This window comes from Xenopus laevis, chromosome 9_10L (assembly GCF_017654675.1).
Source record: "Xenopus laevis strain J_2021 chromosome 9_10L, Xenopus_laevis_v10.1, whole genome shotgun sequence".
NCBI classification, from domain to species: domain Eukaryota; kingdom Metazoa; phylum Chordata; class Amphibia; order Anura; family Pipidae; genus Xenopus; species Xenopus laevis.
In genome coordinates, this window is record NC_054387.1 from 99,494,634 (window position 1) to 99,764,643 (window position 270,010).

Below are 270,010 nucleotides of genomic sequence, written 5' to 3' on the forward strand. Positions count from 1 at the left end.
GTGAAAACTTAAAACCTTTCATGTTGTTGTGTAGAGAAGACACTCCTGCCTTATAATTTATCAGATAAATTAACATCTGATTAATACTATGAATGGCCTTGCCAAAGGCACAATCTATTTTGCTTTCATTTCCTATTCCCGTCAGTGATTGAACAACCAGATGTCTGATTGTGCACTCATTGTGTCTGTATTGCAGTCATTTTTTATTCTTACAGTCCGCATCCATTTTAGTTTTCACTTTCTCTATACTGTTCCTAATAGCATCACTCCAGGTTTTTTTATATTGGGTGAATATCCCACTGTGTTCACTCCACAGGTCATACACTATTGGATTTCTAGACAGCACTCCGAATGGACATTTTCAAATAGTTAAAACACCTTTATTCATTATTTTTCATAGACCAGTAAAGCGTTGTGCTGTCCATAAATCCAGTAGTTTTGCTTTCTCTTCAAAACACTTTTAAACTCCTCACTATTATCAGTGATATGGAAGAAAAAAGAGTCAGTCTGGGGCCCATTGGGCTTGCTGCCTCAGGTGTACCCAGCCACAACCCACCTCCGCCAGCCCTCACCCAGCACGTATCTTGATTTTTTTTTTTGCTGACACGATTGGGGCCAGTGGGGGATATCAGGGAGAAGCACCCAGGCTCTTAGCAGGGAGTGGGTCTGGGTCGTCGGGCCCAACAGGTTTTTTCCCAGTGTCCTGCCAACCCAGTCCCACCCTGGAAGCAAATTAGAACCTGCTTTGGTGAATTATGCACTAATTGAAAAGAATTAAATGTATTCAAGTTCAAATTAAGGTGAAGCAATGGGGAAGATGATGGAGGTTCTTTCAGAAAGAGGGCAGCTGAGCCAGAAGTGAAGCAATTCAACAGCACATTAGCATTACAGTGTAGATACAATTCCAAGAAGTAAGACTAAGGTGAGCATGTCTTCCTGTAAAGTGGAGTTTTCCAGTAAACTAAACAATTAACTACAAGTATTCAAAAGAACTTGTAAGCTGCTTCTTGGCAATGCTGGTAGGATTTCATTAGCATATGAATATCCCTCACTGGCTTCTGTTTAGCAGTTCAGTTTTATCAGTCTGTAACCACTGACTGAATGGTATGGGCTATGACACCTGGGGCAAACTGATCTAAAGACAAAGCACAAAAATGGCATTTCCAAATTCAAAACCCTTCCTAACCTTAGATCAAATTCACCCTGCACATAATGCCAATATATCTCCGTGCAGCCTGTCATTCACAAGACCATAATCAGGGGCGTAACTATAGAGGAAGCAGACCCTGCGCCTGCAGGGGGGCCCAGGAGGTATAGGGGCCCCACGAGGCCCTAATTCATATACAGTTTCAATAAATATTGGTAAAACAAGTCAACTGCTAAAAATTTTGGGGGCCTGAAAAATAATTTGCTGTGGGGCCCAGTAATATCTAGTTACGCCACTGACCATAATATATATATATATATATATATATATTACGAAATATATCAATCCAAAATTGTATTCTGTAAATCTGGCAACCTAAGGTTTGGTATGATAAATACACAATAGACTGTGGTTACCCGATCACCCCAAAATCCAGTAAATGCACTAGCAGGGCTTCACTGATTGTAAAGTGATTCTATTTGAATTTCCTTGAAGTGTCCCCAGTGTTTCACTTGATCTCATAATCTTATACTTGGCACACACAGAGCAGCTCTACAATAGCAATGGTTGTGTCTTTGCCAAAAGACATTTCTTCTGACTCACAGAATGGGCAGAACTTTGCACAATGGCTTGAATCCTTGCAGGAATCAAGAGACAATCTATTGACTGAGACAGGATTCAGGGTCAACATATTCCCACAGTATATAACATTTTAACATTGTTTTTATTATTTGTACGTTAAGAGAAATGATTTTTTTTACAATACCACATATCCTCTTCCTACAAATTGCAGCTACTGATAATTAAAGTTTAAACCTACAGTTTAAACAACTTTATATACTAAGGGGGAATGTAATTAAGAGTTGCAGCTGTTATTTAAAATTGTGTGATTACTGCGATTATTTCTTTATTTGATTTTTTTATTTAAGAGAATAGTGATATGTATAAAATCTGCATGCTGAAAGGCTACTTGGTACAAAATAATGATGCATTATGCATGGTGAACACCTTCCCACACTATCAATTTCGTGTTTATATAAGCGGTTAAAAAAAAATATACAACTTGTCAATATGTTTGAATTTTTTACATTCCTTTAGTAAACCATTATTAATGGTTAAATTATTAAATATTCAGTACAGCTCAGGTGAATTTTTACAATAACAGTTACCTCCTAAAATCCCAGGCTTAGGAAAGTCCAATCTGGTGAGTTTTTATATTCCATTACAAGTTGCAGAGTCGTGCTGGTATCAGCTTGACAGACCATGGAAATCCATTTATGAATCACAGTATGATTTTAAAAAAAAACCATTCAACATAGTTCAGAAAATTTTTTCGTGTAATAACAGTTTTTTTTTTTAAATTCTAGGCCTGGGAAAGTACTTACTGACTAGTCTTTACATTCTGAAATTATTTGGTGCTGTTTAAAAGTAAAACCTTTATAATCTTGCCCACTTTACTGTGATTGGCTGTAAATAGCCTTTTATTTTGTTTAGCCCATGCATGTTCTGTATCTTATTCTCTAGTTCTAGATTCTACAATTAGGGGCAGATTTATTAAGGGTCGAATTGAAAATTTGAATTCGAATATTGACTTGGGAATTATCCAAACTTAAATTAAAAAATTCTGATTAGATTTTCGAGATGTATCCTACTCTGGCTCATTAAGAATGTGAATTTGACTTTATATGTCAATGAGAGAGGTGCAGTGACTAATTTGGAGATGTTTGGAGCCTTCCTGACATTCGAGTTGTTTTCGGAGAAAAAACTTGAATTGAGTTTTGTCGAATTCAAATCGAATTCGATTCAAGTTTTCAAGTCGGAAAAATTCGACAGAGTTTGAAATATTCGATTTTTTAAATAAATTTCCCCCAATCGAATTTCAAGTAAAATCGATTCATGATTCGAGTTAAAAGAAACTCACATGAATTCGAAATTCAAATCTTGATAAATATGCCTCTATATGTCATGAATGGGCATAATGAATTATTCAGCATATATATATCAAATATATATATATATATATATATATATATATATATATATATATATATATATATATAGATTTGCAAAATAGCGGCACTCACAGGGTTTCTTAGTGCAAATAAAAGATTTTTATTGAACTCGACGTTTCGAGCCCACACAGGGCTCTTCGTCAGGAGAAAACAAATGACGAAGAGCCCTGTGTGGGCTCGAAACGTCGAGTTCAATAAAAATCTTTTATTTGCACTAAGAAACCCTGTGAGTGCCGCTATTTTGCAAATCTCTAGTTACCTTTACTGCTGAGCACCCAGGTATTGCCTTGGTCTACGGAGTGCACCTTTGGAACTGTATATATATATATATATATATTTCCCTGGTCACTATGGCAGCCTTCACACTAAGGGTTTTACCCCGCCTCCTTAGCCAATAGGACAGGTTCTCTTCAAATCCCTCCAATAAAAAACAGTTCTTTAACCCTATATACCCCTCCTACTCCCTCTTAACTCTGTCTTTTTTCCTGTCCTCGCTGGGATAGGACATGGTTTTTTTTTTTGGGAAAGTTTTTTAAGCTTTAATCATTTTTTATTTTATGGCTCACTAGGACCCATTATGGGACCATGATCCTGGGGAGTTCTATTGCCTCTCTCCCTGCCTCTCAGAGGAGCAAGCTGACCATAACCCCGTTTTTAGGCAGCAAGGGGTTAAGAGAACACATTTTGCCTATTGCAGAGGTCGATGCAAATCGTACAGCTGAGGCGTTTCTAATGTGAGAGGGATTACCTGTGTGTTACACCAGGTTAGGGCGGCACCAGGGTCTTCTTTCCTTTCCTGCAAGTGAGTATAGCTGGTGTGTGAAGCACATTGACGCGCACCCGTGCGCATAGTGATGACGTCACTTCAGTGCGCAGAGGATTAATACATGCAAGGAAAGCCAGCGTTTGCACCGTGTTGCAGGGAAGCTGATTATAGCGTTTCTTGGACACCAACTTGTAAGTCTGTGAGGCTTTGTCTGAATTTATGGTGCTTTATTTTAAAAGGCATTCATGGGGTTTCTTTTCTGTAATCAATTTAGATCGCTCACTATGGAGTCACAGGTGCCTAGTAGCCCAGAAATTGCTGCCCAAGGTGTTAGGAGGTGAGCCATGGTAAGGTAGGTTTGTTTTGCAAGGGTTAAAAGAGTGCATTTTTAATGGAAGTATTTTCTTTGGCAGTGTGTCTTCACCCAGAAAGAGGAGCAGCAAAGAGAAGAACAAAGTTTGCGTGGCATGTAGTAATACAGCACAGAAGCATTCAAAATTTTGTGATCGCTGTTCCAGAAGGTTAGCTGGAGATGCAGCGGCAGATACTGCGGATATACTAAAGTGGATTAAAGAGGCAGTAGCGGAAGGAGTTCAGGCAGCCACAAAAAGGCCTAGAAGGGAGTTTGAAACAGAAACTGACATACAGGTACAGCGAAATAGCAGTCAATTTTCTGTGGATGAATTGACCGATGAATCTGCAGAGGAAGATTCTGATGAGGAAGAAATTAGGTCTTCATTTAATCTGTCACTTGTGGAACCATTAATAAAGGCGGTGCGAATGCAGTTAGAATTGCCAGAGACGCAGGAGGCTCATTCCTCTTCATTTAATCCTTTTAAGTCCTTGAGGAGGGAAAGAGCTACGTTTCCCGTTCATGAGGTTATTAAGGAAATTGTATCTAAAGAATGGGAAAAGACAAAGAGGGGAAATATCCAATCCCAGCAAAGGTTTTTAAGAAATATCCTTTCCCGGCACAAGAGGAACAAGTGTTAAGCAAGCCTCCCAAAGTAGACGCAGCAGTGGCTCGTTTATCTAGAAGGACAGCATTACCAGTGGAGGATGTAGTAGCATTTCAAAATCCAATGGATAAGAAAATGGAAACATCTCTAAGAAAATCATATGTGGCAATTGGAGCTGCTACAAAGCCATCATTAGCACTAACATCGGTGTCTAGGGCACTTCAATGTTGGGTCCAAAACATAGAAAAGGCTCTTAAGGAAGGAGTAAATAGAGCAAACATATTAAAATCGCTTGCAGAAGTAAAGCTTGCTACAGACTTTATAGCAGAGGCATCTGTGGATTTGGTTAAGGCATCATCAAGAGCCATGGCTTTATCGGTAGCAGCCAGGAGGGCGTTGTTGTTAAGATCATGGACAGCAGACAGAGCGTCTAAAGTAAGTCTTTGTAATTTGCCATTCGAAGGGACAATGTTATTTGGAGAGAAATTGGAGGAAATCATTAAGAAGGTCACTGGGGGGAAGAGCGTTTTTCTCCCACAAGAAAGAGTAACGATGAAAAAGGAAGATAGCCAGAGTAGGCAATTTTTTCAGAACAGAAGATTTTCAAGAGAACAAAGATTTAATAGATCGACAAGACAAAATTTCACCTCGGAGCAGTGGAAAGGAGGTCAAAATTCTCTGTTTTCGCAACCAAGAGGAAGAGGATCTAGAGGTGGAAGTCAAAGCAAGAAATCGTTTTGAAGACGAGGCAGTCCAGCCCTCCTTTATACCCAGAAGATTACAAGATTTCGTAGAGGTCTGGACAAAGTCAATAAAAGATCAATGGGTATTACAGACGATACGAAAAGGGTATTTGCTGGAGTTCGAAAAAATACCAGAGAACAATGTTTTTGTAAGGTCCAAAGTACCACTTCAAAGAGAAAAGAGAGAAGTCATGCACAACTATGTAAAACAGTTGCTCAGAGATGGAGCCATTGTCCCAGTCCCAGAGGAGTTCAAAAGAAAAGGATTTTATTCAGCAATGTTCCTTTTAGAGAAGAAGACAGGAGATTTGAGGCCAGTGTTGGACTTGAGGCCAATAAATGCTTATTTAAGAATAAGAAAATTCAGAATGGAATCGATTCAAACCATTATTGCAGAGATTCAACCAGGGGATTGGATGCTGTCCCTGGATTTGAAAGACGCATATTTCCACATTCCAGTGGCAGTGTCACATCAAAGATTTCTTCGATTTACTGTGCAAGAAGACAAGCATTTCCAATTTACATGCCTACCATTTGGATTAGCAACATCTCCCCGCGTGTTCACAAAAGTGCTGCAAGCCTTAATAGCAGAGATCAGGAAAAGAGGAATTTTGATCTATCATTATTTAGACGACATCCTTTTGAGGGCAAAAGATCCAGACACATTGGAGACACACAGAGGTGTTGTAGTGAGAATGTTGCAAGAACATGGATGGGAGATCAATATGAAGAAGAGTCACCTCGTACCAGCACAAGATTTGATATATCTGGGGGCGAGGTTTCTGACGCAACAGAATCTGGTAACATTGCCGGAAGAGAAGAAGGCCAAGATAAAGAAGGTGATATCACATTTACTTCAGACAGAAATAATGACAGCAAGGGAAATAGCCAGTATTCTGGGACTGTTAAATTCATCAGTCCCAATGGTCAAGTGGGCCAGGTGGCATGTCAGGCCGTTACAGCAAAGTTTCATTCAGCAGTGGAGGAAATCGAATCGGTCATGGAATCAGAGTTTAATGATTACAGCTCAAGTTCAGGAAGAGATGAGGTGGTGGCTAGCAGAAGAAAATCTGGCCAAAGGGAGATCTCTGAGCGAAAGACAGTGGACAATACTGACAACAGACTCCAGCCCGTGGGGTTGGGGAGCGCATGTGGATCATACATACCTCCAGGGGAGATGGAAGAGAGAGGAGCAGGATCTGTCGTCCAACATTTTGGAATTAAGAGCTGTTGGAAGAGCAATTCAACAGTTGTCACACCAAATAGAGGGAACTTCCTTGATGGTGAGAATAGACAATTTGGCGGCGGTCATGTATATAAAGAAACAAGGAGGAACTCGCAGCCAAAATTTGTTGAAAGAACTAAGTCCAATTATGAGTTGGGCGGAAACACATCTACAGGACTTGTCAGCACTATACATTCCAGGGAAGCAGAATCAAGTGGCGGACTTTTTTTGAGTCGCACAAGTTTCAACAAGCACGAATGGGAATTGAACCAAGAAGTATTTTTTCAGATAGTGCAAAAGTGGGGTCAGCCAGTAGTGGATCTAATGGCGACGGTGAAGAATCGGAAACTGTGTCAGTTTTATTCGAGGACGGAGTGTGGCCAAGCAGTAGCGATGGATGCTCTGTTACAGGACTGGAGTCAGGGTCTGCTGTACATTTTTCCTCCGTACCCCTTAATTTCGAGAGTGCTCAAGAAGATAAAGAGGGAAGGGGCCAATGTTATAGCAATAATTCCAGATTGGCCGAGGAGGGTCTGGTATCCGTTATTGATATCGATGACGAAGGACAAGCCATGGTCTCTTCCGTGGAGGAAGGACCTTCTAATGCAGGGGCCAATAAGGCACCCCTGCCCCCAGGAATTATCTCTGAAGGCTTGGAGATTGAAAGGGGAAGGCTAAGAAAAGAAGGACTTTCAGAAGCAGTGATTATGACAATGTTAGCGGCTAGAAAGCCGTCTACAAATAAGACTTATCAAAGAGTGTGGAAGATATTTTTACCGTGGCTACTTGAAAGAGGAGTTACTCCTGATAAAGTAGCAGTATCTGATGTGTTGGATTTCCTACAAGCAGGGTTTGACAAGAACCTCAGTGCAAGAACTTTGAAGTTACAAACCTCAGCCATTTCAGTACTAACAGAAAAACAATGGGCAAAGGATTCAAAAATAATGAAGTTCTTGACAGGGGTGCTACATTTAAGACCGCCAGTCAAGAAGTTTTCGGCTTCATGGAATTTACCTCTGGTGTTAAAGAGATTAGCTATAGAGCCGTTTGAACCGATGGAAAAGATTTCAGAGATGTTATTAACAATAAAAACAACCTTCTTAATAGCGGTCACTTCAGCAAGAAGGGTGAGTGACTTGCAAGCTTTTTCGTCAGAAGAGCCATACACAGTGGTTCAAGCAGATAAGGTATTGATGAGAACAGTACCAGAATTTCTGCCAAAAGTGGTAAACGATCAGCATTTAAATAAGGAAATCGTTTTACCAGCGTTCTTTCCAGAGCCAACCTCAGAGCAAGAAAGAGAGTGGCATAACTTAGACGTAGTGAGATGTCTATCGATTTATTTGGAAAGAACAAAGACTTGGAGAAAGTCTAAAAGATTGTTAATAATCCCGTCTGGAAACAGAAAGGGTCAAGGAGCTTCCACTACAACAATAAGTAGGTGGATAGTGAACTGTATTAACAAGGCATACCAAGAAGCCGGAATTCGGGCTCCAAAAGGGGTAAAGGCACACTCTACCAGGGCAATCAGTGCTTCATGGGCTTTTCAGGCAGAAGTACCGATCAAAGAAGTATGCAAAGCAGCATCTTGGAGTTCTGCAAATACTTTTTTAAAGCACTATCATTTAGATGTGCGGTCTACCCAAAAAGCGAATGTTGCTTTAAAAATTCTAGAATCAGTATGTGAATAAAACATTTATTTCAGCAGTATATAAGTTTGTGTTGTTGTGTTGTTTTTATCCCTCCCTTACGAATAGCTCAGGTATATCACCCTTAGTGTGAAGGCTGCCATAGTGACCAGGGAAAAGAGAAAATTTAAATTCATACTTACCGGAATTTTCTTTTCCTGGTTACTATGGGCAGCCTTTACACTAACCCTCCCAAAAACAAAAGGCTCGGACAAAAGACAGAGTTAAGAGGGAGTAGGAGGGGTATATAGGGTTAAAGGACTGTTTTTTATTGGAGGGATTTGAAGAGAACCTGTCCTATTGGCTAAGGAGGCGGGGTAAAACCCTTAGTGTAAAGGCTGCCCATAGTAACCAGGAAAAGAAAATTCCGGTAAGTATGAATTTAAATTTTCTCTTATATATACATACACTTTACAAGAATTTTATAGCAAATAAGGACCTTATAATAAATTAAACAAAGGTCACAGAATAACATAACAAGACTGGAGACCCCAACTAACAAGATCTTATGAACTAAAGGGATGCGTTAATAGATATTCTCTTTGGGTAAATTGTTTATAATGCTGGCTTAAAGAGAATTTACTGGCTTATCTGATATAACTATGCACTGATGACATAATACAGAAGAAACAACTGTAAAAGAAAGCTGGTATGTGTATTTGTTTCCAAGAAATGTGACAACACAGGTCAAAGTACTTGAAATGCTTTTGAAAGAGGAGGATTTCAATAGGACTTTGTTGCTTCAACTAAATATTTCCATTACTACAATGACTGACATTCTGAACATTTCGAAGCTTTGAAATGAGGCAATTACAACATTGGCTTAATACTACAGGGCCATTTGAGTTCATTTAAGCATTTGTTGGCTGCTTAAAGATTGTGCCAAGCTAATATAGTTCATATGTGCAAAGTTAGATAAGGCAGCATATTGTGATAAAAATTAGTAATCCAGCTTGTGAAAGGGGATTCCTGCATGTTTCTGTAGTGCTGTAATGAAAACAAATTCAGTGATGGGCATTTAATTCAGACAGAAGAGTGAGAACACTTTTGGCAACAGCACAGTCGAGTGTGGATTTCATTTATGGGATTGGCATGTTACAAATGTGATCTGTGTTAGGGCATGTTCTGTATTAAAATGTTCTGTTTTAAAATGTTCTGTATTAAAAAGGTGTGAAACCTTAGTGCCCATTATATCACTTAAAAATGTCTCCAAATTATGTTGTTCTACATAGCAACTTAACATCAGAAGGTGTCCTTTAGCTGGCCATAGACGCAAAGATCTGATCGTACGAATCGAGGATTCGTGCGATTTTCGAACCGTGTGTGGAGAGTCCCGTCATTTTTCGTCCGGCGGAGATCGATCGTTTGGTCGATCGGACAGGTTAGAAAATTTCTGTCGGCTGCCGATAATATCTCTGCATGTATTGCCGATCGTACGATTTTCAGTGGGAGACTGTCACTAGATTTAGTTGGACATAGATATCGTACGATTGCTGTCAGGGGCAGAACATTGCTGATCTGTTCTTTAACTAATCTGACTGGTAAGACTTTGATCTGAATGGTTAGTGGCGGGTCGGGAGATGGGAAAGTCCGATCGTATGTTGATTCGTATGATTGTATCTTTGCATCTATGGCCAGATTTACAGCATAAGGCACGTTTACCTTTTAAGGATTATGGCACAGGAAAAGATTTTCAGCTGCCTGACAAGCAAATAAATTGCTGTACGTAACTTCCCACTATTTTAGATGGGAAATACATGACACCCCAGTGCTTTGCAGCCTGGAGATACCCATTAAATGGTTACAAAATTGCAGATGTGAACGTAGAGGGATTTAGGAGAGTATGTGTGCTAGAAAATAATAACTGTCTTGCCCCCCATTTTCAGCATTATCAACATAATGGTGATCAGTGTCAGACTGGCTCATCAGGAAAACTCCCAGTGGGCCCAGGTGTCAGTGGCCCCTCATGTTGCTAAAAATTTGGCCTATTTCATGGCCATTCGCTGAAGCTAAATAGATGGAATAATAGGTTATAGTGTGTTTAGCTAAAAGAAACTAGGAGAATAGAGGTTGAGTGAGGAGAGGAAGAATAGTAGTACTGAGAGTGGGCCCCTGGTCTAAATTTTTTTTTTGGGCCTCTGGTGTCCTCTGGTCCTCTGGTGTCCCAGCCCAACACTGATGGTGATATGTCACTCAACTTTGCTACAGCAACCAGCAGTATGGTATGGTATGGTATGCACTATGAAAGTGGTTCTGATGATCTCTGTGCTTTATTTCTTTTTAAATTTTTTGCAATATCGTCGATAATGCAAAAATCGTTTGCAATTGGTTCTCAATGCGAATAAATGTTTGGAAAGTGTGAACACTTTGCCCCTCATGCAACAGGAATACAAATCGCCGGGGGGGGGATGGGATCAGAATCAATTCAGATTTCTGAGGTTGCCGAAGTTAGGCGACTTTGGAAATCTAAAGCGATTCGTATTCTTGCTTGCAGGATGGCATTTCGGGTAGATTAGTTATCCGCAGTAGAGAAGATTTGTCGCTGGGCGACTATTCTCCCTGTCTGCCAACACCCTAAGAGCTGTTCTCAGTGTGACCCTTTTTCTCACTTGCTAAAAAGTCATTCATCCTATTCTTGAATCTAATGTATCTGCCAGTACATCCACTTCAGGGAGAGAATTGCTCAAATTTACAGCTCTCATCTTCTGAGAGCTCACATAGTGAGTTTGATGTATGGTCCCCTTATATAAATATACACTTTACTGGACAATTTGGTCATTTTTGGACAGTAATTCAACAATTTCCCTAACATTTGGCAACCCTAGTGATTTTAACCTTCCTTCTCCTTTATTAAAGGGGTTGTTCAACTTTGAGTTAACTTTCAGTATTATGTAGAGAGTAATATTTTGATATAATCTGCAATTGGTTTTTATTATTTTTGGTTTTTGAGTTATTTAGCTTTTTATTCAGGAGCTTCAGGAGTTTGCAATTTCAGCAATCTGGTTGCTAGGGTCCAAATTACTATAGCAACCATGCACTGATTTGAATAACAGACTGGAAAATGAATAGGAGAGGCCTGAATTGAAAGACGAGTATTAAAAAGTTGCAATAACAATACATTTGTAGTCTTAGAGAGCGTTTGCTTTTAGATAGGGTCAGTGACCCCTTTTTGAAAGCTGGAAAGAGTCAGAAGAAGAAGACAAACAATTATAAAAAAATAAATAAAGAAGACCAAATGAAATGTTGCTTATAATTGGCCATTCTATCCTATATAATAAAGTTGAAGTGTCTCTGCGTCCAGTCCCTGTGTCCGTGGGATTGCGCTACTGTGCATGTGCCCCACGGACCGTCTCAACTGATGGCGCGACCGTTACTCACCAGAGGGCGTTTCACTGGGCGGGCCAATGGGAGCGCCCAGTCATTCCTCGGCAGTGGGCGTGGCTAACGACAACCAATAGCCGGGCGGTGGTGGGAGGACGCTCTGCGGGCGTGGCCTGTTGCGGCCAATGGGAGCCGGAAATTCCTTTTCAAAAATGGTGTGCGCTGCGCATCCTCGTGTCCGTGACGTTATTTTGGCGCGAAGGTCCCGCAGTAAATGCAAAGGAGGGGCGGGGTTATTTTTCTCATTCGTGTCATTCGCCCGCAGCGCCTGTGACGTGTGAGGAGGGGGCGGGGCTTGGATGCTGTACCTCATGACGGACACGTCTCCCATGTGTAGCGGAGGCGGCGGCCATGTTGTCCCTATTGTTTCAGCTGTTTGTGGGTATATTATGACTGTGACAGGGAGGCGGGGGTTGTAGTTACACAACAGCGAGAAGCCGAGTCATTTGTGTCCAACTGATTCGTGTCATTGTTCATCCTTTAAGTGGGGAGGCGGCAATGTTTTAAGGGCAACAGAAATATGAGTTTTATTTATAACTCCCCCTCCCATTGGCTCCAGTGAGTGACCGGCAGTAACTGCTCCGAGATAAATATCACATTTGCCTGTTGGAGTTTTTATGACTTGCCCTTTACACTGAGTGAGAAACATTAGGGGCTAATGTAATAATAACCTGCTGGGCTGTCTCATGCCCAGAGGCCCCTCAGCTGGACGCCCTGTATTTACTCTCATGGGGCTCAGGGTATGGGGGGTAATTAGGGACCCCATAGAGGCACCACAATGTAAGTCATTTATTCTGGTCATTAAGACTCAGCCCAGAGGGTCACAATATAATCACTTAGGTGATCGTGGCCTAAGGGAAACACTTCCAATAACTGGATGAATTATAACAGACTCTTTGAAGGGAGTGGAATTTATGTAATTGTTCCAGACAATGTGAGCGGCCTGTGAGTACAGATTGTAATTACCTCACCAGACATTAAAGGGAAAGTTCTGCCTCTGTATGAGACATTCCTGCACTGTCACCCTCTGTTCTGCCAAAGTATGTAACATTCCTGCACTGTCACCCTCTGTTCTGCCTGAGTATGTAACATTCTTGAACTGTCACCCTCAGTTCTGCCCAAGTATGTAACATTCCTGCACTGCCACCCTCTGTTCTGTCCAAGTATGTAACATTCCTGCACTGTCACCCTCTGTTCTGCCCAAATATGTAACATTCCTGCACTGTCACCCTCTGTTCTGCCCAAGTATACAACATTCCTGCACTGCCACCCTCTGTTCTGTCCAAGTATGTAACATTCCTGCACTGCCACCCTCTGTTCTGCCCAAGTATGTAACATTCCTGCACTGTCACCCTCTGTTCTGCCCAAATATGTAACATTCCTGCACTGTCACCCTCTGTTCTGCCCAAGTATACAACATTCCTGCACTGCCACCCTCTGTTCTGTCCAAGTATGTAACATTCCTGCACTGCCACCCTCTGTTCTGCCCAAGTATGTAACATTCCTGCACTGTCCCCCTCTGTTCTGCCCAAATATGTAACATTCCTGCACTGTCACCCTCAGTTCTGCCAAAATATGTAACATTCCTGCACTGTCACCCTCTGTTCTGCCCAAGTTTACAACACTCCTGCACTGCCACCCTCTGTTCTGTCCAAGTATGTAACATTCCTGCACTGTCACCCTCTTTTCTGCCCAAATATGTAACATTCCTGCACTGTCATCCTCTGTTCTGCCCAAGTATACAACATTCCTGCACTGCCACCCTCTGTTCTGCCCAAGTATGTAACATTCCTGCACTGTCACCCTCTGTTCTGCCTGAGTATGTAACATTTTTTTTTTAAATTTCTTTATTTTCAGTTTTCCAACCGGGGTACAGAACACAAAAAAAGGGGAAATAAAAGGGAAAAGTAAAAGGTGATGTGGTTACACTTACATATGTCTACGCATAAACTTTATATATTACATATATCTAAACATATAATTCATGTAATGCATAATCAACACTTTGCTCCTTTAAATTGCCTTTTATTCTCTCCTTAAAAAATCCTTCAAGTGACCATGGTGACCATGTTTTCCAATATTTCTTGCTATTATTATAAAATATGTGGGTTAACTCCTCTAATAAACTTATTTCTCTCACAGCTCTCACCCAGTCCTCATAAGTCGGAGGTTGTTCAGACTTCCAATTTCTCGGAATTAGCGATTTTGCCTTCTGGATTAAGTGAAAGGTAAGGGGGTCTTCTAACATAATTTGTTTTTCTTTATTTATATTGAACAATATCAGTGTACTATCCCCCCTCTGGATTCTTATCCCCGTAATATTGTATACACTTTCCAATATCTGTTTCCAAAAAACGTCCAGTAATGGACACGTTACCCATATATGTAAATGATTCCCAACCCATTCTTTGCATCTCCAGCATCTATCCGGTGTTTGTGGGAACATTTTATTAATTTTACTAGGGGTATAGTGCCACTTAGTTATCAATTTGTATATAGCTTCTTGTGTTTTCGAAACCTTTGTCATCTTATTATTATACTTGAGTATTTTAACCCACTCTTGTTATGTAACTGTAACTCCCAATTCCTTCTCCCATTCTCGGCTAAGCAGGGAAAAATTATGTTCTTCTCGAGTTGTTAAAATGTCGTAGATTTTTGATAGAGGTTTCTCCATCTCCCTTTCCATCTCCAAAAGCTGTTCCCATTGGGTAAGGGGTCTATCCCAATTAGACTTATCTAACCTGCTGATGTAATGTACTAATTGGTTATATCTCCAATGATCTCCCAAATGGGACCCCCACCGATCTTGTATTTCAAGAAGTGGGACCGTTTTTCCAGACCTGATAAAATCTCTCATTCTGGTCAGGTTTGTATCTTTTCTCTCCCACCTCTCAAAAGCTCCCTTTTCCATACTAGGAGGGAAATTCCGATTGCCTATTAATGGTTGTAATATGTATGGTGTCTCTGTCAACTTCAAGGCCTGTTTGTTTTTGTGCCATATTTTAAGGGTCGGTGTAATCAATGTATGCGGGTCCTGTTCCAACTTCATCTTTGCTCCCCAATCCTCCCATAATGCACATTCTAATGGGTAATTTCCCCATCCCTGTTCTAGCACACACCAATCTTTTTTTCTACTCTTCCTTGTCCACCCTAATATCCTCACCAAATGTATCGCCACATAGTACATATATGGGTCCGGTACTCTCAATCCCCCCTTTTCTTTAGGAGCAGTTAATAAATTATATTTTAATCTCGGCTTCTTGCCGTTCCATATAAATCTGGAAAACATAGATTTAATTGATATAAAGAAGGAGTTTGGGATTTCCACCGGTAGTACCTGGAGTAGGTACAGGGCTTTTGGCATTAATACCATTTTTATAGCTTGGATTCTACCAAACTAAGATATTTTAATATTTTTCCGATTATCTATTGTTTGTTGCAAGGAGGCTAGTAAGGGTATAAAATTGTCTGCATAGGCTCTGTTTAATTCTCCACTCAGCTTCACTCCCAGGTATTTTATTGATGATCTAGCCCATTTAAATGGAAAATTTTGTTTAATCTGTTGTATTGTTTTACCGTCTAGATTGACATTTAGTATCTCTGATTTAGTATAGTTTATCTTGAAATTTGATAGATCTCTGAAGGTTTTCAACAGTTTCATTAAGTTTGGAAGTGTTATTAGAGGATTTGTTATATACATTAACAAATCATCCGCGAAAGCAGCACTTTTTTATTCGTTGCCCTTTATCTTAATCCCACTTATGTCCGGATTATTCCTTATATGTGATAGTAATATTTCCATAACTAGCAAAAATAGTGTTGGAGATAACGGGCATCCTTGTCTCGTCCCATTAAATATCTGAACACTTTGTGATAATGTGCCATTAATTTTGATTTTCGCTGTTGGTGTATCATACAAAGCCAGAATCCTCTCCATCATTTTATTTTTTATCCCAAAATTTGATAGTGTCTTATCTAAGAAGGGCCATGAAATTCTATCAAATGCTTTTTCAGCATCCGTGGTTAACAGACAGATGGGAAATTGTAGTTTACGTGCATAGTGGATTATTGAAATTGTTTTAGCGATGTTATCTTTTGCTTCTCTTTTAGGTACAAAACCAGTTTGATCTTCGTGGATAATATACGGTAAGTATTTTTTAATTCTTTTCCCTAGTATGTTTGCATATATTTTCATATCTATATTTATTAACGATATCGGTCTATAACTTGAGCATAAAGTAGGATCTTTATCCATTTTTGGTATTATTGTAATCTGGGCTTCTTGTGCCTGTTTATAAAATCCCTCTTTCTCTGATATATTATTAAAATAAAGATATAATATCGGGGCTAACTCAGCTTTGAATGTTTTATAAAATGTAGCTATGTATCCATCTGGACCTGGACTTTTTCCTAGTTTCAGCTCATCTATCCCCTCCTCTATTTCTTTTAATGTGATTGCTAACTCCATCTCTTGAGCTTGTTCTTCAGTTAATAAGTACACTTTGGCCTCTTTTATAAACTGCTCCATTAATGCTTCCTTTTGTTCGGATGGTTTATCTTTTTGTATTTTATATAGCGTTTGATAGTAATCTTTAAAAGTTTCTGCTATCCCTTTAGTGTCGTAATGTGTAACGTTTTGGCCATTTTTAATTGCCATAATATTATTCTGACCTTGTATCTTTTTTAGTATTCTCGCAAAATATTTATTTCCCTTGTCCCCAAGTTCGTATGCATTCTGTTTAGTTCTAAGATAAGCTTTATGTATTTTATGATCTAATACTTTCTTAAGATGGTCTCTCTTAATCTCCAGTATCTGGAAAGTTTTTATAGCTAATGTTTCTTTATGTGCCTGTTCTAATTGAGTAATATCAACCATTAGATTGTTAATTTCCTTTTCTCTCTTTTTTTTTAGGCTTGTCCCCAGGGCAATTAATCTTCCTCTCAATACGCACTTGAGTGTCTCCCATAATGTTCTTGGGGCTATATCTGTCGTATCATTCTCCTTTATTATTTGTATTATCCATTCCCGTATCTTGTCCTTATTTTCCCTATTATGTAGTACGTATTCATTTAATCTTCAGTTAAATTGTGCTTTACTCACCTCCGGAATTAAATATTTTACTAATACTGGTGCGTGATCCGAAACTGTTATTGTGCCTATAATTGCCTGCTGAAACAAGTGTGCCCACTGTTGTGATACCATTATATAATCTATTCTTGAATAAATTTGATATTGTTTAGAATAATATGTGAAGTCTTTTTTCTCCGGATTCAAAGCCCTCCATATATCAACCATGTGTATTTCTGCGAATTTTCTTTTTATATCTTTCAAATTCTTATACGACAAGTATGTTTTACCCGTGGATGAATCAGTTAGTGGATTTAAAGTTACATTAAAGTCACCTCCAATTATTATTAAGCCTTCGCTATACAGTTCTAGTACGTGTAAGAAATGTTGTAAAAATTTATTTTGATTTGTGTTCGGAACATATACATTCGCTATTGTACAGTTCTGATTAGCTAGTTTACCCTTCACTATTATATATCGACCCTCTTTATCTATTTTAAAGTCCACCGTGTCAAATTGCAAATCTTTATGAATTAAAGTCATAACCCCCGTTGCTTTGGATTATTACTCAAAAATATTTGGGGGTATTCTTTGACCTTTAAACTAGGAACATGATCTTGTTTAAAGTGGGTCTCTTGTAGCAAAACTATATGCGCTTTACTTTTCCTACATTCATAGAACACTTTTGCTCTTTTTACTGGCTCATTAATCCCATTTACGTTAAACGATAATATATAACACTCCATTGCTTAGTTTTATTACATTTTCCCTTAATATCTTTCCGTTGACCTTGAATTTCAAACTGATATAGTGTATATATGCGTGTGTCCCTTGTCTTACCCAATCTTTATGGTCACCCTTCACATAGACATATATGTTAATACAACAACACCAAAAAAAAACACAAACAATACAACATATCACAAAGTACGAATTGCTCCGTAACCACATCAAAAACAGGAAAAAAAGAGGAAAAACTGAGTATGTAACATTCTTGAACTGTCACCCTCAGTTCTTCCCAAGTATACAACATTCCTGCACTGCTGCCCTCTGTTCTGCCGAAGTATGTAACATTCTTGAACTGTCACCCTCTGTTCTGCCCAAGTATATAATATTCCTGCACTGTCACCCTCTGTTCTGCTCAAATATGTAACATTCTTGAACTGTCACCCACTGTTCTGCCTAAGTATACAACATTCCTGCACTGCCACCCTCTGTTCTGCCCAAGTATGTAACATTCTTGAACTGTCACTCTCTGTTCTGCCCGAGTATGTAACATTCTCTCTGTTCCATGACCATGTGAGTGATTATTACACAGTAATTCTCTGCCAGTGATAATAATAGATATATATAATCCTATATAATAAAGTTGAAGTGTCTCTGCGTCCAGTCCCTGTGTCCGTGGGATTGCGCTACTGCGCATGTGCCCCACGGACCGTCTCTGGCGAATTTTTTTTAGACTAGAACAATTCTGTTTTTATAAATGTTTGACTACATATGTTCTAGCGCCCGTTAGTTTAACGGGCTTAATGTCTAGTAACATAATAAAAGTACACTTAAAGATGAACCACCCCTTTAAACAAAGGTCCCACTAACACAAATCAAAAGTAATGGAGGGCACTCTGGGCTCAAAAAGTTTTTTTACAAATTTATATTTAAGGTGCTAAAATTGAATAATCCCCCTGTAAAATACAGGATTCAAAATACACAGATAAACATAGAATGATCTTGCACACTAATGAAGCACAAAAAGGCATGTGGTACTGCAACTAAAAATTAATTATCAAAGATGAATGCGGAACAAACATTACAGTATATATAACTCAGAACATAATAACAATGTTCATCATGTCCACAAAGATACATACCACCCTGCAATAAACAGCAGACAAGTATGAAAGCGGATACTCTGAATGAGAGAATTACCCCAATGTTTTGACAATGCCTTCGTCAAGGGAGTTAAAATATTATATATCAACCATGACACTTATAGGATGAAAAAGATTCCACAGTTTTGAAGAACTATCCTGCAGTGCATTTTGGGCAAACAATACACCACAGTTTTATGGGCACAAAATAACAGAGCAAAGAATTAAATAGCATTTAATAGCACAATTTAGCCTAATGTTATTAAAGCTCTTCCTACAGCCAAATGTACATGGCATGTTCAAGGGGGTTATTTATCAAAGGTCACATCGACAGGTTTTAGGTGGTGTATTTTTTGGATTCAACCTATTTCCAGGGTCGGAGTATAATAAATCTCAAGAAATTCGAGTTTAAAAAAAAAAAATCTATTTTTTTTTTAACCCGAACTCGAATTGTCGTAAAAAACATAACTCATATCTTAATAATTCTGCCCCCAAGTGTTGGAAATTGAAATAATTTCTAGATCTTGATTCAAAAATGAAAAAATAGTTATATGGTGGATTATTGTGCTACATATTGCCTTTATTTCTTTGTGGGTTCATGGTCCAGCATATTTCAAACACACACAAAAAAAACCCCAAATCCTTATAGAGCATTCATTGTTAAAGTCTCCTTAATCCTAAACTATATGTAGTTGTCTGCTCAGTTATAAGCTGTTATAGATATATAAAGCGAACTGCATGAGCATGAATATATTATGAGAAAACAATAATAAATAAAACTGAAGTGACCCTCTGCATGTGGGCTGCATTTATGTCAGAACAAGGCTGCAGCGTTGGTTAGAATTTGCCTCACAGTCATTTTATAACCATAACACTTCTCCATGTAATTATTTGCTTTCATAGTATCTCCTGTAAATGTTCTTGTTTCCCTGAAGTCACGTGGTCTAGCATCTGGAACTATTTATGTGATATTGCTAGGCTTGTAAAGCAGGCAAGTGATCTATTGGCACAGTCTACATGCAAGGGATTTCAGGCTTTTGTTTCGCTGTATAAGGAAAAATGTAAGTTTTTTTAAGCATAAAATATAGTGATGAATGAAAAACAGGGGAGCATGGTTAATTTTTTTTTTTTAATCATTATTTTTACTTACAGTGAACGTTATCTTTATTAACAAACCATATATAAGCACTTTAAACACTTCCTAGATATGCCATCACAAATATATTTCATAAAATATTCAGTGATATGCAAATCTGATGTTGAGGAAATGCCAAAATATTTTGAATTTTTTTTTTTGCAAACGCAACACATTTGTTTCCATATTCCAACGTTACAACTGTTACAATTTGCTACCTTAATTGATAACATTCCTCTGCTTCAGCCCATGCTGAGCATGCTACCTGACTGTCCTGTAATAGTGTTGCTTGGCCTGGACTGAAACCCAAGGGAATTGCAGGTTGGGTGGGCTTGGGCCAGTGCAAAACTTTTTTTAAGCAGACTGTAGGCTGAATTGTTTTCACAGCCCCATCTTGCCTACAATGTTAGCAAAATTAGATTTCTCCCCTCCCTTCTGCAGGATTCTTTATGATATACTTGCTCCTGCGCCTCCATGCCCTTATCTTAGACATTAGGGGGTATATAAGTTTCATGTTCGAAGAGGACAGGTTAGGGTCAGATTTGGGCTGACTTATCATGCATCACTATTCTGTAAATAACTATAGAAAATCCATCAGCTCAAGTATTAACTTATTTTGGCTTGCTGAGCTGCCACCTGGGAAATAGGGCAGGGAAAACTAAACAAATTCAGTTTTACAATATACTGTACATCAGTGATCCCCAACCAGTAGCTCGCGAGCAACATGTTGCTCTCATTGGCCTCAAAGCAGGTGCTTATTTTTTAATTCCTGGCTTGGAAGCAAGTTTTGGTTGCATGAAAACCAGATGTACAGCCAACCAGAACCTCCTGTAGGCTGCCAGTCCACATAGGGGCTACCAATAGCCAATCGCAGCCCTTATTTGGCACCACCCAGGAACATTTTTCATGCTTATGTTGCTCCCCAACACTTTTTACATCTGAATGTTGCTCATGGATGAAAAAGGTTGGGGACCCCTGCTGTACATCTTAGAGAAATAGTAAATAAAATATCAAAACTGAGAAAAAGATCATCTGCACTATACTATTTTTGTACTATTTGTGAAGGTAAACTTTCCCTTTAAGGATTATGAAATGGTAACGGCTGTTAATTCTTATAATGCATTATTAGTCATCCTTTATATTTATGGTACGAGGAAAAATCTGTGTATTTTATTTTTATTTAATTTGGCACTAGATTCACTGTCCACACCTTAACAGCAACTCCCACTTATTCACCACAAAAACCACAATGTAAGGATATTGCTTGGTTTGATATTAGGCATATTTTCCCTGTGTGGCGACTAGGGATAATTCTGGCATAAGAGTGTTGTGCTTAGTAATATACATAAAAGGAGAACAATTCAATGCTAATATGAAATGACTATTGCATTTCTTGGAAATGTAATAATAATGTCCGTCTATAGATTTCACACACAAGTGATTCAACTTTTTATGTGCCTTAGCAAATCTCAAGCAAACTGTAATTATAGTATAAGTATAGTATAAAAATGTACAGATTTTGAAAATTTAGTAGTATAAACTAGTTTAGTTAATTTAAAACTATACACTGTCACAATATTTTCATGATTGTACCATGTGATTTTTCTTACTTGCTACTCAATAACTGAAAATTATTGTCACAGATACTTGATGATATAAGTTGTTCAATGAAAATAAAGTGTTTCAAAAAAAACTATACACTGTTGTCACATGTACAGACATTTATAGGAATTACATACAAAAAACACCAATAAAATCCATGTTTCAAAGATTAATAATAATAATCAGTTCAGATGCTGCAAAGCTTATGATTCAACTATGGTGGATTTGCCTAAACTGTACTTCATGTCCGTTATATAGTGAATAAAGTACCCCCTCTTGTAAAATATAAGGATTTTATAAGTTACCAAGGAGTTTCATGATCATATAAAAACACGAGGCCGAAGGCCGATTGTTTTTATATAGGTCATGGAACTCAGAGGTAACTTCTAATATCCTCATATTTTGCAACTGGGGGTACTTTATTTATTATAATACACAAGTTTCAGTGAGTCATGTGACAGAAATGACATCAGAACTCACCGTTTATAACTGATGACATCAGAACTCACCGTTTATAAGGATATAATTTACAGGATATTCATGGCTTTTGTGTATTATAAGTAGATAATAACATATCAGTGAACATACCAGTCATTCCTATTAGTGGTGCACAGGTTGACTGAGACTCGCCGGGCAGATCGATTGCCCCCCAGAGATGGGTATTGGGTGGATTTACCCTAACCCTACCCCCTACCAGACCTCTTTGTGGTGTACCAGTCCCTCTAGTAATGGGGCTGCCGATAACATGTACTGTATACTCACGTTTGCTCCACCTCTCTCATGAAGTTAAGGATAGGGCAGGCTCAGGTTAGGGCAGGTAAGGGGCAGCATGATTTGAATTATTGTCACCCTGTGCATTACAAATTCCTACCCAGTACAGCCTTTCATCTGTTGCACACAAAAACTACCACCCACTCAGTTTCAGAGCCACTGGCAATTACATGCCACAAAAAACAGAATATACAGTGGTGGTTGCCAAGATCCGAAATGTTTGGTGCTTTAGCCTCTGTTTCTGGATACATTCTTGCCTATTTGACTGCTATAGTCCTAGCTGGTTAAATAAAAAATATCAATGGAATGGTGAAACACCAAGAACTGACACATTACTTAAAGGCATATTTATTGTGTCCCCTTTGGATCAGAATTTGACTAGTACAGTTCCCCATCTCGCCTGATGGCAGCCCTGAGCATGTATATTTTTTGAAATGTGTCTCATTTGTCTTGTGGTAGCCAGCGGCACTTACACAAATGTAAATAATTGTAACCTATGGCCCCTATGTGAAATAGAAACTTACCAAATTGGCATATACATATCAGTCAATATTACTTTGAGCCACAATTTTGTGATGTTCTGTGTGTTACTTGATTACCTGACAGGAAATAATACAGCTTCTGAAGCTGACCATAGATGTGCAGATTTTATCCTCATATCTGACAAACAAATGTGGGCTGAAATTTTCTGACCTGCAACTCACCATTCAGATTAAATAAGGAAGTATAAAGAAAAAATCAGATTATGTTCTGACCATGAATTGATAGACAGTAGTGGTGTCTGGTTTGGGCAATTCTCGACCCACACCCAACCCTAACCCATCCCCTCCCAACCCTCACCCGGCCCGTCGTTCCACCTCTATTAATAAACCCCCGCCCGATACGTCCTCCAGTCTATAAATGTGCCAGAAGCTGGAAGCTGGCAGTGTTAGGTCAGTATTAGGTTAGGCGACCCGAAGATATTGTGCAGGAGCTGGCCCGAACCTACGTGTCCCGTGGGTTTCGGGCCGGCCCGCACATCACATCACTAAATCACTCACTTTTTCTCATTTTTTCTCATTTTAGGCTATTAAGGATCTACATAGAACACCCTGAGTGCTGACAACATATCTTGCATATCATAAGGTGTCTCAGAAAAAGTGCTGAGTGCGATATGCAGAGTGAGTCATAATGGCGTCTCAGGTATGTTAGATCACAGTATGTTGAATTAACATGTTATACTCCAATGATATTACAGAAATAACAAAATAACAAATTGTGTGGCAGTTCCCATTATGAGTGGGTTTTGTTTACCTTGGATACTTTTCTTGGTCAATTATGTTACAATTTTTCGCTACAATGGACATGATTTGAGACACAACGGATTTTTTGCTACAATGGTTTTTATTCTTGGATTCTTTTTTGAGACTTTTATTTATTCGATTCACTTTTGGTTTAAAGACACTTCTTGAACTAATCACTGCTTCACAACCGGATTTTATACTGGATGAGACTTAATGTTTGTATATATAATAATGCTGATGTCACGGAAAGGGGGCTGGGCATGTGGTCACACCCCCTTCCTCACTTTAAAAGAGCATTGTATGGTGTAACACAGGGCTTGAGAAAGGGCCTAGTAGGCTCGAAACGTTGCCTTTTTGCATATGGGCTTAATAAAATAATTCTTTTTTGAACACAACTGCAACCTGACTCAGTGTGCTACTGGTTTTCTTTTGGATATCGATTTGACCCAGTGACAGGAGTGGGTCTCACAGTACAGCACCTGGCACTACAAAAGTGTGTATTAGGGAGGTGAGCGCTCCACTTGATTGGATTTACGCACATCACTAATAGACAGCAAAGATACGAAAGTTTTGTCTGACAAATAGTAGAGACAATCTCCCATTGATATTGTCAGATAGGCAATACATGCAGAGATACAGTCATATGAAAAAGTTCGGGAAAACCTCTTAATTCTTTGGAGTCATGTTTAACATTGGCTGAGCTTTCAAAGTAGCAACTTCCTTTTAATATACAACATGCCTTATGGAAACCATAGTATTTCAGCAGTGACATAAGGTTTATTGGTTTAACAGAAAATATACAATATGTAGCAAAACAAAATTAGACAGGTGGATACATTTTGGTCACTAAATGACGGATTAAAATGGTACGAAAAATATTAAGAAGGTCCACACACGGTCCGAAAATCATTTGAACCTTTGTTTCGTACGAGGGGGTGGGGTTTGATTAGTTGCACCTGAACAGACTGTATAAATAGAACCCCTGGGACTCCAGTGAGTCTGTTTGAATCAGGCTGCTGACCGGTTTAAAGCAACTAAAAGCAAACAAATCATCTGAAAAGGATAAGTATTTCTTAACTGCTTTTTTATATTAAGGTTTATATTTAACTACTGTGGTTTAATTTTTTTTAAAAGGTTTTTTTTTTTTTTTTTTTCTGTCTTGGGTGCTAAACAGCAAAGTTTGGTGTGCTAGTGTGCTTACAGCAAGTTTGTCACAACCTGCTTTACTTTGCAGTTTTCCCTCCGTTTGAGGGGGTGGGGTTTGATTAGTTGCACCTGAACAGACTGTATAAATAGAACCCCTGGGACTCCAGTGGAGCTTGCTCTAGTGTTAGCTTCTCTTAAGTGTTTGCTCGTTAAGTGGGGGATCTGTAAGTGGAGTTACAAACACCGGAGTTAAGTGGGGGATCTGTAAGTGGAGTTACAAACACCGGAGTTAAGTGGGGGATCTGTAAGTGGAGTTACAAACACCGGAGTTAAGTGGGGGATCTGTAAGTGGAGTTACAAACACCGGAGTTAAGTGGGGGATCTGTAAGTGGAGTTACAAACACCGGAGTTGAAAACTAAAGGAGGTTCAAACTACTGTAGGTCAAAAGTTTGTTCTAAACCCTCATTTTTTTTCTATATATTTATTTATATTTTTTCCTGTTTTGATCTGTAACTGGGATAATGAGTGCTAGCAAGATTGAAGGTCTGACTCAGTGCACAGTCTGTCATATGTATGCAGATTTGGAACAAGAGATCCAAAATGCTTACCTCTGTGGTGGATGTGAGCAAATTGCCACTTTGGAGGCTCAAGTTAGAGCACTAGAGCAACAAATTGCAACACTGCGGTCGATTGACAATCTTGAAAGGAGTCTTTTGCTCACTGAGCAGGACCTAGCGGGGTCAGATAGTTTGGGGGGAACAGAACAGCAGCAGGATGTTGAGGCAGCTAGCTGGGTGACAGTTAGAAAATCTAAGGTGGGCAAAAGGAAAATGGAGGCTGATCCGGAGATTATACATCGCAACAAATTTGCCAGATTGTGTGAAGATGATGGGAGTATGAACTCTGGATTGGCAATTCTAGATGGGGCTGATCTCTCTAACAGCCGGGAGACCAGTTTCTCTAGTAGTGGTGGGGGGGAGAGTAGAGTCAGGCCTAAGCAGATTGTGGTTGTAGGGGACTCAATTATTAGGAAAGTGGATAGGGTAATTTGTCGTCCGGATCGCTACAACCGAACAGTTTGCTGTCTACCTGGTGCCAGGGTTCGGCATGTGGTTGATCGGATAGACAAATTATTGGGTGGGGCTGGGCACGACCCAGCTGTCTTAGTGCATATCGGTACTAATGACAAAATAAATGGTAGATGGAAGACCTTAAAGAATGATTTCAGGGATCTAGGCTCTAAGATCAAGGAAAGGTCTTCCAATGTAATCTTTTCTGAAATTTTGCCTGTGCCACGTGCAAGTTTAGGAAAACAGCGGGAGATTAGGGAGCTTAATGCGTGGCTCAAGTCTTGGTGCAGGAAGGAAGGGTTTGGGTTCCTAGAGCACTGGGCTGACTTTTCGTTGGGGTACAACCTATATAGCCGTGACGGTTTGCACCTCAATGGAAGGGGGTCCGCGGTGCTAGGGGAAAGAATGGCTAAGAGGTTGGAGGAGTGTTTAAACTAGGCAAGAGGGGGGTGGGTGAGATAAAGGATTATGGGGAAGCTAGTGTAGACGGGGTAGTGGGGTTAGTAAGGGGTCATGGGGGGAGGAGTGAGGGGGGCATACAGTTTACCAGCTAAGGAGGTCCCTCTGTTACAAGGAAAACAGAATAATACTAACTTAACGTATAATTCTTCACTAAGTAATGCACATTTCAAAAGTAAAAGTAGTAACCTCCGCTGTATGCTGGCAAATGCACGGAGTTTGTCAGGTAAAATGGGAGACCTAGAATTAATTGCATGCTCTAAAAATTATGATATAATTGGTATCACTGAGACCTGGTGGGATGAAACATGTGACTGGATTGTGAATTTAAATGGTTACACCCTTTTTAGGAGGGACAGAGGGATTAAAAAGGGTGGAGGAGTGGGTTTGTATGTAAAGCCTGAATTAAAGCCATGCGCTAAAGAAATAAAATAGCTGGCACTGGTGAGGGTGTAGAATCACTCTGGGTAGAGATTTCGACTGGGCAAAAGGTATCAAAAAGAATTATCATTGGTGTATGCTATAAACCACCTCGTATAAGTGTCGAGTATGAAGCCCAGCTACTCTTGCAGATACAAGCGGCTTCACAGCTGGGTCAAGTTGTTGCTATGGGTGACTTCAATTATCCAGACATTGACTGGGGTAATGGGGTTGCTAAGACAGAAAAAGCTAGTAGGTTTGTAAATATGCTGAATGACAACTTTTTATTCCAGCTCGTTCAAGAACCTACTAGGAATAACTCTCTTTTGGACCTTGTAATAACTAACAATACTGAACTCATCTCTAACATTTGTGTGGGTGAGCATTTAGGGAATAGTGATCATAACATGGTCTCCTTTGAGATTCTGTTGCAGAAGCAATTCTATAAGGGAGTAACTAAAACACTAAATTTCAGACGTGCAAACTTTGACAGTATAAGGGCATCTCTGCAACATATTAAGTGGGAAATGCTCTTCACAGGGTTAAACACAGAACAAAAATGGGAAGTCTTTAAAATGCTGCTTAATAAATATACTTGTCAGTATATTCCACTTGTAAGCAAGGAACGTCGTTGCAAAGCAAAACCTTTTTGGTTCAATAGAAGCGTTGGTGTTGAGGTGGGTAAGAAAAGACGTGCTTTTAAGGCTTTCAAGTTAGCTGGTACAGCCGAAACATTTATAAGGTACAAGGAGGCCAATAAATCATGCAAAGAAGCTATAAGGCAAGCTAAAATTGCTATAGAAAAGGATATTGCAGCAAGCAGTAAAAAAAATCCCAAATTATTTTTTAAATATGTCAATAGTAAAAAAATGAAGCAGGAAGGGGTGGGACCCTTACTATCAGAGGGGGATCAGCTGGTTGATGAAAACAAAATAAAAGCGCAGATTCTGAACTCGTATTTTTCATCTGTTTACACAAATGAAGAACCAGTAAGTGAAGGTTTCCTTCTTAACACTCCCAATTCTAGTAATACAACTAATGATGCATGGTTCACACAAGAAGAAATTCAAAAGAGACTTGAACAGGTTAAGATTAACAAAGGTCCAGGGCCAGATGGTATTCATCCCAGGGTAATTAGCGAGCTTAGCTCTGTGATTGCCAAACCTCTTTACTTAATTTTTCAGGATTCATTGAGATCTGGTATTGTGCCAAGAGACTGGCGAATTGCTAATGTGGTGCCTCTATTCAAAAAAGGATCCCGTTCTCAGCCTCAAAACTATAGGCCAGTTAGTCTGACGTCAGTATTAGGAAAGCTTTTCGAAGGGTTAATAAAGGATAAGATACTGGACTTCATAGCAAATCATAATACTATGAGTTTGTGCCAGCATGGTTTTATGCGTAATAGATCTTGCCAGACTAACTTAATTTCTTTTACGAGAATGTAAGTAGAGACCTCGATTCTGGGATGGCAGTGGATGTGATTTACTTAGACTTTGCTAAAGCATTTGATACAGTGCCACACAAAAGGTTACTGGTTAAATTAAGGAATGTTGGCCTGGAACATAGTATTTGTACCTGGATAGCGAACTGGCTAAAAGATAGACTACAAAGAGTGGTGGTAAATGGAACATTTTCTAATTGGACCAGTGTTGTTAGTGGAGTACCACAGGGCTCTGTACTAGGTCCCTTGCTTTTCAACTTGTTTATTAATGACCTGGAGGTGGGCATTGAAAGTACTGTTTCTATTTTTGCAGATGATACTAAATTGTGCAGAACTATAGGTTCCATGCAGGATGCTGCCACTTTGCAAAGTGATCTGTCTAAACTGGAAAACTGGGCAGCAAACTGGAAAATGAGGTTCAATGTTGATAAATGCAAGGTTATGCACTTTGGCAAAATAATATAAATGCAAGTTATACACTAAATGGCAATGTGTTGGGAGTTTCCTTAAATGAAAAGGATCTAGGGGTCTTTGTAGATAACACGTTGTCTAATTCTGGGCAGTGTCATTCTGTGGCTACTAAAGCAAATAAAGTTCTGTCTTGCATAAAAAGGGCATTAACTCAAGGGATGAAAACATAATTATGCCTCTTTATAGGTCCCTGGTAAGGCCTCATCTGGAGTATGCAGTTCAGTTTTGGACTCCAGTCCTTAAGAGGGATATAAATGAGCTGGAGAGAGTGCAGAGACGTGCAACTAAATTGGTTAGAGGGACGGAAGACTTAAATTATGAGGGTAGACTGTCAAGGTTGGGGTTGTTTTCTCTGGAAAAAAGGCGCTTGCGAGGGGACATGATTACACTTTACAAGTACATTAGAGGACATTATAGACAAATGGCAGGGGACCTTTTTACCCATAAAGTGGATCACCGTACCAGAGGCCACCCCTTTAGACTAGAAGAAAAGAACTTTCATTTGAAGCAACGTAGAGGGTTCTTCACAGTCAGGACAGTGAGGTTGTGGAATACACTGCCGGGTGATGTTGTGATGGCTGATTCAGTTAATGCCTTTAAGAATGGCTTGGATGATTTTTTGGACAGACATAATATTAAAGGCTATTGTGATACTAAACTCTATAGTTAATATAGGTATGGGTATATAGAATTTTAATTAAAAGTAGGGAGGGGTGTGTGTATGGATGCTGGGTTTTCATTTGGAGGGGTTGAACTTGATGGACTTTGTCTTTTTTCAACCCAATTTAACTATGTAACTATGTAACTATGTAACAGGAACAGCTCTGTCCTTTCATTAGCTGATGTAACCTAACATGAATGTGGTTTGCATGTGAGCACAATGCCTAATATGAGTCAGGGGTGGACTTTAGTACTTAACATGGATGTTTCTGTAAGGGATTAATGGAACGTACTATTATAAAAGCATATTTTTAATTAAAAAGGCTTTATTTATATAAAATGTGTTCTACAAATGAGCTGTTTATGTGATATATAGTATAGAGACACAGCTGTTTGTTTATGTAAACTGTAGTAGTGTTTCTCATGCAAGCACACCAGTTTTACCAGTGCAGGGTAACAGTACATTATGTTTTAATAACTTTAAACACCTTCATTTTTTTATGTTACTCTTCTTAACTCCATTTGAGAATGGCCTCATATAAATGTCTCCAGCAGTACTCTTATTAAAAGGGTTGTTCACCTTTGAGTTAACTTTTAGGGGGAAATTTACTAAAGGGCGAAGTGTGAAAATTCGCCAGCGTGACATCATTTCGGCACTTCGCTGATTTACTAACGGTCGTAAAAAGTGCGTAAATTTTTTTTAGGGTACCCGGCTTCCCCCCTACATTTCCTAACATATGGCACATAAACTATACACTAAGCTCATGTGTAGGGCAATATAACAACTCTATTTTATTTTATTAAGGTTCCCTGACATTGTGTAGTGTAATGTATTTACTGCAACATATACGTCCATTGTACTTTAACTGCATGCCGTATGCAAATTAGCCAACACTAGCGCAACTTTGAACTGCTGATCGTATTATCGCTATCGCAACTTCGCCAGCGTTCGGTACCCTGGACGCAACTTTGGATCTTTGTGAATTAGCGTTGTCCAGGCGAATTTTTGGAGGTAAGTAAATTTACCCCTTAGTATGATGTAGAGTGATATTATGAGATAATTTGCAACTGGGACAATTTTAATTATTTGTGGTTTTTGAGTTATTTAGCTTTTCATTCAGCAGCTCTCCAGTTTGCAGTTTCAGCAGCCCCGTTGCTAGGATTGATTACTCTAGCAACCATGCTTTGATTTGAGTAAGAGACTGGAATACGAATAGGAGAGGCCTGAGTATAAAGAGAAGTAGTAAAAAGTAGCAATAACAATAAATCTGTTGCTTTATAGAGTTTGCTTTTCATATGGGGTCAGTGACCCCCGTTTGAAAGCTGTAAAAAGGCACATAATTCAAAAACTAATAAATTATAACTGGCCATTCTGTAACATACTAAAAGTTAACTGAAAACTGAAAGGTGAACCTCCGCTTTAAGTACTAAAGCAAATTACTGAAAATATCAAAAAGGAATTGTAGAGCTCCCACTTATAAGTACAGATATATCCTAAATAAACTCCAGCAACAAGTGAGGTATAAGTCAGTGAGCCATTTGTTTATGCCACAGCACAGAAAACGAAAAATAATGGTAGAAAAGAACAGCAAAGACAATCTGCAGCACCATCCATTGAGCAGGACTCACTACAACTTCTGCGCAGCCGCAATACAAACACCCGCCTTTCAATCCCGCTCCTCCTACTCATGTAGAGTCTGCTAGGCCTGAACTGTGCTTATTGGTTCCTAACGCCGTCACTCAGCCTATAGCGCGCCACTTAAACTTGTCTAAACAAGCAAAGAGAAATGGCTACTCGTGGCGAGACGAGTGCATCTGGCGGGTTTCAGTTTAGTTCTCCGCCGGTGAAGATGTTAGCAGGGAAGCTGAGGGAGTGTACTAAGCGCTCGGGCGCTACGCCATCCTTCTGGTTGGAATGGGGGCCTAGTGGGGGCGGCGGCCCGTTGGATGTCAGTCTGGTTTGGTTGCAGGGAAATATAATCCAGGTGCGGCCTGACCGGGGCACCACCCTCCGTTTGGACGATACCACTCACACATTCACAGTGTGCGGAGCTGACAAGGTGCCCAAGGGAAAGCCCTGCCTAGAGATAGGTATGGATCTTATAGGGGACAGGATTGCGTGGCGCTTCCTATTCCTACAAACTGTATCATTAGGGACAGACGTGAAGACTGATTCGTGTCGCTTTATTAATACAATTATTCAGTTTAGGCGGGGTACTGGCGGGTGTTGCTGCTGTATTTTATAGCTTCGTGAGCCGGAGACAAAATGATTAAAAATGACTTTAAGAGAAGAGTAGAAATCACTGCCTCTGTTTCATTATTATTGTGCAACAATGGCTGCTGATGGGTTTTTGCAGGATAATGTGATTTAGGGTCAGGGCACACAGGCAGATTCATGGAGGTTAGTCACCCGCCGACAAATCTCATCTTGTGACCACTAATCTCCCCAAACTGACTTCCCGCCGGCTAAATCCGTTTTCCGAAGTTTCCTCGTGAGGCGACTTTGGAAAATGAAATGCGCCGAGTGCCATCCCGCCTGCGATTTACATTTTAGTCAGTGGGGAGGCAGTTGAGGGAGATAAGTCGCCCCAAAGAAGCGGAGATTCGTCGCCGGGCAAATAATCTCCCTGAATCTGCCTGTCTGCCCTGACTAGGGTTTGCCACCTTCTCTAGAAAAAAATATATTTATCTTTTTTCCATATTAATAACATTTGGATCAGCCATCATTTTTACAGAGCGGGTTGGTAAAATACCGGCCAGATGGCAACCCTAGCCCTGACCCTAAAATGACAATTGAGTGGTGCACAATGGCAGGCTATTTTGGGCAATGGGGTAACAAAATCATGGCATTAAGCAGAGCTGACAACTTCACACCTCCTGAACTAAAGCTGGTCATACATTGAAAGATGCGCTCGTTTACCGACATCACCAAATGAATGGCGGTTGATTAAATCACAGTAATGGAAACACAAGCTATTGGAGTGAGGAGAGCATCAACAAGACAATGCATTCCTTGATCCAACAAGAAAATCAAACCTGCCCCACCGACAGATATTGGTCCAAGGGCCCATACACAGGCACATAAGCTGCCCAATCAGTCTGAAGGGCTCATATTGTCATCTTATATCTTCCAGTGCATGGCTGCTTTAAAGGAGAAGGAAAGGTTAAAACCAAGTAATCTTTATTAGAAAGGTCTATATAAAAACAGCATTAAACCTTGATAGTAATGCTGCTCTGAGTCCTCTGTCAAAAAACAAACAAACATTTATTTCCTTCTATTGTGTACACATGGGCATCTGTATCAGACTTCCTTCTTTCATCTTAAATCTCCAGGCACAGGCTTGAGCATGCTCAGTTTGCTCCTCTCTCTTCCCATCCAGCTTTAATCTGAGCCCAGAGCTATGAGCGAGGAGGGAGAGACTCAGGCAGGAAGTGATGTCAAACCAAGCTAAAATGGCAGCTGCTATCCTAAACTAACAGAGAGGGCTGCTAGAGCTGTTTATTTAGGTATGGTAAAGCATTCTGCAGAATAAATATAGCATTCTAGCTTGCACTATTGTGGCCAATCTATTGTCAATAAATGGCCTCTGTAGCTTTCCTTCTTTAAGCGGGCAGTTTATAGACCTGCACTTGAGGCTTCCCCAATGACCTGTCCAATTGATGGCTGACAAAACTCTGCCAGATACCTAAAAGGCAGATTGGAAAATTCCACTGCATCGGCTCATTGATGTGGTTGTCCAACAACAGGTCTACATAGTCCTGCGTTATGATCCACTCGCTGACACTGGAGCAGAATACTACAGCAGCCTAATTGGGACCACTATCACTCTTATCCTGAGTGCTTATCACTCTGATCCCTGCCCTAAGGGCTAGTCCACACGGGGAGATAGCGACGCGTTTGCGGTCGCGGCGACAAAGCGCCGCGACAGTCGCCGCGACCGGCGTAGGCGACAGTTTTGTATGGGCGCCTATGTAAAAACGCCTGTGCTAACCACACGAGGCGATGCGCTTTTCAACAGTCGCCTGAAAAAGCCTGGCGAGGCATTTTCAGGCGACTGTTGAAAAGCGCATCGCCTCGTGTGGTTGGCACAGGCGTTTTTACATAGGCGCCCATACAAAACTGTCGCCTGCGCCGGTCGCGGCGACCGCAAACGCGTCGCTATCTCCCAGTGTGGAATAGCCCTAAAGCAAGTTAGAAATTATTATGTTTTTTCAGAAAGGAACCAGCAATGTAACAAAGTTTTCTTTTTATAAATTATGTTTCTAAGCATTTTTTTTTTTCTTTCTATTTTAGGAAAGTATGTGATGGTGATGGGTGTTGTATTATCCTCCAGTCCTGAGCCCATTTTGCGGGCTGTGAAAATTACAGACTTATCAGACAATCCAGTGCATAGCCTTATGTGGAAAACTGAAGTGGACCACCTACACAGGAATATTTTACGTCCGTAAAAAGGAGACCGATGCCAGGGTTGCAGATTACTCTTCGCCAGCTCATGGTTGTATCATTTTGTTTTGAATCTTTTGTCAAGCCATGTTAGTGACACTTTTAAGGAGTCACTTGGCTTTTTGTTTTTTTATAAATTGTGTTCTAACAAAAAATAAACTTTTGTAAAATAATTTTACCACACGTATTTTTATATGATGACTAATTTTGTAAATAAAACAATACCAAGTTAATGTCTACTGGTAAATTCTATAGGTGCTAAAAATATGAACAAAGGTGGGACAACATAACCCCCTTTCAGTATATTCTTTAAATCTAGGCTGATTCTAAAACACAAAAATAGTCTGGCACTTTGTTTTATATGGAAAATCTGAGACATAGAAGAGCATCACTTATAAAGCAGTCCATGGGGCAAAGGCGACGGCTTCACTCACAGCGCAACACTTCGCCAGGCTTAGATTCTCCAGGACAACGCAAGCCTTTTTTGGGATTTAGAAACATTTTCAACTTTTTTTTTAGGAAGTCCTATCTACTTTATTGCACTTCCCCTGGTCTGAGGTGGTGAAGGCAAGTCTGGCGCAAGAGGTAACGTTCAGTAAAATCCACATCTTAGTGAATTTGTAGTTACGTCCATTCGCCAGAACACAAATTTGCCTGGCGTTAGGATGTGAAGTACCGCTAGAGTCTATCTCATTCGCTAGCGAAGTTACACCAGTGACCGTAAATCAGCAAAGTTCCGAAATGACGTCACACTGGTGAATTTTCGCTAGCGCTAGTAAATTCGCCCTTTAGTAAATTTGCCCCCATGTTCTCAGGTGACAATAGCAAATGGTAAAGATGTGGCTACCGCTAAACATTTTAAATATACAGGTATGGGACCTGTTCTCCAGAATGCTTGCGACCTGGAGTTTTCCACGTAACGGATCTTTTTACTAGAAAATCAAATAGATCAAGTACAAGGTACTGTTTTATTATTACAAAGTAAAAATAAATTGTTTTAAAAATTTGGATTACTTGGATAAAATAGAGTCTATGGGAGACAGCCATCCCGTAATTCTGAGTTTTTTGGATAATTTGTTTCCAGATAATGGGGTATATGATGGGGTGAAATGAGGGTTTGGTCGCATAATTCACATAGACTACAGAGATCCACTGCACTCTCCCATATTAATATCCCTTGCTATAAACTAAATGTTATCAAAATTGCTGTATGTTGGGCATATAAATACCTTAATTAACCAGTTTGCTTGTATTCTTCTGAATCTTCAGCATGCGTCTCACACTACACGCACATGCTGATATTTAAAGGAGAACTAAACACTAAAACCTAAATTTTTTATATACTAAACTTTTTGCACCAGCCTAAAGTTTCAGCTTGTCAATAGCAGCAATGATCCAGGACTTCAAACTTGTCACAGGGGGTCACCATCTTGGAAAGTGTCTGTGACACTCACATGCTCAGTGGGCTCTGAGCAGCTGTTGAGAAGCTAAGCTTAGGGGTAGTCACTAATTATCCAGCAGAAAATGAGGTTGGTCTGTAATATAAACTGATGCTACAGGGCTGATTATTGCACTGGTTTCTGTGCTGCCAAGTAGTAATTATCTGTATTAATTACTAATCAGCCTTATATTGTGACATTTCTTTTCTATGTGTACTGTATATTGTGAGTGGGTCCCTAAGCTCAGTAAGTGACAGCAGCACAGAGCATGTGCAGTGAATCAGCAGAAAAGAAGATGGGGAGCTACTGGGGCATCTTTGGAGACCGATCTTTACAGCTAAATTGTTATGGTTGCCTTGGGCTGGTACAGAAGCACAAAACATAAGATACAACATTTCTAACTACTTCTTTAGTTACGCTTTACTTCTCCTTTAATAACACGGCAAAACATAGTGCAGCCTTCAGGCTCGTGCCATTACACAGTTACAGGAGCGGAGCCACTACCTGTCATGTGTGAAAGCACAAACTGTTCAGTAGACCCCTGACATTCATATGTCCAGGTTTGGAGTAAAAATAAATATTTACTTATTTTGGATTTGGGAGAGTGCACTTTCTACAAATATATGGCTTTCTGAACTGTTTTGTCTTTATTCTACATAAAATTTAGCAAATATATTGATTTTCTATATCTATTTTCATTTTGGTGGGCCCTACCTGCCACATAGTTGGATACACAATGCTTATCAAGATGTTCAGTAGACATTCAAATATACTGTATTATGTTGGTACCTAGTCACTTGTGGGAGATCCTGTAACTTGCAAGTTAAAGTGATTTTTTTTTTTCTACATATTTAGTATTCAGGAGACATGGGTATCTCCAAATCAGCTGCACTGTTTCACATAATAAAAAATGTTTCTCATATTTCTCTGTTATAAAAATATGACTTTTTTTTAAATTTATTTTTTAGGTGTTAAGAAGCATATCTTGTTACAGCAGGGGAAATGCACAAAAATTCCAGCAGATTTGGAAAGCGTTGGTTGTCATAAAAAAAATGTACAGTTCCGTTTTCCACCTAGGAAATACCCCTAAATTGAGAGAACCTAAAATTGTACACGCAAATGAAGTGCAAAGTTCTGCTGACAGTGATGCAGTTTTATAACCTTTCAGACCTGACAAACCAAGTTGCTTGTTCCCCTGTATTTCTGTCTTCCTATGATTATTATCAAGCAGTATTTATAAAACAACAGCATATTAGTTATTGCTGTACAACAGCAGGGTGTACACAACAAACATTCATATCGTATACAAATACTGACCGTTCCAGGAGGGAGAGAGGGATATACAGTACGTATTAAAGCTTACTGGAATCCATTCGAGCAGTTCAAATCTGCCAGCGACTCTCAGCATGAGTGTGATTTTTTTATATCTGCTGTATATTCCAATATCTGTACAGCTTTTCAGAACTATACAAGTCAGAAGAACATTCCAAAAATCTATTTTCTGTAAGAGTTTTGATTATTGTATTTCTAAAAACAAGCAACATATTTACACTTTACTTTCTGCGAGGCATTTCTTTCTAATATCCTTTGATATTTAGTTGACATTATTCCTTCTATTATAACTTAAAAATAGATCTTTTTTTAATTTGTCATCAACACAACTGTCACCATAGTTAAGTAATTCACTATAGCATATACTACCCCATATTTTTTTGAATTTGGTCAAAGAACAATGTGCTGTGTTGGTTAACACAACATCATTTTTATAAAGCTTTATGTACTGTGCCATTCAGTGATGCAGTAAAGTTTAATATGTAATTTTGCAGTTACACACCCATACATCAGGGTCAGTTTGTCAGAATAGAATTAACTTAACAAAAATTACTGTGGAAGGAAACTGGAGCACCAGAAAAACAAGAGGCGTGGAGGAAATTAGCTTCACTTAAACAGTATCCTGGTCGGAATTGAACCCCTGACCCACAACTCCGAAAGGGACTGGGGTTTGCTACTGTGCCTTCCATAATGTTTAAAGGAGAAATAAAGCCTAACTAAAGAAGTAGCTAGAAATATTGTGCATATACATGTTTTGGGTTCTGTACCAGCCCAAGGCAACCACAGCCCTTTAACAGTTAAGATCTGTGTCTCCAAAGATGCCCCAGTAGCTCTTCTTTTCTGCTGATTCACTGCACATGCTCTGTACTGCTGTCACTTACTGAGCTTAGGGACCCACTCACAATATACAGTACACATAGAATAGAAATGTCACAATATAAGGCTGATTAGTAATTAATACAGATAATTACTACATGGCAGCACAGAAACCAGTGCACCTAGCATCAGAATTTAATAATCAGCCCTGTAGCATCAGCTTATATTACAGACCAACCTCATTTTCTGCTTGATAAGTTGCGACGACCCCTAAGCTTAGCTTCTCAACAGCTGCTCAGAGCCCACTGAGCATGTGAGTGTCACAGACACTTTCCAAGATGGTGACCCCCTGTGACAAGTTTGAAGTCCTTGATCATTGCTGCTATTGACAAGCTGAAACTTTAGGCTGATGCAATAAGTTCAGTAAATAAAATATGGCATTTTTAGCCATATTCATTTTTAGAGTTTAGTTCTCATTTAATAGGTTACCAGGTTATAATTCTATTCAAAGGCTGAATCTTTTGTACTTTTATAGTACCTCCATTATGGACAAGCAGTTCATATTAGTTGTTCATTGGCAGTGATCTGCTGTTTTGCAGAATTGTCAAGTTTTGATTGTTCATTGTCAGTGTCGGACTGGCCCACCAGGATACCAGGAAAACTCTCAGTGGGCCCAGGTGTCAGTGGACCCTCATGCTGCTAAACATTTGGTCTATTTCATAGCCATTCCCTATTTCTAAGAGAACAAAGAAGCTAAATAGATGGAATAATAGATTATAGTATGTAAAGAAAAGAGACTAGGGGGGTTATTTAGTAAACTTCGAATGCAAAAATCACGAAAAAGATTTGTGTTTTTTTATATATAAAATGGGACTTTTAAAAAATCCCGAATTTTTCTGAATTTATTAAACCCCGAGGATGGAAAAGTCAGAATCCGAAAATCCGACATCTCAGACCTGTCGAGGTTGCATATAAGTCAATGGGAGAAGTCCCAATGATTTTTTGATGTGTGCTAGGTTTTGTGCAATACCCGAAGTGTTTGGACATAAAACAAAAAAACATAAGAAATCTGAGTTTTCGGGTGAAAAATCCGAAAAAAAACCGTGAAAATCGATTGAAAAATACGAAAAAAACCTTGAAATTCGGATTTTTCACGACTTTTTCAGATTTTGTCCCGCAAACAAAATTTTCATAAAATTAATAAATTAGCCGAAAAAACCTGTCCAAGTTTTTTTGCGAAAATATTGAGATAAATTCGGACTTTGATATATAACCCCCTAGGAGATTAGAGGTTAAGTGAAGAGAGGACGAATAATAGTACTGATGGACCCCTGGTCTAAGGTTTTTTTAGTGGGCCCCTGGATTAAAGTTCTTTAGTGGACCCCTGGTGTCTCAGTCCGACACTGTTCGTGGTCCCCCAGATTTTTCCTTAACCTCAGTACCTCAATTAAATCTCAATTTCAGAACAATGTTTTTACCACCTGAAATTACAAATGCTGATATTTATATTGTTCCCCTTTATCTTTTGTTCCACATTTCTGACAGCCCCTACCAGGTATGGTAACACTAAGCCAACACCAGAAACAAGGTCACAGTGTTTACTTTTGTCTGCAATTATGCCTTTTATCATCAGGAGGTACTGCCAGGGCTTATTGTTACATACCTCCTAACTGTCACTTTCTACTTCATAAACTAGTGACAAGCTGGTATGTGCCAGACCTGTTTAGGTCCATGACCAACTTGAAGAGGGGGGGCAACAAAGTGGGTGCGGCTTCCTGTGTGCATATTTTTCACTTCTAATTTTCCAGCTGTTGGGGTTTGTTGCTATACAACATATTCCAGATATTTAACATGTCTTACACAGAACACAATCATACATCAAATTGGAAGGAAGGGAGCAGAAAGGTTCAATGTCATTGTTGAGAGTTCTGGCCTCCAACCAATCAAGCAGTAACAAACCAGTTTTACTAATTGGTCAGCAGTCAAATGGATGAGCACACTTAGGACCTTATAAGCAGTACCTTGATGCTAAAGTATCCTGGCTGGCCGTTGACTAAGATCTAATAAACTTTTTTGTCATATTTCATAGTTGGTGTTAGTCTAAACTTGCTGACATTTTCTAGTTAAACACATGTTCCATCCAACATACTAATCTCATCTTTTTTAAGAGGGGCAGGGGTAATGTCCATATAAGGTGCTAGGCTAGAGATGACCTCCTGTAACCCACTGGAGCCACATTACCTACAGCCTTATGCACAAAAAGTACAAAATGTTACATTTGTTACGTGTGGTTCAGGGGTTACAACTCGCAGGTAATGCATTGAAAATAAGACAGAGAAATTTGGCAAAATAATTATCAGCATGCACAGTCCCAGATCTGCTTTACATTTTACAAGAAATGAACTATCCATTTTTGAAAGATATACAGAATGTTGTGATTCCTGCAATTAAAATTTTGGAGCATATTTATTAAAGTATATTTTAGAAATGGGGCTTAGCGCACTTTACTTGATGGAAATTTCACATCTATCTGCATGTATCATCCATATTAATATAACATACAGTCCTCATACAGTGAAACCTCAATTTTACATCCCCTGATTTGAACATTGTTGTTTTGTGATCCCAGCTATATATTGTGCATAATACATTTCCCAGATTTTACATTTTCCTGGGGTTTTCCAGATAACAGATCTTTCTGTAATTTGGATCTACATAAATTAAGTCTGTTAGAAATTCATTACATAAACCTAATAGGCTGGTTTTGCTCTCAATAAGGTGCTTCCATCTCAGTTTGGATCAAGTACAAGGTACTGTTTTATTATTATAGAGAAAAGGGAAATTATTTTTAAATATTTGTATAAAATGGAGTCTATTGGAAACAGCCTCCCCATAATTCTGAGCTTTCTGTTTAAAGGGTTTCCGGATAATGGATCCCGTGCCTGTATCCTAGATACAGTTCCTTGCTAAAATATTTGACTAATTCTCCTATTTTATTAAATGACTTGAATGAATTAGAATCAAACCTTGGGGCAAATAAAGTGATACATTATTGCGACAAACCAAGGGTTAAAATAAATAAATAATAGCTGCTAGAATTGTGTGGAAGAGATGTAGAGATGCTTTGACTGAAAAACAGGCAGAGCTGATACATACAGTAAACACATGAGGGTACATTTGATTTAAAAGCACTCTCATGGTAAAAGTTCCAGGTGCTGGTAGATAAAGGGGCAAATTTACCAGGGGTAGATTCGCAAATATCGGAAGTTGTGCACAAGTTACTGATAATTTGAGATGTTGCAATAGAGACATTACGTTCAGCTGTTCGAAGTTACGCTAGCGATGGCAAATTTGCATACGAAGTGCAGTTAAAGTACAATGGCCGTATATACAGCAGCAAACACATTACACTACACAAGGCCAGGGAACCTTAATAAATGGGTTATAATGCCCTACACATGTGCCCACAGTATAGATTAGGTGCCATATGTTATCAAATGTAGGGGGCAAGGAGGGTACCCTAAAAAATAAAAAAAATCGATCTTTTTCAGCCTATCATCCTATAAAAAGTAAAAGACGCCAGCATTTTTTGGGACTTAAAAAAAAATTTCAACTTTTTTTGGACCAATCCCTATCTACTCTATCGCCTGGTCTGAGGTGGCGAAGTAAAGTCTGGCGCAAGAGGTAACGTTCGAGAAAATCCGCAACTTAATGAATTAGCGAAGTTAGGTCCCTCAGCCAGAGCGCAACTTCGCCTGGCGTAAGGGTGCGAAGTAACGCTAGAGTGGGTAAACTTCGCTAGCGAATTTACGCCAGTACCGTTAGTAAATCGGCGAAGTGGAAAATTACATTTCACATACACTTCGCCCTTTAGTAAATTTGCCCCAAAGTTTTATGGCCAAAAAAAAGAGGAAAGTTGGTGTATTCAGTTAAATTAATGGCATGCAATCCATTACAAAAATCTACAGTAAGTGGCGTACTTATAACTTTGTGCATTTAATTTTATGTCAGACTTAAAATTGACACAAGGTGTTTTCTATGCCTGCGGACATGGACCCGCTGCCTTTTGTTCTCATTTTATTATGCACTGATAAGCATGGCATCTGCCCCGTGTGTGCAGTACAGGAGGCAACAGGACTGGGCTCACATTTTTAACCCTAAAATCTATTTATAAACACAATCCATGCAGTTTCAGGATCTCTGAAGATGACACATTGTCACAATCTATGATTTCAAAATGGCAGTGATAGGCACATGCCTAGAGTTCTGCACTCTATTACATGCAGGCCCGGACTGGCTATCTGAGGGGCTGCTGTAAGTTGCCATAGACAGTCACTATTTACTGGGCTGGTGGGGGCTTGTTTGGGCCTCTGTGTACATGAAACGCCAGGGCCTATTTTGATTCCCAGTCCAGATCTGATTACATGTGCCTGTTGCTTGCCCAGGACTCATCTATTTCCACTAAATTCTGTACCTGGGGAATCCCCTTTACAGTTTTGCTGGTAAATTACTAAATCTTATGTAAAGGTTAATAACTTACACAGAAAGCATCTGATGGAGTCCTGTACACCACCAAATATCAGGACTTCTATTGCTACAGTACATGCCGCTGTCTCTCACCTCGAGCTTGTGTAAAGGGCAGTAAAGTAGAACACATTATACTAATGAAACTCTTTCAGATATGGACAGAGTGATGCTCCAATCATGTGATCCAATTAGAAAGTGCAGAGTGAAACAGGGGGCTGTTGTATCTGGGTATACTAGGTAAAATCACCTGACATTTCAATTCATATTTGGTGCCATGTGCCAGAAAAATGTATTTTGGTTCATACATAACTAACCTCCTTCGGTGAACTTTTAGTACAAATCCATTCTCCTGGGATATTTAGTTAACATTCAATAGAAATAAAAATGAGAAAAGGCACAGGATACACAGCAGATAAGCTCTGTAATAGTATAATGGGATTCTTCAGAATGTATCTCTTATCTACTGTGTTTCCTGTGCTTGAATGGCTACACAGCAGCTTGTTTATATAAACTATAGTTGTGTTTCTAAAGCAAACACACCAGTTTTACCAGTGCAGAACAACACTACATTATATTGTCATTCTTATTAAACACTTCCATTTTCTGGTGTTACTGTTTAACAAAGTTTGTTAAATTTGCTCATTCCAAGCATCCAGGCTATAAATTGTTAATTGTACAGTATTTGGGTGTTTCAAATCCTTAAAAGCATCTTATTTAATGAAATGCTTATCACTTGATTGAGTGAATCTATTAGTGCAGTAAATGTTAATATTTAAACTGAACTGTTAATAATTAAGCTGGCAAACCAAACCTTGGTAGGTCTTTCAGATTGCCAAGAAGTTCTAGGAAAGAGTATTGCAGGATTCATACTCTGCTCTACATGTTAAACAAATAATCTTTTCAACTGCATTGCAATGAAATTAAGGGTAGTACTCCAAGAGCGTTTTTCGTTGGATCAACGCCTGCCGACAAAACACACAAGATAAATCAGATGGATTCTAATTGGACTGAATGAAAAATTTGCAGATAAAAACTACATTAGGTCCGACGCGGCTGTTGGATGTGGACGCAGAAAGCAGCGTCTTCATCCGACAGTCTGACCATGTACTTGTTACTCTGACTTTTCGCTTGTGTTTTGTCAGTGGCCGTCGATCCAACGGAAAACGCATGTGGACTTCTACCCTAATATAGGTGCTAAATTGCACAAGTGCAGCTGCTACTACCAAACAATTAGCAATTCGCTAGGGACAATGTCGGATCCCTCTCCGATCTACAAAAAAAAGTTTTTTGTAGGCGCAGCGTCATCTGCGTATGTGCGTGGCACCATTTACTCAGGAGAGCAGAGTGGCGCCTTCATGCATGCACGCTCAGTGCGTCACAGTAGGGAGGCGCGTCACGGAAAGGGGGGGCAGAGGGGAGCCCTGGACAGTAGTCCCGATGGGCCCCGGGCCCCCCAGTCCGACCCTGGCTAGGGACAATGCACTACAAGCCAGTGCGGCACACTACAACTTCCTGAACTCTGTGACTATACCATTAAAGGGGTTGTTTACCTTTGGGATGAACTCAACTGCCGTTTTTTGTCGGCCACGAAGTCGGATGCAATCGCAGGCATCAAAATATAATTGGACACATGGAAAAGTCGCAGGTAAAAACTACATTACATCCAACATGACATGATTGTCGAATGTGAACGAAGAAAGCCGCGTCTTCATCTGACAGTTTAACCTTGTAGTTTTTACCTGCGACTTTTCATTGTGTCCAGTTATATTTTGACGCCTGCAATTGCATCATCGCTGCACGCCGATCCGTCGAAAGACGCACGTGTTGACCCTAGCAACCATGCATTCATTTGAATATGAGAATGGAATATGAATAGTAGAGGCCTGAATAGAAAAAATAATAATAAATAGTAGCAATAATAATACATTTGTAGAGTTACATTTGTGTTTTTAGAAATTTTTTAGCATTTGAAAGCTGGAAAGAGGCAAATATTTATAAAAATATAAATACTAAAGAACAATTGCAAAGTTTCTAGGAATTGGACATTCGATAACATACAAAATCTTACCTCAAATGTGAACCATCCCTTTAAGGGATATTTATACCTTAATACCTTAAAAAGTACCCACAACTCTGTCATTTGCGTCTATGACTATAAGACTTAAAACTTTTGCAAATAAGCAGAACAACATCTTGTCTGACCATAAACAAAGGGACATTTTCAAACCACAACTGTGAAAAGTCAATCCAAGTACTTCATTACAGAAACCCCAAACGTAGGTCAAATACTGTAGATAATGGTTGTAGATAAAAGACAAATTACATAGAAGCATTCATCTTAAAATCATGAATGACTTGCTGTTCCCTAAAAAAAAATATCATCCACCCCCCTCAAAACATAAGCAACATGTAAGATGCGCCGGGAGAGTTCAGCGATCTCTTACCTTCTGGCGTGTCTTGTCCTGGATTCCTGTGCACAGACGCGCACCTCCACAGGGTTTGACGCCGAGCGTCATGACGTCTTGGATTCGGCACCAGATTTGAAGTTGGCGCCAAAAGCCTTAAAAGCTCCAATCCTCCATTTTCTAAGTGCCCAAACTAGGTTCCAGTTCTACTGTTCCTGCCTAACTGTTTATTGTATTTGAATTCCTGGTTTTTGACTTCCGCCTGACTTTTGACTCCGATTATTGCTGCTCGCCTTGAACCTTTGCCTGATTCTCGATTACGTCTCCTATTCATTCTTGCCGGTACCTTGTTTACGGACTTATTGTTGTCACAAACTCTTCCTTGTTTTTTTGCAGCAGAAAGCCGGGGCCCCAAAGGGGCGTCAGTGAACACCGGAATTCACAGGGTTACCTTGTGCATTGTGAGTGTACCACCACCAAGCAAGGTTCCCGATAATGAGAACGTTACACAACAACTAAGTCACATATAAACATTTCAGTCAGTTTTAATAAACTGTAAATTATGAATGACATCTGCTGTGCCATTTATGTTAAACGAATCAGCACCCAACTTGCTTGAATGTGTAAATAGACTTCCAATAGAAAAACTGCAAAAAAATTGTGAATCGCAAATATCTACTAATTTGTGTTTGCAATTTGCACCACCTTATGACCTTGATTGTTTATAATTTGCTCCTTGTCTGTTATAGCAAAATGCCTATCAATCAGAGCTAGGTGCAAGTTACACACAGCAAATGGGATCCATTATCTTGAAACTCGTTATCCAGAAAGATCCGAATTATGGAAAGGCTGTGTCCCATAGACTCCATTATATCCAAACAATTCCGATTTTTGCAAATCGTTTCCTTTTTTCTCTGTGATAATAAAACAATACTTTATTAAGGTTCCCTGGACATGTGTAATATAAACTGGTAACAAACCATTTGCAGCAACATTTATAATAAAGACCTCCATACAACTTTAAATTTGCCACCCTATACAAATTTACTAGGCGCAAGATCACTAGCGAAATTTTGCTAGGCAGAAATGAATGCTATCACTTCTTCACTATGAAGTGCTCGCACAGCTGAAGTAACGCTAGCGAAAAGTCAACAGATTTCGACCCCGGGGACGAAACTTTGCATTTTAGTGAATTATCGCATTCATAGCGTATTTGCACCTGGCAAAGTGGTGCGATGGGTGCGAAGCTGACGCTGGCGAAAATTCGCCTGTTAGTGAATCTGCTCCTATAGGTTAAAGGAGAACAACCCCTTTATTGGCATGGACTGTTGTGGCTGTTAGCACTTTAGCTTTGTTGTCTATTATCTTTTACAATGACTTGTAAAGGTTTTTAAAAACCTTTCAATCTTGCCTTTTGTGTTTTAACATTTATAACCAGGAGGCTCGTATGTTATAGAGTGTGTAAAGCTTTTATATTACTTTCCAGATCACTCGCCAAAATAAAGAGACCCACAGGAAGCTCTGTAACAAAAATAGCTGCTTGAATCTAGAGCAGAGTTCCAGCTGCTCCATGATTGGAAACTAAGATCTGTAATACAAAGCATTCATTTTATTTTAACTCAGGTTATGGGCATTAGAATGCTGTGACACTTCCCATGGTCCTGTATTGTGGACTTGGTGCAGAGAGCTCTTCCATCTGATCAAAACGAAGGGCAGATATTTGGAAAGCTTCATTTCTTATTCCTTATCTACCGCAGGAATCAGACTTTGGCTTGACTCTGTTGCATCTTAGGAAATAAACTGGCGGCCTACTGAATCTAGTGAAATGTTATGCCACGACTTATAACTGGCTTAATTACCTTTTAGCAATAAGTTCCAATCAAAACATTTCCAATAAATGTCAAACTTTTCACTTGAATCAGCTCTACAACCAACAACAAACAATAATAATGTTTTTTAAGCATATGGCATACATCCTCTATTTATATGTATACATTAAACATGCAGGAAACACACAAAATAAAAATAATTGGCATCTTGGAAGAAGAAAGGTAAAAGCCCTGAATAAAATACTATGTAACATGCCTGTGTTACTGACTAAAGCAAACATAAATTTAAGGTAAGATGGGGGCATATATTGTAGGCCATCTCAGCAAAGTTAAACTACTGATCCAGTTACCAAAAAGAAGTTAGGGTGCCCTCAACTGGTCAGTCTGGTGTAACGATTCCTGGAGTCAACTGGAGCTTCTGCAGTAGAGTAGGACAGTGGTTTCCAGACACCTGGGTTTAAACCCCATCTTTGAGATCCAGCATTTAAGGATAGCAGCAGGGCCTGCAGGTGTGCCAAGGATAACGATATATATATATATATATATATATATATATATATATATATATATATATATATATATATATATATATATATATAGAATGGTGATTCTTCCTCTTTATCTTTGTGCTATTTGATAGAGCCTTGCCCATTTTCTTATTTCTTTGTGCCATTCCTTTTCTACTCTTTTTCCTTTACATAATACATTTTCTTCTTTCATTGTGCCATTCCGTCTTCTTTTCCCTGGCCATCCCTGGTCAGCAGTAACGATCGGGTAGCCCCACCCCCAGCTCTGTGTAGACATGTCCCCTAGCACTCATTTAAATACCCCTCCTCTCCTACCCACTGTGTCTTTTTTTTTTAGCTACGTGAGATATGTCCTCTGTTTGTAAGAGAAGGTTTTTCTTTATGACTCACTCAGTCCGTTTGGGCTGGATACCGGGCACAGTTCAGCGCTCTCTCTGCCCGAGGCTCAGCTGTTGTGGTGGCCATAGCGCCTCCTCAAGCTGGGGTCCCTCGTGGCGGCCGGGGACAGAGTTACAGCTTTGCTGACGGAGAGGTTGCGGGTCGCGTTCCGATGACGTCACCCTAGGCGCCCGCGGCGCGAACCTTTAAAAGTTTAGCCGGCAGTCAGTTCCTATGCCTAAGCTGCAACTTTTGCTGTGCTGCTGTATGAGTTGAGCTGGCTGCCGAGAATTGAGCCGCCTCTCAGGTGTAAGGTGAGTCATGCTGGTAAGTGTTCCGCGAAAAGAGCGAGGTGTTCATTCACTGACTGGGATTATTATATTTTGGCAGATGGAAGATTCATCCGGCAAGAGAAAGTCGGTTACTGAGGTGGAAGCTGAAGTTATCAGCCTGTGTAACGCTTGTAGTAAGCCTGCTGCCAAAGGAAAAAGATTATGCAAGTTATGCATATTGGAACTGCTTGATGGGGATCTTGAGCAGTCTTCCCCTTACAGGAAGAGAGTAAGGTCTCAGTCTCAGGAATCTCAATCCTTTTCTGCTAAAGCTGACGCAGTCCCAGGGGATCCATCTTCTGGAGAGATTCTGTCCTGGATTTCACAGGCAGTGGCACAAGGCATTAAGGAGGCTACTGGACGTGATAGGACTGAGTCGCCAAGGCACAGGGAGACAGATCCAGAGGTGCAGGACTCAGACATGGATTCTTCTGAGGAGGAATCAGAAAGATCATTTGATATGAAGCTGATCCCAGCCCTTATTAGGGCAGTTAAACAAACGCTGGTAATTCAGGAGGATGAACAGCCATCTACCTCCTTGTTTATTCCAAGAAAGAGGAAACAGGTATTTCCTGTGCATAAGGAAGTTCAGGATCTCCTATCAGCTGAGTGGCAGAAGGGTCCTAGAAAGGTTCCAGTGGAACCAAAGTTTGAAAAGATGTATCCTTTTCCAGTAGAATGTACAGAAATCTGGGATACACCACCTACAGTGGACGCCCCTGTGGCGCGTTTGTCTAAGAAGACAGCACTTCCTATAGATGATTTGTCTGCATTAAAACAACCCATGGAAAAGAGAATGGAGACGGAACTGAGAAAATCATATATGGTGGCAGGAGCCATGTGTAGGCCTGCGGTGGCCTTGATATCAGTTGTTAAAGCTATGTCTTTATGGTCTGAGGAGGCGATTCAAGTTCTGGAGGGTGCAACAGTGAGTGAGCAGGCTCTCCAGTGGCTCAATGATATCAAGATGGCATGCAATTTTTGTTTGGAGGCGTCTGTAGACTTGGCAAAATTAGCTGCAAGAAACATGACTTTTTCAATAGCGGCCCGGCGTGCCTTATGGTTAAAGGCTTGGTTTGCAGATACTGCATCTAAGAATGTTCTGTGCAAGCTTCCTTTTGAGGGTAAGATGCTTTTTGGAAAGTCACTGGATGAAATCATATCCAAGTCTTCCGGAGGGAAGAGTACTTTTTTACCCCAAACACCGAGGCGTTTCAGGAATGTTCAGAGACGCCAGGACAGATTTTCTTCTAGGCGCAGAGAGGAGGTGAAGACCTACAGACCTGGTAAACAGTTTTTTCGAGCCGCCTCTTGGAAGGCAGGACAATCGAATTTTTTTAGAGGAAACAAGTCCACGGAGACAAGGTCTCCAAAAATTCAGCCTAAACAGCAATGAGGAGACGCCTGTCCAGATTCCAGTAGGGGCCAGATTGTTGCAGTTTGCAGGGGTCTGGGCAGAAGAAACAGAAGATGCATGGGTTACGTCGGTAGTAGCAAGAGGTTACAAAATAGAATTTTCAAGGATACCCATGCGAAGATGTTTTGTAGATACTCCAGCACCATTGGAAGAGCAAAAGAGAAGTATTTTGCTCGATTACATAAAAAAATTGTTTTTGAAGCAGGCAGTGATACAGGTGCCAGAAGCAGAAGTGGGAAGGGGATTCTATTCTCCACTCTTCTTAGTTCGAAAGGCATCAGGCGAAATGAGACCTATTTTGGATCTCAGAAGATTGAATCAATATATAGAGCCTCGACGATTCAAAATGGAGACTTTGCAGACCATAAAGGCGGTAATAAACCCGGGAGATTGGCTAATCTCTATAGATTTAAGAGACGCCTATTTGCACGTTCCTGTAGCGCAAGATCATCAGCGTTTCCTACGATTCTGCTACCAGAACCATCATTTTCAGTTCAGATGCTTGCCGTTCGGCCTTTCCACCTCGCCAAGAACTTTTTCAAAGATCTTAGTAGTAGTTATTGCAAGACTGAGAAGGATGAGGATAGAGATCTATCATTACCTCGACGATTTGCTGGTAGTAGCAAGAGAGTCGGAGACATTAAGTGGTCATCGGGATCTGGTTATGCAGGAACTCCGAAGATTCGGGTGGATTCTCAACTTGGAGAAGAGTCAACTCAATCCAACTCAAACGATAGTTTATTTGGGTGCTCTGATAGACACTCGTCTAGGTTTGATATCGTTGCCGAGGGAAAAGATTTTCAAGATTACCAGGATGGTAGCATTGATAAGACAACGGCAGTGGATTCCAGCCAGGCAGTTTATGAGGTTCCTGAGCACTTTGACATCCACCATTCCGATGGTCAAATGGGCGAGATGGAATATGAGAAGCATACAATATCTATTCTTGGATCAATGGGACAGGAGGATAGAGGACTGGGAACAGCCTATTTACCTGTCCAGAAAAGTAAGGGAACAAATGTCGTGGTGGATGACACCAGCAAACCTCAGAAGAGGAATGCCTTTACGAGAGGAGCAACAAATAAATATATTTACCGATGCTTCAGGGCTGGGCTGGGGAGCCCATGTCCTAGGGAACTTCGTCCAAGGTGTCTGGAGTCAAGATCTGTCACATGTACAGTCAAATCTGCTAGAACTCAGGGCCATAGCCCAAGCTTTGCAGGTTCTCAAGCCTTTCATTTTGGGAGAGCAAGTCTGTGTAAGGTCAGACAACATGGTGGCGGTCTCCTATATAAAGAATCAGGGAGGTACAAGGAGCCCAACAATGATGAGAGAAGTGGAGCCAATAATGTGTTTTGCCCAGAGCTTTTTGATGGGTATAACAGCGGTGCATATTCCGGGTGTGTTGAATCAACAAGCAGACTTCCTCAGCCGTCAGAGCTTAGATCAGGGGGAGTGGAGCCTCAATGCGCAGGTGTTCAATTCAATAACGAGAAAGTGGGGAACACCATTAATAGATCTCATGGCCACTCCACTGAATTGCAAAGTGAGGAACTTTTATTCCAGATTTCCGCTCGCACAGGCACGAGCAGTGGATGCTTTAGCTCAGAATTGGAACAATCTTTGGGCATATGTCTTCCCTCCACTTCCAATGATATTCAGGGTCCTGAAGAAAATTCTCTGTTCCAGGATGGAAGTAATAGCGATCTTGCCGGAATGGCCGCGGAGGCCTTGGTATCCGCTTCTAGTGAGATTAGCAGTGGAGAATCCGTTCAGATTACCAGTAAGAGAGGATCTCTTGCAGCAGGGCCCGTTCCTTCATCCAGATCCGGGACAGTTAAGACTGGCGGCCTGGAGACTCAGTTCTGCAGGCTGAGAGAGCAGGGTTATTCAGAGGCAGTTATTCAGACCTTGTCAAGATCCAGGAAAGGCAGCACCTCTAAGAGATACGAGAGCATTTGGGACTGTTTTTCATCTTGGGCAGTACTCAAGGGGATTGATCCTCATAAATCGGAAATAAAACAAATTTTGGAATTCTTGCAGTCAGGCTTGGATAAGGGTCTCAGTGCTAGCACTTTAAGGGTACAGATATCGGCGCTGTCTGCAATATTACAGAGAAGTTTGTCGGCAGAACCATTGATCATTCAATTCCTGAGAGCAGTAGTAAGAATTAAGCCTCCAAGAAGGAGATATGCTCCTCCTTGGGATTTGCCACTTCTTTTGGATGTTCTATCTAATCCTCCTTTTTGGCCGAAAGAAGAGGTTTCTTTGTGGAATTTGACCTTAAAGACTACCTTCTTGGTGGACATTGCTTCAGGTCGAAGAATTTCAGAAATTCAAGCATTGTCAGCTCGTTCTCCACATACGATTTTTAATGCTCAAGGGGTGACACTGAGACCAGTCCTGGAATTCTTACCGAAGGTTATTTCAAGTTTTCACATGAATGAGCCAATATACTAACCAGCGGAGGTTGCAGATGTAAGTGAGGCATTAAATGTGAAGAGTTGTCTGGAAGCTTACCTGGAGACTACGGAGTCGATTCGTAAGTCAGACAGGCTATTGGTGATTCCTTTGGGAGCAAGGAAGGGTGAGATGGCTTCAACAGTAACTCTCAGGAGATGGATTGTGACGGTTATTAAGAAAGCTTATTCTTTAAGAGAAAAAGATACACCTGAGAGAGTGCGGCCACATTCAACAAGAGGTATGGCGGCGTCTTGGGCGGCAGAAGCAGGAGTCTCGGTAGATGACATCTGTAGAGCAGCTACTTGGGCCAGTTCTAATACCTTTATAAAGCATTATCATGTTGATACAAGAGCTAAAAGTAGGGCTACTTTTGGCCAGAAAATTATTCAAAATGCTACAAACAGAAATTAAATTCATTAAGCATATTGTTCCCTCCCTTATTGCTTTGGTATTTCCCGATCGTTACTGCTGACCAGGGATGGCCAGGGAAAGGATAAATCTATATCATACTTACAGTGATTTTCCTTTCCTGGCCATCCCCCTGGTCAGCATGCCCGCCCTTACTCACTTGCTTTGTACATAGACACAGTGGGTAGGAGAGGAGGGGTATTTAAATGAGTGCTAGGGGACATGTCTACACAGAGCTGGGGGTGGGGCTACCCGATCGTTACTGCTGACCAGGGGGATGGCCAGGAAAGGAAAATCACTGTAAGTATGATATAGATTTATCCTTTCTTTTCCACTAACCTTCTTCCGAAATGCCACTCCCTTTCTCTTCACCTAATTTTATACTTACCCTTTGCGAACCTCCTTTCTTTGCATTTGAGTTTTGTATCATTCTGTTCCCCAATCCCCACCTTGCATTCTTTTTTCCCCTCACCTTATGTGTATTTTTCTACTTTTTCAGATTTGTCTCCTTCATATGCCATATTTCATCCTTATACATTTTTATCTGCAAGTCCAGGAAATCACTCTCCCATACAGGTACTAAGATATAGTTAATCCTTATTGGAAGCAAAATCAGCCTATTGGGTTTATTCAATGTTTACATGATTTTCTAGTAGACTTAAGGTATGACGATTCAAATTAGGGAAATATCTGTTATCCGGAAAAACCCAAACATTCTGGATAATACCTGTATCAATATAACATTGTGTTAATATTATTTTACAGGTATGGGACCTGTTATCCAGAATGCTCGGGACCTGGGGCTTTCTGGATAATGGATCTTTCTGTAATTTGAATCTTCATACCTTAAGTCTACTAGCAAATTATTTAATAAACCCAATTTTTCCTCCAATAAGGATTCATTATATCTTAGTTTGGATACAGTTTTATTATTACAGAGAAAAGGGAAATAATCTTTAAAAATGTAGATTATTTAGATAAAATAGAGTCTATGGGAGACGGCCTATCTGTAATTCAGAGCTTTCTGGATAACGGGTTTCCAGATAACGGATCCTATACCTGTATTTATCATTTATTTTTAACTGCTTTTTCTTCTTTTATTAAAAAATCTGAGCATGAATCAATGCTGATGGATAACAGTCCTATTGGGGTTTTTTATGTTTACATGTTTTAGTAGACTTAATGCAGGGTGTTTCATATTATGGAAAGACCCTTTATCTAGAATCTATCCCCAAGCATTCCTGATAATGAGTGCTATAGCTGGGGACCAGCACTAGTTAGTCATATCGCTTAGAAAACTGTCTCACTGTGGGATTGGTTAGAGAAAAGAACTGGGCTATCAAGTTACTGCTCTCCAAATGAGCATTAAAGGAAAGTTACAGTCTGTATGGTTACTGACCACTGAAATTAAATATATGCGCACATTCAGCCAGTTTCCTAAAATAATAATTTCAGTGCCACTACTGTTATTACTGTTTCTTTGAAAATAGTCACTCTGTGCAGAACAAAATAATATTTTTTGGCGTCTGAATTTTTTTGGGATTAAATTTTCAAAGTGAAAATACACAGCAAGTGATCCATGTCCAGTTTTTTTCATCCTAACCCAGGTTCTTAATTCTGAAATTCTGTTAAAATAACAACAACTTCTAGGACAGAGGTACAGTCAGGTCATCTGGGAAATTAATTTCTAGTGAAAGCACAGTTGTTCTTGAATGTTCTTGAATGTTGTGCATTTTTCCATTACATCTTAAATTGCTTTGCTTATATTATTAGCTTCCCAAAAGGTCAGGTCATTGCCTGACATGTCCAATCAGAATCTGAACAATTCTGCACGGATTCCATTCAAATGAGGTTCTTTAGAGCATTACACAAACATCAGCTTGGTTGAACATTGTCAAAATGTGCCATGATTATGTGCCTATTGGTTACATAATCTGTTTGTTTTTTTTATACCTCTGCACCCTAACCCTAAATCTGCTATTTGGGACTAATTTAACAATAATGTTCAGTAAATATGTCATGTACACATCAATGGTGAAAGTAAATGTCTTCATGATAATCAAACATGCAACTACTAGTCGTAGTAAAGTGATTTATACAATAATCAACTGTGTATGAAATAATATGCATGTATGTGTATATGAACTCATTTAATACCTTTTTCAGTCAAGTGATTGGACCTGCATAAAGAATTAGGAGATATGACAGTGCTATGAAAGGACTACTCTGTCTTTTGGGTATATATCTTGATTATGATATTCAACTGCGATTAACATGCAAAGAATAGAACAACACCTTAAAGATGCTAAGCATTTATATGTAAATCTCTTTCTGTGGGTTGGTAAAGTGACTTCTACCTAGACTTGAAAGTACTTTGTTATGTTGGCATCTCTGGTGGGCCACTGTGTTGGGGGAGTCCCAGCAATAAACAGCATACAAGTATGAAAGCAGATCCTCTGAATGAGCGAATTTCCCCAACGTTTTGGCAAGAACATCTTTGTCAAGGGAACTCTTTATGGCCTTGGTGAACATTGTTATTATGTACTACGTTATATAGTGAATAAGGTACCCCCTCTTGTAAATTATAAGGATATTATAAGTTACCGAGGAGTTTCATGACATGACTTTTTGTGGAAGATCACTCAATGTTTATCAAGGAGAAGACTATGCCTGGATCCCTCTTCAAACTGCAGTCTCTCTACCACAACAGAGCCTAGGGGAGAGCTACTTCATGCTGTCAATCCTTGTTGGAGCACAGGCTGCTCGTTCTATCTAGATCTGACTATTTCTCTTTCCTAGAAAGTGCTATTACAATAATTAATCTATCACTGACTAAAGCCTTGTTCACAGGGCCCTCCTCCCCGACTTTCACTAAAAGGGTTGTCCCTTCAGGGCAGCACAGCTTTACTGGGGTCTTGTTGATCCCAGGCTCATTGGTACATCCACCTGGTTCCACAGATGCAGGCCAAAGGGAAAGAATTGTCCCTAACCAAACACTATATTAAAGTGTGGTAGGAATTGGTCCAATAATAGAAGTATGTAAAGGAAGAAATATATACATGATCTTTTGCCCGGTAACAAGAAGAGTAAATAGGTTTAGGGATTTAAAGCCATAGGGACTTGGGTCCATACAGACCCCTTCTCAATATAATGATTTTATTTTGGGATGGACCAGTTTGAGGGTCACCAGCTATACATATGTATGCATATGTTTGTGCATGCTTTTACCATGTACTGAGGGTAGCATTATCATCATCATGCCACCATGAACCTGTCACAGTGAACTAAAAGCTGCATGTTGCCCAATGCTAAGTTTTTACTAATTTTGCATTAAAAGTTTCAGGTTCTTAAAGGGGATCTGTCACCCTAAGAAATAATCCTAAATCATATTTTATGATGTTAGTCTGGCAAAATAAACTTTACTTAAACTATATAAATTATTTACATCTTGTTTCCTTCAGTCTTGGAATTCACAATCACAGCAAGCAGACGGGCGACATTTTGCGGACACTGTTCTAAGACTAGCTTTGCATGATGCCAAAATCTTGTATGTGCCAGAATGAGGGACCTGATGCTTATGTCCATGCACTGTATACACCATTAAGTGGTGAAGAGGGAATGAGAAAAGTGCTGTGACATCTAGGTGCTGAATGGAAAGTGAAAGTAATTGCGAGCCCCGCCTCTATGCCTAAGGCATGGAGGTGGGGCCCACAATATATGATTGACAGCTGAGATTTTTAAATACAGGGATGGATAGTTTAATAAAAAAAGAATTTGGGTGTTTTGTTTAATATAAAAAGGACTTTTATTATACAGCTTTTTATGTTTATTTTATTAAAAGGAACCTGTCAAACAAACATTTGAGGCAATATTTACACAGGTATGTTGATGTTTAAATGCATTTTACAAATAAAACAATTTAGACTCCATAAAAACTCACAAAATCCAATTCGTTCACAGGAAAAAACATTTATTCTGGTTTAAAATATGTTACAGCAGGACACACATAAAGAGGTAAAATGTTAAATATTTTTTTTTCTGTTGGATTCCTAACCTGTAAGGTCTGTTAGTCTCAAATAAAGACACAATTTGCTTTAGGTAAATACATTAAGATCTTACAAAGGTATCGTTCAGGATATTTGTTCTTTACAAACAACGATTATTCTGTGTATGCCTCCAGAGTGGATAATCAAAGTCTTCATGCTGCAAAGAGAAATGTATGAATTAATTGTCTGCCATTTGTCACATTTACACAAATTTTACACAAATACATGTTATATTAGCATTAGACATATACTGTAGTGACACTGTCTTTACATTAAACTGATCAAAACTTTGAGCTTGATTATGAATATAATGCATAAATGTTTCAGTATGCTTTTTAGATTTTATGACAGTTAGAACAGTGCATGTTTTAAGATAGAATTATCAGGCTCTTATGCTTTCTCATAGGGCTAAGGGCTAGTCCACACGGGGAGATAGCGACGCGTTTGCGGTCGCGGCGACAAAGTGCCGCGGCCGGCGCAGGCGACAGTTTTGTATGGGCGCCTATGTAAAAACGCCTGTGCTAACCACACGAGGCGATGCGCTTTTCAACAGTCGCCTGAAAATGCCTCGCCAGGCTTTTTCAGGCGACTGTTGAAAAGCGCATCGCCTCGTGTGGTTAGCACAGGCGTTTTTACATAGGCGCCCATACAAAACTGTCGCCTGCGCCGGTCGCGGCGACTGTCGCGGCGCTTTGTCGCCGCGACCGCAAACGCGTCGCTATCTCCCCGTGTGGACTAGCCCTAAAGGAGGGAGATTTCAGGTCTTTTGCGCAAGTGTTTTTAGGCTATGATGGAGGCAGCAGGCCAAATACCCCCAAACTTATCTATCACCAATGCCCTTATTATATAACCCTTGTTCCAGCCTCAGAAAATGTAAAGGTTAAATTGTTTGCCTCATAAACCTTCAGTTCTGTAATGAATTCTGTCTGAGCTTATTACATCTTTATATCAGAGCATTCTGACCACAGGGGTGTTACTGTAGCAACTACCCATTGTTCTCAAAAGTGTAGGAGTTTCATTCCATGATAAATTAGCCTGTGATTTGCAAATCACCATTTTACAAATATATAATTTTATGAAAACTAGATATATTTAGAGGCAGATTTATTAAAAATGTGAGACTATGGCTCACCACTGGAAAAAAATATTTTTACTTCATTCCTATGCAGTGGCGTAACTGCTGGAGGTGCGATCACACCCAGGTCTGCACTCCCTTGGGGCCACCAGAGCCAAGATACCGTATATACTCGAGTATAAGCAGAGTTTTTCAGCACCCAAAATGTGCTGAAAAAGTCTACGTCGGCTTATACTCGAGTCAGTATACGAGTGGCTATGCTACTGACCGGAGTCCCGTGCCCCTGCACCCCTGACGGGGCCCGCAATCCAGCCGAGGATTAAAACGGATCGGCGGGTTCTCCATGGCACATTGCGAGTGATGCGCATAACGTGACGTCACCGGCCAGCGACAGCATCAAAATAAAACGCTGCGTTTTCTCTGATCCGCACGCTCAGAAAGGGAGAAGTGGGGAAGTATATACAATACTATAGTTATGTACTCTGCTTACCACATTGTGAAGGGATTTCTATAGGAACAAAGTTTCTGTTGCACAAATGGACGTATGCTGCTGCCAGGTTACAGATTGGCTTGATCTCATTGGACTCACAGATATCTTCCACACACGCATTATAGAAAGGCTGAGGATAGATCTAAGAAATGAAGTGGTGAGGTCTCTGTTAGTGTCAATGCATCTGTAGCACAAAGCATCATTCAAGAATTGTTTTCGCCTGGCACCATGGCATTTACATATACTGCATAAGCTGGTCATTTTTTTTTGCAGTTTTATAATGGAAATGCGTCAGGGTTTATGGTTTTAGATGCTTGAAAATCTTCTTGCAGATCCTGTCTTGACTATAGAGAATATGTTATTCCTTTCAAAGCTCTTCTGTCAACTTAAACACAAGCCAGTCTTAAATAGAACAGACCAGCACATTTGCTCATTGCCTCAACATGAATTCTGTGAAGCAAGTCTAAATATGATATATTCTGCTTTCAACTAACAGTGAACAAGATGTGTGTTCTATTGACACCCTAGGTATCTTCATCTTCAGTCTTTATCTTCCAATGTGACTGATAGGCTGACTTCAGTTTAGGGTCAGGACACACGCTCAGATTCGGGGACATTAGTCAAGATTAATCTCCTCTTCTTCGGGGCGACTAATCTCCCCGAACTGCCTCCTGCCAGCTAGAATATAAATTTCCGGCAGGATGGCACTCGGATCGTTTCATATTCCGAAGTCGCCTCATGAGGAAACTTCGTGTGACTTCGGAAAACGAATCGCTCCAAGTGCCATCCTGCCGGCGATTTACATTCTAGCCGGCGGGATGGCAGTTTGGGGAGATTAGTTGCCCCGAAGAAGAGAGATTTTTTAATCTCCCCGAACTGCCTCCCCGAATCTGAGCTTGTGCCCTGACCCTTAGGGGCCGATTCATCAAGAGTCGAATATCGAGGGTTAATTAACCCTCGATATTCGACTGGGAACTAAAATCGTTCGACTTCGAATATCGAAGTCGAACGATTTTGCGCAAATCCTGCGATCGATCGATCGAAGGATTTTTCGTTCGATCGAACGATTAAATTGAAGGATTTTAATCCAACGATCGAAGGAAAATCCTTCGATCAAAAAATCACAGGCAAGCCTATGGGGACCTTCCCCATAGGCTAACATTGACTTCGGTAGGTTTTATCTACCGAAGTAGGTGGTCGAAGTATTTTTTAAAGAGACAGTACTTCGATTATCGAATGGTCGAATAGTCGAACGATTTTTACTTCGAATCGTTCGACTTCGATCGAATTTAACCAATTCGATGGTCGAAGTACCCAAAAAATACTTCGAAATTCGAAGTTTTTTACATTCGAATTCTTCACTCGAATTTTGTAAATCTGCCCCTTAGTCTTTTTTTGATTGCTTAAGGCCATAGGGAGGGGCAGTGTTTTTGTTTGACTATGGATATAGTGTGAGAGTTGACCATAATTACAAAGGCAGTAAAACAAACATTGAACTTATTGTGCTAGTTTAGTTATGAGAATAAGAATTTCATCAGCATTTATCTTACCACTCTGAAGCAGTTGCGGAGCACTGAGTTAGCTCCTTGGAATAGAGCTTTGCATAACTTTTGATGCGGTGAAGTGGGACAGGATTTTATTTTCTTACGTCCAGAATTACACTGGGTGTCAACCTGGAAAAAATAACGTTTTGTCTGCTAATGTAATCATTGTTCAACCCATGAATTAAAATTACCCACAACACATGACAGCCAAAGAGAAGCTTTGGTCTTTGTGTTCTTAGTGTTTGCTGGTTTATAATTACCTGAGCATGGCACATGGTTATAATCATAGCTATGGATCTCCCATCCTTCTTTGAACTCTGACATTGGTGCTAATGTGTACCAAGACCCCAGGGGGGAATGTAATATTGGTTGCTAACGCAAAAATCGTTCACAATGCGAATAAGTGTGCGCAAAGTGAACAATTTTGCCATTGCAAACACTTTGCCCCTCACACAACAGTAGGATAGGGATTGCAAATTTTATAGTTTGAGCCAGTGTGCAGTTTATGTAATAAAATACATTAATGAAAAAGTTGTTATATTTGCTCCAAAAGTTTAAAACAGGTGTTAAAGGTTCGCAATGCACAATTAAGATTGGCAATGCAACAGAATCCTAATGAAAAATATTACATTGCAACATGCAAATTTTTATTTGCAAATGTGTTCTCTTTTTGGGAATTGTATTACTTTACCCTATAAGTCTTTCCTTCCCTATCCTTTCTCGATTCTCTAATCATTACAACCAGTCTAGGCTTCATATTATCCCGAGGATCTATCCATGATAGAGCTTCTGATTCCTGAATGGTTACAGAGTCAGCCTGCTCTGTCCTTTCCAACATTATCAGTTTCCATCTCAATCCAATAACTATGGATTTGGTGCATGCCCACTTGCTTCTCATTGAGTATGCATTTTAGGGACTATTTCCTATAACCGAAGACACACATGCTAAAATAGTAAGGGGGTGCATAAATTCGCAGTCATTGTCCGCACTTTGTAAATGGCCCCTTTTGTCTTTTAGTGTGTGCCATGAATCAGTTTAAAAAGTAAAACCCATAACCCAAGTATAAGTGTCACCCAGTACCTGCCACTTCAGAGAGAAATCTTGGGTGCTGTTTGTGTAGGTGTGGTCTGGTAACAAGTAGTCGTTGCCTGATTCATTGTCATTTGTGCCAAAAAGACCGGCTGAAATACCTACAATAAACAGAGTTAATTCCCAAGGGAGCTAAAAATCCAAAGAAAAACACATCCCTATTTTATCTGTAGGGTCAAATCCCTCTAAGCACTATGGTAGATTGGGGAATTGAATGGAACTTATATATATTCGGGGGCAGATTTAACAAAACGTGCGTTAAGAGCTTAATAAGTACAAACTCACTAACGTTCTCTTCATTCCTATGGGATTTTTAGAATGGGTGAAAGTTAGAACTCATCATTTGATAAATACAGGTCTAAAAACCCCATAGGAATAACATGGGTTATTTCTTAAGCTCTAACCTCACATTTTGATAAATCTGCCCCTTAGTATTCACTAAATCCAGGAGAACTGTACTCTTTATCAAGCTTCACCGAAGTGCATCACACCAATTAAAAGGTATGGCAAATTTTAATGAACCTGGAGACAGAAAACCTCAGTGGAATTACCCTGTCATCATTCTGAAGTAATAGTTCTAGGGTATTCCAGGGGGTATTTCCTTTGTAGGTTTTGATACTTAATTCCTATGAATTTAATTTGGACTATTAAAAATAAATATAAATTCTTCTGAAGTAGTTATTTATACAGAATAAACATTATGAAGACAGCTTCAAGCAGCTTCTTATTGAGAACTGAAGAACCCGCTTGGATGAGTTGTGACACGTTTTCAAGATAACTCAAAAAGCCCAGGTGCCATTTGACTTAATTCTACTAGAGACTGTATCCCAGTGCAGTAAATGAAAACTTACCATGGTACCATCCTTCTAGGGTAAAGCTGCAAATGTCATGGTAAATGTCACACTGTACAGTAATTCCTTCATGATTTGTTACTTCTATGCGATTGGCATCCTTTTTTATTGAGATTCCATTCTTGAAAACAGGAAGGTCAAGCCTCTGGCAGTTCTCTTCTATCTGAAATTTATCAGCAGACAGACGGATGTTTATGAGCACAACCTCTAAAGCCAGGGCACAATTTTGGGTAGATCTTTACTACATCTAAATGTGTCACTATCACATATGGAGATTTCAAATCCTATACTTAGACGACATAAGAGGTAGACATAAGAGGGGTGGTTCACCTTTCAGATAACTTTTAGTATGTTATAGATTGGTCAGTTCGTAGCAACTTTTCAACTGGTCTCCATTTTTTTATAGTTGTTGAATTATTTGTCTTCTTTTCTGACTTTTTTTTTTTCAGTTTGTAAATGGAGGTCACTAAACAATTATACTAACTAAAAGGTACTTTTAGAAACTTTCGGTGGCAGTGCAGGAGCATTATTCTTACTTTCAGTCCAGGATAGATATCGACAGAGACGTGATTCATATCTACATGCAGTGATCTCATGGTCCCACCCCCTTGGTTTAGTATGAGAGTAAACTTGTTGTGTACAAAGTCCTTAGCCAGTAGTAGGTTGCATTTTGAAGCTACATTAAGAAGGATTCCATCAAAAGTCACAATGCGCTTGTTCCCAATCAAGACTGCATGATCTACAGAGTAAATAAAAAAATATGTAAACAAACAAAAATTCTTCTCAACTGATTAAAGTTAAGCATTATTTGGTTATAGGTATAAGTGCGATGCTAAATCTTTATATACAGGTATGGGACCTGTTATCCAGAATGTCTGGGACCTGGGATTTTCTGGAAAAGGGATCTTTCCGTAATTCTTAAAATTCGTAAATCTCCGTACCTTATGTCTGCTAAATAAACATTTAAACATTAATTAAACCCAATAGGATTAGTTTTACCTTAACAGATTTTTCCATAATTTGGATCTTCATCCTTAAGTCTACTAGAAAATCATGTAAACATTAAATAAACCCAATATGCTGGTATTTCTTTCAATCAGGATTAATTATGTTATATTATAGTTTGGATTAAGTACAAGGTACTGTTTTATTATTACAGAGAAAAAGAAAATAATTTTTTAATATTTGCGTTATTTGGATAAAATTGAGTCTATGGGAGATGGCCTCTCTCATACCTGTGTGTGTGTGTGTATATATATATATATATATATATATATATATATATATATATATATATATATATATATATATATATATATATATATATATATATATATATATATATATATATATATATGGTATTATTTACATATGCCTGCTTATGTAACATATCACTACAAGGGAGTAGTGATGGGCGAATTTTTCCCGTTTCACCTCGCCGGAAAATTCGCGAATTTCCTGAGAAATTCACAAAACTTCAATTTTGACGCTGTCGTTAAAGTCAATGGGCGCCCGAATAATGTTGACGCACAATGGTTTTGACACGAGTGACTTTTATGACGCGCATCCAAAAATTTTTGACGCTGCCGAACTTTCGCGGCAGCTTCGCAAATTTATTTGCCCATGGCAATGGAAATTCGCAGCGAATCCGTGCCTGGCGAATTCATTCGGCCATCACTACAAGGGAGCAATACAAAAAATAGAAGATAATCAATAAAATATATTTTGATAAGAAAGTGGAGAACATAAACTATTTAAAGTTGAAAAATTACAACTCTTAGAAAATATTTGATACGAATATATGAAGTAGTGCTAAAAAAACCTCATGTACATACAATGGGGCAAATGCAAAGTGAAAATAAGATGTAGCAATTTGATTATACAGTAGCATTGGTAAATGAGCTTTAAATTTAGTTATCCTGACAGCACAATAAAATAATTATCAATATATGTTTCCCAATTTGCTGCATATAAATACAGTTTAGATTGCACCGAAGCATAATTTATCTTCACTGAAAAGCACAACAAAATTTTTAATCTACTGATAGACTGTCAGGCATTGCAAAAAGGCCCACTAGATACACTGCATGAAACTCAAACAATGTTAGGCCTTTCTCCATCATTTAAAATAGAGTAAAACCAGGTGTGGTCATCTGATGAGTCTGCAGCAAAGTAGTCCAAAATGTAATGTTGCTTGCAATACCCCAAACTTTATCTGTGCAAAAATATTAGGGCATATTTCACATATTTATGTGGATTTACAATATTCACATATTTACAATGATCAGATATTTAAGGTACATACATTCAAACGGGCTTTCCATCATGCTTCGTTTAAACCTGTAGTACTCGGCCATCAGATTCATGCTATACATATCCTTTATTGGCTTCATAAGTTTCTCCTCAATTATGTAATGTGTAATATTTGCCAGACCTGTTAAATGATATTCTTTGGGCAACAGTGGGAAGTTCAGCATCACCGTGCAGTTGCTGCCAGACAGACAAAATAAGATACTGTAATAAAAACATGCATAGGGTGGTGTACGTGTAACATTATTCTTATTTTTGTATAAAAGACAGGCAGCCCAATTTAAAAGTAAATATAAAGAGAACTGGAATTCTACCAATTATATCAAGTGCAATAAAAAAAGAACAGATTAGCAAGGCCATTGCATTATAAGTAAATATATAATGTAAAGTACTCCATTCACTGAAATTAAATAGGTTGAAATAAAATTTTTGACATTATAAACAATTAGCAGTTGCAAATTTATCTTAGATAAAAGTAATTTTGGAATCATGTCTATATACCTTTTATGATGTGATTTATAAAGTGCTTTTCTCTGTCACATTTTTGGCTGTATGAAGGGGAAAAACCTAATGGATTAGGGCAGAAAACAAGGAATGGGGGGAGGTCATACCATGTAATTATTTGTGCCGCCTAACTGAACCTATTTTATTACTTTGCTGATTTCTCTGTAATAAGCTGTGTGTACTCAGCTAGCAAAAATCCATACTGATGGCAAAACAATTGTATCTTTTTGGTCTTTTTGAATTAGAATGTCAAAGTTTTTCAAATTTGAAATTCGACCCTTGATAAATCTACCCCTTAGCCTATGGGGGACCTCCTACAATAAATTTGGAGTCGTTTGGTGGACTTTTGAAAAAAATATATTTTTTAAAAAATCGAATTTGATTTGAATTCAATTAGAATTTGCAGCTTGATCCTATTCACCCGTTTTTTAAAAATTCAGTTTTATTAATAATTTTCCATCAGTCATTTTTTTTTCAAATTTTTAGCCACGTCGTCTCGTCTCACTGTGTATTCGTATACTGCTGAGATGACAATCAAGTTTACTTTGACTTATGGGAGTTGATGGGAGTTTTTAAATCTCCCATAAACTCGAAATTCGACCCTTGATAAATCTGCCCCTAGTTTTATCAAAGGTCGATTAGGAAATTTGAAGTCAAATTTTAGAATTGTTTTTTGGTCAAAATTCACAAAATTAAAATTGGGAATTATCCAAACTCGATTTAAATTAGAACTCAAAATTCGAAATTTATCAAACCTTTAACCTTGGAATTTTTTCTTAAATAACCTCCCAATCGAGTAAAAAAAATTCACATGAATTCGAAATTCAACCTTTGATAAAGGGGTCTCTTGATGTTTTATAGTAGTCTTAGGGCATGTCACTTCACATTAGAGAAAGACCTCCTTTATTTACAAGTGCTGTACTTGAGCATAGAAAATGAACCTTCTGCATAATGGATGCAGTACAAATAAAATATGAAATGGGGCAAAACAGAAACCAAATTACAATGTTTTTGAATTTACAAAATCAACGCTTCCAAAACTCAAACAAAACTGATTGGTCTCAATGACCAACACAATGCAGACATGTGTGTGCCATTACCCTTAGGGTGCCAACACCCCATCAAACCGACTATCCATGAAAATTAATGAATGCAAGTGAATGGGGAATTACCAAGTCATAAAAGCTCTTTAAAGGGATACTGTCATGGGAAAATTTTATATCCCAAAATGAATCAGTTAATAGTGCTGCTCCAGCAGAATCCTGCACTGAAATCAATTTCTCAAAAGAACAAACAGATTTTTTATATTCAATTTTGAAATCTGACATGGGGCTAGACATATTGTCAATTTCCCAGCTGCCCCAAGTCATGTGACTTGTGCTCTGATAAACTTCAATCACTCTTTACTGCTGTACTGGAAGTTGGAGTGATATCACCCCTCCCTTTCCCCCCCTAGATTGATTAATTATGTGTGGAAGGACAATGCCTGCTGCTTGGATGAAATCACATATTGGTAACTGCCAAAATGCTGGAGAAATTGATAATGGGATATAGATAAGCAGGGTCGGACTGAGGCCAGCAGGACACTGGGAAAAAACCCAGTGGGCCCTGCCACCCCAGACCCGCTCCCTGTATACTGCTGCTTCTGACCTCCCTACCTGGCCCCCGACGTGGCTGCAATGATAATAAGGTATGCGTGGGGGTGGTTGTGGCTTAAACATCAGAAAAATTAGCTTTTCTGGCACCAGACTATCAGTATTTTAGCTTTTTTTGCAGACCCCAACAGCAGCTATAACATATAATCTGTAGACAGCTTGTTCAAATCATATTACATACATTTAGTAAAATACAAGAACTAGGACTCTGCAGTTTAAAGTAACAGTGCAGTGTAAAAATAAAAACTGGTTAAATAGGTTGTGCAATATTTTTCTAATATAGTTAGTTAGCCGAAAATGTAATGTATGAAGTCTGGAGTGACTGGATGTGTAACATAATAGCCAGAACACTACTTCCTGCTTTTCAGCTCTCTAACTCTGAGTTAGTCAGTGACTTTAAGGGGGGCCACGTGGGACATAACTGTTCAGTGAGTTTGCAATTGATCCTCAGCGTCAAACCCTAGAGGCAGATTTACTAAGGTTCGAATTGTAAATTTGAATTCAATATTTTCAAACTTTTTTTTGGGCAATTTCAAATTTACAAGCACCAACGAATTTGAGTGTGAGATTTATCACACCTCGACCCCAGAAACAGTTGTAATTTGAATATTCGCCACCTAAAACCTGCCAAATTCATGTAGAAGTCCATGGCAGAGGTCTCTTGATCTATTTGAAGATGTTAGTAGTAGTGATGAGCCAAATTTTTGGCAAGTTTCGCTGCGAAAATGATGCCCCATAGACTCCAATGGGAGAAAAAAAATTTGAAGTGTGTCAAAAAAATTTGATGCGCAAAAGTTCATTTTCGGGTCGGGACTATTCCATCTAATTTTAAATGTTTTCATTTTTTTCATAAATAAAATACCATTTGAATTGTGAATAAAATCAATCAATCAATTTATGAGAGTTTAAAAAAGATTTACATTTCTCTAAAATTCTACCTTTGATAAATAACCCCCCTAATGTCTTCGAGAAGAAAGGTTTGTTTCTCAATAGCCTTAAAGATGAATTATATACCCTTGTCCAACAACAATAAAATGATAAATTTACCTGGAATAACTAAATAGTCTTGTCAGTGGTTTACGTATCTTGCTGACTGCTCTGGAAAGCTTAGCATCAGTCCACTTCAGAAGCTGGTGAGTTCCCTTAAATTAAAAATATGTTGTTTATCAGAGTGTCAGAATGTATTCATCTGAAATGAATGCATTGATCAAATGAATGGAGAAAATTCAAACTTGTGTGAAGATCTATATTAACATCTAGGAGGCAGTTATCACCAGATAATGGGCCTAGCAGAAGGCAACATTGTGTAGTCATTGGCTCAACTTTATTGGATGTCATGCTAACAGCCACTGAATTACATTTTAATAAATTCACAAAAGATTTTGTAAATACCCACCACATCCAAACCAGCCTTTAAAACATCCACAAGCCGTCTAACTGGATCCATTAGCCATTCATCCTTTACTATACTGGGAAGGAAAGCGTTGATTTTTCGGAGCCAAGCTTCAGTCTTTTCTTGCCAGACATCCTCCAATGGTTTTAGCGTTGCATCGTAATAAGCATCCTTTAATGTTACAAGAGGTCCTAAAACAATGAAATTCCATTTTAATACATATAAATAAAAGCTCCTAGTGTGACAAAGCATATTCCATATTGTTTATTGAAACTCTGTGGAAAACTATATTGTTTTAATGAGTAACAGACGGTATTTTGTAACACATGCTTAGCACATTAAAGGGTTGTTGTGGGGCTCCTTATTTTTAGTTAGAGGCTTTTATGGACAGGATACATTTTCTGATTTGTTTACAGTATATTCAACATGTCCACCTCACAAACTACACTCAAAAATTGGCCTGGTGTCCTGATTTAAAATGTTTTGGCACAAAGTGAAAAATGGAAGGGAATCATATGTTTTCTCTAAAAATTCAAGTTTCTTTTTAATTTCCCTAAAACTCTAAAAAGTCTAGATTTATAAAGTGTAAAAACCACATAAAACTCTAATAATTTCTTCAAGTAAAAGCAGTCGAGGTCCCATAGAAGTCAGTGGGAACTGCTCTGATTAAACTTCTTTTAGCAATTCAGACTTTGAGAGGTTTCAGATTTTTTTTTTAGATGTTTTTGAGATGTTTGTATTTTTTTCTGCATTTTTTACATTCGTACTTTTTATATTCAGATCTCTTAATAACTTTCATAGCATTCATGATTTTAGAGAAATAGGGGGAAATGTAATAAAAGTTGGTAATGAAAAAACTATTTGCAATGTGAAAAGTTATGCCTTTGCACAAACAAATTTTCCTTTGAGTGAATATAATATAGCTTTTGTGCACACTGTTTAGCGACCTCTTCCGACAGTGGAAGAAAGTTTGCGAACATTAACCAGTGCCAGTGAATGTAATAAAACTTACGTTTGCTCAAAAAGATTATACCACATTTAAGCACATCTTAAAAGTGCGCAATGCGCAATTAAAATTCGCTGTGCATTAATAACTGAAGGAAGAATATGACCTTGCGAAATGAGAATTTTTGTTCTTACTGGTGCAATTTTTTTTTCTCTTTGTGACTTTTATTACATTCCCCAATAGAGTTTAATCATGGTATTCTGTAAGCATATACTGCACTAAGGGGGTTACTTATGAAAGGTCGGATTTTAGAGTTATGTGAGCTTTTTTAGACCTCAAATTAACGCGAAAGGTTCCTGATTTAAGACAAAACTCGAATGGAAAAAGCTTGATTCAGTGAGTTCTGGGTACATAACCCCGAAAACTCTAATTGATTGCGTTTTCGGTGAAAAAAACTCAAATCGCTCCAATAATTTGAGTTTTCGAGTGAAAACCTCAGAAAAAAACTCAGACATCACGCAGGCTATTAACATCTTTAAATGGTCCAAGGAACCTTTGGCATTGACTTCTACATGACCTTGACAGATTTTAGATGGAGTATTTTCAGACGAGTTATTTCCAGGGTCTGGGTATAAAAAATTTGGACCTGAAAACTTGATTTTTGACTGTCGAAAACTCAAATTTTTTGTGGAAAACACAACTTGAATCTTAATTAATGTGCCCCTAATAGTATCATAAATATTTTACAGGTTCATAGTTCTGCACAGGTCATGTCAGGTAAAATAGTGCGACAAAAAGAATTGTACACAAATGCACACGAGCACATGAAAAGTAACAAAGTATGGACTTCATATATATTTATATATATATATATATATATATATATATATATATATATATATATATATATATATATATAACAAGAAGACATTGAAAAAGTGCCAGAAAAATGTATATAAATACAGCTGGTTTCATCCCAGCATGTCTTGTTTAAAAGAGATTAACATTAGCCAAGCCTGCAGAAACATTAATCAGATTCTTACTTTGAAGTTCTGTCTGCATTTGTTTGACAAGGTTATTAAGTCTTTCAAAGTAAATTGGGAGGTCATGTCGAAGTGCCTGTCTCAGTCCACTCTGTTTCCACATCTGGTTGAAAGACTTTGGTACATTCTGCAACGCTCCTGCTATGTCCTGGGAGATTTTTGTAGGCCATCCAGCTGCCTCTTGGAGGAATTCATACTGCTGCACCTGTAAAGCCCAAAATATTGTTATATCATGTGTCTACAGTGTAAAATGGCACATTTGTTGCCTACCCATGCTTTTTACATGTTGTTAAACTATACATGTTGAGTGAGGCTTTGTTCTTACGTATATGCCCTAATTATATAATGGCGTCATTATTACATACTGGTCATTAAAATTTACTCAGCCTGCAGTTACTATGTGCAGTACCTGGAGTTTACCTGTCTAACCTAAAGTTTACATCTTACCTAAATTATAACTATCATTGCCAAACACCCAGAATTCTCTTTCGTCCAAGTCTTTTAAAGCTGTGCCCATTTTAAATCACTTACTAGCTACAGTATCCTTAAATACAACAAAATTAATTCATTAAATGTTGGTGCAATGAGCGGCCAAGTCAATTATGATTATGTGAAATTCAAATCACAATTTGATTCTATTTCTCAGTCTAAAACCCTGCATTAAGTTGTTTCGTCCTTGGAATATCATCCACTGGCCAACTTCAGATAGCTTAGCAGAGTAATTTTAAAACTCTATATAGAATTTGTGTGTCCTCATCCTTAGAACTGATAAGAATCTCTCTTGCCAAACTGAAAGCATGGCCCCGGTGGAGGTTATGTTTAACACTTCTCTAACTTAAATGTCCTCACAACACCAACAGCTCAGACTGCACTGAATGTCCTGCAAAAGTTTCCTTTCCAAGTACTTGCTGATAGCGTTAGTGGAATTTACCTTTGCTGAGCAACAATTCTGAGAAATGTGCAAAGTAGCACTAATGACTCAACTCTATGCCTCTTAAATTCCAAGAATCCACAGAAATATGCTATTTGGTATTAGCCTTTTGTAACGTGGAGTATTTGCAATAGACATAGTATGTTCTTACTGATAAGACTGTTTATTCCAAAATGTTTCCATGTTTTCCTTATTTATACTATGTAAATTACATCCCTAAAAATAACCATAGGCAGATGTGCATGTTCTTGTTCAGTAAGTTTCTAAATAAAGCAAGTCACTTCCTTTGTCTCTGTCTTCCAGTTTCAATCTCTCTGCTCTATTCTTTGGTGTATCTGTCTTACAGTGTTGAGAGGATGCAATATCAACAACATAATAAATAAAAAACACCTTTGCTATAAGGAGGTCTCCCTTGATACTTTATAGGGCTCATCCAATTATGCCAGGGAAGGGTGAAAAGTGCACAGGCCACAATAGGGCTCATATATATCTGTAAGTGCAGTTGCGGCTCCTGCACTTTCCTGGCAGTCAGTTATGCGTAATACCACTTTCATTAATAGGTACTTAAGTCAATATAAACTCCTTGCACTTCCATGCGGTTGCGTTTGACAACACTCATGCTGGGATGAAACCAGCTGTATTTATAAACATTCTTTATGTTTACACAAAATGTAACTGGTGGTGTTCAAAGAGAATCATTGGACCAGATTTAAGTCAGTGAGAAAAAAGCTATCTCATGGTTTATCACGTAAAAAATCATGGATGTGATTCAATTCGAGGAGGAAATACTTATACGTTATTCAGTTCATTTTTTCCCCATAGACTTCAATAGAGTTTTCACATGATAGCGAGATAAGTTTTTCTGAACTGAATTGCATCTTAAATTGAATCTCATCCATGACTTTTCTCATAATAAACCATTTTCTCACTGAATTCAATCTGGCACAATGACTAATTTCTCTATTAAGTTTTAGCCATTTTTGGATTGGAAATAATTTTTACCCTGTGAATCTGAACTGGCAGCTCGCCTGCTGAGATTTCTCATGTTGCCTTCCTCTGGTTCACTTTGTAGTTTGTTTTGGAAACGTCTTGATAGACTTCTGTTGTTTTCATTAAATTATCATACTGTATTATTGTGTTATACCAGCCCACCATATGGCAAAGTGCATATACAACAGCTGCTTAAGGTACTCACAAGCTATTTTTTAAAATTAAACCCAAGCTGGCAGCTTATAAGTCATTATTGTGTTTTATAATATAAACCCAAAAGCCTCCTTTCAGTGTACAAGTTTGTAGTTGCAGTAAAACTTCCAAGCAGTGAAATATTGAGGGTTTAGTTGTCAAACTGCCTCCACTTGACTCCCCACAGTCACTGAAACAGTTTTCATTTGCTCTTCACATCTATTAAGCAAAAAGCATATCTACCAAATGATTCATGCCAGTCCTTTTTTTCCTATACATCATAATGAAAAGTTTTCGGGATGAGTCACTTACGATTCTCTGGAAACCCTTGACATAGGTATCTAATTTCTTATTTATTTCCACAATCTGGGTTTTCAAATGCAAACCAATGTTGCCAAGAAGGTTCTGTCAAAGTAAAAGCAAAAAGTTCAACAATGCCAAATAGCATTAAAATAAATATTCTGATGCAATGAAAGTAGAAGAGCTGTACAACTGTACATCAGATATAGTCAGATGTATTTAAATGTTTATCCTCTTGCAAGAGTAGAGGGTTGTAGTGGGACAGCATAACCGTTTGGTTTGACCCTGGCCTATGACCTCGACTACGCTATTTGGTATTGATCTGGCCTGTCCCTAGTCCATGCTCCTTGTATACCGTCCGTCCTGTAGATGTTATGGTTCCCTTGCCTGCCAGGAACTCCCCCCATGGTCCTCTCAAGTTGGCGCCATCTGAGTAGCAGAATCGAAAGGCGGTTGTTAGAGGCAGAAGTGTGAGCCGAGACCGGGACCTTTGGGTTTCTGGCTCAAAGCCAGAAAACTAAATTTCCTGCAATGGCCCAATCAAAGTCCTAATCTCAATGCAACTCTGGACCTCTGTTTGAAAGTTGAGGTGTCATCCCACTAACCCATACAATCTATTGCAAAGATAACTGGAATAAAATAGCCAATAATACTTCTAAACAGAATGCAAATATGGTACATAACTTACTTACTGCCAATGTACTGCAGACTTAGGGGGTTATTTACTAAAACTTTAATTAATCTCGGTTTTTTTATGAAAACAAAGTCAACCAAACTCCCAGCCACGAACTGAACTCATTTATCAATAATTTTTTTTAAAAAAACAAACTGAGCAACAAAACGTTGCGACAAAATTGGGTGTCAGTTTGTATCGTACTATTGACTAGTAAGAATTTTTGCTGTGAAAAGTGGACATTATTGAATTGTTGCTGCAAAAACTTGACTTAATCGGATTATCCAGCGCAGATCACAAGGTCAAGAAACAACTTCAGGGACATCTGCCATTGACTTCTACATGACATCGACAGGTTTCAGTTTCAGTATTTTTGGATTCTGAATTTTAGCAGTTTCGAGGTATAATAAATCTCTAAAATGTTATGTTTTTTTTTTAAAAAAATTTTTAGTTTTTCCCTAAAAAACCCTAAACAGATAGATTTGAGGTTTAATAAATGGGCCCCTCCATGTCTTTTATTACAAACTCATCCAGTGGTCTCCTGCCTTAATATGACCAGGAAACGCCTCTACAACTTCTAATATCCTTATTGTTTTACACTGGGGTGACAAAATTCTATATATATATATATTCTCCAATGCCTTTGCAACCATTCTGACTAAAGCACAATGTACAGTGTCCAGCCCTATAGATATAATACAATTCTGTACTTATACCTGCAATTGATCAGATATTTATTTATTTGCACCAGCTAAATAGAGGGAATACAAAAGAATTTCCACTGCATGAAGCACGCTTTCATTCTGGCACACTGGGAACTAAATGCTACATTGAGTTATAAAATGTCAAACTGTACTTATTTCAGCCCAGTGAAGCTTGATGCATTCAGAAAGGGCAAAGGCTCACAAAGCCACTTGATTTGTGTTTATTATATATAGATTATCAGTCTTCCAAGCACACTGACAAAGATTCCAAGACCAGTTTGGACAGCGACACTTTCAATTGTGAAGTCTTTAAATTAGGGTATCCCAACTTAAGGTTTGTTAAAGAGGCACTTCATCTTGAAATTAACTTTTAGTATGTTATAGAATGGCAATTCTATGCAACTTTTTAATTGACCTTCATTTTTTCTTTTTTATAGTTTTTTTTTTTTTTAATTATTTGCCTTTTTCTTCTGACTCTTTCCAGCTTTTAAATGTATTGTTATTGCTACTTTTTCTTTACTCATCTTTCCATTTAGACCTTCACCTATTCATATTATCATTGCATGGTTGCTAGGGTATTTTGGACCCTAGCAACCAGATTGCTGAAACTGAAAACTGGAGAGCTGTTGAATATAAACTAAATAACTCAAAAACCACAAATAATAAAAAATGAAAACCAATTGCAAATGGTTGAAGAATATTACGCTGTACATCATACTTATAGTTCATTTAAACTTCAACTAACTAACTAACTGGCGTCTGAGGGTTCAAGAATTTATCATTTATAGATATAGCTGGCAGGTGGAAGGTAAGATACAATTGCAATTACAGCTCTTTTTAAACTATTCCAGCTAAAATATTCACCTCAGCTTTGGCAATGGCTTCTCCACAACCTTGGTAATAAAAACTCAGGCTTTGATTGGATGCAGAGAGAACAAGTTGTCCCAATCTGTCTCGTACACCATTAACTCTTAAATAAGTATTCACGGCAGCCAAATACTGGCTATCTGTACAGCCGCTGAGCTCCACTCCCTTTTCCTCAGAATTTCCTAAAACAGAGATGAAAAACAAATACGTACTTCAGAACATTTTGTGCAGAAATGAATATAATTACACATGCTACCATGTAAATAAAGCAGGCCTGTACTAGATTATTGTGCAGACTATCCAGATCCTGGTATTGTATTAAAATTCATTTTGTTTTATCCTGTGATGTAGTAGGATATATGAGGACTTCTTATTTCCAAGAGCTCTCTTAAAGCCCTGTGCTTTAATGGGTAAAATAATAAATCACTATGGACAAGTTCATATCTTTCCACTTACTATCACCATAAAGTTTATCACTAACAGACTGATTATATTTAAAGTCTCCATTCACATGTTCTTATAGAGAATCTCTTGTTTAGTTTTATGAGAGCTGTTTAATCAATACAACAAGTCAGAATTAAGTTACACACAACAGAATTTCACATATATTTGTTAAGGTGTAATGCTGACCTGAATAATGCTGAATAACTACTGAATCTAAAAGGGTCTTGAACCCTCAAAGTCCTAAAAACTGCGAGATAGAATGTATCAGCATGTCTACAATGGGGGTGGAACTAGGGTTAGTCAGCAAAGACACCTGCTTAGGGGACAATCAATTTGAGCAAAGTGGTAGGGGTATTGAAGTTTATTGGTTCAAATCCAGTGACCTGAAGGTGAAGGTATGGAGGGGTGTGTGTATGGATGCTGGGTTTTCATTTGGAGGGGTTGAACTTGATGGACTTTTGTCTTTTTTCAACCCGATTTAACTATGAAACTATGTAAGGTATACATAACAGCTCATTGTGTACCCTGGTGTGTATCTGCCATAAACTCCTACAGTATGTAGTTCATGGGGGGATAGCATCTTGCCACTGTTCTAGTTTACACCTGTTTTTTTTTTTTTGCATTAATTCCTCTTAAATATATTAAACTCCCCACATATTCATAAACCAGTCTTTTGTAATTGTGCTTATGCAGGCCAATCATATGCAAGGTGAGAGTGTTTTCCAAGAAGAAGAATACTAGCTATCTGTAATGTATCAGTTATCAGAGTAATCCGAAGTAAAGAGACTATGGGAACATGAAAGATACTCCAAACCAAAATGAAATCTAGCTATCCACGAACTGCCTCCCCACCAGCTAGAATTTAAATCGCCAGTGGGATGGCACTCGGAGCACTTTGTTTTCCGAAGTCGCCCGAACTTGGCTCACTAAGGCAGTTCGGGAAGATTAGTCGTCTGAAGAAGAATCGATTTGTCGGAGGGTGACTAATCTCCCCCAGTAGCTTTGTGTGCCCCTGCCCTTAGGGTCATCTGAATGAAATGGGTACTGTTTATAGCCACAGAAAAATTAGCTAAGATCATTTCTGGTCTCAGCTTCTATTCGTACCTTGTATCTTTTGTGCAACATTAACCTGAAAACATCTCTTTCCACTGGAAGCATTCATAGTCAGAACATCATTTTCATTAAAAGTGGTCTGCAGCTGGACTTCATGTTGAAAAGAAGAAGACGAGTATTGTCCTATCAACCCCATTTTAATATTCTCTGATGCTCTAAGCTGAAAGAGAAATCACATATAGGGTTTCAATACATTTTTTGCATGTCAGACTTTAAACCTAAGTTATTATGTAGATATTTAACAAGAATATTAATGTTTTTGCCTGCTTTGGTCTGTATGGTTGAGCTGTGGTGTAGAGGTTGCTATGGCAATCATGTTGTGCCAAGTGTGTCTAGGGATGGAGGCTAAAATGGTAATAGACGTTAACAACAGTCCTGCAACAGCTGGTATAGCCTGGGAAAATGTGATGACCTTGTCTGCCGTGCCTCACACAAGGGATACTTTGACAGTGTTTGGAGTGATTTAGGGTCAGACCAGGGCACCTCATGCAGTGAACTGATGAAAGAAAGAACAGCCAAGTGGCAGCTTCTAAATGTCGCCAAGCAGAAAATATGACTCAAAATGAATGATTGTTTTCACAATTAACGTAACCGGTATAAAATATTTGCCACAAATCATGGCTACTTTCTGGTGCTATCTGCACGGGTACAGACCTTTTAAGGCAAGATATTTCAACATATTTGTGCAAGAGAATACTTGTGGATTTTCTGTATCCTTTAAAACCCATACACTTTAAACTTTTACATTTACCCATAGTTTTTGCTACTGCTGAAAATCAAGCAAAAGCTGCAAGGGGTGCATATAGGGCTTCCTTGTACCTCCTGCGTGAAATGTAGGAACATGCCTAGGGGTCACCCATATTCCTTCTCATGTGCCCCCCTTCCACTTTGCTATTCTGCAAGGTGCAGTCGGCACAATATCAGGTGATAGGTGCCACACTTTGGGCCAGATTTAATTTGAAATGAAATTTAGCCCTTTATCGTCATTCTGGGAGAGTTAGTGCAAATAGTGATGAGCGAAATTTTTTGCCAAGTTTAACCGAGAAAATGATGCCCATAGAATTCAATGGGAGAAAAAAAATTTAAGGAAAGGAAAGAAGGAGCCGTCCTTATGAATAAGGTATATGCCTTTGATAAGCTATGTTATATAGTATATCTACAACATTCTCTCCATGTGATTTCACTTACACGCAGACTAAGTGAATAATTCTGTTCTTCCTGTGTTCCAGTTTCATCCAAGGCCAGTGTAAATAATGCGTCATCCCTTTCATTTGAGGTAAAGCTAAGTCGGTTTTCAGACCTTAATAGTTCTCCTTTGTTAAGGCTGTGTTTTCCAGAAATAACTATTGGCTGAAAATAAGACCCAATGAATATTCTGATGAGAAACAAGAAATGAATTCAGTGCAGTTGTATAGCAAGGTTAAATCATGCCCCAACTTACATGCTGGAGATTGCACAGTTCTAGTTGCAGGACATGTTCGACTGTATCCATGTAATTTGTGCCCATTTTTGCTGAAATGTGATGCTTGTTGCAATCCGCCGGAAAGATATTTTCAAAAATTGCTTCCAACTGGAGAGTGTCGGGATCACCTTCAATGTGTTTCTGTGAGATTGATTAAAAGGCAAATGATAAAACTGACAAAATGAAATACATATGGATTGTATCTTCATGCACATCTTTCCAATATCCCTACAATTATCTTTATTTACAGGTATATACTGTATCACTGACATATTCCACAGTAAAGTCCTGCGTGGAACCATATATGTTTATAATATACGTTTCTAAATCTGGATATTTTTATTAGAGAAACCACAGGCATGGGTATATACTGTTTAAGTAACGGTGCAACTATTGCAAGTTTTGAGCCATGATAAAAAGAACATGAGAAAAAGAAATGATTTCTAGATTAGCGTGTGACACAGAGAATAAAAGGATCCCACTGGCTGAAATCAAGAAATCTTTTCTTCCAGGAAATTCTTCATTTCTATGAATCTTAATTATGACATCAACTTTACCTCATACATCATCGTTTGCTGGAATTTTTTTGAATTCCACATTATGTCCATGTACTGTTGGAAAGTGGTAGAGTCCTTCTCCATATACCCACATGCTTGAATGTTTCCCACACTTATCAGTTGCTGGATCTGCAGTGTAATAAAAGACTTGTTAAGACTCACCAACAAAGTGCAGATAACAAATATTATCAGTACCTCAAAGATCTAGTAAATAACTGCCGATGTAGCAGCAATAGTTCTGCCCATACTTCAGTTTGCAGAGATAAATACAGAATATTAACTTCATTTAAATCTATACTAGGGGTGTAACTAAAAGTTACTGGGCAAAATCTTTCCCAAACCTAGATAGAGAAGAAGATGCCTGAGCCAATTTCCTAACGTAGAAGCTAAATTGCACCAATGCAGTTACTTAAAGCAATAGTCCAGTTTTTAGCTTTGATCAATCTGCTACACTTTGTAGAATGAAAGCAAAGAATTGATTGCTATCATTCTACTAGTAACTGCACTGGTTCAATATAGCACCTGTGCTAGAATGTAGATTGAATTCTGATCTGTTTCATACACACATGTGGGGCTTTTTATACATGTGGATTATAGCAATATGACTTAATAAGATCAATATGACTTAATAAGTATTTCTTTCTCTAATGAAACCCCTGACATCCTTTTTCCCATTGTGGCAAGGCCTTTTTGAGTGGCCTTATTACTGTATTCTGGTGCCAGTGCTGCATCTGCCAATAGATTACAAATTCAGCACACCAGCCTATTTATTTATTGCATACATTCCATCCTAGCATGAAGGTATCACTAGGCTAGGCGTCAGAAAGGAAGGTTTTCTTTACATTTTATTAAATTAACCAGGCAAACTAATAAAACGAAGCTACAGCGTCGTCAATCTAACGTCAGTGACATCATATCTTTATGCCGGAAATGCAGTTATAAAAAACGCTGGTGGCTTTTCTTTTTTAAAGCAGGATTGCCTTCAAAAGGCCGAATTTTTATGTGTGAGGATTTGAGGGACAGGCCACATGTCTAGGGCATTAGATGGATCTCTTCTGTCTTTATTATGGCTCATTGAACATGTGTTTGAAAAAGTGGCCACTTCAAGCATTTGCACCAACATTACTATTAAAGAAGCCCAAATGACTTTAATGTACCCGCCCTATTAAAATTAACCTAAGCATATGAGTGCTAGCGAAGTTTCTCTAGCCAAAATTCGCCATTGTTCGCATTTTAGTGAATTAGCGTAGTGGTAACGAATTTGCGCCTGGCGAAGTACCACGGAGTGTGGTGAATGGGTCGCTGGCTAAAATTTGAAAAGTTTATCCCCTAGAAACCTCGACCAGAAAAAAAATCAAGGTTTATTAAGTGGGCCATGTTATACTGACATGATAACTGTCCTTCATCTGAACATAGCAGCAAGATTATAACAACTGAGCAGGAATTTCACCTGGCTAAAAAAACAATAATATACATAAAAGGAGAAGGAAAGGCAATTTACAAAAAGAGGATCACTGGGCCTAACTTTTGGCACCCCTAAGTATAATTTGCCTTTTGTTCTCCTTTAACATTCCTTTTAAAATATGCTACATGTCCTCATTTGGCTTTTAAATGAAACAAAAATTTGAAAAACATAAAGGTCTTTATAAATCACACTGTTCATACCTGACCTGGCAAGATGCTCACACAGGCATTCCAAACTCTGGAATCATTCATTAATTTATCATCCAATGTGATTCTGAGATTGACAGGGAGTCCTTTATTCCAAGCAATTTGTGTCTAAATGAAACCAGAGGGAAGTGTTAATGAAGGCAGTGATGCTGCACTTTACCAAACTGTTCAGGATTATATGTATCATATTCTGTGGGGCATGGATTGTGCATTATCAGTGGATTTGCCTTAGGGTAGGACTCCACGAGCGATTTTGTCGTGAACCACTCATGGAGTCCTACCCTTATTCATTAGTCTGTCCTAGACAGATGATTGGGTGAATGCCCCTTAGTATTCATTCCAAAATCATTAAATTTCAAAATCTGTGAGGAGCATGGGTGCTTACCGCACACCAGGAATGTGTTCTGAACTGCAGAAGAGCTGGAATATTTAGGTTATATTTTTTACTTTCTCTCATCAGAGCATGTCATGTTATTTTCAAATAAGATTTCCATTTTATGATTTTAATCATATGATATGCACATTATGCTCACTGTAAGCAACATACCTGATGATTGTATTTGCTTCCTCTATTTTCTGACAAGGAACTGACTTCCAGGTGCCTTACTGTGAAGTTGAAAGGATGGCTAATTCCAAGCCTGCAGTCTAAACGTTCCTTTCCTATCTTCAGAGAAGAAGAAATTCCTGCCTTGGGAGAAAATAATTATAAGTTCACATAACTTCAGATTCAGAATTGCAACACGTACATGCATTAACATCCTGCTGGTGTTTAAGCTCACATGTACCTATGGGGCAGATGCATGCATACAGCTCTATGACCGTTTTACTAGAATGGAATATATATGATATTATAGGAAACAATATAATCATCTGATGGCAAAATTAAAGGGGTAATTCACCATTAATTTAACTTTTAGTATATTTTAGAATGGCTTATTATAAGCAACTTTTAAATTGGCCTTCATTTTTCTCTGATTCTTTCCAGCTATCAGATGGGGGTCATCTAAAAAGCAAATGCTCAGGCTACAAATGTATTGTTATTGCCACTTTTTATTACCCAACAGTCTATTCAAGAACTTTCCCATTCATACATCTCTTATTAAAATCAATGCATGGTTGCCAGGGTAATTTCAATCCTAGCAACTAGACAGGTGCTTAATGCCAAACTGGAGAGATGAACAAGAAGCTAAATAATTCAAAAACCATAAATAATAGAAAATGAAGACCAATTTCAGATTGTCTCAGAATATCACTCTCTACATCATACTTAAAGTTAATCTAAAGGTGAACAATCTCTTTAACATTTGCACCACTGCTAGTGCTGCTCCACTTTTTTTTAAATGAAGCCCTAATCACTGGTGTTCAGAGGTCTAGCATTCATATACAAAAGATTTTTAATGCTCCATATGCAGGGACATTTAAAATAAATACACATGGGTACAGAATGGAATTCTTTATGAATTATTTAAACATTTTAGTTCCTAATAAATAAGGATGTGAAACTAAGCTCATTTTAAGTCGAGCCTGGTTGTTGGACATTGATTGTCAACTGTCAGTACCTGAGCAATTAGAAAATTAAACATTGTCCTTACTGAGCCCCAAAATCAGAGCTTTTATTAGAAATATGTTCTATAGACTTTAAACACAACAAATCTTGTTATTTTGTTTTTAAATATTGAGTTTGTTTTATCTCACTAGGGAATCACTTCTTTAACAAAAATCTGATATATTGGGCTTTCATTATGAGCAATGTTCTTTTTAGGATAATGATCATTTTCTTTTCCGCATTTTAACACAATAGGGATAGCCATTGGCCGTACAAATCTGCAAGAAATAATATGCGCACATACCTGGTCTCTACCATTCCAGCCAATGGTAACACGATCCTGGTGATTGTGAACTGAATGCTCTAAATACATTTTGACTTTGCCATGTCTAATGGCTTTAGGAAAGAGGGACTGAGAGAACTCACCTACAAAGTAAGACGATGTTCTGTTATTGGTACGCAAACATTCAGGGCAAATAAAACAGCAGTGCTAAACTCTGAATTGATCCCAGATATTAGGAACATCAGCTAGAGATTATCAAGTTGATATATTAGGATATGCACATGAAACAGTAGTGTAGCATAGTCCCTGATTTTGTGCTTTCTTTCCAAAATGCCTTTGGAATTGGAAGCTTTAGGCAAGTGCCACGCATGGTGGATTCTCAGCCTGCTGATAAACATCATCCGAGATCCTGCTCCTGCACTCCTAAAAGCTTCTTGATGTGTCTGCACCTGAAGCCATTGCATCAGCCCCGGTGCAGGCACGTTTCTGCGTCAAAATCTGCTCGACGAGCCTGCGCCCAGGTCGACTCGATGGCTCCAGATGCAAGCACTTCAAGAAGCTTTTAGAAGTGTAGGGTCAGATACTCAGCCTGCAGTTATGTGCCACTACCCTTAGTTATTCATACATGAAATTAAACCTTAATACTTATCTTTGTAAATAGCATACTGATAAGAATTCCTGATAAATACATACAGTATCTAATAGACAGAGGGGCACAACTGATGGATATTACTATTTGTAAAAATGGTTGGGGCACTCATAGTGATCTGTCGTAACCCTTAGCCACTGTGTAGCATCTGAGCAAGTGATTAGGGTCACCAGAGTAGAAAATAACTGTCTATAAGCTTAATGTGTGTCATGTGTGACATAAGCAAGAACATTTTTTGGGAATGGGCTGATGGATGCAAAGAACTGCCGTTCATTAAGGATGGTAATCAATACATTGGCCAAATGTATAGAAAGACAGTGCACACTGTAATCGACAGAAAGGCAGCTATGTCTCAACTCCCCAGGAAATTATAATGTATCTATGATACAATATTTTTACGTGCCAATGAGCACATATAGATGGTTAGTGTTTACCAACTATATACACTATAACTTGAGAATGAATACTTTGAGTTCAAAATTGAGTTCAACCTCTCTAACTGATAGTTGATGCACAGTGCTACTACGTATATGCCAATGTTTCTTACATTTAGAGGGTTATTTACTAAAATCCAAATTTTTATGATTATTTGAATAAAAAAATCCACGATTTGACCTTATTAATTATTTAAAAAGCTTGATTTAATCAGTTCGGGTAAAAAACAGATAAAATCGCGAGGAGACCCAAATCGTTACAAATTTTTCAGATTTTCACGAATCACTGAATTTTTTCAGGCTTTTTATCAAAAAGTCAGAATTTTTTGGATTGTTTCCCAAAAAGGTCGGATTTTTGGACCAATTCCAGTGCAGACCACAGAATCTTTAGATAGGGACTTCTGCTATTGACGTATAAACAACCTCGGCAGGTCTGAGATGGCGGATTTTCAAATTCATGTTTTTCGCTTTAATAAATCTGGAAACAATTTTAGTTTTAAAAAAAAAACCCTGAAAAATTTGAGTTTCACTCCAAAAAGTCCAACCGAAGTTTATTAAATAACCCCTATATATCAGACCCAAATGTGTTTCAGAATTGGCTTATGAGCTATTTTCTATTTTCTATTATAAGAGGAAGTGTACTGTAGCTGTATTCAAGTGACCAAACCATTCAACCTGAGAATATCTTATTTCAAAACCTCAACAATGAGAGCAACAAAAGAACAAAAACACAATTTGATTAATCATTGGTTTAACTCAATACACATTATTTGTTTAGACTGTGGACATAAACAGTAAAATTGCATCCTGAAAATTGTTTTATGATTTATTATGTCTGGCTGGTAGTAATAAAACACTCACCCATTAATTCATGGCCTCCAGATAACTTAGGAAACTGCCCTGTGTAAACACCCATGAGTGTCACTTCTTTGCTACCCCAAATTGTTTCCTGTCTCAGGGCACATGTTCTGTGGCTTTTCTCATACGCTGTCCTTATCTCTATGTGTGCTGGAATGGTTTTTAGCTGAAATAAAAGAACACACTTAAGGTTAGTTCTAAAGCTGCCAGCCAGCATTCCTGTAAATGGAAGCCAATATAGGCCAAACTGATATCAATGAAGGTGGCTGGAAAATCATGTAAGAACTGCACCAGACTACAAACTGGGCCCTTTTCAGACTTGTCTTCAAGGGGTTCAATATAAGATGATGACCTGATTTGACATATAAATGGGTCTGCTGGAAATTCATAGTGGAAGCAAAGGAAAAAATTCCATCCTGTTCAATCACATTTAGTAAAATAATGGTAAAATTTGAAATATGCTGTAGTAAACAGGACAAAAATACTTATTAGCAGAGTCATGCAGGCATTACACAACAGTAAGCTTTTACTTTCACTTTCAAGCTGTACAGAAAGTCCTGTGTATGCATAGTACAAGTCCTGTGCACAGTGACAGCTGCAGGCCATTTGTATAAACACCACACTTTGCTCTGCCATGTACCAGCATGTTCAATTTACTAAGTCTTACAGCATTTGCTGCTGATATGCCTGTGAGTGTCAGTGACATAGCAATGAGATGCTTGGGGTACATTTATGTCATGTGGAAAGCTGAGTAGTCTGATATCTGGTTACTTACCTGTGGCACTGTGTGCTCTAGCTGCACTGCGCTTGTGTAGCTGTTTACTGTAACGTTTAACATGGTAGACACCTTTATTTCCTTGTCGTCCATTTTTAGGAACGCGCTTGCCCCAGCTTCATTAATGGAGTAGCTCACCTAAGAGCAAGACAACAATGCAAACTGATAAGGAATCATAACTACATCTTAAAAGATATAATGATATTAACTTGTATTTTATCTTCATTGTGTCCTATTTTTGAATTCTGGAAAAATAACTTTTTGTCTTCTGTAATGTAAACTGGTGTCTGATTGCTAGGGTCCCAGTATCATTGTTATGTCAATGCCTATATTAAACCAAAACCTAATTCTAATATAAAATCCTCCTTTAGGACTAAGTGGTGATTGGTAAAGGATTATATCTTTTTTTAAGAATACAAAATACTCTCTTTAGTTGTATCTTGTTTAGCACAAACCTGTTTAGCTTTGAAGCTTCAGTAGAAGGACTATGAAGTATGTGTAGTGGATTAACCCCCTCCATCTCTGTAACAGCTGAAAATCATTTTTGCCTTGAATATGCTTAAGCCATGGGAACAATGTCTCTCAGTAGTATGCATTTTGGAATGTACTAACTCTCTAAGGGCTCTTACTCATGAGCGTTTTTACCTGCGCTCCCCTGCGTTCCGTTTTTCGGCGTTCAGCCGCAGGGGAGCGCAGGAATAGACGCATTTCATTATTTCAAATGGGGCTGCACTCACACAGGCGCGTGTAGGCGCCGAACGCAGGAAAAATGCAGCATGTTGCGTCTCAACCTGCGTTCGGCGCCTACATGCGCCTGTGTGAGTACAGCCCCATTTGAAATAATGAAATGCGTCTATTCCTGTGCTCCCCTGCGGCTGAACGCCGAAAAACGGAACGCAGGGGAGCGCAGGTAAAAACGCTCATGAGTAAGAGCCCTTATATTCCAAGCCAAATGGCAGCATAACTGGAACTATATTCTATGGTGCTTAATTAGATACTTGTGTATTAAGTGCCAAGATTTGACTTGTGCAACCTGAGACTGATTATGTCATTAAGAACACAAGCTCTAGAAGTGCTGGTAGTCATCTAAAATATGCAGACTGTTCTCTGAATCATATAGGAGGTCATTTGGATCTTCATGCCTTAAGTCTACTAGAAAATCCTGCAAACAGTAAATAAACCCAAACAGGCTGGTGTTGCTTCCGATAAGGATTAATTATATCTTAGTTGGGATCAAGTAAAGGTACTGTTTTATTATTACAGAAAAAAAAATTTGCATTTGGATAAAATGGAGTCTATGGGAGATGGCCTTTCCGTAATTTGGAGCTTTCTGGATAATGGGTTTCCAGATAACAGATCCCATACCTATTTGTTGCTCAAGTACTTCACAGTAACAGGCAGCCTGATAAGTGTGGTGTTTTGTTGTGCCCATATCGTATTCCATTTAGTGATTATATACCAGGTCTGGACTGAGAATCAAAATAGGCCCTGGCATTCTAGGTACACAGAGGCCCAAACAGCCCACACAGAGGCCCAATAAATAATGAGTGTCTATGGCATCTTACAGTAGCCCTTCTGGCATTTGCCAGAACCCACAGATTGCCAGTTCAGGCCTGTTATATACTGTATATTTCAGTGTGACAAATGAAACAGAGAAATCTACACTGCATATACGAGTAACTGCAGAGACCCACAACTCAAAGTAAGTAAATAATTAAAATGAAAAGGGAAAGTACACAATTCATTTTCTCATCTAAAAGTTCTCCAGATATGAAGTTTTCCCAAACAGCCTGTGAACCATTTCTTGTGACGGCCCATATAAATAAAAGATATGTTCTTAGCCTTAAATGGCCACTATACTTGTTATAGTCTATAAGTATTTGCCTAATGAATAAAATGAATAGATGAGAGTAAATTTATTTTCCATTTAATTTGTTTCCACAAGCTTCTATGAATGTATCACTGGCCCAAAGCATCCATTGTCTTTATAGGTTTTCCACACAGTTGGTATTTCACTGGTTTGTAATACCCTCTTGTTCCATCACTAATCCACCCCAATGCCTGCTAAAAGTTTACCTTTTTCTTTCTGATTCCAATAATGTCATAACTCCACCCAAAACACCATCGCACCACCCAATGACATCACTGCCCTGTAGTGATGTGCGGGTCAGGGTTTTCCTAACCTGCCCTGCTCCAGCCCGCGAAAAAGGCAAAGTTGTCCCTATTTTACTTGATGTAGGTTTATGCCAATGTTTGCACTTTTTTTCATTTGGATATTTTGCCAGTTCACATAAAGTTTACACCCACTTACTAGTTAAACCTGATGCCTGGGGGCACTGAAAGGGCATTAATGAGTCAGCTCACCATGTAATACCCACAATGTATTCTTTCTGCAGACTATATATATATATATATATATATATATATATATATATATATATATATATATATATATATATATATATATATATATATAGAAGCAAAAAGCAAAATGTAAAATATAGCAGCAATATAAGGAACGTGTTCTTACCTTAGTGATGAGATTACTTGAGTTTGGAATGTAGGGCTGTAGGAATGGCACATTGTGGACTGCTTTAATATTCACTTCATCTCTGAAGAAAGAAAACTTACATTGTTACAACTGCTGAAAATTATAATACCCCCTGGTAGCCTATTGTTTTAATCAATCTTGAGCAACTAGGGAATTGATATTCCTTTTGGTGACAGTTTTCATTTATAGTACCTTTCAAAAGCTTAAAAACACGTACAAGTGGGAATGTGATCATACAGGTGTTACACGAATAGAAAGAATATAGACTTTCTCTCATTACAGTCTTGAAGGAATGAGACAAATACTGAATATGTTAATAAGTGTGGCTCCATCCCTGAAGTCCTCTGAAAGCAGAAAGTGGTGTATTTGTTTAAATAGGAGGTACATCAGCCCCCTTACTATACTGTTCAATATCATTAGGGTGTTCCATCTATAATGTCATTTTTTCTTACTTATCAATACCCAAATTCATAGATAATCTGCTCGCTTATCCTATTGTGACATCTTTATCTTTCTAATACCTGCAGAGACACAATACCTAACCAACATCTGGGGGTATGTGTGCATTTTAACCCAGTCCAGAAATCCATGGCAACCAATGAAAGTCTTTTAGTATCCTAGAAGCACAATAACCTCCAAATACTGACTGCTGATTGGATGATACAATTAACAGGCAAACTTCATCCATACTAAACACAGATTAGTGGATACCCTGAACCTTTTTAGGTTCTAGGTGCACCAACTTCTCTAACATAGAGAAGGATAATTCTTTATGTATTTGTGGGTGAGACAGTGTATTGAATTGTATATAGGGACGGGCGAATTTATTTGCCTTGTTTCGACGAAAAAATGATGCCCATAGACTTGTAAGGAGTTGTGCGTCAAAATAAAAAGACATGCGTCAAAAATATTTCACCTTTAATGGGCGTTGGCGACATTTCGCTGGTGACGAATTTTTGGCGAAACAAAACGGGTCAAATTCGCCCATCCCTAATTGTATACAATTGTATATCACAGAGTATTCTACCTTTGCTTTTGAATCAACATTTTAAAAAATGGGTCTACATGTTCTGTGCTGCTGTCAATTACTGAGCTTAGGGACCCACTCACAAAATACAGTACACATAGAATATAAATATCACAATATAAGGCTGATTTGTAATTAATACAGATAATTACTACATGACAGCACAGAAACCAGTGCAACTAACATCAGAATGTAATAATCAGCCTGTAGCATCAGCTTATATGACAGGCCAACCTCATTTTCTGCCTGATAATTTGCGACGACCCCTAAGCTTAGCTTCTCAACAGCTGCTCAGAACCCACTGAGCATGTGAGTGTCACAGACACTTTCCAAGATTGCGACCCCCTGTGACAAGTTTGAAAAGCCTAAAATGTAACAAACAAATTGTTCTGTTTTCACTCTTTTGTGTTCTTTTTCTGCAGAAAAAACATATGCAAAGTTTTCTTTTTCTCTCTTCAAAGATGTTTGTTCGTTCAATGTACTATAGTTGACTCTGTGTAGTATGCATTAGCAAGCAGTTTTACTCTGAACAGATCTGTGGTTTACCCTCTAACTGGAACGCACGGTTTCTGAGAAAAATGATTCATTCTATTTGAGGATAGCTCACAGATTAAGCTGTATGTGATACATGCAACAGGTGTTCAAGTCACATTCTGGCCAAGCAGCAAGCCCAGCATATTGCAAATGAAAAACTATGCAAAGTGATTTTATACAGGGTGCAACACATTGGGGGGTTAATTGATGGTAAATGAGAAATGCATTCATTGGCTTTCATTAATAAATGTATCTTCAGTTTATCTAAAAATAGCCATGTTTCAAAAAGATGATGTGAGCAGTGTGTTTCTTTGGTGAAATGGTTTTGTTTAGCTAATACAGGTATGGGATCTGTTATCCAGAATGCTCAGGACTTGCGGTTTTCCAGATAAAAGATCTTTCCCTACTTTGGATCTTCATATCTTAAGCTACTAAAAAATAATGTCAACATTAAATAAACCTAATAGGCTTGTTTTGCTCCAATAAGGGTTAATTATATCTCAGTTTGGATCAAGTACAAGGTAAAAAGGAAATAATTTAACATTTTTTTAATTATTTGGATATCATGGTGTCTATGGAGATGGACTTTCTGTAATTTGGAGCTTTCTGGATAACAGATTTCCAGATGACAAATCCAATAACAGTATATGAATTTGGCTTTGGGCCTCATATAAAATGACATTTAGTACATTTAAAAAGGCGCGTCTAGCATTAAGCTACATTTCATTTCATGTTACATAGTTACATAGTTCGGGTTGAAAAAAGACAAAGTCCATCAAGTCCATCAAGTCCAACCCCTCCAAATGAAAACCCAGCATCCATACACACACCCCTCTCTACTTTTACATAAATTCTATATACCCATACCTATACTAACTATACAGTTTAGTATCACAATAGCCTTTGATATTATTATTATTTTATGTATGTAATTCATGTGATGTAGTTGTATAATCACATTTACTTTACAGTGCTACGCAATATGTTGGCGCTATATAAATACATGTTAATAAAATAATATTGTCTGTCCAAAAAATCATCCAAGCCATTCTTAAAGCCATTAACTGAATCAGCCTGTAATAAAAATACCTTGCCCTGGCAGTCTAGTGGTGCGACGCCCGCCACGCCGCTCCTCTTCCCTCTCTGTGCCGGCTTCCTAGTGTGCGCACAGCGCACACTCCTGTAATTTATAGGCGCATTCGCGCTGGCATGATTACGTCAGCGCGCAGTCGCGAAGTATAAGTGTATTTAAAGGGACAGTTTTTCTGTAATCATTGCCCGTGATAGGACTTGTTTTCCTTGTACCCCTCGTTAAGTCCAGGTGGCACCCAAGGAGCGCCTGCGTGCCTTTTCCTCAGGGGATAGATGAGAAGTGCCTATTTGCATAGGTTCCTCCTGAGGAGAGGGCGCAGAGGCCTTAGAGAACTTATAAGAGGTAACTAAGGCAGATTTATCACTGGCAGCCCCAGGAAAATTTGAAGAACCCTTTTCACCCCTTCTCTCCCTCTGTCTCCTATCCACCTGGATGGCAAGGGACATGAGATAGTCCAGGTTTGAAGACAGAGGATAATTAACAAGACTGTCTTTGACAAGATCTGACAGCCCTATACGGAACTGGCTACGTAGAGCCATATCGTTCCACCCGGTCTCTACTGCCCACCGGCGGAACTCAGTACACCTCCGCATCCCGTTTCCCCTGGCGTAACTTACGAATCGCGGTATCGGCCAAAGAGGCACGATCCGGGTCATCGTAAAGTATGGCCATGGTCTCATAGAAAGTATCTAAGGAGAAACGGGCTGGATCATAGGTGGGCAGTCTAAGAGCCCAAATTTGAGGGTCACCCTGTAATAGGGTCATGACGAACCTTACTTTCTTCTCACCAGTTGGAAACGAGTGAGGGAAGAAACCAAGGTATAATTTACATGCCTCTTTAAAGACAAAAAATTTTGTTCTATCCCCACTGAACTTATCAGGAAAAGCAATTTTGGGTTCCTGGGGTCTAGCAGAATTACCCCACATAGCAGAGGAACCCACAGGGGAAAAGACAACAGGACTGATTGGCTGCTGTGAAGTTTCAAGATTGTGGGTCAGATTGCGAAACCCCTGAAGCAAGTAGTTTTGTTTCCGCTCATGGTCCTCCATGCGCTGTAGCAGGGCAGTAAGGAGCACGGCAGCAGAAGCACCGTCTAGACTTTCGTCCTCCATGGCCCATGATAATGTCACGGCCGGCACCCAATACCAGAACAAGTGCCAAGTACCCTGGTCTCGGCTTGGCTTCACCAGTAGTGTGACCACCATTGGGCTTCAGGAGGAGCCCTCAGCTTACTTGGGTGCCACCTGGACTTAACGAGGGGTACAAGGCGAGATGTTCTGGCATTGGGTGCCGGCCGTGACACAGCCATCACAACATCACCTGGCAGTGCATTCCACAACCTCACTGTGCTCACTGTGAAGAACCACCTACGTTGCTTCAAATTAAAAATTTTAAAGCTGTAAAATTTCAAGATTTATTAAGTGTAAAAACAACAAAACCACTAATACAAAACTTTGTCAGGTAAAAGTTGTCAAGGTCCTATAGAAGTCAATGGGAGCTGCGCTGATCCTATTTGACCGTTTTTTAATCAATTCAGACTTATAGAGGTTTTCGGATTTTTGTCCAAAAACTTTTTTGGTTTTAGAGGTGTTCATATTTTTTCAGCTTATTCAGTTTTATTTTCCGGTCGTAGTTTTTTATTTGGATCTTTTAATAAACGTCATGTCATTTGTGATTTTAGAAAAAGTGAGTTTAGTCGTGGTTTCAAAAACCACTAAAATGTGACCTTTAGTAAAGAGGCCCCATTGTGTGAAGGTATCAACACTCCAGTATCATGTTTTGCATGCTCACCTACACCTTGCATGGCACAGCATTAGGAGGCTTTGAGCAGGCTGAAACCATTTCCCTCAGTTTACTGCTATGTTCTGCACAAATATTTCTCTCATAATATTCTTTACTTCATGAGAAATGGATTTATAAAAAAACTGATAAATGACTCTCTCTCAAACCAGAAACTGACCTATCTGGCTAGAGGTTGCCCAGAAAATTTTGAAGCCATTTGGAGTACCTGGCTAAATATTCAAACTGTTTAAGTACATCTAAACTCATATAATGTATATGATAATTTTTGTAAATGTTCAAATTTAAAATAAAAATAATACCTTAAAAAAAAAAAGAAAAAAAAAGAAATGGATTTATATATGGAAGACTTTCCCGCCTACAATTCTTTGCCTGCACCTCACAAACATATATAGATGCACATCTTATAGATCAATGTAATGTCATAAAAAACTTCATTTCAAAAACATAATCTGCTGTGTATATCTGCAGAAGTGTGTGTGCCATTTGGACCATAAAAGTTAGTAGAAGAGGTCTTTTTCTTTCTGAAACAGGAGACTGCGATGCACTTGGGGTGAATTATAATTAATCTTACGTGAACACTGACCTCTGCTGCTGAGTTCTTGCATTTGCAGTAATAAATATGTGTGTTTTTCGATCACAAATAAGCTTCCAATTTCCACCAATGTTCTTGTTTGTCAAAATGAGCTGTAGGACCATCTGTATGTGTAAATAAGTGGGAAAATCTCAGTCATATTATCTTCTTTTATTATAATATAATTATTTCATGTTTTGCACAAACTTTTCATGTTATTTTCTGGCGCATGAAAGGGTTCAGATTCTACATGAACAAATTTAAAAGGTTTAGGGATATGGCACTTGGGCCTTTTGACCACCACTGCATTCTTGTGAAAACACACCTGCCGGTCCCCACTAGTGATACAAATACATGAAAAGTGCAATACTGAAAGCACACAGAGCAGTGACAGGTGGGCCTCATGTCTAAATAATACTTTTTTGTCATTATGAATGAACAAATCATACAATGTCCAATATGTATGGATAAGGCTGAGATCAACCTTATAGGAGAATACAACCTTTAACTAAAAAAAACTCTACCCCCCTACCCTACTAGGCCTCCCTCCCTCCTCCCCCCCCAGCCTAGCTGCTACCTTTTTTCATACCCCTCGGTGCACATTTCGGGGTATGCAGTTCACGGCAGCTATCTTTCGGGTCTTTTTGCGGCGATTTGGCAATTTCCATCAATTATGTTTGCAGTTGTCCCAAACTAGAAAATTGATCTAACTGCGCATGTGTCTCTTTGCCTCATGTTACCATAGACCCGGAAGATGCCTGCCGTGAACTGCGAGGGTAGAGGGGTAGGGTTTTTTAGTTAAGGGTTGAATTCTCCATTAAACACTGGGTCAGACTGAAGACATTTGTGCAGCACTTGTTTGTCAAGTGTCTTCAAGCACTTGCTATTCACTCCAGGAATACATAATCCTAATGGTCAGTACTATTGTACGTAGCTAGCACAGAAGAAGCTAAGTCCTGTTTATCCTGCTAATATGCAATGTGTTCACTTAGAAAATAGCATTAATAATTTTAGCACAAACCTCCTAATTTGCCGTTTTGTGTGCCTTTATGTGGGTTTACCCTGTATAACATGCATGGTAGTCCCATAAATTGAAGTGCTTGCTGTCCTTACTGCAAAGTGAACTTTATGTAGTGCCAGACCACAGTTGAACTCCCCCAGAGCATCCCTATTAATATTGTTGCAAACCTCTGATGGGCTAAGGCTGCTAATTTCTTGGCCTGCTCTATCTTTAATGAATATTCTTTAAAATGGATTGGGATAGGGCTGAACATCTGAGAAGTTGATGTATATCAGAGATGAAAAATATTTTCCCCTTATGTGATCTTTTGTTTTATCTGTTAGTCACATTCAGCTGTAAATTAATAACCCAGACATCCCCATTAGTCAGTACAGGACAAGAACTGGCATTGTAAGCCATTACTGCTCTACTTGTTCTGCTGCTATGTCAGGCTAATTATGAGAGATAATCACAGCTCCGAAGGCATTATATTTATTCCTTTCTGTTAAACAGCTTTACAAAGCAAATTTCCATTATGTCTTAATGTAAATCGAGGTTTTCATACATTACTGGCTTATTATGAATGAGAGTGTTAGGAAAAAGAACAAAGAGCTTTGCTTAGATCGTTCTTCTTTGTTCAGCATTCATAGAAAAGCATCAATGGGAAACTCAATTCTGGGCATAGGAGATCCAATATGGAAACTTTTCAGGAACACAGAGCAGGATTCCTTTAAGTACACAGTAGTAGTATTTAGACATAACACTGCTTCTATTCTGTAGGAAAATGCGAGGGTGCTTACCTGTGTTACAGATGGTATTCCTAGGATACGTAGCACATGGAAGGAATGTTCCACTCCTGCATTTATATTCATGCTTCCAGGCTGTTCTCTTAGTGCACTCACATCCACATTTAATATTTTCTTGCCAAAGTCCACACCCAAAGTAACACTTGATTTATTACCTTGCACCATAAGACATAAGAATGCACCATAATCACATCATGCAACCTTTCAGATTTAATGACACACTTTACAACTGGAACTTAATTAGGGACTTAATTGAGGAAGTAATGGAGAATAATGCTAAACATCATTATGAGCTGTCTGTTAAGTCATTTACTCATATCTCATCCTTCACACCCTGAACCTTAAAAACATGGAAACCTGAATAAACAAAGCTCTGTTTATCATAGAAAGCATCTCTCCCAACCGTATTGCATTGTTTTAAGCCAAAATCACATTGCATCTAGGACAACAGAAAAAATATGTATATTTATAAAATAATTATGCAGCGTTACACATGTTTAATGCCTCTGTTTATTATAGGACACCCCTCCAAACTGAATTGTAACCTAGAATGAAAATTTCTTGGTTACTTTTTGATCTCTGCCAAGCAATATCTTTACTGTCAACATGATAATAGGTTAAAAAAAAAGTCTCTGCTTTGGGTCAAACCCATACCTTCTTACACACCTCACCACTTATAACTTACCTTCCATACATAATGTACATAATCTTCCATTTAAGGCAACTGCCTTTGGATAACCATATTTGGGGAAAATGTCACTGTTGTGCAGACTCCTAATGTGCACCTTGCTCTCATCTGCTCTGCCAAGAAGAGCCACTGTACATGACATCCACGTCTCTGCAGCTGTGGTTTGCAACGTCACTTCTTGCTCATCTTCAGTGGCTTGAATTCCCATAGACACCTAATGTGAATGAGCAATAAGAAAGATAGTGAATCATTACAGGAATCACTAGTTAATAGATTTAAAAGGGATAGTAATCCATTTGGGACAAATTATCAGTCATTAAGTCGCATTGCACCATGAACTACTCCCTCTGAAATGCTTTTTAAAGTAAAAGGGGTACATTCTTCTGTGAATCGGGATATCCTGTATACTATTAGTATTGCAATAGGACTTATCAACCAAAAACAGGGCAGAGACATTGAAGCTACTCTATGTATGGTGCTTGCAAGGTGAATAACTTGATTACCAATAATATCCATTATGCAGAGAGTGCCCCTGCATAATGGACTCCTGCTAACAAAACAGTTGCAATAAAGGAGGTGGTTGTACACTGGTAAATTTCTGCTTTGCAAGGGCCAAGCATTGAGTTTCTTCAGTTTCCCTGTCTGTCCTGTTTAGCTCAATATTACAAAGAAAACAAAAGATTTTTCATTTTTAAAACTAATCATAGAATGTTCAACCCTATTTATTAAACTCTTGCTAAAAAAGGAGTATACTGCTCTTTAGAGAAGGAAACATTGACCAAATGTAAGTGTAGTTACATTTGTTAATATAGATAATGGACTGCCTTTAGGGTTGCCATATATGAAAACTATTAATGGCCTTCCTATGTTTTTAGCTTTCTTCCTAATTAATAACATTGGCATTAAAAACTTTTTCTATTAGCAAGTCAAGTAAAATACTGGTCAGGTGACCCAAGCTGCCTTTGTAAAAACAAATACTTTTCCCCATCTCACCATCTCAGTATAATAATTTAAGAATTATTAGGCTAGTAAAAGAGGCTTTAAAAGCTTTTGTCACTCTTGGAATTGTATGGTGGGTTCATTTTCCATGTAGGAGGCCACTCCAGTCATAAGTCCCTGTGACCAGTATCCATTACTTATCCAGGGTTGTGGAGTGATGGACAGGGATACGGTAATAGCCATTGGATATCATAACACTGTGCTGAGCTTGGGTGCCTGGCGCCATCACTCCAGAGCCCAGTGTAGGTGAGGGCTTCTACCAGGGTCTTGTGCTACTGCTACTGGTAGAGGGAAAACACCTCTTCTCCTTAAAATTGATTATTTATAACAATTCATTATTATCCAAATGACAAATGTACTTAAGAGGGTTCTGAATATTAAATTACAATTTTTACAAGCCTTTATTTCTCCTTTAAAACGCAATGCTTTAGTCGGTGTTAGATATTGAAAATGTGCAGCATTTGCTTGGCTCACGCACATAGCATTAAACTACTTTTATCTACTGCTGCAAGTTCAGTCTAGGACACAGATTTTATTTATTAAGCTACAGGGAGCAAAAACTAAATAAATAAATTCTGGAGATATTTGCAATTTTACTTTGAAAGATGGGATCCAGATCTGCATCCTATTTGTGTTAGAGCCAGCGCTCTAGCCCTTCATACTGTCTTTTTATTTGCTGACAGCTGACCATTTTTTTCACATATGGATTATTAATATCCACACAATCCCCCTGAATTGCCAATGCATGTTTTTATTCTCTAACAGCATACATCCTTTGTTTTTGCTATAGCTGAAACCATCTAACTTTAACCTAAACAGATTTACCCTGAAATGATCCCAGGCTTGCTAGTGTTTCTTCATGAACAGACATCTTCAGTTCTTAGATGGGAAAATGTCTGGCAGGCAATAATAAAAGGTGCAACTATAACACTTGATACTGGTGTTTAAGTTATAGCCAGAACTGTTTATGTATATAACATTTTATTATATGTACAAAAAGTTGCCATTAAAGGATGGTGAAAAACCCTTCAGTCCCCTTGATGAATATGGTTTACAATTGGCACTTTATAGTCAGTGAAAAAAGAAATTTGTCTCGAAATGTTAATTTGTTCTAACGTTTTACGAATAAGCTTCTTCAACAAAGTCTTCAGGATTAAAACATTTGAAGCTATGGATCTATAAGAATTTAGTATTTGTATGTTTCAGAATAATTCAATTCAAGTTATAAATATGGTCTCTTTTTTTCTGAATTTGGTGTTCTCATTCTTATAGAGACTGGCACTGGAGTCTTGGTGTGCATCTATTTCTATTTTATATATGTAATATTTGTCCTTGGAATGGGAAGTTATTGCCAGGTATGGTGATGGTGGAAGGGATGGGGTTTTTACCTTCAGAGAAGCTGGGATCTTGTTCTGAAGCAGCCAAGGCCAGTTGTGTAGAATATTTGTTGTCAGGTTGGTTCTTGTCTCATTGCCTGTTATTTGCACTGATGCATTCATGACCCTGGGTCCATAGTGAGTTGAAACACTGATGTTCCTTATTTCCTTCAGGTCCACAGTTGCCTAAGAATAAGGTAAGGTTGCAACAATGTATTATTATAAATTTATAATATACAGGTATAGGACCTGTTATCCAGAATGCTTGGGACTTCGTGTTTCCCGAATAAGGGATCTTTCTGTAATTTAGATCTCCATACCGTAAGTCAACTTAAAATTAATTTAAACATTAAATAAACCCAATACGATTGTTTTGCCTCCAAAAAGGATTAATTATATCTTAGTTGGGATCAAGTACAAGGTACTGTTTTATAACTGCAGAGAAAAGAAATTAAGTTTTAAAAATCAGAACGATTTGATTAAAATAATTTGTCCTATGGGAGATGGCCATTCCGTAATTCTGAGCTTTCTGGATAACGGGTTTCCAGATAACGGATCATATGCCTATACATTATTACAACAAGAATAATAATAAAAGTAACGCAATGCTGTATGAGTGTGCAACAATAGAACCAATACATGCGTTGGTGGTATTAAAAAAGTTGCCAGCTACATTTTTCATAGACAGCTAAACAATACAACCAAAACTTTAATGATCAGTACTTTTGGAGTCTGTGGATAATTCTCTGCAAGATGTATGGCAACTCACAACTATTCTTACTGTTTAAATATAAATATACAGAGAAGAATTCTCTGTGCATACAGTAAGTATTTAAGTAATTTACTATGTCTAGATGGAAAAATAAATGAAATTCAAGCTTTACATACAAATAGGCTAAATCAGACTTTTCCATTAAAGTTTTTGAAAATATAACATAGCCATGTACTGTAGGTCCTGAAATACTTTAAATAATGGAATACTGGACCAATGATTTGTTTAATTTAAATAATGGATTTATATCGTAATATATCAATACAGAATATTTGTGCAGAACCCAAGAAAGTTGAAGTTTGGTAGCTGCAATATTACATTGCTTAACACTATCCCTGGATTTCAAGTTAAAATAATCCCAAATGTTTTTATATACAGTATATAATCCAAAGCATCTTTCTGAATTCCCCAACTTCTGTGCATACAATAGGATAACGCAAATGACTGCACTTCTTTCAAGGAAAAATGGGAGTTAAAGCTTATTTATAGACAAAGCATATTTTCTATTTTAATGGTAGAATAGCCCAGGAACAAACATGTAGCAGCAACTCAGCATACCTCCATTTCCAATCTGTCCTCAAGGTGAATTTTTTTTAATACATCCAGATTTTGTATTATCTTGTAGCTGATTGAGAGGTGGTCTGCCTTCTGATAAAAACTCATTTCTTCTTGGATCTGCTTTTCAGTTTTTGAGAACACAATGCAATTAGCTTAGTTTAATACATTGAGCATAATATATATAATGTAACTGTCCTAGAAAGAGGTCCATTGTTCATACCTGATACAAATTGTTATGTCTGCAAATTATACTATCCTTTAAATTTATTTCCTTAATTACATTTTGACCCCCAGCATTATGCATTCTATTAGTCTTCAATGATTTATAAAACGAGACTTAACAGTACTGAGAATTACAGATGTGTCAGAGCCAACACACTTATCAAACGATGATCAAATGCTCTGGGCAGAGATATTAAAAAAACTCATACTGTGCAAAGGAATGCTTTGGCTTAGCTCCTTATTTGCCAATAATTGGGTGCTTATGTGGGAATGTAATAAAAGCTAGTAACAATAAAAAGAACAGAGAGAACAATTCCCCGCTTTGTACATAGCACTGTTCAATACAGTCTGCAAAAGTACTCAGCAATGAATTTGCAAATGAAAAGGAAATTGCACACTAACTACTAAAACATATTACAGACCCCAACAGGTTAAGCCTAGTTTGTACAGTGGAACTGATCAGCATTCTGTGGTTCAGAAACCCAATGGATGAGCTTTAGTTTATATAATATTCAATGGAAATTACAAGCAAAGCTTTCCAAGATTCCCGCTATTTTGCATTTGTGTAACCAAGCCTTTCTGCATATTGGATGCAAATGAGGTGGAAACTCTCATAGTGCTCATTTAGGAAGCACTTGAACCCTGGGTCTGGCTGAGTGATGCATTAAAAAAAATCAGATCACAACAGGGTCACCATCAAAAAATTTTGGGAGCCTGTATAAGCTATTTATATGAGGTCCCCATGAACACAAGCATGCAGTAGCAACATTTTTGGCCATACTCCTTGCGTGTGCTACACAAACGATCAACTAGCAGGTAGAGAGGTTTTTCTGGGATAAAATATTGAATTTGTATATTTTTTTCAAAAACAGCTACTATGATAAAGACTCGCCAATCATTTTACTGTAAATCATGGTGTAGCAACAGAGGAAACAGAAAGAAAAGCAGTTGAGTATATGTTCATGGAACATGTCTTGTTCCCAAAGATTAGGGGCCCAGTGAGATACATCTACATAACTTACATTAGATTCTAGGCAATGCTGGGCAGTTTTACTTCATACGTAAATTATGCAGATTGCATAACTTTTGCGACGAGAGTGGACCTCTTTCACATGAAGATTTCTCCGTGGCCTGGGATACAGTACCCCCCTCACCATTCCTCCTCTCATTGGCAGCCCTGGAGCACAGCACCAAGCAACACAGCTGCCCTGTTGTTACCCCCTGCTCCATACCATCTCTAATGAATACAGAGCTGCTGAATGCAGTCATTGCTGTATTCATGGGAGTGGATGCAGGTCTCTGTCTTCTAAAATGGTTTCTGTGCAAAGTGCGAAAAAATAAAGTGCCCCCTTTTTTTTTTTTTACAATTTGCACACTACATTTCTAGTCGAGAATAACCCCTTGTGTATACCGATTTTGGACACCCAAGTTTTAGGACTCTTCATTTTTGGATATAACAACCCAGTGCAATACCTGTTTGTTATCCAGACTGAGCTGAATAGATCTTTTGTAGAGTTCACTGCTTCTTTCTGTTGTCATATCCAGTACAGCTTTTTTAGGTACTCCGAGGTTCAATGCATGCTGAATATTGTGAGTTAGAATTGCATCCAATTCTTGCTTCTTCTGTTAATAATCATCACATATAAGAACATCAAGAATGAGCTAATAATGATTAATGTGTAGCTCGCTTTCTCTATACAGTATATATGTTGTATCTATTTTTATATATATATATATATATATATATATATATATATATATATATATATATATATATATATATATATATATATATATACACACACACACACACATACAGTGATATTACAAGCCCCTGAATATAAAGACACAAGGCTGATAAAGGCCAACTGCTTATATATAAGTCATGGACTTCCAATGAAAGTGTAGAGGAGGCAAATTGTATTCAAGGTGAGAGTATCAACAAAGGTAGCCCTATCTGTTTGTATCGCCAAGAAAAAAATACATTATGTAGGCACACAGAGTTATAACTAGGTGAACAAAAGATGGGGTAAGCGAACATAGAAATTATTTGAATTAAGAACACAATTACCTCAGAAACTTTCAGTATAAGTAATCCTTGTAAGGTGCTTTCATCAACAACAATTAACATCTGTGAATCTAAATTGGCTTTTTTATTGACAACAATGTAACCAGACCCATCAATTTTTAGTGGTGCTCCAAGGTCCTGCAATGGAAAAAAAAATATTTGGTGCTAGCCCCTTCTGCTTTTTCATCACATCCAATCATGTATCAAGAGTACCTGACAAATTACATTTACAAGGATTACAGTGACAGCATAGGAAAACCACGTAATTTGGTTAAATAATTAATAATTTGGGAACACAGAGACAAGAGATCAAAATTGTCTGAGAAGATATTTTGAAACCTTGATAAACACCCCTAGGGAAGATAATTTGAATATGTTAGGAAGAAGTTGAAAAATATAAACTCAATTAAGAGAAAAGGAGCTCACAAAAGACAAAAACTTGGAGACACTCACAGAGTACAAAAAGTAGTCCCTGCCCCAAACCCTTAGCATAGGGAGCGGTATACAGTAAACAGCAACAGTCGGGCACTCCAAAGGATTCCATGAAGGGTCACAGAAATATAAAAGTAAAATTCTTTATTCAAAGTTACATTATTAAGCTCAGGATTGAAAGGGGTTATTTATCAAAGGTCGAGTTGAATTTTACCCAGAAAATGTGAGTTTTCAAGGGTATTTTTTTGTCAAAACTCGAATTTTCAGGGTTAAAAAGTTAATTCAATGTCTAAAAAAGCTCACAAACCTCTAAAACGCAACCTTTGATAAATAGCCCACTTAGGGGCACATTTACTTAGCTCGAGTGAAGGATTAGAATGAAAAATACTTCGAATTTTTTTTTGGCTACTTCGACCATCGAATTGGCTATTTCGACCTTCAACTTGAACGATTCAAACTAAAAATCCTTCGACTATTCGACCATTCGATAGTCGAAGTACTGTCTCTTTAAAAAAAACTTCGACCACCTACTTCGCCACCTAAAACCTACCGAGGCCAATGTTAGCCTGTTAGTAATTTCTGATCGAAGGAAAATCGTTTGATCGATGAATTAAAATCCTTCGAATCGTTCGATTCAAAGGATTTAATCGTTCGATCAAACGATTTTTCCTTTGATCGTTCGATCGAACTAAATGCTGTAAATCCTTCGACTTCGATATTCGAAGTCGAAGGATTTAACCTTGATGGTCGAATATCGAGGGTTAATTAACCCTCGATATTCGACCCATAGTAAATGTGCCCCTAAGTGTCTCTGGACACAAACACGTAAGGTGGATGGAGATGGTTATTTCATAATGTAACTTTGAATAAATAATGTTACTTTTATATTTATATGACCCTCCATGGAATCCTTTAAAGTGCCCGACTGCCCATGCTGTTGCTATAGGAAGAAGTTGACCCCTAATAGAAGTTGATCCCAGCATCCCTACTTCTATAGTGGACAAATATATAGCCATTTAGGTCAATAACACATTAGCATTTTCAGGAGGAAGTGGGGGCCAGTAATTAAGGACTGACCTTCTTTGTCTCTTGTATCAGTTATTGGTTGCATTGCATGTAATTGCGCAATGTATAAATCCATTTACTGTGCAACACTGCGGAATATGGTGGCATGAAAAGCACTGGTTTCTATTATACAAGACCTTTATAACAGCAGGCATGTCTGTACATCATGACAATATCCTATCCTCTTCTATTAGGTTATGTGATTTATGCTGATGTGGTACAGCAATAGCAATTGAACTAGGTTTTATGTAGCACAAGTGTAGTTGACTTTATTCATATAAGTAAATCATTCTTGCTTGTATGATGCAATTGAAATCTGACATTTACTTCACAAGAATTTATATTATATGACGATCATTCTTTGTATAGCATGATTTATCATGAAATTGCTTGGCAATAAAATTTCAGGGCAAATGATAATTTCATTATATCAAAATTTCCAGTAATACTGACCAGCCTTAACCACTAAATGTATTTGTGGCCTTTGAGTAGGAGGACTCCATTCAACATCTATTTTTTAGGATTATACAAGCTTTGTTGCAGTCATAATATGCCGCTGGCTTTCAGAATTTCTAACTGGGTTACTCACAGATGTTAATTCATAGATATTTGCAACTGAATGCAATGTTTGTTCAGGGGGACATCCATCCACCCATAAATCATAAGTTTTATGTTCTCCTGGTGCCATCTCTGTTGTAGGTCACAGCAGATCAAAATGTGTGGGGACCTTTTAAGTTATGCATTCCTTAGCAATAAAATGTATTGTTCAGTGACAAAAAATATTTTACATCAAAATTATTATATATTTCCTTTGTCACATTACCTGGATAGTTTTACATTTATTCTCCAAAAGCATTTTCCATTGTAGTTTATTGTCAGCGTGAATATCTCCTTTTATTTCAAAAGCACAGGTCCCTGACTGTAATAACATCTCAATGTTATAATTAGACAGCTTTCCAACAACAACAGACATCTTGCTTTCCTCGCTTATCCCCTTCAGCAGAAAGAGGTTATGCCGAAATTCTATTTCCATTTTCATTTTTGGCTGGCACTCAGATCTTACTTGAATTTCAGAGGAGTTACCATTGAATGTCAAGGCACAAAGAAGTTCTGCTTCACAGCCATTAATTACGAGAGATCCATTAACCCGAGATTGCGATGGGATATGGAGATCCTGACGACAACAAAAGAAATCATTTATTTTTCCATTACATTTATTAAGAACCATTTCAACATAGGAATAAAAGGAAAAAAGGCAAAAATATTTGCAATGCAGTTTTCCAAACATTATAGTTATTATATATATATATATATATATATATATATATATATATATATATATATATATATATATAATTAGGTGTCTTTCCTTTAAATTTTCCTGATACACGAAAGCATAATTCTTCATGGAAGAACATTTTCTTCTTCTTAAATCATATATTTTAGAATTTTACAAAATATCCTCTCAATCTAAAGCAACTAGTATTTTAATAGCATCTTTTAATAACTATCCCAACACAAATAGGCCAATATTTGAGCTGTTATTAATGCTAATCTAAATTAACATTTAGTAAGATAAAAGAGAAACATTAAAATTAATCGTTACCTTTAATGGCTTACAGTCTGTTTCTGTGAGAAGCATCCATTCAGTCTTATTGCCAGACATGACTTCGGCCTTAGCACCAATTCTGCATTGGCCAGACTGCACCATGATATGGCCACCAAGTGATGGTGCTGTTGATGTAGAGAATGAAAATTGATTTGCAGAGGGCAGTCCAAGCATATGGAAGTGGTGTATAGAGTGATTGAGTGATCCTTCCACAAAGTAGGGGTCACAGTTTTTTTTCACCAGCAGATGAGCATCATTTTCATCATATCCCATCTTTATGGCTAGCCCAAACCCACAAGGATCCCTCTGCAGTGAACCATTCATTAACAGGTTCTTTGGAATATTAAGTTTCTGAAAAAGTAAAATAAGGCATTACTAAATAGAATTATTATTACACACACACATACTTGTTCTCTCTATGTCTATATAGAAAACTAAATCATGTCAAACTAATATTTTACTTTAGGAGTTTGGGTAGAGAAACCCATGGAAAATTGATTGAAAAGAAAGGAATGCTTGATAACTCTTTTTTTATCTGAATGTGACTCACTGGTAAAAAAAAGTTTGTTGACTCGAAGATTAGAGAATAAGACACTGAACTCAGGAGCCCCAAAGATCAATGACAGTGTCCAATATTTTGTGACTATAGGCACAATTATCTATGTATACTGAGAGACATAAACTCTTTGCTTTAATTTACCTCAGTGAAGCTACAGGAGTTAAAAATTGACGTGGTCCAGTTTAAGAAGGAAGTGTCACTTCCATTATTTTCTTCTCTCGTTTCAGCGCTGGCTTTGATTAAACATTTTCCAATGGAGATATCGACTATTGTGCCAGCCTTCCCCTGTCTTGTAGCTGAAATCCTTATCTTGTTGTCTTTGGTGATGCCTAGTGTATGGAGCTGAGGCAAAGCATGTTTGAAACCAATTTCAATTGTGTTCTGCGAACCACTTTCTGTGTTTATAGTTATTCGTCCAAATTCATCACCCATTGAAACAAGGCCAAACAGATTGGTTTTGTAGCCATTTGCCAGAAGAGATCCATTGATTATAGTTCTTAGTGGAACTGAAAACTTTAAAACAAGGTTAGCATTTTGATATGCAAGTGAAGTCAATATATCCTCATATTAAGAAACGGATTTAATAACAAGTAACAAGCTCTCGTCCAATTGTGCCCTAAGAGTAAGAAAAGCTTCTTCTGTATACATGTTGCACTAAAGGATAATGAGCACTCATTTTAATGAATAATAAGAAATTAATTCAGAATAATGTTCATCTCCTAATAGATCACCATTTATCACCATTAAATAAATAAATAAGCATTTGTGCATGACCCTACAAAGAGTATCTTGTTGGTCTACAGCCCATAAATGATGTATTTCTCATCAACTATGTTTAAAAAATGTTGAATACTGGAATTTTTGGTCTCTCTCTTTCACCTGAAAGGTGAGAACTGCAGAGACTGGTGTTAAACTTCATGGGTATAGGTAACAAAAAAATAATACCTGTGCTGTTTTCCTTGCAATATCTCCATTACAGTGCCCATAAAATAAGCTAGAAGTAAATTCTCCATTGCAAGTGACCTGTAACACCAAAAGAGTTCATAACTTTTAAATCTAGTTAAATGATTACAAGTACATTTATTTTGAACATAGTATATACTGTAGCACAGTGTAGAAATACAGCATGCATTATCTTGTTTATATGAACTTATGCTTCTCTTACATTTCTTGGTCATTAAGGGTTTTTTTTGTATCATGTACAGCACCATCACGAGTTTCTTTTCTTTAAAATGCCTTTATTAAAACATGGACTCTCACCCAAACAATCGGCCATGGTCGTTAAGGGTCACATTATCTCCGTTAAGAAGATATGAAATAAGACAATACATTTTGTTGATTGAATGTGGATGTCTGAGTTTAAAGTTTTCTATAGTGGTCGTATTTCCACACAAATTAACAAAATGAAGGTATGTAATTAACAAGCAACTACTTTCCTACAAACAAACAAACCTAGGAAAACATATCCTCTAGTCTTTTCTTAATACAGGCAAGTGATCCATTATCCAGAAAGTTCTGAATTACGGAAAAGGCCGTGCCCAATAGACTCCATTTTATCTAAATAATACAAATTTTTTAAAAAGATTTCCTTTTTTCTCTGTAATAATAAAACAATGCCTTGTGCTTGAGCCGAACAAGTTATGATTAATCCTTATTGTAGGCAAAACCAGCCTAATGGGTTTATTTACATGATTTTCTAGTAGACCTAAGGTATGAAGATCCAAATGACGGAATGATCCTTTATCTGGAAAATCCCAGGTCCTGAGCATTCTGGATTTAAGGTCCCATACCTGTATAACTAACCTTCCAACTAAAGATAAATAGTTCTTTCAAGCTTTCCTAAATGCCCTTCTGGGAAAAATCCCACAACCTCAGTGTTTTTATGTAAAGTTGATTGGATCAAAGAATATTTTAAAATTGATGCAAGTCTTTGATATGACTTGGAGGATATTAAAAATTAGAAATACATTTGTTGATGTTATAAAACTATGTCTAACAAAATGTCTCCTCTAGTGGTTACATTAAGGGGCATTTTTATCAAGGGTCGAATTGCAAGTTTGTGGGAGTTATTTTAAACTCCCGTGAACTCGAAATTTGACCAACTGATATTTTTAAAAAGAGTTTTTGGTACTCGGGTGAATAGGATCAACCTGCAAACTCAAATCGAATTAGAATCAAATCAAATTTGATTGTCTAGAAGGCTGCAAACAACTCCAAATCGATCCCAGGAGATCCTTCATAGGTTAAAACAGCAATTCGACAGGTTTTAAGCGAATAGCTTAAATTAATTTTGAAAATTGAATTTGAATTTTTTAAAAAACTCCAATCGAATTTGAACAATTCCCTATAATTTGACAGTTTTGGCCATAAAAAAACTCAAAAATTCAAATTTGAAAATTTTAATTTCCACTTCGATTCTTGATAAATCTGCCCCTAAGTGAAATAGTCTAATGTTATTATCTTCCTATATATATATTTTATCTCTACAAGAACAACGGCTACATATTTAGATTAAGCCACTTTGCTGGCTAGACCATAGGCTTATTTATTTAATTACCTCAAAGCAGCCTCAACCATGAAAACTGATGTCATCCTAAGAAACAGCATTCATTTCTGTTTTCGGAATGGGTCAAAGGTTTACTTATTAAGCTCTCTGTCTGACCCATCTTAACCTTTAGAGAATCGACCTTATTTCAGTATCACAATTTTAAAAAAACATTATTTTTGGTATAAAACTGAACTGGAGAGGTTTCCATGGTTGTAATATTTTAAACACATTGGATATGCCTTGTTTGGAAGCAGAGACGTATGTGATTTCCTATAATGCTGCGTTTATTTCTTCTCTTGCCCTATGTAATGATACATTTTACCTTCCCTCCATTCTCTCCTTCCTCCCATAATAACTGATTGTGTCAATTCAACGTTTTAACTTTACATTCCCAGTTTCTTTTCTTGTCCCTCATTAATCAACCTTTCCATTCAACCGTCATTGCCCAGACTACTCTACTATAATTAGTCTAATGGCCGTGCTGATGAAAAACCTGGCATGTATAACAGGAAAGGGAAAGTTTTGAGTAAGCACATAGAAAAGTTTTATTGGTCAGAGCCTTGGGCAGCCCAGACCTTCAGAGAAAAACCCTGATTTATTCTATTTATTAACTGTAATTTTATCTGTATTGCCACAAAATATCTGCAAACTCCACTTTTGTCATTTGTGTAGGTATAAACATTATACAACCACAGATATATACTTCACTTGATAACTTGGTGCTGTCGTGGCTCATTTAGACAAGATTAAACAGTGTTAATCTATTTACTGACATAAAACCATCTCATAATTGTATAGGACATGGTCATTTCTTACTGATGCCAACATGATTAATATGGGCAAACCCTTGCTTCAGTTGAGCATGTCTGCCATTTGCAATAATGGATGTATTAATATGTTTAATGAATTTGACCTCTGTACTAACACACAATCTAACAAATACAGCCAAGAACAACAAATTGCATTAAAACAATTCAAAATATATGCACTGATTATCATGGGTTTGAAGCCAACCTTCATGCTTGATGGTATTATGTAATTAATGGAGCTGAGGTCATTTTGGAGAGAGAGAATAATGTTGGAAGTGTCTCCAGTAGTTTTCTTATTCACTTCTGCTTTGATGTGTTCATCTTCTGCTTGAACTGCCATTCCTGATACAATCCCTTTGTCTGCGCTCTAAAAGTAAGAAAAAATAAGTAAATACATACATTTAAGGTCTTGCCACATTAACACAAATATATATATATATATATATATATATATATATATATATATATATATATATATATATATATATATATATACATACACTAAAGTTAATGTATTTTCTTATTATTACTAGGTTTAACTGGTCTCTCCCATTTAAGAGTCATCAGCTTAATGGGAATCTAAAATATGATCTAATGTAGCTGTAAATAAAGGTTTTTTTTTACTTTCATTTTTGTGGTCCCAATTGATCTCAAATCTAAACAAAGTGTGCAACTTATTTTACTATACCTCAGTACAAGCAAATGTGTATTCTTTGTCTTAGTAGTATAATGGCAAAATAACTACATCAATAAGTTCTGATCCTCTTGCTGGAATAATGTTCTGTGACTGTACTCTCTATAGACCAGGTTGGGGGCCATTGTGTTGGTGTGTTAACATAGTGATAGAGCATTGACTTGTATGTTGCAGGCATTTGCCTATGTCTCATCATCTCCCACTCATCTCAAAATCTAAAACATAGGTTTTAGATTTCAGATCCCATTTCAAAGGAATAGAGAAGGAAATTTCAAATACTGAGATATAATACATGTACTTGCTTTCCATAATGATTGCATTAAGGGGAGCTTAAAACTTAATGGAGTATTTTAAATATAACATATATATATAGTGTTACTAAACAGCATGGGCCCCAATTCACAAAAAAGTATTTGATGTCACACTTGCACACTTAACCGAATGGTTCCAAAATAAATGAAACATACATCTTGAAAAATGGACAGACTACTTATTGCCCTACTTTAATGAGCCCCATGGCTGTTTATAAAGAAAGTAGAAAAGATTCAAGTCCTTAGAGTGACATTAGTATGATAATAATTAATGGAAGGAGAACATTCAATAATGAAATAACTTTAAGGATTTTACCTGATAATAGCAAATGCCATTTATATTGTATGGTAAACCGTGGAATTTTAGATCACCAACATTGTGCTTCAGTCTAGCAGTGAGCTGGGATACCGGTAACATTCTCTCTAATCCCAAAGAAATATCAATTCTACTTTTCCCATTATCCAGGGCAATTCCAAATGTGCGATTGATACTGGTATTTTCCAATGTTACTTCAACAGCACCTGCCATCGGAATTCCTGCACAATGCAATACAAACATTTTACAGCATTATGGATTATTATTCGATTAGAAAATGTCATATTTCTATTACTTGTATTGTACAGTAGCCCTCACATTCTCCAATCAACAATGCCAAATGCACTTTCATTAAATGATCCCTAATAATATGAAACACATACATAAAAACCAGAGTTCATATCCATAACGAGTTGATATGATTTGTTGTGATATGGATCTTAGTGGTTTTAATGTAACAATTATCATTATCTAATGACCCACTAATGCACAAATGTATACAAAATAGGATTTTCCTTTAAATGTAAAATAACTTGTGTACACATAAGGCCAAAATCACCATTTTATGTGCTGAGAATTTTTTTAATTTTTATATTTTATATTATTAAATTTTATTATATTTTATATTTTATTTATTATTATTCATTAAGAATGATAATACAGCTGTATTACAGACATTTATCAAAGAGTAGGGCGATGACACACAGAATATTTGGTCTTTTGGGTTAAATGTTTGATCCCAACATTTTTTGAAAAATGGACCCTCCTGTGTGGCCAGCTCTTCATGCTTTATTTGAGGTTATTTTATATTGATATATATATATATATATATATATATATATATATATATATATATATATATATATATATATATATATATATATATATATATATATATATATATTACTGGTCTGTCAAATAAATTTACTGGTTGGATTGGTTCCTAAAACTCCTGGTCAAATTGAATCCCTGTGAATCCTGCAGGAAACTGATAAATCAGATCCTATGTCTTTTTTTTAAGTGTTATTCTTAAATACAAACAGATATTTACTTGTAGTATACTAGCGCACTATATACCTGCATTCTGTAAAGAAACAATGTTGTGTACAAGCCTCCCTGTAACACCTCGTTGTGCGTGGTCACCAGCATTGGAAAGATCCATACATAGTAATTTTTCATCTGCTTGGATACAGACTTCTCCATTTTTATCTAGTTCATCTAACTGGATATAAGCCCTTAGTTTTGTTTCTGCAGGCAAAGAATAGCTTCCATTTTGGGACAGGTTGAAAGTGATATTGTGCTGTGTACCGTTTCCAAACACGTTTCTATTTCGAACGTAAATTCTGTAGAACTCCTGGTTCTTCAGAAAACTGATGTAACCTATAAAAATGCAAAAAGAAAAAAAGCTTGCATTAAACATAAAACTGGATACAAGAATGTAGGAGCAGTAAGCACACTGAATTTTTGCAAATTAATCTGACACGTTCCATGAGGAGTGGCTTCAGTCATAATGCCTACTGCTTTGCTGTTTACGTTGGCTTTATTCATGAATCATTTACTATTAGGGATGTAGCGAACGGCGGAAAAAATGTTCGCGAACATATTCGCGAACTTGCGTCAAAAATGCGAACAGTTCGCGAACGTCGCGAACCCCATAGACTTCAATGGGAAGGCGAATTTTAAAAGCTAGAAAAGACATTTCTGGCCAGAAAAATGATTTTAAAGTTGTTTAAAGGGTGCAACGACCTGGACAGTGGCATGCCAGAGGGGGATCAAGGGCAAAAATGTATCTGAAAAATACATTGTTGACACAGCGCTGCGTTTTGTGCTGTAAAGGGCAGAAATCACACTACGTCACTCAGGTGATGTTTCTGGATACGGAATGTGAAAAAGCTCACACAGCTAGGTGGCACTTGGTTAAAGACTGGGCAAACAATGCCTGCAAGGGCAACGTATACAGTAGTGGGTACGGAATATATTATTGCTGCTGTAAAAACATCACTCAGGTGATGTTTATGGACACGGAATTATTATTGTTATTTAGACAGAATGTGAAAAAGCTCACACAGCTAGGTGGCACTTGCATACCTCCCAACTGTCCCTCTTTTGACCACTCAACCCCCTGTCCCTCTTTTGTACTGGAAAGTCCCTCTTTTCTCTGAACTGAACAGCCAGAAAAAAACCAGTTTCTAACTTAATTAGCTTTTGGCAGAGAGTTCAGAACAGCTAACAGGTGCAAATAAGATACTTTGTAACAATTTTGACTCTGGTTGGTGCTGGTAGTGGTGAACTACTAGGAGGAGCAGCACACCAGTCCCTCTTTTCTCTGAACTGAACAGCCAGAAAAAAAACAGTTTCTAACTTAATTAGCTTTTGGCAGAGAGCTCAGAACAGCTAACAGGTGCAAATAAGATACTTTGTAACAATTTTGACTCTGGTTGGTGCTGGTAGTGGTGAACTACTAGGAGGAGCAGCACACCAGTCCCTCTTTTCTCTGAACTGAACAGCCAGAAAAAAAACAGTTTCTAACTTAATTAGCTGTTGGCAGAGAGCTCAGAACAGCTAACAGGTGCAAATAAGATACTTTGTAACAATTTTGACTCTGGTTGGTGCTGGTAGTGGTGAACTACTAGGAGGAGCAGCACACCAGTCCCACTCCCCAACACAGCTAGACTAATAGCACTGGGCTCTTATAGTAGCAAAGTAAAAAAACAAAAAAGAAAATAAAAGCAGTCCTTACAAGGACTATTGGGTTATTACAGCAGTCAGCAGATGAGATCAGAAGCAGTGCCCACAGCAGCTACATACAGAGCACTGCAGTAGAAGGTAGATTACTAGTCAGCAAAGCTAACTAACCTAAACTCACTGTCCCTCAAATCCCTGCAGAGTTCTGTCCCTACAATACAGAGCAGTATCAAGTAGATTACTAGCCAGCAAACTTACTATCAACTGTCCCTCAAATCAGTGAAATCACTAACAGCTCTCTCCCTACACTAGCTCTTCCAAGCACACACAGGCAGAATGAAAAAACGCTGCAGGGCTTCAGTTTATATATGGAAGGGGAGTGATCCAGGGGGTGTGGGGGTGGTCCAGGAGGGAGAGCTTCCTGATTGGCTCCATGTATCTGCTGCTCTGGGGTGAGAGGGCAAAAATAAGCGCCAGCTAAGGCGAACCCAAATTGGCGAACATTGCGCGACGTTCGCGAACATTCGGCGGACGCGAACGGTCGATGTTCGCGCGAATTAGTTCGCGGGCGAACAGTCCGCGACATCCCTATTTACTATGCTGATAGATGCACATAAATACTTACCTTCATTAATATTTTTCTTTTGCTTTATAGATCCTTCAATTAAGAATTGGTGAGGTATAATTGTTAGTCCATTAATGGTATGCATAAGGTTTCCACTAAATGCCAACGCCAATCCAACTTTTTGCTCCTTTGATCCCAGAAGTTCAATCACCAAGGACTGGTTATTAATAGTAGTCTCAGATAAAAGGGAAAACCTGAAAAGGAACAAGTTAACCAACGAAATGTATCTGAATTGAAGAAAAGACTAACAGCAATATACTGTTATATTTTCTACTTCTAGTTCTTTATGCTCTTAGGCTGATGGAACCCAGCTTAGAAGTGACACCCAGGAGTTTATGGACTATGCCTTGGTAGAAGTACTCATTACTCTGAGTAGCCAGGTTAAATTCCATGGAGCTCATCTTAGTGGGCAAGAGACAGAAGTAGGTTAACTAGCTGGGCAGTTTGTGCTCCACAAAGGAGTGGGGTCAGTACTTAGATAGGCATTCTCTCAGTACAAGGAGCACAGAGACAGGCATAGTGAGACTCTTAAAACAGTTTCTTGCTGGAACCCTTTTTATGTGCTGGGTGGGTCCAAACCTTATAGTCTCTTGTAGATGTGATTCTATGAAATCCTAAATATTCTCTGGAAAACAGAGAAGGATGTTCAGCAGAACTGAAGCTAACTGGCAATATAGTCCCATATCTGATCACTTGGTAGTCACTACAATGTACCGTGCATCCAGGTTAACTTCCCCGCTAATGGTCTCAGTTTCCAAAAATGTAATTAATGCCATTCATAAAAACTGTCTAATGTATTAAGGTCACCTAGATCACATTACTTTACTGTACCTTGAAGGCAATGTCTTGCCAGTAATCCTTAAGTGAGCAGTCAATGGATCAGCTAGAACTGTTTGATGCAAAGATGCACTGAGCCCAATGATTCCAATGTTTGTCCTACTGTCATTGTTTAAATCTACCTCAAATAACAAAACCTCTTTACCCCAGTGCAGGGTGAATGTTCCGTTTACATCCCTTGCTCCATATCTTTTCACTGTTGCATCAGCCTATAAGAAAATATGCAAAAGTTAGGATAAGCAAAATGAAGGATACAGGCTAATTCAATCACTGTGCAAAATTTGCACCAGATCTAGATAGCCATAGCAGCAAATCAGCTGGTAGCATTTACTGGTCTCCTGTTTAATAGCAAACAACTGATGATTGTAATGATTGTTAGAGTTCATGTTGTTAGATTCCCAACTGGCTTGAATGACAGACTCCATTCTTCACAAAATTTATGAGATTTTTGGTATTTATGGGCCAGTCTCCCACCATACCCACCCTCATCATCTTCATTATTGAATAAAGGTATTATCTTTACATCCTTTTTATCTGTATTAAAATGCTGGCCCTATAAACTTTTGACTTGCTTAAGTTATACAACACCTTTACTAATCCGAATGCCCGTACTTCTTACCTTCACAATTGCATTTGTAAGTTACCCAACAACTTGATTTGTAAGTGTCTCTTTTGCTAATGCTTTGTAAGAAAACAATATATAGTGATGGGCAAATCTGACCCATTTCGCTTCGCAAAAAAAAACAAAATAACGTAAATTTGCCTAAAAGCATTGAAGGCTATAGGTGATGACATTTTCTGATGTGCGGCAAATTTTGCAACAAATTTTTTCCACCCATTAGAGTCTATGGAACACTCAACTACATATAACTCTTGGGTTTCGCTATAAGAGTTACACTCAGTTTCTCAATCACCTTCAGGTTAGACTAACATTAGACACCCCGAAACACACCAACACCCACAAAACAAATTCGCTGCCACCATCTATCATTAACAGGTGATAGAAACCTAATGTGACTACTTCCATGCCCTCTATAACAGGTAATAACTCACACTACAGAAATGCATCAAACACTCTCTCCTATGGTAGTTAGTCAGGGTAAGATCCTACTAGTTCAACAAGCACTCCAGCAGCCAAAGGGTTCATTTACATTCAAAAACGCTTTCCTGCTAGCTGTACTATTTATTCAACATATAGATAGGCAACTTTTCCCTTTCCACACATGCAAAGTTTTAATACACTTAGGCACAAGCATTCATATGAGCTATGAGTTTGTTAGAGCACAAGGACAAACATATTAAAATATATTACTTTTCGGGGCCGATTCATCAAGGGTCGAATATCGAGGGTTAATTAACCCTCGATATTCGACTGGGAATTAAAATCCTTCGACTTCGAATATCAAAGTCGAAGGATTTAGCGCAAATACTGGGATCGAACGATCGAAGGATTATGTTGTATTTGTGTATATATAATTTATTTGACCAAGCACCCACAAGTGTGCCAAAGGAAAGTGCACAGACACTTTCATATAAGATGTTATAACCAGCACCCAGGCATTTGCCCATCAAGGATTATGAGTGCACCACTATATATATATATATATATATATATATATATATATATATATATATATATATTGTATATCACATAAGCAAGGAGGTCAACACTATACCTGGATATTGTGGGGAATCCGCAAATTAAAGGGATGTGTGAAGTAGGAAAAAAATCCCATTTGATTCAATGTACGATTTAACTGTGCGTGCAACTAAATGGGTAGAAAAGGAATATGTAGTTAGAAAATATCTTTAAAATGCAAGTTACAGATTAATAACTATATGCACATAATCAGGAGTTTTAACATAGTTCTAAATAATTCCTATTTAATATTAATTTCTTACCAACTCACCCAGTAAAGTCCAACATTTTAGATTTAGAATACTAAAGTATGGACTTTAGGACGGATGAACATTGAGGGGCACATTTACAAAGCTCGAGTGAAGGATTCGAATTAAAAAAACTTCGAATTTCGAAGTGTTTTTTGGGCTACTTCGACCATCGAATGGGCTACTTGGACCTTCGACTACGACTTTGACTACGAATCGAAGGATTCGAACTAAAAATCGTTCGACTATTCGACCATTCGATAATCGAAGTACTGTCTCTTTAAGAAAAACTTCGACCCCCTACTTCGGCAGCTAAAAGCTACCGAAGTCAATGTTAGCCTATGGGGAAGGTTCCTCATAGGCTTGCCTGAATTTTTTTGATCGAAGGATATTCCTTCGATCGTTGTATTAAAATCCTTCGAATCGAACGATTCGAAGGATTTAATCGTTCGAACGAATAATCCTTCGATCGTTCGATCGTAGGATTAGCGCTAAATCGTTTGACTTCGATATTCGAAGTCGAACGATTTTAGTTCCTAGTCGAATATCGAGGGTTAATTAACCCTCGATATTCGACCCTTAGTAAATCTGCCCCTGAATGTGGAGATAACATTGACATTTTGATGTCGTTCAGTAGATTTGCTGACCTTTACTGTTGCACAAAGCACACCCAAAACTACATTCATGTCTCAAAGTCACAGTAGAAAGCAGCAACAAGATTGACATTTCTGAGATCCAGCTTACTGCTCCTTGCTGTACTAATCACTGTGGGAAAATGGGCCATAAAACTGTGGTATTATAAACTGTGTTGACACATTGGGGAGGTGCAGCGATTCATTTGAGCACTGCTGTGAGATGGGATGATTAGTAAAGCAACTAAAATCAATATTAACAGATAGTTATATAATCTGTTATCACTTTTTATATTCATTTGCATTTTTTTACAGTGTAAAAAGTTATCGCTGATTCAGTGGTTTCTGTATCTGGGTTGGCTCTGTATGAGACAGAATACACTGAGGTCACACACTATGGAGCAGATTCACTAAAATTCAAATTGAGGAATTATAAGGAATTCCTACCAGGTAGACCTATGATAAATGTGTCAATTTGTCAGAATATGTTTTGAGCAGTCAAACACCATTCTGTTCTCAGCTCATGTCTACACTAGGGGCTAACTAACAGTGGGGGAATAGTAATTCATCGGCACAACTTGGGTAATTCTGGCAGGGAAAACCCTTGCTAGCTTATTGTGGGATGCCAAAACTAGCAAGGGTTTTCCCTTCCAGCATTACCCAAGTGCTGGTGAATTACTTTTCCTCTATATTGACTACGAGGTCGCCGATTCCTCTCTCAGCGGGCACTGGGGAGTCGCATTGGCCAGGGTGTAGGGGGGAATCCATTTTCTCTAACTTACAGTGGAGAAATAATGAACCTTGAATTCTCTAACACTGGAATTATAGAACTCTCAAAAATCTAGAAAAATACTAACCTGCAAAGTATTATTTCTGTTGATTATTATTTTCCCCCATATACCGTGATTAAACTCATCTTGCTTGGTATGCCTTGAGAAAATTTCCCCATCAAATATTAAGGCACGTGGAATTCTCAACTGTAATGAAATAAAACATATATACTATTAACTGAGTACATTATTTGGAACATTGCCCTTATTGTCGAAAGGAGTCAAACTTCACAGGAGTCTTTTTAAGAGAGGTTTCAAAAATTTCAAAAAGATTATACAGTATATTAGTTGAGGTTGAACAAGAAACATATGTGTAGTTAGTTCCGCCTTTTGCCCAGGTAAATAATACCTCATCTAGACACCAGAAATGTTGCCAGGCAGACTTTGTAAATATTCTGCATAATTGCACCAGATTTGGTTTTGGCGAATCAGACCCAATATAAATTGTGCACCAAGCGCATCGCCCACTTGCAACTGCAATGGTGTTGGAATTTGTGATGGTGCTTAAAACTGCACTTGTGGACATACAAGTGCCTTATAGTGAGCTGTAGGTGGCAACAACAATGTGGCGTACATGTGACCAACATTCACTGTCAGGCTTATTTATTAATTTGTGATTGCCACAATTTGCTTCTTTTTTTTTTCCTGATGATTAATTTTTCTCCTTTGGTTCCTAAAACTTACATCTCGGCAGATTTTAATTGGGGAGATTCATATTTACGTGATGGTGTAACTCTTCTGTGACTTCCATCTTTATAAATTACAGTAGTAATTATCTACTCTATATAAAAAAAAAATTCCTTTTGAAATGTCTGTACTAATTGGACTGCAGGGGACACGGTCAGTTCTGTATTTAAACAATTCCGTCCAGGACCTGCACTCCTTTATATTAATGTAACAACTGTTTATGTAAATATATTGCATAGTGTCCAACTATTCAGTCCTCACTTGGACCTTTATCAAGGATAGAGCAATAAGTTAGATACACGAATATATACACAAATATATGTGCATAAAAAGGTGCCAAAATGGCATGATTGGTATATATATATATATATATACTGTATATATATTGCTCAGAGGGCTCAGCCAACTAAAATTAATTGAAATAAATTAAAATGTGAGCACTAAAACTAACACCATTGCTCCTGCATGATCTCAAGTCTGAGACACACATAGTTTAACACTGAGGTATGAATTAATGTAAAACTTGATTACCTGGAAAGAGTGAGTCATATCCATCCTTAACACATGCCATAATTCTCTTTTACTAGATTTGTTCTGAAACATTCCTGTGAGACCAAATACGTTTCTCTTGTTTGCTTTAATGGTTGCTTCAATTTCAGTTTTTCCCTGAAACAGACACAATTCCATTTAGTTACGGGGAAAAAAACTGAATCAGGAACACAATCTATATTGTATAATGATTTCTCAGAAGATATATCCCAGTAAAAACACTACATTATTTTCAGTAACTTACCAGTGATTACAGTTTCGGTAAAGGGGCAGTTCACCTTTAACTTTTAGTATGTTATAGAATGGCTAATTCTAAACATCTTTTCAATAGTTGCCTTTGTTTTATTTGTTATAGTTTTTCAATTATTTGCCTTTTTCTGACTCTTTCCAGCTTTCAAATGGGTTAACTGACCACATATTAAAACAAATGCTCGGTAAGGCTACAAATGTATTGTTATTGCTACGTTTTTATTCCTCATATCCCAGTTCAAATCAGTGCATGGTTCCTAGCTTTAGACCCTAGTAACCAGATTGCTGAAATTGCAAAGTTCAAAGCTGCTGAATAAAAAGTTAAATAACAAAAAAACTCAATTGATGAAAAATAAAACATCAAATTATGACCGAATTTCACTCTCTACATTATTTATCAAAGTCCGAATTTATCTCAGTATTTTCTGAAAAAAAAACTCAGACCAAATGTGCACAGGTTTTTTCACCTTATTTATTATTACACTTTCCCGAAAATTTTGGTTGCTGGGAAAAAATAAAAAAACATGAGAAATACAAATCACATAAATTTGGATTTTTCACCCGAAAATTTTTGCCCTTAAACCCCGAAATCATCGGATTATTGCGCGAAACCCAGCGCAGATCAAAAAAATCTTTGGGACTTTTCCCACTGACTTATATGCAATCTCGACAGGTCTAAGATGCCGGATTTTCGGATACAGACTATTTCCATTCTCGGGGTATAATAAATTCTGAAAATTTTGTGTTTAATTTTTTTGCTAAAAATTTGGATTTCATACTTAAAAAACACAAATTTTTCAGATTTTTGGTATTTGAAGTTTAGTAAATAACCCCCTTAAAGTTAACTCAAAGTTAGTGTTGTTCTCTTAGTAACACAGATCATACAAAATTAGATACATCCCCATCAAATTAGTATCATCCAAAACCTGTGCAAAGTATCACTCTAAAAATTCTTAAAACTTGGGCTCTTTGAGCCCAAGAATTTATGCTTTTTTGTTTCTTAGAGGCAGATTTACTCATTTTTGCTTTCTCAGATTTTTGCCATGATTAGCCTATTTTTTTTATTAAGTTTATATTTCCTGTGACTGTGGTTTTTATAAAAATCCTACCACCGAAAAACTGCTGCAATTTAATTTTAGAAAATTACAGAAAAAAACCTAATGTTTTTCTAGCCGTTATAAATGAGAATTTTGGCAACATTTTAACGAGAAAATGTATACATACTCCCCTTGTAGTAGTAGAACTGGTGGCTACTGCTCCCTGCAAAACTTAAAAAACACTGTGACCAAGCACAAACTGGTAACTGCTAATGAGTAATGTTGACATCTCTTTTATACCAGTGACATTGGTTACATGATTTATGATTCTCACTTTGATTTCATGATCAGTACATAAATCTGCTTAAGCTGGTTTTCTTGGAATTTAGAGTTTTCGACATCTGTTTCCATATTTTGGAGGCAACTGTAGGTTGGTTCCGCGGAATTACAGTAGTTGGGATCAGTTATTCTATCAAAAATGCACTTACTAAGGCCTGTCTTTTCGTTGAAGCACAAATTTCAAGGTTGTTAGGAAAAACCTGATGCTTGTATGGATGTCGGAGATCTGCACAAATCTGAAAGAGAAAACAAATATGTATAGTTATATATAGTATTATAGTGCTACAATACATTTTTTCCCCCAAAAGATGGTCTTCTAAGTGTACTCACATATAGATTGTCTGTATTATACCCAAGAGTGATTGTCTGAACACATTCCTCAATCCCATCCATCAGCAGTTTTGTTTCTAGCATATAATGCCTTTTCTGCTTATCCACAGTAAATGTCTCTTGGAGGAGAATACTTTGTGGAACTGGTACTTTAAAAGGATGTCTGCAGAAAACATTCAGATGTATATTTTATCAGTGTATATTTTATCAGTTTAAAATTGACATATTACTGTACTTACTGTATATACTCGAGTATAAGCCGAGTTTTTCAGCCCCAAAATATGCTGAAAAACTGTACCTCGGCTTATACTCGGGTCAAGCGCAAAAACGGTCGCGGGGTCTAAGAATAGTCGCTGGAGTCTAAGAATAGTCGCCGGCGCCTAAGAATAGTCGTCGGCATCCAAGAATAGTCTCCAAGAATATTCGCCGGCGTCCAAGAATGGTCGCCGGCATCCAAAAACGAGATGCCGGCACCTCCAATGGGAGCAGAAACCCTCAATTTTTTGATTGAAACTTACCCCAAGCTGCTGCATTTCTCACCCTAGGCTTATACTCGAGTCAATAAGCTTTCCCAGTTTTTGGAGGTAAAATTAGGTATCTCAGCTTATACTTGGGACGGCTTATACTCGAGTATATACGGTACTTAAATATTTCCTACTTATCTATGGTTTCTGAATTTTACTGGTTCATAATAGATTTTATTTAAAAAAAAGACTAAATAATGTTTGAAGAGGTCTTATCAGGGGCCAATAATCATGCAAATATCAGCAGTGTCGTGTTATAACAAAGATCACTCAGTCAGTTCATTGTTTCATGGCCAAGTCGAGCATGGAAATAAGGTTTGGTAGAACCAGGATTTAAAAATATTATAAGGTTCCTAATTCTTTTCTGCTCAATGTACTATATGTTTTCCAGCCATAAACAACACTTGATTTATACTTGATTTATAAGGCTTAGATCCTTTTGCATATAAATGATTCTTTATCTGAAAGGCACAGGTATTCTATTGTTTGGATCAGGCATTTTAGTTAGTCATACAAAGAGGCATTAGGCCAGAGATTTTTCATGACTTCAGAAAAATTGCTCAGCCATAAATCCATGCAGGGGGGGCATACAGACTGTCCTTTTTACTGATTTACTGATTTGCTTAGCCAGTTAATACATCTCTGGATAATTAAAGGCCTCTATAGCTTCAGAGTTGTGCTTGGGAAAACATCTTCATTGTGAAGCACATGCAACGCATATTTTCCCACCAGCAATTTACATTAATGCCAGTGGGAAAGTAACTTTTGCCATTTTCTTTTCCCACACTAGAGGAGATTAAGCTCAACAAAAAACCCATGTGCCACTAATTTAAAGGGGAACTATTGAGAAAATGAAAATGTAATATAAGCTTCATCATAGTGAAGTAAGAAACTTTCTAAATACGACCAATTAAATATTCTGCATAGTTTCTGAAATAATCAAGTTTATCTTCACTATCCCTCTCAGCATCTGTTTCTTTTTATTCTTTCTCCATGCAGCAGTTGGGTGTCAGATGAATAATCCAATATATCTTATAGGGCTTCTTCCTTTCCTAGAAGATGAATTAGAGCTCACTCAAATAACTGATTCCAGTATAAACAAATTCCAACAAAATAAGTGCCTTTTGCACAAATCCTGCATGTAGAGAGACACAATGTCTGGTGATTTTAATAGAGTGAGCTCTAATACATCTTCTAGGCAAAAGAAGCCCCCTTATAAGATATATTGCATCCAACGGTCAATGATTATCTGTCACCAACTGCTGCATGAAGACAGAATGAAGAGAAACAGATGCTGAGAGAGGGATAGAGAAGATCAACTTGATTATTTCAGAAACTGTACAGAATTTTTAATTGATTATATTTAGAAAGTTTCTTATTTCAGTATGCGGAAGCTTATATTAAATTTTCATTTTTGCTATAGTTCCCCTTTAAAGTGTACTAGTTTATTTTTATTGTGTTTTTTATCAATAGTAGTAAATGTGTTAAACAATGGGATACAAGACCTAAGATAAAGAAGACCTTGTTTCTGATATAACATTTTGTCCTTCTTCAGTTCTTCTATCTGTCCATCCAACTGTAAAATGAGAGGATAACTCTTCTGATCTGTCCACATTGTCTTGATTGAAAAGTTTGTCTTCTTTGGCTGTAATTAAAATGATTTCCATATTATAATTCAAATTGTATATAATTATATTTGATTACAAGGAAATGAGTTACAATTGGATGTAAATGTTGACAGGATTGTGTGCCTAGTTGGAAAGTCTTTCCAGAGAAGCCCAGAAAATATGTGTAAATTCCACAATAATTGAGATTTCCTATAGATATAACACAAACACATAACATTTAAATCTAGGTACAAACAGGGTTTCCCTACTGAGTGCCTCCCCCAGGACTCAGCAAGAGGAAATCATAAATGCAAGGAGCTGTAGCTAAGCAACAGTTAGAGGTTGGACAGACTTGTAAAATGTTTATACCTGTATATCATATATTATCAACATTTCCGTTTATGAAAACATTTTTTTTAAATGACACTTATGTGGCCATACATACCCAATCTATACTTCTGTAACCAGCACTGAAGTTAAATTCTTGTTTTGAACCTTTGATCTTGAAGGTAAACAGCTTTATTTTTTCATTATTTTCTAGGTGGATTTCATTCTTGAGAAGTTGATTCCACAAGGACACCATTTCACTGTAACTTCTGAAAGCATTCCCCCCAATAAAATTCACTGTGGAAGCCTAGGAATAAAAGAAATATTGCACAATGGATATTATGCCACCTTGTTAGTAGGTGGAATCAAGGCAAGAGAAAATACTGAATATTAAATAATCAGTAATCAATTGTGACTGCAAGTGCTGTGTATAAACTGCAATTTATTGTAGGGCACACCTCATCTTTTTTACCCATAATGCAGCACTTTTGCATTCTACCCTTATTGCAGTCGCATTCCAAGTTCCTTCTGTAATTGCACCCAATGTGTTGACTGGTGTGCCCATCCCACCTCCTGTAACAGATGGCTCAAAAGTTTACTTTATGATGCTCAGGAACCACTGAGCTACTGCCACCTCTAAAGTAACATACAGTGGCCTGTGTCAATGGATACAGCATAAAGAATCACATGCAGACATCACTGAGCCCCAGAAATCTTAACTCCAATGTAGTTATGTCCAATTTATCAAAATGTGCACATTCTGTCACAGTCTGACTGGGCCTGCGGGACACTGGGAAAAAAACCTGGTGGGCTCCTTTGGCCCAGACCCTCTCCATGTGGCTTACAGAGCCTTTGCTCCATCCTGAACTTAACCCCGCTGTGCAAAGAAATAGCACGCATGGAAGAAGGTATGCGCTGATGGGGGGACAGAGGGGAATTTGTGCCTGACATGGCAGCCCCAGTGGGCCCCCCAGTCCAACACTGCATTCAGTTGTGTGGGTTTTTTTTATGTATTAGACATAAGTTTGCCAAGCTGAACTCCCCCAATTACACCAAAATTATACTTAAAAAACACTGCAATGTAGGTAAAAAATATGGCAACTTGCATCCAAAATTGCACCTTGTATACTGTGCAATAAAAAGATCAAAATGCACTAACTGTCATATTATAAATATTATTTTGCAAAATGTATGGATTTTTACTCTAATTTATGTGAATTTTATGTGCATTTTACAACCATTTTTACGACCATTTACAACTTGTATTACTTTCCCCCTAGTCTCTAAGCAGATAAAAAACACTTTGTTTTTCAATAACAAATAGGGTGAAAGTCTCCATACAATCTTCATTTAGATCTGCATTAATGTAACAATGCCAAATCCTTGTGCCTGGCCGAACCAAATCCAAATATGCATATTATGGGCTGGAAGGGAAATCACATAACTTTTTGTCACAAAACAAGGAAATAAAAAATAATTTTCCCTTCCCAGCCAGAATTTGCATATGCAAATTGGTATTTGGTTCGGTATTCGGCTGAATCTTTCATGAAGGATGGGATTTGGCTGAATCCCAAATAGTGGATTTAATGCATCCCTCATTTTTACAAACACGGACAAAGCATGAATCTAAAAATAAATGAAAGGACTGACTCTAAGATATGTAGCCGTAGGTGTGTGAATATGGATTTTCCCCTCTTTCTCGTTTCCTTTGTCTTTGTAGAACATTTCTAGAACTAGATTCTTTATGGTGAGAGCCTTTCCTGCAGACATTTCTATTATAGTCTGGTAGGCATATCGCTGAGGCTGATAGCGTTTCAGGGCTGAGTAGAGATATAACCACGGAGTGTCCATAGTAAATGCCCCTGTAAAGAAAAAATAAGTCGATTTTTAATTTACTGTAATAATAATTGGGGTCAGGCATAGACTAATACTATTCAAATCAAAGAGAGAATAAGATATGAACAAGAAAATACTTTAAAATAAGCTTAGATTATAGCAGACCTAAAATCTATATATTCTCTTAACATTAAAATGAATAGGCATATTGTAATACTGCAAATGTACTTTACTCAAAAATATTTACAAATTTGGCAAATCCAACAAAGTAAACAACATTTTATTCATTGTCATTGTTAATATTGCCAGCATATTACCTTCCCATTTCTGTAAATCATTTTTGGATGTATCCTTCCACTGCAGGCCAGCTACAAAGGGTACTTTGTCGTTATACTGCATTTTGAAGTTGGTGTTACTCTCCAGCGCAGAATGGGTGTGTATTAGCTGAGTACGATAATTCACTTGCTTCTCAGAGACTTGCAAGGTGAACTAAAACATTTAAAAAGATTTTACCTTAAAACAGCTTTATTGATTAATATATACACTACCAGAGATGAAAATCATAAATGGGTTGAAATCAAAATAATGATGAATCTTACATTTAATACTTGTATTAAAGTGCATACCAGAAAAAAAAAGAAAAAGAAGAAGACTGAAGGGGTTATTTATGAAGCACAAAAAAATGTCATTCCTTCAAGGCTACTAAAACCAATACTTGCACCTATGCATAGTTCTCAGTTGCTGGTTCTGTCCTGTCTAATGCACCTGTCCATGGAAAACCTGGAGCTAACAGGGTTCCCCCAGAGGCATGTGTTAATTGAAGCAGAAGTTTCGGGTTTTCCCTTGATTTTATCGGGTTCTTTGCTGATCCGATTAATTTGAGTTATTTTATTAATAAATAAGGCAAAATCAGGCATGGGACTTTGGTCAAGCTTTTTTTATTTTAATTACGAGATAAATTCAGATTTTAGTAAATACAGTCTCCCCCTTATTATTATTATTATAATTATATATTATTTGTTTAAAGGCTTGGGATTATCAGTCTGAAAACTAAAAGACTATAGGAAAGGAAATCCCAGTATCTTAACATCTTTTTTGTATTTCTGTGTACACACCTCTAACAGTCCAACAAACAACCAGATTAATATTTTCTTACCTCCATAAAATAGCTTGCTGCCGATGGACTGGAGTTGTTTTTAAATGTCTGACTGATAAACAGCTTTTTCTTGTTATTCATTTCATCCCAGTGTTTTCCATAGCTCACTTCCAACATTGAATGTATATGAGATATACGCTCTTCATGGTTTAAATGCACCTGGAAGAAACACACTTCATGCAGTTTTGTCATGTTCATCTTAAAGGAACCTGACATAAAGAATGGCTTGAGACCCCTGCAAAACCAAACAGCTCCATCGTTTATATTATGTTTTACTGGGGTGTAAGCAGTTGTTCCACCAGTTCTACCAAAGTGCTTTTTATTTTGCTCTGTATAACATTGTATAATAATGTACCTCGAAGGTGTGAGGTTGGAATTCGCCCATAAATAGCAAAATGTTGCAACAATCACAGTAGATTAAACTATACATTGGAGCACTGATACAGCCAGTTGTCAAATAATGGGCCAGAGTCAATTGAATGAGAAAAGGGTTTATCACACGAAAAGTCATGGACTAGATTCATTTTAAGATGCAATTCAATTCAGAAAAACTTCTCTCATGGTTTATCACATGAAAACTCTATTGAACTCTATGGGAAAAAACTGAAACTGAATTTGGAGAAAAGTTTTTTTCTCCTCGAATTGAATCTCGTCCATGACTTTACAAGTGATAAACTATGAGATAACTTTTTCTTACTGAATTGAATCTGGACCATAATGGGTAAATCAGCAAAAAGCTTGTGAATCAGTTACTGCTAGGAGTTTATACAGGAGGGTGGTCTGGAAGAACATACAGAATGTAAAAGGTGTACAACTGAGGGAGGGTGGAGGGGACAGTTTAATACTCCTGGGCAGGCAACTTCAAATACTGCTGTGGGCTTATAAAGAGGGACAGTTTTGGATGCAAGGGTTAATATTTCTTGGGACAAGTAGGACAGTGTTGAGTTTTGGGTGAACCAGTTGCAGAAGGCTGATAGGCAGATTTTCAGCCAAAAGGTGGTTGAACGGGTATTTATGAGATTGGGGAAGGGTCATATTCTGTTGTAGGAAAACAGATCTAAGGCTGACCATCTAAAGATGGTGTTTAAAATCAGGGGTGCGTGTAAACAAATTTTGATTAAATGAAATCTCATAGTAATCAGTGCAGATCAGTAACTTCATTATATTAGCAATGCCCCTTATTTTTCAAGTAAGCTGATGGCCTTATATTATAATATATGACCACCCAATGCAGATAATTAGTGCTCAACTGTTGTACTTCATGTAGTTGCTGTAAGTCAGGAATAAACTGTTAGAGCTGAACTACAGGGCATAGAAACTAGTGATTGACATGTGACTCTGGTCTCTAGCCCAGAACTCCATATGGTTCTGATGCCTTTACATGTAGCTTTTGCACTGCCACCCTTCTATAAACACTTTTTTTGATCCTGTTTTTGATCCCCTAGAAAATAGCAATACGAGAAGTCTGTTTGTGTTGCTGCAGAGCAAGATAAGAAACCAGAGAAACAATTCTATTGATTAAAAGAAATGTACATTATACATGATGCACTTAATTTCTAAGAAACCATGTATTGTACCTTGTGGTTGAAAGATGGCATTTGTGTACAATGAAATTCATGCTCCACATCAACCCTATACTGATCATCTGAATTTGTGTCCATCTTTATTTTTTGGCCTGTGTCACACTCATGTTGGAGATATTTTGCATCACCTGTGATAGAAGACATTGTTAAAAATTCAACTGGTCCTTTAGTTATGTATCTGTTCGCATATACCAAGAAGTCCTGAATGCTTCAAATTTGAGTTACACACTAAAGCCCAATTGGAATGGCCAATTGGAACATAGCAAAATATTTGCAGATTTGTAGTACAGGTAAAAGATCCGTTATCCGGAAACCCATTATCCATTATTATTCCGAATTACGGAATGATCATCTCCCATAGACTCCATTATAATCAAATAATCCAAATTTTTAGAAAGAATTCACTTTTTCTCTGTAATAATAAAACAGTAGCTTGTACTTGATCCCAACTAAGATATAATTAATCCTTATTGGAAGCAGAACCAGTCTATTGGGTTTATTTAATGTTTACATGATTTTCTAGTAGACAAGGTATGAAGATCCAAATTACGGAAAGATCCGTTATCCGGAAAACCCCAGGTCCCGAGCATTCTGGATAACAGGTCCCATACCTGTATATCCATACAATGGGGACACCCCAATATTTAACTTCCTGGTGTATAGAGGGGCTTTGGAATCTATCTACCAGGATGTCTATTTCTCTTTGGTAGAAAACAGGAGTGTTGTATTGTTACATAGTAGCTGAGATTAGAAAAACATACACATATACCTGGTTTATTTTTTTGCCCAAGTGAATCTTACCTAAATGATAATTAATCCAGAGGAAGGCAAAACAAATCTGAAATGATCTCCTATTTGCCTCAGAAGGAGACAAAATCCTTTCAAAGGGGGAATCAAACCATTCTCTGGATCACTGAGTGTTTTTGTCTGTACGATGTGTATGGTGGCCTGCTGATTCTGACCAATATCAATGCATGAGAATAGGGCACATGTCCACTGATGCATATGTTTGGCCTGTTATCCACTCACCCCATGAGCCTATTGGGCAGGGCGTGTATCTGGGCAGCCCCTGAATGGTTGCCTAAAGGGGGATGTTATCAGTTTGTATACGTTTATAAAGGTACCCTACAATAAACTCTCTAGTAAAGACAAGGGCATTGATTGAGCATAGAGGAGAGTGAAGTGAAAATTACAGTGAGTCGTAAATTTTGTTGAAAATTCCCTGAAGCAGCTGTATTAGCAGACACAAGAAATTGTTTCATGAAAGTGCTGGATGTGTTTTTAACAATTAAAAAGTACTGGCATTAATGTATAAATTTATGTATAGTATACTCCAGACTGAATGGACTGTACCAATGCTGCATTCCTCTGCATGAAGTATAAGCTAAATCGAGGTTGCTTAAAGGAGAACTAAAGCTTAACTAAAGAAGTAGCTAGAAATGTTGTACCGTACATTATGTTTTGGGCTTCTGTACCAGCCCAAGGCAACCACAGCCCTTTAGCAGTAAAGATCTGTGTCTCTAAAATGCCCCAGTAGCTCCCCATCTTCTTTTCTGCTGGTTTACTGCCCATGCTCTGTGCTGCTGTCACTGAGCTTAGGGACCCAATCACAATATACTGAATATATATTATACATGCCCCAATATATAGTGAATAAAGTACCCCCTCTTGTAAAATATAAGGATATTATAAGTTACCGAGGAGTTTCATGACCATATAAAAACACGAGGCCGAAGGCCGAGTGTTTTTATACAGGTCATGGAACTCCGAGGTAACTTCTAATATCCTCATATTTTGCAACTGAGGGTACTTTATTAATTATAATACACAAATTTCAATGAGTCATGTGACAGAAATGACATCAGAACTCACCGTTTATAACTGATGACATCAGAACTCACCGTTTATAAGGATATAATTTACAGGATATTCATGGCTTTTGTGTATTATAAGGCTGATTAGTAAATAATTCATCTCAGAAACCAGCACAATTAGCATCAGAATTTAATAATCAGCCTTGTAGTATAAGCTTATATGACAGACAAATCTCAATCTTTCTGCTGATTTGTGATGACTCCTGTCATATCCAGCCATATTCATGTATAAGGTTTAGTTTTCCTTTCAAGGACAACCTGATGGACAAATGTCTTTCTTCACTTTCAGCTATGTTATTGTGTTACTAGATTCACATGTACAATCTATGTAGATTTAAGGGAAAGTCTAGTATTATAAAGGGGATTTGGTGTACTTGAAAGTCATTAGTAAAAAGGAAAGAAAACTTTCAAAATCTGCAAAAACTATGCTTTCAATGGGTCACCTTTAGACAGATTTAGCAGCAAGTTGTTCTGCTAAATTCATTGATCCCTTAAGCTCCATAAGGTAATTGGAGCTTATTTGCATTCTATTGTATTTTAATTCTGAAAAGTGCCCTTTGGATAACCATCTCCGCTGATGATCTTGAGAGCAGAAATGAATCAAAATTGTATGACAAGAGTTGATTTGACAGCACTGATCTCACTGAACTTCTGGCTGCAGAACTGCATCATAAAACAAAGCTAATGATCCCTCGGAACAAGCCAAGCACAAGATAAACGATAAAAGAACATTCTAGGGTAACACCATGCCAAGAAATGTGATCTCTCTGTAAAAAGAACTGAACATTAAGCAATGTAATCTCCATGAAATGAAATTTAAAGCAGTGTTTAATGCAATCTAAAATATGAAGAGAGTAAGATAGGAGCCCTCCAACTTCCAGATGCACCTTCTCCTTCAACAAAGTTTAACTTGACCCTCTTGTGTTCATGAGATCATGGCTGGAAAGTCTATTCGTTGTCAGGAAAGTTTAAAGTGATCATCAGACTTTTTCTTTAATAGTTTTCAGTTAAAACTGATGTCTGTACTTCTCTTTTTTGCAAATCTAAAACTTGATCTGTTAACTGGCACATAAGATGTGTTTTACACTGGATGATTGGAGCTATTTACCCCCCTCACTTTGCCTGTAAGCTTAGTGGGCAACTGAAGCCATTTGACAAAAGTTATCCAGTTATACCACAAGTGCAAGAGTTTTAAGAATTGCAAATTGTAGGTGTTGTACTTTGCATACCTGTATTCTCTGTATGTTAGCTGGGAATACCTACATACAGTATTTGCAAGTTTGTCACGTTTTCTTGAGTAATGTGTGAGCATTCCTTTTACAGAACAATTTGGGTCCCTCTGCACAATTTGCAAAAAGATCAATTTTCTATATTACAGGTATGGTACATGTTATCAGAATCAGGGCTGGAACTAGGGGGCAAATTCACTAAGATTCGTAGTTGCGCCAGGCGCAACTTCGCCGCACTTCGCCACACTTCGCCAGGCGTAGTTTCGCCAGCGTTCCGCAAATTCACTAAAATCCGAAGTTGCGCACAGGGGTAGCGTAAGGTTGTGAAGTTGTACTAGCGTTGATTCGCTAAGCGAAGCGAAGTTACGCTAGCGATGGTTAATTTGCATACGGCGCCAAATTCAAATTTCAATGGAGGAATACGTAGAATCACTACAAATGCCTTGGAAACCTTCAAAACATCAAATGAAATTTTTTTTTTTGCCCTACACATGTGCCCACTGTATAGTTAAGTTGCCATGAGTTAGGAAATGTAGGGGGGAAGGAGGGGAGCCCCAAAAAATTTTTCGATCTTTTTCAGCCTATCACCCATAATATAGAAAAAACGCCAGCGTTTTTTGGGACTTAGAAAAAATTTGAACTTTTTTTGAAGCAATCCCTATCTACTCTATTGCGCGTGCTTCAGTCTAGCGTAAAAGTTAGCGTTCAGTACACTGCTCGCTTTAGTGAATATGTGTAGTTACGTCCGTAGCGAAAATTCGCCAGGCGTAAGGGTGCGAAGTAACACTAGCGAATTTACGCCAGCGTTCGTTAGTGAATTTGCGAAGTAATGAAAATGCCCAACGCTAGCGAATTGACGCTAGCGTTAGGCGCTTCGTCGCTTAGTGAATTTGCCCCTAGGGGTAGACAGAAGAAGCACTTGCCTAGGGCGCAGTGGTGGTGGTGGTGGGGGGTGCTAGGCATAGCACTATGGGAGAAGCCATTCCATAATTTTGAGCTTTTTGGATAACAGGTTTCCGGATAACGGAACCCATAACTGTACTCTGACTGATTATGCTGTACTGTTGGAGACAACGTATATCCATTGTTAGGAGTGTCCCTGCAAATAGTTTATAGGAATAGTATAGCCATAATACATTCTCTAGCCCAAGTTGGTCAATAAATTAGTATATACCCCATTAGATTTTATCTATCAGGAATGCTAAAAAATGTAGTTCAATATCAGCTGTGTGCTAGTCAGTCACTCTTCTTATACAGCTTAGGGACCTATTATCCAGAAAGCTTGGAAGCTGGGGTTTTCCGGATAAGGGACCTTTCCATAATTTGGATTTCCATACATTCAGTCTATTTAAAAATAATCCAAACATTAAATAAACCCAATAGGATTGTTTTGCCTCTAATAAGGAATAGTATTATCTTAGTTGGGATCAAGCACAAGGTACTGTTTCTTTACTACATAGAAAAGGGAAATCAGTTTATAAAATCTGAACTATATGATTAAAATAAAGTCTATGGGAGATGGCCTTCCTGTAATTAGGAGCTTTTTGGATAATGGGTTTCCAGATAATGGATCCCATACCTATATTACAATCTTTCCTCTAAAGGTTCTTTAAAGTAAGTATAAGATATGGCTAGAGACCAGAGCATTTCTAAAGCACAAATAAGGATTTATTTAATTTGTGTTCATATTGTGTTTTTTTCCCAATATGTTTTGCAAAACCGTGGATACCTGCACCAGTCCAAAATAAGTGGTATATTCAAAAAAATAACAATTGGCCATGCAATCTCTTAATAAAGCCAGAATTATTTTGAAGAAGATGCATTTAATATCACTTCTCAAAAGATTATTAACAGAAGTATGTATTAATAAACGATCAATACCTAAAAGTCCATATTTTACTCTCACAGCGTTTGTCCAAATGTCCCCCCGTTTCTGAAGCAGACCAATGGCGTAGGAACCAAACACTCCAGGAATGTACGCTTCCCCTTCTAATGAGTACTGCTTCAGTTTATCGTCTGCTTTCTTGTCCAGTACAGCTATATAGCAAAGGAGAGAGAAACCAACGTTATATATTTTCTGCAACGGGTAAAAAGGACATTTCTACTTGAGTACCATGTAATAGAGAATCCCAGATTTACAGTACACAAACACAAGTTGCATGAATAGAAACAATTTCCTAGAAGCCCATAGTTTAGTGCTGAAATATGAATTTATTAAATTTGTCATACTAGCTTTTTTAATTCTTACAGTACTAATCTAAAAGATCCCTAAGAAGAATCACTGAAATTCATGAAGTTGCAACGCATTGAATATGGAATATGTTCAATATTTGCTGTACAGATACCAAATTCCTTAAAGTAGGAAATGCTAGCATGTTGTACAACCTGAAACAAATGCTGTATCCTTCAGTAAGTTGTTAAGGGCAAAAGAGAAAGCTATCTTCTTGCCAAACTGCTTGGTTAGATTCCCAGAAAGAATGATGGGACTCCCATACTTGGTCAGTTTCACTTCTGCCAGAGCCGTGTACCTCTGTTCTCCCCCTGCTGTTTGGAGGTCTGTCAGTCCCTGCAAGAGATGTGTACAAAAGCACATTAACTACATGCCCACTGCGTCTCGCCCTGATTTTTTTTAACTGTATTTACATGAATAAATTCTGAAAAGAAGAGTAGATCAATCTCAAAGTAACTGCACTTAATCTTGTGGAGTGCACGATCAACTAATTTAAAATGAGTGCAATGGATCATCATTTCTAGTGATAGGCGAATTTATTCGCAAGGTGCGAATATATAAATATATAAATATATAAATAAATTATCGAAAACCGCCGCGTCCAATTTCGTGGGAAATTCGCAAATTTTTCCGCGAAGTGAAACGCCCCAAATTCGCCCATCACTAATCATTTCCATTGTGATTCATTCATACCTTTATTATACATTTGGTAGTATCTATTCCAGATTTTTAGGGGCCCATTTACCATTTTTTCCCCACAAATCTCCACCACCAAAAATTTGTGGTATTCCTGTTTTTCTTAAAAGCTCAAAAATGCTGATCCTACTGCACTGTTTTTAATTAGTTTGGACTTTTGAGGTTTTAGGATTTTTTTTCCCTCTAGGAATTGTCTGAAAACTTAAATTTTAGAGATTTTAGAGGTATTTCCTTTTTTCGGATCGTTCTGTGCTTTTTTTCATTCATGCTTTTTAAATTCAGATCTTATAAATTTCATGAAATTCGTGGTTTTAGAGAAAGTGAGTTTAGTCATGGTTTTAAAAACCTCTAAAACCACTAAAATCAGTCTGTTGATAAATAGGCCTCTTAGTTTCAAGTATAAGGCTAAGGCCACACTAGGTGATAGCGCCGCGATTTGACTCGCGGCGACTTTTCGCCGCGACTTTTAAGCCGCAATCGCTGGGGAAACTTTTGCGCTGGCGTCTATGGGGAATCGCCAGCGTAAAAACACACGCGGCGATCTTTTTTCTATTGTCGCTCGAAATCGCCTAGCGAGGCAATTTCGAGCGACAGTAGAGAAAAGATCGGCGCGTGTGTTTTTACGCTGGCGATTTTTCGCGATTCCCCATAGACGCCAGCGCAAAAGTTTCCCCAGCGATTGCGGCTTAAAAGTCGCGGCGAAAAATCGCCGCGAGTCAAATCGCGGCGCTATCGCCTAGTGTGGCCTTAGCCTAAGTGACAAAGATAAAAAGATCCCTGGGGGAAAGGAACTTTGGAATAGATACAACTAAGGGTTTGATTTACTGATATTCTGATTTTCTTTATTCACAAATCTTAGTTTTTCTCTAAAAAGTCTTGTTTTTTTAAAAAATGTCTGTAAAACTCTAAAAATGCAAGATTTATTAAGTGTAAAAACCAAGAAAACTATAATACAAAACTTCTCCAAGTAAAAGCAGTCGAGGTCCCATAGAGGTTAATGTGAGGTACGCAGATCCTATTGGACTTTTTTTAGGCATTCAGATTTTAAGAGGTTTTCAGATTTTTTTTTGTTAGCAATTGTCAAAAAAAAACTTTTTTTTCTGTTTGTACTTTTTATAATCGGATCTTTTAATAACTTTTAATTTCCATTGAATCAGTATATATAAATAGTCACTAAGGGGGTTATTTACTAAACTATGATTTTTTCTGATCAGGATTTGTTTTGTGCAAAAACTTGAAGTTTTAGTGGAAAAAAAACTTGAATTTTTAGAGATTTATTATACCGCAAAGCTGCAAAAAGTCAGAATCGTGGATGGGAGTTTGGTCGAGCTGGGTTTAATAAATATGAGATAAATTTGAATTTTAGAAAATAAAAGTCTGTGATTGTCATGTCATTTTTATTGCCAGCTTAAAGTAATAATAAAGTACCAGAATACCCAACAGTAGCCTCGTCTTTCTCTGGGAGAAGGCAACCACTCTGAAATGCATATGAGTATCTTAATTGTAACTTCTCTTGCTGTCTTTAACTTATGCACATTTTAGGTTAGTTTCAATACAGTGAGAAAAAGGTCATGGACAAGATTTAATTCAATTCAGAAAACATCCCTCATGGTTTATCACATTTTGGGCCAGATTCAATTCAGTGAGAAAAAGTTTTCACACTGGATTGAATCTGGCCCACAAAATCTATTGAAGTCTATGGGAAAAGACTGGAACTGGATTTGTAGTATATGTTTTCTCCTTGAATTGAATCTCGTCTAGGGATGGGCGAATTTTTTCGCCTTGTTTCGCCGCTGAAACAACGCCCATAGACTTGTATGGCGGTGTGCGTCAAAAAAAAAGACGTGCGACAAAAAAAAATTTTTTGACGCCCATAGACTTTAATGGGCGACGGCGTCAATTCGCTGGCGGCGAATTTTTGGCGAAACGAAACGGCTCAGATTCGCCCATCCCTAATCTCGTCCATTACTTTTCACATGATAAACAGTGAGATACAGTAAAGTTTCCTGAATTGAATTACATCTCAAATTTCACTTTGTACATGACTTTTTAAGTGGCCCAAAAAATCTATTGAGGTCTAAGGAGAAAGGCTGGAACTGAATTGAATCTTGTCCATGACTTTTTACCTGATAAACTGTGAGCTAACTTTTTCTCATTGAATTGAATCTGGCCCTTTATTAGGAAAGTGGGAGAATTAGCACCCAAAATAGGAGCTGGCTAAAAATTCAGTTACATGTATTTTTGCTTTTAGTGGTTCCTTACCAGTAGTGATGTGCAAGTTGACTCAAAACCTATGGTAAACGGGGGTTGACAGAAGATAATGGCCAAACTCGCACACCCAGGCCTTAAAAGCTCCGCCAGGTGCTCAATTGCTTGGAAGGATCGGCACCCTCCTCAAACGGCAAAAGAAGAAAGCAAATGGCACTCACAGCATATTCAAGCAGGATAAACCTTGCGTATGTTTATTTGCACACGATGCAACGTTTCGGGGTGGTCCCCTTTGTCAAGCAAACGGGGGTTGACCACTGTTTGAGTGGGGTTGGGTTTAAATTTAGCCAACCATTGTGGGTTACATTTGGGTGCAGGTCGGACTGGGGTCTAACCTCCATACTGCTCCAGAAGATTCCCTGTTTTGGAACCAGAGGCAATCACAGAAGTAGTATACAGAGTGAAATTACATTGTTATGGGTTGGGTGTGGGTTTCACTATAGAAATTGTGAGTTTTCTCCAAAAAATCTACCAAAATGTGGTTAAAAATTCAAAAACATTTATTAGCACATTACAGGTGATGGAGAAAACTCACAATTTTTGTTGTTGTTCTATATACATGCATCCATAGACTGGGGTGAACTGTGAGTATATTCTCTTCCCTTTATTATTTTTGTTTATTCTTGTTATTGGACTTTAACACACTTTGATACTGCTTATATTGGCTGTACCATTTTCACTCATTGTGGGTCTTACTATGGCAACATTTTGCGGGTTAAAGTTTTACCTGACCCACACATCACTACTCTACCAGATTGGTTTTAAAGCAAATATATTGTTAAATACTTTGCTACCATGATGGGAGTTGCAGTTGTTAAACCTATTCAAAACTCTGTTCAGGCTACCTACCTGCCTAGAGAACTTTTTCCAGTGGTACCCTACTTGGGTCATATTAGATTAATTTGCATTCCTCCTACTTTTAACTGTATTATTTACTTTACTCTAGGTATTTTGCCCATTCTATCTCTCCTTCTATTATGCTTTACTCCAACTAGATGTTTTACACATTCACCTTACCTCAAAAGCAGTTTCACATTTATTAAAGTGATATGACATTTGCCCAGGTATAGATAAAATATAAGATTTCATTGTTTAGTAATAAGAATGCCTTTGTTTCTGGCAGATGTTTAGCTCTAAACTATCATGTAAAATAATGGAAGCATTGTACAGGATTTGTTTCTTGCCAATCTCATTGTATATTTGGCAATCCAAATAAGATAATATTGTCCTTTGTTTATCCAGAAAGCTTGTACGTACCTTAATATAATAAATCTCCTTGTCATCTAAGATTAATTCCAAATGCCCGTTCCTAGAATTCCGAGAAGATTCAATTTTCCCTGTTGGGCATCAAGCATAATTGATACAGATGTGAAGAAATCAAATTTCTTTGTCTGCACTTTGACACAATCAGGCTAATTAAATGCTATTAAATTAAATAGTTGTTATGCAGCATTAGTTGAAGGAAAATTGTCCAAGAGCCAGAAGGTTTACAAATCATCCAAAAAGCACAATATGTTATAGTACTACTATCGATATACAATAATCACAAAAAATGTATGTCAGTACATCTAGTACCATATTTGGGCTTTTATAGACCTTTGTTAAGAAATAATAAGAGTGTGAAAGCATTGGTTCCATGCATTTTTAGCAGTAGGGTTTGCACTGTATCCACGTTTTTAAGTTAACATGAGGGTTCATGTTCAGGTTCAAAATCCTCCTTTACAATAATCTATAACAAGGACTGCCTTGTTCAAAGCAATGTCAATGAATGAGCCATACCCTTTTATCCTGTTAATTCGAAATATCATCTGTGAATGCATTCATCTATAAATCAACTACTGCCCATGTAGGGCCATTGACAGGTATGGGATTCGTTATCCAGAAAACCGTTCTCCAGAAAGTTTGAAATTATTTCCTTATTTTCTGTAATATTAGGAAAGTACCTAAGACATAATTAATCAGTTTTATTTAAAGTTGAAAAGTTTTTATAGTAGACTTAGGGGCCCAATTACTAACAATCGAATTTTTGAATTTTTCCACGAATCTTTAAAAATTTGTGGTTTTCTCAATTTTTTTTAAAAAAAAAGTTCTAAAAATGTCAAGATTTATGAAGTGTAAAAACCATGAAACCCACTAAAACAAAACTTTGCCAGGTAAAAGTTGTTATAAGTTATAGAAGTCAATGGGAGCGGCACTGATTCTATTGGACTGCTCTAAATCAATTAAGTCTTTTAGAGGTTCGCTAGAAATTGTCCAAAAAAAAGTTTTTGAGTTCTTTGTATTTTTTTGCGCATTGTTCCGGGCAATTTTCAGTTCATACTTTCATTCATAGTTTTAGGGGGTTATTTATTAAAGTCAGAATTTATCTCAATATTTTTTGCAACAAACTGTGATCAAATCTGCTCAGGTTTTTTACGCTTATTTATTATTACATTTTCCCGAAAATGTGCTTTGTGGAAAAAAATCGGATTTTCAAGATTTTTTCAGATTTTTTCATCCGATTTTTACGAATTTCCCGATTTTTTCTAAATTTTCAGCCGAAACCTCTGAAAACTTCGGGGTATTGCACGAAACCCAGCACACACCAAAAAATCATTGGGACTTCTCCCATTGACTTATATGCAACCTCAACAGGTCTGAGATGCCGGATTTTCAGATTCAGATTTTTTTAAAAGTCTGATTTTATAAAAAAAAAAAAAATCACAATCATTCGGAGTTTAGTAAATAACCCCCTTAGAGTCTGAGTTTAGTCGTGGTTTCAAAAACCTCTAAAAGCACTAAAATCCAACCCTTGATCAATATGCCCCTTAATGTATGAAAACCCTAGGTCCCGAGCATTCTGGATAACAGGGCCCATACCTGTACCAAAAGAAAGGAACCCAAACTAGTATTTAGTATGTAATATCAGTTGTGGATACTGCAAAGTGGTTCACAAAGTAAAATCTATAGCTGATACACCCTGGTGTAAAACATATTACTACTTGTAGGATGTCATTATATTTGTAAAGCAGCTGTCCCAGATGCCTCATGTAGTAATGCCCAGAGAACAGAAGAGTGATTGGTTATGCTGATCAATAGGGATGAGTGCATTACCTGATTTGCAGTGAAATTAATGCTATTGAATTCCTACATTTTCAAGAAAGCTTCGCACATTCCAATAAAACAAATGACACAGCAGCATGACAGGTGCAGTCAAAAAACATCACCATAAAATGTCACATGTAGTATAAGCCTTTCAGTCCTTCTCAAATCTTTATAGACCTATAACATACCATTCAACTGAATCTTCTTTCTTGGATGGAGAAGTGTTATCCTAAATTTTCTATGTTGTATATTATAATGTAGGTCAATGCCAACATCTCTCCTAATCTCAGATTTTGGGGTACCCATAAAAAAGTGCAGCGTTGCTTCATTTGGAATCCAGTCATCTTTCTGTAGAAGATATATAAATATTTTAAATTGTCTGATCTGTAAGTAACCATTGACATTTGTATTTATTGCTAATATCCAATAGCACTACCTGTGGAATTTGGTTGTATGAGGCCTCAAGAAGATACTGCCGCAGTCCCTTGTCCTGTTTCCTGAGTACGAGGGATACTTTTACTGGGCCAGATAGTGGGAAAGGTAAAAGACTTTCAGCTTCGGGGTAAGACACATCCAAACATGGCTGCCAACCAAATAATTTAGACACTGTGAAGAACCAAATTACAGCATTAATATATCATAATATATATATATATATATATATATATATATATATATATATATATATATAGATATATATGATATTGAGTGAGCATATAAGTGTTAGCTTTTCTGTATAACTAAAGCTGTACGGATTTCGAATATTAGATAAAGACAGGCTGTATTATATTAGTTAGTGCTCATTATATGTTACATACAGCCTGCCTATGGCACTACAAGGTTATTTTAGGTAATACTTTATTTAAATATCCTACTGCTCACCAGCTGAGCATTCTTAAAAACAGCACAGAGAGGAGGGTCATTATTTCCTATGCCAGAATAACTACCTGGCACGCAGTTTAGTTTTAAATAAAAAATGTTATGAGAATATAAACTGTATTTTACACCAGAGAGGGAAAATGATGAACCACTGGCAGGTCTTTTTAGCATTCTCAATTTTATTATTATGTAAAGTATAGCATATATTTCCAATACTTGAATTATTAAAAATAAGGCACTTATGTAGTTTTTAACGTTATAGTTAAAAAAAATCTTGGTTCTCTGTGAAGCATACGTTCTTTTAATTCAGTTTCTCTACGATCATCCCTTAAACTTACCATCACTAACCACTCCATGTTACAGGGAGAATACAGTTCATAGTATCAATTTATGAAGCAATAATATCAATACACAAATTATGAATCTTTATTTGTATTAACTAAAAGACATCTGTAATGGGTACAACAGCTTACCCTCCTCATTCATGCAGGCTTTTCTTTCTTTCTGATAGACGGGATTGATTATTGTCTTCAGACCATCAGGTGTTACCTGGTACAACGTGGAGCTGGATAAAAAGTTGAGAAATTAAAAAAAATTGTTAACAGCTCCAAAATAGCAATGAGCAAAGTCAATGGGTGTCAAAAAAATTTTTTTATGACCGCAACAATTTTTCTCACTGCATTAAAGTCAATGTTTTTTTTTTCTTATGGCAACTTCTTTGTCTCCGCAACTTTTTGTTGCAGCAATTTTTTCTGTGGCAAAATTTTGCTGCAGTTTCACAAAAAAAATTGCAAAAGGCGAAAGGCGGAATCAGCAAATCTATGGCTACCTAAAAAATTAGCTCATCACTACTCCAAAAATCTTATACCAGCTTCATATAAGCGTAAGTTGTTTGTATTCTGCTGTATTCACAAAATGACTTTTGTGTATTTGATGTTCCTTTAACACCAACAATATTTATTTCCAATTTCAGGTTTTCTGAATCCCCTTTCTTTGTGTTAAAGGGATGTGGTGTCAGGTTCAAGCCTAGACTGCTTTCAACTATAAAGAAAAATACTAATGCAACTAAAAGTATAAACATAACATTTATTATATGAAGTAAAATACATTAGTCCCCCATAGAAAGCCTAACGAGTTTCATGCTTACCCAGCACATGGTCATAGGCAACCACTTAATTAAGCTTTAGACTGCTTTCAAGTCTAATGGCGAAAATTCCTATTCATGCATAGAAAATACCTGATAATTCTTATCAAAGAAACCTTGTAATTAAATAGAAAGCAATGTTCAGGCTACTAAGACTGTATTATTTAGGTATACAACACAGTGCACATCAATTGTCATATAAACTAAATGCAACTATTGTACCTGAAATTAAATATTTCCATAGATTCATCGGGTGTGTTTAGAAAAATTTTCAGCTCTTGACCTTTCTTCATTTGGATTCCACCATCCACACTGCTCATTGCTTTTAAACCAGTTACCCATCTTAAGCCCATTTTACCTACTGTTCCCACAATACCCATTTGGCTGGACAGTTGGATTAAGGCACTATCAAAAGAAAGAATATAGAGTTAGAATAGCTTCACAGCTAGTTTACATTTTTAAAAAGTGGAATTGTCTCGGAACACAGAACTTCAATTCAGAACAAAACATTCCAAGTCAAGGGAATATGCATATAAACAATCATGCATTATCATTACATTCACGGGGAAACTATTGTACTGAATTCTACTACATGGAGGGGGTGTTTTGTTTATAAAACCTTTGGAGATTTATGTTTTAAGGTGGCCATGCACGGGCCATTTTGGGTCCTTTAGGTGATGGCAGACAAGGCTACTGGGGGAGATTAGTAGGTCAGTGACAAATCTCCTCTTCTTTGGGCAAGTAATCTCCCTGAAAAACCTTCCTGCTGGCTATAATGGCTGGGAGTGCATCATTTTCCTGAAGTCGCCTGAGTTGCCTCACGAGGAAGACACTCGGAAAACAGATTCTGAGTGCCATCCTGCTGGCGATTTACATTCTAGCCAGCGGGAAGGCATTTAGGAGAGATTTGATGGCCAGATCTCGATCGGGCAGGTTTGAGTTTCCCCACCCAATCGAGAGTTGATGCTGTCCTCATACCGTCGGCTGGTATGTCTGTCATTGTAATCCGATCGTTTGGCCATAAGAATGGCAGTGTCTCAAATGAGCAGATTTTATAGTGTATTACCACATTTAGTTTGACAATAAACAATAACGTATAAAGGAGTGAAAATCTATATAAAGTGCAACACCTATGAAACAGAAATACAGGAAATACAGGATTCATATAATCTCATCAAGAAAATGAGATTATATCAATATTCAAAAGAATATGAATATAAACAATCATGCATGATCATTACAATTTACATTAGACATTCAGATGAAAAAGATCTAATATTTTTCCTTTACACTGGGATGATTTATTAATAGTTAACTGGGTAATTATGACCACTGTCACCTACCTTGGTTTGATATATCCGTTAACATAAAAATTAGCTTGCTGCTTGAAATCCATATTTCCTCTAATCTTAACACTCGTGGATAATGTGGCATTAAGGGAAAGCTGAACAGGGAATCCTGAAAGAGTTGGGAAGGTGATTTCTTCTGTTGCCAATCCCATTCTTTTGCTATACTGAACTTCCTGACCCTAAAACACAAAATATTAGGTTAAAATCATTTTCTTTTGTGCTTTTTTTTTCAGTGCCCTGGCCCGGCACTGATAATACATATTATGCTGTGATACGTAGTTCATGTATAGCAAGCAACTTAAATCTGCAGAGCTGGATAATCAAGTTCAAATGTTACTTGATGGATGTTTACTGCTCATTTTGCTACTATGCTGGGGCTGTCATTTTGAGTGGGACTTTTCAGCTGCCCAGAAATCACAATCTCTTCATGCAGCTCCTATTGACTTGAATGGAAAAGGTCTCAAAGCCCCATAATTAGCAGTTTTCAACACAAATATGATCTATTTAACACTTGATTGAATGCATCAAATTTGTATTCTACTCATCATTTTCAATGGGTCTACAAACTCTCAAAACAATTAGAAAAATTAGTAAAACTTGAACTGAAAAAAATAACTTAAATTTTGACGTCTATATGAACTCTGAACATGAACATGCTTTTAGATGCCAATTTTTAAATTCCATTTTTACGTGCTTTTTTAAGTCTTTTTGTGCTTAATAAAGCTCTAAAATGTGCGTTTATCTAAAAAAAACCTCTCTAGCTGCAGTTAAAATTCAAATTTGAATATTGATAAAATGAACCCCTACATGGTAACATGTGGAAACCTATTGATTTCTACATACACTCGCCTGCTTTTAGATGGCAATTTTTTAGATTGGCATTTTTTTAAGTCATTTTGTGCTTATTATATCTCTAAAATGCGAGTTTTTGAAACGCTAATTTAAATTTGTGAGTTTTAGCTTAAAAAAAACTGCAGTAAAAATTCAAATTTAAACTTTGATAAATCAGCCCCTAACGTGTGAAAATTAGACCTCTATTTTAAATGCTAAAGCAGCAACAGGCCAGCAGCACTAGACAGTAGATGAGAAATAATTTGAAGCAGGACAGCAAAGAGGACTAGTAGAGCTACATGAAATACTATGTGCAAATGGCAGTGTCCCTACAGACACAGCAACTTACAGTATTTGCCCTTCTGAGGAAGCAGATAGGTTAGACCCCCCCCCCCTAAAAATTTTTTAAAGTACTCACCAACTATGTGTTATGTCTTTAAAAAAAAAAGTAGGAAAATAGATGTTGCCCAAGAATACCCATATAGCTGTGCCTATTTAGTTTTATTTGCCCAAAGGTAATTTATTACAACAGTCAGAATGCTTTCTTTGATTAATTAATAAAATACCTCTCCTGTTTCTCTAATGCCCATATTTTCCACATACTGGTATAATATTCCTCTGCATAGCAAGGGATTACTGTTGGCAGTAATGAAGAAAAAGTGTATAGTTTTCTCTTGGTTCACATTGTTAAATGTTCAAATATACTAAAAGATATTTGTTTCTTCTGTTATAATTTGTCTTGAATGGTATTTAACTGTAACCCTAGGCCATTAGATACTTCTTCCTCTGACGACTTACTGCTCACAGCATGTGGTTTACATCAAGCTTCTGTCTTAAATGTCTTATAAAATAGAGTTTGCAATGTGGCAAGGAAATAAAAGAATACAAATACGTTATTTATTGGTTGCACAATTATTTTATTTAGGAACCTTTTAATAGCATGTATTTTAAGCATTTTGTTGACAAAAATATGTCTAAAACAATGAAAATCAGTATCATAAGCCAAATCTTTACTTATCTAAATCACAGAAAATCCTATAATTATATGCACAGCCTTAAACCCACTAAGAAGAAACTAAATATTTAAAATACTTTTATTTAATCCCTTCCTGATGCTTAATGGTCATCTGTCATCTGTTATCAAGAATTTCTATTGAGCATGATATAGTGGTATGAAGAGACAACATTGACAACATACCTTAAGAAGTCTCACTGCCAACTCAGCCATGCTTAAAGAATACTGTTTTATTGTGTGTTTCACTCCTTCACAATCCAGGAAGTTGAGCTCATTTCCAAAGATCTTCATGCTCAGACCACATTTCAGTTCATTTCTGACGCTTTTCATTCCTTTGGTGAACTATACAATGTAGAAGAAAAGATATAAACCTATTTCTAACTCACTGGTCAACCCACAGAATGCCATTTGGTATAATGCTGGATTACGTTATAACATATCAATGGCTTTTTACATCCCTCACTCCCAAATGTAAAAGTTGTTATGCCTATAGAGCCCATATATTCAGTTGCATAAGTTAAGTTGGCCTAGAATGCAGAACATGGACTCCAATTAACCAAAGTATTTGAAAAGGAACACTTGGAGGCCTATTTATCAAAGGTTGGATTTTAGGTTTTTGAAACCACGACCATACTCACTTTCTCTAAAACCAAGAATGTCATGACATTTGTTAAAATATCTGAATTAAAATAGTATGAGCAGAAAATTACGCTGAACAATTTGCTAAAAAAATCCAAAAACCTCTAAAAATTTGCATTTTTTGTACAATTTCTAGCGGAAAAAAAATCTGAAAACCTCTAAAAGTCAGAATTAATTTAAAACAGTCCAATAGGATCAACACAGCTCCCATTGACTTCTATAGGACCTCAACAACTTTACCTGGCAATGCTTTGTATTAGTGGTTTTTGTGGTTGAAAAAAAAAAAATTTGATTGTTAGTAAATGGGCCTCATAGAATTACACTGATTGGTAAAAAAGTAGTTTTGGCTAAATTGCTATCTCATGATGTAATCAGGCAGTTAGAGCACATGATTCCAGTTAACTGAGGAACAGTCACAAAATATGGCAGTTTAATTTTAAACTGAAAAAGTAAATATATACAGTTGCACAAAAAGGAAATGTTTTCATTTTTAGGGGCAGATTCACTAAGGGTCGAATTTCGAAGTTAAAAATACTTCGAAATTCGACCCTCGAATTGAAATCCTTCGACTTCGAATATCGAAGTCGAAGGATTTAGCGCTAATCCTTCGATCGCACGATCGAAGGATTTTTCGTTCGATCGAACGATTAAATCGTTCGAATCGAACGATTCGAACGATTTTAATTCAACGATCGAAGGAAAATCCTTCGATCAAAAAAAGATTAGCAAACCTATGGGGACCTTCCCCATAGGCTAACATTGACTTCGGTAGGTTTTACCTGCCGAAGTAGGGGGTCGAAGTTTTTTTTAAAGGGGAAGTACTTCGACTATCGAATGGTCGAATAGTCGAACGATTTTTCGTTCGATTCGTTCGATTTCGTTCGAATTCGAACGAATTTAACCAATTCGATGGTCGAAGTACCAAAAAAATACTTCGAAATTCGAAGTATTTTTCATTCGAATCCTTCACTCGAGCTTAGTGAATCAGCCCCCAAGAGTTTAAGCAAAATATTTTACTCAAAATTAGGGAAATACCAAATCTATAATTTTTGGATTCAGGTAAAAAAGCACTGAATCTGAAACCCGATTTCCTTATTCATACCTAAAAAAAAAATCCATCCAAAAATAACTTAAAAGGGTTCAGATTTGGTTCTGTAAGGATTTTACCGAATTTTACCGAATCCTTCATTATTCAGCCAAACCCTGGTTATACAGAACCCCCACTCAATATCACACATTGTTCTCAGACACATTTAGGAGCAAATTAATTATTTTAGTGTAAAAAACAGCTGAATAATTAACCACACATCGCCAGGCATCACTATGTAAAAACCAGAGTAAAAATGGCATAACTTTTTAACGAGATTTTTTCTTTGAGAAACTTCCACCGGAACTTACTTACAAAGATCTGAAGCGGTGTAAAATAATGGTGGGAAATCTGGAATCTGCATATTGTAAAATAAAAGTCACCTTGATAAATTTTCCATTTATTTTACACCATTTTTTTGACGAATTATGTTAAAGATTGTTTGTGTTGGATGAGTATGGAATGACCTATTACCTTCTGCTGAATCTCATTTATTTTGTTATATTTTCCAGTTGGGCAGCTGTGCTTCAGATTTTTCATCTTTTGTTGATCAGGTTTTTTTGCCGGAGACTCCCCATGTGTATATCTCTTAGATGTTGTCTTCTTGTCATTGGCTTTTGCCATTATCTCTATAGGGGTTCCTGAGTTGGTGTTTTCTTCATCTTTTCTAACAAAGGCTTTATTTGAAGTAAAGGAGGGATGACCCAACATCCTCTTGACAAGATCCTCAGCATTTTCTAATCTTATACCAAACTAGTGCAAGACAAATAAATATATACACTTAGCACTGTTTTAATTTCTTTTTACAGCCATTATATTAGAAAAACACAGAGCCATGATCTTAAAATACAATCTAAGCAATGTATTTGTACCGATATATTAGTTGGCCCAGACAATGCTTCCTTCTGATTGGTTGCTATGAATTACTGCTCCTAGGCAAACTACACAATCCCATAAATACTTAATTGTAGTGGGAGACTGTTAGGGGCAGATTTATCAAAGTTAGAATTTTGAAGTAAAAAATACTTCGAAATTCGACCATCGAATTAAAATATTTCGACTTCGAATATCGAAGTCAAGGGATTTTTTACCGAATTTTGCAATCGAACGATTGAAGGAAAATCGTTCGATCGTACGATTAAATGACACGATTTTAGCGATCGATTGAAGGATTTTCCTTCGACCTCTAAAGACTTAGGCTCTAGAAGGTCCCCATAGGCTAACTTAGCACTTCGGCAGGTTTAATTTGGCGAAGTATTGAAGTCTAAGTTTTTTTAAAGAGACAGTACTTCGATTATCGAATGGTCGAATATTCAAACGATTTTTCACTTCGAATCGAAGTCGAAGTAAACTCAAAGTCGTAGTATCCTATTCGATGGTCAAAGTATCCAAATTACTTCGAATTTCGAATTTTTTTACTGTGAAAATTCCCTCGAATTCACTTTGACACTTGATAAATCTGCCCCCTAGTTACAGCAATATTTACACATTTGTCATATACTTCATATGGAGATGATCTCAGCAGGGCTTGACAACAGTACAACCTACACAGATGTTTAAAATGCTGCCTAAAGTGTTACAAAACATAGTGCAATCACACATAGTTGACATAAAGGTTACATTGCTGCACTTGGTACTTGTAAAATTATAGGGGGAATATATCAAGTGGTACTAAGATAATGTTAGAAAAAGCCCATAGAAGAGAGGAAAAAAATAAAGTTATTCTTCTGGCATAGCTGGAAGTGAATGGTGGGCCACTGGTATCAGTTTATCTGGTGGGCCCTTACATCAGGATGTTGGTTAGGCCCATGTTGACTCTGCATGCAAGTAACTTAATCTGCGTGTGCACCTGGTTGAATTTTATTTGGCCCAGTGGAAAGGGATTACTGTTTCTAGAGTTACACAGAGTTAGAGGATAGAAATGTGGACTATGAAAAGCTTTGCGGACATTGTTTAATTTGTTTTACAAATTAGAAAACCAACCCTGATTGGAATGATTTCACAGAATAAAATCATATCAAAACTTGACTATTGGATAGATTCTGGATCATCTCACCTCTAATATATTCATTGCTCGTCCCATTGCATGTACTGTAAGATTGGCCATAGCAGAACGTGGAATGAAAGACGATGGTGTGAAAATCATTGAGGCTTCCATATTGGCTCCTGCAGATTCTAGACATAAAATCATGAAGTAGAAATAACTGTGACACAAATGCTATATGAATTTTACAGATAATTCTAATTCAACCTAATCTATTTAGTTTGGTTACAGCCAACTTGATCACTACTAACCCTTAAAGCGATACTGACACGTTTCTATAAAAATCATAGGAACGTGTCAGTAAAAAGTAAATGCTGCACGCGTAATCGTTCCCCAAAAAGTCCACCCGCAAAGCCGCCCACAGCCCCACGAACCTGTGTGCTGACGACCCGCTGACACAACTAACAGATCTTCGGGTTGCTTCAGTGACACTGGGCTGGGGGCGGAGCGATCCTTCCATAGGCTGAATTCCTGTTTTCATTCATAATTAGCCTATGGAAGGATTGCACCGCCCCCAGCCCAACGTCACTGAAATGGCTTAGAAGGTCTTTTAGCAGTGTTGGAGGGTCGAGTGAACGTAGGTTTGTGGGGGCTGGGGCGTCTTTGCAGGGGGCTTTGAGGGGAACGATTACGGGGCAGCATTTACTTGATACTTACACGTTCCTATGATTTTTATAGGAATGTGTCAGTATCGCTTAAAACAAAATCTATTCAGTTATGTGCTTGTGTTACAAAGGGTACGGAACATGCTGTAAAAGGGACCTCAACTTTAATAGGATTATCAAATGGTTTAAATCTGCTGTATCTGTATCTGCTGCTGTAAGTGTTTGTTACAAAAGCTGAAGCAGATGCTCTTTATTGTGTACAGGCTTATGATAAATGAGCCCTTAGGAGTTGCTTAATTGTTTTTAACCCAATCTAATACCTTTGTCAGACATAGTTTTTATGGTATTGCATTTTTCTATAAAGGCAAGGTGAGAAATTTGTTACTGTTGCTATATTAACGTTAGTCTTTTCCATTTTCATATAGATTAGGATGACCACTACCCAAATTATATCACACTATGCACCCATTTGTGTGTAGGCCATAGATCTTGACTTGCAAGGATTTGGTAAATAGATTAGAAATATTAAGTGAAAAAACCGGGAATAATGTCATTATTGTAAGGCAATATTACAAAAGTACAACCTAGAAATGTGCAAAATCCCTGCAAGACAAATCACCTTTATACATGTATACTTCATGTATTTGCATTTAAATTAAACAAATACAAAGGATTATTATAAATAACAGCACCAAAAAAGTGCAGAAAATAATTGGTATCAATAGAATGTAATGTAATGAGAAAGGTAGTTTATACGGTAAATTAAATATGCAATGGCATTAAATGAAAGTGAAGGCTAAAAGGAAAATGGTGTATACAGAAACAGGATTACAGTCAAATAAATAAAAGCCTTACTAATAAAATGTGTCTTGTTTGATTTTTTTAATCCTATTTATTTGGCTTATGTTGAACAGAGGCCTCTCTTAGTCTGGTCTGATTTTCCTCTGGTTAGGAAAGATGTGAGAAAGGTTTCTAAATTTTTCCAAAGCAGAAGAACATCAGAGCAGCCTCTTTCTTTCTCCTGACAACTTCATTGACTACTTGGTGGTCAGACTGGTTGGAAACTGACCAGTGGAAGGTGTTGTTGTAACAAAATTCATTAATATTAACAGTACATGTATCACTTAATATATTGGAATTAAAAATAAATAACTAATCAATGTAAATTACAATAGTGTTAAGAATAGCCCCCTCGTCAATTTTACATTCACTTATTTTAAAGGTTTACTTGTCCTTTAACGGTCATCATTAGCCTTTGAGAAACCTTGAGAAGCCTTGAGAGAGGTGGCCTTTTCATCATATGTTATAATAATAATAATAATCATAATAATAAACTGTGATGTAATGACATTTAAATGATTTCAGATTGGAATTATTTAGATAAAATCCAAAACTCGTATGTATATAAATGCTATATTTATCGGATAGGATAAATAGTTTTGAATGTTATTATGGTGGAGCATATAATACCTGAAAGAACTGTAGCATCTGAATAGCTGGAGTATTTCCAGAATTCTCCCTCGAAGTCCTTGCTCAAGATATCATCAGGGAGAGAGTCAGCAAGGTCCTGTTTCAGCGGATCATCAGATTCCAACAGTTGGGACAGGTGACTCCATACAAAAGATCCCACTGAAATGACATTAGCGCTAAAGATTTCTCTCTACTCATGCATTTACTCCTCAATCAAACTCAATTAAGTTGTAATAATTTAACTTTTTATGGCACGGCTGGAAGTGCTTTTTTTTTTTTTTTTTTAAATGGGTGTCAAATATAAACATAAATCTTCAAAAATAATTTCAGCTCCAGATTGTAAATGCATTCTGTCTAAAGAAATTGATTCCATAATAAAGTTGTCTAATGTCCCTTTTGGTTTTTTAGTGGCCAGGCCATGATGGGCATTCCATTAAGGCATCTGATTTAATTTGAATGGCGGTTTCTTGAATATTACTTTTAAAGAGGACCAGACAGTATGAACAGTATTTTTATACTGAAATATACACAGGTATAGGCTATTGCACAGTGGAATTCTTACCAGCAGTCTCTCCTCATCGATAAATCAGTAAATTCTGGATAAATATAGAAGTTGAATACATGAAGAACATCCCTTTCAACTGTGCAGCTGCAAACACTATTACTTATAATTATTTATTCTATTTATCAGACTTATGTTGAATAGAGGCTTCTCTGAGGTTTCCCCTTAATATGTATTTATAAGCTGGATCTACTGATGCCAGAATAAAATCCTCTGCACATTTTAGTTAACTGAGTGCATTGATCCTTAATATTAGATATTCTGCCAGTGTGTTGCTGCTGAGTAGTTGGGCAGGGTGCGCTACTAGTGCAATACAAGGATACAGGCCACAACGCTTGACAGGCCAACAATAGAGCATGGCTGTCAGACCACCCGGAATGATTTGCTGGCAGACTTAGTATGACCTTGGGCACAGGAGGAATCATTGGAGAATGACATCCTGCTGTGTACAGAGATCCATCAGCATGAACACTGAATAAACTCTTTGCACTTGGCAGCAGTTTCATGCCATGAAAATTGCATTAAATTGTCCAAGTTAAAGGGAAAAAAGTTCATTGTACTTCATAAAATCAATAGTGTTCCAGTACTGAACTTTTTCACTCCAAAGCTTGGGCGACTTGTGTTGCTTACAAATACATGTGCAGGAATTCACCAAGAGGCAGATTTTTAATCCAGGGCCAATTAATTAAAGGATGTGTCATTTGTCCTTTATTTTTGCAATGGTATGTGTAAAAAATTATATGACATATTTATTGATGTATTAATGATATCTAATGAAATTAATTTGCAGGTTAATTGATTCCTGCTAAAGCATATAATCATGTGTGTGAAAATGATAGGGACCTTAGACTGTAAGCTCCACCAGGGCAGGGACTGATGTGAATGATATAAGGGTTCATTTAGTAGAGCACTAGGGGGGCAAGAGCAATTAGGACATTCATGGAGGGGATGGATATTTGCCCCCATTCCAGGTTTGGACTGGGTTTGCGGACAACAGGAAAAAACCTGGTGGGCCCTAGCCTTCATCAGCCCTGCTGATCCATACCAACCCCTGCCTGAGACCCTGGACTGCCCCCTCACTTCCCTCTGGCCCTGATCATGGTTGCAGCAAGAGAACAGGTATGGGAGGGTGTGGAGGTGTCAGAGGGGGTTGCAACTGGGGCAGGGAACCAATAGGGGGGTTGTGGCTGGGATGGTGGGGCCCAGGGGTGAAGCGGGGGGGCCTGTGGTGGAAGCCCCAGTGGACTTCAGTCCAGCACTGCCCATGTCTACCCTTCCTCTAGTTCCCATAGTGATGCTTAACAAACATGTATCTCCTGGAAAGCCGGTAACAGGTCAGCTGTAGGTAAAAGTAATATGGGTCAAGTATTGGTTGCGGACACATTTTAGTACACATGGGCAAATATGTGGGTTGCCATAGTAACTATGGATCTAGTGTTGGTTTGTGTTTTCTTATCCCACTAGTATTAAAGGCCTTTGCAACACTGGCTTTATTGTGTTTGCAAGAATAGCAGCCCCCTTGACAAAAAAGGCCATGGTCTAAGCACAAACATTTTTATTATACAAGAAAAGTAAAATTTTATAATTGCAGCTAAACTGGGATAATTTTATTTATATTCAATTAATTTATAAATATTATGAATGATAGTTTACGTATAAACACAGCAAGTCACCAAAGTATACTAGAAATGTATGAAATAGATAAAAGAAAAGGTTGTATTGTGCACTTGTTCACTATATTTAAAACACAAAGTACACCAGAGTTGAGCTCTGTGTTGAGTACTTCACATTTTTGACCTTTGCCATAATAAAAGGTTCTGGGCGAGACAGCTACTGGCCGCTTGAATGGAATTATGCATAATGCATGAGCCCTTAAGCTAATTTCTATATAACCTTTGTTCAGCCTTTATGTACGAATTACTGAATATCCTTCTGCAAGCGACTTACCCTAGGGGTAGATGAGTTTCCCAACATACCTAGCAATCTGGCTCACTGACTCCGAGACTATATCATGCGATATCAAATATGTTGGCGAATAACACATTGCCTCTGCAATAATAGGCTTGTTAGACACATTTAGGAGCTTTGGAATTAAGCTCAAGAAACCTTCAAGATAATATAATAACCCTGGTAATATTTACATTGGTCCCATATACAACAGTAACTAATACACCTTTATAGGTGTTAAGCTTTACTCCAAATGCGCCTTTGGTTTAATACACAGTAGAACATAAATCAAATTTACATCCCATACTCGTAAGTTGGGTACTGAATAATGCAGATGTTTGTAGGTGCATTACTGGACCTTCATGTTGGCACCAGTAGTTCTTAAACACGCAGTATATTTCTATTAATAATTAAATTGCATTAATCACGACAGTTGTATCAATTATACCCTAACCATTATACCTTTGAGAGCATTCTCCAGGATTCTCAGTCCATCAAAATGACTCATGGCGGTTCCATTTTATCAACCGCTTCCTTAGGACACTAAGGGGCAGATTTACTAAACGGCAAGGTGGCCGTCGCTAGCAAAAATAAAGATGTCTATACGACCTATACGTACCTGCCCTATTCAAATTGACCTAAGCATAAGTGTACTAACAAAGTTTCGCGAGGCAGAAATGAACGCTAGAGAAAGTTCGCTATGAAATGCTCGCACTGACAAATTAACGATAGCAATACTTTGCCAGTGTTCAGCTACATAGACGCAACTTCGCATCTTAGTGAATTAGCATAGTGGTCGAGAATTTGCTCCTGGCAAAGTGCCACAAAGTGCGGCGGAGCCTTCGCAGGTGAAAATTTGCCCTTTAGTGAATTTGCCCACAAGGTGAAATGGCCGTCGTTAGGGAAAATTCGCCAGAAATCCTATCCATAGGCACATCGCCAATTTACTAACAGGCGTAGAGGATAATTCACTAGCAAAAGAGACCATCGATATCGCATTTTCGCTCAGGCGACTATTGTTAATCCACAAATTCACTAAAGTGCGAATTTTACAGAACTTCTTTCGCCAAAGTTTCCTCACCACCTTAGACCAGGTGAACTGATAAGATGAAGCTACATCCTTCTCAATCTTATGTCAGTGACATCATATCCTGTATGCAGGAAAGTCATAAAAATGCTAGCGTGAGCTCATTTAGAGGATCTATTTTGTCTTTATTTTGTTTCCTTGGACATTTGTAATAAGTGGCCACTTCAAGCATCAAAATCTCTAATAAAGACTTCTATTGACCTATATGTACCCACCCTATTCAAATTGAGCTAAGCGTAAGTGTACTAACAAAGTTTAGCTAGGCAGAAACAAACATTAGCGAAAGTTGAAATGCTGCGAAACTTCGCCAGCATTCGGTAGCGAATTTGCACTTGGCGAAGTGGCGTGGAGTGTGGCAAAGCATTTGCAGCCAAAAATTCACCCCTTAGTGAATTTGGCCCAATGAGAATACCAGTTCACAGATATCATATCCATAATAGCAATATTGAGATGTTCTCTTGGGTTACCTACCCCACCTCTACTCCTCAGCTGAGGCAGTTCAATTATACATCTTGTGATGTGAGATTGTATCAGCATCTTTCATCAGATCTTGTACACTGTATAAAACAGACCTTGGACCAAAGAAATTAATGAAACATTAACTCTGCTTATAGACTGACTATGCTATGGACAATCTATTGCCAGCCAACTCAAATGTGCACCTAGATTACCACCATATTTTTATTTTTACTGCTTTTCAAGTGCTGGCACAGAGCAGGTGATAATTCTGTAGTCCTTTATTATCAGTGTCAAGTAAATCTGCAAGAAGAATATTTTAAGACTATATTCACTGCCAGAAACCTTAATGTATTTCTTCTCATAATTTACACTGGAGAATGAAATATTGTCCTAGCCGCTGCTAAACTGGGTGTCACTGTGGCTTATCACAAGCATCTTAAATTATGAGCGAAAGGAAATTAAAATATTTATAGTGGAAATATTTTTTCCATTTTATTTAATGCCCTTGTGATTAAAGTCAATAAACATTGTTCATTAAATATCAAGTACTAATGTGGGTGATTTAAATGGATCTAAGAAGTAAAAAAAGAAATGCATGCTTGTAGTGACCTTAAAGAGACTCTGCTTTCTTAAGCAAACCATAAAGTGTGAAGGATCTTTTAAATAAATATATGCATAATTGAATCTTATTAAAAGCAAGGCAGCATTCCTTTGCATCATTTTAGAATAAAGAATTGGGGAATTCTCTTCCTAAAGTGCTATGGCAGCATGTACTATTTACCAATAGTTTCAAGAAAGGGTTGGATGCATTTTTAGCAAGTAGGAAACACAAGTCTAGTGGTATTAACAATCATAGGGGCAAAAGCAATAAAAGACATTTGTCAATGCAAAGAAATTATTCTTTTTGGTACAAAAAAATCCCTTTATGCAAATTTAATATGGGTTTTGTGAACAAAGAAAGTATTTAGCAACTCTATCCTCCATTGGAAAAGCGAGAATTTCGATTTGCACCACTGCGTGGTATATTTAATAAAACTCAACTGAAAAAGTTATTTTTGCATCAAAATAATATACAACCCTAAAGCAGATCTTAAAAAATTTCTCAAAAATAAACATTTCCAAAGTAATAACAGCTTAATAAAATATATTGCATTGTGAAATATGAATTTATGTTCTTATTTACGCAATATGCAATAATTACTTTTATTACATTACCCTCTTAGTATATAGTTGGCTCATGGACTGGTCTGTTTGCCCTTTGGAGTCAATCATTTTTTCCTCTTCTGGGGTAATTTGGAAATAGCTTTAGCCTCCTTCTGGATCAACCAGGACTCAGATAGGATTTACTTGGCAAAAGGTTGAATGTCATGTACAGGTGTCTTTCCTATGCCTCAGCTGCTATGTAACTATATCGCTAGTAGCAATAAAGTTTTTGCTGCAGGAGAGTATAGAAACGTCCAAGGCTTTAAGGAATTCTGTATGGGGACAGGCCAGGGCCACATGGGCAACTCACACAACCTGGACCAGGCTTTGTTTGTTGGGGAAAAGGGAGGGGAAATAAGCATCTGTATTATCACTGGAAGATTGGAATGGATGGTTGGAATGTATGGTTTTGGGGGGTTTTGTATTAATACCTACACTTCAGCCAAACTAAATCAGACTTTAAGAATATAAACTTATTGAAATGTAAGGACTATGGTATGGCACATGTATAGACTTTTTTTTTTTTATCTGATACCTTAGAGGCCAAACGCAGGCAGCACTGTATCCATGGGGGACTCATGCAGCCTTTGGCTACAGGGTTTGAAGTGGGAAAGGTCTGCGCCTGTCTTTTGAACTTTGCACCCGGCCCTGCCATTAATAAATTAGACCTTTTGTCATTCAAAATAGTTTGGAGATATGTGGTTACCCTGATTGTAGTCAGGAAATAATGTTTGGTCAGTATAAGGTCTCATTAAAGGCACAAAATACCGTAGATACTCATTTGTGTTTGCAATGAAAAATCCATTAGTGGCATAATAGTGGGAAAAAAACATTGTTTTTTCCAAGATGATGTAACCAAGCGCAAAACGAAAAATTTGTGAAGTGCATTGAAGTCGATGGGTGTCAATAATTTTTACTTTTTTTCTTGTTCCAAATGCATTAAACTCAATGAGCATTTTTTTCTTATGGGAACTTTTTTGTCTCTCAACATTTTTGTCTTGGTTGACTTTTTTGTCAGTTTTATGATCATAAACGATGGTCTATGTCTAACTTTGGGACCTCAGAGTCAGAAAGTACACTGGATGTACCTTAAAAGTAGACAGATCAAAATAAATTTTGCTCCCAAAATCTGCACATGTATTTTCAAGGTGGTTATACAGAAAGACAGGAAAAGTCTACTCTGCAACACACTGCAACCAATCAGCATTGAGATATTTTTGGTCTTCCGTAGTTAGATTAATGAAAACATGTATGGTTATTAGTCACACACAAAACAATGCCATGGTAAAAAGCAATTCTAGCAACTTCACTATGGCAAGTACTAGATACTTCTAATCAGTCTTGGCCCAAGAAAAAAAGGACCTTCAATGACTATAAGGTTATTATGTGATTATTTCCTATAAATAAAATATTGAATTCTTTATGTTAGCAGTGTTCATTCACCTTGCATTGATTTTTCATGTTTCAGCATCTGTCGAACTATATGGAGGAAGTCTTGACTGGGGCATTTCATAGCTGTGTAGTACGAGGCTATTCTTATTTCTTCATTCTCATGCACACTTTGGTAAAGCTCAGTGAGTATGGTGCGCTAGGAAATATAGAGAACACAGTCACCAAATATTCTGGTCAAATGCATTAAAAAAGACACAACATGTAGTAAACAATATAATAATACTTTGATCAGTTAACAGTACAATGCAGACATAAAAGTTTAGGTCAATAAAATATTCCCTGAGTTCTGTGCTGGGATGGAGATAAATGCATGCTAATTATGTCCCTTTGGTTTAAGTACCAAATCAACATTCCTGGTTAGTTCTATTGCTCATACACACTTAGACATTAAAGGATATCTGACTGGTGAGAAAGGACTTGCCAGGTTAAGTGCAGTCATGTTGACACCTATATTTTAAGTAAATGTCCCTGAAATTTTCCACTACCAGTGCTACAAAGTATTCTAATATATCAAATGTCTATATATAGAGATTGTATAAAGAACATGCCTTTCATGGTAGAAAAGATCACTTAACCTACTGTGTAAGCATGCTATTTATTCTACTAAAGCCTTTGTTTTGGTTTGCCTTTGGAACATCCTCAAAACGCTTCCAACTGTGATGAGTTCTGGACTGTGGTCTCTCTAACCTGAAAGCATTGTACAAGGTCACAGGATATATGTGCCCACAAAGGCATCTGGCGATTTCCTGCTGGTTCAGTATATTGGAAATCATCTGCATGAAGTGTTTTTCAATGATTCAAGTGAATGCTTTGATCTGTGCAAGTACACAGTGAACCCAATTTTCTGATGAGTCAGTGACAATAGAAAAACATTCCGGATGTTACTGATAGCTTCAATATATATTTTAATTCAAGACCATACAACTTAGATTTAACTCTGCACTGCATAATAATAAAAACACATACAGTAACTAAACATATTCACATAGTATTATTATTATTATTATAAAAAATACTTTTAGGAAGCCATTGCTTGCATGTGGACATTCCATAGGAAATGAGGAATAAATGAAAAATACAAGGGCACAGTGGGGTTGGCTTTGTGACAAAGGGGATAAAACACAGAATCTGTTTTAAATAGGAACTGCAAAGCAATAAATCTAAAGTCTGATGGATATGGAAATGAGTATCGGAGGCTGAAAGACTGCAGTTGTATATACCATGGGAAGAGCAGAGTGAGGTTGGACTTGGACCTAAGAATACATGTCGGTGACTTACAAGAAACTTACATTAGCTGAACATGGAATTCTTCTGAATGCTTCAACTGCAGCCAGTCTTGTGGAGTCTGGGTTACTTTTCAGGGAGGCACAAGATGCAAGTACTGGAATCAATGACTCTGCAGCCAGTCCGGCGTTTCCAATTGCTTTTAAGACCAGCTGCATCTGTAAATAATAAAATAATACAGTTATATATCCAACTTTCTAATATTTTTATTTCTCAAATTCACTTTTTATACCTCTAACTAGATCAGTGGGGGAGAGCAACCCATGAACAACAATCAATTGTAAAAAGAGTTGGGGCATTAAAAAAAGTCCTGACAAATAATGGCTGTCATTGACTATTTGATATTTTGACTGTCAGTCTCAAGGAGAATTTGTTTGGCAGTACACCTGGATTTATGAAACCAAAACTTGCCTCCAAGCCAGGAATTCAAAAATAAGCACTGGGAGCAACATCCAGGGATGAGAAACATGCTGCTCTTGAGCCACTGGTTGGGGATCACTGCTCTAGACCGATGAGTCCATCAATGTGCATATCAGAGCTAGTTTAATAGCTTACCTTGTGTATCTCCTCATCTTCTTGTTTTGTACAGTTGTCTCTCAGTTGTTCTTGCAGAATCCCCATAATAGTCTGTACTTCAGGAATTTTGTGACATTCTCTTGTGATGGAACAGAAATGATGAAGCAAGGCTGTAATAGCTAGGTACACACTCTGGCCAGCTTTCTCCTCTTGCAACAAGGGCTAAGGGGGAACACAATGAGCTATTTTACACAGGAATGGCACTTAAATAAAGACAGAGCAGTAAATGTATTATCCCAGTTCTCTTAAATCAAAACTGATAAGCAATTTACCACCTTTAGGTGTAATTTAAAACAAGTTACCATGCCTCAATTTAAGGAGCCCAGATGTAGTAAAGAGAAGCTATTGCTAAAACAGCCATTGCAAGACAGACAGCAGAGCAGGGAGATTAGGTGCTTTGCTCAAGAAACTGACATACAAACATAGACATCACATCACTAGTCATAATTCTTCTCATTATTTCAAGGATATAATGTATAACAGAGTTACTTTATACTAAAGAGGAGCAAATGTCTAGTTTTTTACAAATCCTAGGAGTTCAGGAACTAATTGGTAGCCACAGGTTACTGAGGTTACTGAGCAAACCTTCAGTTCTCATCAGCGTGAAAGAAAATTCCATTCGAGCAAGAATGAGCCAAAGAACAGGCCTTAACTAACTAACTTTAACTAAAAAGATTCTAGCTGTGTGGGTACATAAGGGTAGGTTGCTGCAAAAATATTTATTTAGGGTTTAGAACTTTTTTCTTGTGTTAGTTTAAAAGTATTAGAATAATATCAGAATTCTGTTTTGGTTTTTTTGAAAGGACAATATATGAAAGGACAATATATTTTGAAGATGAGGATATCTACAAAAAAACGTACAGTATGCAATAGTGTGCATGGAAGTATTTTATCCTATTAAGCCTATTATATCACACTTAAATTCTCTTTATGGTAGGCTTTCTTCTTTTTATAGGAGCATGCTTTCCATGTTCCAAGGAACACCTTGAAAACTACTTGATATATGAATATATTCTCATTCTTACTCAGTCATAAAGGCCTTGTCAAGAGAATATAGCTGTAGTTGAACAACAGCTCTCTGGTCTTTCATCTAAAGTATTTTTTCTCCTTAAGTGTTGTCCTGCATTGCCACCCCCTTTCTTTAGTTCCATGTTTTCCCACTTCAAAAGGTAATGAATTATTTCTTTATCATATTGTTAAAACACTGAGTCGTTTAATTTGCACTAAAATGGCATTGATTCTCACCACAAGAGATCTGACCATCCCAACTGTTGGCTCAGGTAGAAAAGCAAGTGACCAGAGAAAAGATTCCGCCTTTTCATCTTCTAATTCATTGGCAAGAAGGATGTCTTTCATGAGACCTACACAAGCCTCTGTCCCACAGGATGGCAGGGCATCCAATAACGGCTGCCTAGGGAGAGGAACATGTTCATTAATACATTGCCTATGGCCCTTTCACTATTTCTTCTCCTCTTATCATAAAATTTGACCATTGAAAAGTATGTTTTACCAGCTTACCAGCTAGAGCTTCATCTGTTTGGTTTCTGATAGAAGCAAATCATCAACAACTGGTTCTTATTCTCAGTTTCCCAAACCATTTGCACTACCAGTACATTAGCATCGGTTGTTGGCAGTTGCGAAAATATTGCCTTTAATTACTACGGTTTTCATTATTTATTAATTATTATTTGTATTATTTTCAGTGGCATTCCAAAAAATATACAGATATGGGACCTATAGTCCAGAAATCTCGGGACCTGAGATTTTACAGATAATGGGTCTTTCTGTAACTTAGATCATTTAAACGTTAAATACACCCAACAAGATAATTTTGCCTCCAATAATGATTAATTATATCTTAGTGAGGATTAAGTACAAAGCACTGTTTTATTATTACAAGGAAAAAAGGAAATATATTTAAGAAATGTAAATATTTGAATAAAATGGAGTTTATGCAAGATGGCCTTCCTGCAATTCAGAGCTTTTTGGATATTGGGTTTCTGGATAATTAAGATTTGAACTCAGGTGTGCACTGGGGCCATCTGAATATTGACTTTAAATGAGACATATTGTATAAAAAACAAGAATGTGCTTGTGCAGTATACTTTTTTTTAATATAGAAGGCAAGTGCTTAAAAAAGTAGGGTTTCGGTTGATTTATTAAAATTTCTGCAAAACCTTACTTGATCCTGTTGCCTTCTTTCCCATTCTGTGTGGGGGAGCTGGCAGCACTCAGCACTGTAGGATAAGAACCAATCAGCAGCTAGGGAACTGAAGCCTGTTTTTACTTGTGTGACAAGATTGTGATTGGCTAACCCCCTCCTACTGTTATTGTGGCAGGGACTGTTAGGACACACCCACCACTCATTTGAAACTTGGACAGCTACTGCAAAAAATCTATAGGGAGCTCCAATAAAATAGATTCAAGATATTAATATTTAGCCCAGAGTAAAACTAGCAACATATATTGGGCCAGATTCAATTCAACGATAAAAGGTTATCTAATGAGTTATCACGTGAAAACACATGGTCGAAATTCAATCCGAGGAGAAAAAACTTTTCTCCAAATTCATTTCCAGTTTTTTCACATAGACTTCAATAGAGTTTTCACGTAATAAACAGTGAGATAAATTTTTCTGAATTGAACTGCATCTCAAATTGAATTTCACTGAATTTAATCTGGCCCATTATTCTTTACTGCCTACAAGCCCTGAGGGGTTTTTAGTTATGTTATCTCTCTCCTTTAAACAAGCAAGAGACCAGAAAATTGCAATATGGATTAGTAAAATCTGAAAAATCCATTTTCTCATGAAAATATCAGTTTGATTCAGGCTTTTTCTACCCCAGAATGGGCTCTGTAAGTAATACCATAATCAGGGCAGAGTTGTTAAACCATGCTGGTATAATTTTTGGAAATACCATGTTAAGTCGCAGTCATAGACTTTAAATATGCAAGTCATTTTAATTAAAAACATAAAAAAAGATCTTAAAAGGATTATATAAATATGAAATATATTATTATATGAATGAATATATTATATGAAATATAGGTATGCATTTTAATAATCTGCTTTTCTAAACTTTTCCATTAATAAAAGAAAACTGGGCACCATTCTTAAAGTAGGCGAAAAGCTAGAGTTCAGAAATTTTATCATACTTTTCTAGGCAAGGTAATCATGTTATTGAAATGCAGACGTGAACAATTACAATTAGGCATATTTTCAAGAAAGGCCGCATTGATTAGTCTGAACACTTGGGTCAAAAGTTCCTGGGGAATGCAAGATTTAAGCAGAATTAATTCTAAAATATCTTTTCTTGAGGAGTCTACATTCTTCCCAAAGTTATTCTATTTGCTCTCGATCAAAAGGCCTGCAATAAAAGAATGCATTGTAATGGAAGGCATCCACTGTGATAGATGTCAGTCAGGGACCAGAAAGGAATGGGCAAAGGACACTTCATCATTTGACAAGAGGTGCCAACCAATTCTTCTGGTAAGATTAGATTTGCATCACAATGGAAGCATAAAGGACTAAGTGAGTTATTCAAACCCTGTGCCAAGCTAGTGAGCTTCTATGGAGACGTTACCTCATTCCAGAAAATACTGTGAGCAAGTTTGTTGCCCAGATCAGTTTATGGTCAAAGCTTAATTTAGCTGCTTATAAGAGAGACAATGGGGCTTAATTATTATATGGGAATGAGACACATTTTCACAGGCTTCTTACAAAAATACATGGAATTGTCTTATGGAGTAGCAATGAGAATGAAGAAGCGCAGGGTTTTTTTTTATACTAAGTTGCTTGTGTGTGTTTGTGTGAGTATGTAACATGAATATTTTACTGATAGGATTATCATTTCTTATTAAGTACAACTGGGGCCCTTCCTTGTCACTAAAATACTGTAGGTTTACCGATTATAATTCATTATATATTTTACCAGATCTCATGACACTAAAAGTTATAAAAACTATGGTGGGAACCCATTAATTACAATAAACTAAAAATGCACAACATTAAGGTTCCCTGGCAAAAATAACCAATGCCAATTTATTATGCTCTATATATATATAGTATATGAAACAAAGTGGTGGTCAACCATACATACTGTATGTTTAAAATTTTATACATATATGGTTTAGTACAGTTTATTCCCATGTTCAATCTCATAAATCAAAGGCTGTTATTTACTAAAATCTGAATTTATATAATATTTTATTAAAATAAAACCACAAACAAGCTCCCATGCCCGATTTTAACTTATTTATTAATTTAAAAAAAAAAAAGTAATTGGATCACGGAAAAACTCTATAAAATCGAGCAAAAACTCAAATTTTTTCTGACTTTTTCTCGAATTGCTCTAATTTTTCTGGCTTTTTTCCCGAATTGCTCAAATTTTTTGAGTTTTTGCCACGAACCCCCCAAAAAGTTGGACTTTCGGGCTAAACCCAGGACAGACCATGAAAACTTTAAATTGAGATAGGTGCCTCTCACATTGACTTATACAGGACCTTGACATGTCTGAGATGGTGGATTTTTGGATTTGGACTTTTTGCAATATCTGGGTATAATAAATTTGAAAAATTTGCATTTTTTTCCTCTAAAATTTAAGTTTTCTAGTAAAAACATTTTTAATTTTTCGAGATTTTAACATTCGGATTTTAATAACTAACCCCCTAAATTTCTTGTTTGCCACATAATGTTATATTACTGAGCAAGATGCCACCATGTTATACCTGATCCTGTGGTTATTCTTTTGTCTTGTGTATGTCTCCTGTCTCACTGGCTTAAATGAATGAATGTATATGAAACGTTTCTAAACTTGAGAAATATTTCTGTTTGGGAAATTTTCATGCAAATATTACAAAGACATTGGTTAAAACAGGGAGCTGAGGCGGTTACAGCCATCAATGTCACATTGCATTTCCAGCTCAGATAAAGATGGCTGTTAGAAATGTAAATTATAATTTTACTGATAAAGCAAATGTTTTCAAGTAAAAACCTGGGACTGAATTTTTGACAAACATTTAGAATTTCAGCAGTTCACACAAACAGCAAATCATATGCAATTCTCTCATCTGGATAGTGAACTCTTGCAAGGACCTGTCTTTCTGTTTGGGTGGAGGTAATGCAGATCTAGAAACCCAGAGTAAAGGCCCCCCATACACGGGCCGATAAAAGCTGCCAACAGACAGAGTCAGCAGCTTATTGGCCCGTGTGTTGGGCCATCCGACGGGCTTCCTCGATCGATATCTGGCCAAAAGTCGGTCATATCTCGATCGGGCAGGTTAAAAAAAATTCCGTTGGATCGCGGCCGCATTTCTGCTTTTATGTGGTCCCATGATCCGACCGCCCGTATCGGATCAGCCTGATATCGCCCACTTCAATGTTGGGATATCGGGGAGAGATCCGCTAGTTTGGTGACATTGCCAAACGAGCAGATCTCTACATCTATGGCCATCTTAACAAACCAGTATGTTCACACCTAGTAACCTGTCACAAGCATAATTTTGCAGAAGGGGGCCACAGACATCAGTTTAAGAAATGAATACATTGTCTACTACAAATTATAATGGTTATTGATACATTTATAATTTCTCATGCCATGAACTGTAACGCCCATGTAACTTTTCATATCATTTTCAAAAATACTGTTTTTATTATATTTTTAGAGCACCAACATATTGCTCAGCACTGTGTACAAAGACTTAAGTCATTAAAGGTACACACACACACGCACAATGGTACATTAATATATTTGAAGAAATGTGCTACCCAATCTGATCTGCTCCACATTGCAGCAGCACTAACAGGCATAGCATTTGTCACAACACTGGTTGAATTGGAGCAGATACAGTAAGTGTTGTTTTTCCTGGTGGAGAACTGTGTGTACTGTTAGCCTAAGACAGCTGACATTGCTGATAATGTCTCTTACAAATAAGGGCTCATTTATAAACAGGGGGTACATTTGCACCTGGACGGGAACCCAGAGCAACCAATTAGTGATTCACTTTTTGTTTGTTATCTGCAAGTAGAACAGTGAAAGTAAACATCAGATTGGTTGCCATGGGTTATTGCCCAGGTGCAAATTTGCCCAGCGGTAACTGACCCCCATGGACTTTTATTAATGTGCTTATTGCACAACTGAGAGACATATATATGAATCCACGTAACCACCTCGGATAATTGATTCCATTTTATTCTGCCTGGCTATATTCACAAGCCTTCAAATTCTGCACAGTGACCTTCCACTGTGTTTTTTTTTTTTTCAAACTCAGCATTCTGCAATTATATGCATTTTTGACAGTTGTTTTAAATATATTAAAACAGACAAATGCAATGCATGCTGAACTCACAGACAGCATTTTGATTAGTGTAGTGTGCATTTCAATAAGCCAACAAAAACCCTCATGAGAAATCTGTAAATGAAACTCTACACAGCTGCAAATGAGATTATGCTCACTCTGAAACATCTGACATGAAACTGTGAGTATTCTTCCTTTATAGGGACATTGTCTCCACAGTCAACATTACTTAATATAAAATGGAAAATAATAGGCTGATCGGTTCGCCTTTAGAGCGTGATTAATGCCTGTGGTCTGTACAAGCAAACACAGATGTTTCTGAGCACGCTGAGAGCGCTGCGAATACTTTAAGCTCCCCTACCAGTTGTCTCTGCATTTGAAAGAAGAACGCTGCCAAAGGTCCGACAGGGCAGCAGCAGAAAGGAGTCGCAGTTCAAACACCAGATTCATAAAAAGATCTGCAGCCTAGAGAGGAGAGAGAAAAAAAAACAAGATTCATGATTGGCAGTTTGTAAACCTACAACAAAATATGGGACTGCATACAATATATGACTAAAACCCAAAACTATGAAAATGGAATAATGAAAATGTCAGCATATGCCAAATGCATGAGTAATGGCACTTTTCACTGGCAATATTTGTATTACTGCAGTCATTCGTGTAGCAATATTCATAATGACTTAATGCAGTTTTCATACATTTCTTAAATCCTTTAAACAAAGGATGTAGTTTAGGTTATCCAATACATTTGTTGTTAACAGAAACAAATAACAATGACGATATCCAGTGTGATGAAACTGAGCTGAATCCACTATGAACAAGTTATTGATGGACGACTTTCTGGGGAAGGAATATATTCTCATTTGCACACATGTCCCCGGGTCCCTTTGAAGGCAACTGTTATTTTAGCAGTGATATCACAAAGAGTTACATTACTGCCTACTGTGATCATACAAAAAACCACATCCATTCCTTTGCTGAGGGAGGCCAGCAGGAGACAATCTAATTATTCAAACTAAGAGCTATTCCAAGCCAACAAAAGACTTGAAGCACAGTAAGAGCACAAGCTGAGACTCATCTGCAAAGAGTAGTTTCCATTTTGGCATCTTACATTAGGACAGAACAGAATTATCATCAGCTGAAAGTATGTGGTCCATTTGAAGATTTGCACAAGGGTCGTTCCAAATATGCATATACTGTATGTATTTGCTTCCTACACTCAAACGTCACTCTGTGCATGACCTTCTCATCACTATTGTCCCTTCCTCCTGCAACCTGATGAAACACAAGGCTCTATCAGAAGCACCCAACACCACTCTTGCCACTTCCACTCCTACCACTATTGAGCATTTTAGGCTGAAAACCTGCAGAAATTTTCCAGGCATTTTCCCATCCAAGTAAATGGGAGTGTACTGCAGGGGTTTTGGACTTATCTGCAAATATCTGATATGGCATTTTGAACTTGGTCTAAATAATTATTTGTTGTGCCTGCTATATTGTTTTATTATGTACACCTAGGGGCAGATTTATCAAGGGTCGAATTTCGAGGGTTAAAAAACCCTCGAATTCGACCCTCGAAGTAAAATCCTTCAAATTAGAATATCGAATTCGAAGGATTTAGCGCAAAAGCTTCGATTGAACGAACAAATAAAAATTGTTTGATCGAACGATAAAATCTGTCGAAACGAACAATTCGAAGGTTTTTCAGCGATCGATCTAAGGATTTTTATTCGATCATAAAAACATAGAAAATGCTTGTAGAAGGTCCCCATAGGCTTATAATGCAATTCGGTAGGTTTAACTTGGCGAAGTATTGAGTCGAAGGATTTTTAAAAGAGACAGTACTTTGATTATCGAATGCTCGAATGATTTTTACTTCGAATTGTTCGATTAGATCGAATTAGATCGAATTTGACCAATTCGATGATCGAAGTACCCAAAAAATTACTTCGAAATTCGAATATTTTTACATTCGAACTATTCACTCAAGCTTAGTAAATCTGCCCCCTAATGTACACCTAATAGAGTTGATTAATTTTTCAATACAAGTGGATTTGTTCATCGCTGGTCAACCGTGAGTGATTCTCCCCTCTTGCTTATTTTTAGTTGATATTATCCTCTCCGGACACGAAATGGAGTGGAAATTCACCAATGTGGATTCAGCGATCAAAAGGGTAAGCTCACAGCTACCATACTTATTTTCTACTAATCTCCAGTAATCTGATACTGAATTCTTTACTTCCTCTAACAATTATTTGTGTGTTCTTATTAGGGGTCATTTACGAACGCAATGGAAAGAGCACATTGACAACGTTTATTAAGGTTCTTGCACCCAAACACACAACCTGCATCTACTCCTTCACTTTCACATGGTCGCCAGTGCGTCCATCATGCTTATTCTGGTGATGAATGTACATCAAAACAGAAGCACATTCAGGTCTGCAATTGAGACAGACACCACTGAAAGTGTGCCCACAATTACACTGGAATTATTGGGGAAAATTGCTGCATTATACAGTAGGTTCAAAATGGTAAATTTCATCCAAATTGCACTTCGCAAACTGCCTTTCTGTTCATAATTCTCTTTACAGCATTTGAAGAGACAAAAGTAAATAATAATAAGTGCGTGAGAGAGGTGCAGGAAGAAGGAAAGAATATACTTCAGATATCATGCCGCATAAACAAATCAGAGCCATAGGATAAAACCAATAGAACGTGATTTAGCACTGCTAATCTCTCCTTCCCAGCATGTGGTGTTTCCTTCACAGAAAGGGCTTTTCAGTAAACAGCAAAAGAAAAAACCTGCACTACTTTTTATGAAGAGAAATTGTGGTTTCCTGAACTGCTTCCAGTAATAACCACGGTTTGTTGTCATGTGTTGCCAACAACCCACATTCTAAGACATGGCTTCCAAGAATCTGGCAGCAGGACTTAATGAAATGAAAACATTTGTCACATTACAATGTCTCACTTCTTTAAATGCTTCAGGTTGACTACTAATAAGGACCACTTGACATGCCGAGCTTGGATTTTCTCTTCAGGGTGATTCTGAACTCTTCACCCTACATTATACTGAGCACATTGAACTACAAAACTTCACTGTAAGAGCTAGTTAACATGGGCAGATTCAAGAGTGAGGATGATGAGTAACCCCTTGTTTAGCGTTTCACTAGGTGGCTGTCTCCCCTTTAGAAGTCAATAGCTTGCAAGTGCTATTGTACATACATTGAAAACGATAAGCAAAAACTAACTGATTTAGACTTGATGCAATGCAAAGTCACAGAAATTAGGATATATGACAAGTATGTCCACATTGGTCAAATTAAAATGACTATAACCCAAATGTTTCTCCCTCAGAGTTGAAATGCAATTAAATTCTGTAACTGGATAGTATTTCTCACTTTCATTTTCATTCTCATTGATTGGACAGTCATAACCTATGTACGGAGACATCTTGGTACATTTCAGTCCCATTAGGATGTTACATTGCCAAGGGATGAAGGTGATTTGTTAAAATGTTGCTGTATTTATTAAGGGATGTGTACCTAAACTATGCCAAGTTATTGCCCCCCACACCATAACAGAATTATTACAAATTTTCACTGAGGGGAAACAAGTAGTCAAGTTTGTTGGCTTCTTTGGGCACAGGCCACATATTTAACTTTCCATTTACTGATATCAATAAGACTAATATTGGCACATATTCACATACCACTTCAGTGGCAAAATTGTACCTTTTTAGGTGTATTATGATGTTTAAGCACCTTGGCACCTCTGTTCTACTCATTTCTGTGAATTTTTTAATCAACTGCCCTTGATGTCACTGCTTCCTGAAGCCATAGAATAATTTTTAAGTAATCTGATCCACATTTGCTTGCTTATTCTGCAGAAACAATACAAGGACTACATATTTTAGACACATTTGCCTCTAAGGGAACAGGTCTTTCCTCTCTATATCTTTTATATCTTACCTGAGATACTATATAGGGTACAGCTATGGGATCTATCCAGAAAACTCCGAATTACGAGAAGGCCATCTCCTATAGACTCAATTTTATCCATATAATCCAAATAGTACCTTGTACATGATCCAAACTAAGATATAATTAATCCTTATTGAAAGAAAAATCATCCTATTGGGTTTATTTATTGTTTAAATGATTTTTTACAAGACAGATCAAAATAACAGAAGAATCCCTTATCAGGAAAACCCCAGGTCCTGAGCATTCTGGATAACAGGTCCGATACCTATATCAAAATTATTGGAAAGCTGGGAATGTCTAACATTTTCACATATTTCACCCTGTCATGTAATAGCAAATAATGACAAACCAAGTATGGTCAATTTAACATCTAAGGCCATGTGATGAAATTCTATTTTGTATTTGTTTTGTTATATGCCATTTTTGCAATTGTGGAATGCCTTAAAAGTGTCAACAGAATTTATGACAATTGTTTTATTGGCAGTGAATCACCAAATTAGACTGGCACACAGAGATAGATATTTATAAATATTGACAGATAGTATGATTGATTATTTTTAATTAGTATTTTTTTATTTTTTAAATATATATTTCTGGTAAATAAAGTGTTATTTAACCATTAAATGGCACATTTCCTGCTAGGCCATAGGGATTTCTCTTTAATCACAGTCTAACACAGCGTGAATTCTCTGTCACATAGTGAGACAAATTGGCACAAGTTTGGGACATGAAATCTCCAAGGCAACTGAACGTGTCTTACGAAAAAACTTCTCCCCATAATGTGATTCTGCTATGTCGGTTGAAAGAAGGACATCATATGTACAATGCGGTCAGCCTTCTGTTTCAAGTATAGGGTATTAGTGTAAGAATTTGGCATGTATAATGGCTATGCACACAATATTCTTTAATAGCATTTAATGATTGTTATTGAAAGGTCCTGTTTCTTTCAGGGTGTTTTAGAAAAGACAGTTTAAAAATGTAAACATTTTAGACCCACGTTTTAATTAATAAAACTCTGTTTGGATTAAAAAAATAGTTGGAATAGAAGACGTTTTCTAGGAAGGGGGCTGATAATCCAGCATAATGTTTTAGTGGGCTGCTTTAATATTAAATTATAGTGTGAAACAAAGAATTTAAAAAGAAAACTTCAGCAGCTTGGGGACTATAAAAATCACTTGGAAGGCCACATCCAACCAGCAGGCCTCCAGCTGGATAGCCCTGGTTTAGGGAATTCCCTTGTACAACCTAAAGGATTGACATATGTTTTGGTTGTTCAACGCTGGATCAAATATCTGAAATGTAACCAGGAAATAGGAGCCATATCTTCAGTCACTACATTAAAATGGGTGTGAGAAAAAGATGGAATTGTTGCTTTGCAATATTATTTTATTAAAGCAGCTGCTGGTCCATTTTTGGTAAAATAAGGTTTAAAAGCAGAAAAAATAATCCTGTTTATTTTAGAAAGTTTCTGTGTGATTTGGTAAAGAAGTATAACGTGTGGCTGTTCTAAAGCCATAAAATGTTCAGATGGAAAAAACAGCAAATAAGAAAAATCTGTGTATCAAACTCAGGTTACAAACCACAGGGGCATATTTCAGTTTGGCTGACACAATGATATACAGAGCTAATACGAAATGTAATGGGCTGCACGTTACTGGATTCTCGGCGGGATAAGACTCAGTAGAGACGTTTATAGCCCTCCTGTTCCAGAGGTCTCAGTAATGCACTTCATCTAATATGGTAATAAAAATGTGCAACTTTTAAAGCCTCTTGGAAATAAATTCCCTAACAGTTTACAGGACGGAGCCAACACAGTGTTTGACTTTCTGAGTTTAGTAGGATAATAGCATTTTTTTAGCATGAGAAATGGTAATAGCAAGTAACCAATATAGTAAATGTGCAGATGGCCCTAGAATATTATACTATACCATAAACCAGAGAATTTTATTTTCATGATGTATTGATCCACATCCACATAATGTTTATTAAGAATTCTGTTTAAATTCTGTTTTATTTAAAGGAACGGTGTTACTGCAAACGAAGAACCAAGAGAATACTTTTTTTTTTAAAAAAAGACTGCTTTAAAATTGAAGAACGTATATCATAGCAGTTCTCCATCGTATACTGCAGTAGTGTAATATTGCACTGTTTACAAAAATTCCCCAATTCCGTACCATAACAGTGCATATTTATACAATATGATCACATGGCCAAAAGTATGCTATATGGTGAACTTTTTTCAGGCAAAATCACGCAGAGCATTTTATTCTCTGCCTAGGGCAGTGGTCCCAAACCAGTGACTTGTGAGCAACATTTTACTCACCAACCCCCTGAACATTGCTTCCAGTGGCCTCAAAGCAGGTGCTTATTTTTCAATCCCAGGCTTGGAGACAAGTTTTTATTGCATAAAAACCAGGTGTACTGCTAAACAGAGACCCCTGTAGGCTACCAGTCCACACAGGGCTACCAAACAGCCAGCCATATGGTTTATTTGGCACCCCCAGGAACTTTTTTCATGCTTGTGTTGTTCCCCAACTCTTTTTACATTTGAAAGTGGCTCACAGGTTAAAAAAAGGTTGGGGACCCATGTCCTAGGGAATCCCCATTACAGTGTCTGGGAACATGCTGCATTTAGACCACCTTGTCAAATCTACAACAATTACTTAGGGTAGAATTACACTGGAGATTTTCGGTGTGTGTCCATCCGTTCCGACACAATGCGAGGAAGTGCAGGCACCACGTCGAATCTAATGTAAGTAAGACAAATGTCGTACATACAAGCTGATTGCATCCAACACAACTGTCGGATGCGAACGCTGCATGTTACGTCTTCATCTGTCAGTCGTGTTGGATGCAATCAGCTGGTACGTGTGACATTTGTATTACTTACATTAGATTTGGCACATCCGACGTGACACCTGAGCTTTCTCACGTCCCGTCGGAACAGAAATATCGCCCGTGTAGTTCTACCCTTACAGAGAACACAGATGTCCAAGTTTTCTCAAAACATTCCCGTTGGTGTTCTATAGGCAGCCTGCTTCCCTATCAATATAACTGCAAACTGCTGACATCAATTAACAATGTTTTGATCGCTGTGGTTTCTCTGGGAAGTCTACAGAAATCAAAATCCCTACTGTGATATTGTCCGAAGGGCTCCATGACAACGGTGGTTTAGGGAAATGTCACGCAGCATGTTCCCTTGCATTTTTGACAAATAATTGCCTGACCCGCCATTGCACCAGCAGGATCAATGAGATTACCCATGATAGTTTATGGAGGAGGATATACAATTGTTTTTCCACCCACTGATTACAAAATCACAAACATTTGATCCATCCCATGCTTGAATCTTTTAGAATCATTAACCCTTCCTGCTCTGCAGGTGCTGTGTGCAAGCTAAACTACATTCGAAGGCCTTTTTATAAGAAATTTTAGTAGAAATTTTATTTATGTAATTTCGATGCTTGAAACTTCAAATGTTTAAGGCAGGAATTTGGCAGCAGTTGTCATGCCGTTTACTAGGGATCTCCACTGGAACCAGCGGTGAGTTTGATGAAACTAATAACAATATTAATATGAGGGTTTTTGTGTTGAGAGATGCTGACCCTTTTTAATGTCATCAAGCTACTTAATTTGATGAATAACAAATAAATCAATTTGACTCTTTGTAACTTGTTAGGCGTCTCGAAAGCACTACCAGTACTGTTTGAATGAATACACTCTTTTCTCAGTTCCCCTATGATCAACATTTTTCTTAAACATCAATAAGCATAGTATTTACAACTTCTCTAGGAGTTCCCACAAACTCACACTAGCTTCTAGTTATGTGGCTGTTGTTTTAGCATCACCCTGGGAATCAGGTTAACTAATAGAATGCCATAAAACCCTCAAATGTTGCCTGTGGTTTTCTTGCCTAGGGATCTAAAGCCAAACTCAGTCTCCATTTTCATAAAGTTCTGCATCTGTGTTATGCTTACAGATGACTCCGTATGCCAATAGTGTGCAAAGTCATGCAGTTCATTTATTTTGTTTTACCTTAGGATATTAAAATAGCAAAATAAATATAATCACTGAAAAAAATATTTAACCTTTGGTTCAAAATATCTGTTGTTTTTAAAATTTATATTGGTTCTTTAAAATCGGTCAGATTTAAATTTAACATATTTATTATCAACAACATCACATGTTTGATCTTCACCATAATTAACATTTCTACCTGAGCAACTTTTGCCTTCTCATCAAGGTTTCGCAGAGTTATCTTCAATAATACCCAGATCTCATCCACTTCAAACAGTGGGATTTCACTCAGAGCGCTTCGTTTTGCTAAGTTGCTCGAAGTTGCCTCACGAGGAAACTTCAGGCGACTTCGGAAAATGAAGCGTTCCGAGTGCCATCCCACCAGCAATTTTCATTCTAGCCGGCAGGAAAGCAGTTCGGGGAGATTAGTCGCCCTGAAGAAGATGAGATTTGTAGCTAATCTCCCCGAATCTGCCCATGTGTTTCTGCCCTAACAGGTATGTGATCTGAATGCTTGGGACCTGGTCTTTTCCAGATAAGGGATCTTTCCATAATTTGGATGTCTTTACTTTGTCTGCTAAAAAAAACATTTAAACATTAAATGAACCCAAAAGGATTATTTTGCCTCCATTAAAGATTAATTATTACTTAATTAGGATCAAGGTACTATTTTATAATTACAGAGACAAAGGAAACCATTTTGAACCATTTTAAAATTTTGAATCATTTACTTAAAATGGAGTCTGTGGGAGATGGCCTTCCCGTAATTCGGAGCTTTCTGGATAACAGGTTTCCAGGTAACAGATCCCATATAATACACAAGGATGTCCTGTAAATTGTATCTTTGTCGTCATGTAATTTCTGTAACATAACTTAATTAAACTTTTGAAATATACCTACATATTGTACTACAGCACTGCAGTTATTATAATTATTATTATTATTATTATTATTATTATTATTATAAATAACCTTTAAAAGTATTTTTAGAAATAGTGCTTAGTGATGCTAACCATTATAAAAGGTTCTTAGTAATGTTACTTGTGTATCATAAAATAAAATACCCCCTGTTGTTTGATCTAAGCATAATAGCAGCCATCTGGCATTAGAGAACCATATATTCCATTTATTGTTTTTAACACAACCCTGCTAAACATATTACACACTTTATCAAGCTCCCGCAATTTTGAACCAGCTTCAAGCCCTGCGCTGCTTACAGACAGCTTTCAAGAAATATGGTTAATTTACAGAATGCCACAAAACCCTCAAATGCAAACAGTGGTTTTTAAATGTAAAATAAAACAGCATAAAGTTTCCAGTTACATGAGCGCTACATAAATGGGTGCTCAGCTAAAACTGTTCCCATAATTCACAAGAGCAGAGTTCATTTCATTTTTGTTGCCCCCTTGGGGATTTATTCTGGCCATATAAAAATATCATGTACAATATATTCCCATGAATATAAAATATTTAAATTCAGGAGTCTGTGGTTCTGCACGGAGGTAAAGCTTACTCACACAGCTAATAAATGTGCCAAAAAATCTTTAGGAACAGAAAGAATTACAAACAGATAGAAATGATGCAAGCCAACAGTGGCTGGACATTATCACAATTTAGAAATCTCTTTGTCCCAAATATTCTGTGTAATTTATCAGATATATGTAATTTCACTCACATTAATATATTTGGTGTCAATTCAGTGGGGGGAGGATGCATACACATATATATATATATATATATATATATATATATATATATATATATATATATATATATATTTCTGTTCATGGTAACATGGTGAATCATAGCACACGATACACTGCAATCCCTTGAATACAGAAAGTGATGCCTGGCATGGTCTGCATGATGCACTCTGTGCCAAGCAAGGATGAGTGTTGTTTTTGCCCTTTAAACATGAGTATAGAACAAATTCCCAGATGGGCCTCAAGTGGAATACATGATGACAGATAATATTTATATTAAATGGGTACAAAGAAACCTTTGGAGATGTTATAAGACTCAGGGCAGTGTAGAGGATGAAAGGTCAGCCTCTGGCATTAGAGAAAAGGAGAGACTGACTTTAGCTACTGAAAAGTTTATTTGCTGTAAAGGCAATAAAAGTCAGTAGTTCACTGCCAGAACAGTACTGTTGGCAGATACACTATATTCTTTGGATTTTTTTTTTTCAGCGAAACAGATTTTACAGTTTAAAAAGTTCCAGTCAAACATATGTACAGTACATGTATGTTAATAAGAGCAGATATGGAAATCTTTGCTTTCATCAATAATAGAGCTAGGTAGGGTAGTCGAGAGGGAAATAGGAGGCCTGACAAATAACAGTTGTTTTTTTTAACTTTTTCAAGCTAAAATTTGGTTTAGGTCCACCTTCTGTAAGGTCCAACATTTGGTTTAAGCCCACCCCCTGTAAGGTCCAAAATTTAGTTTGAGTCCACCCCCTGTAAGATCCAGCATTTGGTGTGAGTCCACCTCTTGTAAGGTCTAATGTTTTGTTTGAATCCACCCCATGTAAGGTCTAATGTTTGGTTTGTATCCACCCCCTGTAAGGTCCAAAAGCCTAAATTCTATTGGTTTCTGATCAAAGCTTTACCCTCAATCAACAGTAAAAGCCCAAGGAAATTATAAAATGGCAAAAAAAATCTTCAATGTGATTTCTTTTTATATACTGCCAAACAAGCACAAAGTTTCAAAGAACAAAGGCTGCCGGTGCATAATGTAACAAGGGTATAATGTCCCACAGCACTGTGCTTGGTGATATACAGTAAAAAAAATAAATACGTTGAAGAATTATTTGGCTCTGGAAGATCTGGCAAAAGCTTTCAGAATTTTCTACTACTGGCCTGCAGTCACAGTGCCATAAAGTGCAAATGCAAGTCTGCAGTTTATTCCATTAAAAACAAACATCACTGTAATTTTCAATTTCTATGAAAAATACATTACCATTTTATTACATATATAGAAACTACAACAAAAACCTCCCATCATGATGTTTGTTGATTTTTCATCGCAATTGTACCTTACACAAATGCAATCGTAACAAAATTCAATTTTGAAAAATCCAAGTTAACCCAGACGCTGCACCTCAGAACTAATTCTCCTTCCACCTACCAACTGTAACATAGTAAAACTAACTTAAATCATCTGGAAAATTCTAAATAGCATTTAAAAAAGGTAGTAGGTAGTAGTAGTAGTAGTAGTAGGTTTCTTAAGTATGTCCTTATATAACGTCATTAGGTATGATAAAATTGTATTATTATAAAACTGAGTCCTTGGGCTGTTTTTACATTATTTCAGGCTGCAAATTTCAAATGTACATTACTCCAGTCAATTTAGTGTTTCACTATAAAATGAATATTAGGATCTTTATATGACAAAGCATTGGCTTAGAATCAATATTTTCAGAGTCATGTTATTAGACCAATGTATAAATTGCCAGAGGTTCTTGAGTCATGATTTTCGCCAGTACTGGCACAGGAGCTGTACATGGCACAGCAGTATTTAGTCACAGCTTTTTTATTGTGCAGCTCTTTAGCCTCATTTCATGTCCAAATATTCTTATTTTGGCACATTCAAAGTCATTTATTAAGTGGCAATGCTAGTTATGCACCCCCTAAATGTAATATTTATACCAAAAGCATTGCAATGACTTTGTCACCATTTGATACACATTTGATACACATACAGAGAACTGGCTGCCATTATTATTATTATTATTAACATGTATTTTTAGAGCGTCAACATATTGCGCAGCAATGTAAAATAAATGTGTTTATACATAGAAATAAGATACATAGAACACACAGAGTTATATACATAATGACCAGTACTGGTACAAATGGGGAGGAAAGTACTGTGCAAAATAGCTTACAATCTAAATGGGGAAGGGAATGAAACACAAGTTATATCAGAAATAAGTAGATGAGAGATGCTGCATATGGTATTGCATTTTGTAGCTAAACAGAATGAGGGCAGCTTCTATAAATAAGTGTGGTTAAAGAGACCTTTCGAAGGCAGAAAGGTTGGGAGAAAGTCTGACAAACCGAGGGAGAGAATTACAGAGGGGTGCAGCCCCTACAAAGTCTTGAATGTGAGGAGGTAATGAGAGAAGAGTTGAGGAGCAGGTCAGTAGAGAAGTGTAGTAAGCAGTTAGAAGAGTATTTAGAGATGAATTCAGAGATGTAGGGCAGGGCAGATTTATCAAGTGCTTTGAATGTCAGGGTCATTGGTTTTAATTGAGTGGCATGGCAATGGAGGAGCAGTTGCTGAGGTGGATAAGCCTGGCCATTATGGACTTGAGAGGCTACAGTCTCTGGTGGGGAAGGCCAATTAATAGAGAGTTACAGTACTTTAGACAATATATACTTTTGGGATGTTACGGGTGTTAGTTGGGGGAAAGAGAACCATTTCTGTTTCAGAGTTGTGACATCCAAGTAGAAATAGTGGACAGGCAAAAGGAGACCCAAGTTAAGAGCTCTGTGTTGAGATCAGTAGAGGTGAGATAGATGAGTATAGTCAGCATAAAAGTGGTATTGGAAAACAGGTCATACCAAGAGAGAGGAAGTATAAAGAGAAAATAATAAGTGGCTCAGGACAGAGCCTTGAGGAATCCTAACATATAGAGGTAGGGAGGGATATGATACTCCATTGTAGGAGACACTGAAGGAACAATTAGTGAGGTAAGAAGAGAACCAGGACAGCCAAGCAAATGGAGGGACTGGAAGAGAAAAACAATGGGAACAAGTGGGTGGGTAGTAATGTGAGAGGAAGCCAAAAGTTTTGAGACTCAGTCACAGGGGAGAAGAAGCACAGAAGAGACTGGGTTGTGTGGAGGGAGGGGTGGTGAATGTCTAGGGGGGTTTAGTAGTATACTTCTGATGGTGTCAAATTTGTTTTTGAAGTGCTCAGCAATATCTTGAGCAGAGACAGATGTGCACAGATGGAGAGAGGGAGGGATGGAGGGATGGAGGGAAGGAGGGGAAAGAAAAGTGTTAAAGGTAGGGAAAAGTTGTGCCGATTTTTTTAGTAATGAAGTTAATGGGTGTAGTAAAGTATGTTTGTTTAGCAAGCAGGGTAGATTTGGAGCTTCAGAAGTCCAATTCCAAAGCAGTTTGGGTCTAGTTCATTCAGGTCTAGTGCCTTAACCAATATGTCAGAATATACCAACGAGATAACATTTTTATTAATATGGATTTCTAGGAGTTAACTTGATAAACTTGACTGAATAAAAATATGATGTCCTGTTGTGATCCCAAAATAATTCATATTATCTTCAGCACTCTGAAACAAGCCACTAGGAATCCAGCTTAGAAAATATATCTGATATAACCCTATAAATCATTTGGGACAGCCAGTGCTGCATATACTGTACTGTATACATATTGTATCAATTTGAATTCCACCAATTTTGATTCAATTATTTGTTATTATTCATTGACTAAATGAAAGCCCTGGAACAGACTTATTTAGAAAGCCAACTTACTAGATCACTATTCATAAGAACCTTGATGAACCTATGAAGCAACGACTGTTATCTCAACATATCTGCATGGGTTTGAAGCAAGATTTCTTGTTACCTTACCTCATAGTTTGTGCTTGGAGCCAGGCAAAGGTTCCTAACAGTTTCAGCCACATTTTCACCATTTAGGTTTGCAAGAATAGTTTCCTTTTCATACATAAGATTGGTCACATAATGTTTCCCAGTGATGTCTAGAGAAAGCAGTATAAATGTTCTACATGAGTTACACAACTTTAGAAAATAAGTCTCTACTAGGTTTGAATGCTTTGGACTGGGGGGGTTTGGGTCCACAAAGCCTGTCACCCCCAGTGGCCACTTGCCCCAGCCACAAATCCCCTTCTGTCCTTCTTACTCCCCTCCCCCCAGTGCATAACTTTTTCTTGCATTTCTTTTCATGCGATCGGGTGGGGGGAGGCCACAGGAGCTGGGGAGTGGGTCTGGGCCAATGGGACCCACACGTTTTTTTTCCCTGTTTCCCACTGGCCCAGTCCGACCCTGCCCATATCTTATAGTCTATAATCATATTCTACAAAACAATATCAGCATTTACAAGCTAACATTGCCAGTGGGATAAAATATAATTACAAAGTTGATTTTTTTAAAGCTATAACTAAAGCCTAACAAAAGATTCACGTTATAAACCAAATACAATGAGCTCTGCAACCTTATTTTCTGCTAATAGTTTGTTTATCTTAGGCAATCCTGAAGTTTCAGCTATTATCAAAGTCTCAATATCAGCCAAGCAATGTTAGGAATTGTTCAGTGTAAAAATAAAACTGGGTAAATAGGCTGTTCAAAATAAAAAATATTTTCAATATAGTTAGTTAGCCAAAAATTTAATTTTTAAAGGCTGGAGAGACTGTTGTCTAACATAATAGCCCAAACCCAACTTCCTGCTTTACTGCTCTCTTGGTTTCCACTGATTTGTTACCAGGCAGTAACCAATCAGTGACTTGAGGGGGAGGGGCACATGGGCCATAACTATTTGCTTTTGAATCTGAGCTGATTGCTAAGGCTAAGCAAACTCACTGAACAGTTATGTCCCGTTCAATTCCCTAACTACCAAGAGGTTATAAAGCTGCAAGTTGGCAAGGAAGTTGGGTTCTGAATATTATTTTAGAGGTCTGTTCATTACAGCCTTTATACATTACATTTTTTGTTAATTCACAATATTGGAAAAAAATAATTTGCACAGTGTATCTATTTACCAAGTTTTTATTTTTACACTGAACTGTTCCATTAATTTTCAAGCCCATTGCAGATTCCACATTGTGATGCACACAGAGAATTTTGTGTAAACAAAAAACCCTATATGTTTGTACATGGCCAGATCCACGCATCTGTTGTTGTAGATTTCTGCATCTGGTGAAATTTAGAAGGAGCTGAGAAACTTCAGACTCAGTAACAGGTCCAAAAGAGCTTTAAAAAAGAGAGGAGACCTAAGAAGGTCAAAATTATTTTGTGGGCGGGCAAATTGTTTGTAGATAGAATCAACTTTGCTTTCTTAAGAAGCCTGAGGGGTATGGATAACCCCAAAAATGACAATGACAAGTGTAAATGAACCTATATGATCTAGATGCCTGATCTTAATTTATCTCCCCCAAAAATGAAATGTTTCAACTCTTTTTTAAAATATTTTCTTACAAAACTTAAGCCTAATGGAAGTTGTGAAAAATGAATTCTACTTTGTGTTTTTCAGTGTATACCCCAATTGGGGTTCTCTCAACCCAAGCAACTAACCTTTATTAGGTGACATGTCCACTTCAACTCTGATCAGCTTTATTAGTGTTCGTGTTTGTGTCTTGGCCCCATTTCCTTCCCGAGAGAAAACAGTAACGAGGTGGGACTCATTGCAAGTTGCTTCAGTCAGCGTCCCGTCTTTGAAAGTCTGAAAGCATTCCAGATGGGAATCCAGGAGTTGCTAAAAACAAATGAAGATCCATGGATTATATAGAGTACAGCTTAATGAGAATTGCCAACATTGCACTGCACAAGCTTGAATGCAGTTAGGACAGATCAAAATGACACAAGTCTTATAAAGTACAACTATCGTAAAATATGAGAGTGATGTTAAATTCTAATCTCAACCCATACATTTTGCATAATGAAAGAAACTACCTGAGTTTTGGAAAATACATTCACATGAGTAAGGAATATGCTGATCATCTAAGAGGCATTGTAAATGTAGATTTCATAATTAAACAAAAGACAAATGAATTCCCATTAAAAGCAGTACATTTCAATATGGCTGTATGTCATTTGTTAATCCCTGATTTTACCAACATGTACCATTGATGTAATGTTGGAATAGGGAGCACTGCTCCAGCAAATATTCTAATTCCCTTCCAAACCTTAGACTTATATGTGTGCGTTTTCACATACTGGAGTAAATGGTATATAGTGATGGCGATTGTTTATTTCTTCTACTTTCTATAAAGAGTTCCTCCATGCATAATTAAAGAAAATTATTTCAAGCAACTTTCAAGTTTATATTAAATATTTATTTATATTTAACATTTTAGTGATGGAAAGTGTTAATGTCATTTTAATATAAAGTTATTTGTATTTGTCATTTTTTACATCTACAATTATTTTTAAGCTTTAGAACCAGAGAACAGAAACAGGTAAATAAATACATGTGACATTTCCAAATAATGTTAAAATCACTGAAAACGTTTAATGAATGTATAGTGGAAAGATATACATTAATATAATCGAATTTTTCATTATGCAAAAAAAAAAAAAAAACAGAGCAGAGATCCCTTTAACATTTCAGGGGAACAAATACTGGAAATATTTGCAGCCATTTCACAGTTGGTTTGATCTTTATTGTCTCAGTGATTACATATTTCCCCTTAAAGGAGAAGGAAAGCTACCAAGGCAGTTTATTGCCAATAGATTAACCACAACAGTGCAAGCTAGAAAGCCATTTTTATTCTTTAGAATGCATTTCCATACCTGAGTAAACAGTCCTATACTATATGTCTTTGTTTGTTTAGGATACCAGCTGCCATATTAGCTTACTGTGACATCACTTCCTGCCTGAGTCTCTCCCTGCTCGCTCATAGCTCTAAGATCAGATTACAGCAAGAGGGGAGGATGGAGGGGCAGAGAAGCAAACTGAGCATGCTCCAACCCAATCCCTGGAGGTTTAAGATTAAAACAGGAAGTCTGATACAGAAATCTACACAATAGAAGGAAAGAAATGTGGTGTTTCTTTTGACAGAGGACTCTAAACAGCATTACTTTGAGGGTTTACTAGTGTATTCATATAGACCTTTCTGACAAAGCTTTCTTAATTTTAACCTTTCCTTCTGCATTAATATCCTTTTCTAATTTTCCAAGCAATTTCCTTTTTCTCTGTAATAATAAAACAGTACCTTGTACTTGATCCTTACTAAGCTTGTATGAATCCATATTGGTGGCAAAATAATCCTTTTGGGTTTATTTAAGGTTTAAATGTTTTTTTTAGCAGACTTAAGAAGGTGCGCAGATCCAAATTACGGAAAGATCCCTTATCTGGAAAACTCCAGGTCCCAAGCATTTTGAATAACAGATCCCATTCCTACAGTTTTTTATGGCCTTTCTTTTATGTCATATTTCTTTTCTTTTATCTCTATTCCTTACTATTGTCCATTATAGCAGTTGCAATGAGTGTATATATTTCATATGCTACAGCACTGACTATTTTAATTTCTAATTTTTGGTTTATCATTCACACTGTAAATCTTGTAAACTTTATAAAAACTATACTGATTTTAAAAAAAGATATAGTCAGTAAGGGTGTCCCCATTATAAATGCAAATTCTTTTTATTGTGCAGTACTTACTGTTTTGTCTGGGAGAGCAACTGATCGTATTGAGGTAGAACCCAGGACCCTGTTAGAACACTGACTTAGATCTTTTCTCTTCCAGACAGAATTTCCTCTGAGTTCATAAGAGGTGGGACATCTTCCTAAAACATCCACCTGGCAAAAAAGTAGCAAATATAATATCTTGTGTCACAGAATAGAATCCAATACAGAAAAATTGCTACAAATGGAAACAAAAGGAAACAAAAACTAGAAACATAAAAGTGCTGGCGTAATTGCTACTTCTATGTATTTATTTACTGCTATTTGCAATCACAACTCCTACACCGATGCTTTTAGAAATAGAAATCTTAGCACAACTGAATATTCATTTTCTCACATCTTAGTAAAGCAGAATAAGTGCTGCAACACTGACTGAGAGTATAATAAAATGAAGATGGAAAAGGAAGTATAAAATGTAAATTTCAGTTGTTAAGCTTAAAAAAAGAACAATAGTGATGCCCCAAGTCTTTAGGCTGATACAGGTCACACACTGTGCAATACTTGTAGCTAGACCCCTGGTCACATATAGATGCACTAGACTTCTAGGACAATACAACATATCCTATGGACAATTTTTATTTCATTTGGATTTTGTCATGGAATTTCAGGAACCGGAGGCCACTTGAGCTGAAAGGCAAATTTATTTTACACAGACTGCATGGATTCTGAACTGTCAGAACCCTGAACAAAGGAATCACAGAATTTTTATAGACTTGGGAACATAAAAGGGAGTTACCAGTGGGAGAGCATAGATATATCTCTACAATGTAGAAAAAAACAAAGAGCTGCTCCTAAAGCCAAGAAGGTGGGTCTGCCTCAAGGCCGGGATACTAGTGGCCAAGGCTAGCTTGAGAATAGAATCCATCCAAGTCAGGGGGACTGCCGGGATGATCTGCATACACAGAATTTTATACTCTCTCAATTTCAATGTTAGGCCACATTGTGCTTTACAAGTCTCCACTCATTGGTTAGCTGTAACTGGTAAAACTTGTTTATAAGAAGATATACTAAAGCTCATAGAAAGGATGAAATATTTCTTACCTCTACAATGGATTTGCCTGTTGATGGAACCTTTAAGTTTCCCTGCAACACACTGAGAATTCCACGCTTTATATTAAGGGACCAGGTTGGTTCTTGACTTGATGGACATAGTTTCTGAATTTTACCATCATGGTAGGAAAACTGAAGCGGCATTTTTTCAAGTGCATCTCTGGTTTTTAAGAAAAATATTTATATGTCACATGCTTTACTGTTATCTGCTCATGAACCACCACTAATATAACCCTCTGACCACTTTGTACCTAGCTCCCCATACACAACATGCCACACTAATACCACCCAGAGTGACAGACAAAGGCAGATTTGTAGGATGTGAGTCCCTAGGCTTAATCTTCTCCTAGCAGGTACCATACACCTGTTCTGACTGGACACAGGCCCAGCAGTGCAGATTAAAATATTTTTTTTTAAAGAAAAGAAAAATCATTGAAAAATCTAGATGGGCCCCTAATCACTCTGGGCCCCTTGGCTATAGCCTAGAGCAGCCTATTCATTAATCTGGCCCCAGTGACAGAATACGTAGAGAATCCCCAATGCGTAGGGTTGCCACCTTTTCCAGGAAAAAATACCGGCCTTCCTATATATTTATAATTTTTCCCTATTAATAACATTGGGATCAACCATCATTTTTACCGGCCAGGCCAGTAAAATACCCGCCAAGTGGCAACCCTAAAAATGAGTCATTTTATTGGGAACCACATTTTTTTGTTTACCTTAGAACACTGATAAAGAATTAACTTGTAAAACTTGTAATTTGAATATTATTTTAACACAATTTGGTCTGTACATGTATATACATTCACACTCATTTATATAAAATGTCAAGATGTCAATTTTCAGCACCTCAAACTGTCAAACTCCTTGGAGGAATTTTCTGACATCTCGGTTGTTCTTATATTCACCTCCATCAGCTGAAAAGGAAATATGTTCATAATATTAGTTGTTTCGATAGAATTAAGTGATCAATGACATCCACAAGTGCAGAGACCACAAGTGCAATTTTGCTTGTAATCCTAATGTTTTTTTTGGTGTTGTTGTGCTCCCCAGGGGGTGTTGTGCCTGATTCACAGCCGATGAGTCAAAATAACCACTATTGAGCTTGATTGAACAGTTAATTTGGCGCAATTGGGCTGAATTTCTGATTGGCGTATTTTCCAGTGAGTGAGAGTAACCTGTCCACTCAATTCTTTAGGCTCAAGTACATAGCACCTATGGACACAGGGTGCTGAGGGAACCTTGGAGCTACTGCCACCTCTGGGGTTCCTCAGTTGCCCTGCATCAGCAGGCCCAGCACTGCTTATTTTGAAATAAAAGGGGGAACGACTGATTGACGGCAAATGCAATTATAGTGGAAATTCAATGAATGCAGTTTCATGCAAATACCATTATGCACGACCACGGAATTGCGGAATTGGATATATATTGGTCTGTCTCCTATTACAAGTATGGGACCTGTTATCCAGAATGCTTAGGACCTACGGTCTTCTAGATAATGGATCTTTCCGTAATTTGTATTGCTGTACCTTAAGTCTACTAGAGAATCAAGTAAACATTACAAAAACCCAATAGGCTGGTTTTGCTTCCAATAAGGTATAAATGGATTTTGTCATGATTTTTATGTTGTAGTTTTTATTCCTAAATTACACTGTTTACACTGCAAATAATTCACTCTACCATGTAAAATTTCATTCCTAACCCAACAAGAGTATTTTTTTAGTTGTAATATTGGTGTGTAGGCAGACATCTCAGGTCATTTTGCCTGGTCAGGTGCTTTCAGAAAGAGCCAGTGCTGCACTATGGAACTGCTTTCTGACATGCTGTTGCTTCTCCTCCTCAATGTAACTGAATGGGGTTGCAGTGGGACATGGATTTTTAATATTGAGTGCTGTTCTTATATCTACCAGGGAGCTGTTATCTGCTTACCTTCCCATTGTTCTGGTGGTAGGCTGCTGGGGGGGAGGGAGGAGGTTGATATCACTCCAACTTGCAGTGCAGCAGTAAAGAGTGACTGCAGTTTATTAGAGCACAATTCACATGGGGGCACCTGGAAAACTGACAATATGTCTAGTCTTGTGTCAGATTTCAAAATTAAATATAAAAAATCAGTTTGCTCTTTTGAAAAATTGATTTTAGTGCAGAAGTCTAGTGGAGCAGCACTATTAACTGATGCATTTTGAAAAAAAACATGTTTTTTTCCATGACAGTATCCCTTTAATTATATCTTCATTTGGATCAAGTACATGGTACTGTTTTATTATTACAGAGAAAAAGGAAATTGTTTTCTAGAATTTGGAATATTTGGATAAAATGGAGTCTGGCCTTTCCTTAACTTTGCTCCTTCTGGATAATGGGTTTATAGATAAAGGATCCCATACCTGTACTTTGACTTCAATAGTGCTGGGCATTTTTGTCATACTATACACATATGTACTTAGCCTTTGCAAGATAAATTGGAGGCATTATTATATCACACCATATTAAAGATTTTTACATTGTGATTGCAATTGGAATTGCCAATTACAAATTTGATATTAATAGTGAAAAAAAACAAATCCTACAAAGCTTTCTTCTCTTTCACTTACTTATTTTGCGAAAATTGCTTCAAACGTGAAAGAAAAAGTGGATAGTTTAAACATATTCCCTGGCCCCATGCCCTATTGTTCTTTAGCTTTTAGCTACAAGCTTATGATCATGACTTAGCTACTTAATGATCTAGACTTGAGGCCAGGGAATGTGCATAAGTAAATGAGAATATTTGGTCAATGACAAGGGCAGGGGCATTTAGAAAGCCGTATTGTGTGGGTCAGAGACAAGTAGCTCCTTCAAAGTGGTGGATGGAGGGCTGCAAGCACTGGATATGCAGAGTGGCTTATTATTAAGAAAGTTGCCTGCATACTTATTTAATCCCTCACCCCTAGATGCTGGTGTAGCAGCTCTCATTTGTTTTTCTTTAGTTTGTTGGAGAGTTTATGCCCCATTAAACAGAACTTCCTTTGATGTAAGCATCTGCAACAACTATACAGCATATCCACTGATAGAGCAGCAACACAACTGTTATATAGCAGGTAAATTTAATTGTTTCTCCCTATTATTGAGAACAGAAGCTTCTTCTAATTGCCTCTGATTTAAGGTACAAGGAACAGCTTTAACATATGGTAAGAACTGCATGAATCACCTGGAAACTCTTTCTTTATTTAATATCACAATTGTTATTGATAAGTACAACTCCTAAACCTTTCCCCAAAGTAGTGGAACCTGATGACACTCCAGCACAGCAGGTATAGTTTACCTTTAGAACCATGTGGCATTTCCCCATGACTTCTATATGAACTTCACATTCCAAAGTTAGGTCTCTCCTAGCTGAAGAACCTGCTTCCAAAAATGTTCCAGTGGAAGTGGAGTAGCTGTAGATGTATCTGGAGCCCTTCTGGAAGTTTAACTGACCAGTACCTAGGGGTGAAAATGGGTAGTGAGGTTAATTCCTGTGAGGGAGCCATTGGTTCTGTCTCTTTATTCTTTGCCTTGTGCCAGGGGTGAATAAGATAGGGAGCTTAAGGTAGAAAGTGTCATTAAGTAGAATGGGCCCTAAGTTAATTCAAATCTGGTGTAGTTAGGTTTAGGGAATGAGATGAAGTAAGTTGCAGGTAGCTGCTCCACCAAGGACATTGTAGTGTTGGGTAGTCCCCCATGCGACACTCCCAATGGACAAAATAATTAAAAGGGCAGTTCGCCTTTAAGTTAACTTTTAGTTTGCTATAGAGTAGCCTATTCCAAGCGACTTTTCAGTTGCCCTTTGTTTTTTCTTTTATAGTTTTTGGAAATTTGTACCCTAGCAACCAGATTGCTGAAACTGCAAACTGGAAGAACTGCTGAATAAAAAGCTAAATAACTCAAAAACCATAAATAATAAAAAATGAAAACCAATTGCAAATTGTCTCAGAATATCAAAAATTAAATCAAAGGTGAACAACTCCTTTAACTTTTTCGCATCTGTTGACATTCAGATGTAAATTTGGAGAGCTTATCTCCAAAGGCAATACGCTAGGTGGAGTAAGGTGTTATAGATGAAAGGCCTTGGGCTGGGGAAACCTCCATGCAATTCCAAGCAAGCTACTACCTGGAGGAAATCATAGAGAATAAGTCTGAATTCATACCCTGGAACAATGGGTGGACAGGGATAGGTTTGGAGCCTGGGAAGTTACCAGCAAGCTATACTACTGCAGTTGTTTTTTAATGCATTCTTAATGCTGATTTAATCCTTTTATTAATGCATTTATTAATCCACACAGCCATTCCCAAATTGTTCCCTTGTAAAATCCGACAATGCTAAAATCTTTTAATTTTTAAAGGGGTAGTTCGCCTTTAAGTTAACTTTTAGTATGTTATAGAATGACCAATTCTAAGCAACTTTTCAATTAACCTTCATTTTTTTATTTTTGCATATTTTGCCATCATCTTCTGACTCTTTCCAGTTTCAAATGGAGTCACTGACCCCATTTAGAAAACAAATGCTCGGTAAGACTACAAATTTATTGTTATTGCTGTTTTTTATTACTTGTTTTTTATTCCGGCCCTCTCCTATTCATGTTCCAGTCTCTTATTTAAATCAATGCATGGTTGCTATAATTTGGACCTGAGCAACCAAATTGCCTAAAATACAAACTGGAGAGCTGCTGAATAAAAAGCTTAATAACTCAAAAACCACAAATACTAAAAAATTAAAACCAATTGCAAATTGTGTCTGATCTCTGCGTTAGGCTGGAACTACATGGTGTGCGTCCTTCAGATGACGCGATGAGAGGAAACGCAGGCGTCACGTCTGATGCTCCAAATCTAATGTAAGAAATACAAATATTGCATCTACAAACTGATTGCATCCGACACAACTGTCAGATTTAAATGCTGCCCGTTGCGCCTTCATCTGACAGTCATGTCGGATGTAATCAGTTTGTAGATGCAACATTTATATTACTTACATTAGATTCGGCGCATCCGACATGACCCCTTCGCTTTCTCTCATCGCGTCGGATCGGAAGGATGTGCGCTGTGTAGTTCCAGCCTTATACTAAAAGTTCATTTAAAGGTGAACAACCCCTTTAAGGAAAATTTTGTATAAAATAAAAGTAGCACATGTAATATAGGGTTTATATACTGTCCAATGTTTGGGGTGCAGCAGTCATACACTTATTGATTGCTGAGCCATCAGATAAATTGAGTCAGGGCCCAGATGGAGAGACTTGGTTCAGCCTGACCATTTGAGCTGATGACAAGACCTTTCATTGTGAGCTGTCAACTCTGTTTGCATCTAAGGCTGAGCTGTTGAGGATGAAGCAGTAAAGTGATTAAAAAGCCAGTTGAGCTTCTAAGAGAAATAAACATTGTAATTACCTGGACAGTCTGACATGCAGGAACCAGAGTCTTCAGAAATCTCCTGAGCTTCTATAAATAAAGAAACACGTTATTATTGAGGATGCAGAAGCAGCAACATTGCGTGTATTCACTTAAAAGGCCTTTGAATCTCTGGCTGAATATACATAGTGTATACTGGTGCAGCCAAGAAACGCACACTATGGGTGCCTCTATAGTATAGGAGTTGTGGCTCTGGATAGTTACTTCTCAACCTCAGCCGGAGTCAGATAACAATGACCCCTACAGACAAGATGGGCAATATTCTGCTGATATTATGATTACTTGTTTTACTCTTCATGCTTAATAATAATACTAATAAAATACTAATAAAATATTTATATATATTCATATAACACCAACACATTTGTGCAGGGCTTTACAGAGACATCAATCATATCAGTCTGAAGTGGAGGTTATATTCTTAGGTCCCTAGCACACACAATACAGTCAATCAGAAGCAAATCAATCATCCTTTTTGGTGTGAGGAAGGAAACCAGAAAAATCTACAAACTCCTTGCAGACAGCACCCAGGCCAGAATCAAAATCAGGGTCCACCGCTCCAAGGTAGAAGTGCAATGCACCCAATAGATAAAACTGGTTCTAATGAACAATATCTATTGGTTTGTTGTATGCAACACTAAACAGTGCAAAACATACAGTTGTCCCATAAGTAATAAAGGGCATTAAGTTTGCCCAGGTGCAATAATCTATAGCAACCACTAAGATGTTTTCTTTTAAATAACTAACCAGTAAACACTACCTGCTGATTGGTTGCAATCTTTATTACATAACCCCCCTTTACCTCATAGCCTTTTCAAAGCATTCATAATTGAAACGCGAAGGTAGCCAAAATGAAAAAATATATATTTTTTGCACAAACATAGCTGATTCCACAGATTGAAAGGAAACCATGAAATATGCAAAGACAATTTCCAACACTCCTTAGGCTCACAGTGTAATGCAACTCCTCCCTCACAGTGTTCTATTTTAAACTAAAGGATTCTGGGACTTGAAGTCTTTCTGCTGTCCATAGTGGGTGGTGTACAGATTCTCTGGAAAGTCCCAGAATCCATCACTTACTGTATATCATATATGGAACAAAGTGAAGAAGGGGGTGCATGAAACTGTGAGCCAAAGGAAAGCAGAGTCAGACCATCATGGTTCCCTTTCAGCCTGTAAAATCAGGTATGTCTGTGTTAAAAAACTATTTTACATTTCAGTTTCAAAGTCCAGATATTATTTATGCAATTTTTTTATACATAAACTCCTGTCAAAAAAGCAAAAGTAATCTTTTGCAATCTTTTGCTTTAGAGCAAGTCATCTCACGTTGGGGTTAGCAGTTCCAAAACAGGAAGATTGTTACTGTGCCAGTTGTTGTTATCCACATTAAAATCACAAGTGCATTTACTGGCAAGAAAATGTATTTATCCTAGATCTGGTACACCAGGAGTGCTTAGACCACCATTCAAACATTGGGGAAAGAGGTGTGATTATGTTACCTAATTCTTTATTTAATATTTATTTAAATTATAATGCAGAAAAGGGCATATATGCATGCATGCTTTAACATGTGCAGCAGCATTTACTCCATACACATAAAGGGGCCTATTTATCATGCTGTGTATAAAGTGGTGTGAAGCATTACCAGCAACCAATCAGCAATTAGATTTCAACAGTTAGAAAGAAAACGCAAAGATCTGATTGGTTGCTAGAGCTCCACTTTTTACACAACTTCATAAATAGACCCCTAATGGTGCCATGTTCAGATTTAAACATACTCTAAAACCCACATACATGCTCTCTGACACACTCTTCCCCACTCACTTACTATGCATAGACATTATCTAAAATATTATTGCACAATCACACCCCTTTTATAGAAATATTCAGAATTCCTCTCATTCACACTCACTCTTCTGCACTAATAGAATATACACAAGTTTATGAATGAAGTCCCTTAATCTAAACATCCAACCTAGTAAATGATAAGTCCATTTGTAAATGCTTATATCATATGTTAAAATACAATATATTAAACAGCTGCTCAATATGCTTATCTTTAACATGCATGGTGCAAATGTCAGGTTTTTGCACAATTAACCTTGGCCTCAGAATTTTCCGGAGCCTGGCAAACATTAGCTTCAGCAAACGAGTGTAGGGGTTATAAGAATAACATGGAAGTTTAATAACAAACAATAAATTGCGCCCATTGTTATCCTAAACCACAGTCACAAATATGAATATTTTGTATCCTGATGTGAACCAAGAATGAGTAATACAGTTTTAATGCAAATCCGGGGCATTCGGCCAAGTGAGAAGACCCATAAACAAGCATTAGGTTATTAGGTGATTCTTATACAATCCCTTCACCTCTCAATAGTCAGTTATTAACAAAGAAAGCTAACAATCACTTTTTCAGTACCTGCTGCTATTCTCGTTGGCTGTCTGCCCAAACCCAAACTGTAGGGGGGGGGGAATAGTACCTCTGCCTGTTACTTGATCCCAATCATTATTGTGTTAAATCATTTCTATATAACCCTTTCCAAACACAACTCTGCAGTAGGAACGTTACTCATACATATTCTTATTATATATGAAAACATAGCAATGGTCTAGTCCAATGGTGCAAATAGCAATACAATCCATTGGCAGTAAACCTGATTATTGATGCTACTGCCAGGATATCATTTTTGTTTCACTCTCACTTGTGCTCCTTCTTCCCCCTGTCAGTGCTCCACGGACTACTTCTTGCCTTTTTTGTGGTGCTGCTTTTGCTTTAAACCAGTGTGTCCTGTTTTTCTGCTGAAAGCAGCCCCAAATATCGAGTCTCATTTGAGGCACATCTCTTCTTCCACCAGCTTACAGCCTTAGGGGCAAATTCACTACGCGACGAAGCGCCTAACGCTAGCGTCAATTCGCCATTGGCCATTTTCGTTACTTCGCAAATTCACTAACGAACGCTGGTGTAACTTCGCTAGTGTTACTTCGCACCCTTACGCCTGGCGAATTTGCGCAACGGACGTAACTACGCAAATTAACTAACGCGCGCAGTGTACTGAACGCTACCTTTTACGCTAGACTTCCTTCGCCACCTCAGACCAGGCGAAGCACAATAGAGTAGATAGGGATTGCTTCAAAAAAAGTTTAAAAATTTTCTAAGTCCCAAAAAACGCTGGCGTTTTTTCTATATTATGGGTGATAGGCTGAAAAAGATCGAAATTTTTTTGGGGCTCCTCTCCTTCCCCCCTACATTTCCTAACTCATGGCAAATTAACTATACAGTGGGCACATGTGTAGGGCAAAATAAAAAATTTATTTGATGTTTTGAAGGTTTCCCAGGCATTTGTAGTGCTGAATTTGGCGCCGTATGCAAATTAACCATTAACCAACTTCGCAACCTTACGCTACCCCTGAGCACAACTTCGGATTTAAGTGAATTTGCGGAGCGCTGGCGAAACTACCCCTGGCGAAGTGTGGCGAAGTGCGGCGAAGTTACGCCTGGCGCAACTACGAATCTTAGTGAATTTGCTCCTTAGTGATTGGATAGCTCTAGACTGCAGTAAATCCCAGGGGCAGCTGGGAGCAATATTGGAAGATTTCAACATGCTAAAATTATTGTTTATGGTGGTTTTCAATCTCAAACCACCCCTGTTGAGTGAGCAGGGAGAACAATCATAATATTATATACTTAAGCTTCATGTTAAGCCAGGCAAAGGCCATGGATATTCTCACTGGCTGAGAGTTTAAAGAGATCAAATGTGTTTGCCTATATTTTGCTCATATTTTAACATTGTGTAGCCAAGATAGAGATAACAGAATTAAAAAGCCAAACTTTTCCTCCATTTGTACACAATGCCAATGTACCGTCATTCACTGCGTCTTTCCCCTTTAGTCATTTAAAAACAAGTGGATTTCATGTATGTACAATATACAGTTATAATAAATATAATAAAAAAAGAAAGCTGAGACAACAATATTAAAAAGGTTGTTCGCCTTTAACTTCATTTTCAGCATGTTATAGAATGGGCAGTTGTCAGCACTTTATTTTATATTCTTTATGGCGTGTGAATTATTGCCTTCCTTTTCTTCCTCTTTCTAGCTCTCAAACGGGGGTCACTGACCCTTGTAACTAAACAAACTATTGTTCTGTGAGGCTACAATGTTATTGTTACTTTTTATTACTTATCTTATCCGCTACTATTCATCTTCCAGTTTCACTTCGCCTGGTCTGAGGTGGCGAAGGCAAGCCTGGCGCAAGAGGTAACGTTCAGTAAAATCCGCATCTTAGTGAATTTGCGTAGTTACGTCCATTCGCCAGAGCGCAAATTCGCCAGGTGTTAGGGAGCAAAGTACCGATTGAGTCTATCTCCTTCACAAGAGAAGTTACGCCAGCGACCGTTAGTAAATCGGCGAAGATCCGAAATGACGCCAGTATTAGTCACTTCGCCCTTTAGTAAATTTGCCCCTATGTTCATCTGACCAATAAATATGGGGCAATGTGAATATATAGCAGTTTCCTAAAATGTATAAAAAGTTACAGTAGTAAGCTATGTTTTACATTTCTTCCATTTTATCCCAAGGTTCTAAGACTGGTGCTCTATATGTCTCTTGTCTCCAGGCAGTACAACACTTTAACTAATCAAGCATGACAATGAAAACAATTATCATGCCAGTTTCTAGCTTTCACATGCAGCAGCAGCAGCTTGTTAGATTGTAGGATGGATGGGATGAATACCCCCCTTCTTATCGGTCTTGGTTTAATTTTCCACTGTAATTAAAAAAAAAAAAACACCCACATGCTTTGGACCAACTGAAAGAATGGGATGCATTGTATTTTTTAAATGGTGTTTAACTAAGTAGGACCTTTCAGAGCATTTTGGAGCCAATGGGTTACTGCTTGTCAAGAAGTATTTGTTTATGAATGAAGCTGCGCTGTGTCCACAACCAACAATCCATGAATAAAATGTATCATACATACAAAGAGCAGAACATGTATACTTTCTCAGCATATTCACTTTTATACATATCTGTTTCCATAAATTACTTCTTGGCAGAAATATTAAACAATGCTCTCATATAATTAGTTCCTCTTAAAGGAAAAGTAACACCAAAAAATGAAAGTATTTTAAAGAAATGAAAATATAATGTACTGTTGCACTGCACTGGTAGATCTGACATGTTTGCTTCAGAAACACTACTATAGTTCATATAAACAAGCTGCTGTGTAGCAATGGCGGAAATTGAAAAAAGGCTATATGGCACAGTTAAATAGTGGATAACAGATAACACCATTATGTTCTACAGAGCTTATCTGCTGTGTAACCTGAGCCTTTTCTCCTTTAAAGGAGAAGGAAATCCCCTGGGCGCAAAACCCCTCCCCCCTCCCCCGTGTGTTGCCCACACTCCCTCCTCCCCCCTGGCCTACCTGTCCCGCTGGGCAAATGCCCCTAACTTGTTACTTACCCTTCTGCGCAGGTCCAGTCCACGGAGTTCACAGGCACCATCTTCTTCCACGCGATCTTCTTCCTGCTTTGACCGGCGTTTTGGCGCATGCGCAGTAGTAGCATTTCGCCGGTACGGATCTATTGCGCATGCGCCAAAAGTCACGAAGTTTTCTGACTTTTGGCGCATGCGCAGTAGATCCGTACCGACGAAATGCTCCAACTGCGCATGCGCCGGTCAAAGCAGGAAGAAGATCGCTTGGAAGAAGATGTCGTCTGTGAACTCCGTAGACTGGACCTGCGCAGAAGGGTAAGTAACCAGTTAGGGGCATTTGCCCAGCAGGGCAGGTAGGCCAGGGGTGAGGAGGGAGGAGAAGCAACACAGGGGAGGGGGGGAGGGTTTTTGCGCCCACTGGGTTTCCTTCTCCTTATATTAGGGGCAGACTGGCAGATTCGGGGAGATTTAGTCGCCTGGTGACTAATCGCCTATTCTGCGGGGCGAAAATCTCCACCCGAAGCAGGCAATTTCGGAAATCGAAGCACCGCGAGTGCATTGCGCTGGCAGTTTCTCATTCAAGCAGGCGGAAGGCAGGAAGAAGGCAGTTCGGGGAGATTGTCGCCCCGCAGAAGAGGCAATTAGTCGCCACGCAACTAAATCTCCCAGAATCTGCCCATCTGACCTTAGTCTAAAATGGCTGCCCCCATTGCTACACAACAACTTTCTTTCATTTCTGTCACATGACTCACTGAAATTTGTGTATTATAATAAATAAAGTACCCCCAGTTGTAAAATATGAGGATATTAGAAGTTACCTCGGAGTTCCATGACCTGTATAAAAACACTCGTCCTTCGGCCTCGTACTTTTATATGGTCATGAAACTCCTTGGTAACTTATAATATCCTTATATTTTACAAGAGGGGGTACTTTATTCACTATATTACTTTAAAACACATTCATTTGTTGATGATACTTCTCCTTTTAGAAGAATTCAAAATAAATGAACTTGTTAAAAGATATAGTTTCCTTTAAATGAATCAGAGCCAGTCACCAATATAGTTAGCAAATATCTTAAAGATGGACGGCACCTGATACAGCAATTGCAGTGTAGCGTTACAACAGGCGCACAGGAACTACACCCTGAACAACAGAAGGTTTAAGCCACATTGGTGTACTAAAATTTATAGTTAAAAAGTTCACATCTCTAGGATATTCACCTAAATGTGACAGTTGTTACTAGTGTTGCTAACTAGGCATGGCTTTATGGCACTCCTGTAGTTAAAGCATTCTGTTCAATCCATAAATATAGTGTAGTCATTGTAACTGTCCCATTCACATCATACCAGAATCCAGCAATCCTATTAGTCTGCAGACTCTTCATGTGCTGAGTTAATGGTTTAAGTCTAAACGTTTTGCAGCTTTTGAAACAAACTGGTTAACAAATTCAACAGCTGAAATCCTATTTTTTTTTTACATTTATGTAACTACCACGCCTTTTAGTTTCCAGACTAAGAGCAGTTCCCAAGGCTATCGGCATTATGGGGAAGGTATGCGGAGGATTTAACCAATGCTTAATTACGTGGATGTAATAAACAGACTCTGCATTGGCCATTCATTTTGTTCTCTGAGCTTGCAATCTTTTGTTTCTTTCTGCAGAAAGTGACAGTTATTGGCCTTTGGGTGGCCTCTACTTAGGTATTTCTGTAACAAGCGTGAATTCATATGAATGAGTGTCTTATTAGCACTTTAAGAAATCCACCTCTTTCAAAGCAATTCAGTTGAAAGTGCTCTGTCATCAAGGGGAACTTTAATACCCTTTTTGTTTGAAGTCACGGTTCTTTGAGTTTGAGAACAAAAAAAACTAGTAATTCATATGCTCCCTTGCATATTTCTTATAAATAAAATAAAAAATTTTAGTATGTGTATTGTTTTCTCTAATCCTAAAATAAAAGTAAAAAACACAGTGGGTTTAATGGGGTTGGTTTTTTTTTAGATGCTTTCTGACTTTTACATTTTGCAGATTCCATACATACTCTGAGCGGAAAGAAAACCTTAAGTATTGCAGAAATGTAAACAGTTACCTGTCAGTCTACAAGCCAGCTTCATAGTGGCAGAGCTTGTGCCCAACATTGTGTACAACAAGCAACAAACATATGAATGGCATCTCTGTTGGCATCAGGCCTGAGGGACAGTGCATTGCCTTTGTAGGAGGAAGGTATTAGTGTCAGGGCCGTGCATGGTTCAGCTACTTTTCACAGCATCATTTATTGAACAGTTATGAGATCTGTTATGCAGAATACTTGGAACCTGGGGTTTTCCAGATAATAGATCTTTCCATAATTTGGATCTTCATACCTTAAGTCTTTTAGAAAATCATTTAAACATTAATTAAACCCAATAGGTTGGTTTTGCTTCCAATAAGGATTAATTCTATCTTAGTTGGGATCAAGTACAGGGTACTGTTTTATTATTACAAATAAAAAGGAAATCATTTTTAAAAATTTGGATTATTTGGATAAAATGGAGTCAAAGGGAGACAGATTTTCTGTATTTTGGAGCTTTCTGGATACCAGATAATGGATCCCATACCTGTAATACTCATGAGCTACCAAAATGCCATAAATACAGCACTTATTGCACATCTCTGCTGATAGTTACAAGTTTGCAAAAATATAATGTCATAACTGTGCCTAAAAGTACTAAATAAGAAGAAAAACTGATTATCTGAGTATTTCTGACAATAAATAACTACTCAAAAGGTGTATAAATACATTGTTGCATTAAAACGTCAATAGAACAAAATACAGCACAGTAGTTATTCACTAAGCCACTTATTCTGCTATTAAACCCCTACTTCAGATTTTACACTGATCATTCCTGACCATAAATTGCCATCAACAATTTCTAATGCAGCAGCTAGAATATGCAGTTTAGAAATATAAATTACATGTTTGTACTTACTGCCCATAAAGCCTGCCGCAAAAACCCACAGTAAAACAGCATGCAGCTCCATGTCCACAGGGTCAACTGCTTTAGTTCTACATTAACAAAGGAACATTGGTCCTCTTCTCAAAGAGAGCTCACACAAGCTTTGCATGAATGAAAACTTTCTTTACAAAGCGCAGGCTTCTTAATTCCCTGCCCACTGCAGAAGGAGGGATGGGGTCTTAAAGAACAAAACGGAGCCTATCAGAATGTGCTGCATAACTTGTACTACACACCCTTCCCCAGGGAAGCCAACTTACAGCCAATCGGAGAAAAGACCAATTCCTATGAAAACAAGAAGGGATCTTGCTGTTCAGCATCTGTACTACAAAACTATAAAGTATGTATTCAGGAAAAAAAGTGAAGGGAAATCTTATGTGTTTAAAAAAATCTATAGCTATACAATACAGACCTGTCTGATATGAAATTAATTTGGATGACAAAGTAGATAGATTAGATAGATAGAGAGAGAGATAGCAAGATATGATAGATGATAGATAGATAGATAGATAGATAGATAGATAGATAGATAGATAGATAGATAGATAGTCTCAGAAACAGGGGGCCTTTATTTATTATCCACCCTTTACTGAATTTTAATATGGGGAGGTGGGACACAAAACAATTTTTGTCACTGTGCACACAGCACGCCACACCAAAGCTTCCCCCAGATCCTTTCCACAGCCCCCGATATATATATACTATATATTCAAAAGTATCTGCATAGACCATATTGTCATCAGTATCTGGACACCCTTTCCTCACTAGGAACACTATGTTGGCCATTTCCAAGCTGGGAAGCAACATCACTATGGAACTATGGGTTTTATGTGGGCAAGGAGCTGCACATAAGTCTAACATCACCATGTGCAATGCCCAGGGCAATTGTACTCTATACACTAGCAATGCGCCTCCCTCCCCCCCAGACCCCCTCTGGTGGTGAAAAGGTAAGCATGGGGGTTGAGGGGTGGCATCACAAAAACTATCTCAGTGCCCTCAGATAGAGTCAGATATTTTCAGGTATTGGCTAGTTTATTGCCACCTATAAAGGTGCCACTGTGCCCAGTTGTTAGTACTACTGACTTGTAGTGTTGAGGTCCGACTGCAATTCCTAGGCACTTGCAAGGAGTTGAATGTTCCTACCATGTCTGTGTAGGTTTCTGCTGGGCACTACAGCTTCCTCCCACTTTACAAAAAACATACAGACAGGTTAAATGGCTTCTGACGAAACTGAGTAAGAAATCACTTGCACTCAAAGGGCAGGTGCAAGCAGGGACAAGCCCTTGCGTTTATTCACAGAAAATGCAACGTTTCGGACCCCGAAACGTTGCATTTTCTGTGAATAAACGCAAGGGCTTGTCCCTGCTTGCACCTGCCCTTTGAGCAGGGCCGGAACTAGGGGTAGGCAGAGTAGGCACGTGCCTAGGGTGCAAAGCTTAGGGGGCGCCCAGCACGTACCTTTAACTGCTGCCTACCCCCGTCCGGTCTTCATTACTGTTCTTTGTGCGCATGCGCACACTCCTTTGAGACAGGAGTGTGGTATGCGATGTGTGTGCGCGTGCGCATGCGTGCACCTAAGTCAGAGTGGCGTGCGCTGTGACGCTTTTGTCAGCGTGCCTGCACGCGCTCAGTGTAGGGGGCGACGCGGCAGGTCAGGTTGCCTGGGGCGCCTGCCCAGGCTGGCCCGGCCCTGCCTTTGAGTGCCAGTGATTTCTTACCCTTTTGATGTTGGAGGGTGCCGACCCCTTCGTCACCGTGCACCGGGCAATCAACACGAAGGCCAGGGAGTGCGAGAAGAGCTTTTCATCTGAATCTATTGCCTTCAGCATTCTGCTCAGCACCCCAATAATCGAGCCTCAGTGAATATGTCATTTGCAGATATTGCTGCTACAACAACCAGGAAAGCTGAAACTTTTGGCTTCACTGAAACTGAGAGAAAAAGAATCCTGCAGTCGGCACAGAGTTTGCCTACACCACCTACCTCGTCTGAGGCGGAGATCTTCCGGAAACTAGAGCGCTGTGATATATCATGGGCGCTGCACTCTTCCTCATTAGCCGAGTATGCGAAGGCCCAGAGAATACCACGTGGGCTAAGGATCACGCTGAAGCCGGCACTATTCAGAGACGATCAGGCCTTCACGGCGAAATGGCAGGGAATCCTCAACCGTTGCAGCCTGGACCTGATTACGCTTACCGTTCAACAGCTTCACGCGGGATCAAAAGATTTGAAACAGCAGATACACGTCCTAAAGGAGGAATATACAGCCATACCCGAGCCAGCCAACAGGAACGCGCTACAGGAGCTGGATGCAAAGATTCAAACTCTGCAACACGAGATCCTACAGACCAAGTTGCGGAAGTTCAAACGAGATACTAACGACTACGAGCGGGGAGAGGTTTATACATGGAAGGATGCAAGGAGATCTTACCGCAAGCAGCGCTCTTCTTTTACAGCGCCTTCCGACAGATCCTCTACACGTTTCACCGATTTGGAGCAATCTTCACCGCTCTCTTCACAAAGTTCTGTTGGGTCTCCTTTTTTACAGTCAGGCCGCACAAGAGGAAACGAAAGACACGGAGGGGAAAGGGCAGAAGTCAGATATTACCAACTAACCAAACGCAGGGGCACACGCCCGTATCGGAGGTAAATACTGTGTTCAATATATCTTCATACCAACTTTCTGCTAATGAACTATCGGTTCTCAACAAGGGTTTAGGGTTTGTCCCTGTGCATACTAATGCATCTTTTTCTTACACTATTGATCTATTTAAATTTGTTAGATCGCTTAAATTGAAAGCTTATTTTGGTGAGAATGATAGCTTACTTAAGGCTGATGATTTCACAAGACAATTAAAAATTAAATTGAGCACGAAAAGTTCGTTTGTACCCCGTGGGAATTTCCCTTCAATTGGTATTTTTGAAACAATGGTGACACTTGATTTACGTAAGAAATTGGACAGCTTTAATTCTAATCACTTTAATGGTGCACAGAATATCACATTGGCTGAAAAAGATGCTTTAAAATCTTTGCAACAGAATCCTTTGGTGGTTATTACTAAAGCTGATAAGGGAGGGGGCACCGTTGTACTCAATAAGTGTGATTATGATAGGGAAGCTACACGTCAATTAACTAACGTTAACCATTACAAAAAATTGGATACTGATTCTACTCATAAATTTAAGAATGAATTAAATATATTTTTGAATGCATCTGTAATGGAAGGAATTATAACGGAAGAGATTTATCAACTTTTAAATCAACAGTTTCCAAGAACACCTTACGTGTACTTCCTCCCAAAAATACACAAGAGCTTGGAGAGCCCCCCTGGGAGACCTATAGTTTCGAATGTAGGTTCCCTTTGGCAACCGTTAGCCATCTGCATACTGTAGATATGTTTCTACAGGATATTCTACCCACGCTTAAACCTTGTTTAGTTGACACCACAGATTTTCTTAAAGGAAAACTATACCCCCAAACAATGTAGGTCTCTATTAAAAGATATTGCATAAAAAAGCTCATGTGTAAAACCCTGCTTCATGTAAATGAACCATTATCATAATAATATACTTTTTTAGTAGTATGTGCCATTGGTAATCATAAATAGAAAATTGCCATTTTAAAAAATAAGGGCCGCCCCCTGAGATCGTAAGATTCACTGTGCACACATACAAACTACATGTAAGGTCACATGAGCCAATTAACGGACAGAGTTCTGCCTTTTGCTTCCTCACTTCTTCCTGTTACAGTTAGAGTTGTAGTATTTCTGGTCAGGTGATCTCTGAGGCAGCACAGATAGAGTCACGAAATGGTGGTTCAAGGCAAGAGATGTAAAAGGGCAATATTTATGTAAATATATATTCCAGTTTGGTAAGATTCTTTAATATGTCATTCAATTTGATATAAACTATCTGTTACTTAAGTATTCATTTTGGGGGTATAGTTTTCCTTTAATAGATTATCCGTTGTTACCATACCAACTGGTGAATTCTTTTTATGCTCACTGGATGTAAAGGATTTGTTTACCTCCATACCTCACAGTGAAGGGATTGAATGCATACGGGCATATTTGTCAGCTACTAACTTCCCTGACTATAAAGTTAATTTCATCTGTGTACTACCTACTTGAAATGGTGTTAACAAATAACTATTTCACCTACTCTAACGAATTTTTCCTTCAGTTACAAGGCTGCGCCATGGGGGCCAATATGGCTCCGGCGTATGCTTACATATACATGGACCACTTTGAACATGGACACATTTTTTCTAACGCTGAATTCAGCCCATTTATATCGTCCTATATGAGGTAAGTGGATGATACCTTTTTCATCTGGACAGGCACTTTTGAGAATTTGAGGAATTCAAATCCTACCTTAACAGCGTTCATTCTACCATTAAATTTACCCTTGAGACCAATACAAACGAATTACATTTTTTAGATGTTGTGTTGCATGTTCAAGGGTCCTCGTTTGTCACTTCTTTATATTGCAAACCGACTGATAGAAATAATCTACTAGGGGCCACAAGTTTTCATCCACAGGGTCTGGTGAAAGGTTTGCCTAGAAGCCAGTTAATGCGGGTGAAACGGATCACCTCTACGGATTCTTTATACGAACAAGAATAAGTTTGTGGAAAGGGGTTACAATTTACCTGATTTAATGAATGCACGGGAGGAAGTGGGGAAACTTAAAAGGGATATAACCCTAAAGAAATTACCAAAAAATGTAATAAGGAATCCACATATCCCGTTTGTATCAACATTTGACACCAACCACAAATTTATTAAAAAGTCCATTTTAAAACATTGGGTGATTGACAATCTGATCCTAAAATTGGCCAGTTATTTAAACAACCCCCTATGTTTTCATATAGAAGGGGTAAAAGTATTCTTGAGCTGATAAAACCTAAGATTACCCAGATAAAAAAACCACTGTCGCTCTATCTGAACGAAACATCGGCACACATCCTTGTAGAAACTGCAGTCACTGCAGCGGTATAATCCCGGGGAATAGTGACTCACATCCCCAGCAGGGGTCAAAACTTGCTATTATGGGGTACTTTACCTGTGATAGCAAGGAGGTGATTGATTCAATCAAATGCCCATGTGGGCTTGTGTACGTGGGACAAACCAGTAGAGCCATAAAACTCCGATTGAATGAACATAAATCCATTATACGTAACTACCGGCCGGTAGCTATTGATACAAAGAAAGAGCAAAAGGGTATTGGTAAAGAGAGATTTAAGAAAGAAACATTACTGGCTAAACATTTTTTTGATCACGGGCATCGTGTCTCTCAATTAAGATGGCAAATTCTTGAGAAGGTTATGCACAAACAGGGATTTGAGATCAAAAAACTGCTTTTGCAGCGTGAATGTTACTGGATCTGGTTACTTCAATCTAAACATCCTAGGGGGCTAAATGAGGAGTTCAATATGGCATGCTATCTGTGCAGGGGCGATCCTGGCCCCTCCGCCGCCTGACGCAGCAGCAGTTGCTGCTGCCCCCCCCCCAATAATTCGCTCTTAAAGTACCAGGATCAGCATTTTTGCTGCCCCTGGTACCTAGTGGGGCGCTGCTGCCTGAGGCGACAGCCTCAACTTGCCTCATTGGCGAAGCACCCCTGTATCTGTGATATAAATCATCTAATATTTTTATCTATCTATTTTTTCAGATAGTAAAGCTGCGGGTGATTTTCAGCAGTGATAGGATCAGCTTCCCTTTTCCCTTCCCTTCAAGTAGGGTAAGATACCATTAGACACATTGTATCTAGCTTTTTGCTACTTTATTTACGAATGTCACATTGTGTACTATGGGTTATGCCATGTGATTATCAGTGTATCTTGTTAAGAAATTTTGGATACTTTCTTTCCCCTGAGTGTTAAAAATGTGCTAATATGTAGGATACATATGTTGCTACAATGAGCTACCTTGGATACACTGTTGTAGTATATCTGATAACCGAGACTGCTCTGTAAATGTACTGCTTGGACATTACCATAAATATCATTTTTGTGGAGTTTTTTCTGTACATTTTTTCTGTACATTTTTTGTACAATTTTTCTATCAAGTTTTTCTACAACTGATTTTATCCAGCTAATAAATGAACTTTTATGGGACTATATCAATTTGTGATAAACGGAGATTACTATTTTCTATGTCAATTTTTATGCCAATTTTTGTATAATTCACTTGTTTTTCATTTGTCATTTATGGGGTTAATTTTTTCATTACTTATGCTAATATTGATGATGAGTGTATGATGTCACTGATGATGACTACTACATATTACAGGGTTCAAAGTTTAGTGGGGAACTCATATTGATGAGGTGATATCAGCACATCTTAGCTGCCTACTATTGTGGCAACTCAAAGGCCTTATAGAGGGGCTTGTAATTGTTCCACTGGGCTATTCCGATATGGATCCCTCCAGGACAGACTGATAGTACCCAGTAATATTCCTATGAAACATTCTGTGTCTGAGCAGTAGGGCAGGCTTTATATCTTCCTAGCAAAAAAAAAAAAGCACATAGAATTTAATTTGTTAAAGGAGAACTAAATCCTAAAAATAAACATGACTAAAAATGCCATATTTTATAAACAACTTATTGCACCAGTGTAAAGTTTCAGCTTGTCAATAGCAGTAATGATCCAGGACTTCAAACTTGTCACAGGGGGTCACCATCTTGGAAAGTGTCTGTGACACGTGGGCTCTGAGCAGCTGTTGAGAAGCTAAGCTTAGGGGTCGTCGCAAATTATCAGGCAGAAAACTAGGTTGGCCTGTCATATAAGCTGATGCAACAAGGCTGATTATTAATTTCTGATGCTAGTTGCATTGGTTTCTGTGCTGCCATGTAGTAATCATCTGTATTAATCACTAATTAGCCTTATATTGTGACATTTATATTCTACATGTACAGTATATTGTGAGTGGGTCTCTAAGCTCAGTAATTGAGAGCAGCACAGAGCATGAACAGTAAATAAGCATAAAAGAAGATGGGGAGCTACTGGGGCATCTTTGGAGGCACAGATCTTTACTACTGACAGGTTTGTGATTCCCTTAGGTTGGTACAGAAGCCCAAAACATAATGTACAGCATTTCTAGCACTAAGATTTAGTTGTCCTTTAAACAAACAGCAGTAAAGGATGGTAGCAACCAAATAGGGTCAGGAAGGTGGGGGTAGGTTTTGTTGCTTTCCACTGGAACATGTGTCTATTGAGTATATTAAACTGCAATCAGGTGCAGTGTATGAGCTATAGTACAGCATGGATGATGTTTGTTTCCTTGCTAGGTTCTTTTATTTCTTTTTATTTAGGAAAATCAGATGCCCAGTCATATTTTGTCATGATGACTCTGCTGTGGATGAAAACCTTACTAATCCATTTGTTCCTATTACCTTTCTAACAAACTAATGTTCGGTAACATGAAATGCAACTTTATTTTGTTGTTTTCTAACACTCCTCTTGGAAAATGTGCATGCACTAACATTTGATGGCCATCAATAACATGTTTTGTTATGTCTGTGTTTTCGTATGATAGTGTTTTTTAAAAAAAAATCCATATGGTATCCGTGAGCTCACTATAAAAAATTGGTTTACAAACACTCTAAAAAGGGTATTTGTGCACAAATGACAATTGTCAATGTATGGTTAAGTGTTATGTATTTTATTCCATTTTATGTGTTTGATGTGAACATAGATCCCCTGTCCCATAATTTACATAATCTATTAGACAGGGAGGACACAAATGTGATACAAATTAGCAAAAGCATGGTGAAAACTTTTAAAAAAGGCAAAGGGAAAAACTTAAAGTATTAATGGAGATGAGACATAAGCAGTTGTTGTCATAGGTGTGGCCTAGCCTCCCTGGCCACAAGGGGAGGACTGTTAACCAACAAGACTGCTTATGTAAAACCTCCATTAGTATATGTATATATAGATATTAGTGTAATCGATAGATGTGAATATATGTATATGTATAATGTTTGTATAATGTGTAGCTATCATATATTAGGTATGGGGATGAACATCTGTGGGAATAATCAGATAGAGGTTGCTGGAGGGAAGTAACGTTTTACAACAGCTGGAGACAAGTCTAGTTTAGATTAGCCAGGAAGCCACAAACAAAGTACAAAGGGGCAAATTCACTAAGCGCCGAAGCGCCGAACGCTAGCGTTACTTCGCTGGCGTTTGGCATTTTCGTTACTGCGCAAATTCACTAACGAACGCTGGCGTAGTTTCGCTAGTGTTATTTCGCACCCTTATGCCTGGCGAAGTTTCACTAGCGACGTAACTACGCAAATTCACTAACGCGCGCAGTGTACTGAACGCTACCTTTTACGCTAGACTTCCTTCGACCACCTCAGACCAGGCAAAGCGCAATAGAGTAGATAGGGATTGCTTCAAAAAAAGTCAAAAATTTTTCTAAGTCCCAAAACACGCTGGCGTGTTTTCTACATTATGGGTGATAGGCTGAAAAAGATCGAAAATTTTTTGGGGCTCCCCTCCTTCCCCCTACATTTCCTAACTCATGGCAACTTACCTAGACAGTTGGCACATGTGTAGGGCAAAATAAAATTTTTATTTGATGTTTTGAAGCTTTTCTAGCCATTTGTAGTGCTAATACGTATTCCTCCATTGAAATTTGAATTTGGCGCCGTATGCAAATTAGCCTTCACTAGCGTAACTTCGCTTTACTTAGCGAAGCAACGCTAGTGCAACTTCGCAACCTTACGCTACCCCTGAGCACAACTTCGGATTTTAGGGAATTTGCAAAGCGCTGGCGAAACTACGCCTGGCGAAGTGTGGCGAAGTGCGGCGAAGTGTGGCGAAGTTACGCCTGGCGCAACTACGAATCTTATTGAATTTGCCCCAAAGAGTGGTTTTCTAAGAAAAGATTTCCAAACAAGATTTGTCTCTAATCACTTAGTCAACCTTTTGTTGTAAAGACAGGACCAAGCTCCACCAGTGGTCTCCTGATAAACAGATAAATATATGGACCATGCAATCTAGTGTGGGACCGGCTCCAAGGTTTTTATCCATAAACATTCCAACCAGCTGCCACGCTTACCAAATGTGGGACGGCCACCTATTGTTTATATATAAACACAACCCTGTTCTGAATCAGAATGACAGCTGAACAGCTACCTCAAAATTCATGGAGGATTCCATGTTCTGCAACACGACTACAGGGGAACCATGTCTGCATCCAATGACGAAAGCAATAGTAAAGGAGGTGTGCCAAGTAAGCCTTGTAATGCATGGTGGTTTTTAACAGGGACATTTTCTTTTTCATTTGGATGAAAGGCCTTGAGAAAATCAGAGACTTTCCTATATCTTTGAAGTGAAATCCAGGATGGATGCAATCTACCCATGCTGCCTACATGGACTCTCGACATAATTACTGACTCAGGTCCAGCAGACTTTGTATCCAGTGAAGGAATTCAGACCCTTGTCTATACTAAAAGTCCAGAGACCAGCTAGTCAAACAATTGTGCAAATAAAAGAACTTTGTGGATAAGGTTATTAGTGTGCATAGGCCTATGGGGTTATATGTCATAATTCTACAATTAATAAGCTTCACCTCACACAAACACAGTGCAATCAATTATATATACAAAGCTATTTGTTTGTCTTACTGTGTAACATGTGGCATTAGCCTTAGCAATGTAAATGCAACCAAAACACAAGCAAGCTATAAAGTGTGTGGACAATCGTACAAGTTCTCATGGCCACAAGGGGGGGACTGTTACCTCAGGGAGACTTGCTTGTGTTACATCTTTATTATATGCAATATGTGTATATTGTATATATATATACATTGTTATTTGTATCTAAGAATGTTGTGTAATTACATATTAGATAGTATCAGGACATAACAAAGACAAGTTTCAAAGACACCCAATGTAGCATACAGTTGTTAAATCCCCTCCCCTTTGACCAGGGCCAGCTGGAAAAGCAAACCTTCCTGTCTACACACTGCCTTTCCCCATTCCATTGTCCTGATTCTGGAATGAACTGCCCCAGGAATCCATGCCCTACTCCCCAAGATTAATGTATTGGTCACTGACCAATCAGAACCTGACATGTACTTATGGTCAGTCTATAGGTTAATACAATAGGCTAAGTTAGGCAGAGAGTCCTGGGAGTTCCTGAAGTGAGGACATAGATGACAGACCTAATGGAAGGATGAGTATCCGAGATGCAGTGGATTTAGATCCAACAAATACATATTTCTAATTGTCTTTGTAAATATTTGTTATATATTCTATGTAGTGTAACTTGTTTTATGTGTATTACTTCTGAAGATATGTGTCAATACTTTTGTAAATAAATTTATATATATTTTGATTGAACTATCTCTTTCGTTAAAGAACCCTTATAACCAGGAATACTTAAGTACATGTGTATATAAGAATAAATATACATACCTGTATTTACATAAATATATCCTTGGTCAACAGATGATGGAGGTTGAAAGATTGTAAACAGAGAAAATTCTTTACCTTTACCAAGACGTATCCAACAGCAATAGGCACAAGTAAAAACTTGGCAGTACCTTTACATTATATCCGCCACCATCCCCAATTCAAGTAATAGGATCCCATTTGGCTCATGCTCAAGGTGTGTGCAAACGTACTGCACCTTTGCTAGTTTGTAAATATCCCGGTGCCATTAATGAATTATAACTCATTCAGTCTGCTGTTCCTACTAAGAGAGACCAAGGATCATATTCATTTATATGAATGAGAATGTTACAATGGAGTGGCCTAAAGAGCAGAAAGTGAATGAGTTAGTTGCCCATACAGATTCCTGACTCAAAGCCAAGAGAAGAGCCACAGCAACATTTCATAATATCTGTCCATCTGAAACCCTCAGCCAACTTGGCAGGGAGTAAGCAAGCGTCCAAGGACAGATGGTAAATATTGCATCATCAGGCTGCTATACACAAAGCAAACAACAGAGCTTTTGGACATCTTTAAACATTTAGATCCTTTGTTAAGAAAATGTGTCTTAATAAAACTATCAGTTTGGCTTCATTTCATTTTTAACCAACTAGTCAGAGAGCACTAAATATGGAATGAAATAGATTGGTTCTATATTTACAAAGAAAAAAAGGAGAAGCAGGGAGTGGGAGAGAGAGAAATAGGCAAGGAATTAGCGCACAAAAGAGTAGGTGACTAAAAATTAGCTATTTAGGGAACTCACTATTAAAGGGGAAATAAAGTCTAAAATAGAATAAGGCTAGAATTGCTGTATTTTGTTGACTAATCAAAAACATGAACTCACTGCACCACAAGCCTAATTAAACAAATGATTTATGCTTTCAAAGTTGGCCACAGGGGGTCACCATCTTGTAACTTTGTTAAACATCTTTACAAGACCAAGACTGTGCACATGCTCAGTGTGGTCTGGGCTGCTTAGGGATTGTCATAAATTATCAAAACAGCACAAGTCAAATAATATCTGCCATAGAAGTAGATACAGCAAGACTGATTAATAATCAGAATATGCAGACTGCACTGGGTCCTGTGTTGTCATGTAATCTAATGTGGATTTTATAGTTTTCTCCAACTCTGCAAATCCAGTGGCTGCAGCAAAATAATCCTCCAAATAAAATCCCAGTTTATCTGTTTACATTTGGCTCCATGATCTTTGTCCCTGCAGCTGGAGTTGGAAACAGTAAAGGGGATGTAAAGGCAAAAATAAAATAAAATACAAAACTCTACACAGTTGCTGACTGCTCTACAGGAAAACAAACAAAGCTGCTTCAGTTCTGCACGGAGTTCTGCATGGAAGTAAAGCAGGGGGCTCACCCTGCTGTTCATAAGTATGATTGTTTCCCTGCAGAGCAGTTAGGGGCTGTCTGACAATTCATATTCACAGCAGTAAATGAAGGGAAAATTTCACTTCATATAGTCAGATTTTGTATAAAAAACGGTACACATTTTTAATAAAAGTATATTGGAGATCATTTTATTTTTCATTAAAGAAAATTAATGGGATTTTAATTGTTTTGCCTTTACATGGCCTTTTAAAGCCTTTCTGCCTTTTTATATTGTGAAAAGTATGCTATTTACTGTTAAATTTCCAGTGTGTCTAAATTAGGGCCGAATATAATTTGTACTTTTTACCTTGTGTGGCTTATACACATTATGTATTATGGGGTGTATTTATAAATGCTGCGGTCAAACATCACCGGTGATGTTGCCCATAGAAACCAGTAGCAATTCGGTGTGAACAGTCACCTGCAAGTTAGAAAACAAAAGCAAAGATCTGGTAGCTATAGGCAACATCACCGGTGATATTGGTCTCCAATGTTAATAAATATGGCCCTATGTGTTGTTTTAACTCCCTAAAGCTGTATCCACTATGAAAGGGTGTTCTCTCCTTTTATCATCATTATTTATAGTTAAGAAGCCTGGTAAAAACCAACATTTGCTTTGAAAGGAACGGAGGACTGGAGATCATTACATACCTTCATATTCAACTCCATTTGCGATCCATGGGTGTTTGGAGACCGTATGATTTCCATTCATATCATTTTCTCTCATTTAAAGATTGAATGACTCAACTTTTCACCTTTCCTTTACCATTTTCACACATTGGGCCAGATTCAATTCAGTGAGAAAAAATGATCTCAAGGTTTATCATGTGAAAACTGATGGACAAGATTCAATTAGAGGAGGAAAAGCTTTTCTCCAAATTCAGTTCTAGTTTTTCCCCATAGACTTTAAAAGAGTTTTCACATAATAATCACAAGATAATTTTTTTCAAATTGAATTTCGTCCATGAGTTTTTATATGATAAACCTTTTCCCACTGAATCAAACTTGGCCCATTATGTGCTTGTGGACTATTAAATGTTTCGATTCTTAAGATGATATTTTTTGTTCTACTATTTGCACATAGAACTTAGGGGGTGCACTGGATTCATTGATGCTCAATAAGAGAGTTTTGCCCTTAATGGAGGAGACTTATTAAATAAGTGAAGTCAGTCAGTCAGTGAAGTTTTATTCTTATCTTATATTTATCTTTAACACCAACGTCGAGTGAAATACATTTAGGGGCACAAATACTAAAATATGAAATTTTAAGCAGTTCAAAAACTTTCAGCAGAAAGCAGTCTGCAGTGAGAGAAAGAGGAAATCATTAATAAAAATGTAAATTATTTGCTTAAAATGGAATCTATGGAGGATGGCCTTTCTGGATAATGAGTTTCCAGATAACGGATCCTATATCTTTACCACTTTTTACGCTGCTTTATGGGCTTTTTTTACATACTTTGCTTGCATACAAGGCAGCAATGGGAGGTAAAGGGATCATGCTCATTTTGTAAGTGATTTATTTTATAGAATACTTGGGACCTGGAGGTTTCTGAATCAGGGGTCTTTCCATAATATTGACTGGGGGTGTTTTGTGCAGACCAAAGGGTGGTCAGGAGAGGGGCTAAGCAAGAAGGTGGAGGTATTCCAATATTACTTGGTTCAGATCTGCTTTTTATTGTTGATTAAGGACAGGTGGAGGCAAAATAAAGAATAAGCTTTGGGGCTTAATGGGACTAATGATGAGCCCTACTTGTAGGCTATTCCCTCTGGCTATAATAATATTGGATTCACAGTTTTTTTCCTTGAGCTAATAGGCTGTGGTAACAAAAAGCTGACAAAATTCCATGTGTGACATTAGCCTTAAGGGTCATTTATCAGATGGTGTTTATTGAAATATTAAGTCTGAAGAATAAAGGCTTCTCAGCTTGGCTTTTGTTTTTAAATCTGGTAATCCCATATAGAGGGCTTGGTCCTCAGCGGGTCTGAGCTACATAAATAAACACGTTCCTCAGGAACAAGAGAGTGCAGCTGAAGTACGTGGCGAGGAGACAAAAGGGCATCTTTGGAGAATCTTTAAGCAGTATCCCTTTCTCAGACACCATGAAAATCACAGTTTTTTTCCACATTTTATAAAGGCATTTTAGGGTCCAATACTCCTTCTTTGGAAGGAGGTGCTCTATTGCTTGGCTGATAAACAAGGGTGTGCATTTTTTTATGGGGGACAATCAACACAGGGATAGTTTCCCCTAAGCAATTGTGCCTCCTTTTCAAGTCACAGCTTAATTACACTATAAAAGTGCTTATGATTTGTTCTGTCTTTTTTTTTTTTTTTTAACTATACTTCACATCTCCCCTTCTCCTAGGCTAGTGCCAAATGTGGGGGATTATCAGCATGTGGATAAATGCAGGTCGAGAATCCACCCCTATGCACCTAAAAGCTTCTCGATGTGTCTGTATGCGAAACAATGGGGGTCTCCTGGGTCTGATAGATATTTTAGTTACAATATACTGCATGGAAAAAATGAGCAACTACCAAAGATTTGGAAAGATTTGAGAAAAGTTTCTAATTTTTTCCCTAAGCAGAAGAACATCAGATCAGCCGCCATTTTTCTTCCTTGACTACTTGGTGGTCAGAATGGTTGGAAAATGACCAGCAGGTGGTGCTGTTGTAACAAAATGCATTCATATGGACAGTACGTGTACCCCTTAATATCTTGGAGTTAAAAAAATAAATAAATAATGAAGGTCAATTACAAAAGTGCTTAGAATAGCACCCTCATCGTTTTTTCCATTCACTTGTTTTAAGGGTTTACTTATCCTTTAATATATGATTTGAATCTTACTTTGTTTTCTGAGCTTCCATGGTAAATGTATTTCTGATTCTGTAGTAGTTTCAGAAATGTATAAGCTTTCTTTGGATACAGACTGCCTGAGCACAATCTTATCTTTTTCCAGTAGTCCTTTGTAGTATAATCCTGTTATTTGTTCTTTACATAACTTGGGTGTTGCTGGTGAAAAGGCAGTAATTATTTACTACAGGCATAACTGTTCCAGGTACAACCCTGTTTTTTTTTTTGTACAGAGATACTATAAACATATAACCAACAGTTCTCATGAACAGTGAAATTGTAGCATAAATTCTTTGGTTACTTTCATGTTAATAATGGGGTGCTTGGGTAAATATTTTGTGGGACTGTCAGACTGTTTAAAAAAAAATACCATATAAGAACTAAATGCCAACAATTCTGGGCTTTATAATGAACCTTATAGACAATAATCGGACACATTTTTTTACAGGAATTCACTGTGGCAGCAGGTCTATATCCTATAATGAAACAGATGAGACCTACACGTGATTACAAGGACTAAGCCCAGTTTATCTTTTGCACTTACCATGCAAAGAACCAGATATGAGGAAGGTTGTTACTTCCCTGTCAAGAATAACCAGTATCAATATTAGAAACTGGGTTTCAAATTCATTTCAGCTGCTCAGAAATTTAAAAACATGTTCATGGCGCCATCTGGTGGACAAAGTGCAACGCAAACATGCTTAAATGGTCTCTTTCATGTTCGAGTACAGTCTGGTTATAAAATCGCTAAATCACAAAACATATGAGTATATCCAGGGGTAACTTTCGTACTACAGATGCCCATACTTCGGAAACGACTTTAATAATCTTAATCAAGTGCGGTTTATAACGGACAATTAAGCTGATCCAGGGACACAATCAGAAGGGACAGTCGTACAAGGCCTGGTGGTTTTTAATATTTGAGTCGCTGAAGCAGCAACGAAAGCCTCCGAAAGGAGCTAAAGAAGAGGAGAAGCAGCCGAATGGAGCTGAAGTCACCGAGTGGAGCTGAAAAGGAGGAGAATGAAGAAGACCTTTAAAGGTAAGTTCCATTGAACACCAATGGTATTTTTTTTTTTTAAACCCCTGGCCACCAGTGTTTTTAAAAAACTTTTATGGGGGCCCTTGACCACCAGTGGGTTTTTTTTTTCAACTTATAGGGGACATCCCACACAGGCCAAAGACAGGCATCAACATACCTACATTTTTATCTTAACAGATCAGAGTGGCAAGGCAGACTGTTCTAATGGATGCCCTAAGGACCTTAAACAGTGACTATCCTGCTATGTTCCATTCCCTTTAGCACATTCAAGCTTTTATGATGGTTTAGATCTCATTTAAAACTTCACATACTGAAATCTAGTGGCAGCACTGTGGATTCTAGGGGGCAAATTCACTTATTTACAAAAATTCGTCAGCGACGGCTTTGCTCACATCACCACACTTCGCCAGGTGAAAATTCGCCAGGACAACGCCAATTCACTAAAATGCAAAGTTGCGTCCAGGGCGCCAAACGATGAAGTTTTGCTAGCGTTAATTTGGCAAGCAAAGCGAAGTTGCTCTAGCGTTGGCTAATTTGCATAAATTTCAATGGACGTATATGTTGCAGCAAATACATTACACTATACATATAAAATAAAATAGAGTTGTTATATTGCCCTACACATGAGCCCAGTGTATAGTTTATGTGCCATATGTAAGGAAATGTAGGGGGGGAAGCCGGTTACCCTAAAAAAATGTACGATCTTTTGCAGCCTATCACCCTGAAAAACTGAAAAGTTGCCAGCATTTTTTGAGACTTAGAAAAATTGTCAAATTTTTTTTTTGAGGACCTCCTATCTACTCTATTGCACTTCGCCTGGTCTGAGGTGGCGTAGGCAAGTCTGGCAGAAGAGGTAACGTTCAGTAAAATCCGCATCTTAGTGATTTTGCGTAGTTACGGCCAAACCCAAGAGCGAAAATTCGTTAGTCACACCCATTTATTTATTTTTGTAGCAAGGCAAAGTTCCACTCCAAGATAGGGAAAAACACAGGGACGATGCAATACGTGAGTAAACTCCATTTATTGATTACAATTAGCTGAAAATACATCAGATTGGAGTTCTACATCATCTACGTTAAAAAAAACATTGCTGTAAACATATTGCAGCTCAAACAGAGGGCACTTTTGGTCCATTATTAGATCTATTGCTGTACTTTAAAAGCATGGCGGTCACTCTACAGGCAAAATGTGATCTTTAACAAATATAGGTCTACAGTTCTATACAGATTTCATATACAGATCTGCTATAAATGATTTAGCAGCTTTCATTTAAAAAAAAAAATGTACTTGCAACACATATACACTAAAACAGAAGCAAAGAAACTACATTCACTGGGCTATGGCAATATGTTACGCTTCCCCCTCAGTGAATCTCCTGGGTCTGAGCTCCTTTAGAATAAACATATGCACTGGCCCAGGGAAAACAATATTCAATTCAGATATATTAAACAAAATAAAAATGACACTAACAGAATACATTTGGCAGTACGAGACCTAAGAGACCTGTGGTTTGGAGAGATGCAGTCCTTATGCTAAGGAAAAAAAAAGGTTACGTCTAATTCCTCTCATTTGGCTGAAAGCAATGTTTCCTGTTAGCCATTCACATGTACACTGTGCCATGAGCACTCATCATACTGATATACAGGGCACACAGCACTTTAGCACTGGCATACACCCAATAAACAGTTGCTCAGTAGAAACCAATATTCACACATACTATACATAACAGAAGCACTAGCAATATAAATACAGACCCCCTTGACTTTGGAACGTGGAGAGACTAATCACTATCTTTAGTTAAAGGCACCTAAGAGATCATGCTAGACATGACACTTTATCAACAATAAGGGCAGACACACACGGCGACTAATCTCCCCAAACTGCCTTCCCTCCAGCAAGAATCTAAATCGCCGGTTTCCGATGTTGCCTCACGAGGAACTTCAATCCCGCTGGCAATTTAGATTGTAGCTGACCAGAGGCAGTTCGAGGAGATTATTCCTCCGAAAAAGAGGCGATTTGTCGCCAGGCGACTAATCTCCCTGAATCTCCATGTGTGTCTCTGCCCTAACTGAGCAGAAGGTTCTACCTCCTTTCATACAGGCTCCACCACCTTTATGTATAAACAAAGAAAGAAAGGGTCACTTGCTAAAAAGGATCCATAAATGCCTTTAAATCAACAACACTTCTACTGCAAGGGGAAACACTTACTCCTTTTATACATATGGCTTTTATTTTCAAATTTACAGTAAGGCAAAAAAAAAAATAAAATACTAAAAAAGAAGTTTTACCATAAAGGTACATTTAAAGGAACAGTACAGAGATCCTTCTATTCTTTTAAACATATTAGCACACTGCCATATTCACTGCTGTTGAAATCTAATTTCAACAGAAAACAGCAAAGTCAGTACAGGTGTGGGATCCATTATCCAAAAACCATTTATCCAGAAATCTCTAAAATACAACAATGCTATGTCCAATAAAGACCTCTTAAACCAAAATGTTCTTCATCTCTGGCCGATGGTAGTGAAGCGTTAAGGCGGGGGACCCCAACCATTTTTTTTTACCCGTGAAGTACAAGAGTTGGGGAGCAACACAAGCATGAAAACATTCCTGGAGGTGCAAAAAAATAGTGATTTGCACTTGTGTAGCCTCTATTTGGATTGTAAGCCTACAGGAGACATTGCAGTATGCCTGGTTTTTACGCAACAAATAAATTGTCTCAAAGCCAGAATTCAAAAAGAAACTCCTGCTTTAAGGCCACTGGGAGCAACATCCATGGGTTTGGGGAGCAATATATTGCCCACGAGCCACTGGTTGGGGCCACTGCCTTTAAAGCATGGACCTTCACACTGCATAAAGATCCATTATCTTTCCAGATTAATGGATTCCGTGCAGTACCTATTTATGTCTAGACCTAGAAAACCCTAGGTGAGGGTTACTAGTACAGTGGAAACATTTGTAGTCCACTCAGGGTTTTTAAGAAATTATAGGAAAAGCCAAAACAACATCAGTAGCAATTTCTACTTGTCTCAAGCAGATCGACTGTTCCTGCCTAGTGACTGCATACATACAATAGTTATTATCGTAATACAACTTTAAAAGCAATGCTCTCCTACTAGGATCCTATAATAAGTTAAATAAGTGATAAACAGTTATTTTACCGTTTTAAATCCAGTTGAAAGTTATAACTTCACTTGAACAAGTAACGGCTTTGCCCTTTATCCCTTTGGCTCTAACAATGTAAACACAAGAGATTCACAGTACAACTGGTGACATGGCCATTTAATAAATAGCCAGAAATGAAATGTCAGTTTTACATATCTAATGGAAATGCATAGCAAAGGTATATTCAAAGGTATTTTTGTAGGAAATATATAGAAAGATACACCATGACATTTCATGGAATTTTTTGGCACATAGGTTGGTACATGATCGCTACATTCTGCAAACGGTAATACAAAATCTTTCCAAGGATTCTAATATAGCAAACAAGAATAATGGTTCTTCCTAGTGTATGTTCTATAGTACATCTCAATAATATAAATTCTAATGGAATTTTACAAAGGAAATTATGTCTAATAAGGGAATTTTATGGGGTTATGTAATAAAAGTCACAGGGGTAAATTTATCAAAGAGTGAAGTTCCGCCACTAGAGTGAAATTCCGCAGCTCTCCATTCATTTCTATGGGATTTTGAAAGGCGTATTTATCAATGGGTGAAAGTGAAATTCCACCCTTTGATAAATACGCCTTTAAAAACCCCATAGAAATAAATGGGAAGTGGCGGAATTTCCCTCTAGTGGCAGAACTTCACTATTAACTTCACTCTTTGATAAATATACCCCACAAAGTTTGTCCAGATGAAGTAACCCATAGCAACCAATCAGCAGGTAGAATCTACTGGTCACCTGTTTCAAAGCAAACATCGTATTGGTTGCTATGGGTTACCGCTACTGGGCAAACTTACCCCCATATGTAACAAAAAGCACAAAGTTTGCCCAGGACCAGTAACCAATAGAAACCAATAAGATGACCAGTAAATGCTACATCCTGATTAGTTGCTATGGGTTATAAGAAGTGTAGCAAACTTTTGCTCCAGATATTACAGGGGGGGTTAGCCTTTTAAACTAAGTCACCCAGTCTGTATACAAAATGTTCTAACCATTTTCTACCGAAATGCATTCTAGCATAAGATATATGCCCTATGATACATGTTTGTTTTTTTTAACGTTCTGGTTTAGGAAAATGTTTGACTATTACTGTAATGCAGGAAGGAAACCTCTACCAGCAGCGTCCTCATGCTCCCAGCTAATACTACATTTCTTTTTCTATGCAAACTAACTTTAAAAATATAAATATACATCTTGTGTTTATAAAGGATCTTATGCTATCATTTGTTTCTTACATTGCAGGAAAGATTTTAAGAGATGATGTAAAGCGAACACTACCTGAGGTTAAATATTCTTCTGGAAAGAATGCTCACTGTGTTGCAATACAACAGAAACGGATTCATTTTCTGACCGGAAAATTAATTAATGTGCATTAACATTGATGGCACTGAAAATCACATATTCTGGCTTCTGCATGACAAGACAGACTTATTTAATAATTCCCATTTTGTGATCTACAAAAAACAACAATTCATGATTGTTCTGTTCATTGTATGCTTTCCTTAGATGCGTTTATAAGAGCCGAGCAACGAGTGGCAGTTGGGGCAATAGTGATCCACATCTTTTAGTGCATCAATGCAAAATGGAATCAGACAGCAGCCGCCTATACACCTGTATAAGACAAAAACATTTGTTAAGATTAACAAAAAAGACATTTATATGTGTATTTTACTTTTCCAGTCTGTTCATAGTAGGGACCATGCAAAATACAAGGCTAATCCTAAAGCTAATGGAAAACTTTACCACCATAGTGCTGCTATTTTTGGTCAGTTGTAGCAATTTACTTTTGTGTCTATCAGCTGAATAACCAGAATTCCAATTGATTTGAGCATCGGTCTTTGGAACCACACAGTGTCCCCACACTGCTTAATGGATCACTGGGGTGCTTGACCTTACATGCACTGTCTAATGGAATTGTCATTCCCATTCAACTAATAATTGTAGAGGCAGTACTGCTACATGCCTTAATGGTACTGTTTTCAATATATTTCAATATATCGGTTTCTGATCTCCTTTGATGTTGGATACAGTCAATCCCAAATATGTCAATGGTAATTTGAATAGACTGAATGGCATACTTAAATAAATGGACCAAATAAAAACATTAAAACACCTTTTAATCTTGGGAGTATAAACCTATAAAGCTAAGAGCCAAATAAAATTGTTTGAGTGCAAGTTTTGAAGGCACTGCAGCCCCTTTTCTGCCTCTACCTCAAGCTTCATTCAGATGCAGCCCTCATTGGTGCCTAAGGCAGGGATCGGGCTGAACTGTGCCTCCTGATGCTGCCGGAATCTTGATCCTGCACCCAGTGAAGACACCAGCAACTGCAGGAAGTGCTTTTTAAGAGAGCACCAGGGGGCACACCCTTATACCCTTAGCACTCCTGCACTTGCACCCCTTGGGTAAGTAAATGACCCCTACTATTTTCTAATAGCAGCATAAACCAATATAACCTATATAGACATTCTCTGAACACAACAAATTGTATTCTGCTTACTCTTTTCATTTACAAAAAAAACCCTAATGTTTTCATTTTTTTCTGTTATAAAGTCCTAACTGATGCCATCCCCCTTTAAATCAGGAGAGTGTGTTTAAATAGTGATAAGATCTGTATAAACAAGCAGTGACATACCAATAGATGTGAGTTCCTCCAAACAATAAGACAGCAGGTTAAAAAAAAATACCAAAATATTTATTAGGACATACTGGGCAAAACCTAACGCATTTCATGCCTGTTGGGGCACTTACATATAGCCTGTTGGGGTACTTACTCGACCTATGATTAAGTGTCCCAACAGGCACGAAACGCTGTTGGGGCACTTACTCATAGGTTGAGTAAGTGCCCCAACAGGCACGAAAAGCGTTAGGTTTTGCTCGGTATGTCCTAATAAATATTTTGTATTTTTTTACCTGTTGGCTTATTGTTTGGAGGAACTCAAATCTATTGGTATGTCACTGTATGTTTGCACCCGGGGACTGGGGTAAACTGTGAGTATGTCCTCCTGTTAATAGTAATTTATCTTTTTTCAAAAACAATTTTTTTAGGTAGTACTATTATTTTGCTTTGTGCACCATTCATTTTTAGTAATTTACTGTATAAACAAGCCCCTCCATTTTGTTAGATTGTATGCTCGATTGGGCTCTCTTCACTAGTGGCAGACAGCCAACTTTTATTATGTTGATAATAAGAAGAAGAAGAAGAAGAAGAAGAATAGTGCTCCCAGTTAAGAAGGAGTTCAAGGTACCGAGGGTTATAATGAACTCCTTCTTTTTTTTTATATATTCTTTATTTTTTCGTTTTTTTAAAAAACAAAATACACATAATAAACAACATGACTGATATAAAAGAGTTACATGCATACATATCTTGGAAGAAACATTCATGGACTATTGCACGTTGCAAGGTAGTAATCGAATTGCAGATTCAGTCACATTTATAGTGTCCATGGCAATGAGTACAGAAAGTTTTAACCACAAACCTCAAAGTAGAGACATGCATGCACGGTATACATCAATAACAAGGGGAAGGGGGGGGGACACAGTTCCCATGCTAAACCTTTAACTCCCCTCTCAGCAAACGAGGGGGAATACTAAACCCGAGTATTTAGCATCCTATGAGTTGTCACAAGGTCACCCTGAACTGTCTGGGACATATATGTAGAGGGACATAGGAACAGAGTATGCCATTAACTGACCAGTATATTAGTATAATCAGGCGATTCCCTAAAGACTACCCACGTCGACCATGTACAGACAAAATTATCCTGAGTTTTGTTGGAATAGGAGAGCAATTCTTCATTGCGCATGATTGAATTTAGTTCCTTTATCCAGTCCCCTACGGGCGGGGTAACACTTTGTTTCCAATATCTGGGGATAACTGATCTTGCCGCCGTTAGGGCGAATGCAACCAATGCCTTCCGCACAATAATGGTTTGTGGAGGAGGTATTGATAAAAGTGCCATCCCAGGGTCAATGGGGAGGTCCATAGCCGTTACTTTAGAGATACATTTTATAATAGCGACCCAATAGGTTCGAATCATAGGACACTCCCACCACATATGCAGCATATCCCCTAAATGTAAATTACACCTCCAACATTTGTTAGAGGAGTTTGGGAACATCTTATGAAGGACCACCGGGCACCGATACCATCGGGACAAAATTTTGTAATTCGTCTCTTGCGCTTTACAGGCTGTTGCCATCGTATGTGTTAGCTTAAAACTTACGTCCCACTCTTTCTCGGTAATGTTGCGTTTGATATCAGCTGCCCATTTCGTAGTGTAACCAGGTAATTGTAACTGTTTCAGATTGCGAATGATATTGTAAATCTGCGAGATGGTATGTTGTGGTGGGGTCTTAGCTAGGCATAGCTCATCAAATGGCGTTGTATCCGTTAATAACTTAACCTTGTCAGAGTGTGTTTGGAACCAATGTACTAACTGGTGATGCATAAATTGAAAGGAGAAAGAGTTCCCTGGCTCACCAACAATATCGTGAAGGGGGGCTATGCCATTGGAACTTCTGACCGAGGTAAATGGCAAAGTGTCTCGCCCATGTTTATGTAAAAACCCCTTACTCAAAGTACCTGGAGGGAAACTAGGATTACCAATCAGCGGGGTCATAGGTCCCGGGTTGCTGGAGATGTCGATCGATCTGGATAATTTATCCCACACAGAGAGCGTAAGTTGTGTAACTAGGGGGAGAAGTTGTCTATTAAGTCTGTCAGATACTTTCAGCCAAGGGAGCGCTGTTATGGGCTGCTTCATCTGGATTTGCTCAAGCTTTACCCATAGTTTACAAGTGGTGTGATGGAAGCAGTCCACTATACGCTGGCAATTGGCCGCCTGGCAGTAAGAATGCAAATCTGGAAGCCCCAAGCCTCCCTTCCTTTTGTGGGTAAATAGAATAGACCTTTTTGATCTCGGCGATTTGTTGTCCCAAACAAATCGTATCAGAACAGTATTAACCTTCTGGATCATCCCTGGGGGCGGTGGATGAGGTATGGTCTGGAAGTAATATAAGTATTTTGGCAAAATAACCATTTTTATTGCGTTGATCCTTCCAAACCATGACAGATGCAACAACCCCCAAGAACTGATATCTTGTTTCAATTGGGCTAACAATGTAGTGTAATTCAATGTTGCCGTCTGGCTCAGATCTGTGGGGATTTGAATGCCTAAGTATTTAAGCGAATGAGACTGCCAGGAAAACGGAAAGTTCTCCTGTATTCGCCTGGCTTCTCCCGGGGTCAGCGAAATATCTAAAGCTTCAGATTTTGTGACATTTACTTTAAAGTTACTGAACTTCCCAAAATTAGCCAATTCCGCAAGTAAGGGCGGAGTGGATAGGAATGGAGATTTAAGAAATATTAAGAGGTCATCTGCGAATGCGGCAGTCTTGACCTCCTGGCCCGCAATCGTGGGCCCCAGTATCAGCTGATTCGATCTAATTGCTTGCAAAAGGTGTTCCATCGCCAGAATGTATAACAATGGAGATAAGGGACACCCCTGACGCGTCCCATTCGCCAAACTAAACGGTTCAGACAGGATCCCGTTAACTCTAATCCTAGCAGTGGGAACAGTATAAAGGGCCATTACCTTAGAGATAAACCGCTCACCCCATCCCACCTGCAGCATTGCCGCTTTAAGGAAGGCCCAACTCACCCTATCGAAGGCCTTCTCCGCATCTAGTGACAATAAGAGCACCGGGATTTTCCCCGTTTGAACAGTCTGTATAAGAGAGAAGACCTTCAAGGTATTATCTCTCGCCTCCCTCCCGGGCACAAAACCCACCTGATCTGGGTGTATCAAATCATTCAACAACGGCTTAATTCTGTTACCCAGCAATTTTGCGTACAATTTGGTATCTACGTTCAACAACGAAATGGGTCTATAGCTGGTACAGTTCTTCGGGTCTTTACCCGGTTTTAAAATCAAGGTGATGGTAGCCTCCAAGAATGCCGGGGAAGGAGGCGAGAGATCTGAGATAGAATTATAAGCTGCTAGCATTGCCGGGGCCAAACTCCCACCCAGTGATTTGTATATTCCCACTGAGAAACCATCGGGACCCGGGCTCTTTCCACTCGGAGTTGTGGTAATGGCTGCCTTAAGTTCCTCTGCTGTAAAAGGCTGAGCTAATGCTTCCTGCAGGGACGGGTCGTGATTCGTTGTGCGAGATGAGTGTTTGATATAATTCAACATTTGTGGGGAAATGTTGGATGCGGCGGGGTTATTGATGTTGTATAGTGCCTGATAGTACTGCTTAAAGGTCTCCGCCACCTCCGAGGAGAGGTGAGTGGTCGAGCCATCTGGAGTGTTAATATGAGGAATGTAGGTGGCCAAATGTTTCCTCTTTAACTGTCTAGCTAGTAAACTCCCACATTTACTACCAATCTCATAGAACCGACCCTTACACCGTTCAATGAATTTCTTATATCGCTGTTGAGTGAGGGCTAGTAATTCCTGACGAGCCTTAGTCAACTCACCAAATACCTGTAGGGACAGAGATTGTTTGTGGGATCGTTCCAAGGATTGAATTTTAAGGATTAACTCCTGCATAACCTTAGCCCGTTGCTTCTTAAGTCTCGCTCCGTGTTTAATTAACGAGCCCCGCAACATACACTTCAGAGTTTCCCATTTAGTTAGACACGGGGTAGGGTCTTCTTTATGATCGGAATCAAAATTAGAAATTACCTCTCTTAATTCAGCAAGACAAGGGGCATCATCCAGTAAGGATTCGTTAAGTCGCCAAGACCAAGCACGTATGGGAAGGTCAGGGACATCCAGATCTAAATGGACCGGGTGGTGATCTGAACAAGTCTGAGCCCCGATTTCCGTGTTTCTAACCCAATCCAGGACATGATGGGAGATGAAAAGGTAGTCAATCCGACTATATTGGTTATGTGGAATAGAATAATGGGTATAATCCTTAACGGTCGGGTGTTGAAACCTCCAACTGTCCACTAATTGGTGGGAATGTAGCATAGTTTTAGCTTTTTTCAGTTGGCGGTAGGGGATACTCGATTTCCCAGTGGATACATCTAATAGGGGCTCCAGCGCTATGTTCAGATCACCCCCCACAACCACAACTCCCTCCATCAAATTGGACAGAAATTGAAACGACTTCTCTAAGAATTGGGGCTGATGAACATTCGGAGCGTAACAATTGACTATGGTTATAACAGATTTCTGTATCTCAATTTTTACTGCAAGTATACGCCCCGAATCATCTTTCTTGGTATCAATCAGGTGATGGGTGCAGTTGCGGTGTATAGCTATCGCTGTTCCCTTTGTCCTAGCATCAGGATTGTCACTAAAAAACCAGGTAGTATAGTATTTGTTGGTGAACACAGGCCTATGCCCTTCCTTAAAATGCGTTTCCTGCAAAAGTAGGATATCTGTTTTAGACTTATGCATTTCGTATAGCAATTGTGACCTTTTCTCTGGAGTGTTCATGCCTCTGCAGTTTAGAGTGGAGATTCTAATATTAGCCATTATCCAAAATTACCAAAAACCAAACTGCAGGGCATGAACTCCTCAGACTCGGGGGATGAGTTAGTTGGAACTGTGTCAAGGGAATCGGGATTTCACATACAAACAATAAACAAAAAACTAAGTACACAACTGTGATCACGGGTCTCATGCCCATGTTTTCCCTAGTGTGGGGAGCAAGGTCGGGCGCCAGTACCATGTCGGACTGGAGAGCACACTAGAGAGGGGTGTGTAAGAGGAAAAGGGGCCTCCAAAGCCGCCAAGTACAAACTGGAATAACATTTTTTTTTTTTTGTTTTGTTTTTCTTTTTTTTGTTTTTTTTTTTTTTTTTGTTTTCTAAATAAAAGTTTTTAACTAGAAAAATAGGAAACAGGCATAGCACCGTGGGGGATCGCTACTGAGAAGGCTAACAGGCATCTGAGAGTCACAAATACTCGGGAGCCTGAGGTGCCCCTGCACACGCACTGTCACTCAGGATGATTAAGGATATAGAGAAATGGAGGCAGTCTAAGGCCTCCCGTGCAGACCCACCATCAGGCCACTTGTAGCAATTATAAAAGGCACATATAGTAGGCACATATAGTAGGCACAGACCTAGTAACAGCAGAAGTAACAGGACCCTCTCTCAGATCTAACATACAGAGCATTGAGATAGGCAGATGAAGTTGCAGACAGCAAAACAAAAGGAGAGAAGTGGAGGGAGAAAAGACAGAAACTAACAAGTTAGATATAAAGGCATAAGCATTAATATCTCACGTCTCCCAGATCACGGTGGAAGAGCTGCCATCGATTACTAGTACAGTCACACAGGTATCCCAACGAGGGAGTCGGCCAAGGCACTGGATAGGCAAACAGGAGTCCTGGCCAATATTACAGTCCTGGGTAGAGCTGTAAAGAAGGGTCGATGACTCAGACAAGGTCGGAGGCTCCAAACTTTCAGGGTGGTCTCCTCTGCGGGTCCCAGGCAAGTTGATTCCAATCCGGAACTGAGATCTTGGGTAAGCCGAGCCGTTTCGTGAAATCCTCCAAGTCCGCTGGGAATCGCAGCACCGCCGTACGCCCTCTATCAGATGCAATTAAGGCGAATGGAAAGCCCCACCGGTATTTGATACCCTTGTCTTGCATGGCCTGCAACAACGGGCGAAGCGCTCTCCTTTGCCTTAGCGTGTATTTGGAGAGGTCAGAAAACAACTTGAGCTTGGCACCATCAAAGTCAATTTCACCTTTATCATTCGCCTTCCGCATAATCATCTCCTTCTCCGCATAGAAATGGACCCGGCAAATGACATCCCTTGGATATTTAGCCTCCGGGTTGAAAGGCCGTAGTTCCCGGTGAACACGGTCCATTTCCAGGTGGGTACCGTCTGGCCGACCCAGTAAACTATTGAAAATGTCCTGGACGGAGACACGCAAGTCCTCCGGCCCTGTAGCTTCTGGCAAGCCCTTAATGCGGATATTGTTCCGGCGGCTCCTGTTTTCCTGGTCATCTAGGTGCTGCTGTAACTGGAGCAGTTGCCGTGACTGGGCGTCAATCACTGCTTGCATGGACTCCGCCTTCTTGGAGTGTTCCCCATGTTGATCCTCAAGCCTTGTTACTTTAGCGCCCAAATGTTGGATGTGTTTATTAATAGTCGTAATCTCACCCCGTAAAGATTGTTCCAACTGAGCCATCTGCATGGTAAAATCAGTTTTCGTGGGGAGGTTGCCAATAAGGCTCCTAATGGCTTGCATATCCGCGGAATAAACATCAGGTGTAGGTGGCAGGTGTGATTGTGCCATTACAGCGTCCGCCATTAAGGGTCGCCCCCTCGTGTCTTGGTCAATGGCCCCAGTTAGCGACTCAGCCAAAGCATAGGAGCCATGAAGTGGGGGTTGCGACTGGTGAATATTCACTGCCTCAGAGCAGTCGGAGGGTCGGGCCGCGCAGCACTCTGACTGTGAGGCCTGCGACTCTTGGGCCTTGCCCCACTCCCCACCGTCGCCACTGCTCCACTCCAGAGAACCCTCAGCAATATGCGTATGAGGAACAACAGTACTTGCCGTGTGGTGTGTTGGGGAGACTGCACCGTCATCCGGCTGTGGGTTGCGCCGAGGTGTCGTGGAGGTGGAGGTAGAATTGCCGCTTTCCCGGGCCGCCTCCTCATCTAGGCCGGCTTCCCAAGATGGCCGCCGCTGGCGGTCTTTCTGATTGCCATTACCCTCCTTGGCGGTAAAGAAGGATGGTATTCCGCTCTTAGAGGGTGCTTCTTGTCGAGGGGATTTCGCCTTCTGTTTCCCACGTTTAGTCATCTTAATATATCGCAATTATCTCGGCTTTGGAGGCCTCTGTCTCGGGAGCTCTCAACACATGCGACTGCACAGGTACAGCGTCAGGCCACGCCCCCAATGAACTCCTTCTTATATCTGGTTAATGTTTATATTAAACAGGGTAACTGAGGGTTAGTCAATGAACTGGTAATTTGATTAGCTACCTATCCTTCTCACACAAAGTAAAGTAATTTTGATTTCATTGTTACCCTCTTTAATATAATCAACCAGGAATATTTTTTCAAGATATGCAAGAAGTATTTTCAGCACAAGGTCTATTTACTAAACAATTTCAGCTCCTTGACATGAAAAAGATTAAAAAAAAGAATTTAGTTGGCCCATACCCCAACAAGCAGAGCCCACCACAGGATAACCATGCCAGAGCTCCAGAACTGTATTCGAGGCGGGTAGTAATCATGCTGTTACATGATCTGCAGCACATCTGGACTGGCCGGTCATAAAGGGTCATTGCCTGCTGGACGTAAACGGTCTGAACTGTAACTGAAAACAGAACAAAATGTCAATTGCAAACAAAAATGTAAATTGCATATCTGCACCCCTACTCTTAGTTCTTAATTCTTAGTGTGGTTTTACATCCTGTAAACTGCGTTGTGGTCAACAAGATATATCAGTGTTGGCATGCTTCAACAATTTACAAGTGGGTGCTTACTGTTGGAAGCCACCTGAAAGCTTACAAAACTTATATTAAAAAATCTATGAAGAGTCTTCACAATTCAGGCAATGCACATTAGAACAAATACATACTATTTGCTGTAACAAGAATCTGCACATAGTATGTGTAACCCGCACCACATACATCATAGAAGAGAATCACCATGATGAATGCATAGTTTTGGTACACTACATTGGAGTAATAGTAGAGTATATTTTTTCTGCATTATAACTAGGGATGCACCGAATCCACTATTTTGCATTCGGCCGAACCCCTGAATCCTTCGTGAAAGATTCGGCCGAATATCGAACCAAATCCAAACCCTAATTTGCATATGCAAATTAGGTGTTGAAAGGGGAAAATATTTTTTACTTCTTGTTTTGTGACAAAGTCACACGATTTCCCTCCCGCCCCTAATTTGCATATGCAAATTAGGATTCTGTGTCGGTTCGGCCGAATCCGAATCCTGCTGAAAAAGGCTGAATCCAGAACCAAATCCTGGATTCGGTGCATCCCTAATTATAAAGATGTGAGTCTGTAATTTTATTTTTTGCAGGTGTCCCTGACAAAAGATCCCTTATAGGAGAGGTTGAAATGTGCCGGGTCCTTTTTAGTTTAAGAACTTAATAAATATTTTTAAGGACATGTAAAGCCTACATTTTCCTACCATGTATATAAGTTGGGCATATCTTCCCCACCCAAGCCACATCATTTGTACTGCATTTACCCCTCCATTTGCCAGCGCCATCACATTTTCCTAAAACAAATAGCAGCTTTCACCCGATGGCCATTTTCCCTCCGACACATCATCCCTAACACTGACATCTGCAGGACACGTATGCTGTAAAGTTCATGTAATGCAGAATGCAGGTTTACTCGGGCACATTTTACTTTGATAAAAAAGTTCTGCTGGGATTGAGCACTGTAATGGTTAAGATGAGAGGTGGTTTAGTGAAAAAAGGATCAGATAGCTAGAGTTTCTACGGGAACCAGCAATGCTGTCTCTTCATTGGCTGTTAGACTGGAGAATGTGTTTAGTGATCTGACCTGAGAAGAACTGAGCATGCTCATTAGCCAACAGCCAAAGTAAATTTCTGAGGGAGAAGAAGGAATTCTAAGTGATTAAGGGGATGCTGCAGCCTTACTGTTAACCTTTAAACAACCAGAGTGACAGTTATCTACAGAGGCTGTTCACAGATTACATTTTTCTGGGTGGGGGGGCTTACATGTCCTTTAACTGTGGCCTCAAAACTATTATCAGTGTTGAGAGTATTCATGATTTTTTTGTGTGCTGAAATCCATTTCAACAGATTTTTTTTATATTCAGTTTTCTGACATGGGGCTAGACATATTGTCAATTTCCCAGCTGCTCCAGTCGTGTGACTTGTGCTCTAATAAACTTCAATCACTCTTTACTGCTGTACTGCAAGTTGGAGTGATATCCCCCCAGCAGCCAAACAAAAGAACAATGGGAAGGTAACCAGATAACAGCTCCCTAACACAAGATAACAGCTCCCTGGTAGATCTAAGAACAGCATTCAATAGTAAAAACCCATGTCCCACTGAGACACATTCAGTTACATTGAGAAGGAAAAACAACAGCAGCCTGCCAGAAAGCATTTCTCTCCTAAAGTGCAGGCACAAGTCACATGACCAGGGGCAGCTGGGAAATTGACAAAATGTCTAGCCCCATGTCAGATTTCAAAATTGAATATACAAAAATCTGTTCGCTCTTTTGAGAAATGGATTTCCATGCAGAATTCTGCTGGAGTAGCACTATTAACTGATGTGTTTTGAAAAAAAACATGTTTTCCGGTGACAGGATCGCTTTAAAGAACTAGCAGCACCAAAATCTAAAAAGTGTTCTGCATGAATATATAGAATATATACATATACAGTATAATGTATGTTTGCTCTGGACCAGTGAGATGGAACACAGGGTGCTTTATCACAGAGAGAAATGGAGCTCCAGGGGGCAACAGAACAACTGTGCCCAGGGCAGCGTCATTTGCCCATTGTGCCGTCACTCTAAAAACTGCACATTTATCTCAGAAACACTACTACAGAGTATATAAATAAGGTGCTGTGGCCATGGGGGCAACTGTTCAAGTTAAACTGGGCAAAAAAGGCACATGGTTACACAACAGATAACAAAAAAGCTGTGCTGAATACTATGGGTTAAATTCTCATATGGAAAATAAAGAGGTGTCAAATGCCATTCATGGCTTTCTACTGAACTATAGAATGAAAGTTGCTCTCATATAAAAAAAAAGGACAATTGTTGCTAGGTGCTGGATGAACAGATACAAACTTTAAATGCCTTCTTTACCACTTCGATCGAGTTATTGGCTGCTTTGTACATAAAACTGTATGTTCAATGTATACACCAATTTATTGTACAGCACTGCGGAACATGTTGGCATTTTATAATTTTAATAGAATAACTTTTTAAAATAATGTTAAAAAGAAAAATCCCTTTTTGACTGGTCCCTTAGAGAAATATTTCAAAGGAGGTTGTTCTAACCTGCTCCTTCATTAACAGTGAAACGTCCATTAATTGCAATGTTCAACATTTCTGAACTGAAATGATGTACAGGTATGGGATCCGTTATCTGGAAACTACTGGATGGCCGTCTCCCATAGACTCCATTTTATCCAAATAATCCACATTTTTAAAAATGATTTTTTTTCTCTGCAATATTAAAACAGTATCCTAATCCTTATTGGAAGCAAAACTAGCCTCTTTGGTTTATTTAATGTTTACCGTATATACTCGAGTATAAGCCGAGTTTTTCAGCCCCCAAAATATGCTGAAAAACGCTACATCGGCTTATACTCGGGTCAAGCACAAAAAACGGTCGCCGGCGTCCAAGAATAGTCGCCGGCGTCCAAGAATAGTCGCCGGCGTCCAAGAATAGTCGCCGGCGTCCAAGAATAGTCGCCGGCGTCCAAGAATAGTCGCCGGCGTCCAAGAATAGTCTCCAAGAATATTCGCCGGCGTCCAAGAATGGTCGCCGGCATCCAAAAACGAGACGCCGGCACCTCCAATGGGAGCAGAAACCCTCAATCTTTTGATTGAAACTTACCAGAAGCGGCTGCATTTCTCACCCTCGGCTTATACTCGAGTCAATAAGCTTTCCCAGTTTTTGGAGGTAAAATTAGGTACCTCGGCTTATACTCGGGACGGCTTATACTCGAGTATATACGGTACATGATTTTCTAAAAGACAAAGGAAAACTATACCCACAAAATGAATACTTGAGCAACAGATAATTAATATCAAATTAAGTGGCATATTAAAGAATCTTATCAAACTGGTATATATATTTAAGTAAATATTGCCCTTTTACATCTCTTGCCTTGAACCACCATTTTGTAATGGTCTGTGTGCTGTCTCAGAGATCACCTGACCAGAAATACTACAACTCTAACTGTAACAGGAAGAAGTTTGGAAGCAAAAATAACTATGTGTTAATTGGGTCATGTGACCCAACAAGTATAGTTTGTTTGGCATCACTGTGAATCATACGATCCCAGGTGGCTGCCCTTATTTTTTAAAATGGCAGTTTTTTATTTAGGATCACCCAATGGCACATACTACTAGAAAAGTATATTATTATGAAAATGGTTTATTTACATGAAGCAGGGTTTTACACATGAGCTGTTTTATGCATATCTTTTTATAGAGACCTACATTGTTTGAGAGGTATAGTTTTCCTGTAAGGTAGTCAGATCTAAATTTTGGAAATATTCGTTATACGGAAAACCCCAGGTCCCAAGCATTCTGGATAAAAGGTCCCAAACCTGTATTATTCACAGAAACACAGCTTAACCACTCATAGCTCATTTGAAAACAGACTTTAGTCAACCTTTAGCAATATACCTGGGGGTTGCACAGGTAATGGCTGAACAATATATGGAGGATTCATGTTCTTTGCATCCATGCCTTGATGTGGCGGTGGGTATGGGTGATGCTGAAACGTGGCCTCTTCATATGAAGGAGGAGCTGATGGAACGGTAAAGCCAATGGGAACAGGTTGATAATTTCCTGAGGTCTGCATTTCGCCTGAAGGGAAAAAAGAAAAAAAAAAAAAAATCAGATAAAGTTTTGTGTACGAAGCTTCACAAAAGAGATACATCTGGCACCAGTGATACAATACATATGGTGTGTGTATGTTTTAAGTAACACAAACATAAGAATAAGAGGATTTAATCCAGGTTCTTATTTGTGCGATTCTTCAGCTGTTCAAAAATAAAACTCCCAGCGTCAACCGTATCTACAACCACTGGATAATGGCAGCGTAGAGAAATGAAGTTCAGGTTATCGAGTGAAAATTTCTCAGCAAAGGAATATAGAAAAAAAATAAAAAAGGAAATTTAAAAACAAATGCTTTTTTCAAAAATACCAGGGACCCATGCACATCTGTAAAATTTTTGCCCAGTTCCAGTAAAATCACAGAAAATGTCTTCTGCAGAGCTGATTATACTCTTATACACACTGCACTGGCTGAATGACATTCTGCTTCTCAAGTCCTTTAACTCGTTCCAGAAAAACAGATGCCATAAGGTTCCAGAATAAGGAAAATCACAATGGGACGTGGGGGCTGTACGTAGCGGCTGCTGGGACTGAAACAGGATGCAGTTTATTTTTATAGACAATCACAGCAACAGGCTTTGTGGGAAAACAACTGCACAATCATTGCCACATCCTCTGCCTGTAGCACAGCAATCTCTTTCACTTCCATCTAGAAAGCACTATATACAGTGTACCCAGAGTACTGATGCTTTTTTTCTCCATCTATAAAACTACACTGTGCTTTGCTGGAACAGCTTTGACTCTGGCAGGGTTCGGGTAAAACTCATCAATTAGATGTTTGAGCAGACTATTAGATTTGTCTCAAATGTTCCTGCCAAAAACAGCACTCAGGACATGCGAAAACAACTTTTTCATTTTTATAATCCACTTTCATTGCATGTTCCCCTTTTAAAGGGGTTGCTCACCTTTGAAATCACTTTTAGTATGATGTTGAGAGTGATATTCTGAGACAATTTGTATTTAATTTTCATTATTTGTGGTTTTGAGTTGTTTAGCTTTTTATTCAGCAGCTCTCCAGTTTGCAGTTTGGCTGTTTGATAGGGTCCAAATTAACATAGCAAAGAGGAGTAATAAAAAGTAGCAATAAGAATAATTTTGTAGCCTTACGGGGCATTTGTTTTTAGATGGAGTCAGTGACCCCAATTTGAAAGCTGGAAAGAGTCAGATGAAGAAGGCAAATAATTAAAAAAAAATATATAAAAAAAAAACAATTGCAATAAAGAGCTTGACGAGTGGTCCATCATTAAGGAGGTTATTTGTCAAAGGTTGAATGTTAAGAGAGTGTTTTATACCTCAACTCAAATGGTATCTTATTTTAGAAAAAACTAGATTCTGCGAGTTCGAGTTGCAACATTTTTGTGGAAAACACGCTTTTAACTGTTAACTTAAAATAAGTCATTCATTTAAAACAAAGAAACTCCAGGTACTAAGTTTACTCTTCGGAGTCTGCTGTTCAGGTATTTTATGTGGCCATATCCAGTGGAACGTTGCCACACATTCGGATGGCCAAAAACCACTGATCCAATCAGCCTTCAAAGCTGCATATTATAGGGGAAATTTACTAAAGGGCGAAGTGGCTAATGCTAGCGAAAATTCGACAGCGTGACGTCACTTCGTTACTTAGCCGATTTACTAGCAGGCGTAAATTCGCTAGCCAGGTGGACCTACTCTAGCGCTACTTCGAACCCTTACGCCAGGCGAAGTTGCGCTATGGCGAAGGGACCTAACTACGCTAATTCACTAAGTTGCGGATTTTCAAGAACGTTACCTCTTGCGCCAGACTTTGCTTCGCCACCTCAGACCAGGCAAAGTGCAATAGAGTAGATCCGGATGGTGCCAAAAAACGCTGGCGTCTTTTACTTTTTTATGGGTGAAAGGCTGAAAAAGAGCAACATTTTTTTTTAGGGTACCCTCCTTCCCTCCAACATTTGATAACATATGGCACCTAAACTATAATGTGTAGAATTAATAATATTAAGGTTCCCTGGTCTTGTGTAGTGTAATGTGTTTTCTGTTGCATATACGGCCATTGTACTTTAACTGCACGCCGTATGCAAATTCCCGATCGCTAGTGTAACTTCAAACCGCTGATCGTAACATCGCTAGCACAACTTCGCAAACGATCGGTAACTTGTGCGCAACTTCGGATCCTCGTGAATTGGTGCAGCCCTGGCGAATCTACGCCTGGCGATGTGCGGTGAAGGCAACGCTGGTGCAAATTTGGAGGTAAGTAAATTTGCCACTGTGGGTCAGCTTCAGCCAGACAGTAAAATTCCTACACTACTGTGTTCATCTTACTCAACTATCTAATGTACACTAGGCATGTGATGAGGGTTATACAATGGACATGGTAGGCAGGCTATTTGCGGATACTGTTGCCTGTTTCTGTTTTTCCCCAATTAGCGTTAGTCAACACACTAGAAATCTAACCCCTGAAACCACATGACAAGCAGTAGGATGAGATTGTAGCACCATCTGGAAGTCTCACTGCAAATGTCCTAGTATCTCATGATACTAAACAACAGCTGTAGCCTCCCTGGATGCTGGCATGTTTCCTTTAAAACAAAGATGGAGTACAGTTAGTTACACGCTAACTTAAAAACATGCCACTGATCATTTGTATTTACCTGTACTGCCCTATACACAGCTATACACAGTACATAACTCATGGCGCTCTCTTGCATCAGTGCATGTTAATAGCTCAGAAATATGTACTTCAATGATACAATGCTAAATAAATTAGAAGCACTAAACAGGCTTTACAAAGTGTAATAGCATGCCATGAGCCATTAAAATCTCTGGTGTATTTTATCAGACTGCACTAACACACAAGATAAACAAAAAGGAAAGGGTAAAGGTCAGGGATGCTACTAGTTTAATTCAAAGGCATATCTAATGGCTGCTGTGCTGGTGGCCCAGGAGTTAACTCATTATCAGCTCACTTTTGTCCGCCAATTTCAGCTTTCAACAGTTGCTTTCTATGGGAGTTTCCGGCCATTGAAAGCTGAAGCTGGCAGACATAACGGTGTTGATTATAATTGTTTTAAGTGCTCAGTCTAGAGTAAAGAGACTAAGATTAGTAAAATGGTAGCGTTCTAAATATACACATATATCCTACTGGAGAAACGGCAACTCGCTTCCCTGTAGACGAGAAAGATGTTTGAATAGATTGTTTACTAAAGATCTGATGTTGACTTTTGATATTGTGGTAGGGTGTTTTATTGCTTTTAATTGTAGATGTTCCATGTACTTATTTAAGGACAAGTTTTAAGCTGGGATAGTTAAAGGGGTTGTTCACCTTTCAATCACTTTTTTGTTCATCAGAAATAAAGACTTTTTTCAATTCTTTTCCATTACCTATTTTTAACCGTTTTTTTAGAAATCTAAGATTAAAGTTTAATGTCCCTGTCTCTGGTGTTTTAGTCTGGAAGCTCAGTAATTAAGGTGTTACAATCTTGCAACATTTAGGGGGTTATTTATCAAAGTCAGAATTTATCTCAATATTTTCCGATACAAACTTCAAATACATTTTAAATTTTCCCAAAAATTAGCTTTGCGGGAAAAAAACTGATTTTCATGATTTTTTTTGGATTTTCATCCAATTTTCACAATTTTTTCGGATTTTTCAACCTGAATTTTGCCTGGAAAACTCGGGGTATTGTACCAAACCCAGCACACATCAAAAAATCATTGGGACTTCTCCTATTAACTTATATGCAACCTCGACATGTTTGATATGCTGGATTTTCTGATTCGGACTCTTCCATCCTCGGGGTTTAATAAATTCTGAAAATTTTGTGTTTTTTTTTTTATATTTTTTTTTTAAAAGTCCGATTTTATTTAAAAAAAAAATCACAAATTTTTTGTGATTTTTGCATTCTGAATTTACTAAATAGTTGCTAATATTCCACAGATACTGCTGTGAAATGTATCAACTATTTTATGAATTCTAACAGCTAAATGTATCAATAGTTTACAGGGTCGGCGACCCCCCTCCCAGAGCTTCTTTATAAAATTGACACTTTACTTTCTGTATAGACGTGTGACCGTAATTCTGAAAGTCTTTATTTCTGGTGAACTACCTGAAACCAACTGAACTGAAAAAAAGGTGTTGGAATGTGAACACCATTTTTAATAACAAAACAAATAAGTATAATAGGGATTTTTCTTTTTTTGTAGAAATAATTGCTACAATAACCCAGTGGACCAAGTAACTTATAACTATAGACTTTGGTTGTGAATACTAGTTAAATGTTTATAAAATAATGTGCGTTTCACGCAAAAAAAACAACAACTGTTTTTAACAGCTGTTCGGAGAATAAAACACAACCTACATTACTCAGTGTAGACATTGATATTTTGATAAAATATAGGCAGACTATTTTGAATATGGATGGATTGGCCCCTGGAGGTTTCAGAACTGTAGTAACAGCTGGAGGGATGAAGTGGCTTCTTTCCAGCCCAACACAGAATTATATGTCCCTTTCACTATCTGATCTGAGATGGGATCAGGACCAGATATTTTCACTTTGTTACTTTAAACCACGGGTTAGGTTTTCCAGGTGTTTTCCCCCAAACTTCAACTTCCACTTGCACTGGTAGGCACAATGGGAGACTATAACTCCACAAAGGACAATGCTATGGACCTCGTGAAGTAGGAGGATGGATTCAGTCATAAAGATGCTTGGAGGTCGAAATGCTCTCTCATAAATAGCTTTACCCTCTTCTCCACAAAACTGATGAAAAGCTTCCTGACAAGGATTCTCTCTGATCACCCCCTCATTTATCCTTCAGGTGAAATCAAGCAGGTAGCACTAAGCTGTTGTGTATTATTATTCTATTTTAGAAGCACAGTATCTATTAGAACGGGATAACACCCATCCAATGCGAAGCTTACTTTATAGGGCCTATCTATACTTTAAAAAAAGAGATAGAAATGGAAAGCTCTTTGCATAACTTGCAAGGGCCCAAGTGTAATGAGCCATAATAAAGACAGAAGAGACCCATCTAATGCGATAGACATGTGGCATGTCCCTCAAATTAAAAAAAAAAATCCTCACATAAATCTTTAATAATTCAGCCTTTTGAAGGCAATCCCTCTTAAAAAAGAGAAAAGCCCCCAGCGTTTTTTTACAATTTCCGGCATACAGGATATGATGTCACTGACATAAGATTGAGGAGGCTGTATCTTCGTTTTATCAGTTCGCCTGATCTAAGGCGATGAAGTAAACTCTGGCGAAAGAGGTAACACACGCATTTTAGTGAATTTGCAGATTAACAACTGTTCGCCTGAGCAGAAAGTCGCCAGGTGATAGGGTGCGAACGACCGCTAGCGATGTTCTCGTACGCTATCAAATTGTCATCTATGCCTGTTAGTGAATTGGCGATGTCCCTGCGGATGAGATTTCTGGCAAATTGTTGCTATCAATGGCCACTTCGCCCTTTAGTGAATCTGCTCCTTTATTTCACTTGGTTTCAGAAAGTACACCAGAAATATAGACTTTTTTCATTTGCTTTAGATTTTTTCAACTTTTTCTAATATTGACATTTAGGGGCAGATTTATCAAAAATTGAGTTGTGTTTTCCTGAAAAATTCAAGTTTTTTTAAGGGTAGTTTTAAGTCATAAACTCAAATTTTCTGGGTTAAAAAAAAATATTTGGGGTTTTGTAGAAAAGAACTCCCCGCAGCTAGAAATAGCTCAAATCTGAAAATATTCCAGTTAAAACCTGTGGAGGTGATGTAGAAGTCAGTGGCAGAGGTCTCCGCAACCATTTGATGATGTTAACAGCCTTCCTGATGTTCAAGTTTTTTTTGGTGGGTTTGGCTTGAAAAATCGATTAATTTGAACAATTTGAGTTCTTTTCCCACGAAAAACTCAATACGAGTTTTCAAGTTGTTCACCCTGAATTCACAGATTAACGTTTTCCCTTAAAATGGATGTTCATTTGAGGTATAAAAAAAAACCTCACAAACCTCTAAAAACTCGAACCATGATAAATCTGCACCTTAAAGTTTCATTTTTCACCTTCTTATGTCTTCCTGGAGCAGCTCTGGGAGGTCAGGGTCTCTGAAAATGGTTCTAATTTCATACTTTGATTGATACATTCTTACCTTTGGCCCTGCTGAGTATAAACCCCTTCATACAATTGATACAATAGTTGCTAATGTTTCACAGATGCTGTTTAGAAATGTATCAAGCATATTGTATCAGTTCAGAGACTGCACCTGGATCACTATATTGCTAGACTGAAATATTATTGAATATTATTATTAAATATTATAGAGAGGAATATTGAAGTTCGATCTTCAATTTCAGCAAAATTTAAAAAAATAAAAAGAAGTTGAAAAGTTCCCAGTACTGCGTCATTGCATCTTAACTGTACCCAGTCTGCATCCAATCACTATCTGGTGTTCAATAGAGATTTCTAATATCCACATATTTTGCAACGGGGGTACTTTATTTATTATAATACACAAGTTTCAGTGAGTCATGTGACAGAAATCATTTTCTCTGCTGCCTTCTGTTCAATTAATTATCGAGAAATGGATTCCTCCGCACAAACATTATAATGCCTGTAAGGTTTCAGCAAGATGAAACTTTTTTCAAAACTAAAACTACTTTACACATTGGTTTCAGGCAAAAGTAAACGTTTTATTCTGACCATAGAGTTCTTTTAAATGTTAGTTTGTCTTTAAATTAACCTCAAGTATGATGCAGACACTGCTATTCTGAGACAGTTTGCAATTGGCCTTCATTTTTATAGTTTTTTAGCTTTTTGTTCAGCATCTCTCTAGTTTGGTAATTTAGCAGCTATGTGGTTGCTGGGTCATATTTTTTCTAGCTCCCGGGCAGTGGTTTGAATAAGAAACTGGAATCAGTATGGGAGGGGGACTGAATAGGAAGATAAGTAACAAAAAATAACAATAATAATAAATTTGTAGCCTTGCTGAGCAATAGTTTTTTGCCTGTTAAGGTCAGTGACCCCCATTTGGAAGCTGGAAAGAGGCAGATGAGGAAGACAAATAATTCAAAGTCCATAAAGAATAAATAATGAAAACCATTTGCAAAGTTGCCAGGAATAGGGCATTCAATAACAGGTGAACCACCCCTTTAAAGTGCACATTACAAAAATGTTTCCTTCAGGGTCCAAACAAACTATTGAGAAAAATCAAAGAATTCTAGCTACACACAGCAGCAGCTAATCTCCAGGCATAACACAAGCCTAAACTGTAAATTAAAGGTATCAGTTTGTAACAGCCTGTATCATTAGATGTCAATTACTAATTTTTCACACAAGAGCTCCCCTGTTGTCTACTTTATTGGACACATTCTCACTAAACTGTGCAACACAGCACCCATAATAACAGCATCGACGATATTAAAGGGCCTGACAGAGGCAATGAACGTGGCAGTCCCCGATTACACAGGCCAAAAAAATTTGATGTGCTCATCTTACACTTAACTTTCAAAGCAAAAAAAATCTTAATATAGTCGCATTTCATAAAATAAATAATATTTGCATTTTTCTTTCTTCTTAGAACAACATTTCCTCGACACTTCGGCTGTAACAGGACTAACTGGAAATGTTACTTTGTTTTATCAGTGAATCTGTCCCAGTTGAGAGCTTTGAGCAGGAGCAAACATGAACCAGATAAAATAAGATGACCAACCACCACACAAAAGCTTAAAAGAGAACTAAACCACCCCAATAAGAAAAACCCCTTCCTACTACCCTAAATAGTCCCCTCATCCTGCTTCCCCACCCGGTAACTTGCAGGTTGTGGGTAGGACTTTCAGAATTTGGAACTATAGATGCGGGTTTTGTCTATAGCAAGTTTTACACTATTATTCTGCCCCTCCTACTACTGATGTCACTTCTGGTTTGCAGCAACAGCGCTTCTTGTTTAATGGCCGTCGGCAGGTCATGGATTCGGTTGCGAGTCTGGTAGTAGGTACAAGCAGGTAAAAATCTGGATTGCAGGTTTGAGTTGGAAAAACTGACCCGCAAAGGACTCTTCTGTGGGTCATGGTCCTAAAAGAAATGTTTTAATGTTCTGGAACTCTATAACTGCTTCAGTGTAAGAAAGCTTATGCACTCTGTGTGGCTTAGTCATTTTAATGACAGGAAAGTGAAGCAACTTCATAAATTCCACAACATTTTTGCTCACATAAGGGAACAAGAAGTAGAAAAGATAATTTATAAATGAAAGCAGAGGGGGGGGGGCTTTACTATGCTATCTGAACCTCTGCCTGGGGGACTTCCAGAAAATCACACTCAGTGTACACTGACTCGACAGCCTCAGAGACTGCGGGATTCTGCATGCATATGTAATTAAATATGACCACAGGCAACTGGAAGTAAAAAAAAAAAAACAAATAAAATAAGCATTGTTTTTTTTTTAATGTAATTTCCTATGAAATGTTTAGCCCCAAGTCACACAATAAAATAAAAAATACTAGGACTCTACTTTCCATGGGTTGAATGACTCTACCAGCCTAATGGGGGGGGGGGGGATCTGTATCACAGAGAAACTGACCCATTTAATAATTAGTCTTTGTACGCCTTTTTTACATAAACACAACTGAATGAGTTTATGTCCCCCCAGCCTTATGTCATATGTGGAGTTTTCTCCATCCGTGGAAAAAATGATCTGAATCCACCAAGTATGAACACGGATAGGAGCATGCCAAGCCTGAACACTGGATGGATTTGTTTCAGTTTACTGGAAAGTGTTCTGCTTTGCATTTTATAAGTAGGACTTTGTTAATTATGGTATGGAGTATTAAAATTAAAATAAAACTGGTACAAATACATATGGTCTAAGATGCAGCGCAAGATTAGGGACTCTGCTGATTCCTTTCTTAACCTGGCCATAGACACACTGATATTGTACGAAACGAATTTTCATACGATATTCGGTGGGTGTATGGTGGAAGACGAGCCAACCAATAATTTTGAATGGGCGCCTTTGAAGGCACCCGAACATCAGCCATTGTTAGTGCTGAATTGTCAGATATATGTAGATTTCTATTGTTTCTACCTGTATATCTGACGATTCAGCTGGGACACGTCTGTATTGTAAACAAACAATCTTTCCTGGAAAGATAATTGTTATGTCTATGGCCACCTGTACTGACAGAAGACTTGTTCAGCTAAGGTAACAGCCCTTTGCACTAATTGGTGGTACTTGCCTAGTACCCTCTGCATTGTGACAAAGTGTATACCTATATAGGTAACTGCACCCCAGGGCCACTGCACAGTCTCCTTTTTCTGGACTAAGAGGAGGAGGTAGACTTAAAACCAGAAAGGTAATTTGTGGGTTAAATACGGGGCTATAACTATAACTATATAGGGCTTCTGTTCATGTTAATACAACAGTCAAATACTTCAAAACAAATAGAATAAAAGCAAGTTTTAAGGCTTCCATTGTCTCAATGTTAGAAATGGAAACATCTTTCACACAAAACAGTAGATCCCTTGTTGTAACCAGCTGGATCATATCTATAGCATTTTTTTATTTAACAGATAATTCAATCCATTGAAGCTATCCAAATGCCAACAATTTTAGGACTATTTGTAGGCCCGCCATGGCAACCTGTGGGTTCTCGCAAATGCCAGAGGGGGTGGAATAAGATGCCCTAACAGTCATGATTTATTGGGCTGGTGGGGGGCTGTTTGGGCCTCTGTGTAGCTGAAATGCCAGGGCTTATTTTGTATCCCAGTCCAGGCCTGAATGTCATTGGTGAAAGAAATAAAGTATAATAATAATTTTAACAATAATAATAATCTGACCATGCGTCTAGGAAGCTAAATTGCACAGATATGACAAATTAGCCTTCTAAAACAAAGTCACTGAATTCCTATCTAAAGCGAGATCTCATCCTATTCTGGGTAGACAGACCCTCCCAACCTATACAAATGCCAATGGGGATTACTGGGAAACATTGTTTTCTGTTCAACACAGAATTCTAATACGGAAAAAGAATTTATGTCGGCTCAAATGGTCCTATAACTGATACTAGAAAACGGGAAAAGGAAAGGAACGAAAGTTCTCTAATTGTGCAATGAATGAACATTCAAAAAAGGTGAGAATCAATCTTATGACTCATTTGAGCTCACCCTTAAACTCTTTTGACCCAGGTGTGTAAAAAACCCCGGGTCCAGCACATAGATCCAATCCCGCAATTAACTCAATCACGGCTAATAAGGAAAAACACTCACCGAACGTGCAGGGTGGCCCGGGTGCATCGCCCCGAACCCGTAGCTGGGGTGAGTGAGGAAATGTGCAGAAAAACGGCAAGCACTCCTGGAGCCACTCGTAGGTAAAAACAGCTTTTATTCAGTCGGTTAAAACATGTTTTAACCGACTGAATAAAAGCTGTTTTTACCTACGAGTGGCTCCAGGAGTGCTTGCCGTTTTTCTGCACATTTCAACACAGAATTCTTGCATAAAGGTAGATGTGTATTCCACTGTTTTCCACTCATCATCCAACTCAATCAGCTTTACAGGGGTTGTTTACCTTTGAGTTTGTGTTTAGTAGGATTTAGAGAGTGATATTCTGAAACAATTTGCAATTGGGTTTTCATGTTTTTATTATTTGTGGTTTTTGAGTTATGTCACTTTTTATTCAGGAGCTCTCCAGTCTGCAATTTCAGCAATCTGGTTGCTAGGGTCCACATTACCCTGATAAGAGTGCATTGATTTGAGCAAGAGACTGGAATGTGAACAGGGGAGGAGCCTGAATAGAAAGAGGAGCAATAAAAAGGAGTAATAACTATAAATTTGAAACTCACTGCGCTTCGTTTTGCGAAGTCGCCCAACGTTTCTTCGCGAGGCAACTTCGGAAAACAAAGCGCCACGAGTACCATAGCACTGGCGATTTTTCATTATAGCCGGCGGAAAGGCAGTTCGGGGAGATAGAAGAAGAGGTGAGGGCGACTAATCTCTTCGAATCTGCCCGTGTGCCCTTACCCCTAAGGTGGCCATAGATGTAGAGATCCACTTGTTTGGCGATTATCGGATCATAATGCATCCGATACAGGCGGTCGCACCGCATAAACGCACAGAAGTGCCCGCGATTTTTAACCTGCCCGACTTATGATCAGGGAAGCCCGTCGGGTGGCCCCACACGCCGACTAGGTCTGGTTATCGTGTATGGCTCGTGTATGGGGGCCTTAATAGAGCAATTGTTCTTAGATGGGGTCAATGACCACCCATTTGAAAGCTGGGGAGAGTCAGAAGAAGTCGTCAAATAAAAAAAAACTCTAAAAAAAAAAATAAAGACCAATTGAAAAGTTGCTTAGAATTAGCCATTCTATAACATATTATAAATTAAACTGGAGGTCACTACAGAGCATGAATCCCCCCCCCCCAATGCCTTATATTTTGCACACACACACACCATGACACTGACTGTCACCCTACTAGGAGTACAACACACGTACACAATCCAGAAGCCACAGTACATAAAGGAAAAGTTAACAAGTAGTAACACCTTAATGTGTAGCAGCTGCCATATTTCCTCTCCACTGGCACAGCAGCCTGCTGACACACACACATTAACAAATCATTCTGATACCTATCCATGGTACTTATACTAGTTATATTAAAGGAAACGTATAAGGGACAAATTGCTTCTAGCAAATGCAAAGCAGGTGACATCATTGTGTAGTTCGATAGCTGCGGCCGGACTACAACTCCCAGAATTCCTCAGATTGAGCCACAGCTGGAGGGCAGCGGTTTATACAGAAGTTCGCAGTATGGCAAGTCAAGAGGTGGAAAGCGACATAACCAGGTAAATCTCGTATGCAAATAGTGGCGTACCTGAAAATGGTGAACACTTGCTCCCTCAGCTACAAATAGTCCCTCGAATACGTCTACTACTGCCCGAGGCGTGCGCAACGACAGGCTCCAAATGTGCCACACACTATAGTTAGCAACTATACACCCACAGCTCTGGAAACATATGGAGGCGAAACTTGCAGCGGGCGTGGCTTAGGCGGCACCGCCCTAGACCGCTATTGGAACAGAGGGGCGTGTCATTGGCCAGGAAGCGCGAATAAACCGTGTGCGTGTTCGCGGCGGTAAGGAACGCGCTTAGGCTACACTGCTCCTCCCTCACGGGCGCGCTTCCTTTACTCTGAAAAATCGAAACTTCTCCACCGGAAGTCTATGTGCTTCTATTTGAAGTAGTTTCAGATCTCACACATGTGATGGTTATGTGCATAGAGTTGCCAGCCCAGCCAGCTGTCTCAGCTTTCACAGGGTTACTCCTGTTTGTCCCTCTTTGCTCGAGCCAGTCCTGGAAGGGTGTAGGCAACAAAATTTATAGAGTTGTTGGCTGGTCTTCAGCTCATTGGCCAACTTTATTTTGGGGCTGTGTGGGCTTAAAATTACAAGGCATATTTTACTTGGATTTACTTGTGTGTAATGCCCAAGCTGGTGTATATAGACACATCGTTAACACTTTAAATAACCCCCTATTTATCAATCATATTTATTTCAAATGTGAGTAATGATTTAACAAACATCAAGCGAGAAGAAAAAAAATCGAATGTCAAATTCTGGCGCCTGAAAGCTTGTGAGGCCACGCAGAAGTCAATGGGGGCTGTCCTAGGCAAAATGTAAACTATTTCATTCAAGTTTCAGGAGTTTTTCACGTTTAGTTATTTACTAAAATCCATTTTTCCCCCTAATTTTTTAATAAAGAAAGCTCAAGCAACCTCCCATCCACGAATTTACCTTATTTATCATCAAAAAATTTAGTCGGGAAAAAAACCCGATAAGATCGAGCGAAAACTTGAGTTGGATGAATCTTTTTCAGACTTTTCGAACCGCTCGATTTTTTCTGCTGAAAACACACATTTTTCAGATTGTCAGGCTAAACCCAGCACAGACTACAATAACTTCAAATTGGGATAGGGACATCTGCCATTGACTTATACATGAGATCCCGGATTTTCAGATTCAGGCTTTTTGCAGCATTGGGTATAATAAATATCGAAAAATTAAGAGGTTTTTTTTTCCATGAAAAAAGAGTTTTTACCCCAAAAAGCCCGACCATAAAAAAAAAAATCAGATTTTAGTAAATAACCCCTTAAAAATAAATTTTCCATGTTTTGATTAACACCCTCTATCCACTAAAAGGAAGCATAACAAGGCAGCTTGGTGTTTGCAACTGGTGGAGATCAATCGACCACTGTCATTTGTGCACTGATTTTTTTGTTATCAGTGGGTACCCTTAGCACCATTTTTGTATACCCACAGCCCTGTCAAGGGAAATAAGACTGGGGCTTAAACTCAATCAGGGCTTTCTGTTTATAGTTTGTAACTAGTGCCCTTGCACGAATTAACTGTGCTAGGAAAAAAAAAAAAACACTTTTTTATTAAAAATATTAATAATCTAGGCTAGGTTGTCGAGATCTGAACGATGTCAGGAGAGGACTATAAAGCACTGATCAGCAGCACTGGATTCATTCAATCACCAGTTCTTCCTTAAAGGAGAAGGAATGGTGTTATAACTTGGGGGTGCCAAAAGTTGGGCACCCCCAAGGGATTGTATTGACTTACCTGACACCCCGGGCCAGTGCTCCTATCAGGAGAAATCTGCACCGGCTCAGGGTTCTTCCAGCGAGCACCACGGAGTGATCGGCTTCCTGCTTCTTCTTTCTTCAAATTTCCCAGGACGAACTTTTGGCACCCCCAAGTAGAAAAATGCCTTTACCTCTCCTATAAATTCATCACAGTTTATCTTTAAATACATTGCCTCTTATGTAATATATCGATTAATGAATTACTCAAGGCATTTAAGCATAGCAAAATTATATCCAGTAGCAAAGTAGTTTGTATGCAGTATAGGCAGTGGCACCTATTTTAAACCTCAACCTAGTTACCTGTGCTAAACTGCTTGAAAATGGAAACAAAACCTTACAAAACAATGATAGAAGGGCAGATAGAAATCCTGATCTATGTAATTGTACTATAGTAATTACTACTGCTTAGTGCATTTAAGATCAGGTCCACTATTAGGGTATAGGAGACATGGCATTAGCACTGGGCCCCCAGTAGAAGTGGGATCCTTTGGGGGAAAGGGTAGATTCAAATAAAAAGGGCTTCTTACAATGTATAACAGTTGCTTGATATGATAGATACATCCCATGAGCCTACATTTGTCATTACACTGTAATATCCAGCATCCTACTGACAGTTATCCCAGACCTGCATTCCCCTGCACATTTGCAGATGGTCTGAGCAGCACAGCTTGTAAGTTACTTTCCCTGAAATATGGGCTCTCAAATTTGGTTGTTTCAAGGGGGTGCTTATAGACTCAGTTTACTGCAGGTGTGCATCTATCCACTGAAGCCCTGTACTATGCACACACTATGTAAAGACTGGAACTGAGCCAGAAGAATGTAACTTCACTCCAGCGGCATTCTCCTGTGGACAATGAAATTAGTTCAGAGTCTCAAACCATTTTACTAAGTAGTTACATAATATTCAACTATTTGGGGTTTTTCGCATTTTGGGACAGATTCATTTCAGTAAGAAAAATTGTCTCACGGGAAAAGTCATTGACGAGACTTTTCGCCAAATTCAGTTCCATTTTATTCCCATAGATTCCAATGAAGTTTTAACGCGATAATCCATGAGATAAGTTTTTCTCACTGAATTGAAATTGCCCCAAAATGTAAACAATCCAAGTGGTTGCATAGTATGTTACTACTTAGTAACATAGGGCCAGATTCAATCCAGTAAGAAAAAGTTATCTTGTGGTTTTTCACGTAAAAACTCATGAATGAGATTCAATTAGAGGAGAAAAAACTTTTCTCCAAATTTAGCTGCAGTTTTTTCTCATAGACTTCAATGGAGTTTTCAAGTGATAAATCATAAGATAAGTTTTTCTGATTTGAATTACATCTCAAATTGAATTTTGTCCATGACTTTTCATGTGATAAATCCCTTTCTCGCTGAATCAAATGTGGCCAATGTAAGGGAAGTCAGCCAGAACTCCGGCGCCATAGGCAAGATGGAGGCGCCCAGGATATCCACGTGGCACATTCTGATGCCAATGCGTCAAAACTCTAACCCCTTGGATACCGTGAATAGTGTTGCCACCCGGCCGGTATTTCACCGGTCTAGCCGGTAAAACACCAGCCAAGGCCTGGGCCGGTATTACAAATTTACCGGCAATGTAGCTGCCGGTAAATTTGTAATACACTTAAAAAAAAGCCCGTGGCCTGCCCCCAGCCTGCTCCAAACTTACCTTTTTTCCTGGGCTTCTTGCCAAATTTGCGCGCTTGGCTCCGCCCCCTTTGACGTCACGATCCGGCCAGCCAATGGCGCGCCCTGGCCCTACCCCCTTTGACGTCACGGCCCACCCCTTTAAGACCGCCCCTCCACCTGCTGGCAAAGTTTATTCTAAAAGGTGGCAACCCTAACCGTGAACTGTGTTGGAACCTACTGCTTCCTCCTTGGTCCGCAAATCCTAGCGGGGCCTTCAGGCCCTGACAGCCAATAGTTACTAGTCTCAAATTTAATTTTGTCCACAACTTTTCACGTGACACTTTTCTCATTGAATTGAATCTCGCCCTTTGTTGTGTAAGAACCTGCAATTAGCGTAAAACTGGCTTTAGATCTAGACATAATAGGCCATAATGTCCAAATGGAAATTTTCCACAATTAAAAAACTATGGTCTGGGTCCATAGTGGGGCTTCACCCAGGGTCGGACACTTGGGACACTTGGTAAAAACAAACTGGGCCCCACCAACTTAGACCCACACCTGCCTGCTGCCCCCTGATCTCCCCCCCCCCTCTGGCCCCAATGGCATCAACAGGTATACATGGGGGGTCTGGAGAGGGGTGGTGTGGCTGTGGCAGGGGGGCCCAGTGGGGGCCTCTGTGCAAGAAGCCCCAGTGGGTCTCGGACCCTCCAGTCCGATGCTGGCTTCACCTATCTGCCCTCAGCCTCCAGCTCTTTCAGTGGCAAGATATTACAAAGGAATTCTTCACCCTGAAAATATAGACAGGCTTACAGATTTGTCACACTATCAATGAAGCCATACTTTTTCAAGGCCAGACTATTTATTATTATTTGTCTTTATATAGTGCTGACATATTCTGCAGCACATTGCAGAGATTATACATGATTCGCCCCAGTGGAGTTTAGCCATTACCCAGACTAACATCCTTTTTTTTGATAGTTACACAATTTACATTACACAGAAGCTTGTGTAACATTTCAAGTCAGGAGCCTGTGTCACACTGTATATAGGAGGCTGATGCAGAAGTTTCATGACGCTGCTAGCCTACACAACAGGAAATGTTTAACCTCAACCCAATTAGCTAAGCACACATTTGCTAGGCAATGTAAAGCACACAGCTATACAACTTGGAAAATGTGTTGAAAAATTGTTGTGTGACCACGTTGTGTATAATAAGTAGAAGTATAGTCGCAATAGAAAAAAAAGCTGACCAATATGTTATATTCTCATTCTCATGTCATTCACAGCAGCACAAGCTATTGCTAAAATGTAGTTATTATAAGCAGTTTCTCTTCTGCAATTCACATATCAAACTGCATCTTAATTTAAATGAGTATGCTTTAAAAAATGACTTCAATAATAAGTATTGCTTTAACAGAGAAGATGCACATTGTTAATGGATAGGTTAGGAAACGTGTTATAACAGTTGCCCATGGCAAATGAGCAGGGGGTTCAGAGTGGGACAAAGGGGAGTCTAGAATTAAAGAGCTGACTGAAATAAGGAAACCAATATAACACAAGTAAAACCTGTAATTGACCAGTAAAGTACACAGACCAAACATCTCATGTAACCTCCAAACCTGAGTATAAACAGATCAATTGCATACGGCCCATCTTTTCAGCCAACGTCAATTAAGCCACACTCTGCAGACACCAGCAGCAGGATACAAGTGAGTGATCACATTATTAATCCACTGAGAATTCCCACAGCCAGACCTGTATAGTTCTATGAAGGAACAGTGACACTGTCATATCCAGTAACACAAAGGGGCCTATTTATTATGCTGTGTAAAATGAAATACGCTGTAAAAAGTGGTGTATAATAAATGGCGAATTTATCAAAGTGTGTGATATTTGACACCATGAGCAGATTTTCAGCTGTTGTTTTACAATGTTTCAGACCTTTGTAAGTGAGTTCCAGCGGAAGTTTCTCCGAGAAAAATGATGCCGTTTTTTACACCAAATAATTAATCTTGCCATAGTCTCACACAGTGTTCCACTCATTTATACCAATCTACACACTCACATCTCTTTACACATTCTTATTTTCAGTATGCATATGATTCACATATATTTTTTCACCCTCCTATCACATTACACATTCCCAACCCAGCTTACTTTCATGTATTTCCATTCAGACACCCAGCTCCACACCATTTGCAAACATGTTCCTGTAGGGATACAGAGGGTTAATTTCCCTCTGTTCCTTAACATTGACATGTTGGGAAATCCCCTGCCTGTGAGCTACAGGTTGAACTTAGTGTGACGGGAGGGGCTGGAGCCTTGTCCCTGTGCAGTGTGTCTGGCAGATACAGGAGGGTGTCACAAGGTGCCGCTGCTGTGCAACTGAGTTCATATAAACAGAGCAATGTGCCCACAGCCATTGCTGGTTTTACTTCACTGAAGACAGAGTGGAATAAGAATCTGGCTGCAAAATGTAGAGTAAAAGCTGGAGTAGTCATTTGACTGGGAGCTAGACCAGGAGGGTCTGGAGTTCCCAAATGCAAAACTGGACTTTTACATGTACATACCCCCTAATTACCATGTTCATTTTAAAAAATGTGTCAGATTATGAAAGTTTGAACATATTTCTGTGTTTTTTTTCAGTTATTACAGTTTTGCTAATAAAGGTGAATTGCCATTTAAGCTGTGAGTCTAACTTTTCCCAAGGGACCTCCTTCTCTAAATTGTTATAATTACTTATTTGCTTACCTCAAAATTGTTAGGGCCTTTACACACGGGCGTTTTTACCTGCGCTTCCCTGCGTTGCGTTTTCTTTCTGTTCAGCCTCAGGGGAGCACAGGAGTAAACACACTCAATTATTGTCAATTGGGCTGCTTCTCAACCTGTGGTTGGCGATTACATGCGTAATTTAATTTAAACATTTACAACCCCTTTAATATGCTGGTGGGCAGCATTTATCGACCATTTAAAAAAACGTGTATGAGACCTGTTATCCCAAATGTTCGGGACCTGGGAGTTTTCTAGATCTACTAGAAAAACATAGAAACATTAACTAAAAACCCAGCAGGGTGATTGTACCTCCAATAAGGATTAATTATATCTTAGTTTGGATCAAGTACAAAGTACTGTTTTATTATTACAGAGAAAAAGGATATCATTTTTAAAGATTTGGATAAAATGGAGTCTATGGGAGACAGCCTTCCCATAATTCGAACACTACTATGGATTTACTTTATAATTAGAGGGATATACTGCAACATACTGCCGCAGGCCCTGGACCTACAATTTATTGTAGAATAGAATGCAAAAACAAAAAGTGTCTCTATGGATTCCAAGCAGGTAAATTTTCCACTAATTTTCAATTTTAGTAGAAATGATATAACCTCGTTAAAAATTAATGTAACTATGTTTTTTTTGCCACAAATTATTCTGTTTGAATATTTTCTGAAACATGTTTGTGTCTGAAAATAAATAAACACAATCAGGGAAAAAGGTATGCAAGCTTTGTCACCATTTTTTCAGAAATCATACATTTTTTCTTGATGTTGAAGACTGATATGTCTACACTGACTATTAGATACACAGAGACGTGTATATATCTGAGATTTTCCATTTTCGCAGTGGGCGTCCAAAAGGGCACTAGATCTGATTCAGAGGTTATCAGCGAACAAAATATAGCAGGTTTATCATATCATTTGGGTTTTCATGATTTGACAAGAGGTATATAGAGGTGATGCAGTGGGGGGCGGGGCAGGGCATGACATTGTGGGGGCAGGGCTGTGACGTCAGGGCAGGGCTTTGACGTGGCGATTGGCCGATCGCCCCGTCAATCCCAGGAAATCCTGATTGGTTTTCCTAATTTCAAAAACCGGGCAGCCAGTTTTGACCCGAGCAGCCCTTCAAAAAGACAGTGCTGTCCTGGTCAAAACCAGACAGGTGGCAAGCCTAGATGGTGTGGGGGCCCCTAAGGCAGCAGTCCATTTGGGCCCTGGGCCCCGCAGCCCAACACTGCTTATATAAATATTTAAATCAGCCATAAGATTGCATTCAGCCTGACAAAAGCCTTCTAGATGGTGGATTTGGTACATCCAAAAAAAAAACTAATATTTTTATGAGCAGTGTATTCAACTGCAAAATCTAGTCTAGAAGGACTATGTAGAAAAGGTATTTTGGATGATCAAACCTTTAAAAACTGTCTTCAGCAACTGGAATGTAAATTTTGTGTTGTTATAATGTCTTTACACCAATACAAAATGATAATGTATAAACAAATAGAAAATGCAGACAATATTGTATCTGCTCTACTGGATACCAGCAGATGGCAGTAGCTGCATACAAATGATTTGGGAATGCATAGAAGCATACCCAGTTTGTGCTGTATCTCCAAAACTGATCACAGTGTTGCACTAAGCTAGTAAACATTTATATAGGCATGTAAGTAAGTCTAAGGGCAGAGACACACGGTTAGATTCGGTGACAAATCTCTTCTATGGGGCGTAATCTCCGCAAACTGCCTTCCCACCGGCTAGAATGAAAAACCCCGGCAGGATGGCATTCAGAGCTCTTCATTTTCCGAAGTCACCTGAAGTTGCCTCGCAAGGAAACTTCAGGCGACTCCGGAAAACGAATCGCTCCAATTGCCATCCTGCCAGCGATTTTCATTTTAGCCGACAGGAATGCAGTTCAGGAAGATTAGTTGCCCCGAAGAAGAGTAGATTTGTAGCCGGGCGAATAATCTCCCTTAATCTGACTGTGTGTCTCTGCCCTTATCAGAATGCTTGGGACCTGGGCTATTCCATAATTTGTCAATCCATACCTACGGTTGCCACCTGGTCTGTAAAAATTATGGTTGATCCCAATTTTATTCATAGGGAAAAAAGTTAAATATATAGGAAGGCTGGTATTTTTTTCCAGAAAAGGTGGCAACCCTATCCATATGGCCTTTGAAACCAGTTTATGTAAAGTTTCTCTTTCTTCTAAACACTTTTGTGATTTACATTCAATCATTTTTTCTTTTTCATTGCCAAGATAGGAGGCAATAGATATTTTAATAAAAAGTCATATGTAAAGTCATCTGATGTTTCTTTACATAATCTAGATCACTTCTTTCTTTTCTCCGTTAGTCTTTAATCCTTTCGTTAATCTGATCGTTAATCATTTTTCTTAATGTAGACAGTCTGGCAATGACCAGCAGGTGGCACAGTTATCACATTCATTCATTCAATTGTTTAAAATATTTTTTTATTTTGACAAGTCTGAAGCACTCAATATTTCCCTTCCTGCTCATTTGCAACAAGATCTGCAAACAAATTACCCTTTTAAATGGAATCGCAATTCCTTGCGATACCTGGGCATCCATATTCCAGCAGATCTCACTAATCTATCCTCTATAAACCATAAATTTTAGCAGACCTGAAACGTTGGCAATCTCTCCCACTGTCCTGGTTTTGCCGCATTAACTTACTCAAAATGAATGTTTTACCCAGAATTCTGTACCAATTTCAGACAATACCTGAAGCCCCCTCCAAACGCTTTTTGGACACTCTACAAGCCACATTTGGAACTTTTATCTGGAAAGGTACAAAACCCAGGATCAATAAAAGCATTCTAATTAAACCCACATCATTAGGGGGTCTAGCTCTTCCTCATCTTGAAATTTATTTGAAAGCAGTCACATTGAGCAGAATATTGGAATGGTTTTATTATCCTATGGATAAAAGATGGATTCAATTTGAGCAACTCATAGTAGACAGACCACTGCAAGCATGGTGGCTCCATCCCTCTCTTAGACCCTCCTTAATCATTCTTCCCAAAGTCTGCAGAGAGACTTTAACTCAAGCTGATAGATATCTTCTTGAGACCCCTTCCCTGATTTCACGGGAGGGTCCTCTCACCCCTATAGTGGGAAATCCACATTTTGTTCCTGGAATGATGAGTGCAGGCTTTCTTGGGAGAATGTACAATGAAAGCTTTATCTGTTCACAAGTACTAGAAAATAATGTTTTGTTACCACTGACTCACATCTGTCCTGAAGTGCCAGAATTTTTTTTTATTCAGGTTTAGGTATAACCAACTCCGCCATTGGCTAATGGCCCCTCAAAGATAATGAGACAAACGCCTGTCTCTCCTATTGAATCGCTTTGCGTACTTAAATCTCCTGTCAGACATTTGATTTCCGTATTATATAAACTTGCAGATCAGAAAGAGACAGTGTCTTTGCAAAAATATACAGTTACATGGGAAAGGGAATTACAATCTGAATTTACAGCAGAACAATGGAATGCTTGTTTTACCTTAACCCATAAGTTTTCCATTGCATGTAAATCACAAGAAACTAACTTTAAGATAGTGTCCAGATGGTATAAATGTCCCATGATAAAATGGAAATGTATAAAAAAAATCAGTAAAATAAAAGTGTATGGCCTAGTCCGAAAGATGGCAAAAGGTAATTTGATGCAAAATAAAAAATTGGGCAGGTGTCTCGCTATTGGCAATAAAGTCTGAGAAGGAAGAAAGAAGAAACTATGTCTGAACGTTAGCTGCAGTCTTGCAAGCAGAGTTCATGATAGGTGACTGAAGATTGAAAAGAGCCAGAAAAATAATAATAATAATAATAATAATAATAATAAGCAACTAAAGGTCATTACACTCAGAGCTCAGTAGGATAAAGTGTCAGAAATGTTAGCACCACTGATTAGCAAGCTCTTCATACAGCCCTTTGCCCACAATTATCTCCTAAAAAAGATTAAATTCTAGATTATTTTAAAGGGAACATGCCCCTATGCTGTTCCTAGCTTTTAACGTAACTGCTTTCACTTACTATGAATTCATTCAGCTGCTCACAGACCCAGAATTTCCAAAATCACTCCCCACCCATCAGGGCCGGAACTAGGGGTAGGCAGAAGAGGCACCTGCCTAGGGCGCAACAACAGGGGGCGCTAGGCAGGTACCGCTTAAACTGTCTTCTGCCTACCCTTAGTCCGTTATCACAGCTCTCTTTGGTTCCCCACCCTCCGCCACACTTTCCCCTCTGTTGCTCTGCCCCTTCCCCTCTATCGCTCTCTCCCCCCTTCCCCTCCCCTTTGTTGATTTGCCTCTCCCCTCCGTCGCTCTCCTCCTCTGCTTCCCCTCCCTCCATTGCTCTCCTCCCCTCCGTCGTTCTCCTCCCCTACGTCGATCTCCTCCCCTGCGTCCGCCTCTCTCCCCGTCCTACGCATGCGCAAGTTGCGGTTCATTTGGGGCGTGCGCACACACATGCATGCGGGGGGGACCGGGGAGGCCGGCTGGGTTGCCTAGGGCGCCCAGCTGGCTTGGCCTGGCCCTGCCACCCATTGCCTTCTGTCTGAATTGCCTGAAATAGCAGATGCCATTTTAAAGGGATACTGACACCAGAAATTAAACTTTCTTTTTACATCTCATAACATTGTCTTTCCATGCTATTTATAATTTTGCCATGAAATCATTGGCCCAATGCTTTTACATTACCTATCTGATCCCCCATGTTCCTCTATGAGGGAGCTGCCATATTTGTGTAGCATTAGGCCATTAACATTAGAAACTGACAGGCTCAGAAGGGACAGTCAGGTTGGAAAAACAGTCAGGTTTAGGAACTTCAAGTAACAATTACTTCCAAAAGCAGACCTATCAGCCAATCAACATGACCTATAGGTAACCTTTATATGCACATTAATATATGCACATCACCCTCAGCCCATAGAAAGCAACAGAGAGGAGAACATGGGCTTATTTGTAAATACAATTTGTACGTTGTTGTGGCTGAGTTCGGGCAACTTTGTTTCTCGTGTAAAGAGCATCTGAACTAGTTTAGACTTTATAAACACATCTAATCTTAAAATCAGAAATGAAGAAACTGCTTGCAGCTTGCATTGGTTTTTGAGAAAGGACAATTATTATTATATATCACCATCTAAAATTAACCTCTGAAAGAGCAAGAGATGAGAAATTGTGCTAGTAAATTAGCAGTCACTATGGAGATGTTAGCAAGTCACCAAATTGCTAGGTACAGTAATTACATGACATTACATCTTTGTGTGTGAGGGAACAGCTCCTGCTCAAAAGGGATAAATCACAGATAAGTACAGCTTTGTGTTTTTTTACGCAAAGACATAAAAATACTAATGGCACATCTGCAGCGTGATGCTTCATCGCCATATGATCTGGATTTAATGGTTCATTGACAGGTTATGTAAATATACTAGCCTATAGGAATATCAGATACCTTGGATAACCTAACCGCATGGCAAAGTAAATCAGATAAATGTGGGCTGGCTCCTTCAGAAACATGTATCTAAAAGTATAATATTGTTATAGATGAATACTGGTATTTCTTTAAAGGGATATTGAAGACTTTTATTTCCCAGAAGTGCCGATGGCAAGGGAACTCTCGCAATATTAAAGGGCACCTTGTGCCAAAATTGTTTCCACCTCCAAACTCTGGTTGTATTTGAATTATTAGTAGTATTATTAGTAGTATTATTTGAAGGAAACCCCTCTTGCAAGAGCTACGTCGCCCTGGCGGCCATGTTGGGCCCTGCTCACTCATTATGTGCTTGAGTGTATTGTAGGATTTGGGGATGCACTGGCCCCAGTTCAGTTGGGGTAACGCCCACAAGGTTTTTCTCTTTAGAAAATACTGTTGCTTCCCTTAACTCAAGTGCAGGCCCTGTTAGACCAATTGTTGAATGATAAGTGAAACGGTCATTAGACCAATCATTCGGTTTATAGAATTGTAAGGATATAATGTATTTTTTTGGTCCTCGATGTATAAAAGGAGCGGGAATCCATTCTTCTTCCTCTTTGGACTGTCTGTGTATAGGCAGCTTTAAGTAAGCAACATATGATCACATTTCCCTCCATGTTATTAAACTAGTGTAATACATTCAACTTTATGGGAAATGGTCCAATAAGAATGAATGTAATCTGAGCAAGCAGGCCAACCAGACAAAATCAAAATAACTTTGACCCAGCGTTACCACCGTGCTAATCTCTAGAGATTTTGAAAAGGTTTGAAACCCCCCCAAAAAAAACTATGTTTATTTCTCTGTGGCCAAACTGGCTGATTAAATTACAGCAATAGGTGAGTGTTTGTGCTTTATTTCAATGAATTACTTAATTGTATGTGTTGTGGCCATGCGTCTAGAGGTACTTTAAAGTGAGGGAAGTGTTCCCAATCCACAAATAGGAGTCCTTTGTGCCCTTCTTAGATCGATCTCTTAATTTTGTGGTGGCCTTCATATATTAAATTGTCCTGTACAGCCAGGTGAAGCAGGTAGATGATGTTGAGCAACCAATCTAATATTTTGGTGATTATCTTCCAGTTCCCATTCGTTATGGGAGTATAAAAACTACATCACGTGAAGTTCTTATCCTTTGGGGGACAATTCTTCCCTCATTAAATATTACAAAATCCCTTCAAACTTTCCTCAAAATTGCTTAAAGTGGACCCGTCACCCAGACATAAAAATCTGTATAATAAAAGTCCTTTTTAAATTAAATATGAAATCCAATTTCTTTTTTTTTATTAAAGCATTCATAACTGTTGTAAACTCATTTAAAAATATCAGCTATCACTCAAATATTGCCTACCATGCCTCTATGCCTAGGCATAGACAGCAATGCTCAGAGCTCTATGCCTAGGCATAGAGGCGTGGGAAGCAATTACTTTCACTTTCCATTCAGCACTTCCTAGATGTCACCACTCTCCCTACATTCCCCCAGTTCTCTTAACGATTTAATTGTGTAACCAGTGCATGGGGATGGACATTGGGTCCCTGTCCCCTGGTGCACAAACAAGATTCTGAGATGATACAAGTCTTGCCTTAATATCAATGTCCACAAAATGGCTCCTTCCTGCTTGCTATAATTCCCAGACTGATGGAAACAATATTCAAATAATTTATACGGTGTAATTAAAGTTCATATTGCTTGACTAACATGATAAAATAGGATTTGGAATAATTTTGTTTGGGTGACGGGTCCCCTTTAAAACTGTCAAGAATATGACTAATAGTTTGCAGTTTGACTGATTTATTGATCAGGCCAAAAACAATAACCTACTGGATCTTATTTTCTCTTAAAGTGGACCTGTCACCCAGACACAAAAAGCTTTATAATAAAAGTCCTTTTCAAATTAAACATGAAATCCAATTTCTATTTTTTATTAAAGCATTCATAGCTGTTGTAAGCACATTTAAAAATCTCAGCTGTCAATCAAATATTGTCTGCCCCTCCTCTATGCCCTGGGCATAGAGGCGGGGCAGACAATTACTTTCACTTTCCATTCAGCACTTCCTAGAAATCGCTGCTCTCCACATATTCCCCCATTCTCTTCACCGTTTAATTGTGTAGCCAGGGCATGGGGATGGACATCAGGTCCCCCATTCTGGTGCACAAACAAGATTCTGAGATGATGCAAGGCTTGTCTTAATAACAGTGTCCACAAAATGGCTGCTGCCTGCTTGATATAATTATAAATTCCCAGACTGAAGGAAACAAGATTCAAATAATTTATACAGTGTAATTAAAGTTAATTTTGCTTGACTGATGTGATAAAATAGGATTATGAATATTTTTTTTGAGTGACGGGTAACCTTTAAATCGCTAATGACAAGTATTCCTTCAATCATACTTAGGAGAATAGTTTACCCCAAGTATATCCAGGACTGTATTTAGGTTTGACGCTGCCCTAGGCACCGGACCTACATGACATCATATCATTCACATGACATCACACACACGGCCGTGTGATGTCACATGACCAACCAGCCTGGCCCCATACCCCTAACCCCCCAGCTCTTTCACCGGATTTGCTATGGAAGGCTGGGTGTTTTTTTTTTATAATTTAAAAATAAATTTATAGGCAACCCCGATTTTATCTGAATATATATATTGGTAGGAATCTGCCTTCATTTTGAAAGAGTCAGGAAAAGAGAAGGAACTGGCCTAATGTTCTTATTTGCTTTCTGTCATGTATGCAAAATTTACCTTCAGTTGTGCAATTGAAAAAGCTGTGTGTGAGTTCAGAGACGTGTGTGCAGAGACGTGCGTGGGTTTAGATTAGTAGGAAGTTTTGCACACAAAAATTCTCTGTGCTCACTATTACACATTGCTGACTTGCTGTGTTCACTAGCCTCAAAATTTGTGTGCAGGCTTGAGCTCACTGCTTTAAACTGTCAGACTACCCAAACCCAGGAACCTAACAAAGAACCTGCTCTGCTTGGCATTTAAGGGCCCACAAATACCCAAATGGGCAACCAGGTGAATTTAAATGGAAGCAATGCTCAGAGCTAACTGAACCAACAAAGGAACAAAACATGTGTAGGACAGGGAACCAAGAACAATTTTAGTACAGCACAGGAACATAATAGGATAAAAACATTAAAACAGCTCCTCAAGTCCCAGAGTCTTAAAATAAGACTTGAACAGTATTAACTTGCATAACCTTTGCTATTTTCACACATTCAGGAGATCTTGCAAAAAGAACAACATATAAAAACCCACAAACAAGTTTCAAATACATCTGCTGAGAAAAAAATACTCTGCTCAACTCTAAAGATAGCAGTAACTGTTTGAAACCTACATGGACATTACTATTAAAACATTTATATATATTACGCTTCCAAACATTTCCTTTTAGAAACACTTCCCCTCGCTTATACACTGTGTTAGATCACCCCAATCATTGGCCATTACATGAGCAAATCTGCTATGTTTTTATAGTCTTAGACTTATGAAAGGCAGAGAGTTGCTCATACATTTAATTTCTGTGGTGTGGTGCATGACGGGTGGTGGTGGCCACAAAGGCATGTTGCACCTGTTTTGAGCACTTTGCACCCCGCCATCCACAATAGAAATTGCCCCTTATTTCTTTCATCAGCAATATCATTGCTCTGACAGCCCTGCCCCCAGTCAAGGTGCATTGAGTAAGAAGACAGGCTATGGGGCTAGTAATAATAGGTGCAAATTTTACTGTAGGTCTAATCATCGATAGCAGTTAATCAGGGTACAGTTACTGGTCACCTGTTTGAAAGAAAATAGCTAATTGGCTACCATGGGTTACTAAACCTGGGCACCTTTTATTATACAATTGGAAATATATAATTCATCCTCTAAAACAAATGGTGTCTCCCCAATCCGGCAATCAAGAAGGGCTCTCCTCCACCTTTAAAAGAACACGTTTTAAAGAGAGATTGCTGTATGTCTCAAAGTCAAAAAGCCATTGAGGGGGAAAAAACAGACAAATAAGAAAAATAATATAGTTTAGTACTTGTGAAAAAATGTTCACATATACTTTAAAAACTTTTATAAGTGCTAATTCACACCCAAATTTGTTGCGTGCCACCTTAAGGTATGTGAAATACAGTCCCCTATAAACAAAGAGTATTAGATGGTTAAAATTGCACCCGGGGTGTCTAGCTGTAGTTGGACAAGAGCCCACAATCCGGTTCCTAGTGAGTTTGGCAGGTGATCATACTTACAAGAGGTAAGTTAAAGACAGGCTTTGAAATAGGTAAGCGTTCCGGTTCACTTTTAATCTTCTCGTATCCTTAGTGGGTAAAATGAAGCGACATGTGTGGAAGTTTAATAAATAAACAATTTTAATAAATAGTTAAGATTACACTCACAAAAGTTTCTTCTTAAACAATCAATGCAGAGCATCCGTCTGGTGATCCAAGTCCTTTAGCGTCTTTTGTATTCCACCAAGTTTGTCTCGGGTCTCCAGCTGCTGCTTCCACACTCCTGCGTCACCGCTGACGCGTTTCGCCATCTGGCTTCTTCCAATGAGCGATGTCCTTGCTTCTGGATAGTTGCTTCTTTTACCCACAATGTTCCAAGTCTGAAAACTTTATTGTTCCCAGAACATCACTACATATCTGTCTCTTAGTAACATCCTGTGTACATTGTTACAACATAGCATCCTACATAAAATACATTATAACCTAAAACCCTTCATGTTAGAAAGGCTCTAAGATTAAAATCAATGTTTAGGCCATGGGGTGACAAAGATTTTAGCCTGTGGATCCACCAACTTTCTCTCCGCAGTGTGTTATTCACCATGTCACCACCCCGCAGTTGTTTTTAACTGTGACATGGTAAATAACACACTGCGGAGAGAAAGTTGGTGGATCCACAGTGAAGTGCTACACTATATTATTTTTCTTATTTCTCTGTTTTTTCCCCCTCAATGGCTTTTTGCCTTTGAGATATAAAGCAGTCTCCCTTTGAAAAGTATACTCCCTAATGCAAGTTATACTCCCTAATGCAATCCTACTCAACTGAAACTAGAAAGAAAAGGGTTCCCCATAGCTGTCAATTAAATTGAGGCCATTATTTATAGAAGCCACATACAAAAAAAACATATAGCACAAAATGTAGGCAATATTCAAATGGCTGCATGAAATTTCAGGGTCACATTAAAGGATGTTCAGACTCGACAATTATTGCCTAAAGTATTAAATGACAAGTGTTCTGGAATAAATAGAGCATGTTGATAAAAATTTTAAGTGACATGAGGCCTACTAAAGTACAGTATATTTGATCCTTGTACAAAGCAAGGCTGTCCAGTTGGAGACTTGCTGGACAGATACATCTGTCCAAGGGAAATGTATGGCTCCAACTTGAACTAGCATGCAATATATTCCAACTACCATCTCCAAAAATGCCCATGCACCCTTCTCCAGCCTGACTATGTCTCTTACTTACTGCTTCCTTCTTTTAGTCTCAGATCTTGAATAGCTGCACAGTACTGATGATGTGGGGGATGTTAACAACAAGGTTGCGGTTGCCAGCTGCATTTATTGTAGGTTGCTATGACAGGAAGCAGAAAAAGTTGATTATGGAGAGTGACAACCTGCAAAGATGGTTGAGATGTAGTTGTGGAGGACAGATCATAGCAGATACACTTTTGACACTCTGGTTGGAATAACAGTATCCCAAATCTAACCAGGACTGGTCTGCAATGTGTGGTGGCCATTTCTTTGACCACATCCCAGAAGGCAGAATAGAGTTTCAAAACATTAAAAGCTAAAGAGCTGTATATAATAAGGGGCTGCTTTTTAAGGGGCAGGAATTAGAAATCTTGATCAAAGTGAATACTTCTTCCGCTGTATCTGATATTTATTTTCTTGCATTTCCCAGAAGTTTTCTCACCTAAAAAACAAGGGAGCTGAGACATGCCAAGAAAGAAGCAAGCTGTACTTCACCGGACTTGAGAAGTCTTGATCTGGGTTAGTAAACCTACTCAGTAGAAGCCTACACATGTTTAGCTGTCTACTCATGAAAAACATTGATTCAAGAAATAATATATGTGAGAAATGAACACTGTAAAAAATATAGACAACTGTTCCTTGAATTCTTACATGTTAGACAAATCAAGAAAAAAATAGAAATGTTCTTGGATTTTGATAAATCAGCCCTTAATTTCCAAGATAAGAGGAGTCTAGACCATTGCACCCTTTGAACATTTGAACTATGGATGCACCGAATCCACTATTTTGGATTCGGCTGAACCCCCGAATCCTTCGCGAAAGATTCAGGCAAATACTGAACCGAATCCTAATTTCCATATGCAAATTAGGGGTGGGAAGGGGAAAACATTTTTTACTTCCTTGTTTTGTGACAAAAAGTCACAATTTGGTGCGACCGGACAGAAGGATCCTGGATTCGGTACATCCATAATTTGAATATCTGAAACTTAACATTTCTGCAGCTCAAACCCACCCAGATGCCTGATCCCAATCTTCTCAATCAGTTATACAAAAAATATATATTATTATTAATATATATAATATTTGGTAGTGACTATCACCTCTTATCTAAAAATGCACTTTCTTTCTCAAAATGGATATGTGGAGGAGATCTTTTGGCTGATTACGAACAACCTGCCATTTCTGGGCAATGATTAGTTGATATGCCTTTTAAAGTATTGAAAACAGGTTAAAATAATATAACTAGCGGGACTACTTTCTTTGCATTCGGCCACCACTTCAGTTGCACTAGAAAAGCAACAAAGCTTGATTCGTATTGCAGTCTGAGATGAAAAATAGAATGACATTTTAGTTAGTTAAAAGAACTCTACATCAGCTTCCATGCTGTCATGAGATCCTCCTCACAAATATATCTCCTCTTCTTCCCACTAGTAGAATCGTTATTTTAAGGGCTTAATATACAGTATATGGAAAGAGAAGTTTTTTTGTTACATGAATCCCGAAATAAACCCCAATAGTGAATGAGTACTTTATTACTTATATAGTGCCACTGTCTCCTGCAATACTGTGTAAAGGTGGCCATACACAGGCAGATTTAGGCTGCCGATTTGGGTTTTTTCAAAATGATCAAGAAGCTTATCTGGCCACCCTGATCGATATATGGTCAAAAATCGTCCAGATGTCAATGGAGCAGATTTGATTGTCCTCTTCGATCAAGGGCCACATCAGATAGTTGATGAGGTCCTGGTCCCGTTGACGCCTATTCCAATGATTGTAATCTAATTTGGCCGGTATCGCCCACCTTTGGTAGGTATATCAGGGGAAATATCTGCTTGTTTGGCTGATGTATGGCCACCTTAAGGGGATACAAGTTCAACACATAACAATTTGCACATGCAAACAGAGTAGATGTACAAATTACATAGGGGCTGATTTACCAATGCTTGAGCCTTTTAGAAAAAGAAACCACCCATAAATTTAGGAACCTTAAAGCTCTCAAAACCTTTTTCTTTTTCAGGGAAAAATATCTCTACTAAAGAAGTTCCTCCCCCCCAAAATCCCTGCATCAGTTCAATAATTTACACAGGGTTTCCTTTATGATCGATCTAGCCAAAAGGCTCAAGCATTAGTAAATCGACTCCATGGTATGTGCATATTAAGGGCTCTTACACACGGGCGTTTGTTTGTGCGCTCCCCTGCGTTACGCTTTCTTCCGTTCAGCCTCAGGGGAGCCCAGGAGTAGACGCACTGATTATTGTCAATGGGGCTGTACTCACACAGACACATGTAAGCATCAAACGCAGGTTGGGACGCAGCATGTTGCATTTTACCTGCGTTCGGCGCATACATTGACAATAATTCAGTGTGTCTACCCCTGCGCTCCCCTGAGGCTGAACGGAAGAAAGCGTAACGCAGGGGAGCGCACAAACAAACGCCCAGTCTGTCTGTTTATATTCTCTTCACTCCTGGTTCTGTTTCTTGCTGAAACATTGTAGCAAAAGCAAATAAATTAACAGACCTGGAGGATAACTGACTTCTGCTACATTGTTTCAAAATGTGGAAGCCAGGCAACGATAAGCTGCTTTCAAGTGCAATTACATTTACAAATACCTTTAAAACCAGAGAACAATTTATATTATATATTGGCGTGTTTATTTAGAACTACATTTTGTTTCATTATGCACCAAAGTTGTGGATAAAGATTGCATCAAACATCAGTAAAAAAGGTAACTGGTACCAGTGAATATACCAGTGAGCCTTTTACTGCACTTGCCTGCTTGATACCCAGACATAGGTTGTTTTTATTTAATCAAAATTGGTAAACATGGTAAAGGAGGTAGGGCGGCCCCAGTAGCATTGTTAGTGCATTTAGAGAACACTATGCACTGGAAGGAATGTTTTTCTACAGATTTCCAAGCTAAGCACATAGCTAGGTCACTGATGCCTAACAGCAAAACAGTGGTTTGTCAGAATAGAAAATGAACAGGAAAAGGCTGTATTATAAAAATAACTCATTAAAGGAGAACTAAGCCTTTATATACTGAACTTATTACACTAGCCAAAAGGCTTAACATCTTTCTAGTAGTATTAGTAATTAAATGTGTGATTTTTTCAAAACTAAGTGACAATGGGGCAGAAGGTGTAATATAGCTTCTCTCACTCAGGGCCTAATTACTGTATTGTAGAACCCCAATACAGAATGAGATCCATTTTAAACATACAAAAAAGGGGAATTGTGCAATCCCTTTCCTTTTGCCCAAACTTTTTTTTTTTTTAGTAATTCATTGCGTACAATTTAAAACATTGCCAATTTAAACCCTATTACATGGGCCCTAACTATTTATCTTTGATCGTATATTCCAGTGGCTGAATTTCTTGGAAAAACTCCTTAACCCAAGCATTGGTCACAAAGGCTGATTCTCCCACTCTGCAGCTTTTTGGGGAGATCTCCATGACCAACACCTATTTTTAAAGGCATAACACCACCATTAAATTCACAGGAGTGGCACAATCACGTGGTAATATGCCTGCCTTCCTGCAGAAAATTCAGCTAGAATACAAAAATATAAGGGGATTGTGGGACCACTCCAAGACCAGTTAAAATAGGGGTCCCCAAACCTTTTTACCCATGAGCCACACTCAAAGTAAAATGAGATTCAGGAGCAACATGGAAAATGTTTGTGAGGGTGACAAATAAGGGCTGTGATTGACTATTTGGTAGTCCCTATTTGGACTGGCAGCCTACAGGAGGCTCTGTTCAGCAATACACTTGGGGGCAAATTCACTAACCTGTGGAGTTGCGCTAGCGCAGGCTTCGCCACACTTTGCCGCACTTTGCCAGGCGAAGTTTCGCCAGGGCGTCGCTAATTCACTAAAATCCGAAGTTGCGCTCAGGGAGGCGAAAGGTAGCGAAGTTGTGCTAGCATTAATTAGTCAAGGAAAGCCAAGCTACGCTAGCGATGTCTAATTTGCATACGGCACCAAGTTAAAGTACAATGGACGTATATGTAGCAGCAAATACATTACATTACACAAGGCTGGGAAAGCTTCATGAAATAAAATAAAGGTGTTATATTGCCCTACACATGTGCCCACTGTATAGTTTAGGTGTCATATGTTAAGAAATGTAGGTTGGAAGAAGGGTACCCCATAAAAATGTAAGATCTTTTTCAGCCTATCACCCTTAAAAAAGGAAAAGATGCCAGCGTTTTTTGAAGCAATCCCTATCTACTCTATTGCACTTCGCCTGGTCTGAGGTGGCGAAGGCAAGTCTGGCGCAAGAGCTAACATTCAATAAAATGCGCAAGTTAGTGAATTAGCGTAGTTACGTCCCATCGCCATAGCGCAACTTCGTCTGGCGTAAGGGTGCGAAGTAGCGCTAGAGTAGGTCCACTTCGCTAGCAAATTTACGCCAGCACCCGTTAGTAAATCGGCGAAGTAACAAAATGACGTCACGCTGGGAATTTGCGCTAGCGTTAGGCGCGTCGCACTTTAGTGAATTTGCCCCTTTGAATTCTCTAAGCCTGGAATTGAAAAATAAGTATCTGCTTTGAGGCCACTGGGAGCAACATCCAAGAGGTTTGTGAGCAATATGTTCCTTGCGAGCCCTGGTTGGGGATCACTTTGTTAAAGCATACGTAAATGAATGTGCTACTGTACTGCCTAGAATAGCTTGAGACATACTTAAACAATACTTAATACTTAAGAAGAAAAATTTTACAGAACTTAAAAGAAAGACTTTAATACGTGACTCTGCAAAAATATAAATTTCACAGAACAGTGTTTCTGCTTTTTTTCCCTTCAGTGCATAGGGTCACTGTATCACCTCATATACACAGCAGTTCTATGCAGTTTATCTTACTACCCTTCCCCTGCCCTGTTCACCTACTTACCTGAATTTACAGAGCAGTAGCAGTGGCAGGTTGTTGGGTCATGACGATCCAGGGCTTGTGTAGGGTTAGTACTGCATATGACACAAGCTACAGTATATACTGAAACTTCTCATTATCACAAACTTATTGACACTGCATTGCATTGGCTGCAAACAATCAAGATTATGGGATATATTAAAATGGGCTGGATCAAAATGTTATAATATTGCACAATTACCCTGGTTAAAGTGCATACTTACTCTTGTAAACTGTACAGGGCAGGGACCTTCTCCTTCTTTTTGCATATATTGTATTATTTCATTGATTGCTATTTGCTCTATTAACATATTGCTCTACTGTACTGAGCTGCATGCTTAAATAAAAATAAACAGACATACATACTTACATACATACTTATATGTGTTCCCCTTAAAATTTTGAACACAGGCCCTTTAAAACACCCCCCACAGCAATTGTGGCTTCTCCTAGTCTGTATTATGTGTTTACACTTATAAATGAAACTGTCTGGCCTGGCATTCTCTTAACACACAGCTTTATTAAATACATTTCTCTAATTGATTTTGAAAACAGCATTGGTCATCTGGACAGCCTGAAATGAAAATAAAATGATCACTTGCCAAGATAATAACATGTTTAGACTGAAGCATATGGAGCTGCTGAATAGCCTAGCCATCTTTGCAGTGAATACGCAATTGGATTTTATATGCTTCATTATTGTTTGTTCTGCAGTAACTATTACCTTCTTCAAGCATGCTAACTCGTTAATTTCATCTTTAATTTTTAATCAACAATTAAGCAGACTACACTGTGCAATAGTCCTTTGGAATTCACTTGGCGAGCATATTATATCTGCTCTCACTAGATTTATTTGCCTTGTATACATGTTCGTATTGAAAAGCTTTTGCTGCATTAATGAAATCACTGTGTCAGACTGCAGAAGATGTAAGTTCTTTTGCTTACACAAGCAACTGTCATGTCCAATAGTCAACGGTTGACACTTTCATGTAACTAGCTGCCAGGGGTGCAATTTCAGGGGCCCAGTCCCCCTGTGAAAAAAAATTCTGTACCTCCTCTGCGATTTTGTGGGGGGGGGCAAGGGTGACCCACTACAGGAGCAAAATTGCAGGTCACCCGTGACTCCCCAACTTCTGCCAACCACCTTCCCTTTCCAAAATCATGGCGGACTAACAAGAAAGCAAACCTGCTTCCTTTGTAGTTACGCCACTGCCAACCACCATGCTTTGACTTGATTGCAGGGTGACTACTACAGATCTACTACAGAGCTCCACAGAGGAGAATCATCAACAGGGTCAGACTGGACTGGTAGGGTGCTAGGAGAAAACATGGCAGGCCCTGGCCATCAAGGGATATATAAAAGAATATCAGTAGGTGTTGGCATACCTCCATCTGCAACATTCAAAATATTAATTGAAAGGTGAAGTTTCCCTTTAAATGGAAAGGGTCTTTCCTCCCTTTCTTCCTGTAGATTAATGCTTGCATAATTGGAAACACGCACACAAATCAATTAGCTGCAGAAATAAGGGAAAGCTAATCTAATAGGCATTATGCTATTCCCAGAATACTTTGAAAGCAAAAGTATTAAATGCGGCATTGAAGTGAATTCCGCTGTGCGCTGTACATATGTTCCCTTTCCTTATAAGGAAAATATTAGACATTATTGCAAGTTTCTTGCAAATAAATATTTCAGTCATCTGTCTAAGGCACATATGTCTGCACTGAACTGCTACTCAATTCACTCCTCACCATATCAAATTTCAGTTTATTACCTCTCAGAAAATTTAGATTCCATCCAAGATTTGTTAAGTCTTTCTGCACAATGATATAAACATTCATCCAATTAGACATATATCAAATGCCAGAAAAATACATCTATAGTTTACATTCCAAAGGACCAAAGTATTATTACCGGGGTGTTCTTTGTTCAGGCAGGCTCCAGGTTTACTTGGTGTACTTGATCCCAACTAAGATATAAGGAATCCTTATTGCAGGCAAAACCAGCTTATTGGGTTTATTTAATGTTTACATGATTTTCTAATAGACTTAAGGTATGAAGATCCAAATTATGGAAAGATCTGTTATCCGGAAAAACCCAGGTCCCGAGCATTCTGAATAACAGCTCCCGTACCTGTACTATAAAATCAATAATATGACTTGCAGTAGCAAAACAATCCTATTGGGTTTAATGTATGTTTAAACAATTTTTTAGTAGACTAAAAGTATGGAGATCCAAATTACGGAAAGACCCATTATCCGGTAAATCCCCAGGTCCCATGCATTCTGGATATCAGATCCCATACCTGGTAACATATGCAAGTGAGATATACAGTGGAAAAAAACTCTGTTCTGGCACTTTTTCTACAAAACATATTTTCAATGGCACAGAATAATGGGATTATAACATGGCTAATAACTTTAATGAAGCAATAAAGCTGCCACTGCAGATGTGTTTAATACAATACATGAGCCACCCACATACTAATATCACACACATACAATACCCCTGTGGGCAACTACCTGTCCAACTTGTTCCAATACCTGTCTCTGCTTATGTTTAGCATCAATAAACCACCTCATTCTGTATTTTTACATATAATCCCCAATTCTTTCACTTAAGAAGGAATATATATAAATCTTTCTATTCTTCAGACTGACTCTGTCCTTGACAATATTCTGCATAATGGTTGTAGGTTTGGAACAAGAAAATGCATCATTTCCTTCACGGAGGCACCTAATACAGGGGTGCCCAAAAGGTAGATCGGGATCTACCAGTAGACCTGGTGTTCAGTAGATCTCAAGGCACTGCTTTTTATTCAGATATTTATTATGTTAAGATTACATAAGAAATTGTTTTTTGTCAAATAATGTAAATATATGCTTTCTCATAAATCAATATTTAAATAATATTTTCCATGGAACCGAATGATAACAATGCTTTTATGGATGATTGTAGATCATAATGGGAAGTCTTGACTAAAAGTAGACCTCGCATTAGTAAAGTATGGGCACTCTAATACTTCCCTTGGTTAGCATATAATGGCATGTACAAGTTAGGACTAACATGATGCCTTACCTGCACTTATGTATTCGTGATCAAAACTTTTGTGACCACCGTAACTAGCATGAGCTAATTTCCCTGTATATTAACTACAATTCAGTACCGTATGTGATTTATAAACCTGTATGAAGTGTGGCAAACTAAATGTGGGTCACATAAGGCTAGGATTTGTCCAACATTTAATTAATAAATGAATTATTTTACTATGCTTGCTCATGGGATCTATGAATGCCTGGTATGACCTCCGCTGCTCATCTCTACGTCAGCTTTTCTACTAGGTCCGTTCTTTACCCATATTCAGCATAAATAAACCACCTGGGTCATTTCTCCCACTCGGGGGGGTCGGGGGAGTCACAAGCTATGCACAACACAACCCAGAGGTGCCCTAGCATCTGTCATCCTGATTAGAATTATTGGTAGCCTTCTGGAAATCATCTTAGTAATGCAAGTTATTTTTAAACGTTTGTGGGCGAATTTATTAGTGATAAAAAAAAGTTAAATAACAGAAGGGTAAATAAATTAAAAGAGAAAAGTAAGATAAAACAATTAAGTGTGAGAAGTTCATTCATAGTGTTTATTTCTATGGCTTGTTTGAAAGCAGAACAAACAATATATTTGCCCTGAGGCCCCAAATTACAAACAGGAACCTTTGGCTAGAAAAAGCCAATTGTAAAAGTAAAAATGAAGTACTATAACACTGCATAAGAAGTCATGGATATTTTACCATCTATCTATACGTCCTCAGTCATTGTTGAACGTAAACATATACAACCAACAATCATAGGTTGCTCTACAGTTAGAGGAGCTGTAGGTGCCCAAATGAACCCCCGCACCAAGGGGCATGTTCATTATGTGGTGTAAATGTTATATTAAGTAAATATAAGTATATAAGTAAATATTTTACATATTTTTTCTTAGAGTGCCTTCAGCCGTAAGCAATGTCAAATAATGGCATTAAATCTGGCATTCGCAATAAAGCATTACACCATTTTTTAGGCAAACTTCATTTGCAGGGCTGTATTTAGGTCCGATGACGCCCTAGGCATTGGACCTAAACGCGCCCCTATGTTGTGCGTAGACGCGCCGACGTCACGCACCGTACGCCATGACATCATGCGCCGTACACACTGACGTCACACGTCGTACATGCTGACGTTACGCGCCGCAGTCTTCCACAGTCTTTTCGGACCACCTAAACCTCACCCCCTCAGCTCCGTTGCCGGATTTCCTAAGGAAATCCGTGGCGGAGGGTGGGGAGGGTTTAAAAAAAAAAAAAATAGGCACCCCGAGGGACGCCCCCAAAATCGTGCCACCCTAAGCACAGGCCCTCAGGGGCCTATATATAAATACGGCCCTGCTACTTTGTAAAGGGAGCATGCCTCAGACTTAAAATACTCCCCTTATTTTACTAAGAAGTGTAGCAATATACTGAATGATATAACCTACTACACTATATTCCTATACTTTTTTCTTTTTGCTGTCTTTCCCTGGGCTTCCTTGTGAAGCTCTGTTTCACAGATTATTGAAGTACTAGAATTTTACACCAGCTGGTGAACGGGATAGAAACGGCCACAGGGACGAACTTCTGGAAATGGCAATTGAGCAACAGAAAGGGCGGTGCACAATGAGAGTTTGCCAAAACCATAACAGGAAAGGGCCAATGTCTGGGAGAAACTATACAGTTACTACAGGTATGGCATCCAGCACATTCATCATGGTGCCAGCATCAGAGAACAGGACAGCAATAAACAAACAGTATAAAAAAAGGTTTATAGAATTCAAGACAACAAGATCAGAGGAAGAAGAACAAGACAAACGCACTAGGACTGACCTAAGCTACAGGAAGGATCGGAAGAACAAACAAAGATAAAAGGACTGTAACTAGAGATTGAACTGGACCCAAGGGAAACACATCAGAACTGTACAGGGAAGAAGGATAAAAAGAAAAGTCTTACTGCAATATTTATAAAGCAAAGTGGTGGTTCTAAGTATTCAGGGAAACATATTGTACCCAGCAGGGTTTAAGAAGCAAAGCAAGAAATCCTACACTGTATAAAAAAGGCCTTCCTTCCTAGCAAACACACACATGCACCTGCATGCAAAGAGACACAATGAGAAACCACACAGATCAGGATCAGTTTCCTGTTTTTCTAGACATTTATAGTTTCCTTGTAACATTTATATATCAGTAGTAAGATACAGAGGAAGAAAATTAAAGTAAGAAAAAAATATAGCGATTGGGGCTGGACACACCTAAAAATACAAATACGTAAGAGTTGAGAGCATAAATAAGATTTTGCGGGTTAAGTGAGCACAACCTTCCATTTCGCAATTAATTTATTAATACTCATTTGATTTGGAGCATAAAAGATGCAAAGTACCGAGTTTTAAAATATAACATTACCCATAATGTATTCTGTTTCGTTTTTAACTACTGTAGCACCCTGATTTTACATTTTCCAGGGGTCTACGTCAAAGCGGCGTAAATTCAGGGAAACGCGTAGAATCCAGGTAAGAAAAAATGCTTTTTCCTGCATAGGACTCGGAAAAACGGCGTCAGTTCCAGGAAACTGTAAAATCCGTGGGGAATAAATTTGAGCGCTACCCAATTCACAAAGCTGCAGTTGCCTCTGAATATATGATCTCTCAATTTATTCTTCAGTGCAGGGTATGTCAGTACAGGTATGGGATCTGTAAACCCGTTATCCGGAAACTTCCAAATTATGAAAAGGCCAACTCCATTTTATTCAAAAAATCCAAATTTTTTAAAATGATTTCCTTTTTCTTTGGAATAATAAAACAGTACCCTGTCCTTGATCCAAACTTAGATATTATTAATCCGTATTGGAGGCAAAACCAGCCTATTGGGTTTATTTTATGTTTTCATGATTTTCTAGTAGACTTAACGTATGAAGACCCAAATGTATGTATGCATGTATGGCCAACCTTAGCTCTTTAGTTTCAAAAGACTTTGCTCAATAAAGAGGAAAACTCTTAAGATATTTTTGTGAAACTGTTTCTTTGGTATTAACTGTCAGAATACAATATAATAAAGAAAAACAGCACAGCTCTGCATTTCATGTTCTGCCAACCAAGCAGTAAATATATTAGCAGTTATACCATGTAACAGATTGCATAAGTTTTGCCCTTTCTGCCAGTGCTGAGCGATTAGTAAAACTATCTGAAACACTCGGTGCAGGCAACAGGGATTGAGGAGAAAAAGAAATGCTGCATATCATTAGCTTGTGAAAAGAATTAAGAAATGTGCTGAGACAAAAGCTGATTCATGAATTATGCAGAAGGGCAACCCACTGTCTCAGCACAGAAAGAGTGAGCTCCTCTGTAAGTGGGTATATAGGCTGCCCTCATTCTCAAGCTCGACCATACAGGAAATGTGTTAGAGAACCAACTGCGGTGCACAGCATTGCTCTGCAGAACACTAATGTCTCTGTCTAATTGTCAGTGAATAGCTGACAGTCAGTCTCACTAATCGCCCCTTGGCCTAAAAACAGCAAGGGAAATAATTGGGCCTGGATGCAGACTATTCTTCCTGTTTTCTCTCCAGAACAACACTGGAGAGATCACTGCAGAATGTCTACAGGCATTTTCACAATTCTGGGCGATCACTTTGTTATTTTAGTTATAAAACAATATATTGCTAGTCACTCGCAGTACAGGTATGGGATCCGTTATACGGAAACCCATTATCCAGAAAAGTCTCCCATTTTATCCAAATAGTGCAAACTTTTAAAAAGTATTTCCTTTTTTTCTGTTATAATAAAACAGTACCTTGTACTTGATCCCAGCTAATATATAATTAATTCTTATTGGAAGCAAACCCAGCCTATTGGGGGCCAACCGGGTTTTTTCCCGGTTTCCCACCGGCCCTGTTTCTACTAACATTCAAAGGCCTTTACTCCTCTGCTCCTCATTACATTTCTTCTCTTGTCTCGCTATACTTCCTGGTCGTCTTCTCCGCTCTTCTCAGAGCCACCTTCTCTTCACACCATCCACTGCCACCTCTCATCTCAAACCCTTCTATCTTGCTGCTTCTTACCTCTGGAATTCCATCCCTGACTTTCTTCATAAGGAATCCTCTCTCAATCTCTTCAAGAAAAAACTAAGAGCCTACCTTTTGGAGCACTAGAACATTAGCCTAGTCCTGTCCCTACTGACTATGCCTTACCTTGTGCACTTTTTCATCTGTATGTTAGCCTCCCATCCACTTAGACTGTAAGCTCTACAGGGCAGGACCTCCTTCCCACTATGTCTCTTACCACATAGCCCTTCTCTTTGTCCTTATTGTAAAGCACTGCGGCTCCTTAACAACAATTAACAAATAAAGTTATACATACATACATACATTACATAGTTTGAGGGTATTTTTCCTAAATGACAAGATAGATTGATTAGGCACAGCCCAGTAAATATAATCAGTAGGTTTTTTCCCCAGGCTAGTTCTCATTTTAGGAAATAAATGCAACAGCCTAGGGAAAAAGTAGAATGAAGAACTCTAGAGATTTGGGTTACTGTTAAATAATTTCAGAAAATGAGTGAGTTCCTGAAGCTTTTGCTTTGGTTTGCTTCCAAACAGGATTTGAAAAAAAAATAGATTTTTGCCAAACATAAAAAGCTTGCCAGGTTTAAAGGAGAACTAAACTGCCCACTGTGATAAGTCCCCACTGGCCCCCCTCCCCTGCCTCCCCCTGCTAAGTGTTACCCCAGAATTATGTCCCCTGTAGTATTACTGACCGCAAATGCAGAGTGAGCGCAGCGGAGCTCACGGGCACCATCTTCAGCGCTTCGGTAATCCTTCTAGAGTGAGCGGCGTATCGGCGCATGTGCAGTTGGAGCAGTTTTCTGGTTCGTTACAACTGTGCATGCAC

The 270,010-nt window shown here is 38.3% G+C and overlaps 3 protein-coding genes across 6 annotated transcripts; 1 reads left to right on the forward strand and 2 right to left on the reverse strand.

The window, feature by feature from the left end:
• The first annotated feature begins 31,029 nt into the window (after positions 1 to 31,029).
• On the forward strand, positions 31,030 to 33,933 carry rmi2.L (RecQ mediated genome instability 2 L homeolog). The gene is made up of 2 exons (XM_018236300.2): positions 31,030 to 31,407; positions 33,611 to 33,933. Exons 1-2 carry the CDS (start codon positions 31,104 to 31,106, stop codon positions 33,763 to 33,765), a joined length of 459 nt encoding a protein of 152 aa, XP_018091789.1. The 5' UTR covers positions 31,030 to 31,103; the 3' UTR covers positions 33,766 to 33,933.
• Positions 33,934 to 55,586: 21,653 nt separating this feature from the next.
• On the reverse strand, positions 55,587 to 195,104 carry LOC108701886. Of its 3 annotated transcripts, none has more exons than XM_041576155.1 (74): positions 194,725 to 194,880; positions 186,303 to 186,353; positions 184,204 to 184,364; positions 181,758 to 181,825; positions 180,900 to 181,068; positions 179,835 to 179,972; positions 177,746 to 177,926; positions 176,069 to 176,196; positions 162,834 to 162,937; positions 157,421 to 157,586; positions 156,155 to 156,337; positions 155,605 to 155,757; positions 154,307 to 154,451; positions 147,606 to 147,764; positions 145,543 to 145,661; positions 143,961 to 144,239; positions 141,944 to 142,102; positions 139,909 to 140,093; positions 138,788 to 138,970; positions 137,895 to 137,986; positions 136,979 to 137,148; positions 136,731 to 136,890; positions 134,716 to 134,795; positions 130,650 to 130,830; positions 130,146 to 130,301; positions 125,156 to 125,289; positions 123,579 to 123,737; positions 122,740 to 122,911; positions 122,237 to 122,448; positions 120,705 to 120,893; positions 120,158 to 120,297; positions 118,129 to 118,291; positions 117,948 to 118,034; positions 116,156 to 116,290; positions 114,965 to 115,084; positions 113,265 to 113,357; positions 111,583 to 111,797; positions 110,752 to 110,945; positions 108,519 to 108,821; positions 107,442 to 107,662; positions 106,326 to 106,487; positions 103,709 to 103,786; positions 102,905 to 103,276; positions 102,202 to 102,555; positions 101,419 to 101,769; positions 99,102 to 99,236; positions 98,504 to 98,653; positions 96,809 to 96,928; positions 95,491 to 95,664; positions 93,101 to 93,317; positions 92,410 to 92,570; positions 90,622 to 90,734; positions 85,560 to 85,641; positions 83,030 to 83,167; positions 82,258 to 82,420; positions 80,335 to 80,456; positions 79,032 to 79,172; positions 78,479 to 78,592; positions 76,814 to 76,942; positions 76,236 to 76,397; positions 75,983 to 76,144; positions 74,786 to 74,954; positions 73,235 to 73,419; positions 71,006 to 71,098; positions 68,581 to 68,785; positions 66,595 to 66,782; positions 66,246 to 66,340; positions 63,035 to 63,219; positions 61,266 to 61,468; positions 60,730 to 60,892; positions 59,870 to 59,979; positions 58,795 to 58,917; positions 57,245 to 57,386; positions 55,587 to 55,836 (listed from the first exon to the last, which is right to left on the reverse strand). In XM_041576155.1, exons 1-74 carry the CDS (start codon positions 194,774 to 194,776, stop codon positions 55,832 to 55,834), a joined length of 11,625 nt encoding a protein of 3,874 aa, XP_041432089.1. In that variant the 5' UTR covers positions 194,777 to 194,880; the 3' UTR covers positions 55,587 to 55,831. The 3 variants fall into 3 exon arrangements, with proteins under 3 accessions (XP_041432089.1, XP_041432090.1, XP_041432091.1); XM_041576156.1 differs by having other exon boundaries at positions 96,809 to 96,925; positions 194,725 to 194,879; XM_041576157.1 differs by lacking the exons at positions 55,587 to 55,836; positions 57,245 to 57,386; positions 58,795 to 58,917; ... (9 more) ...; positions 74,786 to 74,954; positions 75,983 to 76,144 and having other exon boundaries at positions 76,261 to 76,397; positions 78,484 to 78,592; positions 194,725 to 195,104.
• A 16,361-nt stretch (positions 195,105 to 211,465) lies between these two features.
• On the reverse strand, positions 211,466 to 240,231 carry litaf.L (lipopolysaccharide-induced TNF factor L homeolog). Of its 2 annotated transcripts, none has more exons than XM_018236303.2 (4): positions 240,028 to 240,231; positions 227,988 to 228,170; positions 223,776 to 223,932; positions 211,466 to 215,243 (listed from the first exon to the last, which is right to left on the reverse strand). In XM_018236303.2, the coding sequence occupies exons 2-4, from the start codon at positions 228,163 to 228,165 to the stop codon at positions 215,135 to 215,137; spliced, it is 444 nt and encodes a 147-aa protein (XP_018091792.1). In that variant the 5' UTR covers positions 228,166 to 228,170; positions 240,028 to 240,231; the 3' UTR covers positions 211,466 to 215,134. The 2 variants fall into 2 exon arrangements, with proteins under 2 accessions (XP_018091792.1, XP_018091793.1); XM_018236304.2 differs by lacking the exon at positions 240,028 to 240,231 and adding an exon at positions 229,969 to 230,030.
• Between the last annotated feature and the right edge of the window lie 29,779 nt (positions 240,232 to 270,010).

Coding starts and splice junctions, on each gene's coding strand:
- rmi2.L (XM_018236300.2), top strand. CDS start 31,104: ATGGCTACTCGTGGCGAGACGAGTGCATCTGGCGGGTTTCAGTTTAGT. Junction 31,408..33,610: donor AAAGCCCTGCCTAGAGATAG/GTATGGATCTTA, acceptor TTTCTATTTTAG/GAAAGTATGTGATGGTGATG.
- LOC108701886 (XM_041576155.1), bottom strand. CDS start 194,776: ATGGAGCTGCATGCTGTTTTACTGTGGGTTTTTGCGGCAGGCTTTATG. Junction 95,665..96,808: donor AGGACAGATTGGAAATGGAG/GTATGCTGAGTT, acceptor CCTTATTCTTAG/GCAACTGTGGACCTGAAGGA. Junction 83,168..85,559: donor CAAGTAATCTCATCACTAAG/GTAAGAACACGT, acceptor TCTTGCTCTTAG/GTGAGCTACTCCATTAATGA.
- litaf.L (XM_018236303.2), bottom strand. CDS start 228,165: ATGCAGACCTCAGGAAATTATCAACCTGTTCCCATTGGCTTTACCGTT. Junction 223,933..227,987: donor ATTACCTGTGCAACCCCCAG/GTATATTGCTAA, acceptor TTCTGTTTTCAG/TTACAGTTCAGACCGTTTAC. Junction 215,244..223,775: donor GGTGGGCTCTGCTTGTTGGG/GTATGGGCCAAC, acceptor TGTCTTATACAG/GTGTATAGGCGGCTGCTGTC.